The sequence below is a fragment of the Marmota monax genome, unplaced genomic scaffold, assembly GCF_021218885.2.
Source record: "Marmota monax isolate L192 unplaced genomic scaffold, Marmota_monax_Labrador192_F-V1.1 WCK01_AAM20220418_F8-fsc00021, whole genome shotgun sequence".
Taxonomy (NCBI): domain Eukaryota; kingdom Metazoa; phylum Chordata; class Mammalia; order Rodentia; family Sciuridae; genus Marmota; species Marmota monax.
The window spans coordinates 26,848,544-27,063,032 of record NW_026695228.1 but is presented as its reverse complement, the minus strand read 5'-3'; the positions used below and the strand labels follow the sequence as shown (position 1 = coordinate 27,063,032).

Genomic DNA, 214,489 nt, shown 5'->3' with positions numbered 1-214,489 from the left:
ACAGTCGGTCTCCCTCAACTGCACTGGGTGGGAGATGGGAAGTGGGGGATGCAGAACTTTAAAAGGGAGAAGATTAAAAGGGAGAAGATGCTGTGGAGGTGAAACTAAGGATAGGGGGTTGATTCCCCCGCATGCAGCCTACTAGTGTGCTTCCTGTATCGCAGTCCGGCAGGCTAACACTGCATTTCCTGACTCCCTTGCAGCTACGCTCCGTGCTGCTCCATGCCAGTTAGTTTCTGCCAATCCAAAGCCTGAGAAGTTGGAGGTGGAGGTGGGAAAGTCGTCTTCCTGCTGTCTTGGTAGAGGCAGCTGCCACCGCAGTTGTGGAGACTTTGGGTTTTCCTGCAGGTATGTTCCCATTTCCTGCCACGAACGTTATCACCAGCTTTTATTGAGAAACAGTTGCAGTAAAAATGAGGGTGGCCCCCAAACTGCTACATTGTCACTATAGCACTATAGTATTCTCTTTATTAACAGCTTTATTGAGATATAATTTACATAACATACAATTCACGCCTTGACGTGTACAAGCCAATCAATGGCTTTTGGTGTATTCCATCATTAGCTTTAAGTGGTAATAAAATATATATAACATAAAATTTGCCACTTTAACCATTTTAGGTGTGCAGTTCGCTGCATTCATTAATTCTACCATAGTGTTCAAATCAGCGCCACTACGTGTTTCAAAATTTTTCATCACACCAAACAGAAATTCTGCAACCATTACACAATGCCTCCCTCTTCTCCCCATCCCAGCCTCTGGCAATCTCTCATCTTCTCTCGGTCTTTGCTTAGTCCACATGTTCCATGTAAGTGAATCACATGGTATTTGTCCTGTCGTGCCTGGCTCCTTCCACTTAGAGCAGCACTTTAAAGGTCTACCTGCGTTGTAGTGTGCACCAGAACTTTCTTTTTTCTTACGGCTGAATAGCATTCTGTTGTATGGATATACCACACTTTGTCTGTCACAGTGATGTACTCTTTTTTATTTTATTTTTTTGCAGTTCTTGGGATTGAACCCAAGCCTTGCATTTGCTAGGCAAGTGCTCTAGCTCTGAGTTGCACCCCCAACCCCTAGTGATGTACTTATTTTTTTTTTTAATTTTTTAGTTGCCGATAAACACAATATTTATTTATTTATTTATTTATGTGGTGCTGAGGATCGAACCCAGTGCTTCACACATGCTAGGCAAGCGCTCTGCCACTGAGCTACAGCCCCAGTCCCCTGGTGATGTATTCTTGAAGCCAACAGTTACCACGGGGTGATTCCCCACCTTCCTGCTGATCACCAAGGCTGTGGGTGGGCTATGGACAGGAGATTTCCTATGCTGACGCAAACTATGGGCTCACCCTAGAGCCCCTTCACCCATGTTCTTCTCTTTCTTTTTTTTTTTTTTTTGTAGTGCTGGATATTAAATCCAGGGCCTCACACATGAGAGGCAAAAGCTCTACCTCTAGCTATGAGCTTTATATTTTCATGGCTCTTTCTTTCTTCCTTCCTTCCCTTTCCTCCTCCATCTATCTCTTCCTCCTCCTCTTCCTTCTCCTCCTCCTCTTCTTCCTCCTCCTTTTCTTTCTTCTTCCCCCCATCCCTCAGCAGTACTAGAGATTGAACAGAGGATCTGAGAACACGCTGTTAAGCAAGCAATCAACCACTGGATTATATCCACAGCCCTTTTTATTTTTTATTTTGAGGTGGGGGTCTTACTAAGTTGCCAAGGCTGCACTCAAACTTGCAATCCTCCCGCCTCAGCCTCCCAGGTCACTGGGATTACAGGTGTGCACCACCAGACCTGGCACCTTCCACCACTTCGTAAGTACCAAGATTCCTGCTATCTTAATCCATTCTCTGTTGCCAAAGCAAACTACTTGAGGCTGGAAACTTTATAAAGAAAATAGTTTGTTAGGATCACAGTTCTGGAGGTTCAAGAGCAAGATGTCTGCATCTGCTTAACTGGTGGGGACCTGAGGCAGAGGGCATCGAAATGGTGAGAGCGTGTTTGGAAGCCAGGTGGGTTCAGAGTCATACTTGCTGTTTTTATAACAACATACTCTCCTAGGAACCAGCCAGTGTCCTGGGAGGACTCCACTGATCCCTTCTAAAGGCAGCACCCCAAAGACCTAATCACCTTCCACTGAGCACCACTCACCACACTGAGGACCCAGTTTCCGATCTACGAACCTTTAGGGACACACTGAAATCACATCGAAATCACAGCACCTGGTATCGGTTCTTCTCTTCCAAACTAAGCCCTGATTGACATGTGCTTGGAACGTCCATTCCCTTTATCTGTCAGGGAAAACTTCAGCATTCATAGGGCCTGGTGCCCCAGGCCACGCTGGACACCTCCCTTGGAACACCAGTCCCCACTCCTTGAGCTCCAACGAAGCCCAGAGCACTGGGCTAGACCTTCCCGGCTACTTCCTTGCACTCTCGCAACCCTGGGAGGTAGAGGTGCTTATCCCCAGTGAGAAGGTTGAGGCTCAGAGGTTAAGTAAGTATCTCAGGAGCAGACGTGGGATTCCCACCCCGCTCCATCCAACTCAAAGCCCAGCTCTGCGGCATGACAGCGAGGCCATTTGCCTCACATCTGTCTGTCTTCATCCAACCCACATAGGCAACTGAGACTCGATCCTGCTGGGGACCCCGGGAAATGCGGAGAGTCCAGACTCAGAGCTCACCTGAGCATGAGGGTGCAGGGGTTTAATCTCCGGGTCCCACCCATCAGGGAGAGCAGCTTTCCTGGACCATGGGCTCAGCAGGCTCAGCGAGGGAGAGACCATCACGGCGAGATGCTGACTCGGTGTCGTCCAACCCAGACGTGGAGCTCTCTGCGCTGAGGGTGTAGAGGGACACCTGGGCCTCCCACGGCCTGGCTGTGCCCGGTGGGCTGAGTGTTCTGCCGCCCCTCCGCACCCTGCACCTCCACAGGGATGGGAGCAGGTGCCCTCCGGCTCCAGGCCTCCCGATCCCGCCCCTCCAGATGTTCCCACAGACAGGACCTCAGTCCCCTTCCCAGTCCCAGAAGAGCGGTGGAGGGAGGCCTGGGTTCAGCCTGGACCCACAGGGCTTCTCCAGCTGTCCTGTCTGATCCACTGCTCAGCCTTTTCTCCTCTTGGACATTTGTCACTGTCCAACTGCTGCCACTGCTGGGACTCCTTGCCCCTCGGGCATCACACACATGCGCACCTGCCGAATGACCCAGTTGTGGGACGGGAACTTGGTCCTCAGTTACCCAGCAAACAAATGCACACATGCAGGACTTGGGCACACGGTGAGCCAAGGCAGCATGGCTGGGCACGTGGCCCCGGGCACAGCAGCCGTGGGAGACGCAGCCGACCGTCAGGGGTGGAAGACCAGCCAGAGGCAAATCAGCCACGGCTACCCAAGAACAGGAGCTCGCAGAGTCCAGCACGTGCAGCCCCACCGCACGGGGCACCCCCAATGGACCCCCAAACCCACAGTGCAGACACAGCACACTCAGATCCCGACGTAGACGTGTCATACACACATCCACATGCAATACGTCTGCAACGCGAGCACACAAAACACGCAGTGCCAGCACAAGCTCACCCACACACACACACACACATACGCACACACGAATTCATAAACAGGACACGTGGTCAGGCCCCACACCCCACTGACCCACGAGAAGGGCAGACGGTTCACACACAAACCGGCTCTTGCACGCCCACCATGGGGGCGCACAGGGTATAAAACACACCTGCACACGCACAGCGCACACACAGTCGCACTCACAAGCAGCCAGGCAGAGAGTTCACACACACACAGACCCACAGGGACTCGCCACGCTGACTTCCTGTGACACGCAAGCTCCGGGCCGGGCAGCGTGGGAATGAGGCCGTGAGTGGGGGCGAGGAGGCCCAGATGACTCAGGAGGCCTCCTGGGGGAGGGGTGGGCCGGGAGCGTCCAGCGCATGTGGTTCCCATTACGGGCCTGGGAATTGAGGCATGAGCTGGCGGGACAAGGAGACCCAGCATCACTTCCCAGCTCTGCCAAGGCAGGAAGAGGGGAGGCCCTGACTGAGGTTACAGGGCTGGAACTTGGCTGGGAACCACAGCAGCTCCCACAGCTGCCGTCTGCCCTGGGCCCGGCCAGCCTGGTGCTCATTTCAGCCCCTACAGTAGCCCTGGGAAGGGTTTCACAGGACAGGAGAGTGAGGATCAGAGAGGTTATGCTACTTGCCTAAAGTCACCCAGGAAGTGGAGTTGGGATTCTGATCAAGGACTCTGTGTAGCCCTGGCCCCTGCCCCGAGGTAGATGCAAGGACTCCTCCGTTTGATCCACAAGTAGAGACTGAGTGCTGCTTATGAACAAGGCAGTCCCCACCCTCAGATTATGGGATGCGGGGGTCTCTGGTTGTTTGGAGGGCTCTGATCTACCCTGGGGTGGTTGGTGTCAGGAGTGACACTCTTACCGAAACCCAAAGGATGAGGAGGAGCTAGCAAGGTTCGTGGAGCAGGTGGGACTGGTCATCTGGTGAGGGATGGTGACAGGCCACACCACAGCTGCCAGTTAGAAAGAGTTGGACTGTACTTTGGGGCCACCAGGGAGCCTTTGAAGTGGTGAGAAGAAAGAGACAGTGGGGTCTAGTGACCAGCATGAAGTGCACACCTGAAGTGACAGCTGAAGATGTGCGTGCGTCTTACAGCATCCCACACTTCCCTTCTCAGAATCTCCACCCAGGCACTTAAGTGTGTGCCCAAAAGATAGAGGATGTTAGCCGGGCTAACACACGCCTGTCATCCCAGAGGCTCAGGAGGCTGAGGCAGGAGGATCGCAAGCTCAAAACAGCCTCAGAAAAAGTGAGGCGCTAAGCAACTCAGTGAAACCCCATCTCTAAATAAAATACAAGGGGCTGGGGATGTGGCTCAAGCAGTAGCGCGCTCGCCTGGCATGCATGCAGCCCGGGTTCGATCCTCAGCACCACATACAAACAAAGATGTTGTGTCCGCCGAAAACTGAAAAATAAATATCAAAAATTCTCTCTCTCTCTCTCTCACAAAAAAATAAATAAGTAAGTAAGGGGATGGGGCTCAGTGGTCAAGGGCCCGTGAGTTCAATCCCTAAATGTTGAAAACTTGACAAAATGAGAAATACCTACAAGTTCATGCGAGAACAAGATGAAGAGAAAGTCACACGCTGCAGCCAGAAGACAGGGCCAAGTTGGGTGCTGCGGCCACGCCCATCACCCAGCGACTCGGGAGCCTGGAGCAGAAGGGGCACAAACTCCAGGCCATACCAGGCGATTTAGGGAGACTCTGTCCCAGAATAACAAATGAAACGGGCTGGGGTGCAGTTCAGTGGCAGAGCACCCCAGGTCCTGTCCCTAGCGTGACACTCAATCCAGTACAGCACAAGGACAGCCTCAGAGCTCCTGGGAGAAGAGGCGAGGCCCCCAGTTAAGCTACAAAGCAAGCTGCAAAAGAACGTGCTGTGTTCTGTGCTGTGAGCCCTGGCTCCAACCCTGCCTGGCCATGCACGTCGCCCATGGATACAGCCCACAGGCTCCGTCAACACGGAGAAACACTGGGAGGACAAGGGTTTCCACACTCGGGGCGGGGGGGGACCAGGGCAGCCAGTGTTTGCTGGGGACAGAATTTCCTCTGGGACAGATGGGGAAGTTTTGGAGATGGATGTGGGAACAGCCACACAGCCACGTGAAAGCCTGTTCTTGCCACCAACTGTGTGCTTCATTCATTGGGACAGGATCTTGCTGTGTCGCCCAGGCTGGCTCTGAACCCCTGGGCTTAAAGCGATTGCCTCAGCCTGTTTAGTAGCTGCAGTGACAGGTCATGCAATCGCACCCAGCTCACCACAATTTTAAGTGTTTTGGGGGGGCTGGAATGTAGCTCAGGGGTACAGCACATGTGCCAGGCCCTGGGTTCCATCCCCAGCAAAGTGATTTTTTTTTTTTTTTTTTTTTTTTTGGTGCTGGGGATGGAACCCAAACCCAGGGCCTGGTGCAAGCGAGGCAGGCACTCTACCAGCGGAGCTATAGCCCCTGCCCATTTTTTTCTTAAAAGAGTTTTGTTTTGTTTTGTTTTAATAAATCCCCCACTCATCTGCCTTTGATGTGGAAAATGAGGGGGTGAGAGGCAGAGAGACACAGCACTTGTGTGTGCAGGGCTGGACTTCTAAGGCAGGGTGGTGGACATTCCTTACAAAGTTCTCTGTATATCATCATTTTTAATGATGGCGACACCTTTATAGCTGTGGCCACATAGCAGTCATTATTCTAAATGTTTGGCCTATTTTAACTAGTTCAGTCCTCACATGCCGGGATACCCCGTACTGTTCTCAACCGCAGAGACCCAGGCTCTGGGCGAGGGTGGGGGTCAAGCCCTCCTGGGAGCCCAGGTGTTTTGGCTCTAACCGTTACACACCCTCTCCCCACCCCCCTTCCACACTTGGTGTGTGTGTGTGTTGGTGGGGGAGCTCAGTGGTAGGATGGCTGCCCAGCAGGTATGAGGCCCTGTGTTCCATCTCTGCACCACAGAAAAAGGAAGAAAGAAAGGGGGGGTCCCCAAAGAGATGGAGGGGGGTGGGCATGAGAAACTTTCTAGAAAACACCTCCAACTTGTTTGGGTGGTAGATTTGTGGGTGTAGACCGTTGTGAAAAACCATCAAACAGAACGCTGAGGCTTGGTGAATTTCATTGTATATAATATGTACCTCAAAAAAAATTTTTTTTTGAGATTCCTGAGCCAGGAGGAGACATCTGTACCACCCATGCACAGCAGCCTGATTCACAGGAGCCATGAGGTGGAGGCCACCAAAATGTCCTCGTGGATGAATGATGAGCGGCAGGGGCCCATCACGCAGTGAGCATTGTTCAGCTGTAGGGAGGAAGGAGATGCCGCAGTCTGGCTGGGCACAATCAGGAGCCACTTGTCAAAAGAAACTAACTTTATTTTTAGAACCACACACGCCAAACAAAACAGCCTCTCAGGAAAAACCCTCAAAGCCTCAACTGCCACCACCGGCTTTCCACAAGCCTCTCTCTCCCACACAAGCTTCTCTCTACCTCCCACAATCCTCCTGCTCTTAAGGCCGATTGGCTGGGTCACGTGGGCGGAGCCAAAAAAGTCCCCCAATGAGCAGCTCCGTGGTCTGAAAGGGCAGGGAAACAGCCCAATGAGCATCACCGCAGAGGAGCCAATCAGCTAGATGTTGCTGGGGCTGCTGTGAGCCAATCATCAGCCGGCAGCTGGAAGTTTGCTGGCAGCTGGAAGTTTGCTGGGGCCCCTTCGGCTGTGGCTCTCAACAAGGAGACTCTGGCCCAGCACACGCGGGCGAACCTCGAGGACTTATGCTCAACATCAACCTGTTCCTAAAGGACAGGTACTGCCTGATTCCGCTCCTGTCATCCTTGGGGCCGAGGCCTACCCTCTCCAAGGGAAGTCCCTGATATCTGGGTACTCTGGACATGAAGCAACAGAGAGGGAGGGGGTCATGTGAATGCCTGACCCCGCTGTTCCCAGAGGTGCTGACAATGCGTACAGATTCACACCCGGCCACACAAAGAACCCCTCAGATACTGGATTTACTTACCGTTTGCCTCACTAAAATACTAACCCCACCACAACACAGGTCATTGCCTGTTCACTACTGCATCCCCAGAGCCCAAAACAGTGCCTGGCACGTAGTAAGGGCTCCATAAATGTTTGTTGAATGATGAGTGGTAGGGAGGGGTGGGACCTCTGATATGTTCAGGATCAAGTTGAACTGAGTCTGTGTAGTAGCTGGATATGGTGATGGCATGTCTCTCTGTGTGGGGCTGTGTCCCCCTCTGTGCCCACGCTCCTGTCACATGCCAAGCCTCGGGGTGCAGTAGTTCGAGGGTGACAATGGAGGCCTCTCTAGCTCCAGATGTGGCTGGATCTCTGAGGGGGGGGTCTGTGAACACCATCATGAGGGAGGGAGGGAGGCACAGCTGGATGTGCGCCACTGTGTGTGTGCCCTGCTCTTCACACCAGGGTGTCTGAACACGGCTGAGGAGGCAGGTTGTACAATGTGGGTCTGGGATGTGACCTGCAGCTGTGGTGGGGATGTCAAGGACCAGAGTCCGTGGGCCTTTGGTCCCTGTGAGTAGCTGTGCCTGTGCCTGCTATGGCATGGTGTGTGTGTGACATCCCCTGCTGGGCCCACAACCATCTCTGTACAAAGCCCCAAGGCCCCCGCTCCACAAACACACTGGCCACCCGCCCCACCCCCAGCTCGGAACAGTGGGTTTCAGTAATTGCTCAGGAAGCACAAGCACAGCGATTAATTAAGGCTGTTGAATATGCAAATCAGCTGGGGGTTTTCCCAGCAGCCGCCTGGGTGCTGCCAACCACGCTGAGTCAATCCAGGGAGCCGAGCGAGGCCAGAATTCCCTTCTCACACCTTTGTCAATTAACCTTTAATTTACAGGGCCGGGTTTCTCATTCACTAATGAGCTTTGGGCTAAGTAAAGCACCTTATTAAACTATGCATTAATTGTCCCTTCCCTCCATAAAGCCTGCATCAGGATGGTTAGAGTTGGAAGGCAGAGATAAACCAACTGCAGGCAAACCCTGAGCTCTATATGCAGGTCAGCCACCATCCCTCATAGTCAGGTCCTTCCTGCCTCATCTGTGAAGTGGAAAGGAGAGACTGGGCCTTAGTGAGCAAGGAAAAGACACTGAGAGACAAATCCAAGTGCTGAGCCCAGGGGTGTTGTTTTGTTTAAATAACCATAAGAGGGTCTGTAGCTCAGTGGCAGAGTGTTTTCCTAGCATGTGTGAGGCACTGGCTTTGATCTTCAGCACCACATAAAAATAAACAAATATGTGATAAATAAATTAAACCAGGTAAACATTGGATGAGCAGTATCTGGTAGGTAGACAATAAATGGCCATTACGATTGGTATTGATAGTGTTAGCACATCTCCAGTGACAAATTCACAGTGGTAGGGCTTTTGAGGACAAGGATATTCAATATTAAATTTTAATTTGTTCCTTTTCCTGAAATGAGACCTCCTGGTTGTCACACATGCTCCCATGCCAACCTTCAGTGAAAGTTGGATTCACTTACCGTGTTAGTCAGGATAATTAATGATAGCTGCTATAACAAGCAACCCTAAAAATATCTCAGTGGCTTAAAACAATCAAGCTGTGTGTTCGTATCACCATCTGATGGAGATCTCCTCCAAGCAGTGACTCAGAGAATCAGGCCCCTTTCAAGTCCCTGATGCAGTTGGCCTTCTGTATTGTCAGGATTCAATCAACTACAGGTTGAAATATTTGAGAAAAAAAAATGGGACTGTTCTAAACAGGTACAGAATTTCTTCTTGTCATTATTTTCCAAACAATAGAATATAACAATGATTTACACAGTATCAAGTATTATAAGGAATCTAGATGGGATTTTCAAAATAAATTGGCAGTGCTGGGGATTGAACCCAGGGCCTTGCCCGTGCTTGAACAGAACTCTAGTGCTTTACCCTGGCCCAGAACAAGATGTCAAGTGCTGAAACCAGGGGTTTTATTTTGTTTAAATGACCACAAAAATTCCCCTAAGGAAAGGCTGGGAGTATACAGGGAAGTGTGCAGAGGTTATATGCAAATACCATCCCATTTTGTATGAGGGACTTAGATCCCTGGACTGTACTTGGAGGAAGGGACTCCAGGAGCCAACCCTGTAGCCTGAGTGACTGATTAGATGATGCTCCCATTGTACACCTATGACTGCCAAGGTTACCTTAAAGGGAAAAAGAGGCCAGAGGATCACACAGGAGATTTTATAGCATCCTATTGGCTAAGACCCAATCACTGGTCCCAACCTAACTTCAAGGGAAGCAGGAAAATCTATTTCCCAGGATGTGCTCAGGAAGAGAAAAGCCCCACATAGCGCTGGTGTTGCCGCCAATTTTACTTTATTTTTGCAGCACTGGGATCAAACCCAGGCCCTTGCACATTCGAGACAAGTCCTACTGAGCTGCAGCCCCGGTCCCTCCCCAGGCATTTTTGAGATAAGGATGTTCAAGGGAGGAATTAAAAGGAAAACAGACCCAAGTCTATATTTGGGTTGCTGAAGAGAACACAGAGTAAAGAAATCAGTAGAAGCAATAAATCAGAAGAAGTGGCCAAGAGAAATGCCAGCCCCTCCCAGGCTTTCCTTGGTATTTGGGGGTGTCAGGGTCCTTCACTGTGGAGGTGTCCTCACAACTCCTGGCACACTTCCGGTCTCTGTGAAGTCTACCCTCACCTCTCTATCCCAAATGTCCCAACCCCATCATTCTCTATCAGATCATTTGTTTAAATTTTCTTTCACAACAGTTACTACCAGCTGAAATTGCAGTCTCCAGCTATTTATTTGGGCATTATCTGTTTCCCTTGGGAGTAAAATCCCGAAGGCAGACGCCACATATATCTTCTGTCTCTGGCATCTAGAAACAGTACCTGGTGTGGAGTAAATACCCCAGAGAACTGCATAAGGGAGAAGTCGGCGGATAAATGAACTCATCCTCAACCACCAGACAGCTACAGATTTTCTAGAATCAGGACGCTGAGCAACACTGAATAATGAGGAAACCTAAGACAAGTCAGGTGGCTGTAGAGGGTTCAAGAGCAGGAAGAGTAGGGTGGGCAAGGCCTGGGTTTTTTGGGTGGGGGAAAGTTACCCCAACCTCGGCCCACCCAGTCCTACCAGACCCAGCTCACACCATCCTCCAGCACCCCTAACTAGACTCAACCCCACAATGTCTAACGCCCACCACCATCACCCGATGAATGGTGTGTCCATAGAATAGACTTGTTCAACAATAAAAGGAATGAACCCCGGGGCTGGGAATGTGGCTCAAGCGGTAGCACGCTCACCTGGCATGCACAGGGCACTGGGTTCTATCCTCGGCACCACATAAAAATAAAGATGTTGGGTCCACCGAAAACTAAAAAAAAATAAATATTAAAAAAAGAAAAAAAGGAATGAAGCCCCAGTGGCTTGGGAGGCTGAGGCAGGAGGATCGGGAGCTCAAAGCCAGCCTCACCAACGGCAAGGTACTAAGCAGCTCAGTGAGACCCTGTCTCTAAGTAAAATACAAAATAGGGCTGGGGATGTGGCTCAGTGGTCGAGTGTCCCTGAGTTCAATCCCAGTACCCCCTCCCAAAAAGGAATGAAGCACGGAACGGTACGCTAAGAAACGCTACTAAACAAGCCTAAAAACTACTGCTAAGTAAAAAGCCGGACACAAGGGCCCTTATTGTCAAACTCTATTGATATGAAATGTCCAGAAGAGGCAAATCTACAGAGACAGAAAATTGATTAGTGGTTGTCTAGGGCTGGGAGGCTGGGAAGAAATGAGGAGTGATTGCTCATAGATATGGCATTTCTTTGGGGTATGATAAAAATATTCTAAAATTGATTGTGGTGAAGCTTATACCAGTTTGAACAGATGAAAACCACTTAATTCCCCAGTTTCAATGGGTGAATCATATGGTATGTGAATTCTATCTCAATAAACCTGTTTAAAAATACTTAGCCAAAGCCAGTGCTATAAGGCCAGATACTGGGGGACTGAGGCAGGAGGATGGTGGTAAGTTCAGCCCAACATCTTACCCTTGATTCAAGTCACCTTGAATCTAACCTCATTTCAACTGATCCCGTGATCAGCTCCCCAAACTGCCAAGCCACTTGCTCGGTTCACCCCACTTCTGAAATCCACCTTAATTCAACCCAACAGCCAATTCCTGATTCTCATCTCATTTTTTAGTTCTTTAAATTTTCCTTTATTTATTTATTTTTAGGTGCTGGGGATTGAACTCAGGGGCACTCAACCACTGAGCTACATCCCCAGCCCTATTTCTTTTTTTTTTTTTTTTTAGAGACAGGGTCTCACTGAGTTGCTTAGTGACTCGCTGTTGCTGAGGCTAGCTCTGAACTTGCGATCCTCCTGCCTCGGCCTCCCGAGCTGCTGAGATTACAGGCGTACATCACTGCCGTGGCTCTCATCTTGTTTTTAGTTTAACTTCCCCATCCCCAGCCCCTACACCCCAGTGACTTCAAGCCACAGCTCCTACCTGTCTCCCCAGCCCACAACCCACCCGCTGACTTGCCACTCAGATCTTTGGCCTCTACTGATTTCACCTCAACATATGACCATGTCTCCTTATCATCTCTCCATTCCCCGGCTCAGGGCAGCCAGAGATTCCAGCACTGATCAAAGCCAACATGGGAAGTTGGGTATCTTCAACTTTTCTTCCAGGATTCTGGGCTAGTAAACACGCCCATGACTTCCAGCGAGTGCCATTATAATTAACCCCCCCAAAGGGGTACCCCTAATTGAGACAGCTGGGGGCAGGTCCTTCCAGTGAGACAAGAGCTGAACCCTAAGAGAGAGGCGGCCGAGGCCGGATGAAAGACAGAGACAGGACACAGTTCCGTGGTTTATTCTCAGACTTGAGATGCCAATTTTGCCCTAGGGGCCTGGGATGGGGAAGAGTGGAGTTGTGCGGGAATCTCTCTCATCATTTCCCAGCCTTCCTGAAGAGGAAGCAGATTAAATATACAACAGAGGGGCTTTTCCCTTTTAATACACACCCGGGTATAAATAGGGCAGCACCATTAGGATCCTGATTCGTCCCCACCATCTTGATCCACAAACCACCTGGCATGGCGAGGTAAGCTTGGGGGAATGGGAGGTGGGGGCTGGGCTGAGGCAGCAAGGAATACACAGCTGTGTCCAGGGAAGTCCAACTTCCCTCTGTAGTCTGACTTCAGTCCCTTCACTGTGAACCCACGTGGGAATGAGAATGAGGGAAGAGGTCCCAGATGGGATCAGGAGACATCCAGTGCTTAACTATGGGGCAGAGGAGCACCAAGGAGTGTTGGGGGCACTGACTGAGGGGCGGGGGCGGGCAGAGGGGGGCATGTGACTCGGAGTTAGAAGCTCACTGCACAGGGGGTTCATGGGTAGGAGTTGAGGGGTGAGTGAGATGGAGGAGGGGAAGGGCCAGAATGCACCTGCGCCACCCGGAAGGGGGGAACGCCTGAGCCCTTGGGCCAAGGAGTCCATCCCTCAACCCCCAAAAGGGAGGAGTATTGTTTGACCTTGACCAGCGGAGTCACACCTCCTGGCTCAGAGTCCCAAGAGATGATAAACACGGTGGCTTCAAAGCCTCCGCACCAAGTGGGCCCCGTCCAGGGCTCCCTCGCTGTCCTTCCCACCCACTAGACTCTCAGCTGCTGAAGCAGACAGGCCCCAGTTCAAACCCAAACTTCTGGTTCGTCTGGCCAAAGTCAAGGGCGGACACGTCCCACAGGGGCAGAAAGCCGGCTCGGGAAGAGCTAAGCTCCAGGAGGGTCTTCGCCTGTCCCTTCCGGAGCTGACGAGAGAAGACAGAGCCGGTGGTGAGCGAGGAGGAGGGAGCAGCAGCAGCCTCTCCTCCCGGCGCGCTGCGGGGCCCCCCTGCTCCAGCCCCTTACCCGGCAGCCGTCGCGGGGAACTCTGATGCTGGCCGCTGTCGTCTGGTTGAAGGACAGCTCTTCCCCATTTGTGCCGAGGAAGCGCAGGGAGCGGCCGTGGTCCCCCGCAGCTTCGTCCAGCCAGGCCACGGAGTTCTGGCAGGAGTAGGTGAAGCTCTGGCGGGCCACGGCGCTCAGCAACTTCAGGAAGGTCAACTGCACCACGTTCACCGGGGACCCATCGGCGTCCACGTAGGAGAACTGAGGTGGGGCAAGGCAGGGAGCCAGGGGTTCCGAGAGCCAGGTTCTCAGAAGAACCCACCTTCCAGAATCTCTGCCCACCGACATCTCCCCACATCCCCACCTCTAGGGCAGCCACAACCCCCGGCCTCAGATCCAAAGTCGAATCCCAAGCCCCCTCTTCATCTAGCAGATCACCAGGCCTGGCTCATCGGACTCCCAAATCTTGGCCACTTGTTCCACCAAATCTAGGCTTGTAACATGCTCGAAGCTAGGCAGAACTCAGAAATTCTATCTAGACCATGGCTCTTGTGAGCTCCTGATTCACACAGCCAATAGCTCCCCACATTCTGTATCTGCTCTAATCAATATGGCAGCCATATGTCCAATGGCTGTAGGGCTATTGAGTATTTGAAGTATAACCAATACCACACGAGGAAGGAATTTTTTACTTTGATTTTTTTTCTTTTTTAAATTCATAACTAATAACTGAGTCATAATCCAATTACCAAAAAGCTTATGTTTAGAAAAAACTGAGTATGCAAATCTGTTTTTCAACTGTTTTCAATGTTGAAATCTAAATATATTCAAGCATTCCCAATAAAATTTAGCCTCCAAACCGTGATGTTGTAAGTGTGAAATTTGCACCTGATTTTAAAGAACTAGTTTTAAAAATGCAAAATATCTTAATTCTTTATGTCGAGACAACAATTTTTGGTATATTGGCTTCAGTAAGATTATTATGAAAAGATAGCTAGCTTGCAATAGCTGGGGTAGTGACACATCTTTTTGGCTTCTTTCTCATCCCTGCATCCTGATGATTTCTGGAATCACCTCCCAGATAGACGACTGGCAATTGTACTCTTGTCTTAGGGTCTGCATTTTGGGAACCCAAACTAAGGTTTGCGCTCATGTTATTACCATAGCTTTGTTTATTTTCTCAGAGAATATCAGCCTCGTGAAGTCGGGAACCATGTTTGGTTTGCTTCTGTTCCCAGTGCTCAGTACATGCATATTCACTATGTGAACAGCTTCCAAACTGAACCCAATGCCCCACCCCTCCCTCAAACTGACTCTTCATCTCAGAGAAGAGTCTCATCAAACAAGAGTCCCCCAGGTCAGGAACCTGAGCATCATCCCATCTCCTCCTTCCCTGCATCTCATCAGTCACCAGGTCCTATAAACTGGAACTCTAGATACCCTTCCAAGTCACGTCCTCTCTGCACCCCTGTGGCTCCAACTCCAGTGCAGACGCCCTCCTCTCTCTCTCCTGAACCAACACACCAGTCTCTTTCGGGGACTCCTGGCCTCCAGTCCGCACCTCATGCCACCCCAGAGGCATTTTTCTGACAGATATTGAATCGGGGTCCCCTTCCTCACTCAAACACATTCCCTGGCTCCCCTCTGCCCACAGGTGCCTTGGTCTAGCCCTCGCCTGCCGCTTCATAATTCTCCCAGTCTCTAGAGCAGGGCAAGTGGCTTCCTCTGGAAATTCCCCAGACCCCTCTTGACTCTGAGCCTCTGCATATCCTGGCCCCTCTGCCCAGAACATTTGTCCTTGTCCTCCCTAACTTGCTCACCCAGCTCACGTCAGGCTTCAGAAGAGCTGTGACCTCTACCAGGAGGCCCTCAGGCCCTGCTCAGTGTCTGCTTTGCACTATGCACCACTCCCCTGCCCTGGCGCCAAGGCTCTGCCCAGGGATGAACTGCTGGTCACACGCCCGTGCTGCCCCCACTCCAACCTGCAGTCACCACGGAGACAGAAGAGAGTCTGTCCTGTACACCTCGCCCCTCAGAGCCCCTTCCACACCTCCCTAGGCTGGTTCCCATCAGGCTGCATCTTGCCACCCCACCGTGGCCTGGGGTGACTCACCTTCTTTCCTCGGCGGAATGTGCTGTACCAGTTTCCAGGCTTTTCCTTGGACCAGGAGGCCAGCTTCACCTGGGAGAGGGTGGGAGGGTCACTGCAGCAGCCGCCTGTGGTGCCCACGCATTTACCCCGGCATCTACCTCCTCACACCGCAGGCTGTGGACTGAGGGGACCTCAGGCCGAGCTCTGGCCACGGGGTGGGCCCAACCCATCAACGAGAGGGACGAAGGGGCTTCTGCCCCTGCACAGTCCCCAACCGAGGAGAGTTGGGAATTGGGGGATGGGTACCCCGGCTCCTCGCCCTCGAGGGAAACTCCTGCTGTCGTCACTGTTCCCTAGTGGGACTGAGCCCTGGGTCCTCAATCGCACCACTTTAATGCCACATCCTCTCCTGGATGCCTTCCCTAGCCGCCCCGCTTCCCCTCTCCTCCCCTGGAGCTTCCTGGCTCAACTCCTAAATAAATGGCTCATCTCAAATCTCTGTCTCAGGGTCTGGATCTGGGAAACCCAAACTCTGTCCTTAAGGATTCCCTGGAGTAGCTTCTCTTGAAGCCATCGAGGCCCACCAAGACGCCTGCTGAGAGACCTGGTCCTGCACCTCAGCCCCCCTAAGTGGGAGGTCTGCGCACGTCCACAGTCCCATCCACTGGGCATCTGAGCTCCTGCTAAGCCGGGGACCTGACCACTCGAAAATGCCAGCACATGTACTTATTGACACTTGGGCAGGCTGCGGCTGCGACTAGTACTGACCAGCCAGCGCGTCGGGGTTAGTAAATGTCTCCTGGTACTGGCATCAGTACTACCATTGCCCAACCATCCTGGGCAGGAGGGACTTTCTCGAGCTCCATTCTACGATGGAGAAACCAAGGCAACAGATCAGAATTCCAACCAGCACTATTTAAATACTGATTTCTTTGGGGAGGTGTTCTTATCTGTCTTCCCTGTTGAAAGCAAGCTCCATAGAAATCGTGTTGTTTTTTTTTCCCCCTTTTTCTGTGTGTCTGTGGATCCCCTGGGGGAAGGGAGCACAGAATCGAGAACCTGGGCGTGTTAGGAAAAGGCTCTACCACTGAGCCATGAACCCAGGCCCTGGATTTTTTTTTTAATATTTAGTTTTTAGTTGGACACAATGCCTTTATTTTATTTATTTACTTTTACGTGGTGCTGAGGATCTAACCCAGGGCCTCGCACATGTTAGGCACGTGCTCTACAGCTGAGCCCCAGCCCCCGCCCCCCCTTCTTTTGTTTAATGGTACTGGGGATTCAATTCAGGGGCACTCGACCACTGAGCAGACAGGGTCTCACTGAGTTGCTTAGTATCTTGCCGTTGCTGAGGCTGGCTTTGAACTTGGCATCCTCCTGCCTCAGCCTTCTGAGCTGCTGGGACCACAGGCAGGTGCCACCCTGCCTGGCCAGCCCCTGGATTTTGGATCTTCTGTTGCAGCTCCAGAGTCAGATAGGACTTGGTGTGCAGTAGGCTCAATAAATGTCATTCGAAGGGAGGATAAGGTCAGGGGTGGAGGGGACAGTAGAGCAGAGGCAGCCCTTCCGGTGGCAAAGCGAGACAGTGGGGAACACTCACCACCTCAAACTTCTTGTCGGGATAGAGGCAGGTCTCTCCTCCAGCCGTGAAGTTGCAGAAAACCCTGAGCGCATCCTGGGCGCATCCCTGGTTGGGGTCAATCCAGTATTCCCCTGCCGCAGAGCCGACGGGGCGGATGAGCGGAGGCAGGGCCCCGAGACCCCCTTGCTTGTTCAGGGAGGGACCGAGAGCTCACCATCTGGCAGGTGCGGGTGGTTGCGGTGCAGCTCGTGGCACACGAGGCCCGGGCGCTCGGCCGTCCCTGGAGGTCGCCGCAACTGCTCCACCTCCACACTCAGCGACTTCAGCGAGGCCAGCACCTCCTCCAGGCCGCCCTCGGGGTCCCCCACGACTGAGCGCCGGCGACGACGCAGCCCATGCAGCTCGGCTGGGGGACCCTGGTGGGGGGGTGAAGGAGAGAAGGGCAGAGATGAAGAGGACAGATGAGGCAGAGAAACGAAGGAGGGAGGGATGGGGAGGAGAGAAGCGGGAGGAGGGGCAGATGAAATAGGGGACCCAGGATGGAGGTGGAGACAGGTAAAGATGGGGAGAGGCAGAGGAAGTTGGGGTGGGCGGGGCACAGCCCAGGGAGACAGGACCCAGGGAGACAGGACCCAGGTCGGAGCCCCCACAAGACCCTCCTGGGACTGTTACAGAACTGCCTTCCCCGCCTGCGTCCCTAACTGAGCTCTGGGGACCTGGACACAGTCCCTGCCCTCCCCATAGGTCTGGGGCACAGCCCTTGCTCCCTGGGGAACTCACCGGGGGGCCTGGGGGACCTGGAGGTCCCCTATCTCCACGGGGACCAAGCGATCCCTGTAGGAAAAAGTCACCTTCAGGTGAACTCCGTCCATGGAGACCCCTTGCCATCAACACACACACATACAGCCCCAGGAGGGACCCACAGTGTTCAGCGCTAAGCATAAGACACACATTTTCTTTCCATATTTTCACATGTCTGAAATCAACATCTTAACGTCTTTGGCAAGCCATAATTTACTCGGCAGAACTGTTTTCTTTCATAGCAGTTTATAAAATAATGGTGCCTCTTACAATTGATGGCATCTTAGATTTGATGAAATATAACAGTAGGTGTTGGATAAATATTTATTGAATGCATGATTGAGTGAATAAATAAATGAATGAACTTGCGGCAAGGAGGGTTCTGGTGAAGTGGAGGGAGGTGGGGAGCTGGGGTGTGGAAGACAAGGGAACAGCGTGTACTCACCGGGGACCCCTTGGAGCCCTTCGGTCCCAGAGGGCCCTGGAAGATAGACACAGAGAGAGCTGGGGTCCTGGCTTCCTGCCATGGTGACCCCACCCCACAAACTCCTCCATACTCACCGCCACGCCTGGGGGTCCAGGGTGGCCCAGAGAGCCAACAGGACCAGGGGACCCCTGCAGAAGGGACATTAGGGTCAGTATTAGTGGGATGCAGCCCTATTGCCCAGATATATTCCCCTTAAGACCAGGAACTTTAGACAAACCTATGATTCCTCCAGGGAGATACCCAGGCACCAAGCACAACCTCTGACCTGCAAGCCCCAATGCATCCTCCACTTTCCCCACACATAACCCTCATCATTCCAGATCTGGCTTCCCCAGACCCCATGCCCATCTCCACACAAGCCCTGACCCCACCCCCCACTTTGAACATATTCTCCCATTCAGGGCAGGACACACACTCACAGGGTCTCCCTGGGGGCCAGGGGGCCCCTGCACGCCTGGCAACCCCCGATCCCCTTTCTCACCGGCCTCCCCAGGGGGACCGATGAGGCCGATTAATCCAATGTGGCCCTGGAGAACAAACAGGGATGAAATAGGGGAGGTGCTGGGAGATCAGAGCCTAGGGGTGATGAGCTCGGAGGAGAGGGCACCCCAACCTCCCAGCCCTCAGGCCAGAAAGGAGGGAGGGGGGGTTGTGTGGAGATGGTGGAGAGAAGGGTCCTTACCTTCTCCCCCTTGAGGCCAGCATCTCCCTTCAGCCCTGGTAGGCCAGAGGGCCCCTGGGAGGAGGCAAGGGTCAGCTGGTCATTCTCAATGTGAAATCTCATGGGTGCTTGGGAAATGGTCTCTAGGGAGACTACCCAGATCTCAAACGGGAACTGCCAGGAAGTGGTTGTGGGTGTGTTGGGCGATGGGGGGCGGGGATGCTGGGAGATAATGAGGGGTTGCTTCATGGATGGCCAGTACGAATGCTCTGTGGTAAGAGTGGGCCGTCAAGATGAGTGGTCGGTACAGACCATTAAGATGGCAGATCAGTGTGGGGAGTCAGTGTAGACGATCAAGATGGATGGTCAGAATAAGATGGTCAGTGTGGGCAGCCAGATGTGGTCAGGGAGGGGTCGGCCTGCACCATAAGCACTGCAGTCACTAGATGGTCCCTGGATGACCAGTGTGGCTCTCAGAGCTGGGGCCTCAGGAACAAAGAAGTCTCTTACCAAGGGGCCTGGAGGACCCATCAGACCCGGGGGTCCCAGGAGGCCTGGTTCACCCTGAGGATGAAACAGAACAGGGGTAGGCTATTCCTGCCAGAACCCAGGATGGACGTGCCCACTGCCCACTGGGGTCGGCGACTCCCAACTTTGATGATTCCAAGGTGGGTGCAAAGCGCCAGGAAGAGCCCAGCCCGCTCCTGCCCGCATCTCTACCACACTCACCACAGGGCCAGGGATCCCGGGAAGACCATCAGGGCCCACACGGCCAGGGGGCCCGCGAGCCCCCACTGGGCCTGTCCTCCCTGGAGGCCCATCGGGACCTGGTTCCCCCTGAAAAGGGCAAGGGGCAAGGCAGAGGCAAGGAGAGTCAGAGGGTGCCGGCCTCCTGACCTCCACCTGAGACTCATCACCGTCCCCTGCCGTTGGCCCGGCCGTTGGGGGCGAGGCCCGACCCTCCTGGGCCAGCACTCACCTTGGAGCCTTTTTCCCCCTCTTGGCCTTCTCGACCCATGCGACCCGAAGGACCCTAAGGAGGGAAAGAGTCGGGAGGGGCCTGTGCGGTCAGTGAGGGCTCGGGGTGACCGGGGACTGCGGGTGGGCGGGGCCAGCCTGGAGCCGGGGCCAGGAGATGGGTTGTCACTCACCCTCTTTCCAGGGGGTCCGGGGGCACCTGGTTCCCCGGAAGCACCCGGCGGCCCCTGTAGAGATGGTAGCGGTGCCAGAGTCATTGTTGGCCGGCGCTGGCTGGGCATGAGCCCAACGTCCCTAGCACCACCCCTCCTCCTCTGCCAGCGCCACCTTCCCTGACCCCCACTCACCGGCCCCCCAACATCACCAGGGTCTCCCTTCTCTCCTGGGGTGCCATCAATGCCCTGTTTGGGTGAGAGGAGGCAGTGGGGGGGTGAGGGAGAGGTCACGGGGTGCGTGAGGATTTTCAGGTGGGGCCTGGAGGGTCGTGAGGGTCATCCCCCCACTGACCTCGGCCAGCTCTGGGGAGAGGGGAGAGATGGGGACAGGAATAGGAACAGGCCAGGCTTGGGGGGAGGGGTTATACCCACCGGAACTCCAGGGTCTCCTGGGGGCCCCAGATCTCCGGGGAGCCCCGTGGGGCCCTGGAACACAGAGTGATTCGTATCACGTCTCTGAATCACGAGGAGCCATTCACTTATTGAGCAGATAAAGCGTCCCGGTTCTGGTTGCTAGGGCCACATCAGTGAACAGGCACAAACCCAGGCCCCGCAGAGGGACATCCCAGGGGTTTAGCGGGTGCAGGCATGAGCTGGGAGTATCCCAGGTGTCATGGCACTTCACCCATAGCCTTGGAATCCAGACTGCCAGGGCTCAGGGGACGGGCCAGCAAGGGTGGCGATGGCGGGGCACAGGTATCCAGAACCTCCTGTCCCCCACCCCAAGCCCCACCAAGATGGAAGACCGGCCTCAACCTTCGAAGGCCCCATGTGGTCCCACAGCCACCTGAACCCTGACTCAGCATCCGCCTTAACCCTGACCTTCCATCACCATTAGAACCACTCAATGTGACGTCAGCCTTTGCTCCACACACTGAGGAGATGACCCTGGCATTTCTGTGTTTCATTCATTCAGTCAGTCTGTCAGCCAGTCATTCAGTCTGTCCGTCATTCAGTCAGTCATTCATTCAGTCAGTCATTCATTCAGTCATCAGCCTGTCAGTTAGACATTCACTCAGCCATTCAGTCAGTTCATTATTCATTCATTCATTCATTCATTCATTCACTCAGTCAGTCATTCATTCAGTCTGTTATTCATTCAGTCAGTCATTCATTCATTCACTCAGTCAGTCATTCATTCAGTCAGTTATTCATTCAGTCATTCATTCATTCAGTCTGTCAGTTATTCATTTATTCAGTCTGTCAGTGAGTTTATCAGTCTTTCTGTCCTTCCTTCCTTCCTTCCTTCCTTCCTTCCGTCTGTCAGTCAGTCAGTCAGTCTGATCAGTAAGTTGGAAGGACCCTGGCCAGCAGCTTAGGAACAGATTTGAGTGGCCTTGAGCGGCCCCTGCCCTCTGCCTCCCTCCCCGGCTCACCGGGTTCCCTTTGGCTCCGTCCTCTCCAGGTGGACCTTTCTTGCCTGGGGGTCCAGCAGCCCCAGATGGACCTGAGTCCCCCTTTTCACCAACTTCACCTTTAGGCCCCTTTGTGGAAACAGAGGTTAGAGGTCAGGTCAGAGGTCAGAGTGGCCCAGACTCTGCTGAGACCAAGGGTTAATATCCTGGGTTTTTCCGCAGTCATAGATCCGACTAGCCCAGCTACCCAGGGGCTAGAGGGCAGAAAACCCTAGGACTTATGTGAGCTAGGGGCATGGCTGGTCCAGTTGCCTGGCCATGGGCAAGTCAGTGTCGGCCATGTGCTGCTTCAGAGTGAATGGGAAAAGGCCCCTCCGGGCAACTCATTCTCAAGTCAGGGCTCAGCCGGGATTTGAACCCCCAGCAGCCCCTCAGCCTGCACTCTTGTGCAGTGTACGACCTGTACAACTCTACACTGGCCCTCTGTGAGACCTTCTAGGGGCTGGGCCTTTCATTAAGATAACCTGGATGTTCATAGCCCAAGGACTGCCCAGGGTGCGAGTGCCACATCACACAGTCACTCACTGGGATGCCTGGAGTTCCTGGGGGTCCTGGGTCTCCGGCATCTCCTGGCTCACCCTGCAGGAGGCAAAGTGAGAGGGGGAGGTCCTGGTCATGGCAGATCGGGAGGGACACCCAGAGCAGTTGCTCACAGCGAGAAGAGGTGATGCCGCCTCCTCCCCTGCTCTCCTCACCTTCTCGCCCACAGCACCTGGCTGACCAACTCCTCCAGGTGGCCCCGGAGGGCCCTGGGGAAACAGCAGAGGGCAGAGGTGAGACGTGGAATCCCGACAGCCGTCCTTGGAAATGGGTGTCCTCCCACCTGAGTCCCCCCAGAGTTCTCACCTCTGAGCCACTGGGACCCTGGGGACCCCTGGGACCTGGAGCTCCATGGGGGCCCTGTGGAAGGACCAGAGAGTGCCCAGTGACTCTCACAGCCCCCCCAAAAGGCTGCAGACACCACCCTTGATTTTGATGACCTGTGTGACCCTTAAAATGACAACGGGCCCTACAACCCCCAAGTGGACCTAAAGGCCACCCCTACCCTTGGGGCCCCTCCCCCGCTTTCCCTGGGGTCCTACCATGGACCCGACGTCTCCAACCTCTCCCTTCTCTCCGGGAGGGCCTGGCAGCCCCTGTGGACCAGAACAGCAAGGTTAGAGAAACACGGCGGGAATCGGAGGTGCACCCCCAAACTCAGACACCCACCTGCAGGCCTGGGGGGCCAATCAGCCCCACAAACCCTCGGACTCCATCATCTCCCTTCTGCCCAAAGAGGCCTGGGGGTCCACGGCGTCCCTGCGCTCCGTCGGCTCCCTGGGAGGACAGAGGCAGGGCACAGGGGCGTCTGGACCAGGTTCAAGGTCAAGGGTCAGGGTTGGGGTTAAGACTTGGAGTCAGGGTTGGAATTAAGATTAGGAAGGATCAGGGTTGGGCGTGGAGTTGGGTTTCAGGTTAAGGCTGAAGTTCAAGGTTTTGAGATGGCCGTAGATGATGAGCCCCGTCTGGAGCCCAGGTTAAAGACAGGGCAGGGTCCAGATGGGATGGGGGTGCGTTTCAGGACTGGGTTTGAGGTTGGGGCCTGCTGTGGTTTGAATGTGCCCCCTCAAAGCTCATGTGTTGGAAGCTTAATCGCCAGGTTCCTGTGTGAATGGGGTTTGGAGACGGGCCCTGGGAAAGTGATCAGGGTTAGATGATGAGGGTTGGCCCATGATGGCCCAGGTTGGCCCACATGATCTGTCTCCCAAGTGCTGCCCTCCGCCAGGTGACGAACAACCCTTCGAAGACTCCAGCCCCAGGCCCTTGGACTTCACAGCTTCCAGAGCCACAAGCCCAGCAAACCTCTGTGGCTGTGTGTAGGGTGCTTGGGATGAAACCCAGGACCCGTGCACGCCACGCCAATGCTCCACCACTGAGCTGCCCTAAACTCTACCCCAGCCCCCAGAACTCTTTTCTTCATAAATTACCAGGTCTCCGTTAGTCAGCAACAGAAAACTGACTGAGACAGGCCAGAGTCCAATTCCAAGTTCAAGTTCAGATCTGGGTTCAGCAGAGGTCGGGGCGGGGGGTGGAGAGTAGGACTAGGCTATGTTTAGTTGGCATTTAAACATCAGGTTTGAGTTTGGATTGAGGTCAAGGTCATGAGCAGGGTTGAGGTTGGGGCTGAGGATGGAGGTGAGTCCACACTGGGTGTTGGCGGCATTGGGGGTAAACAGGGTGGAGACTGGGACTGGGTCCTGCAGAGGGACACTCTCCCTTCCTGTCAGGGGTCACAAAGCTGGGAACACTCACCGGGGGGCCGGGGAGTCCTGCAGGACCCCGTATCCCTGTTGGTCCTGGTGGGCCCTGGGGAAAGGACAGATAGAAAATCCTCTCAGTTCCAGGTTGGAAGGGGGGGGCCTCTGGAAATGTCAATCAACACTTCCCCACCCACCCCCACTTAGAAACTTCCCTCCCCAGGAAGCGACGGCTCCAGTCCCCAACCCTAGGCCCCAGACCATGGGGTCAGGGACAGGTGTCCGCCTAAGCTGGGCCCATCAGGATCTTGGCCTGGGTGTCCCCCGGGGCCCGGGCACAGCTCTGACGCTGGTTACTGGAGCGGAAGTTCTGGGGGAGGCTGGGAACAGAGCGTCCCCAGGCCCAGCAGGGTCACAGCAGAGGGATGCCCACGCCACCAAGGAACAGGAGAGGAGGGGACCCCCGATGCCTTCCCAGCTCCCGCGGCCCTGTCTCCTCATCTGTGGCCCCTTGACCGGGGCAGCTGGGTAGAGGCGTGGACACGGGGCCGGAGGAGGCAGCCCACCCCCCACGCCGGCCTCTCCTCCCCCCTCTGAGGGCCACCCGTCAGTGGGTCCCTACTCACCGCATCTCCCTTGTCGCCTTTGCTCCCCTTGTGACCAGGGGGACCCACTTCTCCCTGCAGAGAAAACAGGGTGAGGGAGGACCCAGCCTCCTCCACCCCAGCCTCCCCGACCGGCCTCTCTGTCCCCCTCACCTTGTCCCCCTCCTCTCCAGCAGGTCCAGCAGCTCCGGGGGGTCCCTGAAGCCCCAGGGGCCCTGGGATCCCATCTTTGCCGGTGGGGCCGGGGGCACCTTGTTCTCCCTGTTGGGGAGAGTGGGGGTCAGGGCCGGCATGTTCCTCGGGAGCCGGGTCCTGAGACGCTGAGGGTTGGTGTGGGCAGGACACTCACCGGGGACCCCTTCTCTCCTGCAGGACCAACCGGGCCTTGCCCTCCACTTTGACCGGGAAGCCCAATACCACCTGACGGGCCCACAGGACCCCGCTCACCGGGAGAGCCCTGCAGACGGGAAGGAGGGTCAGCGGTCACGACAGCAGCAGGCTTTTCACGTCTCCATGCCGGACCTGCTGTCCCCAGCATCATACTAACCTGCTCCCTGCTCACCGCAGCCAAGGGCGCCCTTGGGCACCCAAGTACAGGCACGTCCCTCCTTCCCCATCACCCTCCGTGGCTCCCACCTCCCTCAGAGCAGAGTCCTCCTGGAGGCCCACAAGCCCTGCCCACCTTCCCCTGCCACCTGCCCTCGCTTCCTCTCACTCTTCCCCTCCCGCTCAGCCCAGACACAGGCACCTCCCTGCTGCTCCTCAGCATGTCAGGGATGGTCCTGCCTCAGGGCCTTTGCAGGTACTGTTCCTCCTGCCCGGAACACCCCCCTCCAGAACCCACGGGGCTCCCTGCTCACCTCCTTCAGGTGTCAGCTCAAGTGTCACCTGTCAGGGAGCCCTTCCCTGACCGGCCTGTTTAAGTTGCTGTCCCCTAGACTCCACAAACTCTCCCGTTGGGCCTCATAGCACGTCACTAACTATGCTAGAAGGTCAGCACCAGAGAGGATCCACGCTGCAGGCTGCAGGTGGCATTTGTTGGGTGGCGCCATTGGTTGAGTGTGTTGGCCCCCAGGGTTCATGTGTTAAAACATAATCCCCACTGTGAGGATTAGCAGGGCAGAAACTTAATCTGACTATGGTGTTCAGAGGCGCGACTTTGAAATTATTAGCATTAGATAAAATTCTTAGGATGTAGTCCCCAACTGAATCCTGGTGGCTTTAAAGAAAAGGGAGAGAGACCAAACATACAGACATGCAGTCTCTCTCAACTATCCCAGGACTCTGCCAGCAAGAAGGCCATCGCTAGGTGCAGTCCCTTGACCTTGGACTAGGACTATGAGCCAAAGTGAACCTTTCTTCTTTATAAAGTTTCCCAGCCTCAGGCATGTCATTATAACAATGTAAGACAAACTAATGCAAACAGGTCATGTCATTAAGGCTTATGATTAAAAAAAAAAAGGAAGGTTCTCATCACAGCTCTTTTACATGTAAGGAAACAGGCTCACCAGTGGTACAACTGCCCAGCCAGTGGGTGGCAGCACTGGGTGAGCCCCAGGCCCATCTGACTTCAAAGACAGTAGGCTTAAGCATAACAGTGCCAAGCTTCTGATACCCCGGAGTTCCTCCCACCCCCTTCCCCACCCAGCAAATGTACTTGTACTTACATTGGCCCCAACAGGGCCAGGAGGGCCCTTGTCACCCTTCAGACCAATGGGTCCCTGAGGAAGGAGATGACTCACAGTCAGGAAACCCCAAGGGAAGCCCAGGTCCCATCTCCACTCTGGGGGACGCAGTCACCACCCCCTTCCTGGGACCAAGCGCTGAGTCTGGGGTCCATCTCCTCTGGGTCCCCCAGCCTCCATTCTGTTAGGCTCCCGGCTGCCCCCACCTAGGAGGCCACATCCCTCCCTCGAGCCCCCGCCCTCCTCTGCATCCAGCCAGGCACAAACGGAGCCCCCAAGGAATACTCACGGGGTCCCCAGGGGCGCCTTGGGGGCCAGGGAAGCCTCTGGGCCCGGGTGGCCCCTCCTTCCCAAGAGGTCCCAGGGGTCCGACCTCTCCCTGCAGAGTCCAGGGAGGAGGTCAGGCTCGGGGGTCTCCCCTCTGACTCTGGGCCCCCACGCAGGTGGGTTCAGAGCCCTGAGTGGCCCAGGGGCCACCAGGGGCTCTTGGGGGCCATTCAACACAGATCGCCTGTAATGGGGGTCTCACCTTGGCCCCCTCTCTTCCTTCCAAGCCCGGGAGACCTTGTTCGCCGGGAGGTCCAGGGGGGCCCGGGGGCCCCCGCTCACCCAGAGGCCCCACGTCTCCTGTCTTTCCCTGGAGAGCAAGAGGGTGCATCCTGAATGGGGGTGGCCGCGGGGGCGGTCAGATCCCTGGCTTCCAGCCCACAGTGTCCCCCGACTGGTGCAGTATGTGGGGTCCACTCTGACCTGAGGACCCAGGACACCGGCTGGTCCCGGTGGGCCCGTCAGACCTTGGAAGCCCTGTGGAGAGAAAGAAAATGGAGGTGTCACGTGGGAGGGAGAAAGGGAGGACCTGACAGGTCAGGGGTCAGAGGTCAAGGGGTCACTCACCAGTTCTCCTCTCGGTCCAGGGTGCCCTGGTATCCCGTCTTTCCCCTGGGGGCCCTAGGGAACAAGGCCAGAGAGAGTTGGGGTACAGATGCAAAACCTCTCCCCTCCCCAACCCCCAATCAGGGTGACCTTACTCACAGGCGGGCCCTTTGTCCCAGGGAATCCTGGGGGGCCTTGTAGACCAGGGAGGCCCTGAAATGGAACCAGGAGCCAATATCTCATCATGACTTTAAGAGCCAGCACACAGAGCCGGGCGCAGGGGCTCAAGCCTAGAATCCCAGTGACTTGGGAGGCTGAGTCAGGAGGATCACAAGTTTGAGGCCAACTGAGTAAGGCCCTAAGCAACTTAGCGAGGCCCTGTCTCTTAATAAAATATTAAAAAGGGTTGGGATGTGGCTCAGTGGTTAAGCGCTCTGGTTCAATCCCCGGTACCAAAAACAAAAACCAGGAGCGGGCACTTAGGGAGCGCCTTCTGCATGCCAGGCTCAGGCTGAGCACTCTCCCAGCTAAGTCATCCCACTCGGCACCACAGCCCACCTGGGGGAGGGGAGGCTGTGGCCATTCCCATTTCACAAAGGGGGAAATCAAGGCACAGAGAAGTTAAGACACTTGCCCAAGGTCACACAGTTGGCTAGCGGCAGAGCTGGCATGTGAACTCATGGCCCTCTCCTGACTTTGAGACTGCGCTCTTTCCAGTGTATTTTAATGTCCCTCCACCCCAGAGTTTGTCCCCTGCTCAGTGCTGGCAGCTGATGATTGGCTCACAGCGGCCCCAGCAACATCTAGCTGATTGACTCCTCTGCGGTGATGCTCATTGGGCTGTTTCCCTGCCCTTTCAGACCACGGAGCTGCTCATTGGGGGACTTTTTTGGCTCCGCCCACGTGACCCAGCCAATCGGCCTCAAGAGCAGGAGGATTGTGGGAGGTGGGGAGAAGCTTGTGTGGGAGAGAGAGGCTTGGGGAAAGCCGGTGGTGGCAGTTGAGGCTCTGAGGGTTTTTCCTGAGAGGCTGTTTTGTTTGGCGTGTGTGGTTCTAAAAATAAAGTTAGTTTCTTTTGACAAGTGGCTCCTGATTGTGCCCAGCCAGACTGCGGCAGCTCAGAATCTCTCTCTCTCTCTCTCACACACACACACACACACTCACCTTCTCTCCGGGGATCCCAGGGGACCCGTCCTGGCCCACATCACCCTAGGACAGAGTGAATGAGGCTCAGACCCCAGAACAAGCTCAACTGGGGAGGGCCAGTGGGGGGTGACCCGAGGATGGGGAAGTGAGGGGAGCCTTGGTCCCATACCTTGGGGCCTGGCTGCCCTGTGGCGCCTGGTTGCCCCCTCTCCCCACGGGAGCCCTGCACAGAGGAAAGCAAAGAAGTGAGAGGTGGAGGAGCCGGACTGCCCAGCGCCCCCAGGACCCTCCTGTCCCCTCAAGGCCTCCCCCACCCTCTCCCACCTCCTCCGCCCAGCCCTGTCTCCCCCCCAGTAGTGGGGGCACCGCACACTCACTGGGGGTCCCCGCTCTCCTTCCTCTCCTGGCTGCCCGGCCTTCCCCTGAGAAGTCAACGGGTGAGGCAAGCAGAGAGGGTCAGGGGACAGAGGGACACCACTGACGGGCCACACCCAGACACGCCTGCCGCACGCTCACAGCCTCCCGCACACACAGCTTGGGAGATCACGGCCACCCACCCCGGGGTCTGATGGCACCTACGGGGTCCAAGCACACCACCACCTGCGCCCGCGTGGACACCGCTGTCACGCGGGACACCGCCACAGGTGGCCACACACACCCCGCGTAAACACGCACACCCAGACTCCCTGAGGACACGTCCTGGTCAACAGCCCAGTCGCCCACACCCCGCGTGCACCCACCCCCCACCGCACACACGGTGTGCACAGGAGCAGGCGCACGTGCGTGTATCCACACCCTTTTGCACACGCGCATGTGCACAGTCACACCATGCACGTGTGGCACCAGCACAGGGGCCGCAGCACACACCCACCTGGGCGGCGCGGGAGGCGCGGGAGGCAGGCAGCACCAGGGTCACCACCCACGCCCTGCCTTGAGCACAAATGCTTCCAACACAGACGCAGCCCAGCACCGCCCGCCACCCTGCCCTTCAGCTGGCCCTTCCCTGTCCACCCCCTGGATCACCACTCACCCGCTTCCCTTTCTCTCCTAATGGTCCCAGGGGCCCCGGAAATCCAATAGATCCCTGAATGGAGAGAGCACAGAAGTGAGAGGGGGTAAGCAGGGCCTGGTCGGCGGAATCAACCTTTCTGGGCCACTGACTCCAGTGGCTTCCTTGGGTCCCTCCAGCCACAGCACCCTCCAAGGCAGCCCTCTGCCCCCCTCTCCTCCCTTCCCCCTTCTCAATCCGCTGAAGACACTGGCCTCCCCCATGTTGCTTAGGCACTTCTGTGCATGTTCCTGCCTCAGGGCCTCAGGGCCTTTGCACAGACTGCTCCCTTTGCCTAAAATGCTCCTCTCCCAGGCCCAGAAAGCCAGGTACTCCTCATCGTTTGGATCTCAGGCGACCTTTCGTTTATTTATTTTAGTTGTAGATGGACTCCATGCCTTTACTTGTTTTTCTGTGGTGCTAGGATTGACCTCAGTGCCTCACCCTTGCAAGGTAAGTGCTCTACCACTGAGCTACAACTCCAGCCCTCAGATGCCCTTTTGCCACCCTCCTGACCACCACCTCCTACAAGTCACCCTGGGCCTGTCACCTGTTGCATTTTCCCTGGGACACTGGATTGAAATGACTTCATTCACTTTCTTACTTATCCCATGTCTGTTTCCCAGACTTGACTCACAGGCCTTCCCGACTGTGTGGCACATGGTGAGTGCCATTCAGCATCTGCTAATGGCATGTCATCTGCCAGTCGTGTGTCCCAAGCCTCTTGGAAGGACCCTGCCTCCCCAGGGGGGAAATATCCCCAGGTTCTGCTGCCCCCCCCACCCGCCACCGCTGTGCAGCTGAGTCCAGACCAGGACAGACACCTGCCCAAGTTGCACAGCAAGTGTGTGGTGCTCTCCGGCTCCAATCCCACCCCAGGGCCACCCTGTCCTTCCCCACAGGACCACATGATGGGTCCCTAAATGCTTCAAGAGTCCTGCCCACAGGATTTGTCAAAATCTTAGCTTCTCACTGGTGAATCAGCTTCTTACCAGGCCTGCCTGACAGGATGCCACTTCCACTACGGGTCAGAACGCCCCTCTCCTACACGGACGCTGCGACAGACGCTCGCCGAGAACTTTGTCTGCATCCTTGACCTTCCATCATTTGGTCTGAGTCTGATCCCAGATCCACCCCTCCCCAGCTGTGTGGCTCTGGACAAGGGGCTTCGTCTCTCTGACCATCCGTTTCCTTGTCTGTCACCTGGAGACACCGACAGTGCCCTCCTCACAAGGTTTGGGAGAGGATTCAGTAGAATCCTTCACAGAATGAGCGTCACGTCACATTTGGCACCTAGTAAGTGCTCAAGAAACAGCTGCCTGCTATGGTTTTGATGAGTGTCCCTCAAGGACCCATGTGCTCAGGGCTTGGTCCCTGAGGTGGGCTCTTGGGAGGTGGTGAACTTTAACAGGTAGAGCCTAGAGGGAGGTCCTTAGGTCACTGTGGACGTGCCTTTGAAGAGGATGGGCACCCTGATCTGCCCCTCCCCCTCCCACCCCACCCCACTTGCTGGCTCACGAGGGCAGCGATTTTCTCCAGTCTGCTCTCCTGCCATTGCCATCAGTTTCCCTACCAGAGACCCCAAGAAATGGGGCCACTTGATCATGGACTGGAAACTTGGGAGCTAAACAAACTTATTGCAGGCGTGGCTTGATCGTAACATGAGGCTGGCTGGTGTCCTGCCCTCGTTATTTATGATGACTTTATTGACCTGGTCTTAACCGTCGTGTCCTGACTGCTGGGAAACGCATTGCTCAACAGCCAGTAAAACCTCCACTGGAATCTGCTGCGCTGCTGCCCTCGAATCCCCACGAACTTCTCATTGCAGAGGTTTAGTTCTAAGGTGACCGTGGTGTCTTGAATCTGCCCCCAAGCCCCTTTAGGTCCTCTGTGCTTGCCCCCCAGGTCATGCAATTCGATGGAGATGTGTGAGAACGGATGGGCTATTGTAGGAAAAGAAGGATGTCCGTCAAAACTGAGTCGAGCAGAAAAGACGCACCCTGACGGAAAGTCACAGGCATACACACAAGGTGCTGTCCCAGTAAGTAGGTGTCGGTCAGATCTCTGCATCAGCTCCAGAGGGCGAAAAGGGGAGACTCTGCAAGAACCCTGCACTCAGATTTGTCTGGAGTGTCTTTAAGATCCCGATGTACTTTATGTAAACAGAAATGATGAGTCGCCCATGATGTAACACGGGCGTGGTGCAGGCAGAAAGATAAACCTCCTTGTGTGCTCATCCATCAAGACGTTGGCAAAGAAATGTACGTTTTTACATAAGTACATTTTGTATAAGTACGTTTTATCATGTCCAAATAAATCCAAGATATGTAATATCTGAATTATGTACGATTACCCCCTGTGGGAGGTGAATGTGGTCTGTCCCCCACGGGCTCTTGGGATAGAGGCTTTGTGGTCAGTGTGGTCGTAGTGAGGTGGTGGATTTTTTTTTTTTTTTTTTTTTAATGTTTATTTTTTAGTTGTAGTTAGACACAATATCTTTGTTTTATTTATTTATATGTGGTGCTGAGGATTGAACCCAGGGCCTCACACGTGCTAGGTGAGTGCTCTACCGCTGAGCCACAACCCCAGCCCCGGTGGTGGATTCTTTAAGAGGCGGGGCCTAGAGGGAGGTCTTTAGTCACTGGGATTAATGGGAAGGGATTAATGCAGTTCTCTTGGGAGCCCAGCTAGTTCCCACAAGAGGGTTGTTATAAAAGAGTAAGACTGGCCCCTCACCTGCCCCTCTCTCTCTGTCTCTCTCTCTGGGTTCCTGTCTTGCCACGGCATCTCTTCCTCTTGCATGCATTCCTGCCATGATGCCATATACCAGGAAGGGATATAGCCAGGAAAGCCCTCACCAAAGGCTAAACTAATGGGGCAAACTGATCTTGGACTTGCAGCCTCCAAAACTGTGAGCTAAACCTCTTTGCTTTACAAAGTAGCAAGCTTCAAGTGTTTTGTTACAACCACAGAAGACAGACTCATACATCCCCCTTCATGAACTTGGCTGATGAGCCAAATCTGATTACACAAATAAGGATCACATAGTTTTATCATCATCATCAAACTGATGAGGATAATACTACTGGTATCTCTCTATTTTGCAGCTGAAAAAAAATGGGCTCAATTGTGTCCATATGTGAAAATGTCACAACAAATCCCACTATTATGTACAACTATAATGTACCAATAAAAAATATTAAAAGAAAAAAAAAATGGGCTCAAAATATTTGCTTAAGGTTGTATAGCTGATAAGGAGTGAGCGTTTGATCCTAACTCCATTGGATGCCAAAGCCCATGTTTTATACTCTCTCAGTGGCTCATGAGGTCGACAGCCCCACCACTCAGACCACAACCTGGGCCCCCATATATTAGTCCCTGACCCCTGATCCTCCCAACCCCCAGCTCCCTGGCTTCTTACCTTAGGTCCTGGGCGTCCTGGGTAACCTGGGAGACCTGGCACCCCAAGCTTGCCCTGCAGAGAGAGTCAGGACAAAGGTCAGATTCCTCACCTGTAAAAGGGGGGTCAATGCCTATTGCACGTGGTGACTGTGGGTCTGGAATAAGATGTGCGTGGACCTGCTCAGATGCTGAGCTGTGGAACCGAGGGGGTGACAATGAGATAGAAACATCCTGTGGTCAGAGATCAAAGAGGCTGGGGGTGTGGCAGCGTGGAGTGCCTATCTAGCGTCCCTGAAATAGGGGACAGTAGCAAAGGGCTGGGGAGAGAGAACAGAAAGGGACCAACATTTATTCACCTTCTCCCCCGCTGCCCCTGGGGGGCCCTCCTCTCCCTCCAGACCCTCTGGCCCCTTTGGCCCCTCCGGACCATCCTCTCCCCGGGGACCTGGTGGTCCTGGGTGCCCCTGGAACAGAAAGAAGAGGCACTGAGTTAGACTTCTGCTCTTCCTGCCCCTCAAGCCCCACCTTAGCCCCAGCTCACCCTCTCTGTCTCCCCAAAGCCCAAAGCCCCCCAGACCCACCCAACCCCTCATCAGGAGCTTGTCTTACCCGATCACCTTTGGGCCCTGCATCACCCTTAAATCCAGGGAAACCGTCCTCTCCCTGGGTGAGAGAGAGACAGAGGTCAGAAGGCAGGGCCTCGGGGACGGACACAGCCAGGGCCCCATTATGGGGGCTCCCCCCTCCAAGGGTCTCGTCCCTCTCACCCTCTCGCCTTTCTCTCCTTGGAGGCCCCGGTTCCCAGAGGTACCCTGAAAAACAAAGGAAGAAGCTCTCAGGTGCTCCTCTGCTTCAGAGAGCCCCGGGCTCATCCCCCTGCCCTGGAACAACCAGAAGGAGGCTGGGACAAGAGGGCAGGGGACAGCCGTGGAGGAAATGATCTCTCCCCAGAGCCTACAGGGTGCATCCCCTTCCCCCTCAGCCACTGGCGGCCTCCCCAGGCCTTCCATGTGGGGTGCACAGGGAAGGCCAGATCTCCAAGTAAATTGATTCCCATTTCCCAGGGACACTGTGTCCACAGCTCCTTCTGGCAGGAGGAAGATGAACATTCCAGACTCCGGGCTCATTCTGAAGGCAGAGGAATGTTCCCCATTGTGCTGGCGGTGAGGAGGCCATGCTTGGTGACAGGGAGACTGCTCAGTGCAAGCCGGGAGGCCAGCTCCCTGCAAACTCTGGGAATTGCATCTGGCTGCAATAGAGCTGTGAGCTCAGAGGCTACCATGAACTTACACTTGGATACAATGCAACTGTGTTTGGAAATAGCAAGACTAGCTCCAGCCCCAGAGTAATTAACTTGACCACAGTGTAACTAAACTTGGCTACAATTGTTCTCTGGCCTGGGCTACAATGTAACTAGATTCAGCTACAACACAGGCCCAACCACAGTTGTTCCTCTTTATCTACAGGGCATTCACCCAAGGGCCCCAGCGGTTGCTGGAAACCACCGAAAGGACTGAGCCCTGCATATATTATGTTTTTCTTCCACCTCTCTGTATACATACTTATAATAAAATTTGACTTCTAAATTAGTCACAGAAAGATATTAACAACAGTGACTAATAATAAAAGAGAACAATTATAATGATAAACTGTTATAATTAATCATTTTATAGCAATTATAACAGTATACGCCCCCAAACATATCTCATTGTACTTTCACCTTTTCAATTAAAGAAAGCACTTTACAGCTTCTCATTGGCATATCTGAAATGCCAGCGTGAACACTCTTGCACTCTGGGGCCATTATTAAGTGAAATAAGGGTTACTTGAACAAATGCACTGTGATACTGTGAAAGCCAATCTGACAGCCAAGACAGCTACTAAGTGACAAATGAGGAGGTAGTTTATACTGCGTGGATACTCTGCATAAAGGGACAATTCCCGTACTGGGAGAGAGAAAGCAGAATGGCTCACCATTTCACCACACTCCTCAGAATGGCATGCAATTTAAAACTTATGTTGTTTCTTTCTGGAATTTTCTACTTAATAGTTTCAGGCTGAGGTTGACCACGAGTACCAGAAATCTTGGAAAGGGAAACGGTGGATAAAAGAGACTCCTGTGTATGCAACTGTTCCTCGACATCACTGGGCTTACAGAATGCTCAGATCCAAACCCATTCCCACTCCATCATGTGTGGCCCATTGGTGCCTCTCTAGGCACAGCCAGAAGTTTCACCTACCTTCACGCCGCGGCCTCCTGGATAGCCTGGAGGGCCTGCCGATCCTGGGGGACCCTGAGAGGAAGAGAAGGCCAATGTCACCCTGTTCCACCCGCTCTGTGTGTCCAGTGCCATGGCTCTCCTCACTGACCCCAGACTCCTGGAACCTGTCTGTCAACCCTCCTCCCCCAAACCAGCCTCCTCCTGGCCACTCACCTGGGCCCCTTTCTCTCCTGTGGGACCCTCATGGCCTGGGTGACCCTGAGGAAGAAACACGCTAAGTCATCAAAGACCAAAATTTGCCAGCCTGTCCCTTATCCTTCCTCCCTGCCCCAGCCCCTGATTCTCACCGGAGGGCCATCAGCTCCTGGGAGACCTGGAATTCCTGGATTTCCAGGGGGACCCTGAAAGAAGACCAATGTAGAGGGAGACAGGGGGCAGGGCCCAGAGTCCTGCAGCAGGGTTTTTCTATGCAGACAGGCAGCTGCCTCCAGGTGAGCAAAAAAGGGGTGCCTCTGGCCAGGAAATCTACCCCAGCTCTGCCCAAACTTGCTGGCTGACCCTGGGTGAGCCCCTTGCTCTCCTTGAGTATGGGAAGCCCTCCTCATCTAGCCAGCTGCAGTGATGCATGTGTAATCCCAGCTACTCCAGAGGCTGAGGCAGGAGGATCGTAAGTTCAAGGCCAGGTGGGGCCATATATATATATATATATATATATATATATATATGAATTTACATATTTAAAAAAGGAAAAAACATCCTCTTCCCCTGAGAGCCTAGAGAGAAGGGATATAAACCAGCAGGGGAAGCTAGGGATGGGGCCCAGAGTTAAAAGAGCATTTGCTTAGCCCACAGGAGGCCCTGGGTTCCAAGCTGAGCACAAAACAAAGCGACAGTGAAAGAGATGCTGTTGGGTAGGGTGGCGGTTTTCCCAGCCACACCCCTTTCTTTAAGAGTGTCCCCCACCCCGAGCTCCATCTGCAGAAGGGTGGGTCTAGGCAGGCATGAGGTAACCTCCTGGTCCTGCAAGCATTTACCAGGTCCAAAGACGGACCACTGGGCCCATCTGAGCCAATCCACTTCTCTTCAGAAATTGAGAGGCAAGAGACAGAACCATGATGGATGGCCTGGCTTTAGGTGGAGATCTAAGGTCATGGGGAGCTGGAGCCAGAAATGGTCACACCACAGCTGAGGATTGTGCAGAAATAGCAGTTGGCAGGGGGTGGGGACAAACAGACATGTGCAGAAAGCAGCCTGTCTGCCAGGGGACACGGGCACAGATGTGCCAGAAACAAGGAGAAGAACGCGGGCCCTGGGAAGGGGCTACTGTGCCTGTGCGTCTTAGAAACCCCCTCTGTTTAAGGCTTCTGTGGGGTCCTCTGTATCCTCACAATGCCCCCTTATGTGGTGTGGCCTTGGTGGTTTCCGTTTCTCACAGCGGCTTTCCCCACAATGATACTTTGTACCTCTCGGCTGACTTAGGGAATGTGGCCATTCATCACTAGCCCCGGCTGACAGAGGGGCCCTGGTGCAAGGATTTTCCTGACCACAGAGTTGGCGGAGAATGACATGAGGAGGTGGTGATGGGTAGAGTGGTCACTCACCTTCTCCCCAGGAGTGCCGATGGGCCCCTGGGGGCCGGGAATTCCCTAGAAACATAAAGGGAGGGGTGAGGCTTGAGAACAAAGCAGTGAGTGCAGAGGCTGGGGAGGCTGGGGAGGCTGGGGAGGCTGGGAGGCTGGGAGATGTCCAAGGTCTAAGTTCCAACCTGGGACCCATGGTTCCCCTGCTGTCCTGGAGGACCTGGTTCTCCTGGAGGACCCTGTGGAGAGAATGAGGGTTCACTGACACCGGGTCATGGCCTTGAGGGTCAGCAAGGCGGACATGAGGGGTCACAGGGGCAGACAAGGATATGACGATTGTGAGCTCAGGGTGTGGAAAGGGCCAAGGCTCAGATGGCAGGACACTTACCACATTGCCTTTGGCACCCGGAGCACCATCACTTCCGGTGACACCCTGGAGAAAGAGAGGATGTGAGACCAGGCCCGGGGACAAGCCAGGCACCTGAGAGGAAGACACTGAGAGGTACAGGCGGAAAGGAAAAGCAGAGACAGCTCCCAGGCCACGGAAACGGACATGCACAGGGGACAGGTAAGAAAAGGCAGGAACGCCAAGGGGTGACGACATTCTCACCGGGCGTCCCAGGGGGCCGGGGGAGCCCCTGGGGCCAATCAGTCCACGGGGTCCCTGAAAGAAAGAGCAGTATTACCCCAGCACCACCCTGCGGTCCTGGGAGTCCAGGGGTGTGGGCAGGAATCTGGGGGCCCTAGGACTTCCCACTCTCTCCCCTGCCCCGAGCGAGCGGGGTCAGGGCTCCCTGATACTTACTGGCTCTCCAGCCTGGCCAGTGGGCCCTGGGGGTCCCTCTGCTCCCTGTGGGAAAGGCCGTTATTGGGAGAGGGGGAAGCCCAACTCTGGAGCAGCACCTCCCCTCATCTGGGCAGCCCCAGGGGGTCAGCCCCAGGGATCTAGGTTGTACTGAGATCCCTGGATCCCACAGTCTGAGGCACGGATGCTCCTCAGGCTCCTGACTCCAGGTCTAGGTGTGTCCACCCAAGTCCACCTGCTGATCCCCGAGCTCGCGCTCCCACTGTCATATTTGAGATGCCCCCACCCCCACCCCAGGGCTCCCTGATGCTCCAGGGCAGAGCCCACTCCCCACCCAGCTCTCCAAGGCCCTCCTCCCTGCCGACCGTCACCCAGACTCTCCTCCAAGCACCCTGCAAACTTACCTTCTCACCATCCTCCCCTGGGGGGCCAGGTTGTCCCACACGGCCAAAGTCACCCTGGAGTGGGGGACAGAGGGGAGGGTGGAATAATGCAGGGGAGACACCCCCCCCCAGGAAAGGAGGGGGGCATGAGGTGTGAGGACTCAGGCACCAGGTCAAGGCTCTGGTGCTCAGGAAGGAAAGGAGAGCGGCAATGTTGGGAAGGGGGCTTGGCTGTGGGGAGACTCGCACACTCACCCTTTGGCCCTTCTCACCAGGCAGCCCTGGCAGGCCATCAAAGCCCCGATCACCCTGTCCAAAGAAACGCCAGCTGAGCCTGGGTCCTTGATCCTGACAGCGCCCGCCTCCCGACCGGGCCCTGGGCCTACCTTAGGTCCTGTGTCTCCCGGGAGACCGCGGGCCCCATCTGCTCCAGGGCGGCCCTAGGAGGAAAGTGAGCCCCAGTGTCAGGGATAAACCTCCCCAGGACCCTTCCCCAAATTAGGAACTCGACTACATTCTCGTCCACATCATCAAGAGATCTGCCATCATTTCTGGACTCTTGGCTGGGGTCTTCTTTTGTACCAATTTCAATCTCAAATCCAGCCATAACTCTTTATCCCCAGCCCCCTAATTCTAGCCCAAGTCACCATCATCATCAACATTGAGAACTCCCATTGCAGCCTCCATGATCGCCCTGCTGTGGTCCTCCCGGCTTTCACACATACTGTTCCTTCTGCCCGGAACGCTCTTCCCTGCCAGTTTCCTGGTTCCACTTTAGACCTCGGGTGGAGGGTTACTCCTGTCCCAACGTCCTCCCTGACTCTACGACCTTGGCCCGACTCCTGAGCCACACGCTCAGGACAGCTTCCATTGCCAGCCTCAGGGCACCAGCGGACCCTGGAGGCACAGAGCCCCGGTGCCTGTTGGGTAATGAGGGAAGGCCAAAAGGTAGCTTGGGGACCTGGAAGGTGCTCACCATTTTGCCCTCTCGACCAGGTGGCCCAGGAGGCCCCTGCAGTCCTCGGGGACCCTAGAAGCAAAAGAAAAGATGGAACATGGAAGGAAGGACAAAAAGAAGGGAGGACTTATTTTAAATCACTCACCAGGGAAGGCAGTAACTGCAAACCCCGGCCCCGTGACATTTTCCCCGGTGGTCACTTTAACCTGTGGCCTTGGGAGAAGACCCCTCCCCTCCAAACTCACCTGTGGCCCCACTTCTCCCGCTTCTCCTTTCAGACCTGGGTATCCAGGGAGACCCTTCGGGAAGGAGAGACGGGGTAAGTGGTTGGAGGAATGTGACCCCTCTCCACGGCTGTTGCCCCTCTTCTCTGCAGACCCCTTACTCACCACAGGGCCTGGGCGTCCAGTGAGCCCCACTGGGCCGGGGGGACCTTTCATGGACAGCTGGAGAGATAAAGGACAACAGAACCAAGAGTTTCCCCCCAAGACCCCCAAACAAGATCCCCTCAAAGGCACTACTACAGTTCGAACGTGTCCCCCAGAAGTTCATGTGTTAGAATTGATCCTCAATTTATATACTAATGGTATTTAGAGGTGGGACCTTTGAGACATGATTGGGAGTAAATGAGGTCATGATTGTGGGATTGCATAATGACATTAGTGGCTTTATAAGGAGAGGAAGAGGCCCTAGCTGGCACACTTGCTCTGTCCTGCCGTGTGATGCCCTCCGCTGCGTTATAACACAGCAAGAAGGTCCCCACCAGATGCTGAGCAGGTGCCAGCATCATATTTTTGGATTTCCCAACCTCCAGAACTATGACCCCAATACACTTCTTTATAAATTACCCAGTCTTGGGTATTTTGTTATAGCAACAGAAGACCAACCAAGACATGCATCTCAGGAAACAGACACTGCCACCCTGTCTCCTGGCCAGACCTTCATTATCCCTCATTTCTGCCATCTCTCCCATGAACACTCCCCCATCCCACTCACCTGAGTCTGTTGCAATACCGCCTGAGCCTGGGCCTGCTGGAAGGACACTGGGGGTCCTTTGAGGGAGCTGCTCGCGAACTGGAACTAAGGAGCAATGATGGTGAGGGCAGTTCCCAGCAGAGGCCTCCTCCGTGGTCAGGGTTCTCCTCCCCAAGGCTGTGCCACCCCACCTCCTTACCGGCATCATGATGACAGTGCCCGGTGGGCCCCGGATCCCATCGATGCCAGGAATTCCCGGGAGGCCAGCAGGGCCCTAAGAGAGGGCACCAGAGAAAGATGGACGGAGGCAGGAAGAGACAGAGACAAAGACAGAGAAAGGGAGACAGAGAAGATGAAGGATGGGGAAGAGAGAGAGAGAGAGACAGAGACAAAGATATAGGGAGAGAGACACACAGAAGACATGCAAAAATAGAGGCCCAGGGAGAAAAGCAGGGGACTGGCCCCCAGAAGCAGAAGAAGGGCCAGTTTTATCACAGATGGAGAGAGAGATCAGCAGAAGATCACCAACTCCAGATGGCGTCTCCAGGCCCAGCCCCTGAGACCCACATTCAAACCACCAGGTTCCCAACCTGGAAGCTCACGCACTGAAGAGAGACAGTCTCTTACCGGTAGGCCGCGGTCCCCAGGGAATCCTGGGGGGCCAGGAGGGCCTGATGGGCCAACCACCCCCTGTTGGGGAGGGAGAAACAGAAGTCACCGGAAATGCAAAGCTAATCTGAATTCCAACCCTCCTGGCCCCCGACCCCAGGCTGACCTCTGCTCTACCTCCTAGCCATTCCTGCTACCCTCTTCAATATTGATCCATATCAACCCCCAATTTTGTGTCCCAACCCTTCTTTTGACGTGTCCTTTGTGCCTCCAATGTCCAGTGGCCACTACATGATCAGGCAACACGTCACCCCACTTTGGGACTGGAACAGCCCCGCTACAAAGATAGCAAGAGGCCGTGAAGCCCGTACTCACTCGGGGTCCTGGGGCTCCTGGAGGTCCCTCAAATTTTTGCCCCTGGAGAGAGAGAGAGGTGTGTGACCCCTGTTCTAGTGGCCCCCTCAGCCCCTTGCTGCCCCACCGTCCTCACCTGCTCTATCACTGCAGGTTCTCCTTTTGCACCCTTCTCTCCCACACCCTGGAGAGGAGGAAGAGAGGAAAAAGAGGTGAGCCCACTCCCTGTCCCCCAAACACACAGGGCCCACCCACAGAGCATAGGCTGAGACGTTCAGTCCCCTCCGTCAACCTGACAAAGCTGCATGAAGGTCAAGGGCACAAACTCCTGAGCGTCCTAACTTGGATCGGCCTCTTGCCTCTTACGAAGTGACACTGGGAACTTACTAGACCCCTTTGGCCAGTTACAGATCACTGGGTCACCTGTAAAGTCAGCGGGTGAATGACCGCTGCATCTCTCCCACGTAAAGATGAATGATGAACACAGTACTTGGTGCAGGGCTGGTAACCACTCTGCCCCTTCCTGTGCCCAACACCAAGGCTAGAATCTGGGTCCCCAGCTCTGTCTGCATTTTTTTCTTAGGTAATTTCATTCCAATATCTTGGTTAAAGATACCATCTCTCTGCTGAGGCATCCCAAGTCTTTCTCTCCAGCCTAGACAGTCTCCACTGAACTCCAGAATTTTCTTGCCATCCCCCTTTTAACATGACCATTGGATGTCACCCAGGTGTTGGCAATTCGAGACATGAAGACTGACAGCCTTGATTCTCCACTCCCCTGTCAGAAGGCTAGAGGACACCCCCTATTCAATAGTCCTATTGGCATATCTACCTTTCTCCACTCCAGCAGCAAGGCCAAAATGGAGCCTATCCCAAATCTGGCTCCTGTCTTGCCTGGACCACAGGCTTCTTCTGCCTCTCTGGCTCCCCCTACTGTCCGTGTGCCATTGAGCAGAGGGAGATTGCTTTGAGACCTCAAAGTCAGACGTTCCCTTTCAAGGGGTTTCTCATCCGCTTAGTCTGAAAGCCCAGTGCCTCACCCTATCGGCGGAGTCATCTGTTAACACAGTCCCTGTCACACTGTAGGCACTGGGGTCTGCACTGCACTGGGTCGTGGGAAGGCATTCAAAGCAAGACAAACAGAATCCAGAGAAAGAATGAGGCCCCTGGGGCTCCAGATAGGAGTCCCTTCCCCTGCACCTAACCAGACCCCCCATGGCCCCAGACTCACAGGAAAGATCTGGAACTCAGCCTGTGAAGGCTGTTCTGCTGCCCGGAACTTAGGACCCATGGTGGGGCCGCTTCCTTCTTCTTCCTCCCTCTCTCCTTCAAGCTCTGGAGTCTCTAGCTGGGTTCCACCTTCAGCATCCAGTCCCCCCTGAGGACATTGGGACAGTCAAAGTTTGTCCCTGGCCTCCTTATTGTCTGCCGCCACCACCACTACCCCAGGGCCCACCCCTTCCAGCACCGTCCACTTCCCACCGACCTCCAGGAGGGTGACGTTGCCGCCCACAGTCACAGTGGTGGTGAAGACCAAAGGCGTGGGAGTTGGAGTCAGAGTTGGAACTGGCGTCTCAATCTTGGGGACATCCATAGAGGTCTGGAGCAGGCATGGAGGAAGGGTCAGGTCTGGGGTCAGGCCGGTTGTAACAGAAGGGAAGCAAAGGAGGAGCCAGGCCTTGACCTCAGGGAGCTCTCATTCTGGGGAGGGGAACACAGGAGGAGGCCCTGGGGTCTGGATCAGGACGGCCAGCAGGGGGAGCCATCCTGCATAGAGGAGGAGCAGGGCTGAGCCAGGTTCAGAGGCCAGAGAGGCAGAACCAGGCTGGCTCCAGAGCTCAGGGGTCAAGGTCAAGGTCCAGGACTCAGGGCCAGACTCCGGAAGCCTATCCCACATGTCCTCTCCCAAGGCAGAACTCAGCAGTCAGCCAGCTCCTTCTGGCCTCGACAGCTGCACAAGAACTGGGTCAAGGCAGAGGAAGAGGGCAGTCGGGGCCCAAGTGAGGGGCTGGGGCTGAGGATGTGGCGGGGAAGGGGCATACTATTCATGGTATCCCTGTTCAGAGCCAGAAAGGTTGGAACTGAGATGTGATTCAACCAGTGACCCTTTGACTAAAGTCCCCAGTGACCTGTGCCAAGGACCTCTACTCAGTGACCCACCAGCTAATGACCTCCAGCAATGGACCCCAATTACTCCTACAGCCAGTGACCTTCCCAGAGACCCCCAGCCAGGGATATCCCCCAACAATAAGCACTAATTAGTGCCTCCCCTACCTAATCAACTCTCCCAGTGACCTTTAATCAATCATTCCTCCAACCAGTGATCCTCCAACATGGAGTGCTTGCCCAACGAATGCTCCCCAACCAAGGATCCTGAACACTAATTCCTGATAACCCATCAGAGATCCCGAACTATGACCCCATCCATGATCCCCTGAAAATCACCCCTACAACCATGACCCCAATGGGTGACCCCACTATGCATTCTAGTGACCCCCCCCCAACAAAACCCCCAAACTAATGACCCCTAACCATTAACCTTAAACAAGGGACACCAAAAATATCATCAATGACCTCCATTAATGTCTTCCTACAGTGGCCCCCAACTGGGATCATCCCAAATATTGGCCCTCTTCAGTGCCCCTCCTGACCAGCACTCCAGGGAAGCCAAGTAGTACCCCGATCAGGAACTGCCCCAAGGAATAGTCTTCACCAATGACCCCTGTCAGTGAACCCCACTCCCCCAAAACGACACACTAACCAATGAACCCGTCATGATTCACCCCAGCTGGTGACTCCCCTAAATAGTAGCCCTCATCAAAAACCCCCCTAATAATCAGGTGGTCATCTGGAGGAGACCCCAGGACTGGAGGTTGGGGAGCAGGCCTAGGAAAGCCCATAAGACAGGGTCCCCCTACCCCAGATGGTCATCAGCTGGCGGTCAGCTAAGGGGAGTGGGAGCTCAGGTCTAAGCCTGGATTCCAAACCAGGGCCAGAGGAGGGAATCGGAGGCCAGAGACGGGCAGCAGAGGCCGAAGGGCAAGTGCAGGCCCCTTACCTGGTTCTCCAGAGAGCCGGCAGGTGCTCCCAGGGTCAGGGCTTCCTTGTCCTTCTTCTTCCTGCCCTTCCCCTTGCGGCCTCGCCCTTTCTTCTTCCCTTTCCCCTTGCCCTTGCGCCGAGGAGGGGTGGTCTCTGGCTCGCCCTGAGGGGCCTGGAAGGAGGGTCCTTGTCAGGTCTAGTGCGTCCCCCAGTGGAGAAGCTATTACTCTGTCACCTAGGGCCAATGCTGGCACAGGACCTGCTAGTTCTCACTCAACCTGGTGACCTGGGGTCAAGGATCACTCCATTATGTGCCTTGAGTCCAAGGCCAGTCCTGCCTGGGGTCTGTTTGGGGTCAGGGGTCCCTCTGCTTTGTGTTTGGTGTCAGAGGTTGTTCAACCTCATCTTTGGGGGCTTTAGAATTCACTCCTGCTGCCACCTGGAGCCAGGGGCGGCTCAGGCTGTGACCTGAGGTCACAGTCCCTTACTCACCCCTGTGGTCACGAGGTCCAGGTTGTCACAGCCAGGCAGGTACTGCTCACAGGCCCGGAAGGCAGCTTGAGGGTCTGGGCTTATCAGCAGCTCCTGGATGTCTCCCTGGGAGAGGGTGGGGTGGGGACAGGGACACAGGCTGACTCACCCATTCCTTGGCACGGTCCCCCACCTCCTGGCATGCAGCCTTGGTGCTGCCCCCCTCCCAGAGACCCTAAGTTCAAGGATGGCAGCCCCATCACAGTAAACCCTTGCAACTCAGAGAAGCACAGGTGCTATCTGTGCCTCATCACATCACCCCACAACCACACCCACGATGCCCCACTGAAGGTGCATTGGTCCCTTGACGCAGGCACACGGTGAGATGCTACCCTGTGCAGGCCCTTCCAGGAAGGGCACGAGATAGATGAGGTCCCTGGCCTCCTGGAGGTGACACATCTCACAATGGCACACAGCAGTCACCCACCCTGTCTCAGATCAGTTCCCTGACGGACAAGCACGCAGCACAGCATGACCCACTGTCTGTGGCTCTGTGTGCTCCATTCGCACATGGCCACCCACGATGGCCAAGCCTCGCACTTGCTTCTCCCATCCCTGGGCTGGGCAGAGGCTGGGCATTTCCCTTCTCCAATCCCTTCTCCAGATTCAGTCACCCCTGCCTCGGTTTCCCTTAGCACGGAACCCTCTACCTCAAAAGTCTCCTCCCCGATGTCCTGGGTCCCCAGAACAGTGAGTCCAGCTGTGCTAAGGAATCGAGGCTTCTGGCCCGACACAGGGGGCTGAGATTCACAGTCGGCTACCAGGGTCGCTGTGTCTCCATCTATGCTGACCGCCACACGGTGCCATCTGTAAGGGAAGGGTCTCAGTGCCGGTGCTGCTCACCTCACCCTCCCTGGACCCTACCCCTCCTCCGATACTCACTGGCCATCCATGAGGTTGACCTGCTGGGGCAGGGGGTCGAAGGAGTCACCTAGGAGGGCCAGACCTGGCCCCAGTGCCAGACCCAGCTGCCGGGCACCCTTCTCGTCATAAATAGATAGAAGGACAGACTGATTGGCCTGCTGGGCCCTCAGAGTCATCAACATGGAGAAGTTCGCGGGAAAGTGTCCATCTGGATGGACAGAAGGAGTGGGCAGTACAGGAGGCTTAGAGGGCTCCACGCTCCCCAGTGAGGACACCCGGGAGCCGGCACTCACCTGGGAACAGCTCCTGTGTGGGGATGCTGAGCTTGCTGGCCCTGCCCACTCTGAATGCTCGGTCACCCTCTGGAGCCCTCTGGGGGCAGAAGCCAGGTCCCTCGGGGACCCCAGCCTGGCCCCCACGCACGCCCAGGGCCTTTAGCACATCCACGGGATCGGCTGCAGAGAGAGGCCAGGGTGCAGAGAGCAGTGAAAACAAGCCCAGGACTCCATGATAGGGGCTCAAGTTTGGGGACCCCCTCCTCCCCCAACCCCAAGTGTGTTTATGGCTCCGGAAGAAGGAGGCGGCCTGGGACCAGCAACCCCCCCCCCCTCCGCCGCACAGATGTTCCTCCTGGAGCAGTCTGTTGACTCCGGGGTTTTTTTCCCCCTTGGTTTTTGGTGAGAAAAAAAGCTGACCTAGTTCTGGGATGAATCAAAGCTTCCTGGCCTGAGCCCCGGAGCCAAACTGTCCCCTTCCCTCCACTCCCCCGCACCAGCTCCTGGGATGACTTCCCATGCCTGGAGTCCCCTCGCCAGGGGAACCACATGGGAAGGAGGGGCTCATAGAAGTTCAGCTCCTGCCTGCTCCCTCTGACCTCCTCCTGGCCCCCCAGCTGCTCTGAACATCGCCCTTTGACCACCGTCCCCCAGGACCCCCTTCCTCTGCCCATCACCTACCCTGACTTCCTTCTGACCTTCTCCTTGGCCACCATCACCCATGACCTCTTTCCTGTAACTCCCGCCACTGTGAGTCTCCCTCCTCTGCCCATCCCTGCTCACCTCTCTCTCGGGCTCCCCACTTTCACCTCCTCCCTCTGGCTTCTCTCCCATTCCTTCCTCTGGCCTTCTCCCTCCAATTACCTGCTGACCCCATCCCTTGGCCTTTCCCAGTCTCCTCCATCTGACCTGTGACCTCCCAGTTCTATCACTTTGACCTCCTCCTTCTGATCACCTCTCTCTGATAACCTCCCCCATCTCTCATCCCAGCAGAGGAATAGATCAGTCTGGCCCAACCCTATCCGAATCCAGGCCATCCTCCCAGCCCCACCCGAGGCAGCCAGGCCAGTGTTAAATGAAACCACATGGCCTGGGCAGGGGCGGGTGGGGGCTTCCCCTGGGCCCAAAGCCCCTGCCTGATCACATCCCCTCCACCCTCTGCAGACTGTCCCACTAACCCCCTGACCCAGCCTCTTGGCAGGAGCTAAATTCTGCTGAGTCTGCCATGACCTCACCCCCCAGGGGCAGCTCTGCTGAACTCATCGTTGGGAGCTGGGGCAGGGGCCAGACATGGGGAGGATAGGGGCTTAGACGAAGACCCTCATCCCAGCTCCTCCTGGGGCGAACACTCACTCTCCAAACTCCAGAGCCTCATCCCAGCCCCTGTTCCCTCCTGACGCAGGAGCCTCCTTCTCCTTCTCTCTCCTTTCTGCTCCTTCCTTCTCTCGATCCCACTTTCTGTGCCATCTTCCCAGTCCTCTGCATCCTACTCTGAATCAAACCACCCCTCCTCCCTTGCTCTCTCAGCACCTTGTTGTTTGGTTCTTTCCATCTCAGACTCTCTCTGTGGGTCTCTAACTCTGTGCTTTTTTTTATCTCTATAGTTCTGCATGTAAATCTCCTCTCTCTCTCTCTCTCTCTCTCTCTCTCTCTCTCTCTCTCTCCCTATCTCCCCAACCTGCCTGCCAACCCCCACTCCTAATTGCTTGTTTTGTGGCTGGGTTGTCATTAAGAGGCATTTGAGTTACAGGCCCCTGGGACTGAGATCTGGACTCCCAGGCTCTGCTGACCACAAGGGTCACTCCCCCATGGAACAATCTCGGTTGCCCCTTCTCTAGCCTGGGGCCCAGGGAGGACTGACATCCACCACCTCACCCTGCCCAGAGACTCTCCCCTGCCCCAGACCCCAGCCTCCATGCAGTACGAGGGGGTCTCCTTCAGCAACTGCTCATTCACATTTCAAAAGTCCTTCCTGGCATCTAACCCAAAAGATTCCTGCTTCAATCTTGTGTCCCTTCTGTAATGACCTTTCGGAAACTGACTGCCCTTTCTTTCCATGATTGGCCTCATGACAAGGAGACACACAAGAGGCATTGAGTCCTGCCTGCAGGGCCAGGAGGTGGGGGTCTGTCAGGGACCAGCCCACGCTTCTCCCCCCATCCTACCCCACCCGCACACACATAACCCTCCCCCCTGTGCTGGTCAAGTCCCCAGGGAAAGGCTGGGTGGGGTCTAGGCTACAGAGGGAGGCAGGCAGGAGGGTCTAGACTGGGACATGGTTGGGATCTACTCAGGTGGAAGAGAAGAGGTGTCAGTGTGTGCGAGAAAAAAAGTACACACAGGAGATTGTGCAAGTGTGGGTGGCTGAATGGATAAGAGAATGGCTGAGGGGTGGATATCCACGTGTGAGCTGCCGTCCTGCAGGTGGTCCAAGTTGGTCTGTGATCGTGATGGCTCGGATGTGTGATGGGGTTGTGGTTCTACAGCCAGGAGACACTACCACATGGTTCATGGGAGAATGTGACCAAGTCAGCGAGTGGGTTTGGTTGTAAATGTTGGCCATGTTTGTATGGATGCCAGGGGAAGTAAGTGTGAGAATTCAAACGTGTAGGAGATGGGCCAAAGCAGTGAGCATGTGTGGGGTGGTTGATGGGCTGCCTGGGCGGGGCCACGGTGTTTCCATTCCTGGTGTCTCAGGAGGCTTATATTCTGAGTGGATGCATGAGATTGCATGAGCATGTGGATGTGCGGACGTGGGAATTGGGCAAAGGCCAATCGGGGATTACCCATCCGGTCAGTCACCTCCCTAGGCTCAAAAGAAAGTGAGAAAGTGTGGTGTGTGAAAGTCGAGGACTGAATTCACCTTAGGGAGGGATTTCCAGGAGGGCCTAGCCTCCAGTCCCCCAGATCAGGGAATCCCTGAAAATCTATCACTTCAGGAGCCACTACGTCCCCCCTGACCCCTGGGGCGCCCCTCACCCCTAACCCAGCAGGACGCGGTAGGGCGCTTGGCCAGATGCGCGCAGCTGGGCGTGCGTCAGCGCTGACTCACCAGTCCTGAGGCCCCCGGGACCCCTGGGGGGCCCCTGAGAAATTCCTAGGGAAAAACACCCCAGGCTTGCGCAGCTGGGGTGGGGAGCAACTTCCCCGCCGGCCCCCTCCCGCACTCCGCCCCGCCCCGCCCTGCGCCCCGCCCGCCTCGCCCCTCACGGCAGCCCTCCCGAGGCCCTGTCCATGGTGCTGATGTTGGCTCTAGGGAGGGCGGGGTGGGGGAGGGGAGAGGGGTTGGGGAGAAAGGGAAGCACGCGCCCATTTGGGGCAAAGGAAGAAGAGGGAGAATGAGATGAAGCCACTTGGGGACGCGTAAAGGGAACTGTGGCTCCCCGAATAGCCCGCTCCCACGCTCACCCCTCCTCACCATCAGTCTCAGAACTGACCACTCATGTTCTCATGGGCAACGACTTAGACCCCCAAAGCACAACTACAGCCCTCCCGGGGTCACCCGGAGACACACAACCATACCTGGAGCAAACACACAATCACTTCCCAAATCAGCCCCAGACCCAACACTGCACACTCGTATCTGGCAATACACACCCTCCTGGGGACCACCCTACCATCCAATCAACCAGTCAAGGTCAACCTCCACATCTAGGAGCACATACGCTCTCACTCCAAACCGCTGCGCACGCTCTCTCTCTCTCTCTCTCTCTCTCTCTCTCTCTCTCTCTCTCTCTCTCTCTCACACACACACACACACACACACACACACCTAGAAACTGCATTCATTTTCATCCACCCGCCAGGAAACAGTCATACGCCTCCAGGACAACCCCCGCCCCCAGCTGTCACACCCACGAATCACTCAGAGTCAGACACTTGTGTCCCACACCTCACCGTGCTCACACGCAACGCTCATGTCCCCTGCACTCGCCCCCATGCCCTACTCTGCCCAGTCTTTGGGGTCTCTCTGGGTCCTGCACCCAAGTACTATGGTCTCCCTTCCGGCTCACCGGCCTGCGTCCTGGGCAGAAGCAGCAGCGCGGCCAGAAGCAGGCAGAGGCCGGCCCGCGGCTGGCCCAGGCCCCAGAGGCTCTCCATCCCAGCGCGGCCAGTGCGCAAGACGGGGAACGGGACAGGGCGTCTGCGGGGTGCGGCGACTCCCCAGGCTCAGCGCAGTCACCCGCGGAGGTCGGCTGCAGTCGGGATCTGCAGGAGACGGCCCGAGACCCCGCCCTGGCCGCGCCCTGCGCTCCAGCGCCGGGCCAGGCAGCGCTCGCAGGAAGGGGGAGAACTGACAGCTGGAGGGGGAGTTGGGAAAGTTTTCACTGAGCGCGGATTGGCCAGCGGGGGGTGGAGCCCTGGACCAGGCGCTGGGCCGTTCCGTCCTACCCCACAGCGGAGGAGGAGGTCACTCCCACCCAGAGCTAGAATCCGGGGTTCACATTAACCAATCTAAACCCTTTCTTCTTAGCAGCCTCCTCAAAAGGGCCCACCTGCACCTCCATCCGGGCCCTGGCATTAGCAGGACTTGCAGCTCCTACCAAATCCTTCCGGGCTCACCCAGGCTCCCAATCCGGGGGTAGGCAGGCTCACCCCCATGCTCACCCACCTGCCGTACCCCAGTCCTTTAGCCCCACAAAGTAGGTCCCAGCTGCACCCCAAGGCCTTCCCTTCAGGACCCTCAGTAAGAAGTCCTTGTCCTCTCTCAAACCTCACCCAAAATCAGGTTTCCACTTACCCTAAACCTTCAATTCTCCACCCGAATCCCACAACTGGGTGTCTTGATAGCACCCCAAACTCCCAGCACGGATTCCAAAGCAAAATGCTCACTTTCCCCCCATTTTTAATCCTTGAATAAAGATTCCACCTCCATGCCTAGTCCTCACCTCCCGCTCCTTCAGGTGCCCAAATGGGTGCCGGGCCTGTCCTAAATCCTCACCAAATGGGGAAGTCTGACCTACCCAAAGCAGGACATTGCCACCAGGGGAGAGGGATGGATTCCTTCCATTCCTGGGGTGAAGGAGAGCCTCCCTCACCCCGCTGGTACCCCCCCCCCAGCTGAAGAGGCCCCTGGGGTCAGGGAGGGATTCTGTGCAGTTAGACAAGTGCAGACCTGCAGGGTGAGAGGTGTGAGGGAACTTTCCCCAGAAAGGAACCAAAGGGGCGTATCCTGGGCCCTGAAATGCCCCCCTCATGGGAGACGCAGGAACCGCCTCTCTCTCAGCCTCCTCAGACAAAGAGTCTCTGTGTCCCCAGAGAGGAGGGGGTGGGGCCCCATCTGGCTTGAGAAAGAGATGGGCCCCCTGTGATGGGGCAAGGAGAGGAAATCTCCCCAAGCAAACCCTCCTCCCTTCCCAGGGACATCGGAAGCTGAGAATTCTCCAACTAAAAGGCTCTTACAAAGTTCCTGTCCTGCCCTGCCTTGTTAGGAAGTTCTTCTTGTAGTCTAACTTCTTGCATTCTTCTCTGAAGGGACCCTTCCGGGACCACACTCCTATTTCCTTTCACTTTCTCCCTCTACCAGAGTTTCCTCTTCCAGAGTAGATATAGTATAAGAGAAGGGATATCCCCGCTTGTTCCCTCACACCCACTAAAATTCTCCCTGGCCCTGAATAGTTTACAAAAATAATAAAAATAAAAATTTAAAAGAACAGTTATGAGTGTAGCAGGTATGGAGAATCATATTGTTTGTTGTGGTGCTGGAGGTGGAACCCCCCGGGGCCTCACAAGTGCTAAGCTAATGCTTTACCCCTGAGCAATACCCCCAGCCCCCCCAAAAAGAAGGTTTTGGCAAATAAAGGAAACGGACTGTGAAGAGTCGAAGGATTTTCTCCAGCCACCTGTTCAGGGTTGTGCAAGCTACAGTGGAGGTCTCCTGGGGCCCCTTTGCCCTGCAAGGGATCAGGTAAAAGGAGCTTAGACGGAGAGATCAGACAAGGGTGGAGGGGTGTCCTCTCAGTCCGAAGTCGTGTCCAGGGAGGGATCAACATGGCCTCCTCACCCAGGACCGTGCTGATTTCAGGCTGTTCATCAGGAATTGGCTTGGAGCTTGCTGTGCACCTGGCTCATGACCCCAAACAGCGTTACCAGGGTAAGGGGCCCGGGGGGACCTGGGGACAGCCGGGGTGGGCCTGGCTTCCTAGGAGCCTCAGCCCCCCCCCACCCCGCTGTCTCCGCAATCTCATCCCCTCCAGCTGTACATGGAAAGGCCCCTCTCCCTGCAGGACCATCCTCTCATCCAGCAAATATTTCTTGCGTATCTACTGTGTGCCAAGCTCTGCTCTGGGTGTTAGAAACAGCGATGGACAAGAGACAAAAATCTCAGCTCTGGGTAGTGGTGTCCTGGGGGAGGGCAGGGAAGACAGACAAACACATAAAAAGAAATTGCAGTATGTCTGGCCATCACAAGTGCTGAAGAGCAAAACAAAGCAAGGGAAGAGTGTGACCGGGGTCGAGTGACCGGTGTCATGGGTGTCAAGGGTTTATGTGTTATGAAGGGCTGCTCCATAAGGCTTATCCGAGAGGGCTCCTTTGGGCATTCCTGGGCATGGATAATTACTTTGTTGACTCTGCCCCCCGCCCCCAGATTACTACTACTCCAGGATAAGCCTCTTACATTCTCTTGACCTTGGGGACTTAAGGGAGCCCTCTAATTCCAGGTTCTTGCCTTCCTGAGGGTCTGGAGTAAATGGCTACAGACTGCGCCCCAACCCTAGGAACCTCTGCCCTGGAATAGGCTGAGTGTAATTAGGCAAAGGGCAGTTACTTAAGCTCAGGCTGCTGGGAGGAGGGCACTGCCCCAGCTGGCAGGGCTGCCTCTCCCAGCCCTCTGCCCTCTGTCTTAGAGGCACAGCTTTGAGTGTGACAGGCAAAGGTCAGCGTGCAGAAAGCAACTTGTGTAACTGTAGGTGGGCCAACAGGCCTATAAAACTGCTAAAGGGTAATGCTCTTGAACTCTCATTATGTGCCAAGTGTCACTTAAGTGCATCTAATATGTCACTTACTCTTCACATCGCCCCCTGTGAAGAGGCCACTTACTATCTTTTGCCTTATTTTAGAAAAGAGGAAACAGAGGCATAGACTGCCAAAGGCCCTTGCCCAAGGTCACCCAGCTAGGAAGTGGCAGAGCAGAGATATGAACCCAGGCAGCCAGAAGCTGGGACCACACTTGTCACTATACTGCATTCAGGATGCCAGTAAGCTCATTCATCTATATAACACCTGTGAATCCCACAGACTAACACTATACACAAATAAATGTCCCCCAGGAGCACATATGTGTGACATGCACAGAGGGGCATGCAAACATGTATATGTAGTATATATGCTGAGGCCATGCAAGGGCACCAGGCATGGTGGCTCATGCCTGTATCCCAGCAGCTCTGGAGGCTGAGGCAAGAGGATCATGAGTTCAAAGCCAGCCTCAGCAAAAGTGAGGCACTAAGCAACTCAGTGAGACCTTGTTTCTAAATAAAATACAAAATAGGGCTTGTGGCTCAGTGGTTGAGTGCCCCCGAGTTCAATCCCTGGTATGCATGGGCTTGCTACAAATTCAAGTTCAAGTCTCAGTTACCTACCTATTCTAGTTACTATTGCTCAATAATGAATCACCCCAAAATGTATGCTGTAAAACAACTACAATCACTTGTTTTTCCACCTACAGCTCACATAGGTCATGAATTCAGGAAGGACTCAGAGGGTGCTCAGGCTCAGAGTCAAAGGCCACAGCTGGCAGAGTGGGGACTGGAGTAGATGGGGATGGGAAGGCAGCTCACTCCCTTCCTGTAACCTTAGAAATTCTTCTTGTAGTCTCTCTTCCTCAGCTAGCTTGGGCTTCCTTGTGGCATGGTGCCTCAGGATAACTGGGCTGCTCCATGATGGGCAAGGGCTGCAAGGAGAGTGTTACAGCAAGTAATGCAGAAACTACAAGATCTTTTTGGACTTCAGAAACCACACTGTGTCACTTCCATTGGTTTCCACCTGGTCATACAATTCAACAGGAAGGTGGGGAGCTCAGTGGTAGCATGCATATGGCCCTGGGTTCCATCCCCAGTACTGAGGGTGGGTGGTTCAAGGGGAGAGGGAGGGAATTTGATTCAAGATCACATGCCTGCATATCTGCATGCATGTGTGTGTAATGCTGGGGCTCAACCCCAGGGACTTGCCTGTGCTAAACACACTCTACCACTGGGACACATGATTTCATGTCTTGATGGAGGAGTGGCAAGATTTGAGAAGAGTTTGTGCAAAGGAAGATTTTGTGCAGACATTTGGGGGGAAACAAGTTAGTGCAATAATTAGTAGGGTCCTTGCAAGTTAGAGATAATGCTCAGCACAATGCCTAGCACATAGTAAATGCTCAGTAAACTGGAACTTCCTATGTCAATGCTGCAAATGTGGTTATTCCTACTTGAGTGTTCAAAGCACGTATGTTGGCTGTAGGTGTGTGTGAAATTTTTCTCATGGCAATCTTGTTTGTATTTATGTTTTTATTGTCTTACTCATTAGATTATAAATTTCACAAAGGAAGGTACTTTATCTTTTGGCGGGGAGGGGCTGCTGGGGATTGAACCCTGGAGTGCTCTAATACTAAACTACACCCCAGCCCTTTTTATTTTTATTTTATTTTTTAAAAGGATCTCACTAAGTTGCCCAGGCTGGCCTTGAACTTGCCATGCCTATGACTCAGCCTTCCAAGTAGCTGGGATTACAGGCATGCCCCACTGTGCCTGGCAGGACTTTTTCTTATTTCACACAATAGTACCTAGAATAAGCATAGTTTGTAGTATATGCTCAATAAACTTTTGTAGGATGGATGGATGTGGCTGCATGTTAACACGAGCACACAAGTGTGCATTTGCAATGAACATAGGTGTGCAAACCTGTAGGTCTCCATCCTCTGGAACTGCTTGTGCAAGACAACAGAAACACCCAGGGAAAGGAGCCAGTTGCCTGTACCAACTCTGTTCTGTGCCCCCAGTGGTGGCCACCATGAGGGACTTGAGAAAGAAGGAGATGCTGGAGGCAGCTGCTGGGGACGCTCTGGGAAAGACCCTCACCGTGGCCCAGCTGGATGTGTGCAATGATGAGTCAGTGGCCCAGTGTCTCAGCGGCATCCAAGGAGGGGAAGTGGACGTGCTGGGTGAGACTTTGCAGCCCCCAGGGCCATTCACCCCACCATGATCTAATTATAAACCCTCCACACGGCAAGGTCTGAGTCCAGCCCTCTGGCTTTACCCACAAGCTCCAATCTTCTACAAAAGGGGTAGACCAGTTGGCCAAGAACTGGGACTCTCAATCAGTCCATTAGGGATGCTAGAAATAATCTAGGACCTGGGGGTGGAGTGGATTTAATGGGATAGACATTATCACATATGGAGAAACCCATATGTGGTTGGAAAAATTACTTAGATGAGTCACTTGGGGAAAGAAAAATGATGAAGAAACAACTCATAATCCCTGAGCCGTCTTCTCAGGAGGGTGGGTGTAGCTGTTTTGAAAAGATTTGGGGTCAGAGCTGAATTTCTCACGCATTACAGGCATGCTGTTCCTTGTGGCCCTTGCTCCCACCCTGGGCTAAGGTCCCCATAACAAATGCTAGACTGTGCTTAAACATCTTCTTGGAGTTGGAGTCGGGGGTAAAAGGGTGATCTGAAGAGTGACCTCAGTGACACTAGAAGAGTGGGAGGAACTCTAATGTAACACTCAACACTTCTCTCTCCAGTGAACAATGCTGGCGTGGGCCTGGTAGGGCCCTTGGAGGGGCTCAGCATAGACACCATGAAGAACATCTTTGACACCAATTTTTTGGGAGCCATCCGTCTGGTCAAAGCTGTTCTTCCAGGAATGAAGAAGCGGCGACAGGGTCATATCGTGGTGGTCAGCAGCGTCATGGGTCTGCAGGGTGAGCCCTGGAACCCAACCCTTAAGTAGTCCTCCGGTGTCTGACCCTTCCCAGGCTGAAAGGATGGCAAATAGGTTTAGCTCATTCCAAATGAGCCGGGAGAGCTGTGTTGGGAAGGATTCCGCAGCTCAGAAAGAAATGGTTCTGGGATAGATTAACGTGTCTGCGGTAGTGTACAGGCCTCCAAAGCCATCCGCATTCCAGAATCCACTCCACTTCTGGACATCTCCAAAGCACTCTCCCAACCATTCCCAAAACTCCAAAAGATCATCAGAACTCCTTCTCCTGAGACTCCCCAGTGCCAAACACAGCCCACCAGGCCCTAAAGAGATCCCCAGGCTCAGCAGAAAATAGAGCATCCATTGACTGGTGATGTCTGCGATGGGCCTACTCTGGAGGCCACCTACCTGTCATTCATGCTCCTGGGCCTGTCCCCTCCCCAGCATCCTCTAAGGAGTCCAGTCTACTTGACACCCTGCCAAAGAGAAGCACTGTCAAGGTCCCTAATGAATGGCGCCTGCTCCGGTGGGTGCTAGGGACCCCATGCCTGCATGCCCCAAGAAGGAAATAGGGACAAGGAGAACCAGGAAGAGATGGCACCTGGCACCCCAGGAACACCTTGATCTGGCCCCACATGTCCCCATCACACAATGTCATATACCCAAAACGTCAGCCCCCAGTTGTCCCCGGTTCTGATCCCCAGGTCCTCTTTGTTCTGTCTCCCAACCACCCCGTTACTCTGGGACCCACAAAGTCCATCGCCCAGATCCCCAGAGAGCCCCCTCCAATCCCCTCAGGTGTCATATTCAACGAAGTCTATTCAGCCTCCAAGTTCGCCGTGGAGGGGTTCTTCGAGAGTCTGGCCATCCAGCTGCTCCAGTTCAACATCTTGTGAGCAGCCGGGGAGGAGGGGGGTGGGCAGAGGACAGGGAAGGGCAGTGGCGGGGGTGGGGTGGGGGGGTAAGCCAGGCAGGGAGGGGAGCGAGGGAGGCACTGGAGGGGGCTGGGGGAGCAGGACTGATGAGAGGGTGGGGGAGTCCGGCCCACTAGCCCTGCTCCTGTCCCCAGCATCTCCCTGGTGGAGCCGGGCCCTGTGGTCACTGACTTCGAGGGGAAGCTCATGGCTCAGGTCGCCACGGCCGAGTTTCCAGGCACCGACCCCGAAACCCTGAGCTACTTCAGGGACTTCTACCTCCCCGCCTCCAGGGAGCTCTTCCGCTCAGTGGGACAGAACCCAAAGGACGTGGCCCAGGTGAGTGGCCAGGACAGCCGGTCAGGGACGCAGGGGCGTGGGGAGCCCCCTGGGCCCGGAGCTCAGGGATCCATCTCGCAGGCCATTGCCAAAGTCATCAGCTCCACGCGGCCCCCGCTGCGCAAGCAAACCAACCTCCGCTACCTGACGCTGGCGGCGCTCAAGGCCGTGGACCCCTCGGGCAGCCTGTACGTGAGAACCGCCCACAGCCTCCTCTTCCGCTGGCCGCGCCTGCTCCACCTTAGCCTCCGCTGCCTGGCCTGCGGCTGCCTCCCGGCCCGGGTGGAGCCTTGATGAGCAGAGACTTGCCGGCGCTCCCGCCCTGGACACCGCGGCACGGCCACACCCCAGACCCAGGGCCGCTCACACTCGGTTCATTCGTTCATCTCCTTCATAAACTCGTTCTGCAAACTGCTTCCATCGCTCTAGGTCTGGGCATTGCTGAAATTCCAGAAAAGGTCTCCCGTCTCCAGACCCAGAGCCCTCCCTAGTCAGGGCTGGGGCAGAGGAGAGATCCTGGGACCCCGGGGGTCTGCCCACACGGGAGGGGGAGTCGCCTTCCTGGGGGAGGGGGTATTGTCATGACCTTGAAGGACAAGATAGACTGTGCTTCATTCAGTCTTATGACTTCATGATCCTGGACCTGGGAATACAGGGATGACCAGAACACCTCCCCCTCCTCTCTCTCTCTCTCTCTCTCTCTCTCTCTCTCTCTCTCTCTCTCACACACACACACACACACACACCCAGAGCTGAGTGAACCAGGTAGTCTCGACTTTCCTGCCCACATTCCCCATTAGCAAAATGTGTTTGTGTGCACACAGCCATGTACTTATATTTTTTCCATTAAATGTATAAAACCACAAGTTGTAATTAATATTTAATAAAACTAAATGTTTTAAATTTTAATAAATTAAAAAGCCAATAGGGTCCCCTGGGAGCCCCCAAGATGGTGTCCCCAAGTTTCTCTCTCCAAGAGACTTTGGAGGCAAATGGATTTTGGGTTTCTGGCTCAGTTGCTGCTCCATAAATAGGTGCCCCCCGGACATTTTCTATACCCCAGAGGTGGCAATAGCAATACTGAAATGACAGCAAAAGTCCCCTTCCTTGGTTCCTGTCTCTTGAAGTGTCTACTGGGCTTGGTGTCTGAGTGTCGGCCTCCCAGGGAAGCGTTTCATTACTCATTTTGTCCACCCTGTGGCCATGAGATGGAGTCACTCAATCTTGCCCAGTTCACAGGCCAGAAACCCTGCTTGTGGGCAGCGGAAGGGTGGACCACAATGAGCTGTCTGTCTGATTCCCAAGTCTGTGTCAGGTTCACTGTTGCTGGTCTTCAGGGGTCTCTTCTAGGAAAAAGGAAACTGAGTTCCAGGCCTTAGGGAGAGGTCTCTGTGTCTCTGCAAACATCAGGAGTCACGTTTGCTCAGTTTTGTTGTTGGGTTGGTGAAGTCAACTCCTTTCCCCTCCTCCACACGGGACTTCTGAAGCAGTGTTGGAATTCAAGCAGCGCTCAGCCTCCTGGGGGGAGTGGTTCCAGAACCCCAGCAGACACCAAAATCCAAGAGGCTCAAGTCCCTCATGTAAAGTGGTGTGGTGTTTGCAGAAATCCTCTGAACTTAGTCACATATACTGTCACTTCTCAATGACTTACAATACAATACACCATAAAAACTATGGGAATGGTTGTTATAATGTATTTTTTAGGGGATAATGACAGGAAAAAAGTCCATGTATGTTCAGCACAAATGTAATTTTTAAAACAATCTCCAATCTGCATTTGATTGAAACTGTGGATACAGAGGTCTAATTCTACAGGAAATGAGATGGTGGGGACGGTTGTACAACCTTGTGGACACACTAAGACACACTGTATTGGGTGCTTTAAAATGGCAGATTGTGTGGTGAGAATGAATGGTGAATTGTAGTTTAATAGAAATTCAATCAACTTTAAAAAAAAATTATAGGCATCCCTGTGATGGAGGGAGGTCTTCTGATTATCCCAGGAGCTCCCCTCTTGAATTGTATCCACAAATTTCCCTGTGCTTTGGCTTCCAGTTCTGTTGGGTTCTGCCAATGGGAGGCACCTGCTGGCAATCAGAGGGTGGCAGAATGTCTTAGTCCATTTTCCATTGCTATAACAAAACACCTGAGACAGGGTCATTTGTAAAGAAAAGATTATTTAGCTCACAGTTCTGGAGATCCAAGCATCAACTTCTGTTTGGTTCTGGTGAGGGCCTCATGGAAAAGGGAGTAGGAGCTTTTCTTTTCTTTTCTTTTTAACAGTACCAGGAATTAAATTCACGGCCACTCTACCACTGAGCTCCATTTCCCAGTCCTTTTTGCTTTCTGAGACAGGGTCTCATTAAGTTGCTAAGGCAGCTTCTGCCTCCTGAGTAGCTGGAATGTAGTCCCAAGGCAACACCATGCCCAGCTTCGTTTTAAAACAATCCATGCTCATGATGAGTCATTTACTCTAAGAGATGAGCATTAATCCCGTCTAAGGGGAGTACCTGCCATGACCTAACGACCTCCCACTCCCCCCAACCCCCCTCAATGATTCCATCATCTGTCAGTACTGCCACACTGGGGATCAGGCCTCCAGTCCTTGAACAAATCACATGCAAACCATAGTAGAGGACAAAGACCAGGGTACTTAGCTTCAAAGTTCCCTTATTCCTGGTCATGGTGTATGAGCAACATCTCTCTAGCTAAGGCCCTAACTCAATTAGAATTAAAAATAAAATAAGGCACCAACACCAGTTTCCAAGAACCACCTCCTCTCTTTGCCTCTTAAAGATGGCGGTGGGCCCAGTGTAGGGCACACCTGGAATCCCAGCTCCATGGGAGGCTGAGGCAGGAGGATCTCAAGTCTAAGGCCAATCTGAGCAACTTAATGAGACCCTGTCTCAAAATAGATGTTAAAAAGGGGCTGGGAAGGTAGCTCAGTGGTGGAGCACTCACCTTGCATATGAGAAGCCCTGGGTTCAACCCCCAGCACTGCGGGGGGTGGGGGTGGAGAGGTGGTGATAAGACCCCACAGTTGCCAATGACAGCCTTTTCATCTTCCTGGGCTCACCTGTCCCCTGCCTCCACCACTCCCCAAAGTACCCACTGGAAGGACCCTGATTGATATGTGTACATTGTAAAGCAGAGGAAAACAGTTCACCCCTGTCGCCCACCTGTGTCCACATTAACCCACGACACTACCACCAAGCATGCTCCTGATTCACTACTGGTCTCATTCTGAAAGTCTTCACCATCCTGAATTAATTAATTAATTAACTGATTTATGTATTTATTTATTTGAGAGAGAGAGAGAGAGAGAGAGAGAGAGAGAGAGAGAGAAATGCCTTTATTTTTTTTTTTATGTGATGCTGAGAATCGAACCCGGGTCCTGCCTGTGCTAAGCGAGCGCTCTACTGCTGAGCCACAATCCCAGCCCAACCATCCTGAATTTTGTGACCAACATTTCTTTGCTTTTTCAAAAATTCCCTGAAACACATCACTTTCTTTTTACTATTTTATCTTACTTTATCTCAGGGCCTCCTGCCAGCTGAGCAAGCACTCTACCACTGAGCTATGTCCGCGGCTCTTTTTTATTTTATTTTGAGGGCAGGATTACACTAAGTTGCCCAGGCTGGCCTTGAACTTGGAATCATCCTGTCTCAGCCTCTCACTTAGATGGAATTATAGGCACGCACCACCGAGCCGTGCCTGGCTTAAGGAAAAAAAAAAATTGTCTCTTTGCCATGAAGGGAAACCATCATAGCATCTTAAGCAGGAGATTAGCCAATATGTAGTTGGGGGGGGGTGCAGGGGAGCCCTGCTGGGGGTGGGGTCATGTAGGCTGAGTCCTCACAGCTGCCCTGCTTCCCTATACACTTCTCAGCTATTTCCCAAGGCTGGTGGTGCCATGAGCCCCTAGAACCCACGCCATAAATTCCTTTGTTGCTTAAATCACCCTGAGTCAACTTCTGTTGCAAAGGAAGACTCCTTGCAGCTCTGGGTGGTAACTACGTAAACCAACACGTCGAGGAGACAAAAAGCTGTTCCTGAATTCTAGCCTGATGCTACTGCTGACCAGGGGAGATTGGCAACCGCTCAGAAGATGCTCAAGGCAGGCCAGTTCCGGGTTCTGGACTGCCACATGCACGCACCCCTCCCCCGGCCTCCCCAATCTCAGCAGAGATCAGTTAGTTCATCCTTCTGGTTGCTTGGGCCAAAAAAAAAAAAAAAAAAAAACATCTCAAGTTCCTCTCTCACACACCTCGCAGCTCAGGTCCTCTCTCCCTCCCCCTCTCCCTCGCCCTCTGCTGGGGACTGAACCCAGGCTGAGCTGTACCCCAGCACCCCTGGGCTCCCCTCCAGCCTCCTTCACTTCGCAGCATCTCCGTGCCCCCCCACCCGGGAAGCCACCATCCATTCTCACCTGGAGCACAGCTGGGTCTCCAAGTCCAAGGGATCTGCATCTGGGGAACAGAAGATGGGAAAGAGAAGAATAAAAACAACAACTAAAAAGCAATGCGGAATAACGACTCTTTGTATAGTGCTTACACTCCATTGGGTATCATAAGTCATCTAGATGATCTGAAGAATCCAGGAAGATGTGCACAAGTTCCATGTCCCTTTATTTAAGGGGCTTGAGCATCTGCAGATTTAAATATCTGTGGGGTCTTGGAACCAATCCCCCATGCATCTGAGGGACAACTTTATCACTGCCGGATCCTCATCTCATCTCCTGCTTTCTGCATCTGCCCTCCTTTAATCCATTCCCCACACAGCAGCCCACAGGACCCTTTTTAAAAACATCACTTGAAGACTGAGGATGCAGCTCAGTGGTAGACTGCCTGCTCCCCACAGGAAACATCCTGGGTTCAATCCTTAGCACATAAAAAATATCATTTAGCCAGGCACGGTGGTGCACACCTGTAATCCCAGGGGCTCAGGAGGCTGAGGCAGGAGGATCAAGAGTTCAAAGCCAGCCTCAGCAACTTAGTGAGGTCCTAAGCAACTCAGCAAGAATCTGTTTCTGATAAAATTTAAAAATCGTCACAGAGTATTTTAATGAACAAAAAAATTGTATATGCTTTTTTTTTTTTTTTACTTTCACTAATAGCAGCATATGATACCCATGATTCTGAACTTTAGTCCTCCTCATGAATATTGTACCCAGGAGGGCTTTCTATACCAGCCCCAAAAGGCATCCTCAATCTTTTGTCAATCTGCAACATATTCCATGGTGTAGATAAAAAGTAATTTATGCAACTGGTTCACGGCTGATGTACCTTTGGGCTCTCTCCATGGTTTTTTTTTTTTGGTTTTGGCTTTTGGAGTTTTTTGCTTCCTGTTTTATAAATGGCTGATGAAGAACTTTATGTGCATCCCTCATTTCACACATGTGTAAGTGTTTCCGTCATGGGATTACTTGGCCAAAGACTCTATGCATTCATGATTGTTATGAGCATTAGTGACTCACCTCCACCCTGGAAGGCCAAGTCCATGTGTAAGCTTGCTTGCTCTCCTACAGCCTGTCACCAGTCTTGTGAACCTATGCAAATCTACTGCATAAAACTTGGCGTGTCAGTGTGGTCTTCATGTGCATTTCTTCTGTTATAAGTAGGGCTGACTTTTCTTTTTTTTTTTTTTTTTAGAGAGAGAGAGAGAGAATTTTTTTAATATTTATTTATTTATTTATTTATTTTTAGTTTTCAGCGGACACAACATCTTTGTTTGCATGTGGTGCTGAGGATCGAACCTGGGCTGCACGCATGCCAGGTGAACGCGCTACCGCTTGAGCCACATCCCCAGCCCAGGGCTGACTTTTCATATGTTGGAGAAACTTCTGCTCACATCTTTGCCAAATTTGTCTTCAATTGGATTTTTGGTACTTTTATTATTAATTTTTAGAAACTCTTTATATAGAGAGGATATTAGGAAGTCTGTGATATAAAGCTCAAACCTTTTTCCAGATTTCTTTCTTTCTTTTAGCTTTTCTGTGAATTGGCCTTATTATTATTATTTTGCAATAATTCATCCTTTTTTTTCTTTTTGGATTTCAAGTCATACTAAGAAAGGAAATGTTCTAGACTAATTCTGTTAAAATAAAAATGTAATATCAATCCTCTTTTCAAAATTTTCCAGGGGCTTCTTGTCTTATTTAGATTAAAGTCCACAAGTACATGATCTGATCAGGGAACATTTGCCTCAGATTATTTCCTCCTCCCAGTCCCTCCAGCAACTCTGCTAAGCTTGCTCTTTCTTAAACAGCCCGTGCACACTCCAACCGCAGGTCCTTTGCACTTGCTGTTCCCTTTCTCCACGTCGCCCCTTTCTTCTCCTCCTTCAAATGCTCAAAAGCCACCTCCTCAGAGAGTCCCTCCCTGGTCACACAAGAAAGCACCCTGTCAGTCTATCTCTTTAAGCTGCTTTGTTTCCCATGATCCCACATAGACTATAGTTAGATGCTTCTTATCTCCACCCACTAGAACTGTCAGCTCCATGCGGAGGGGATTGTGGTCTATTTGCCCACAGCCACAGGACCAACACCTAATGCAGGAGGTGGCACAGGGCAGGATCACAACAAATGTCTGATCAATGAGTGAGTGCTTCAATTAATGTGCCAAAAAGAGACTAAAATTCCACCGGGTTCCAGGGCAAACGCAATCCCAGTAACTCAGGAGTCCAAGGCAGGAGGATCTCCAGTTCAAAGCTGGCCTCAGAACTTAGCAAGGTCCTAAGCGACTTGGAGAGACCCTGTCTCTAAATAAAAAAGTAAAAGGGGCTGGGGATGTGGCTCGGTGCTCAGTGCTTACTTCCAGGTCTTTCCACAGACTGTCCCCTCCCTCTGAGACAGAACCGCATTCCATTTTCCTCTTTCCCTCCCCTCCCCTTCACCTGATTCATCTTTTTTTTCTTTTTTCTTCCTTTTCTTTCTTTCTTTTCTTTTCTTTTTTTTTTTTTTTTTTTTTTTGATACCAGGGATTGAACTCAGGGGCACTCAACCTCTGAGTCACCTCCCCAGCCCTATTTTGTATTTTATTTAGCGACAGGGTCTCACTGAGTTGCTTAGAGCCTCTCTCTTGCTGAGACTGGCTTTGAACTCGGGATCCTCCTGCCTCAGCCTCCCCAGCTGCTGGGATTACAGGGGGGCACCATGGCCGCCAGCACAACTGATTAATCTTAACTGGCTTTCTTCCTTCTTGTTGTTATTGTTGTGTTGTTGATTTTATTTGGGGCTTGGCCCCAAACTTCTGGGTTCAAGTGGTCCTCCTGCCTCAGCCTCCCCACGTAGCTACTGAGCCTCTCCGGTCTCAACCGAAATACCTGCCGCTTCCCTTGGGTCTGAGGCCAGCTGGGCCGGCAGAGCCTCGGCCTTCTTAGTCAGGGACGGTCAGCTCTTCCCGACCCAGGAGCTCTAACCCCAGGCTCAGCCCCAAACGTGGCTGCTGAATTATTCCCCCTCTTAGAAAAAAGACTTCTCTGGAAAATTCTCACCGCCAGCAGAGACCTCTGGGGACCGGGAGGAGAGGCAAGAGATGTCCCTCGGGACCAGGAAGTAGGCCAGATTCTGAATTTTGGGGGGAAACAAACGGGGCGCCCAGAAGCCCAGGGAGCCCAAGGGATGGCCAGGGGGCCTGGGCTGGGGCAGGGCGTGACCACGGGGCACCTCGGGGAGGACCCTGGGCGCTGGGAAGCCCTGACCTGCGCCACCTGGACAAGGCCCAGCACCCCGCGAGCTCGGTCCCCCGTCTGAGCGGTCTCCGTGAGTGCTGGAACACAGTCGGTGATTAATAAGCACCAGCCGGGGCTGCGGCGGGCCGCGCTGTTGGGCCCCCGGGTCCACCCAGCCTTTCCTGGGAAGCCCTGGGCTCTCGGCCCTGCGGGGGGAAAGCCTCCTGCGAGGACACAGCCCTGCACGGCCGCTCCCCGCCCGCGCCCCCGCGGAGCCACCCGGGTCCCAGGGAGGGGCGGGCCGGCGACTCCGGCGCAGCTGCTGGGCCCCGCGCCCGCCGCCCTCCCTCGCTGCCCGCATTCCTGCGGGAGGGGCCGCGCGCAGCCCGGGGCCGGCGGACGCTCGCTGGCGCCCTCTCGTGGCCAAGTGCGAGAAGCCAACTGGACGTGCACCTGAAGTGACCAACCTGGGTGCAATCCTCAGCCACTCTCCGGACCCCCCTGGAACTCCCGCCCAAGCCGGGCTCAGGAGCTCAGCTCCATCGCTACACTCGCTGTATGACCCGGAGAAGACGTTCAACCTCTCTGTTCCTGGGTTCCTTAGGTGCACAGTTGGGGGGGCAGGAACCTTCACCTTTTCAGTGCCTCCGTTTTTCTCATCTGCAAAATGGGTCCCTGATGATCCTCAACTCATTAGACTGAGGAGAGGATTAAAAGGGATCAGTGAACACATCTATGGCAAAAATAGCCACTCCTCAAGGTCAGATATGTCCGTCCTGTTCGCTGCTGTGTCCCCGACACCTACAATAAGGCTGCGCATGAATGTGTCCAATACACATTACTGAACAAATGCTTATCATCTGTGTTGGGGGCCTGAGGTGTCGCTCTGCTCTCAAATAGCCCAGATACCGCCAGGATCCTCCTCTTTGTTTTCAACGTGTCCCCCTCCTCTCCTGTGCTCACTAGGACCTCCCTTCCTGGCCAGCCCAGAGTCAAAGCAAAACCTCAGCGGAGCCAGGTCTGAGCATGCGCAGAGAGGCTCAGGTGCTTCCTACCTGTCCGGAATGGAAGGGGAGGGACGCTGCTCCTCAGTTCCTGACCAAGCCTCCAAGCCACAGAGACTTTGGTACCGGGAGCCCAAACTGGAGATGAAAGCCAACTGGACGTGCACCTGAAAAAGGAAAAGGAGACTGGCGTGACTTAGGAACAATGGACAGGTGCTGAGTCCCTGGCACCCTGACCTTTGGGTCATCCCCTGTCCTGGCCCCTCCAACAAGGGGTGCACCTGATAAGGGACAAAGATGCCCAGGGAGCCTACCCCCAGGCGAGGGAGAGCTGAACAGAGCTGGTGAAGATTCCCTGAGAGCCCGGCACTGCAAGTGGACCCCAGCAACCTAGAGCCTTCAATGTGAGTGAACTGTCCCCTCCGCCATGTCTTAATTTGATTCCGTTGATTCTTTCTTTCTTTGTGGCACTGGGGAGTCTTTGCTTGCTGCTCCCCCATGCCTGACGCCGGGCTCCCCTGTCTGTCCAGTGGGTGGGTGCTGGTTCCCACAGGCGTGGCTGTGAGACGCCCCTGTGCACAGAGCAGCACCTGCTCACAGTAGGTGCTGCGAGGAGTCAAAGGCGACATTTTACCTGCCCTCCTGGCTTCTCACACCCTGGGTTTCCAGCCCTCTAACAAAGACAGGAAAGTGGGTGTCCATGGAGCTACAAGGCTGAAGGAGCAAATCCACCCTAGGTCTTTGGCGGACTCGCAGTCAGGGTCCGCTGTGCGCCGGCAGGACTTTCTGTCGCATGGCAGTTGTGCACCCTGCATGCTAAGTAGGACCAGCTCGTAAATGTTTAATGAATGTTGTTGGATAAATGTACATTATCATTGTTCAGGGGAATAGGAGACCCTCCAAAGGCAGGACTCTGGGAGCTGGCAGGGTCAGGTCAGACAGGACTGTCTGCAGCCCTGCCTGTCTCTAAGAGGCTGACACCAGCAGACAGGGCTGAGTCCTTGAACAGGCTCATTAGAACTGTCAGCAAGAATTATTTGGGGACAGAGAAAGCCTTCTTCCAGGAATGCTTCAAGCATGATGTGTTTTCTTCCCTGGTTTGATTATGTATAATTTGCTTTCTGGAAAAGGAGACTGGCGTGACTTAGGAACAATGGACAATGGTTACCATGTGCCCGGTGCAGGCAGCGGCTCCTGCTGTGGGCCAGGGACCCTGCCGTGCGTTCTGGGTGCAGAGAGACTTGAAGCCCCGCAAGCGGATTTTGATCCGTGGATTTCTTGGAAGGCTCCACGGTGGTGGGGGCCGGGCCAGACGGCAAAATGCCATCTGGTGTGCTCATGCCTGGGGCTGCGAAATGGGAGTGAAACGGCTGCTCTGCCCCTATTTGACCAGCTGTCCCAGAGACAGTCACCAATTGCACAAGCACAGAAGTCATCTGGGATCAGGGAGGAGTTCCCAGCCGAGCCCTGAGTTCAGTGCGGGGGGGGGCGGGGGGGGGTCTGCATGACTCCTTGCTGGGGGAGGGGAGGCCCCCAGGATGAGGCCCCTGGCTCATGGCAGCAACAGCCTCCTGCCACTCTGACCCCAAGGCAGGAGCTGGGACAGTCTCAGGACAATTGTCCCTGGCCTAACCTGGAGGCCTGGCCGAGAGGTGAGGAGCAGCCCCACCCCGCCCGCTGGGCTCAGGGAACCCCCTCCTCCAAACCCGTCTAGATATTAACTCGGCCCAAACAGGCCAAGGCCAACAGACCAGGGCCGAGGCAGACCAGAGGACAGACCTCTGCAGCCCGCGGTCCCCCACACCCTCTGGCCCGCCATGGCTGTGCCCTGGTCCCTGGGCTTCCTCCTGATCCTCACCGTGAGCCCCCCCACCCACATCGAGCCATTGTGAGTCCAGGAACTCGGGGGACCCATATGGCCTCCTGCACTCTTGACGTCCATGCCACCCCTGCCTGTGATCCTGTCTGCCTCAGTCCCTCCGAGACCCTGTGTTTGTCACCTGGCAGGTACATCCTTGTGATGCCCCGTGTGCTACGGGTGGGGACCCCTGAGAACATCCACGTCCAGGCCCACTCGGCCTCCTTGGAGCCCCTCAAGAGGTCCCTGGAAGTGAACGTCGCCATGTGGGACTTCCCCTTGAGGCAGATGTTGGTGGCCAAGAGTCAGCTCATTCTGTCACCGGCAAATGACTTCATGGTCCAGACACCTGTGACGGTGGGTAACAGCCAGTTTGGGTGGCCCAAAAAGAGCTCTGGGTCAGCAGTATGGGTAGAGAGAAGCAGGCCTCAGGGGGACGACCCCAGGGACACTGACGAGCCATGGCAGGGTTTGGATAGACTTACTGATTCTTTCATACCCTGTCCATTTAGAAATGTAGGCTCCCCTAAGCCTGAGCTCCAGGAAGGACCCCTATGCCCACCTGGTACTTCTGTATAAGTCGTAAACGGCCCCCTCTGCTGGCAGTTTGGGAATGTGGACTGGATTTCATTCCTGTCTTGACTGGGTGCCCTTGTGCAGTGGGCAACCTGCACAGCTATGCTTGGTGACCTTTCCCAAAAGAGCAAGAGGGCTCCCACTCAATTGCCTCACCCAAGTTTGGGCCCAAAGTTTTGCCCTCAGGAGAACCAGAGGAATGTGAGCATCTCTCTCCAGATTCCTGAGAGACTGGTATACCCCCCAAACTGGGACAGCAATATGTCGTCATCCGGGCAACTTGGGCAGCCACCTCAGACCCCTTGTTCATGGAGAAGATGGTGTTGGTGGCTCTGCATGCTGACTACATCTTCATCCAGACAGACAAGCCTGTCTACACCCCTGAGCAAATGGGTAGGCCCCTGGGCACATGGCCTGGGGCAGGTGCTAACTCTTAGCCCCAAAGTCCCTCAATGTCTGCTGTGTTCCCATCCCTAAAATCTCCTCTACCCCCCAAGGCCTCATCTCGATCCACAGTCCTAAGGACAACCCTGCAGCAAGCCTCTCTCTCCTGTCCTCTGTCTAATGCTCAGAATCCTCCTGTCCCCTCCTAGTTCAGTACCGAGTGTTTGCTATGAACCACAAGATGGATCCTGTGAACAGAACCTTCACACTGGGCATCAAGATAGACTGCGGGGGGTGGGGTGGATCTCAGACACTGGGGTCCTGTTGTGTGCAAAGGCCCTGGGGCACAAACCACCAGGGCTCTCCCATGGGACGGTGACCAGCCCCACCCCTTGCCCCTGCAGAACCAGAAGGGAGTCGCCATCACCAGTCGGGATCTGGTGGCCAAGAGAGGGCTCTTCACAAATACCTTCCAGCTGCCCAAGTTTGTCAGGTGCCCTGCGGGGAGCCCGGGCTGGTGTGGGAGGCGGTCCTCAAACTCCCTCCCTCCTAACTTGCCATGTCTCAGTTTGGGGACGTGGACCATTGAAGCCAGCTCCCTAAGTGGAGGCAAACAGAAGTTCCAGGTGCCTTTGAAGTGAAGGAGACGGTGAGGGGACAAGGGGACGTGGGCAGGCAGGGCAAGGTGGGACCAGGCTGGGGATCCGAGGAGGCTCAGGGGACACAGGGACTAAGGCACGTCCCCCGAGTGCCAGCGAGTGAGCTGGCCGCTGGTGGGTGGGACCACGTTCCAGCCCTTGAAGTCCCCGGCCATGGAGGAGGGAGACAGCCAGGAGGGGCCCCGGCCTGGGTGCAGTGCTGAGGGCGCCCGCTGTCCTGTCCACTCAGTGCTCCCACCCTTCGAGGTCCAGCTCACGCTGAACAGGACATTCTTCTACCTCAACGACGAGGCTCTCGGTGTGGACATCCAGGCCCAGTGAGCGTCCCAGCCCCACACGACAGAGGGCCAGGGATGTCACGGGACCCAATGGGTGGAGCCCCTTCCACGGCCCTGGGGTGGCGGGGGCACGTTTCTCCCAGAGATGACAAGTGCCACCTTTTGAGGTTCACAGGCTGTCCCCCGGGCTGCCCACCTGAGGCTGCATCAGCCTGATGGGCACGTCTGCCACCTCTCGGTGGTGTGGCCATCTCTGCCCCTCCCAAAGTCGCCCAGTGGCTCCAGGCCTGCAGGGCCACCCAGGCCAGGCTCGGCAGCCCCATGAAGTTGTGCAGGTGATTCCGGGACAGCAAGACGGCCCTCTGTCCCCCAGGTACGTATTCAGGAAGCCCGTGAACGGACCCGCTCTAGCCATCTTTGGGGTGAAGATCGATTCCCGCAGGGTCCCCATCCAGAGCTCTCTGCAGAAGGTGGAGGTGAGGGAGCCCTGACCCCCCCAGGGTGCTTCTCCCCCCTCCTCCCTCCCTCCCCTTCTCCCCTGCCCTAGGAACAGGTCTCTGATGGCCTGGGCCGCGTCTCCCTCCAGAAGGACAGATGACGGCCGCGTTCGGAGGCCCAGGAGGAGAGCTCATCAGGCCTCCATCTTTGTCAGCATCACCGTGTTCTCTTCAGGTGCCACCCTCACCCAGGGCCCTGTGTCTTTCCCAGCCCAGACACCCGGCCCTCGTGGCCTCAGGACGCGCCCTAAGCGAAGGGCAGGAGGAATGGAGGCTGTGTGATCCCTTTCTCCACCTCCACCCAGAGGGGCGACCTCGCCAGCGGCCCTGCGTGGTGGGAGACGGAGCCACTTTGGCAGACTCTGGGGTCCCCTGTCTCCACAGGGGGCGAGATGGTCCAGGCACAGACCTCAGGAGTGAAGATCGTCCAGACCCCTACGACATCAAGTTCACCAGGACGCCACAGCACTTCAAGCCGGGGATGCCCTTCCACTTTAGGGTCAGGGTCCGGGCTCCCCCTGCCCAGAGTCTAGGCCTCCCTTCCCCCAAACAGACTCCCCCAGAGATAAAACCCCTCTGTGCCCTCGACGGTGCCCAGCTCATCTAAAATCCTAGTTGATCACATTAATCCCAAGGTCCCTCCGAATCTTAATTCAAATCTTTGAGGTGGGCATTAGGAAAGCCAGACCCACTCGGATGTCCCCTACCCTCTCCACCTCCAGCCCTCCCACGCCCAACCAGCACACAGCATCAGGAGGCCACAGACAGTGGCCCATCACCACACCCTAGGGCCACCATTCACAAAGACCCCAATAAGAGTGAATGGTGGCCCAGGTTGCTCAGGGCCCCCCTCCAAGCAGTCCCCTCCCATGGGACTCTCAGTTTGGACCCCTCAGTCCAGGCCGCCCCCAGGCCTACCCTTCACTCATGCCAAACTCCACCCCAGGTCCTGGTCTCAAATCCTGATGGGTCTCCGGCCTCAGGACTCCTCATCAGCTGCCAAAACTCACAAAGTGTACTCCTTGGATGACAGGGTGGCCACTCTGCCCATCAACACAGAAGCTAAGGCGGAGCAGCTGCACATCTTGGTATCCACCAGGAGGGGAAGAAGGGCAGGGCGGGGCCGGGGAGTGGGAAGGGCCGGCTCACCCATCGCTTTGCTGTCCCAGATGGAAACTGGCGACTCCCTCTGGCCAAAGGCCTCCACCAAGATGACAGCGTGGCAGTACTTGACTCAGGAGGGGTCGGGAAACTTTCTGCACATTGAAGTCAAGACAGCGGGCACCGAGGTTGGTAGCAGCCTCCATCTGAGCCTCTACAGGAAACACCAGGACTCCAGAACCAAGGACAGGCTCTCTCACTTCAGCATTCTGGTGAAGGACTGGGCCAGGGTCCGGAGATGAAGAGTGCTTTCCCTGGGACAGCCCTGGTTTGCTGGGCTGGAGAGACTAGGCACAAAGGCGTAAGGGAGGGGACAATCTGGGGTCGGGGCGGAGGGCTCAGACCCAAGAGGCTGAAGCAAAGGGACTGGAGTGGGAGCCTCAGGAAAGGGTTGTCCCTCACTATCATGCTTGATGTCCCTTGTTTCCAAGATCCTGAGTCAGGGTCGGATCGTGAGTGCCAAACGTCAGTTAAGGAGCCCAGGGAGCGACTACACGGCAACCAACGTTAATGTGACTCCAGAGATGCTGCCCTCCTTCCACATCGTGGCCTTTCACTTACTGCCCCGGGGTGTGCACCGGGACCCCGAGCTCGTGGCCGATTCCATATGGATTGATGTGATTGACAGATGCGTGGGGATGGTGAGCCAGACTCCTTATAGTTGCACATCACCATCCCAAAGTTCCAGAAGGGGTCTCTATGAGTTCAGGGTTCCCAGCCTGGGGGCAGGCTGGAAGGAGGGGAGTGTGTGTATGTGTGCGTGTGTGTGTGTGTGTGCGTGTGTGTGTGTGTGTCCTTAAGACCTCCACACAGAGGACAGCAGCAGATAAGCGCATGGGTTGGGGTTGGCCTGCGGGGTGCCCGGGTGCTCCTCGGGACCAGTCAGGAGCCCACACCTGAAGGGGGCGCTCGAAACATCTCTTTTTCTTTTTCAGCTGAAGGTTGGATTGAAGAATAATGAATTCATCCAGACTTTGGAGCCCAGTAGCCAAGTGCACCTAAAGGTGACAGGTGATGCAGAGGCCACAGTGGGGCTGGTGGCCGTGGACAAGGCAGTCTATGTTTTGAACAGCAAACACAGGCTCACCCAGAAGAAGGTGAGATCACGTGGGCTTTGGGCCGTGGCGTTGCCTGCAGATTCCAGCAGGAGCTCCGGCCTCTTGGGCTTATGAGTGGGCAGCTGTCGAGGTGGGGGGCCGGGTGGGGGGCGCGGTTCTGAGGAGGCCGAGCTCCGCGTCACAACTGGAACGGGTAAGAGGGTAATAAATGGGAGAAGGTGTGGAAATTATTTGAACCTGCAGTTCAGGGCACCATTGCTCCTTCCCTGAAGGCATCAGGCAGGTCCCCGATCCAGGCTCCTCTCCGACCCCCAGATCTGGGACACAGTGGAGGAGCATGACCCCGGCTGCACAGTGGGCAGTGGAAGGGACAGGTTTGCCATGTTCAAGGGCGCTGGGCTAGACCTGAAGGTCAGCACAGGGATGTACACCCAGCAAGCTCAGGTACTGGTATGGCATGGGCAAGGGGAGGTCTGGAAGGGGCAGGGCTGCCAACTGTCATTTGGTGCCAGATGGACAAGAATCACAGTCCACTGCAGTGCTGGGGGGCAAACCCAGGAGGGCCTCGTGCAGGAGAGACAAGTGCACCCCCACCCTTGCCTACCACCAGCCAGACCCAGCCATTTACCGTGGGCCGGTCGTATGTTCTCTGAGTCTCAATTTCTTGGTCCATAAGGTAGGGACACAGGTGGAACAGCCCGAGTCCAGAAATCCAAACTCTGAAATGATCTGAAATCTGAAAATTCTTGAACACCAACATAATGCTCAAAAATGGTCAGGTTTTGGAGCATTTTGAGTTTAGGTTTTCAGATTAGGGCTGTTCAACAGGTAACATATATGCAAATAGTCCAAAATCTTGAGTAATTCTGAAATCTGTAACATTTCTGATCCAAAGCATTTCAGATAAAGGATACTCAAGGAAACTTACAGAAGTCAGTCACTGTGTGTTATTAAGATGTAGGTTTGAGTGGGCATAGTGGCACACACCTGTGATCCCAGCTACTAGGGAGGCTGAGGCAAGAGGATCATGAGTTTGAGGCCAGCCTGGGCAACTTTACAAGTCTTTGTCTCAAAAAAAAGAAAAAAAAAAAAGTGGGGCTGGGGATGTGGCTCAAGCGGTAGCGTGCTCGCCTGGCATGTGTGCGGCCCAGGTTCGATCCTCAGCACCACATACCAACAAAGATGATGTGTCTGTCGATAACTAAAAAAATAAATAAATAAATATTAAAAAAATAAAAGATGTTGTGTCCACCGAAAACTAAAAAATAAGTATTTAGTAAAAAAAAAAAGTTATAGATTTGGCCACATGTATGAGACATAAATAGACATTAGCTTGAACAAGGCACAAGTGTATTTCTCACTTGGTGAACAATTTAGAGGTCATCCTGGACCCCAGCGTCTTCTGGCTTCCTGCTCTGCCCTAGTCCAAGATGGCACCTTCCCATTCATTATTTCATGTCTGACAGCAGGATGAAAGGAACAGGGGCAGAGAGGACACTTCTTTCAGATCTTGTTGGCCAGAACTCAATCAAAAGACCCCCACCTAATTGTCAGGGGAACTGAGAAATGTAGACTGTATTCTGAGAGATATATAAAAAATGGAGGCTTCGTTGCCACAGATGAGTGGGGAGGAATGGATATATGTGACAACTAGGAGTGTCTTCTCTAGTTCTAAACAGATGGATTAATAGCAGTTTATTATATGCCGGACTCTGTGTTGAGTACCTTTTTCTATGTGGTGCTGGGGATTGAACCCAAGACCTGGTGCGTGCTAGTCAAGCGCTCAACCACTGGGCTAGACCCCCAGCTCATTGAGTATTTTTGTGTGTGTGGTCGTGGGGATTGAACCCAGAGCCTCCTGCATGTGAGGCAAGCGCTCTACCAACTCCATAGCCCCAGCCCCCACTGAGTATTTTTATAGGTATGCTCTCGTTGTCAGAACTATGATCATGGCCATTTTACACTGCTGGAGAAATTAATTCCCAGAGAGGTTGAGAGACCTGCTGAAGATACCCAGCTCTTAGGAGGAATGTAGGAGGGATGAATGTGATGTCCATAAGGCCCTGGGCATAAAGAAGGCACCCGGTAAATACCATCAAGAACGCTGATCATTCATAAGACCAAAGGGTATAAAAAGGAAATGAGTGGGGTGAGAACCAGAAGGTCCTGTGATCCATTCAGAATACACTCTTCAGCCTTAATCGGGTCCTATAATCCAATTTTAGCCATTTTAATAAGTCCTTCCTTTGACCCGCCCCAATTTAAAAATTAGCCAATCGCGTAGATCGTGGCCCGGAGATCCTCCTATCAGAGCCGGGGGCGGAGCCACGTCGGGGATAAAAGCAGGCGTCCGGGGCTGGGTTGCCGGACCTGGGTCTACAGTGCGCTCATCTGCAGGAGGGAAGTTTGCCTCTCCGAATTAAAAAAATAAAAAAAAATTTAAAAAAAGACGTTCAATCGAGGTCTTGACCGTTATCCTCTCATTTGACCCTCTGAACCCCAGACTGGCACTGTCCCCAGAGTCCCACTCCCAGCCGCCGCCGTCGTTCCCTGAAGAGACGGGAGACCAAGAGGAATGCAGGTGGGCGTGAAGGCGGAAGGCGGCCCTCTTTGACTCTCCAGCCTACGCGTGCCCACCAGGCTGGGAATAGAAACCTGCCGCGCTTAGCTGTTCCACGCAGGGAGGGACTTAGCTAGGTATGTGATGCGTACAGACTCGTAGAAGGGATGGAGCGGTGGAGTTGGAAGGGGGCTTGCTGGTACTTGGTGAAGGCTCGGGACACTGCGGCCGGTGGGTAGAAGATGAAACACGGAATCGTGACCATTGCAAACACACAACTGGCAGGACCCCCCCACAGCCCCCCATTAGCCACCACTGCTGCAGAAAAAAAAAAAAAATGGTTTGTGTTTCTCTCCTACATTCCAAATCTTACACAATGGCAACCGTGACTGGATCTGGCCGAGGATCCTAGCAGCAAGGGAGGCTGGGAAATGTAGTTTAGGAGATGTCTAGCCTCTGATATGGGAGTACCACGGCCAATATCTAGAAAAGCTGCCGTCCCCGAGGCCAGGGCATGGACGCCAAGATCTGAGCCTGGAGAAGCTTGGATTCTAGTCCCAGCTCTGTAACTTGGGAGCTGTGTGACCTTGAGCTAGTGAATTCACCTCTCTGAAGCTCAGCTTTCTCATTGGAACTCACCGCAAGGGCTCAGTATGAGGCTTCAGGGAGAAGAGGAGGGTGAGACATGGGGCTCAGCAGATGCCAGAGTCCTGCCTAAGAGGCAAGAGGTGCAGGGCAGCAAGGCCCGCGGGTCCCAGCTCCCTCAGAGCCGGCCCCACCCTCCTCTCCTGGACTTGCCCACAGTGGACAGCTTCACCACAGAGCTGGAGAGGCGCTGCTGCCAGGCCGGACTCCGGGAGAGCCCAGTGGGGCTGTCCTGCGAGAAGAGGGCCAGGCACGTCCGCCACGGGCCAGCCTGCGTGGCGGCATTCCGGCAGTGCTGTCAACTGTCAGACCCTGACTCGGGAGGCCCTGGAGGAGCAGCTGCTTCTAGGGACAAGGGAGGGGGTCACATCAGGATGCACAGGGTGGGGGCTTCACCCAAGGGTATGGGGTGCCGTGGGGCAGGGTGGTGGGTGCCATGGAGGATCTGGCGGGCCTCAGGCCAGACATGAAGGAGGTGCCCCTCCACATCCACCCCCTGCCCTGCAGCCGATGAAGACAATGACCTGGATGACCTCTTTGAGGACAACACACCTGTCCATACCTTGTTCCCCGAGAGTTGGCTCTAGAAGATGTTTACTTTACCAAAAAGTGAATCAGGGTAGGATCCCCCTGCCTCCTCTGGTCCCCAACCCCTCCCACCTCAGTGGATACCGATCATGAATGGTGACCCCAGAAGTGGCATTGAGCCTCAGGGTAAACCCAAGATAGAACCACCTGGATGGGTCAAAGATCCCAGAGGGGCACCGTGGTGCTCGCCTGTCATCCCAGTGGCTCGGGAGGCCGAGGCAGGAGGATTGGGAGTTCAAAGCTAGGCTCAGCATCTTAGCGAGGCCCTAGCAACTTAGTGAGACCCTGTCTCTAAATAAAAAAAGGGACTGGGGTGGCTCAGTGGTTAAGCACCCTTGGGTTCAATCCCCTGTACCCCCCCAAAATATCCCAGTGGGTCCCCAAAATAATGACCCACTAATGGGTGATCCAGTGACACCTAATAGTGTCCTAGCCCTGGACAGTGGCCCCCCAGCCCAGAGGCTCTGTCCCGGCAGCACGAGCTGAGTGACAGGTCCCCACTGCAGCATCTCCCATTACTCCATCAATGAGAATATGCGGGACTCCATCACCACCTGGCAGTTTGTGGCAGTCAGCTTCCAAGAAGGAAAAGGCGACTAGCAAGCCCAGAGCTGAGGGAGTGGGGACAGTGGCCCTACGCCAGCCCTGGGGCGCTGGCCTCTGCTTAAGCCTGACTCTCTGGCTCTTGTGGCCCTAGGTCTCTGCATCTCGGAGCCCTTCGAAGAGGTAGTTACAAAAACATTCTTTGTGGACCTAAAGTTGCCCTTGTCTGTGATCAAGAACGAGCAGGTGCAGATTCAAGCCATGCTGTACAATTTCAGAGATCGCCCTGTCAAGGTGACCCCTGAGCTCCCCGTCAGTACGCCTTCTAAACAGGGTGGGGGGCTGGGGATACAGCTCGGATGGTAGAGAGCTGGCCTGGCATGCACAAGGCATAGGTTCAATCCCCAGCACCACCACCAGAAAAAAAAAAAAGCAGAGGGAATCCATTATTCCATTGGGTCAGTGAAGGAGGGGCCCTTTTAGAAATAGTCTAAGATATTTTCTCATTTAAACCTCACAATAGCTCCACTCAGTGGGTAAAATGGTTGGTCTTGGCTTAGAGACAGAAACACAGAGAGGTTAAAAGACTTGCCTGGGTCACACAGCACGTAAGTGGCAGAGGGGGACCCAGGCAGTATGCTGTTCGTCATGGACTCAAGCATTTCAGGGCCGGGGCAGGGAGGAACCACAAGCCTCCCTGGCCACCTGGACCATGTCCCCGTACCTGCCCATCTTGCTGCAGGTCCGAGTGGAGTTCCCCTACAAGGAACCGCTGTATAGCTTGTCCAAGCCAGGAGCCCCACACCACCAGGTGGTGGTGGTGCCCCCCACTGCCTCCAAGATGGTGCCTTTGTACTTCTCCCTCTTGAGAGTGGCCAGGTAGATGTGGAGGTCAAGGCCAGGGCATGGATTTCCAGGACCACGTCAAGAAGACACTCTTGGTCCTGGTAATGGGCGTGCCAATGCCTTATTGTCAACACAGACAAGTGGGGACCCCGGGCTATGTGACCAAGGGAGGGCCAGGTGGGGCCCAGATGGGAGTGAGGTGGAAGAGAATGGGCCAAAGGTCAGTCAGTGGGCTCGAGGGGTCACAAAGCCGGGACAGGGCCTGGATTCAAATATCCTCTCTCCTGTGTGACCTTGCTTAACTTTTCTGAGCCTCCATTTTCTCATTTACAAGATTAAGATGATCATCATATCCACTGAGCAATCAGAGGGCTATAAAAACGACCCATGACCAATGTGTGGCCCATGGAGCTAAATTAAATTGCAAATAAGTTTTTAAAAATGTAAAGTTTTAAAAGAAGAAACAAATGATCCGCATTTAAGATATAAACACTTTAATGATATAAACTCAAAGAGCCCTCAGAACAAACTTTAGAGGCGAGGACTATTTTGTGTGTGGGATGGGGGGGATTGAACCCAGGGCTTAGTGCGTGCAAGGCAAGCACTCTACCAACTGAGCTATATCCCCAGCCTGAGGACTATTATTATCTCCTTTTCAGAAGAGAAAACTAAAGCACAGAAAGGTTAAGTAATTTGCTCATAGACACACAGCTAAGAAGTGGTTGAGCTTGGATTTGATGTTGGATTCGGATCTTGGATTCAGATGTTGTGTTCCAGAGTCCGTTCTCTTATTAGCTAAGCAGTGCTCCTCTCACTGTCATTGTGATTGTCATTATTACTGCTGTTGTGACAGTCATTTTTAACTGCCTTCCCCATCCTGCAGGCGGGAGATCAGATAGAACGAATGTTCCACATCCTTCTTGACCCCCAAGGTTTGCGGGGTGGGCAACAGGGCGTGTGGGGTCCTGGGGCCACACTAGGAGGAGAAGGGACTGAAAGGAGGGGGTCTGGTCAGGTGGGTAATCTGAGCCCCTGCCCAGCTCTGCATGCCTTGATGCCCCCAGTCCTGGAGCCCACGTGACACGAAGGTTGTGCCCCTGCAGGTCAGACCCAGACAGAGCTCTTGCCAAGACGGGACGTGCCCGACACGCAGGTGGAAGTGTTTGTCAGCGTCCAAGGTGGGGGGTGCAGGGAAGGGGCCTGGGCTGGGGTGACAGGGGCCACGGTGGCTTAGGCTACCCCTGAGGGGACCCCGCTCACCCCCTCCAGGTGACATCCTTGCCGAGACCATCCTGGGCAGCCTGACTCCCACGGAAGTACAGCAGCTGCTGAGGGTCCCCAGCGGCTGTCCTGAACAGACACTGAGCAAACTGGCGCCCGTGGTCCTCCTGATGGGCTACCTGGACACCACGGGACAGTGTTGCTCCGGGACCAGGTGATGAAGAACATCGTCACAGGTGAGAGAAGGCCCCTTGGGGGCCTTGGGAGGCTCTAGGGCTCTCTGGCAGGGTGGCTGGAGTACCTAGGATTAGGGGACACCCCCAGGACCCTCCGACAAGAACACCCAAGGCCTGGCTCCTGTCTCAGGTTACAACCAGACACCGGTTTCTCCAGGTGGACCCAGGTCCCCAGCAGTGACCCCTAAGTTATCTCTCACCTGCCCCCAGACTACATCCAACAACCCCCAAGGAAACCCCTAGGCGGGCTCGGGTTTCACCCGATGGCAGCACCCCCCAGACCCCCAGGCACAGCTTCCGAGTCCCCAAGGCAGGTCCCTCCCCCTGGGAGACTTTCACACAGATAAGACTGTACCCGAGGCCCTGTGGTCACAGCCCCCTGTACCCTGGGCCCTGAAGTCCTCTCCTGCACACGCCTGATGGGTCTCCTCCGCAGGACACATCTAAATGCCCGGTGGCCCACACGCCACCTCCCCACAGCCCTGCGCCGTGTCCCCCCAGGTTTCATCCAGATGCTCAGCCACCAGAGTAGAGACGGCACCTTCCATGTCATCAAGAGGAGGCCCACAGCTCCTGGCCCTGCTCGCCTGTGCCCCGTCACAGTGTGGGCAGCCTGGACACTCCTGGGACCCATCTCTCCCTCACCCACCCCACAAACGTGACCATTCCTGGCCTTCCTCCCCCAGGACCTGACTCCTCCCTGTCACCCAGGGAACACACCCATCCCCCCAGCCTTCCTCCCTACCAGCCTCCAGAAGTGGCTTTTGAACACAGTGTGGTGGGGCGCTCTCCTCCTCCAACACCTTCTATGGCTCACAGCTGCCCTCCTCTTCATCCCCTCTAAAGCCTCTCTTCCCATGATCCCTGCTCACCATTCACTCTTTGTTTTGGGGGGGGCAGTTACTGGGGATTGAACTCAGGGGCACTCAACCACTGAGCCACATCCCCAGCCCTATTTTGTATTTTATTAAGAGACAGGGTCTCACTGAGTTGCTTAGGGCTTTGAACTTGCCATCCTCCTGCCCCAGCCTCCTGAGCCGCTGGGATGTCAGAGATACGCCCCTGCACCCGGCCACTTGGCCATCTCTATAAACACCAGCTGTTGGATTTAGGGCCCCCATTAATCCGGTGTGAGCTCTCCGAGACTGCCTGCATCCACAAAGACCCTATTTTCAAATAAGATCACGTTCTGAGGCTCCAGATGAACATGAAACTTAGGGGACACTGTTCTGCTCAGGGGCCAGGGTGGCAGCTGTGGCTGCAGAGGGGTTGAATGCTGTGGGGCATTTCCTAGCAATGGGAAGGCTTCACCCCTCTGGCCCTCAGTGTCCTCCTCAGAAAAAATGGGGCTACCACGAGGATACTCTGATGTAACTCTGAGAGCCTCGCCTCCTGGGCTGTTGACGTCCCTCAGGGGGACAGACCCCGCCCGGGCGACCCTGAGAAGGCTCCTCCTCCCTCGCCCCGCCTCACCTCCAACAGCATCCAGGCCAGAGCTGGGCACCCAGGAGACCCCCAGAGTCTGGAAGGAAGGCTGGGGAGGGTGTCCCCAAGACGCTGAGGGAGTTGCACTGTCCTTCTGCCTCCACAGGGAGGCTACAAAGGCTCCGAAGCAGATGTATCCCTCAGGGCTCTTGTCCTGGTCGCCCTGAGGGAGGGGAAGGAGTTGTGCAGCCCGAGGGTGCCGGTAGGAAGCGGTGGGGGGGGGGGGCAGGTCTCCCCATCCCCGTCCCTGTCCCGCACACGGGGGGCTCCCGTCCTCCAGCCCCTCTGGACTCCTCTCTCCTGACTCCCAGACCTCTCTCCACTGACCTCCTTTCTCACCTCCTCCCTCCAAACCTCTAGAACTTGGACGGCAGCATCAGAAAAGCCTGTGGATTTCTGGAGACAAAACTGCCTCATGTCCTCACAACCTTCGCCATGGCCATAGCCTCCTATGCCCTGGCACTCGCCAAGAGCCGCCTGGACAGCTTCGCCAGCCGTGGTGGGCGCGGGGCACCTCATAGCCCACTGTGTGTTGCCCACAGTCACTGGGGTGGGGAGGGAGCATGAGGGTGAGTACAGCCATGTATGATGCATCATTTGGTATTTGCTGAGCACCTATTTTGCACCCATACTGGGACTCATATCCTAAGAGACCCAGGTGAACAAGATTGACATGGTCCCTGCCCTCCAGGGTCCCCCTGTCCCTGGGGGAGGCGAGCAAAAGACAAACACATCAATATATCATTACCCATTGAGACAAGTAGGGAGATGGGAACGTCTCCGCGGTGGGCGAGAGAGATGGCGGAGGGGAACAGACTGGAGGCTGGGGTGATTGACAGGAGCCACACCTGTGTGGAAGGCCAGGCGCCTCTGAAGCACCTGTGTGGCCAAAGGTGGGATGACGATCATAACATGTAGGTTATGGAGAGGGTGGCCTCCCTCGCCCTGTGCTGCCCCTAGGGTCCATTTCCCCACCTGCATTCCCCCAGTCGAGGAGAGTGGAGTTAGGAAACGCACCCACAGGGGCTGGGGAGCCACAGAGGAGCTACTCTGAACCTCGGCTTCCCCGCATCTACATAGTCAGAGTCCAGTTCCTAGGGTGACTCTGAAATGCCCACATGTCCTAACCAACGGTTGCCCATAAAGTAGGTGTTCAATAAAACAGCAGATTAGAAGAAGGGGGTCCAAGATGACACAAGGTGTGGGCAGGTCGAGGTGGGTGGGCCCAGGGTGGGTGACCAGGAGGGTGTCCTCCTTCTAGACAGAACCCACTGGCCGGTGGGCAGCCTGCCCCAGAACTCCCTGTACCCGGTGGAGGCCACGGCCTATGCGCTGATGCAGAAGCTGGAGCTGGGCCTGCACAATGACACGGACGCCATCAACAAGTGGCTGCTGGAGAAACGAGAGCTGGGAGGCGGCTTCGGGTCCACTCAGGTGACGGGCCTCGGGAGGCGCCAGGGCGCTAACCAGTGCTGCCCGACCCCGGAAGGAGCTGTCCGTGGTGCTGGCGCCCCGGGCCGGCGCTCGGCGCTGTCTGTGGTGCTGATCTGAGGTCCCCACCCCGCCTCGCAGACCACGGTGGTGACCCTGGAAGCCCTGACCCGCTTCAGCTTAGCTGTCCCCTTCGAGGGCATCCAGGATCTCCAGGTCCAGATCAGCACCCCCTGCAGGTCCCTGCACAAGCGGCGGCTCATTGACCAGAACCGCGCTCGCCCTGCGCTCCAGCACCTGCAGGTCCCGGGCGCGGAGGACCTGGAGATGAAAGCCAGCGGCCGCGGCAGAGGCACCATCTCGGTAGGTCTGGGACCCACACCTCGGCCACTCTGGCTGCCAAACAGGCGGAATGCACTTCGAATAATTCTGGAGGGGGGAGCCCGAGTCCGGGCACTGGAGATCTGGTGTCTGGCATGAGCCCTCCTCTGGTTGGTAATGGCAGCCCTTTGTGGGGCCCCTCTAACCCCTCCCGCTCCGCCCTCCTGACATGTCACCCACCCCCCACAGGCCCGTGTCCCCACACCGTGCTGTTGAGGATCAGGTGTCAAGAAGTGAACTGGGGGAGACACAAACATTCACGCCACAGGACCCCCCCTGGGGTCCCTAACTGGACAGAGCCCAAGTCCCCTCGTTGGTGGGGACAGGGGCAGGTCCAATGCTCCAAGGCAAGGCCCAAACCAGCAAGGATCCAGGCACCATCAAGGCACCAACATTTGCCAGGAACCAGCTGAGGACAACTCAAAGGCCCAGGGAAGGAGGTGAAGGTGGAGCTCCATTCAGCAGGTGGGGTGCCTCTCCTGGTGGCCTCAGTTGTCCCAAATTAAGGGCCACAGAAGTCAGAGGCTAGGGGCCCCTCTGTTCCTGCCATCCTGAGCCCCTCCTTCCTCCCCCCAGGAAAGCGTTTCCCTCTAGGTGGCCTCTCCAGGCCCAGAGGTGAACTCCACCCTCCCAAAATGGGAGCCAGTGATCCCAAGCTCTGGGCCCAGGAGGACGGGCCGGTTTCCCAGTTAGTAGGTGCCAGGAACAGAGTCACTGTTGAATTTCTGCCGTGGACAAACCACACCCTTCTTAAGCCTCAGTCAAACTTAAATTGACATGAGTTAAAATCAAACAAGATCAAAGCTTCGGTCCCTCCATGCTAATCCCCAGGTGGCTAGCCACTGCCATCTTTGGACAGGGACACAGAGACCATTTCTATCACCATAGAAAGTTCTATCACACAGTGTTCTGGCTGCTGAGCCTAGGAACCAAGGGGAAGGCCCTGAAGGGAGTTCCCTAGTGGCCAGAGGCCTGGAAACTCAGATGTTGGGACAAGGGGGAGAGGGAGCGTGGGTAGGCTCTGGAACCCCCTTTTCTGCCCCGGCAGATCCTGACCATGTACCACCGGTCTCCGGAATCCTGGGAGGACAGTTGCAACATGTACCATCTCAATGTGACACTCCAGAGTGCCCCAGAAGGTGAGCCTGGCCCCAGGGATTCCTGAGTCACTGGAATGACAGATGTGAGCCACCGCGCCTGGTCCCTTCTTCCTTATTATTTTAACTGTCATTCTTCAGGCATGTGTGTGGCTCAGTTCAGCCACTGGACAAACCTTGGTGAGCACTGACTGCTGCTAGACCATTTCTGGCCCTGGGAACAGAGGCGTGAGCAAGAAAAACATCCCTTCTTTTGGAAGCCACATTCTAGTAGGGAGTAGGGAGAGAGATAATCGCACACACACGTGCGTGCACACACACACACATATTTTATACCATTTTCTACTTTATGACACAAGTAAATGTATAAGAAAATAAATATATGGCATAATAGTAAGTGATGAAAAATGTCATACAAAATAAAGTAGGAAAAGATGACGTAGATTGTGGGGAGAAGAGGGAGGCTCTCGCAGGAGGTAGTATTTGAACTGAGACATGAAGAAATTGAGGGAGCGAGCCATGAAGGCCCCGAGGAAATGCCAGTGCAAAGGCCCTGAGGCAGGGATGGGCACACCTGTCTGAGAAGCAGCGAGATAGTGAGGCCCAGAGCAGACAGGGGCAGAGCTGCGGTGAAAGGGTGGGTGGGTAATAGGAGAGGTGCCTGGGGACTTGTGGGCCATGGTGAAGACTTCGGCTTTTGCTCTGAGTGAAGTGAGAGCCGTAGACAGTTCTGAGCAGAGGGGGGACATGACCTAGCGCAGGGTTCCAGAGCCTCACTCTCGGTGCTGCGTAGGAAGAGTCTCCAAGGGTGAGGGCGGGAGCTACGAGGCCAGGGAGACCACGGGGACCGATGGGGGTCGCAGCTGTGGAAATGATCAGAAAGAGTGGAACTGTACGGTTCCCAGCTGGGGTGCCAAGAGGGGAAGGAGAGCACCCCGCCACTGGGAGCTCCCTGAGAGGGAAGGAGGAGCCTCGCCAGGCCTAGGGACTTCAGGGACAATAAGTGGCCAGGCCTTTGGTTTTGGCCCTGTTTCTTCAGCAGCAGCATTGTCACCATCGTCACCATCATCACCATCATCCTCAAAGCTGAGAGCTGCAATGCACTGGCCAGGCCCCATACTAAGTGCTGTATTTATATTAACTCATTTATTCCTCAAATAACTTCTCAAGGTGGAATATTGTAATCTGACTGAGGGAACTGAAGCACAGAGAGGTTAAACTACATGCCCAAAGTCACACAGCCACAGCATCAGGATTTGAGTCCAGGACGCTGGCTTCAGAGGTTGTGAGCTTAACCACTGCGCAATCCAGCCTTCCAAACTCTCCTGCCTTCTCTTTGCAGAAAATAAAAAGGGGGAGGAGACTTCCAGCTCCGAATGGAAACAAGGTCAGAGCACCAGGATTCGGGGCTGGGCAGGAGGAGGGCCCACTCTGTAGAATCCAGATTCCTGTGCCCTAAATGGGGTGGGAACCGCTGAGCCTGCTCTCCACACCTCTCCTCATCCCACCCCACTCCTGCCCTCCCCTTTGCCACCATCCTGTGTGTCCACGTGGCCCAGGATGCCACCTGTAGTGCACCAATGAGCTCCAGATGCCCAGAGCTGACTCCGCCCCATGGCCCTCCCCCCAGGTCTTATTTTCTCCAGACACCCACCCCTCACCCCAGTCCTGCTGTCACCCAGACTCTCTTGGCCAGGTCTTCCCCAGATACAAACGTGCTGAGTACCTACTGTGTGCCAGCCTCTGTCCTAGGATCTAGGGGGCCAGCTCTGGACAGGGCAGACCCTCCCTGCCTCGGTGGTGCTCACAGCCTATCAGAGGACTCGGATGGTGAGCAAATGATCACTGGGAATCCGTATAAAATGACAACCCTGAGTAAATGTGGCAAAAGAGACGGACGAGGGTTCCCAAACACCAGCTGAGACAGAGAAGATGACGAGAGAAGAGCAGGAGTTCCAGGCCGAGGGACCAGCACGTGCAAAGGCCCTGGGGTCAAGAGAGGGGCTGAGGCTTAGAGCCTTCTTATGGAGCTGGAGGGAAGAGGTAGAGCAGGGAAGGGCGCAGAGCCCCAGAGGACATCTGGAGGCAATGACACTTCAGATTTCTGCTTCTAACTTCCCACTACGGGCAGAGTGGAGCTGGGGAAACTCAGGAGGCTCCTGCACTACTACAGGCAAGACATGCCAGTGGGGAGCATGGGGACAGAGGCAGAGGACAGCTGGAAGAGCCGAGGGCTGTGAAATCCGCAGGTTCCAGGGCAACCGGGTGGCCACCATGACCATCATGGAGATCTCAATGCTCACCGGCTTCTACCCCAACTAGGATGACCTCAAACAGGTGAGGCAGACCCCACCCACCCCACCCTCACTCCCCTCGCCTGAAGCTGCGCCTCCCAGTGCTGAGGCTCAGGCCAGGGCCCCCTCCGTGGTCAGATCACTGCTGCACGCCGTCCTGGACGCCTTGGCCACATCCTTGCCATCCCTGCGCCTCTGGCTGTCCCACAGGGTGGGGGGGGGGGAATCAGAGAAGGCCAGGAGCTGGGAGCTGGCACTGCAGCTCCTAGGGCTGGGTCTGGGGGACTCTGCTGACCCCCGCTGCCACCCTCTGACCCAGCTCACCAGCGACGTGGAGATGTATGCGTTCCAGTATGAGACCAAGGCCAGTACCAGTAACAGCTCAGTCGTTCTCTACCTGGAAAAGGTGAGGCCGAAGATAGCGACCCCACAGGGACACTCCTGGCTGGGGTCTGCAGAGAGCCACTCCCTCTGGTCCGGTTGCCTGTAGTCAAGGCCACGTGGTTAGTGGCTATGGGCAATCGTCGGCACCACGAGGTCAGTGCCCGTGGTCACTCAGCTGGACTCTCCCCACCTGCCCCCACCTCCCGCCACCTGCACAGCTCTCCCACAGGGAAGGCCCGGTGCTGGGCTTCCGGGTGCACAGGATGCTGCAGACCGACCTCCTGCAGGCCGCGCTGGCCTGGGCGGAGAGGCCCGCAGGGGACAGAGCCAGGGGTTGGGAGGGCGGCCTGGGCGGCCATGGGGCGTGGCCTTCTCGGGCAGGCCTAAGTGGGCGGGGCCTGCGAGAGGTTGGCGGGGCAGGGCCGGCAGGGGGCGGGCCGGGAAGAGGTCAGGAAAGGCCTGGAGGGGGGTCGAGGGGGCGGGGATGAGGGGCGGGGCCCGGCGAGCGCCCCGCCCCCAGGGGACCCGCCCGAGCCCACCCGGCCCTGCCGCCCGCAGCCCAGAGGTGCAGCGCCTTCTACCACCTGCCCTCCCAGCCGGCGTCCCTGCGAAGGATCTGCCACCAAGACGTCTGCAGATGTGCCGAAGGTGCGCTGGGCCGCGGGGTGTCGCACACAAGCAGGTAAAGGCCCAAGAGCACGGGACAGGCAGAGGCCAGAGGAGACTCGGGGCCCGCCAGGCGTGGCCACAGCCCTGGTCCCCTCCCAGCCCTGGGGGTGGGGGGAGTAAATGTGGCAAAGAAAAACGACAAAAAGAAAGAAAGATGGACAGAGAGGGACGGAAAGAAGGAAGGAGGAGGAGGACCGATGGGGAGGCCCTGCGGCTCCCGAAGCCCAGACCCAGAGCAGCCGGCCCGGCCTTCCAGAGCAGTGCCCGGCCGCGAGGAAGGACGGAGGGAGGCTGAGGCAGGAGGAGCTCCAGGCGGCCGCGTGCGAGGCGGGCGTGGACTTCGGTAAGGTGAGGCCACCGCAGTCGGGTGACAGCGGGCTGGAAGCCAGAGGCGACGCCATGCCCTCGCCCTGCCTTCCTCAGTGTATAAGGCCAAGCTGGAGGCCCTGGAGGCCGCTGGGTCTACTACCACGTGCAGCTGCAGGCCATCATCAAGAGCGGTGAGGCTGGCCGGGGCCCAGGACTGGCCAAGCGTGGGGGAGGCCCTGGGCGCCATCCCCAGCCCTGGGGGATGGGGGGCAGTGGATGTCCCAGGTGTCGGGAAGGGGGAAGGGGCATATGGCCCTCTCTGGGTCCCAGCCCGGGGGAGGGCCTGGTCTGCACATGCGCTCACACCAGGTCTCTTCCAGGCACGGACCCTGCTATGCCCCTCAGCGTGAAGAAATCTGTCACCCAGGCCACCTGCTGTGACTCCTTGGGGTTGCGAGAACAGGAGTCTTACCTCATCATGGGCCTGACATCAGACCTGTGGAGAGTCAAGTCTGAGTGCGTGGAGACTGTTGGTGCCCCAGGGAATCAGGCCGAGATGCCCCCCGCCCACTCCAGCCAGCCCTTGGTTTCACCATTTCTGCTGGACCTGTCAGCAGGAGGTCTGGGACAGGAGGGCCACCCTGAACGTAGTGCAGGTCGTGCACTGAGCGATTTCAGGGAAGCTCTTTCACAAGAGGAGCGGTGTTCGTGATCTCTGTTTCCACGGGAGGGCAGAGAAGGGCCAGAGGGCCGGGCACTGTGTGTCCTTGTTTTCCTAATCCTCAGTCATGTGGGAAAAGGCTGGAGATCCAGAGCTGAGACCCTTGAAGGCTGCCAGTCATGGCAGAAGGAAAAGGGGGGGAGGTCCCCAACCCCCAGGGACATCAGACTCTCCTCACCGGTCTTGCTGTCCCCCGACAGATACAGCTACCCGCTGGGCAAAAAGACGTTCCTCATGCTTTGGCCAAGCGACAGGGACAGGGGCAAGAAGGACTTGCTGGCACAGCTGGAGGGGTTCTCAGAACACCTGAGCACCCACGGCTGTGAATCCTGAGACCCAAAGGCCTCTGCTGCTCTCGGGAAGGTGTCTCTAAGAAACTTTGGGTCACAGGGCTCAGCCCCAAATAAAGAGCACCAAGTTCGGTATTCAGACGGCAGACGTGTGTCCTGTTCCCGCCAGGGCGTGGCCCTGCCCCCCACCTCTTTCCCACCTCATCCTGACCACAGGACTTTGTATTTATTATCTCCCCCCCATTTTTTAAAAATATTTTTTAGACATTTACTTATTTATTTATTTTAGGTGTAGATGGACACAACACAATGCCTTTATTTTTATGTGGTACTGAGGATCGAACCCGGGTTCCGTCCGTGCTAGGCGAGCTACCACTGAGCCACAACCCCACCCTCATTTGCCCATTTTTCATTGCGCTATTTGATCTTTGGTGTGATGCTGTTTTGAGTTCCTTATGCAGTCTAGATGTCAACCCTCTGTGAGAAGAGCAGCTAGCGAAGACCCTCTGCCATCCTGGGACTCTTCACCTTTCCGTCTCCTTTGCTGTGCTGTACTTATTACTTTTTAATGATATGTGAAAACATTCCAGCAAAAACCAATCCTCAAAAGGTAAACCTAGGGGCTGGGGATGTAGTCAGTTGGTAGAGTGCCTGCCTGGCATGCACAAGGCCCTGGGTTCCATCCCCAGCACCACAAAGGGAATCTTTCCCACCCTGCTCCCGCACCCAGGAACTAGAACTTGCATCCCTCGTCCCTCATGTTTTGGGATATCCAGTGACCACAGACAAAGATGAAATTTACCTTTTATTTCCCTGTACACACAAGGGCTTCCTCTTTGGAGGTCACACTTTTTTTGTTTTTGTACCAGTATTGAACCCGGGGGTGCTTAGTCACCAAGCCACATCTGCAGCCCTTTTTTGTATTTTTATTTAGAGATGGGGTCTCGCTAAAGTTGCCTAGGGCCTCCCTAAATTGCTGAGGCTGGCTTTGAACTTGCCATCCTCCTGCCTCAGCCTCCGAGCCACTGGGATTACAGGCGTGTGCCACACCTGGTGACGCCTGGCTAGGTCAGTCTTAACATTTAGGTTTTGTTTTTGTTTTTTTTAAGAACAAGCCTGATTTATTTGTTCCATAAGAAAAGGGCAGGGAGGGCTGGGGTGTATACAGCTCAGTGGTGGAGCACGTGCCCAGCTTGTGTGAGACCCGGCACCACAACAAAAGAGAAAGAAAGGCCAGGATGGTCCATGTAGGGGGAAGGGATAATACTGGATAATATATGAGATGTAAAATACGAAGAGGTGACGCCCCGGCCATCGCGGTCCTAGAGCCCCGAGTATTCTGTTGAGCCGCCCCACACTGTTCCAGCTCTCCTCCTCGGAGCCTTTCACCCTTGGTCTTCCTTGGGAATGTGGGTTCAACAGTGAACTCTACTTCCAGATGCAAAGGCAAGGCCACCAGGCCTGGGATGGTGTGAAGGATGTTTCCCCTCATGCCACACCTTAGAAAAAGCAGTGCAAGGGCTGGCGATGGGGGCTGGGGATGTGGCTCAAGCGGTAGTGCGCTCGCCTGGCATGCGTGCGGCCTGGGTTCCATCCTCAGCACCACATACAAACACCGAAAACCGAAAAAATAAATATTAAAAAATATTCTCTCTCTCTTAAAAAAAAAAGAGAGAGAGAGAGAGAGACATTTAAAAGGGGGGGAGGGCTGGGATTATAAAAAAAAGGCTAGGGTAAATGGGACAATGACCCCTGAGCCAGAACATACCAAGGCCAGGACACACAGACAGCCCCACAGACAGCCCGGTACTGGGTGGACTGTGATCGATGGTGTTTTAGACGCTGCCCACCTAACTCATCTGAGCAGACAACAGTTTGCTCAACTTCTGCACAAAAGGCATTCCTAGAAAAGTGTGGGGAGGCTGGTCCCCAGAATTCAACCAAAGACCTCTATGCTGTAAAGGACACTCCACTGATTCTGTGCTCTGGGGGCATTCTACGCAATGAGGACAGCACAAATTATAAAATCCCAAATTTCTACTCACATCCTACATTTTATCATCAGAACTGTATTTCCAGGGCTACTTTTTTAAATAATTAGATTTATCTCATTTTTAATTTGTTTAAATTAGTTATACATGACAGTAGAATGCATCTATGCACTTTGATATATCATACCTAGATGGGGTATAATTTGTTTTCTGAGTGTACATGTTGCAGAATCACATTGGTCACGCAGTCACATATATACATACAGTAATAATGTCTGTTTCATTCTGCTGTCTTTCCTATCCCCACATTCTTTCCCCTCCCCTCCCTTCACTTCCCTCTACCTAATCTAAGGTGACACTATTCTTCCCTAGTGCCCCTCACCTTATTGTGAATTAGCATCCCCATATTAGAGAAAACATTCGGCCTTTGGTTTTGTGGGATTGGCTTATTTTGCTTAGCATGACATTCTCCAACTCCAACCATTTACTAGCAAATGCCATAATTTCTATGCTGTAAAGGACATTCCACTGATTTCTGTGCTCTGGGGACATTCTATGTACTGATGACAGCACAAATTGTAAAATCCCAAATTACTCCTCACCTCTTATGTGTCATCATCAGAACTATATTTCCAGGGCTACTTTTTAAAATAATTGGATTCATCTCATTGGGTATTTTTTAAATTTTAAATACTACTCAGCAAAGTAGTATTTTGTTGAGTATATATACCACATTTTCTTTATCCATTCATTGTTAAAAGCCACCTAGGTTGGTTCCAAAGTTTAGCTATTGTGAATTGAGCTGCTATAAACATTGATGTGGCTGCATTACTGTAGTATGCTGATTTTAAGTCCTTTGGGTATAAACCAAGGAGTGGGATAACTGGGTCAAATGGTGGTGCTGTTCCAAGTTGTTCTGAGGAATCTCCATACTGCTTTCCATATTGGGTGCACCAATTTTCAGTCCCACCAGCAATGTATGAGTGTGCCTTTTTCCCCACATCCTCGCCAACATTTATTGTTACCTTTATTCTTTTTTTAAATATTTTTTTAGTTATACATGGGCACAATATCTTTATTTTGTTTATTTATTTTTATGTGGTGCTGAGGATCGAACCCAGGGTCTCACATGTGACAGGTGAGTGCTCTACCGCTGAGCCACCAACCCCAGCCCCTGTTACCTGTATTCTTGATGATTGCCATTGTTACAGGAGTGAGATGAAATCTTATAGTAGTTTTGATTTGCACTTCTCTAATTGCTAGAGATGTTGAACATGTTTTCATATATTTGTTGAGCTATTGTATTTCTTCTTCTGTGAAGTGTCTGTTCAGTTCTTTGGCCCATTTATTGACTTTTGTGTGTGTGTGTGTGTGTGTGTGTGTGTTAACTTTTTGAGTTCTTTATATATCCTAGAGATTAATGCTTTATTGGAGGTGCATGTGGTAAAGATTTTCTCCCAGTCTGCAGGCTCTCTTCTCACGTTATTGATTGTTTCCTTTGCTGAGAAGAAGCTTTTTAATTTGAATCCATCCCATTTATTGATCCTTGATTTTACTCCTTGCACTTGAGGAGTCTTGTTAAGGAAGTCAGATCCTAGGCCACATGGTAAAGATTCGGGCCTATTTTTTCTTCTATTAGACGCAGGGTCTCTGTTCTAGTGCCTAAGTCTTTGACCCAGTTTGAGTTGATTTTTGTGCAGGGTGAGAGAGAGAGGTTTGATTTTATTTTGCTACATATGAGTTTCCAGTTTTGCCAGCACCATTTGTTGAATAGGCTGTCTTTTCTCCAGTGAATGTTTTTGGCACCTTTGTCTAGTATGACATAACTATTTATGTGGGTTTGTCTCTGTGTCCTCTGTTCTGTACCATTGGGCTACAAGTCTATTTTGGGGCCATACCATGCCATTTTTGTTACTATAGCTCTGTAGTATAGTTTAAGGTCTGGTATTGTGATGCCTCCTGCTTCACTTTTCTTACTAAGGATTGCTTTAGCTATTCTGGGTCTCTTATTTTTCCAAATAAATTTCAGGCTGGGGATGTGGCTCAAGTGGTAGCATGCTTGCCTAGCATGCATGAGGCACTGGGTTTGATTCTCAGCACCACATAAAAATAAAATAAATATATTATGTCCACCTAAAACTAACTAAATAAATAAATATTTTTTAAAAATTCATGACTGCTTTTTCTATTTCTATGAAGAATGTCATTGGGATTTTAACAGGAATTGCATTAATTCTGTTTAATGCTTTTGGTAAGTAATATAGCCATTTTGATAATATTAATCCTGCCTATCCAGGAACATGGGAGATCTTTCCATCTTCAACTTCTTTCTTTAGTGTTCTGTAGTTTTCATTGTAGAGGTCTTCCATTTCTTTTGTTAGTTTGATTCCCAGGTTTTTGTTTATTTGTTTGTTTGTTTGTTTTGGTTTGGTTTGGTTTTTTGAGGCTATTGTAAATAGGTTAGTTTTCCTAATTTCTCTTTCAGTGGATTCATTGCTGATGTATAGGAATGCATTTGATTTATGGGCATTGATTTCATATCCTGCTACTTTGCTGAATTCATTTAGAAGTTCTCTGGTGGGACTTTTTTGGATCTTCTAGATATAGAATCATGTCATTAGCAAATAGTGATTGTTTGAGTTCTTCTTTATCTATTTGTATCCCTTTAATTTCTTTCTTTTAATTGCTCTGGCTAGAGTTTCAAGGATGATGTTGAATAGAAGTGGTACAAGAGAACATCCTTGTCTTGTTCCAGTTTTTAAAGGGAATGCTTTCAATTTTTATCCATTTAGAATGATGCTGGCCTTGGGTTTAGCATGGATAGCTTTTACAATGCTGACGTATGTTCCTACTATCCTTAGTTTTTTCTAGTGTTATTTTTAAAAATATCGTCTAGTTGTCAATGAATCTTTATTTTATTTATTTATATGTGGTGCTAAGAATCGAACCCAGTGCCTCACACATGCTAGGCAAGCGCTCTACCACTGAGCCACAACCCCAGGCACCCCCTTTTTTTTCTAGTGTTTTGAACAGGAAGGTGTGCTGTATTTTGTCAAAGGCTTTTTCTGCATCTATTGAGATGATCCTATGATTCTTGTTTTTAAGTCCATTAATATGATGAATTACATTTATTGATTTCCGTATGTTGAACCAACCCTGCATCCCTGGGATGACTCCACTTGATTGTGGTGCACTACCTTTTAATGTTTTTGTATGCGATTTGCCAGAATTTTATTGAGAATTTTTGCATCTATGTTCATCAGGGATATTGGTCTGAAGTTTTTTTCTTTCCTTGATGGGTCTTTGCCTGCTTTTACTATCAGGGTGATATCAGCCTCATAGAATGAGTTTGGAAGGGTTCCCTCCTTTTCTATTTCACGGGGGTATTTTCCTTTGATTACAGAAATGCTGAATGCTCATTGCAAAAGAAATCCAGTTGTTAGAGAAATAGGCCATAAGGAAATAAGGTGGTGTGGAGCTCTACCTATGGAGATGCACACCGATGTTTCTGCAGAATTTTTCTTATGTCCAAACCAGTCTCTGTGTCTCTTCTGTTTTGTTTTATATGAGTCCTGGGGGTTGAACCCAGGGGTGCTATACCACTGATCTAAATCCCCAGCCCTTTTTTATTTTTTTGTTTTGAGGCAGGGTCTCTAAGCTGCTGAGGCTGACCTCAAACTTGTGATCCTCCTGTCTCAGCCTCCTGAGTTGCTGGGATGACAGGCATGGGCCACTGCGCCTAGCTGATTTCTCATTTTTTAACAGAAGGATCATACTCATTGGAGACTTGCCTTTTTTTGCTTCATGTGTAAGTGGCCATCTTCCTACATTGGCCCTAAGAAACCTCATTCTGTTGAAGAACCGGATGATAGCATCCCACGGCGGGGTACCCTGATTTATCCACACAGTTCCTTTTACATGGCCGATTCTTGATTTTAGCCATGAGGTGACGATCCGGTGGTTTTGGTTTGGCTTCTGGCTTGGGGTTTGGATACTGGGGGTGCAGCCAGCGCCCTGTGCGTGCCAGGCTGAGCTCTGCTGCCCAGCTCCGCCTGAGTGCCTGCAGATTCTGCTCCATGCAGCTTTGTGCTCGCGGGTGGATGGCTCCGTGGGGAGGGACCTCCAGGTCAGAGGGTAGGTGTGTGTTTCCAGGTCCCCCAGGATTGACGTGGAAATGACCATCATGAAGGAAGAAGTCCAGCCTCACAGGCCCGGCAGGAAGCAGGGCGTGCTGTGCAGCCCACGTGAGGAGGCGCAGGCTGGCCAGGGAACAGAGGAGCAGGAGGAAGGTGGGGGCAAGACCATCCCTGAGGCCTCCACAGGACAGAATGGGTGAGGCTGGGTCTGCAGGTTCAGGATGGGGCAGCTGGAATCACTTCAGTGGGCTCTGGGGTGTCGGGCTGTTCCTGATTGACTATACCTGGCCCTGGGGTGAAGAGGGCCGGTGGTCAGATCCCCAGAGTGTGAGAGCCCCATAGAGGAGGGGGTGGGAATGCGGGCCCTGGGTTCTCCTTTCTCACGGATTCCTTCATTTCCTCTTTTCTTGATATCTATACAGATATAATTAAATGATTACTTGTGATATCATCGTGCTCACGTTTCTCATCCCCATTAAGACTCTGAGCTTTGGCGCACACCTGTAATCCCGGTGGCTCAGGAGACTGAGGCAGGAGGACTGCAAGTTCAAAGCCAGCCTCAGCAGCTTCGTGAGGTTCTAAGCAACTCAGCGAGACCCTGTGCCTAAATAAAATACAAAAAAGGGCCGGGGACCTGGCTCAGGGGTTAAGCGCCCCTGGGTTGGTTGGTTTGTTTTACTGAAAACAAAACATGAGCTTCGGAAGGGCAGACAGTGCCTTGCTCTTGGATGCACCTAGCACCCACTGCCACACGGGCAGCACTAGATGTGCATCTCACAATTTAATACACGGATGGATCTCATGGGTTTCATCTTTGACTCAATTACACTAATGTGTCAATGGCTGCCTTTCTTCTCAGTGTCTCAGCGCATGCACTTCCTCCTTTCCCACACCTTTTATAAAAACAAAGGGTAAGCTGGGGATGTAGCCCAGCTTGTCCAGCATGTGTGAGGCCCTGGGTTGCATTCTCAGCACTGCCCCACAAAATAAAAGAAAGAAATAAAAATAAAGGATAAAGTTGGGGTTGTAGGTCAGTATTAGAGCATTTGCCTAGCATGTATGAGGCACTGGGTTCGATCTTCAGCACCACATGAAAACAAATAAGTAAAAAAAGGTCAAATTCTTTTTTTTTTTTAAAGAGAGAGTGAGAGAAAGAGAAAGAGAGAGAGAATTTTTAATATTTATTTTTTAGTTCTCGGCGGACACAACATCTTTGTTTGTATGTGGTGCTGAGGATCGAACCCGGGCCGCACGCATGCCAGGCGAGCGCGCTACCGCTTGAGCCACATCCTCAGCCCAAAAGGTCAAATTCTTAAAAAAAAAAAAAAAGATGAAGGCAGTAACGCTCACACTAACGCTCACACCACTGCACAAACCAGCCCAGGTCAAGAGGATCACGAAACTCTAACCCAACTCTCAGTGGGTAGGCAGCGCCCCCGTGTGGTTGCTGGGAATATTTCAGGTTTGGGTTCATCTACAAATGCCCCAGTTCAATGCCTGGTTATGTCTCTGTTTGTCCTTCAGAATCGACTTTCCCCTTTCTCCTTCCTGCCCGGCACTCATGGGCTATCTCCCCTCCTTGCCTCTTGAGCACAGCCAACAGGAGATGGGAGGGTGGGAGGGAGAGAGATCGGGGTCTCCAGTCCAGCCCCCGATGCAGGCTGCTCTACTGCCCCACTGTGAAGGCACAATGTGGTAGAAGAGACGCTACCTGACTTTCAAGGCGTGGTCAGGAAAAGAGGCAACTTTCTGGCTGGGGGTGTGGCTCAGTGGGACAGTGCTTGCCTAACATGTGCAAGGCCCTGGGTTCAAGCCCCCGCACTGGGGCATGGGAGAATGGGAGATTCAGTTTCCACGAGGCTCTCCCCGTCTTGAACAGAATGCTCTGGGGAGGACAGCTGCCATGCTGGGAGGCCACTCAGGCAGTCTCCGTGGGGTGGAACTGAAGAGTGGCCTTACCAGTCAGCACCCACCAGCCAGCTACAGTGTGAACCATCTTGGAAACAGGTCTGCCAGCCCCAGTCAAACCCTCTTGGAATTGAAGCTCCAGCCAATGTCTAGACTGTAGCCTTGTGAGAGACCCTGAACCCCAACAGCCCAGCAGAGCCATTCATGGAATCCTGGTCCATAAATACTGGATGAAATAGTAAGTGTCTAGTATTCTAAGCTGCTACACTTGGGGCAATTTGTAACACTGCAATAAAAAATTAATACAATTGGTAACAAATGTCCCATGCTTCTACCCCAGGACCCTTGCACATGCTGTTCCCTCTGCCTGGAACTCTCTTTCCCCAGATATCCACTTAGTTCCCTCCCTTAGCTCCAACAGGTCTCTCCTCAGATATCACTTCCTGTGCTTTCCCTGATCCTTTTTACCCATATTCTTACCCCAGCTCATTTTTCATCAGATCATTTACAAACCGTGTTCTATTATATTACTATGGGAGCAGAGGTATTCGGGATTGAACACAGGAGCGATCTACTGAGCTACATCCCTGGCAATATTTATTTTTTATTTGGAAATAGCATCTTACTAAGTTGCCAAAGGTAGCCTCAAACTTGCAATCCTCCTGCCTCAGCCTCCCAAGTAGCTGGGATTACAGGCATGTGCCACAGTACCTGGCACATATTCATTTCTTTTCTGTCTCCCCCACTACAGCGCCAGTTCCACAAAGACAGGGGTATAGTGCCTGACACACAGTAAGCACTCTATACGGGGGCCACCATTATTAGAATCTTGCAGACCTGATGTGCGTGGGGACTGGAGCAGCTTCCACTAAGTAGACTTAATGCCTACCACAGCGGGCACTCGGCAGAGCTGAGAGCTCCCCCGGCAAACAGACCAGCCACTGGCAACTCTAATGGGACAGCCCCTTCAGACTTCCCCACTGCTGCCACAAAAATCTCAGTTCCTTGATACAGTCTCTAACCCCTGTCCTGCCTGAACTTCCACCATCCAGCTACAAAGAACCAAGAACTGCTTTCGGTAACATCACCTTCTCCAGAGTGGGGACACACAGCCCAGGCGGTTAGGGGGTTCAACTAAAAAACATATGAACATCTGGATTTTTATTTAATTTATTTATTGTTACTGGGAATTAAAGCCAGGGGTGTTTAACCACTTGGCCACATCCCCACCCCTCTTTATTTTGTATTTTGAGTTAGGGTCTTACTAAATTGCTTAGAGTCTCACTAAGTTGCTGAGGCTGGCCTTGAACTTGCAATCCTCCTGACTCAGCCTCTCCACTTGCTGGGATTACAGGCGCGCACCATCACACTTGGCAACATTGTATTTTTAATGGCTATTTTCATTTTTTAAAGAATATATCTTGGGACTGGGGTCGTGGCTCAGTGGTAAGCAATTGCCTCGCACATCTGGGGCCCTGGGTTCGATTCTCAGCCCCACATATAAATAATTTAAAACATAAAGGTATTGTGCCCATCTACAACTACAAAAAAACATTAAAAAAAAAGGAATATATGTTTAGTCAGGTGCACCGATGCATGCCTGTAAAGTGGCACATGCCTGTAATCCCAACACCCAGGAGGCTGGGGCAGAAGGTTCACATGTTCAAGGACAGCCTGGGCAACTTAGTGAGAGCCTGTCTCAAAGTAAAAAAAGAATTTTTAAAAAAGGGCTGAAGGGTCCTGGGGTTGTGGCTCAGTGGTAGAGTGCTCATGTAGCATGCACTAGGCACTGGTTTCAATCCTTGGCACCACATAAATGAAAAATAAAGATGCTGTATCCACCTAAAACTTAAGAATAAATATAAAAAAATTAAAAATAAAAAAGGGCTGAGGGGATATCTCAGTGGTAGAGCACCCCTGGGTTCATTCTCCAGTTCGGCAAAAAAATAAAAGTATTGATGTGATAAATATATGATAAATATACTATTATACAATAATGATCTATAAAATTTATTGGTATAATTACATTTTTTGTTGTACCGGGGATTGAACCCAAAGGTACTTAAAGCTAGAGGTACTTAATTACATTCCGGTCCTTTTTATTTTTTTGAGACAGAGTCTCAGGGCTTCTTCACTAAGTTGCTGAGCTGGCTTTGAACTTGAGATTCTCCTGCCTCAGCCTCCCAAGCCACTGGGATTACAGGAGAGCACCACTGTGTCTGGCTACTTTCTCATTTTTGTAGCGCTGGGGATCAAACCCTGGGCTTCAGGCACACCAGGCAAGCACCCTTACACTGAGCTAGATCCCCAACCCACTAGTATAATTGTATTTGTATTTAATTTGTTCATTCAGTTTTAAATGGGTTTTTTGTTTTATTTTTATTTTTTAATATTTACTTATTTATGTATTTTTCTTTTTTAGTTTTTTAGGTGGACACATTATTTTGTTTTTATTTTTATTTTATTTTTTTAAGAGAGAAAGAGAATTTTTTAATATTTATTTTTTAGTTTTCGGCGGACACAACATCTTTGTTTGTATGTGGTGCTGAGGATCGAACCCAGGCCGCCGCCGCACGCATGCCAGGCGAGCCCGCTACCACTTGAGCCACATCCCCAGCCCTATTTTGTTTTTATGTGGTGCTGAGGATCAAACCCAGTGCCTCATGCAAGCTAGGCGAGAGCTCTACCACTGAGCCACAACTCCAGCCCTTTATTTTTGATTGACATAATTATATAAATTTGTGGGCTACAATGTAATGTTTTGATACATGGATACATTGTATAAAGATCACAGATCACATGAGAATAATTAGCCTATCCACACTTCAAACATTTACCATTGCTTTGCAGTAAGACTTTTTTTTTTTTTTTTTGTACTGGGGATTGAACCCAGGGGTGCTTTACTACTTAGCCACCTACCAGCCCTTTTTTATTTTGAGACAAGTTCTCCCTGAGTTGCTTAGGGCCTCACTACGTTGCTGAGGCTGTTCTCAAACTTGCAATCCTCCTGCCTCAGCCTCCTAAACTGCTGGGATTACAGACAAGGGCGGGCCACTGTGCCTGGCTCCTTCTAGCTATTTTTCAATGTACACGGTAGCCCTACCGTCAACAGAACTTCGGTGTTCCTTTCTAAATATAACGTTGCACTCTGACCGACCTCTCCCACTGCCTCTGGAAACCAGTTCTACTCTCAACTTCTATGAAATCGACTTTTTAAAGTTCCACCTAGGAGAGGGATCACCTGGTATTTGTCTTCGGACCAGGCTTATTTCACTGAACGCGCTGACCTCTGGCCTCCTCCCTGTTGGTGCAGATGAGAGGGTTTTCTTCTTCGCTGGCTCAGTGGTATCCGCTGTGTGTGCGCTAGGTTTCCTTGTCCACCCATCTGATGCTTCCACACCTGTGACTGAGCACGGCTCTGCGGTAAATACCCGAGTAGAGCGGTCTCTTCAACTCGCTGCTTTCCTTTCCTTTAGATACAAATACCCAGCAGTGCGATTGATGGACCCTAGGATAGTCCATTTAAAAATGTTTTAGGCACTTCTACCCCATTGTCCATATTGACTGTAGTATCTGAATATAATTAACAAATGAATGTCCATCTTGGGATGAGGCTTCAACCTCTGTACAAAAGGGCCGGAAAACTGAAAAAGCATTTTAGGATTGGTCTTCCCAAGGCAACTTTGCCCCCCAGGGACCGTGGCAATGTCTGGAGTCCAGTTTGATTGCGCGACTGGAGAGGGCTGTCCCTGGCACCTCGTGGGTGGAGGTCAGGGATGCTGCCCCGCATCCTACAGAGCCCAGGACAGCCCACAAGGCGGTTCCCCCCTCGACGGCACGTGCCAGCTGAGACCCTGCCCCAAATACCACTGTCTTATTTCCTTCTCCCCTCTATTCTTCGCCTAGCTAAAACCTTAAACTTCAGGGCTTCTGTACAAATTGTCCCCTTCTCCATGAAGCCATGGCTGGTGTCCTCAGGCTTGACAAGAGCCCATCTAAGGGCTCCCCAGCCCACTGCGTTAGAATAGTCGTGGACCATGGGACTGTCAACCTCCCGACTTACAGTGTGGATTCCCTGGCGCCACGAGGCAGCGGATTCTGCCTGGCTGTTAGGGACTAGGAATCTGTATTCTTCTTAACCACCCTCATCGTCTGCCCCTACCGCGGTCCCACCGTGGGTGGCCCAGTGACCAAGGGAGTGTCTACGGTGTGGCAGGCGCCATTAAGTTTCCTGCCGGGGAATCCCGGCACACACTCTGCTCCAGGAGGTAGGCTTTCCTGTCGTGCCCATTTTACAGAGAAGTAAACTGAGCTTCAAAGAAATGACGGTGGCCAGGTGAAAGACTCAGAGCAAGAAAAGGGGCCAGGTGCTAACCGAAGCCTGATTCCCGGGAGAGCGAGAGCGCGAGCGCGGGGCGCAGGGTGACGAACTGGGGAGCGCGCTCGGAGGTGGGGGCCGCGGGGACCAGCCGCGGCCTTCGGATGCGGCCCCGCCCCCACGAGGGACGTGAAGACGCGGACCCCGCGCAGCGTGGGGACATGTGACCGACTGCAGAGGCCGCGCCGCCTCCCCCGCCCGAGGGGTGCGCGCTCCGCCGCAGGGCGCAGACCCCGGGCGCCAGGCTGGGTTCGGGGCGCCAGAGCAGAGGCGGAGCCGAGGCGGAGCCAGCGCGCCCCGTCCCCCAAGAATCGAAAGCGAAAGAGGGGCCGGGGAGGAAGGGCGGAGCCGCCTCGAGGCACCGCCCCCTGCCCTGCGCGGCTGCCGGACCGACGGGCGCGCCCAGGTAGGGGGCGGCCGCGCCGCGCAGTGCGGACCCTCGCGGAGACCTGCGCCGCCGCCGCCGCCACCATGTCTCAGGAAGGGGTAGAGGTAGGAGATGGCTTCGGCTGGGCCGGGGTCGCGACCGACGCCGAGGAGGGGCCCGGAACGCCGAGGGGGCTTCGCAGTTCCGGGGGACTCCATCCGGAGTCAGCCTCCCCTCGGTGACGTTAGGCCCCCTCGGAGCAGAGAGCGACTCCCACGTCCCCCAGAGCGAAGCGCGGCCTCCCCGAGGGAAAGCGGGGTCTGCACGGTCAGGGGTCAGGGACCAGGGGTTGTCTGGCCGTCCCCCGCCCCGTCCCCTAGGCCGGGCCGCGCGCTCCAGCCCGCACCCTCCCCCAGCGCCCCGCGAGGACTTTGGCTTTTTCCAGGAAATGCCTTAAAGGGATGCGGGGGGAGCGGAGGCCAAAACCAAGGGTCAAGTTCAGGCCCGAAGAAAGATACCCAGAGATGGGGGAGGGCCGTCGTTCCTCTCCTTCCGCTACCCGAGGCCCCTGTCCCCATCACAGCTGGAGAAGAGCGTCCGGCGCCTCCGGGAGAAGTTTCATGGGAAGGTGTCCAACAAGAAGGCAGGGGCGCTTATGAGGAAATTCGGCAGCGACCACACCGGAGTGGGACGCTCCATCGTGTACGGTGAGCGGCCGGGCCCTGGAGTTGGCGCTGGGACCACATGGTCTAGGGAGAGGTGTGGAGGGAGACCCTCTCCCCGGAGGTCCCAGCCTTGGGGAGACCGCGGGACCTGGAACTCCAACAGACCCCTCAAGGGCCCTTCCTTCCCTGACTCTCCCATCAGGGGTAAAGCAGAGAGATGGACAGGAACTGAGTAACGACCTGGATGCCCAGGTAACCTGCCCCCTCGCCTCAAGGACTGGGTAACCCGAAGGAGAGAGAGGGGACCCGAGCCGACCGTGGTGACCCACTCTGGAGCAAGAGGGCCTGGCCACAGATGGTCCTCCACTCATCAACCGACCTCACGCACTTTTTCCTCTCAATCCGTTTCTGGCCGGGGCTTGAAACAGGCCGTGCAACAAGCCAGGCTGGAGAGGCCTCCAGGTCAGGGAAGGCCGCCTGGGGCTGGGGCTGCCAAGACTTCACGATAGGGAGAAGGAAGCCCCAGAAAAGGAAGCGGAGGGAAGAGGAAGACAAAGATCTTCCAGGAGGAGGGAAGTCAGAAAGGGTACTGGCCCCAGAAGAAGGAGGGTTAGGAGCTGGGGAGGAGGGAGGAGGGAACCCGTGTGTGCAAGGAAGGAATGAATGGCTTTGATGCACAGGTGCAAGATGGTCACCTGCCTCGTAAGACAGCTTTGGTGGCTGATAGTCTGAATGTCCCTGATGGAAAGGCCAATCACAGAGTTATTAAAGAGTATAATAAAGTATGTTGTCTCTTTATATACATAGAGCATAGGATTACAAAAATAATAGCAATACATTGACTGAGCATTTCCCTTGTGGCAGGACTCCAGGAACTGACTTTTTTGTGGCAACAGTGACCCCATTAGACAGGTCTTAATATGCATCACCCCATTTTACAGACAAGGAAAGTAAGGCCCAGCATGATGACATCATTGTCCAGGTTCATGCAGCAAGCAGGTGCTAGCTGGGATTTGAACCTTGGCCACCTGGAATCAGAGCCTGGCTCTGAGATGCCCCTCAATAACAACCCCAGGGACAAGTACCTTGCCCTACTTTCCACAGTTGGAAGGGACAGAGCCGGGATTCCAACCTGCCTCTGTCTGAATCCATGTCCCCAACACTTAGCCTAAGGCAGTGTGGCCTCAAGGAAGCAATATGTCAGTGTCGACAGCGTGTGGTGAGTCTTCAGGCAGTAAGAGGGTATGGGGTCCAGGCTCCGCCAGCCATGCTCACTTGGGGTAGTCTCAGGCTCTAGGCCTCAGTTTCCCTATCTGAGCAATGGGAACACCAGGTACGCCCTCCTCCCAGGGCTGTTATTTGGATACCTGAGGCCACACTGGTGGTTCTCAGTAAGTGAGGCATGGCTCAGTCAGCTCCTGGGACTTAGGGGCACCGTATTCTCAAAGGGAGCCAGAGCCACCTCTCCCCATCCAGGAGCCACCATGCAGGGACCCCTCCCCCAACAAACAAGGGTACAAAGAGGCCCGAGAGCCTTGCCCAGTTTCTGCCCCAGTGTCTCCATCTAGGACCCACCAGAGGACATGAAGCAGGATCGGGATATCCAGGTGTGTTGGTGGCTGGGACAAGGCCAGGTGTGGGATGAGGGAGGAAAGGCAGAGAGGACATCTGTCTATCTGTTCGTCCATCCATCCATCCATCCATGGCAGACAGCACAGGGGCAGGACAGGGACGCATTTGTAGGGAGAAGAGGGCTGACATTTATGGTTGTGGAGGAGGGTGACCCCCCTTCTTGTCCCCACCAACCCCATTCCACAGGCGGTGGCCACCTCCCTCCTGCCATTGACGCAGGCCAACCTGCGCATGTTCCAGCGTGCCCAGGACGACCTGATCCCTGCCGTGGACCGCCAGTTTGCCTGTTCCTCCTGTGATCACGTCTGGTGGCGCCGTGTGCCCCAGCGCAAAGAGGTGATGCTCCCAAGCCCGACCTTGATTCTGTCCCGTACTTCACTCCTGAGCCCCATCCTCAGCAGCCACCCCTCTGACCAAAGGACATGAGCCTCCGAGAGCTCGGTGGCACTTCCAACCTTGGAGCCCGACTGTGAGCTCTGATCTCAACCCGTGGCACCGAGGTGGGCTCCTGACCTTGGATTTGAGAAGCCAAACTCCTGCCCAAGAGCCTGACCCTGTGCAGTTGGGCACCTACGGAGTCAAACCCGAGCCCCGACCCCCGACCCACCACGGCTGGCTTCTGCCCGGGGCCTGTGGGGCAGGGGGCCTGTGGTGTGCTGCTCCTCAGGGAGTGGGGCCCCGCTGTGTGCCCACTGCCCTGGTGTCCACGTTGCCGCAGTGGCTGTCATAGGCGGCCAGTGTGACCTGCTGGACGCACAATCCAGCAGGTAAGCACCAGCAGCCGCTGCGGTGCCACTGCACTGGCGACAACCCAGTGCCCTCTCCACACCCCAGGTGTCTCGGTGCCGGAAATGCCGCAAGCGCTACGACCCAGTGCCCTGTGACAAGATGTGGGGCGTGGCCGAGTTCCACTGCCCGAAGTGTCGGCATAACTTCCGGTGAGGGCACTGACCCCCACCCCACCCTCACTCCTGCCCCTTCCTAGTCCTGTCCCACCCTGTCCTGGCCCCAACCCCAGCCCAGCCTCGCCTTCGGACCCTCACAGCCCTGCCCGCCCCCAGGGGCTGGGCACAAATGGGGTCCCCGTCCCCCTGCTACGGGTGCGGCTTTCCCGTGTATCCAACACGGATCCTCCCCCCGCGCTGGGACCGGGACATGGACCGCCGCAGCACACACACCCACTCCTGCTCGGCCGCCGACTGCTACAACCGGCGAGGTGAGCCCCACCACTGACCGCTCGGGCAGCCTGTGTCCCCTGTGCGGCCACAGCCCCACCTGCACTCATCTTCCTGGCTCCCCTTTCCTTGGCCCGAGTCTTGCCCATGGGGTTCTGAGGTCTCGCCCCAGTGGCCCACATCCAGGGTCCCGTGGCCTCTGTTCTGGGCTCCTGTCTTATCCCTGCAGTCCCAGCTGACCCCGTGTCCCTGGCTCTCTGTAGTCTCCATGTGCTCGGTTTCCTGCAGCTCTGTCCCCATAATCTGTGGTCCATAATCTCGGTCCCCTCCTGGCCTCCACAGAGCCCCACATGGCCCCTGCTGCCTCATCCCGAGTCTCCTGGGTCCTTGGGCCCCATGACCTCAGCTCCTCTCCCTCCCCAGAGCCCCATGTGCCTGGCACGTCCTGTGCACACCCCAAGAGCCGCAAACAGAACCATCTGCCCAAAGTCCTCCACCCCAGCAACCCCCACGTCAGCAGCGGCTCCACGGTGGCCACTTGCCTGAGCCAGGGCGGCCTCCTGGAGGACCTGGACAACCTCATCTTGGAGGACCTGAAGGAGGAGGAGGAGGAGGAGGAGGAAGAGGAGGAGGAGGAGGAGGAGGGCAGGCCCAGGGAGTGACCCCTGCGGGCGCACACACCAGACGCGGGCTCTGGATGCTCTGTGTTGTTATAAAATGTGAGCTCAAATCCGAGACAAGTGCCCTTGGGGAGCTGTCTGGGCCCGCGACACGGGTGGGGGGACTCCTGGGTCCCATTCTGGGGCTCTGGGGAGCAAATCCACAGTGGGAAAGTCCGGGACAGGCTCAGCACTGAGCCACAGAGAAGGTGCGGCCAGGACAATTTAGTCTTCTGCTGGGAAACACCCTGGGGCCAGGCGGACAGAGGCCCGGGCAGTCAGGGCCTGGCGGGTCGGATCAGCATGGCGGCCTTCTTGAGGGAGTATGCCCCGCCACGGAACTCAGCCCAGTAGACACCATCCTGGTAGCGGTTTCGGTAGTGGCCACCACGGTGCCACACACCATTGAGGTTGGAGTGGGCACAGGCATGGTACCACCAGCCCCCGCGCTGGTACAAGGCGCAGTTACCTGAGGGGAAAAGAGTGGGTGTCCTCACCAGATTAAAGGAGCCTCCCCTGCACGCCACGTGCAAGGCATCTGCCAACCATCCCCTGGTCCTCCCCAGTCTTACTGAATATAAGCCCTGATCCTCCATTTCCTCTCCAAAATAAAAACCCTGGCCTCCCACTTTGTTTTTCAGAGTAATAGTCTTAATGCCTTCCCTGTCTCCTTTCCAAAGTACAAGACACACCTTTCCCACTTTTAAAATTAGTCATCATCACTCATTCCTTTATCAGGAAAAAAAATTCTTGCTTCCTTTCTAGAATAAGAGACTGGGCTGGGGTGGGTGCAGCTCAGTGGTAAAGAGCTTTCTTAGCCTGTGTGAGGTCCAAGATTTGATCCGCACCGCACGTGTGCGCACACGCACAAAAAGAGCAAGAGTGAGAAAGAATATCCTGGTTCTCACCCTATGCCCTCCAGAACAGAATCCTAATTCTTGCCTCATTAGAGAGCTAATCTAGGCTCCCCATCCCCTCATCAGAATAAAAGTCCTAGCCTTTCTTCTCTTGCTTTCCTATTCTGATACTTATCAGAGGGGAATCTTGTCCACTGCTTTTCATTCCCTACCCAGAACAGGAATCCCACCTGCCCTACCCTCCCTCCAGAATAAGAACTCCTACCGGAATAGGAGTCTCGGTCTCTATCCACGGTGCTGAAGGGTTTGTCGTTGTGCCAAGAAAGAGAATCTCCAGCGTCACCGTGGTACTGGCCAAGCCGCAGGCGATAGTGGTCGCTCTCAGGTTCCAGAGAGAAGCTATCATAGTGGGCACGTGCCCCACGGCCCCCCCAGTCCTCCAGGAGCACCAGCAGCTCGTGGTCCCCCCGGCTGGTCAGCTGATGCACAGGTTCAAGGCCCAGCCAGTATTCCCCGTCAGGCCGCCCAAAGCCCACCTGGCGAGACGGGAGAGTCGGGAGGTGAGGAACAGTGCCCTGGGCCCCCCGGCCTGCGCCGCCCCGCCCTGCCCACCTTGTAGTGCTGCCAGGTGGTGAAGAAGTTGACGGAGCCGTCCTGGCGCCGCTGGATCACCGTCCACCCTCCGCCCTCCAGCTGCTGCTCGCACCACGCAGACACCTCGAGCCGGCCCAGTCGCAGCTCGTAGACCCCACTCTGGCTGTGGCCTGCCCGGTGGGCCTCCGCACAGTCCTGCCACGGGCCTAAGGGCACAGGGATGAAGGCACAGCCGGGCCAAACAACTCCTCAGCAGAACAAGAGTCCTCCTTCTCGCTGGTCCCTTCACAAAACAGACTCTGCCCTCCCCTTCCCTCATCCAAGTAACACCAGCAGCCACTTCCTCACCTCACCTCGCAAGTCCTTCTCTCATAAGAGCAAACGTGGAGCCCAGGGCTCTTCAGTTCTGTCATCTCCTCACCAGAATATATGTCCTGAACTTAGACTCTGAACCAACTCCACTCACCCAAGCAGCAGTCCTCCACTTGCTGTCCCCTCATCAAAATGAGAGTCCCTCCCCTCATGCTTTCTCTCCTATTTTCACACCATAGTAAGAAATTTTGTCTTTATATAAGCGTTTCATTATAAGATAGAAGCAGCCTTTCCTCCAGTCTTCTCACTATGAGAAGACTCTCCCATGAAAAGCTTGACTCTACCATTTCCTTCCACCCACACTGCAATGGAGATCCCCTGGCTCCTCACACCCCCTCATTTTACCTGATGGCTTGGTGGGGATCACAAGGGACCCTGCAGGCATAGGAGAGGCCAAGGGGCCCTGTTGTCTCCGGGTCTGGTCTCTCTGGGGCTCTGGGGCTGGGTCCAGCCTCCTGCTGGTGTTATTGGTGCTGCCCACCAGACTCAAGGGCACCACAGGCACCAGGGGCGGGGGCAGGACCTGGGGCGATGGAAAAAGTCAAGTGCAATTGCATCGATGCCTAGCTCAGGAGGCATGGTCTCCTCAGGGCCAGAGAGGATGTAGACTCTCCCAGTGCCCCAACAGGAACTTGGTGGGGGACACGTCCCAGCCCTAGGACTAAATCCCCCCCTGGAGATTCTCTCTTGGTCATCAAGCACAGCTAGAGCTGGGCTAAAATTCTCTTTGGTGCTGAGAGCTTAACTCAACTGCACCTCAGTCTCCTCTGTGAAGCTGGAATAACAGGAGCATGTCCTACCTGCTATTTAACAGATTCTCCCATCAACACCGTAAGATAGGGACTATCACAGAGAAACTATCTTTTATGCAAAATCCAGGGCCAGATATGTTCTAGAATTCAGAATGGCATGGCAAAATTCTGAATGACAGGGATGCACGGTCACTGGTCCTTGTACAAGGTAATAATATGCTTGAGTGGAGGAGCATATGAATATTCACATTAAATGGATAAGTAAAGGCCATAAATAGCCCCCAATTATATTTTGACCCAAATAAGTAATGAACGGATAGGAATCTCGTTTCCAGGTTTTTCGGATTTCGGAACTGCGGATAACATCGTGGGGTTGCAGAAGGCCCATTTCACAGATGATGTGCACAGCAAACAGATGCTACTGAGAAAGGCTTTCTGGTTACCTGCTGTTGCCCGCCGGCGCCCCCCGGGCACAGGCGCTCCAGGCGGGCGATGAGGTCACTCTGCTGGCTGACCAGCTGTGCCAGCTCTCGGAACTTGACGTCCAGCTGGTGGAAGCGGGCTGCGGCCTGCTGAGCCTCGGCCGACGCATTGAGCACGCGTTCCCCGAGCAGCGCCAGCGCAGCGGCAGGCTCCGCCCCCTGGCTCGGCCCCGCCCCCGTGCCGGCCTCATGCTGCAGCTGAGCGCGCAGCTGGCCCAGGCGCGCGCTCAGGCCGCGGCTCTCCTTGCGCAGCGCGCGCACCTCGCCGGCCACTGCGCCGTCGGCGGCGGCCAGCCTCTGCAGCTCGCGCAGCAGCTCCTCGTGGCGGCCGACGCGCATGCGCAGCGCCGCCACCTCGCTGGCGTTCACGGCCTCGGAAGTGGGACGTGCGGCAGCCGCTCCGCTCCAGCATACGGCGCCGGTGAACTTCTGCTGGGGCAGCACGAAGGTGTAGGTGCAGCGCGGGGCGCCCGCCCGCGCCCACGACGCGCCCAGCAGGAGCAGCAGCGGCAGCGCGCGCCACCGGGGCACCGACATGACGTTCCTGCAAGCAGGGGAGGACAGGAGGCGGTTGCACCGGGAGCCCACGTCCGGCCCCCCATTCTCAGGCCGGGCGACGCACGCGGGCATGCGTGTGTCCACTCCTGCTTGGCCGCGGGTCCGGGATCCGTCTCCGTCTCTTTCTCCGAGACGCCCCAGGGCGATCCCGCTCCCGATCCAGGCGCCCTGCGGTTAAAATGCCTCCTGCATTCATTCATCAAATGCTTATTGAGAGCCGACTGTGTGCCAGACTTTCTTCTAGTCGTGAGCAAAGCACAAAAGTCCCCGCCCTAGTGGGCAAGAAACAAATATAGGATTCGTAGAGTATATTAGTCAGCCGGTGCTAAGTGCTAAAAATAACGGTAGCGCGGAGCGGGAGGGATGTGAAGAGTCCACACAGAGGCTGCTTGAGAGGAGGTGGATGCGGACAGGGGAAGGCTTCCAGGAGGAGGTGACGGCAGGAAGTCGTGGGAAAGTCTGGAGAGAAGCAACCCGGGCAAGGGTAACGCAAGTGCAAAGGCCCGAGTCGCCCACGCCGGCGGTATTAAGGAAAATATAAGGAGCTGGAGCAAAAGCAGAGGGAGGATGCTTGCTTAGCATGTGCAAGGCCCGGGGTGCCGTCCCAGCACCTCAAAAAAAAAAAAAAAAAGCAGAAGAAAGCGGGTGGTGAGATGGGGGAGGGGCAAGTCTGGTAACAAAGCCCTCCCCCTCCAACCCAGAGGGAGCACATCTGCTTCCCTTCATAACAGACCCAGGCCTCGCCAAGCCTGTGCGCCTCTGTTTAGATCCTGAATTCCTCCAGCCCCCTGCCCCCTCCCAGGGTCCCAGCTCATGACACCACCTGGCTTTCCTTACAGCAGCTGCCCCCCCGCCCCCGGTTTCCAGCACTCTGCCCTCAGCAGCCAGTGGACACCTTGACCTCAGGAATCTGTTCCTATCCTTCCTCTACTCAACCTTCAGTAGTTCCCACCTCACTTAGCGTGAAAGCCCTAGTCCTCCCAGTGACACACTCTGCCTCGTCCCCTCCCTGCCCTCACCTCCTCCAAAGCACCCAGGAACAGCACTTGGCCAGATCCTGCCTCAGGGCCTTGGCATTTGCAGTTTGCTCCACAGGCAACATTCTTTCTATTTTAACGTGCCCCCCCCCCATCCTGGTTCAGGTCCCACTAGATCTGGGCTGCACTCCCTGTCACTCTGTGTTTTTCAGTTTTATTCCCCACTCTTGCTACTAATTTGCATACCCCCACTGCATTCCCTGGGGTTTCTGGGGTTTCCTTGGCTGCCTTATCCTGTGCCTAAAATAGTGCCTAGCACTCCTCCCCAGGCCCCAGGCCCCCAGGTGTTCCAAGTGCTCCTGCAGGTGAGCTCAGACAGGATCTTTGCTGGCAAATGGATACTTGTGGCCACCACCCTGGCCCTGCCAGAGCCGCACCTATGCCCTCCTCACCTTCATCTCCAGGCCCACCAGGGTTCACACCTTTGCAGTCTCAGAAGGGGACATGCATGCCTGTGTGTGCTTACTGACCCTGGAACCTGCACGCCTATCCACCCCATCTGCCCAAGTGCCTGTTTGTGTGGCAACAGGGACACAGCCTCAACCAAAACACAGAATCTCTGCCCTCCTGGATCTGATAGTGTCCTTGAGAAAACTATGGAATACTCCGCAGGGAAGTCAGAGCAATGGAGCTTAGGAGGAAAATCAGATAAGAAGAGGGAGAGTCTGGAGCTGGGGAGAAGGGACTTAAAGGGAGGGGTCAGGAAAAGTCTCACTGAAAAGGCGACACTTGCGCAAAACCTGAAGGAAGAGAGAATGGGAACAGCAGGGGAAGCCCGTGAGTGTGGAACAGAGTGAGCAAGAGGGAGAGCAGAAAATGAAGGCAGAGAGGTAGCAGGACATAGGGTGCACAGTATTTTGGGCCTTGAGGAGGACTTGGGGTTCTACTCTGAGTCAGGGGGGCCAGGAAGGGCCCATTTGCTATTTTACTGACACACCAAGAAAGAGCTGTCAGGGTCGGGAGGGTCTTCTCTCGCCCTTTCCAACACTCAGTCTCCCACAACAGGAATGGACCAAATCCCCGGGAGCTGGAATGTGTGCAAAACCCAGCGCCTTTCATGGTGTCAGCCTGGGGTGGTGAGCAGGAGGCCTGGGAGCCTCCTCCGCCCAGCCAAGCAGAGGGCAGGGTCTCCTGACAAAGAGAATCCGCATCCACCTGCACTCCCACCTCTCACCTCTCAGGACCAAGACCCTGAATCCAGCGAAGCTCACAGCAGGCACAAGAAGTCAGAGGAAAAGCCGAGGGTCCAGGAGGGCCTCTGAGCTAAGGAAGGGGAGAGGCTGGTGAGAAAGAAGGAGAGAGAAGACTTGGTAACCACCCCCGGCCCCCAGAATCTGGGAGTGGAGCAACTGTAAATATTTAGCCTTTCCCACGTGAGAACTGAGGCAGAATTGCCAGACCCCCCTGCCCAGGCCACCAGAGCCTGATAACACAGGTCAGTGCCCTGGACGTCCTTTCTCTTCCTCCCAGTGGAGCACAGAGCGTGGGAGGCTGCAGGCACTGGTAGGACCTGCAGGATCCCAGCCCCAGACACACATCCCACATAGAAGGATAATGATGGAGAGCATCAGTGGGCACCTACTGTGTGTCCGACGCACCTCTAAACTCTACACCTTTTATCTCATTTAATCCTAGAAGCCCACTCCAGATTCTCTGTGTAGCATCATTTTAGAAAAGGGAAAAAGTTCAGAGAGGGTGAGCCACTTGCCTGCAATCAAGCAGCCAGAAAGGGATCACAGGGGATTCAGCCCAGTAGCTTGGCTCCTGAACTCACACATATAACACAACAGTCACATGCATGTGCACAACAAAACAAAGACACACACACTCGTGCAGTTACCCAACAAAACTGACAAAGTACTGCACAAAGCAGCAAAGATAGACAAATGAAGTTCATGTACACATGACTACTAGTTCATCTGGCACACCCACAAAGACAACGAGGGCTAGGGACATTGCTCAGTGGATTCCCTCCCCAGCACCATAAAAAAAGAACAAAAGACACAAGAAACACAACGAAGACCTAGGCAACAATTGTATGTTCAAAATATGGCCACACAGGCACACATCCAGTGAAACTCAAAGGGAAATATCCACGGGTTGTGGGTCCGGGTCTGCACCTCAGACATGAACACGCCAGGTACAAGTGGCCACACACAGGCAGCACAGAGACACCAAGCCGGCACACAGCAACGCCCAGATGCCCATCTGCCAAACCATGAATGTTTGTCCCTCATTCACTGGGTCACATTTTCACAAAAGTCAAATCACACAGGGACAGAACAGGAGGAAATAACCATGCAGTCATTTCTCAGAGGTAGAAAGAGATTCATGCAGAGCCCCCCACCCCCACCCCCCGCCCCCCGAAGCCGGCCGGGGCCTCTGACCTGTATGAAGGCCCTGCCGGCCAGCAGCCCAGCATCGGGGGAGCAGCCTCCTTCCCCACTTCCAACCGTCCTGAACTCCTGGAGTAACCCGAGTGGACTCCGGGGCTGCAAGAGGAAATGGTTGTCCCAGATCTGAGTGAGGCTGCCAGGCTGGGCTCTGGGCCGGGGCTGGGCCCCCCACCCTCAGCCCCCGCTGGTTCCCCATTGGCAGCAGAGAGAGGAGAAACCTCCTAAGTCACAGACAGACTGAGGGAGGGAGAGAGGCCACCGAGTGGAGAGACCTGGGGAGAAGGGAGAGACAGGGAAACGATGGAGAGGAGAGGGAAAGCTGGAAACCCGCTGATGATGCGGACGGCCGATGTTGGAGGAAAGGGAGGCCGAGATGGGAGGACAAAGGATGGGGAGGGGGCAGGGGCTGGGGGAGCCGAGAGAGGGCCTGGGCGGGTGGCCTCCCCTCCCAGGCGAGGTTTTGGGGGAAAGCCAGAGGCTGAGGCCAAGACCCGGGCTCTGGGTGGAAGAGGGCGGGGTGGACTATTCACGAAGCGCCCGCCGTGCCCAAAGTCTCCGGAAGTTGAGGTGGAGTTTCCATCCTCAGCCCATCGGCCGACAGGACGAGAATGAAAAACCGCCATGGCCCGATTCCCTCTCTGGCTCCTCCCGAGTGCCTGGTGCCATGGTGTCAAGCATTGTGTGCACATTCCGTCTCTTGGCTCGCAGCCCAGGGCAGACAGTTCCACCCTCACTTTGGGGTACTGCAGGATCCTCGAAGTGGAGATGTAATGGCGCCGCTGGACGAAATGGGCCCGGGCGGGATTCGAACCTGTGGATAGGCTTCTCCGCCGCCCGGAGCTGTTCAACCCCGCCCTGGTTTCCGTAGAAACAGGCACCGGTGTCTCCATAGCAACCCCTCCAAAGATTTCCTACTCCCCGCCCCCGCTCCCCTCGAGGCCACTTAGTGCGCAGGCCCGCCCGATGACGCCATCGGCTCCGGCGCCGGAAGTGAGCCGCGCGGCGCCGGAAGTGGCCGGCAGAGGCGGCCTCGTGGAATAGACGGCAGCATGGGGCAATCGGGGAGGGTATGGCGCGGCGGCCGAGGGTGCGGGGAGTACCGGCGGGGTCCCGGCGGAGACCGCGGCCCTCACCGTCCGTCTGTCGCCCCCTCAGTCCCGGCACCAGAAGCGCGCGCGCGCCCAGGCGCGGCTCCGCAACCTCGAGGCTTACGCCGCGCAACCGCACTCGTTCGTGTTCACGCGGGGCAGCGCGGGTCGCAGCGTCCGGCAGCTCAGCCTGGACGTGCGTCGGGTCATGGAGCCGCTCACCGCCACCCGTCTGCAGGTCTGCCCAGCCAGCCCGCCTCTACCCACCCTGGGCCGTCATCGCGGCTGAGGGCCGGCTCTGTGAAACCTCGGGAGGCCGCTGTGTCCCGACTGGAGAACGGGACCTACCTGAGGACAGGGTCTCTGCATCTAGCTTGGGGCTTAGTTGGGCAGTGGGGACAGCAAAGCGTAGCTTCTCTGAAGGACCTGGGGCAAGGCTTCACTGGGCTTCTGATTGCTCATCTGTTAACGAAAGGTGCATAGGAAGCAAGGGGCAGAGATGGCACTTAACTAAACCCTGGTTCTAGCGATCGGGACCCTCAGCTGAACGTCACTGTCTTAGTGAGGAATACCGCTATTTGTTTCTTTTCCTTTTTGTAATTTCTAGATCCGCAAGAAGAACTCGCTGAAGGACTGTGTGGCAGTGGCTGGGCCCCTTGGGGTCACACACTTCCTGATCCTAAGCAAAACAGAGACCAGTGTCTATTTTGTGAGTGGGCATCCACACCTTTCATCTCCCCAAGCCCTCTCCTTCCTTGTCTCTCATGATGAAACCCTGTGCCTCTGAGCTGCCATGATTCTGGCTTCAAAGTAAACGCTCTGAAGAGACAGGCAGAGCACTTGCCCTGCCCCTGCTGAATATCTGCATCCGCACTGATCCTCTTTTCTCCTGCAGAAACTGATGCGGCTCCCAGGAGGCCCCACTTTGACCTTCCAGATCAACAAGGTGAGGGGTGGAGGTGGTACAGGGGCCATGTTGGGTAGGAGCTGGGCTTGGGGATGGCCCCTGCCACATGTAAGTGATAATCATCCACTCCCGTCCTGCCTGGCAGTACACACTGGTCCGCGATGTGGTCTCCTCGCTGCGCCGGCACCGCATGCATGAACAGCAGTTTGCCCACCCTCCCCTCCTGGTACTCAACAACTTTGGACCTCACGGCATGCATGTGAAGCTTATGGCCACCATGTTCCAGAACCTGTTCCCCTCCATCAACGTGCACAAGGTAGGCTGGGCCTCTTGTCTTGGCAGGTGTAGGTGGATGGGTCATGGAATGGGTACCACCAGCCCTTTATTAATGACCTTATTTGATAAAGGGGAAACGGGTTTACAGAGATGAAGTCATTGGCCTGAGGTTAGAATCTAGAGTGTGCTACTAGTTGGGCACAGTAGTGCGTGTCTGTAATCTCAGCACCTCAGAGGGCTGAGGCAGAATTGCAAGTTCAAAGCCAGCCTCAGCAACTTAGTAAGGCCCCGAACAACTTAGACCCTGTCTGAAAATAAAAAGGTGAGCGGGGGTGAAAGAGTGCAGGACTGGAGTTTTGTTTGGGGCTCATCATCCCCACTGCCGCCACCATCAGAGTTGGGGATTAAACCCAGGCCCTTGGGCATGCTAGGCCAAGGACTACAGGGTTTGGTTTGGCACCAGGGATTGAACCACCCAGGAGCACTTAACCACAGAGCCACACCCCCAGCCCTTTTTTATTTTGAAGCAGGGCCTTGCTAAGTTGCTGAGGCTAGCTTTGAATTTGGGATTCTCTTGCCTCAGTCTCCTGAGCTGCTGGGATTACAGTCGTGTGTCACTGCGCCCAGTAGGACTGCAGTTTTTTTTTTCAGAGCCCCAGCCCCTAGTCCATGTTAGCAGCAGTTCTCCTGCTCAATAGGGAATCTGATGTGGGCACCACATGCAGCACCAGCAGCTGCATGGCATCACCAGTGCTCCCCACCCAAACATGAGGTTCCTGGAGCATGGCTAGTGGCGTGGGGCCTGCTTGGCCAGGGTTGTGAAGGCTGCAGGCAGCTCACTGGGTCCCTTCTCTTCCCTCAGGTGAACCTGAACACCATCAAGCGCTGCCTTCTCATCAATTACAACCCTGACTCCCAGGAGCTGGACTTCCGCCATTAGTGAGTGCTCTGAGAGGGAGTGAGGGGTGCAGGGCCAGGCCTCCTTGTGCGACTGATGACAGCGCAGCTGCTGAGACTCCGTGATTGCTCAGTCTCAAAGTAAACGCTCTGACGCACTGCACAGAGGCAAGGGGCGCAGAGTGGGTTCAGACGCTGTGACCTAACGCCACCCCTACCCCACCCCGCTTCTGCCTTGCAGTAGCATCAAAGTGGTTCCCGTGGGTGCAAGTCGGGGGATGAAGAAGCTCCTGCAGGAGAAGTTCCCCAACATGAGTCGCCTGCAGGACATCAGTGAGCTGCTGGCCACGTGAGGAGGGCTCAGGGTGGGAGGTCACTGCAATCCAAGGGCCTCAGAACTGTCCCTGGAATCTGATCACCTGCTGAGTCCCATGTGTCCCCACAGGGGTGCAGGGCTTTCAGAAAGTGAGGCGGAGCCCGATGGCGAACACAACATTACTGAGCTACCCCAGGCCATTGCAGGACGCGGCAACATGCGGGCCCAGCAGAGCGCAGTGCGGCTCACAGAGGTGATGCTCGGTGGCAGGGGTGACCTTCTCTGGCAGGCCCCAGCCCCAAAGGAAGAACTGACTCTTCCTCCACCCCCCATCCCCCCCAGATTGGTCCCCGGATGACGCTGCAGCTCATTAAGATCCAAGAGGGCGTCGGGGAGGGCAACGTGCTGTTCCACAGTTTTGGTGAGGCTAGGGGTGGCCAGGCTCGGGTTCAGGGATACGAGGCCAGCCAGGGTAGGTTGTGGTGCTACAGCACACAGGACCTTGGTGACCTGTGTCGTCCTGTTCAGTGCACAAGACGGAGGAGGAGCTGCAGGCCATCCTGGCAGCCAAGGAGGAGAAGCTGCGGCTCAAGGCCCAGAGGCAGGATCAGCAGAACCAGAATGTCCAGCGCAAGCGGGAGCAGCGGGAGACGCACAGGTCCGTGTGGACAGCCGGGCAGGCGGGGTGGCCCCCCAGCAGGTGGCTGGCTGACACCATCTCCTGCAGGAAGAAGAGCCTGGCGGGCATGAAGAGAGCTCGTGCTGATGGGGACAGTGATGCTGAGGACCCAGGGGTGCCCCCAGAGGCCGAGAGGGCTGGCCAGCAGGAGGAAGAAGATGAAGCGGAGTATTTCCGCCAGGCAGTGGGCGAGGAGCCTGATGAGGGTGTGTGGCAGGGTCCTGCAGCTGGGCACCCAGGACATGGTTTTGGTCCTTGGGGGCCCTGACGACTGTCTTCCCACAGACATGTTCCCCAGGGTGACCAAGCGGAGACTGCACACGGGGCCTCCAGGCAAGAAGCAGCGGGTGAAAGAGCGGAGGCCTAACCGAGACAGGGGTCAGGATGGTGGCCGGAGGCCTCTGAAGCCCAAGAGTAGACCCACGGGAGTCCAGGGCAAGCAGGGGCACAGAGGGACTGCCCGAGAGCGCAGCCGGGGAAGGCCACTGAAGAGAAGGGCTTGAGGCTGAGCCCAGTGATGCATGGAATGCCCCAGATTGGGGCCCAAAAGAGCTGCCCCTGTGCAGCCCTCGGTTTCCTTTCATAAAGGAGCGGTAGCCCAACCCCCAGCCCCCCCACCCCCACCCTCGCACATCAATAAAGAGACTGAACTTGGCGGGTGTCTGAAGTCTGCTTTCTGGATGGATCAGGGGCACCTGGTGCCCAACATGACAGCCTAGGAACCAGGGCCAACCTGGTTTCTGCCCCAGATCCTGGTGCATGTCCCCCACCTCCGGCAGTGAGGGGACAGGTGGTTGACCGGGGTGTCCTGTGCTGAGGCATGGGCCCCTCCTGGTCTCCCCTCCCCCAGGTCCCTGAGCAGACTACGTTCTGCTGTGGTGCAATGAGGAAGGAAGCTGGGCGTCTGACTAGCTCTGCAGGCTGAGGGAGGGGCTGCTAGTAACTCGGGTGGAGCCTCAGCAGGGCTCGGCGTGGGTGGCAGGCCACAGGCTGGCTGATCAGGCCATGGCGGCCACCATCTCAGGTAAGGAGCAAGTGCTGGACTAACTAAGAGTTGAGTGAAGACATGGCAGGAGTTAGGCTGCTCAACCCAGGTGGTGACAGACGGGCTGGCCAGGGGTCTTCAGGAAGAGGGGAGAGGGTTAAAAGGTGCTTGGCAGGAGGCTTCAGAGCCTTCTGAGGGGCAGGCTGGGCTGGAGCGGGGCTTGTGCATCCCCAAGAGCTAGGGGCCAGCCTGCCACAGAACAGGCCAAGTTTTCAGATCACAAAGCTAAGGCTGAGGGAGGGGCACACAAGGGGATCAGAACCAGCTCTGGGGCACATGGTCCCCAGGCTGTACTGGGGACAGTGACACAGTGGCGCTTCCTGCCCTCCTGGAGGGAATTCTGGTGGAAATGTTCATTATAATGATCAAAAGAAGATAACCTGGCTATGGAAAAGAGCAGGGAAAGGGGGCCAGAGGACATGAGCGATGCACGTCCGTCGTGAGGGAGATCAGTCCTCTTCCAGACATGGTCAGATTCCAGGGGTAGCAGGGAGGGTGACTTGCATGACTGGCTGGTGACTCAGTAACTGGGCAAGAACAGCCAGTGCAAAGGCCCAGGGGCTGGACATGTCTTAAGGATCAGCCAGGAAGCTGGTGGTTTGGGGGTTGCTGTAGGGAGTCATGGCTGCGGAGAACACGAGGGAGAGTGGGAGGGATGGTTCCTTCAGGACTTTGTGGAATGGAACTTTTTTTGGGGAGGGGAGGAGGGTGCTTGGGGTCAACCCCAGGCCCTTGCACAAGCCAAGAACATGCTCTTCTGCTGAGTTCTAACCCCTGCAGAACTGACCTTTCTGAAGCAGGAGCCATGGAGGCCTGTGCAGGGTGAGGGATGAGACCTCTCTCTGGTGCTCACAGGCACCCTCTGGGTTGTAGGGAGGACACGGAAGGTGAAGCAGGAAGCTGGAGGTCCAGGGCTCACAGGGCTGGTATAGGTGGGAGATGATGGGGGCTGGCCCTGGAAGGGGCTAGGGAGGGACAGATTTTGATGTAGCACTCTGGGACTCGCTGATAGATTCGACTTCAAGAAGGACTAGTGTAAGTTTGGGGACTCCCTGAGGTTCCTGCTCCTCTGCCCTGGGGCCCACGGCCCTCTCTGGGTAGTCATTGCTGACCTACATGCAGACCAACGTGAGAGCACTGGCCCTCTGCTAGTGCTCAGCCGGTCCTCCGTGACCCAGTAAATTTATCAGCTAAGTAATAGAATCTCTTGACTCGGGGCCAGATTCCATTGCAAGCAGGAGCCGAGGCTGGTATCCCTTGCAGGACATGAGGACTTAGGGAGATGGTGCACGCAGGCCCCAGCTGGAAGAATCAACCTCACTGCAGATGTGGGCTGAGGGCAGCAGGAACCATGCTGAGGAAGGACAGAGCTCAGCTGTTCACATCCCCCGCCCACAGGTGACAAGTCCTGCCCTGAGAAGTTCACAGCAGCTGCTGACCTTGTGCTTAGTAGCTACCAGCAGGACTTCCTCTGGCCTGTTCTGGTGGCTGCGTTCCTGGTGGCCATGGCTGGCAATGGCCTGGCCCTGTACCGCTTTGGCAGTCGGGAGCAGCGGCCCTGGAACCCAGCTGTGGTCTTCTCTGCCCAGCTGGCCATCAGCAACCTGCTCTACGCCCTGACGCTGCCCCCGCTGGCCGCCTACTTCTACCCACCCAAGAACTGGCGCTATGGGGACATGGCCTGCCGCCTGGAGCGCTTCCTCTTCACCTGCAACCTGCTGGGGGGTGTCATCTTCATCACTTGTATCAGCCTCAACCGATACCTGGGTGTTGTCCACCCCTTCTTCACCCGCAGCCACCTGCGGCCCAAGCACGCCTGGGCCATCAGTGCCACTGGCTGGGCCCTGGCAGCCCTGCTGGCCGCCCCCATGCTCAGCTTCTCCCGCCTAAAGAGGCCTCAGCAGGGAGCAGGTCCATGCAGCACAGACAGGCCTGAGGCCTGCATCAAGTGCCTGGGGACAGCAGATGACCACCAGCTTGCAGCTTACAAAGCCTACAGCCTGGTACTGGCAGGGCTGGGTGGTGGCGTGCCACTACTGCTCTCCCTGGTGGCCTATAGTGCCCTGGGGTGGGCCGTTTTTCGCAGCCATGGTATGACAGCAGGTGAGAAGCTGCGTGTGGCAGTGCTGGTGGCCAGTGGTGTAGTCCTCTACGCCAGTTCCTACATGCCCTATCACATCACACGGGTGCTCAACGTGGATGCCCGGCAGCGCTGGTACACCCGCTGCCCAGGCTTTGCAAATGAGACCCAGGCTAGGGGGGCGCTGGAGCTGGGGCCCTATCTGGGCTTCCAGGTGATGCGGGGCCTTGTGCCCCTGGCCATCTGCATACATCCCCTGCTCTACATGGCTGTGGTGCCCAGCCTGAGCTGTTGCCGCCAAAACTGCCCACAGTGTGTCGGAGGCCACCCAGAAGACAAGACTCCTGGCCAAGACCTGCCTCTTGATAATGACAATCTCCGAACCCCAGAACCCCAGGCCTCTGAGCTGAGCCTGTGACCCGCCTGCTCTCCCCACCAGGCACTGGGACAGGACTAGAGTGAGAACCAGAGCACAGCAGGCATCGGCCCTGACACACCAAGAGGCCTCCGAGCTGCCACTGCCTCCCTAGAGAAAGGCCTGGGCCCCTGGCCAGGGTGGGACAGCTGAAGCCCAGGCCAGCACACGATGGATTCCTCACCCACAGCAAGAAGGCCCCGCGGGTTTAGGGGGCCAACACCAACCTGGAGAGCCGGTGCCATCACCCCAGGGAGGCGGCGCGCGAGAATGAGGAGGACACACGTGGGTGCTTTGAGCCTTTTAATGCCCTTGGAGTCCCCTGCTCTTGGAGGCTCCTTTCCGTCACAGAGGTCTAGGCTGGACAGCAGTGGCAGTGGTGACAGGTGGCTCAGTTGGTTGATGGCCTAGAGAGGGAGGAAGTGGTGAGAACAACAAAATGCGGGACGTGATGGCACCCCAAGACACCCCCCCACCGCAAACAGCGGGGCTCTGGGAGAGGGGGGAGGCCAGGCAGTGTGGTGGCAGGGCACATGAGGAGTCAGGCTAGCGGTCACAAACTGGCCTGCCAGACTGGTGGTGGGTCCCAGGCAAGGCAGCTGTCACTAATGTCTGATGGCCTCTCTGCCAGGTTTTTTAGAAAAATGACAATAAAGGACTGCCACTTCAAAACAGCCTTGACTATTCAGTTGGGGTGGGACCCACGTCAGCCTCAGTGTGATCTGTGACAGGGAGGGGGCGGGTCTGGGGCAGCAGGGGTCTTACTTGGCCCATTCCACATTGAGGATGAGGTGGTCGTAGCCGAAACCAGACACCCCGGCGATGGCACGTGCGGCGTCCTCCCGGCGGTGGAAGCTTATGAAGGCAAAGCCCTGGAGGAAGGCAAGGCTCAGCAGCCAGAGCTGGGACAGCCCCCGAGCACCTGCCTGCCCACCCCTGCCACTGCCCACCCACCTTGGACTGGCCAGTGGTCTTGTCCTTAGCCAGATAGATGCGAGAGATGGAGCCAAAGGGCCTAAAAAGCTCCTGCAGGTCTGTCTCACGCGTGTCCTCGGATAGGTTGGTGACACGAATGGTGGCGTTGTCATCAGCTGTGCAGGTAGGGAACAGGTGATTATGAGAGGAAGGCCCCACCCCACCCCACCCCACCCCAACGCAGGGGTAATTACAGGGTGCTGGGAGGCGTCCAACAGCCAGCCTGGCACCCAAACGCCCCTCACCTCTGCGGTTAGGCTGCATGGACTCCCCACGGCGACTGGCCCCATCCCGCAAGCTCGGTGGCACGTACTTCCCAGTCTTGTTCTGTGCGGCCTGCACGGGCTCCAGTTCTGCAGACCCAGAGTACGGTCCCAGTGAAGCCTTGCCACGTGCCAACAGAGTGACAGACCTGCCCGACCACCCAGCTCCAACCATGCCTAGATGCAGGTACCATCTGCCAAGCCACAGACGTCAGGCCGGTCACTTTGAGGCCTCTCAGAGCCTCAGTGTCCACAATGACACCATGATCACATCCAGGAAGAGGGTACTCTTTGAGCACCCTGCCAGCAACACCAGCAGAGCAAGGGCTCACAGGGCAAATGCAGTCCCAGGCACAGCCCAAGGTCACATGGAAAGGGACAGTTCCCAAGGGCTCCACACATGGCAAGTGACAAGTGCAACTGCATACAAGCCCCCAGAGGACCATCCAGACTGACGCTCGCTCCCAGCGGGCTGAAGGGCTGAGACCTCAGACAGGCACTTGAGTCCCACAGACACACACACTCAAGTCACGATGGTGAGGAGAATCAGTCAGGGAGTCACATACAAGGGACAGCCACATCCCAATCACATTCAGTGCAGTTACACACACAGGTGTGGACATGAGTACCATCACTGAGGGTGTCTGAGCACACACAGGGCCCCAACAAGGAGACAGGCCCAATGGAGCACAGCCACGGATGCTGTTAAGTGGGAGATGACAGCTACAAAAGGGACAGCACCTGTACACACAGAGCCAGCTCAGCCCAGGACGCTCCAGGTGCCCAATCCCACCCCGCGCCACCCCAGGCCATGCCGTACCTCCCGGCAGCTTCTCCTTCTCGCCCGTGGACAAGCCTAGCTGCTCTGCCAACTCCTTCTGCATGGGCCCAAGCGTGTCCTTGTACGGGCAGCGGGTGGTCCAGTGGTCACCCTTGCAGATGCGACAGGACACTATCTTCTGGCCCTTGAGCTTGTTCATCGGATCCTCCTCCTCCTGGCAGTTCAGGTCCTGGCAGGGAAGCAGGTGGCAGCAGCTCAGAGGGGGCTGCTTCACGCCTGCTACCACCACCCTGGGCACCAGCCCCACCCTCAGCCCCACCTACCTCTTTGCTGGTGATGAATGTCATGGAGACATCATCACTGACTGTGGTGGTGGCCACATTGGGGCCTGGTGGGTCAAACTCTGAGTTTCCGAATTTCTTCCAGTTCTAGGCTCAGAGAGGGATGGGTCAGGATAAAGACTGGGGTCCCACACTGGGGCACCCCAGGCCTACCACTGCCTAGAGTACCCCATTTTTACTCTCTCCAAACACCTCCCCATCATGGGAACAGTGACTGTTCCCATTTCTGAGGAAGCAGGGGCAGCTCTCAATCAACACAAGAGTTCCAGGTGACAGAGACTCAGGGTGAGGTGGGAGCCAACTACATAGTCAATAATTCCCAGGGCAGCTTGCTGGGCCAGCTCCCGCCAGGAGGCAATGCTCAGGAATGTGGGGGGTCACTCAGAGTGAGGAACCTTGAGAGACTTTAAACAGTGAGCCTCAACTTACCCCCTATAGAATGGGGACCACAAATGTTCCCTGGGCTGCTATGGAGATCAGTGCCTGGCATGGTGTCTGGCACAAAGTGCAGAGCAAAATGTATTAAATGTACTTAATGCTGTTACTTCTTCCAGAAGCCCTGAATCCTGGGTAAATGAAAGCTGCTATGCCACCCCAAGGGAGGGCTAGTTCCTCCAGGTAGACAGTCCAAGAGGAATAAGAATCTAGCCCCAGGACAGGTGTGGTGGCACACACCTATAAGTACAGCTACTCAGAAGGCTGAAGCAGGAGGATCTCAAGTTTGAAGTCAGCCTGGACAACTCAGCAAAACCCTATCTCAAAAAACATTCTTTTTTTAAAAAAATGAGTTAATGTGCTGTGGGTGCAACTCAACTGTAAAACACCCCTGGGCTCAATTCCTAATAAATTTACACCAAAAAAAAAAAAAAAGTTGGGGATGTATCTCAGAGGTAGAGTGACTGGCTAGCATATGCAATGACCTTAGTTCAATCCTTGGTACGAGAGGTTAAAAAAAAAAAAAAAACAAGAATCTAATACTGTCTACTTCTGTACCCTGGACTTTTCAAGGCCCCAGAAGAATGCGAAAATACTCAGAGCTCAATTTTGCTTTGACAACACAGGTGCAAACAGTTAAACCCTTCCTCCAACAGTGATTCCTGGGTCAGTTCCTAAAACAGGGGAAGGAGGGTCTCACCTTCCTCCTTGCAACAGCCTTAGAGGCCTTTCGGGTCTCAATCCTGAAGGTGCGGACAATCTGTGGATGAAAGGGGAGAGTGTCAGGCTTCCTGCACTCCAAAGTTCCTGGGACCAGGGGATCTTCATCATCAACCCACTCAATCTATGTGCCCCCAAGCACCAGGGGACTCACCCTCTGTCACCACTCTAGCCTCACCTTGAATTTCTTGCCGTCTTCATCTATCTTGTACTCAGTCACTGTCTTTATGTTTCCATTGATAACCTCCTTAGGAGGTGGCAGTGGAGCTGGGAGAAGGGAAAAGTTGAGGGAGACTGCCCTGGGTAATGGAGACCCAGGTGGGAATGTGGCTGGGGAAACACAAGAGTTCCAGGTGACAGAGAGAGACTGGGGTGAGGTGGGAGACAACTACATAGCCCAGGGGTAGAGTGGAGGAGGTCACTTACCTCCTGGAAGTAGCTCAGGTTCTGGGCTGGTGTCGCCAGTGGCCAGAGGGATGCCCTTGAGGAGCTCGCTGGTGACACATTTGTCTGTCAGAGGGAGTGTGGGAAGAAAGGTCTAAGCTAAGATGAAAGGACCTCTGGGACAACTCCACACCAGGAGCTGATGAAGGCAGGACCAAGGGCAAAGGGCTGGCCAGGCATCCGGCTGGGTGGTAACCCTAAGCAGTGGCAAGGGTAGGGATCCCGGCCATGAAAGTGGGGGACGGGCCATAAAGTCACCCAGGCGCTGGTACAAAGGCAGGCTTTCCAACTTCCTCCCTGGAGTAGGGAGCAGCTGTGAAGACTGTGGCAGTGACATGGGAGTTGGCAACAGGCAGGACCCGAGGAGGATGGCGCGGGGAGGGAGGGGGAGCACCAAAACAGGCGGCAGTGGGGTGATCCAGGGCGACCCGCTACACTCACTCACCGTCCTCTCCCTCCTCTTCCACCTGGTCGGCCCAGCTGGGCTTCGAACTGCGGGTACAAGTTTGCGGAGAATGGCGGTTGGGTCAGTGAGGGCCACCCTCCGCGGCCTTGGCACATCTCGGCCCCATAACACTCCCCAGAATCCCCCCGATCGCCTCCCGAGAGCTCCTCCGCGACCCCGTACTCACTCAAAGTCTCCGGTCGGCATCGCCAAGTCTTCCCCACGCAGCTTAAGCCCGGGCCAGAGGGCGGAAGTGCGGGGGAACGAAACTTCTGGTTCCGCCGCCGGCTAGAGTAGCCCGGTCTTCACGTCCACAGCGCCCCCTGCGGATGGAGGTGGACACGCCAGGGGCAGACTCCCCAGGACGCTGGTAACTAAAGTTAAGGGAGCTGATGCCATCTCAGGATTTAAGAAAGAAAGAAAAAGAGAGGGCGGGGGAGGGGAGAGGGAGGGAAGGCAGGAAGGCAGAAAAAGAAAAAAAAAACAGGGTAAATGGGAGGAGAGGAGAGGAGAGGATAACGAGTCTTTTTTTTTTTTTTCTGTACTCTGGAGTAATCTACCCCAGAGTTACAGTTACCCAGTCTTTTTTTTTTTTAGATAAGGTCTCACTGAATTGCCCAGGCTGACCCTGAATTTGCAATCCTACCTCAGCCTCCCGAGTCCCCGCCACCGCTTCCAGATCTAAAGTTCACTTTTTTTTTTTTTTTTTTAAGAGATGGGAGCTTGCTATGTTGCCCAGGGTGGCCGGGAACTCCTGGGCTCAAATGATGCTCTTGCTTCAGCCTCCTTCAGCAGCTGGGACTACAGGTGCTCGCCACTACATCTGGCTAAAAACCCCACTAATTGTACTAGGATGTGGCCCAGTGGTCCACTTGCCTAGCCTGCTCAAGACCTTGAGTTTGATCCCCAGCATCACACATAATAATAATAATAATAATAATTAATAAGAAGAAGAATGCTCACATATGCAGCGATTATTGTATGCCAGGTACTGATAAGGCAGGAAAAGGGCTAAAATTAGCAAAAAGGAAATTGGAGCCCCTTCCAGGTCAGGTCTCTGTGTAACAGGGCTGAGAAACTGCAAGCAGGCCTCATTAAGGGCAGGCCAATTCCTGTGGAAGCAGAAAAACTGATAGACAGACACCTGTTGCCCGGTACCCAGACCCCCATCAAATAAAGGCACAGTAACCCGGCTGGACAACCAGAGGGTGTGAGAGGAGCTTGTGGACTCTGAGTGCCTTACCTGGGATTAGGTCAGGGACTGGCTTCCTTAACCCTGTAGGTTCACATTAACCCCTGGACAGCAGCCACTCTCTGTGTCCCTCTCTTGGGACCCTTCCCACTTCAGCAGCTATGCTTTCTATTACTCTAATAAATCACGTTATTTTGGTTATTTTGCCCTCACCCTGTGTCTGTGGGTTTCATTCTTCAAATTTGCAAGACATTCAATCCCCAGTGCCACCAAAAAAAAAAAAAATTGTTTTTCGCAAGACAAAGAACCCAACCCTACACTCTGTGCTGCACTGTAAGGAGGAAACTATCCCTTTGCCTGGGCTGTTTCTCCTTATCTGGGGAGGAATTCCCTTATCTGAAGAAGAAGTTACTTTTTTTTTTCCCCTGTAGTGCTGGGGGTTGAACCCAGGGCCTTGTGCATGCGAGGCAAGCCTAGCCTGCTATAGCCCCAGCCTATGGAATACCGTTATCTGAATGACAAAATGTCAAGTGGCCCCTTCACAGCCACTCTCTCTTCTTTCTTTGTAGCATTGTTACTTCTCTGATAACATTGTTCGGGGGCGGGGAAGGGGATTGAATTCAGGGGCACTTGACCACTCAGCCACATCCTCAGCTCTATTTTGTATTTTATTTAGAGACAGAGTCTCACTGAATTGCTTAGTGTCTTTCAGTTGCTGAGGCTGGCTTTGAACTTGTGATCCTCCTGTCTCAGCCTCCTGAGCCACTGGGATTACAGGCATGTGCCACCTCACCCTGCTCTCTGATACCATTTTTTTTAATGTTGTGCTGGGATGGAACCCAGGGACTTATGCATGCTCAGCACACACTCTCCCTGAGATTCAGCCACAGCCCTCTGATGGAATTGTGTTCATTAACTCGTTGTCAGTTTTCCCTCTAAGAACACACATTCTCAGTGTAAGCATTAGGACACACCAGGAGGCCAAAATTGGTTCTTGGATGGAGAAGGAAAAAAAATCTTAAATATATTTGGACCTCCAAAGTCAACCCTAACAGAAAAAAAAAAAAAAAACCCTCAGGATTTAATTTCTATTGTCAGGAAGAAACTGAATGTAATTAGATTAAAACGAATTTACTGATTTAGATTCAATTAGAAAATAATTCCATTTATTTTTCCTTAGGAAAGCAGTAATGAGGGAAAAAGTCATGCGCTAGAATGCTAGCTAGAGAAAGCAAATATTTGCCTGCTTTGTTTCATCCTGAATCATTAACATACACGTTGACTGTGCTCCACACATAGTAAGTGCTCAACTAATACGCTTTTGGAGAGAGGTGAAAACCAAATCAGAGGGCTTTTTTATTTTTTAGTTACCAGCGATTGCACTCAGGGGTGCCTAACCACTGAGCCACATCCTCAGCCCTTTTATTTTTTATTTCAAGACAAGGTCTCGCTGTTGCTTAGGGCCTCATTAAGTTGCTGAGGCTGGCCTCAAACTTGCAATCCTCCTGCCTCAACCTCCTGAGTTGCTGAGATTACAGATGTGGGCCACTCTTCTTCATCCTTGCAGGCATAAGGTCACTGAAGTGTTTGAGAGGCGCCCTGTGGTAACCATAGGTTCTTTTTTTAAAAAAAAATATTTATTTTTTTTGTTTTAGGTGGACACAATATCTTTATTTATTTTTATGTGGTGCTGAGGATCAAACCCAGTGCCTTGCACATACCAGGCCACTGCGCTACCACTTGAGCCACATCCCCCAGCCCCACCATAGGTTCTTGTGAGAAAAATGATTTGGGTAGCCAGTAGGGGGCAATGTGGAAGGGGAAATTAGCAGAACAGGAAGGAGGCTGGGAAGCAGTCTAAGAAAGAGGAGGAACATCAGTGTCGTCTTTTAGGAGAGTGGTGTGTGGCAATATGAATGAAAATATAAAGTTTACACAAAGTCCCAGTAAAAATTTGTGCAAGCAGCCAGGGGCAGGATAGAGTAACCCTGGGTTCAATTCCTAGCACTGAAAAAAAAAAAAACTGTATAGGCTTATTCAAATTTACTCCAAGAAATGCAAAATCCAAACAAACTAGCCAATGGGCAAAACTTAAAGTTTTGTGTTATCCATGTGTAGTAAGAATGTAGAAATGTAACACCAACACACAACATTAGTGTCTAAAATTATGTAAACACAGTCTGAGGGTGTAGCAGCCACCAGGCCCTGGGCTCCATCTTCAGCTCCACCAAAAAAAAAAAAAATTATGATAGTTCTTCTGATGGAAATTAGGCAATACTTTCAAAAACATATAATGCCCTAGGAATTTTTCTTTGAGTCAGCTAATAACTTCACCTGCAAGTTTGTAAATGTGCTCTGATGTGAGAAGTCCGTGCCCGTGGCTCATGGTACCACCACTGGGAGCCCCTGTCTGCTCGTCCACAAGGGTTGCTTGAATAGATTATGGTCAGCAAAGTCATCCCCTGGGAAACACTGGGTGGCCTTGAAGAATGTAGATCTATTTGTGTTTATGTAAAAGAAAATTTAAAAAGTCAAGGCAAGGGTTAGGAATAAGATAGCTGGGCGCGTGGTGCATGCCTAAAATCCCAGCAGCTCAGGAGGCTGAGGCAGGAGGATCGTGAGTTCAAAGCCAGCCTCAGCAATGGCGAGGCGCTAAGCAACTCAGTGAGACCCTGTCTCTAAATAAAATACAAAATAGGGCTGGGGATTGGCCCAGTGGGGATTGGCTCAGTGGTCGAGGGTCCCTGAGTTTGTACCAGAAAAAAAATTAAGATAACATTCAGAGGATAGAGATGATCCTTTTCTTCCTCCTGATAAGTGTAGGAAGAAAGCTGTAAAATGTTACAAGAACCAATTTGTGCAAATCCTCTTTTTTTTTTTTTTTTCTTTTCTTTTGGTGGCATTGGGGATGGAACCCAGGGCTCCATACATGCAAGGCACAGACTCTATCACTGAACTCCACGCAACTCTTAGTTTCTGAAAACCTTTTCTTTGGGGGGAGTGCTGGGGATGAAACCCAGGGGTGCTTCACTGATGAGCTGTACCCCCCCTCCAGCCCTTTTTATTTTTTATTTTGAGACAGGGTCTCACTAAGTTGTTTAGAGCTTCACTAAATTGCCAAGGCTGGTCTGGAACTTGCCGTCCTCTTGCCCCAGCCTCTTGAGTTGCTGGGATTATAGGCGTGCACCACGACACCAGCCTGTGAAAATCTTTAATAGCACATAGACGTGAAGTTACATGCAAGTCATTTACTAGAAAGAACTATCAGAAACAGCTAGACGAGGCCAGGTGTGGTGGCACACCTGTAATCCCAGCCATTTGGGAGACTGAAGCAAGAGGATCTCAAATTCAAGGCCAGCCTGAGAAACTTAGTGAGGTCCTCAGCAATTTAGCAAGACCCTGTCTTTGTTTGTGGTGCTGGAGACTGAACCCAGGGCCTTGTGCCTGCGAGACAAGCATCTACCATCTGAGCTATATCCCCAGCCCAGGACCCGGTCTTGATTGATTGTTACTGGGAATTGAACCCAGCAGCACTTAACCACTGAGCCTCATCCCCAGCCCTTTCTATTTGTTTCATTTTGAGACAGGGCCTCACTAAGTTGCTGAGGTTGGCCTTGAACTTGAGATCCTCCTGTCTCAGCCTCCCAAGTCCCTGCAATTACAGGGGTGCAGCCCTGTGCCCGACTTGACCCACAGTTGTTTTTTTTTTTTTTTTTTGCCTTTAACTTCTTTATTATGAAATATGACAAATATGTAGAAAAGTGAAACTCCATAAATCATTTTAAAATAAGCCTTCCATATAACCACCACCCCAGGTCAAATATGAAATGTTTCCAACACTCAGAAGACTTTTCCATGCCTCTTCCCATTATAAGTCCCTACGACAACCCACCTCCACAAAGGAGGTCACTGCTGCCTGTTTTATGGTATTTGTTTCCACACTTTCATGGTTTTAGCATATCAGACATCATGGATTAGTTTTGCATGCTTTTGAAAGTTATTTTTTACTTGTCATTGGTCGTTTATTTTATTTACTTGTATGTGGTGCTGAAAATCAAACCCAGTGCCTCACACATGTTAGGCAAGCGCTCTACCGCCGAGCCCCTAGTTTTGCATGTTTTTTGAGCTTTGTGGGCTTAAAAAATTTGTATTCTTTGTGCCTGGCTTTTTTCTCTTAATAATATGATCGCAATATTTATTCATGTTCTTTACATAGCTGTAGCTCAATCATTTTATGATAAAATTCATTCAACAGTGACCCACAGTTTTAAAGTCAGTGTGTGGGTGGTTGGCTTCACTGCTCAAGGGCAAGGGGAGGTGGGACGGGTGGGGGCACATGATGCAGTATGTGCAAGAGAAAAGAAGACTGAGGAGCAGGGGTCCGTCTACCCCCTCAGAATCATGCTCCAATGATACAAAGACCTAACAGGCCCCACGTCTTTAGTTTCTCCAGCCTCCCAATAGTGCCATCCTGTGGACCATGCCTCCAATAGAACTTTGGGGACACTTAAGGACATATTATAGCAAGAGGTTCCTCATGGGGAAAAAAAAAAGAAAAAAGATACAAATGCTGATCATCCATGTGGTTGTTGTAGAATTTAAGATATTTTCTAGTTTGTTTCTTTAGAAACTCCAAACACTGCTGGGAGAAAAGGATGTGGCAGAGAGGTACGGTAGAATAACATGCACCTGATTTCTTTTTCTTATTGATACGGGGGATTGAGCCCAGAGGCACTTTGTCACTGCTGAGATACATCCCCAACCCTTTTCATTTTTAATTTTATTTTTCATTTATTGGGTACCGGGGATCGAACTCAGGGGCACTCAACCACTGAGCCACATCTCCAGCTCTATTTTGTATTTTATTTAGAGGCAGGGTCTCGCTGAGTTGCTTAGAGCCTCACTTTTGCTGAGGCTGTCTTTGAACTCCCAATCCTCCTGCCTCAGCCTCCTGAGCCACTGGGATTACAGGCGTGCACCACAGCCCTTTTTATTTTTTGAGACAGGGTCTCACTAAATTGCTGAGAGCTTCAAACTTCCAATCCTCCTGTTTTCAGCCTCCAGTGTTGTTGGAATTACAGGTATGCTCCATGGCACTCAGTTTACCTAATATTTTTAAAGATACAGGAAATACTAAGCTGATGACACACAGATGTGGTCACTGGAAAACTATGGATAGAAAGGAGATAGGGCATAGAAGGGAGCTCAGTGCAGAGAGGAAGGGGACAAGTGGGAAGGAGAGGAGGGAAAGGGTCCTGGGGAGCTCAATGGACCAAACTGTGTTGTGTGCATGTATGAATATTAACGATGGATCCCACTAATAGGCATAATTATAACCCACCAGTCAAGGCCAGCCTCAGTCATTCAGCAAAGTCCTGTCTCAAAATAAAAGGAGGGCTGGGGTTGTGGCTCAGTGGTAGAGCGCTTGCCTGGCATGCGTGAGGCAGGGGGTCCGATGCCCGACACCACACAAACAAACCAAATAAACAAAATTAGGGTATTGTGTCCATCTACAACTAAAAAAATATTTAAAAAAAATCAAAATAAAAAGGGCTGGATATGTGGCTCAGTGGCAGAATGCCCCTGGGTCAATCCCCAGTACTGTAAAAAGCTAAAAGTATTTTTTTTTTTTTTAAAGCCCTAACATGAGAGAGAGAGAGAGAGAGAGAGAGAGAGAGAGAGCGAGCAACATCCTGATTGTGGTTGTTTAGGGAAGTAGACAGGGACCTGTATTTTTCATTAAAAACAACCTGCTGCTATGGAAAATAATGTGGTAATTCCTCAAATAGTAAAGTTAGACTCACCATATGGGGGCTGGGGCTGGGGTTCAGTAGCAGAGAGCTCGACTTGCACATGTGAGGCACTGAGTTTGATCCTCAGCCCCACATAAAAATAAATAAACGTATAGTACCCATCCACTACTAAAGAATATTTTAAAAATAAAATAAAAAGAAAGAATCACCATATGGTCCAACAATTCCATTCTGGTTTTTACACAAAAGGATCAAAACTGGGATCTTGGACACATTTATATTCATGCCACCATGACTCACATAGCAAAAAGGTGGAAGCAACTCAGGTGGCCATCAGTGATGAATGGGTAACAAAAATGTGGTCCATTCATACAATGGGACATGGCTGCACTCAAAAGGGAATGATCCTAACCATACGAAGTGAAAGAAGACAGGCAGAGGGACAGTGCTTACGACTCCATCTCCATGAGGTACCCTGAACAGTCAGATTCCTATAGGAAGAAGGGTGGTTGTCGGGGCCGGGGGAAGGGGAAAAGGGAGTTAATGTTTAGCCTCAGCAACTTAGCAAAATCCAGTCTCAAAACTAAAAATAAGGGCTGGGGATGTGGCTCAAGTGGTAGTTCGCTCGCCTGGCATGTGTGCGGCCTGGGTTTGATCCTCAGCACCACATACAAACAAAGATGTTGTGTCTGCCAAAAACTAAAATAAATAAATAAATAAATATTTAAAAAAAAATTCTCTTAAAAAAAAAAAACACTAAAAATTAAAAACTGGGTGAAGCTCAGTGGAAGAGCATCCCTAGGTTCAACCTCCAGTATCACAAAAATAAAAAGGACTGGGGTACAGGTGAGCGGTAAATACCCAGGGGTTTAATCCCCAGTACTGCAAGAGAAGCAATTTAGTGAGTCCCTGTCTCAAAACACAAAAAGGACAAGGAATGTGGCTCAATGGGCAAGCACCTCTGGGTTCAATCCCTGGTACCTAAAAAAAAACAAAGGAGAGGAGGTGGTGCAGGGGTTGGGAATAGAGCTCAGGTGGCAGAGAACTTGCTTAGCACACACAAGGCCCTGGGTTTGATGCCCACCTCTGGGGAAACTTAAGTCAACTACAGTGGTGTGCACTTGTGGGACCACCTTAGGAGGATCACTGGAGCTCAGAGGTCCAGAGCAGCCTGGGCAACATAGCAAGACCAAATTAAAAAAAAAAAAAAAAAAAAAAAGCCACTCTGACTATCCAGTTGGCAATATTAGAGCAAAAGAAAAGGTGGGTTGAGGAGTCTGCACTGTTGGGGGAGGTGTTAAAGCCTTCCCAGAGGTAGTTAAGTCACCTGTGCTGAAGTAAAAATATCGAAACACTTATATCCAGTGACCCAGGAATCCTTTCTAGATATTTCCCTGGAGACGAGGGAAGAGAATGTACTAGAATGTCAAGTATGGTGAAGTTTTTAGGAGCCGAGAGGGGGAAAGCACGCAATTACTGAAGGAATTTAGTAAGCTTTGCATTCCATCATATTGAGTCCTTTAGTCTTATGATCAGGACATCTGTGACTCATTGAGAGAAAAGCTAGTTGAAGTGCCCCCATGTGGGCCACTTAGAGAAGTAGAGAGATGGTGGGGCCCTTGTTACAACACCCTAGTGGCTCTTGGTTACACGTAGGCAGTGGACACTTCTTGTCTGCATTTAGAATCATACACAGTGATCACTAAAGTTTTGTTCATCTTAGAATTCAGTAGGATTAAGTTAGCTGGGCTTCCTGAATTTTCAGCCAAACGGTTTTAAGCAAACAAGGTTTTTCTGGTTGTTTTTTTGATACTGGGGATTTAACCCAGGGGCACTTTACCACTAAGCCACATCCTGCACCACCACCTTTGAGACAGCCTCAGCAATTTAGCGAGACCGAGTTCAAACCTTCAATCCTCCTGCCCCGGCCTCCCAAGAACCAAGGGGCTTTTGTCTGGGGTAGGCAGATTAGGGCTTTGAGAGTGGCTCTAGGGTGACTTCTTGCTGCCCTGTTCACTGCATGGGGTTTTGTGTCTTCATGGTCACAAAGTGGCTGGGGAATCAACAGGCATCAGTCTGCTCCAGATCGAAGAAGAGCAGAAGGACCACGGAGAAAGTCAGATCTTAGAAGCCTTTTATGAAAGTCACACTAGCAAGTTCCTTTTGCATCTCATTGGCCAGAAGTGAGCCACAGTCAACTCCACCCCCAGAACACTTGGAGACATGGTGTCACCTTCAGTGCTGAGGAGCCTTTTCCTGTCCAACCTGGGCCAAAAGGCAGCCAGAGCCCTGCATCAATCAGTCACTACCCCAGGTGATTTATAGGAGAGATTTATTTGAAGAAATATTACAACATATAAAAACTACATAAAGTCTTAATTTCCACTTGTACAGTGGTAATTTGATATAATGCATAATAAAAAACTTTTAAAATCCAGAATGCACAAAGAACTGCACAGTTTGATCACTAAGTCATTAGTTCAGCAAACCTCACAGAACAGCTTCATGTCAGCCAAGGCCACAAACACTGTGTACAACACATCTGAACTGACAGATTTAAACATGTTAAAAATACAACATCAGTGCATGTTGGGGATTCCTGGTGCCAGAAAAAAGAGTGATGGAGGGTGAAGCTAGTCCTTAGCAGCCACCTCTTCCTTTGCTTTAGCTGAAGGGAAACAAAAGGAAGAATTACCTTAGGAACAGTGTCACACTAAAGCCATATGCAAGCATAAGAATATACTTAGGGCTGAGGGTGCAGCTTCATGGTAGCACACTTGCCCAGCATGCTTGAAGCCTGGGTTCCACCCCAGCCCCATACACACACACACAAAAAAAACATCAAGTTGGGAAGAATTAACACCCCGGATGCTAATGGTGGACCCAATGAAGACCTGTCAGTTACAAAGGAAAATTTGGAGGTCATGTTCCCTAGAGTCTGCTCCACTGCTTGGGTTAGCCTAGGAGGGAGGGGCCTGGCAGTATGCCTACCATGTCAGCTCCTGTTCTAAGCCCTGGATGTGAGATCACCAGTCCTCACAGCACCCCTCTGCTGGGTGGATAGTGCTGGTGAATCTCATGAATCCTGGAGCAGAGCTGTATCCAGCTGCCCTCAGGAACAGCCAGAGGGAAGGCAGGCTCAGGAGGAAACCCATCCACCAGCCCCAACCCCGCATACCTGAGGCACTCTCTTGAGCTTTGGCCAACATACAGAGCTTGATCTCCAAGCCAATGGCTTTGGCCAGGGGAGGTGGCACAGCATTACCCACCTGCAGGAAGGAAGAAGGGTGCTGCTTGCTTGGCAGAGCTGGACCAATGCCCTGGAACAGCCTCTACTCAGAACAAGGCATGATGTGGGGAATGGGACCCTGAGGGCTGGGGCTGGCCTCCTGCCCATGTCCCACATGGGCCCCCAAGGCCTTTCTATCACAATGGCCCTTGGCCTTCCAGTTGGCCCATCCCCCCAACACCCATATGTCATTAAACAAAACAAAACAAACAAAACAACAACAACAAAAAGATTCTTTAAAGGTTTTAAGTACCAGGGATTGAACTCGGGGCACTCAACCATATCCCCAGCCCTACTTTGTATTTTATTTAGAGACAGGGTCTCACTGAGTTGCTTAGCACCTTGCTTTTGCTGAGGCTGGCTTTGAACTTGTGATCCTCCTGCTTCAAGCTCCCCAGCCCCAGGGATTATAGGCCTGTATCACTGAGCCCAGCCCTTTAAAGGGCTTTAGAAGACTCAAAGCTAGAGAAAGGGAAGCAGATCTGGGGTAAAAGGTGGCTTTTGCTAGGATCCCAGGCCTTAATGGGAGACTTTGGTACTGGGGATTAAACCTAGGGGCGCTTTACTACTGAGCTACAGCCCTGCCCCCCCACTTTTTTTCATTTTGAGACAGGGTCTCACTATATTGCTTAGACCCTTGAACTTGTGATCATCTCCCAAGTCACTGATTGCAGGTATGTCACCTCAGCTCTGCTGGATTCATGAGTCATTACATTGATGGCAATACATCTAAAAGTCACACTACCACCCTAAGAATCCGGTCCATTTGAATCCTTAGTAAAGGTAAGTTTGCCACTGTTCCGTTTAACCTGTTCCGTTGGGGTCTCTGAACTTTCCTTTGGGCTGAATCTCAGCCTCAGAGCTACAGATCACATGCCCTTGGCGACACAGCCCAATTCGTAAGCTCTCAGTGCCAGCAACAGGGTGACTTGGTTCCATAGTCCCCCTGGGCACTGAGTGCTGAGAACATGTGGCTGACAAGCTCTGGGGCTCAGCCTGTCCTCCGAGGCTGTACAGGGCTCACTCTGGACAGAGGTTCCTTTCCATCTAGGTGGGGCTGCAGCAGTGATGTGTGACCAGGCTGTTCACTGACCTGTCGGTGCCTGTCCAGGATGTTGCCAAACAGCCGGTAGGTGTCAGGGAAGCCCTGGGAGCGGGCACACTCCCGCACACTCACCACGCGGTGCTGCTCGGGGTGAAGCACACGTCCCTGGGGGCAGACAGGCAGGGTACACGGTGGGAAAGGGGGCAAGTCCAGGGCTGGCTCACCAATGGGGGGAGGGGGTGTCCAGTCAGGGCCAGCACACCCACCTCCACCAGTACAGGGTGTGGGAGGCAGGCTAGATCCCGACATGCGCCCCACCCCTCCCAGTGCAAGGCCTGGCTGGCTGTCCCTGCCCAGGACCCACCTGCTTGCCCATAGGCTCGGGGTTGGTGACAGTTGTGCTGAAGAAGCCGTCCCACTCAAGCCGTCCGTACAGGCCGGCCCAGTGGTTGTGCCTGTTTCCGGTGTGGGGCAGGCACCAGGGGATGAGGGTGTTAAACTGTCTGGCGGAGGGGTCACAGGCTTTACCTGCTGGAAGAGAAGACTGCAATAAGGACACAGCGGCAGGAAGGAGGGGCAGGAGGGAGGGGGAGGGGCAGGAGGGAGGGGCAGGAGCAGGAGGGAGGCCCGAGGGGGCGCGGAGAAGCTTTGGGTACACGGCAAGCCCCCGCTGTGCATAGCACTCACCCACTGAGCAGCTGGCAGTCCCACTTGGTGGGCAGAGCCACTTTTTAAAAACATTTTTTTAGTTGTAGATGGATACAATACCTTTATTTATTTATTTTTTTTATGTGGGGGCCGGATCGAACCCAGTGCCTCATGCATGCTAGGCAAGCGCTCTGCCGAGCCCCAGCCCCAGCCCCACAGCCACTTTGACTTAACACTCCTGGAAACTAATTTTTTGGGGATTCCGACTTGGGCATTGCCTCCTTAAGCTGGAAGCCCTCGCCAAGTATGGGCTTCTGGGGAAGCCCAGCAGCAGTCCCCTCCCCAGCCCCTACTGCAGGGGAGCCATGATCTTTGGGTCCTAACCTTCCACACAGGAGCAGACTCCACGCAGGGCGCCGGAGCTGCTGCGGCCGTTCTTCTTGTCGTGGTAGGTGTAGCGCAGTTTCTTGGCCAGGGTGCCGTCAGTGAGTTGCACCTCAATGTTGGGCAGATCGCGCCAGTCTGAGCCCGGGGCCAGGGGGATGTGACGCATACGGGCGGCCACCAATGCGCTCATGTCCTGAAAGTGCATAAGGAGCCCTGGCTGTCGCCTGGCGTAAGGGGAACCTGAGTATACACTGTGGCTGGGCATCGCTCTGGGCACTGGGAACACCAGTGTGACTGGGAATCTTAGGGGCTCATGTCATGGGGAGGGGCCAAAAAGTTAACCTAACCCCAGCTCAGGAATGACCACAAGACACTAGGGCCGTAAGAGATGCGGAATAGTGTTTGGGGAGGGCTAGGGAAAGAGTAAGTGAAGGGACAGGGGCAAGCATGACACTGAGTGGATGATACAAGCTTGGATTAGGGGCCAAGAGTGGAGAGGCAGTGGCTATGCATTGGCTACGAGGACCCCAAGAGGAGGAGAGGGCCTAGGAATAGTCTGTGCTGCCTGGCCAGAGCTCAGCCCACAAGCTGGCTCCTGGAAAGTGACTGTCTGGGATGCGGGGGAGCCAGGCTGTGGCCAATGAGGCACCATCCTGAAAAGCCACTACCTTACAGATGTGGTCCCTGAGGATGGGCTGGTAGTGCGAGCCCCGAAGCTGCCTCTGGAACCAGGACTGAGGCTCCCCGTTATAGGAGATCTCCTGCGCCGAGGCCCCGTTCCGGATCTCAGGGAGGTCCGACATCGTGTCCCGCACCGTGATGGTTCGGAACGGACCTGAGCTCAACCTGCAGCAGAGCAGAGTCGATACTGTTGGGATCACACACTGCTGTCCCCTCGTCATAGCTGCCACCCCTGGCTATTTGCACTGCCCTCTCCAGAGCAGACTGCCCAGCTCAGGTCATTGCTGTCTGGCACAAGGGCAGCCTTCTTTAGCTGGTTGAAGCAGAGAACAGCTGTGGTGTGGCCTCTGCAAGGGGACAAACCTAAGATTGGAGGTGGCACAGACCAACCTCATGGCAGGCCGTCCATATACTACCGTCTGGCTCCTTGGCTCAGGCCTCTTGACAGACCCAGCAGCCAACCTCTCCAGGTGAAGCCCATAAACTCACGATGGCCGCCAGCTCTGTGTGGCACAGGGGTGAGAGGCCCCCTACCTGGTGATGTTGCTGACAAACTTCTTATCATCCACCGCGACACTCAGCTGGCAGGCACGGGGTGCAAACACATGCAGGGGCTCTGGGAACAGGGGGAGTTTCTCTCCAGGGGCCGCAGCCAGGATGATGGCCCGCCTCCGGGTCTGGGCCACACCATACTGACCAGCCTGTGAGTAGGGTCAGACATGCGTGTGGTCAGTGGGGCATCTGACCATGTGGACTCAGGACTGGGGCCCACAGCACCTAACTTTCAGAGGACATAGGACAAAACTCGCCTATAGGATTCCTAATTGACCCTGTGGGTTCCTTTCTAGTAAGAGGAACGTCCCACACAGTGGCCACTTGGAGAGGATGAGAAGGAGCTGGTGACTTCAGCCAACTCTTTGGAAAACTGCACGGAACCTCAAGAATAGGTGAGCGCTTTGCCACTTACCTGATGGTGATGGTCACAGGGACAGACTGCTGACCAGGCTTCACTGCTCCCCCTGGTGCTCACTTACTCACGGGGACTGGGGCCCAGTGTCCTCCCACTTTGACAGCTGCTTCATGTTTAGTTATACTCTGTCTGAGCAGAGGTCCATGGAGCAGAGGATTTTCAGCTAAGCCCTGGCCCCTGACTATTCCTATCCCTGCTGACAGGCCATTGGGAGCTTCCTGGAGTGTGACCCTCTGTCCTCTGAAGGTTCTGCACACACACACGTATAGAAGGAAAAGCACATGCTAAGGGGAACTCAGCTGGTTCAGGGCTCTAGGGTTCTCACATCTCCTTGAAGAAAGGGTGAAGCAGCGTATTCCGGCACTCCATGCTGGCTCGCACCCTCCCTAGGCACTGAGGATGCAGCTCTCAAGAGGATACCAAAAGGTGGCCTTGCTGGGGGCTGGCCATTTTTATATCCAAATCCTGAGAATGCCATCCAGGGGAGTGCAGGCACAGGTGTCCACCTCCCTAACCCTAGCCATCACTGCAGGGGACCATGCTGCCATCTGTGGCTTGGACAGTGAGCCTATGTACCCTCTTTTCAGACAGGAACAGTAACCCAGGGACCACTGCCCACCCGGCTTGTGTCCAGGAGCCCACCTGCAGCACGCCAAAGGTACACTGGTAGCCCATGCAGACAAGGCAGCGGAGGGTGAGCTTCAGCACCATAGAGCGCTTGAAGGAGACGAAGTTCCTGACGTTTTCCAAAAGGAAGAACCGGGGCCGGTAGTAGTCACAGTAGCTGTGGGGGGCAGGAGAGACCACGGGAGTCACCCATACAGGGACTCGGGAGAGAGCCATCCTACCTGAAGCTGCTTGGGAGTCTTACTGAAGCTGTGCTTCTTAATGTGCTGGCTCCAGCACTGCCTAGGGATTTCCTGGGTGCACAGCCTAGCGTGGGGCACATCTGGCACTCCCGTCCCGGTAATGTCTTTGTCCTCAGGGAGTAGGTGACAAAGACTTCCATCTCACTTACCTGAGGAAGGAGACCACTAAGGAGTTTTTGAACTTTGAGTAGGTACGAGAGTTGAAGCGGTTCATGCCGCTAAAGCCTTGGCAGGGGGGCCCGCCACACAGCATCTCCACGTCGCCCTTCTGGGGCAGCCTTTGGCCACGGCTGTTGGTCTTCTCCCCGGCCATAACCAGCTTGAGCAGGACATTGCAGTCCTCTGTGAACACCGTGGAGCGGGGGTTGTTCAGCCGGAACGCCTGCGCCGCGGGATCCCACATTTCAATGGCCCACAGAGTCTCGGAGACGCCTGGTGCACACAAGGACAAAAGGCATGCTCTGAAGCCTCCCATAAGAGGCCAGAGCCAGGATGGTGACCAGGGCCAGCAGGGCTTCAGGCTAAAGCTGCTGGATCCAGTCTGACTAGTTCAGAGAAAAGAACAGCCAGAATCCTTACCTGCTTGGTGGAACCCTTCCGACAACCCCCCACAGCCAGAAAACACGTCCAGGGTCCGCAGCTTGGGCAGTTTTATTGCTGTCTCTGGTTCACTCGGCTCAGAGGCCTGAGACTTCGTCTTGCCTTTCCCTAAGGGGAACATGCCACAAATTAAAGCCAACTGACAGAGTCCTACCAGGCTCAACACTTCATCAAAGAGCCTCATTTTGAGTTGTTAACAGCACAGTGTGAGGGAAAGGCAGTGGTTCCGAGTCCGTAAGCGAAACCTACAGTTGGTGCAGCTTAGGGGCAGAGTGCGTGCCCAGCATGCAAGAGGCATTGGGGTTTCATTTTTAGTACTGAAGAGAGAAATAAACCCTGCAGATAATGACATACCTTTCCCCTTCCCTTTTCCTTTATTCCCAGGGCTACGGGCATGATTTGGAGGATCTTCAAAGCTTTTGGTCTTTGCATTATAGGCCTGAAAAGGAGAGAACCACAACAGTCACAAGGAAATGACTTAATCCCTTCCCTGATAGGATACGTAAGTCAGTCTGGCAAAGAGTCACTTAATGTTTCCCCTAAACAGACCCACAGCTAATTAGCCACCAGTATGAGCAGTCCGATTTTTATTTTAGAAACTTTAAAATATATACTTTATCTGGCCAGTGTTAAAACTTTGGCTATGAACATTTGGACTACTCACTCTGAACAGGGAACTGTTACACAAAGGGTCCACCTTCCAATTAGGCCAACAATGCAGGAACCTGGGGAAATGCTAACGTGTGCCGTTTTAAGATAACCCAACATGGAAAAGTCAAGCTTCAATGATGTAAAAGCAAGTAGCTTTATCAGGCTCCTGGATCCTGTCCATGACCACAACTGTCTGTAAGGTAATGTGGGTCTGGCCTGGGCACAGGCACCTGGCTGAAGGGACCAGGTGAGGGACAGCACTGTGTCTCCTGGGAAAGAGGCACCTTTTTCCAACCCACAAAGGCACTGGTTGGGCTACTGAAGGCCACCTAGCAGGCTTGGCTCACAGACCAGTGTTACAGATAGTGCTGTGCAGAATAAAGCTTTGCAAGTAACACCCAAAAGCTCCTGATGAATAGGACTCATAGCACCCAACTACCTGGTTCCTTTCAAAAGTCAAAACCCTACTGCCAGTACTTTTTACGTATAACCTCACAATCAACCGCCTTCCTGAACACACTGCTTTCTCCTAAGTCTGACTCTGATGCCCCTCCAGTGAGCCTGGCCACCACCTCCAAGAAGTAGAAGCGGTCGGGGCCGCCCTCCGAGTACTCCTGCAGGCACTCCGGCAGGTCCTCCCCGTACTCCACGGTGCAGCGGCCCTGCACGGCCTGGAAGTCCACTACGGCCTCCTCGTCACTCCAGTAGAGCAGGTTGATGTCCGCATGGTAGCTCGCTGAGGTGGACTTGTGGGTGTTCTCGGGCCTGTGAGCAGAAGGTGCTTTGTGAAGGATTCTTTTGCTGCAAACTTACAATGAATCAGATGAAAATTCCTCATCTGAAACACCTGAGACAAGAAATGTTTTGGATTTTTTTTTTTTTAAGGTTTTGAAATAGTTTCCATAATGTAATGGAATCTTGGGACTGGTACCTAAGACTAAACAAATTCATTTGTTTCACTGGGCATGGAGGAGCATGCCTGTAATTTTAGCTTTCAGGAGGCTGAGGCAGGAGGATCTCAAGTTACAGCTAGCCTAAGCAATTTGGCCAAGTTGTCTCAAAGGGAAGAGGATGCAGCTCAGTGCAACCCAGATGCCCTTAGGTTCAATCCCCAGGACAAGGGAAGAAACTTTGTCTCACCGCACCTTATACACAAAGCCTGAGGATTTTTTTTTTTTTTGAGGGGTGTGGGGGGGGGGGGGGGGGTCTTACTATGTTGCCCAAGCTGGCCTTGAACTTATAATCCTCCTGCCTCAGCCTCTCAAGTAGATGGGATTAAGGTGTGTGCCAGCATGCCCAGCTTCTACCCAATTCTAACATGGTTTGACCGTACTATGTCAAGCACGACCTGGCTCCAGGTAGCATCTTCTAGAAGAGCCTGCAGCCTCTTGTAGAGGCAAAGACCTCCACTGACCTGTAGAACTTGTTCAGCCTGATCTTGATGTCTGACTCATTGGGCTTGCCATTGGTTTTCTTGGCACAGAAGATCTCTTTTATCCGGCCAATCCGGTAGGGCTCGGGGGCATCCAGGTTGCTGCCTTTGATGTAGTCAGAGTACTTTCGGTAGTGCTCTGGGTATAGATCCTCATCCACAGGCTCCTTCTTTGGGCGTTTCACAGGGCTGGACAGCTTGATGCTGCAGAGAATCAACAATCAGGGACAAATGAGTGTTTAAGCCAAGCAGTGATCAGTTTGGCAGGACGAAGCAGGAACCACCACCATTTCAGGTCCACAGCTTCTCGGCTACTGCAGTAAGGTGCCCTCGGGTCTGCATCAAGACAGACTCTAGTTCAGTTTTAACCACTACACAAAAATTGCTAACTCCCCTCCTGCCTCCCAGGCATGGAGTATTTTGTACTTCTTGGTAAGTGATAAGCTCTAATTAATGAGCAAGAGCAGAAGTGACACAGGAGCACTCAGCTACCGTGGGCATGTCCAGCGTGCTTCTCGGGAAGAGACTAGCAACTTCAAGGAGATGGCTCTGACAGCCCAGGGACCGAGTGATCCAACAGCGAGGCCCCTTGGGACAAACATCCCCACCTCCTAAGAGCTCAGAGAAAGTGTTGTGGTGTGCCGATTTGTGGGTGGTCACTATGGCATGACCTATGCCATCCCAACTGAAACACGTGACCTAGGAGCAGTGTTGGAGGCCCAGGGAAGGCACAGGACCTGGTCAACTCCAGTTTGGTCCAACACCCATGGGAAAGCCAGCTGCTATTGCTCTGGACAGCAGCTGTCTCGTCTTCCCCACTAGGTTCCTCTGTCTGCTGGGCTCCCAGGGAGCCTCAGTGCTGTGCTTGGCCTATCTGATGCGTCAGGAGCACCGGGCAGAAAGCACAACAGGGAGGCCACCCCTCCACCCCAGGACAACCAGTGCCTGAGGGGTGACACAGCCGAAAGACACCAAAGCTGGAGGCACCCTGCTTCCTGTATCCCTTAGCTCAGTGACTGAACTAAGGCTGGGGAGCAAGTTCCCAGTAGAACTCTAGGGAAATGAAACTAGAAATCCAGGAATTGAACCAAGTTCAGAAAGTGTTGGTTTTAATTCCAATCATGCGACTCTTGAGACAAGGAAAGGATCACATGTGGGAATTACCTATGGCTTTGACTTCTTCCCTGGAGAGTCTCAACCCTCCTACAGACGAGAGATCTTCTGAAGCAAGGAACTCATGCACACCACACCAGTACCATAAACCAGGCCCTGGGCAAAGCCCCAAACTCAATCCCCAGAGACCCTGCAGGAGAGGTGCACTCTGCCATCATGCAGTGGCAAACAAGAAGAGGCCTTAGGGCTGGTCAGAGCTGGAGAGGGACCCCAGGTGAGTGCAGCACTCTCAGCCTCTTACAAAGTCACAGCTTCACTCTGGTAATTCAGACGTTAAGGTCCCCCAGAGGCTTCTATGCCCTGGGGGCACTCTTTAGAGATCCTTAGGTCACTGGGCTTGTGCCCTTGAAGGGAATTGTGAGACCCAGCTTCTTTCTCTTTTCCTTTTCTGCTTCCTGCCCGTGGAGAGAAGTTGGTTTCACCATGTGTTCCCTACCACTGATGGCCATCCAGCACCCTCAGAGGCCCAAGCAATGGGCTCTGTGGGTCTTGTACTAGAACCTCCACAGCTGAGGCAAAACACACCTTCTCTGTGTGAGTTACCGTATTTCCTCACGGTTGTTGCCACCACATTAAAGTATATTCACAGACACGCTGTATCCTAATCTTGCTCTAAGGACAGTTTAGTAATGAACGACTTAAGTCATAGTGACAATGTTAAAGTCTTCACATAACAGCTGCACCCCACTTTCTTGTAAGAATATTTGGCATAAAATCTGCAATGAGTGCTGGGATTGTAGCTCAGGGTAGAGCACTTGGCTAGCATGTGTGAGGCACTGGGTATGATTCTCAGATCGCGTATAAACAAATAGTATAAATAAATAGTAAAGTGGCAACCAAGAAGAGGCCTCAGGGATAGTCAGAGCTGGAGAGGGACCCCAGGTGAGTGCATTTATGATCTTCCTGCCTCCGACCCTGAGTAGATGGGATTATGGACATGCACCATCACACCTAGTCCAACATTATTCTTAAATAAGTCCTTAAAGAGCTGGAGACAGCCTTAAAAATAAACATTGACAACTAGAAGATATTAAAAATATCTGATGACTGTAGAGTGAGACACGGAGGTCACCTTGGGCATTTTATTACAGTAATAGAAACTCAACTAACTGCTCAGGGGAACTGCAACCTTTCTAATGGACAGCGGTGACCACAGATGCTAATAGGAGTAATGGGGCAGTGTCTAGTACTGAGGGATGGGGGGGACAGCTATGAGGGATCCATGCCTGGCAAAGATGGGTACTCACTCACTTGAATGTGAAGGCCTCAGGAAGCAGGTACACGCCATCGCCCACCCTATACAGGATGCCATTCTTGGTGGCAGAGCTGTAGAGAATTTTGCTGTCCAGGTCGACAAGCTGCTCCAGAGCCCTGGGAATTTCTTTCTGCCTCATTTCGGCCAGTCGGGCACAGCTTGCACAGAACCTGCAGTGAAGGCAGAAATGTGGCCATGGACTAACTGGCAGAGACTGTGCAGCCACCACCCCCAGTCTAATCCAGAGACTGGTAACCACGGAGGGAATCACAGATGGGGACATCTAAAGGAACTGCTTTCTCATACTTATGGTCACACTTTGAAGGTATTTATTTGGGATCAGAGCCCAGAGAGACACCTTGAGAAAATGACAAGCCAATCCCACTTTTGGGCCATCAATACAGAAACTGGAATATGGTTAACACCACCCGAGTAAGCATGTAAAAGTGGCTCAGTGAGGCGCTCAAACCAGAGGTGCCTCATCCTGCTCTCCCCATAAAGGCTGAAAGGGTGAGAAAAATCCAACAATTTTTTTGATACTGGGCCTCACATGTTAGGCAAGTGCTCCATCACTAAGCTACATTCTCAGCCCTTTCATTTTATTTGTTTCTTGAATTTGTGATCTTCCTGCCTCAGCATCCCGAGTAGATGGGATTACGGACATGCACCATCACACCTAGTCCAACATTAAGGACTTATTTAAGAATAAAGAGGTGGAGACAGCCTTAAAAATAAATATCAAGGGGCCAGGTGGGTGGTGTGTGTCTGTAATCCCTATAACTTGGGAGGCTGATGAAGGAGGATCTCAAGTTTGAGGCCAGTCTCAGCAACTTAGGGTCTCATTAAATTGCTTACAGCCTCCTTATCAATAAGAAATAAAAGGGCTGGGGAATGGAGCTCAATGGTAGAACACCCCTGGGTTCAATGCCTAGTATAAAAAAAAAAAAAACCACCCCCAAAGGACTGGAGGTATAGCCGGGTGGCAGGGCACATGCTTCCCAAATGCAAAGCCCTGGGTTCCATCTCCAGCACCACATACAAAATTTGAAACAAGTCAAAAAGCCAGCAAACTGATGAGAATGCAGAAAGCTCTAAGCGAGCTCTTCTTGCCTTTGCCCTATCACCTGTACTGCAGTATATGAATGGTCCAATTCGAGACGGTTCAGCTTTGCGATGGTGAAGCAATGTGTGTTCAATAGAAACTGCACTTCAGATTTTTAACTTTGATCATTCCCTGAGTTAGCCACAGGCAGCATGATCCTCTTGTGATCTGAGAGCCACGTGGTTCTCAGACAACATGACCACAATGGGAAATAACCAATATTTTACAGAGTGCTCTGTTGTGGCAATTCTGGATAGATATAAAAGCAAACTGCCCAAGATAGTCAACAGTTGAGGCACAGCAGCAGCTTTTTGTTCAGGTGTGAGAAAAATTAGAAGAAAAGCCCAGGGCACTCCTTTTTTTTTTTTTTTTTAAATATCCGGCCAAGTGTGGTGGCACACACCCTTAATCCTAGCAACTTGGGAGGCTGAGGCGAAATAGCCAAGTTTGAGGCCAGCCTCAGCAACTCAGCAAGACCCTGTCTCAAAATTATGGAAATGTAGCTCAGTGGTTGAACACAGGGCGCTCTTATCTCCAGAAACAGAAAAGAAAAAAAAAAAAAATCCCTAGATAGCTACCCACTAGTTAGTATAAAATGGTATAAAAGATCTTGTTTACAGGATAAAATACCCAACTCACACAAGCTTTGTCCCACACTGAGCAACGTATGAGTAGGAGGACACATCGGGCTCCTGGGAGGAAAACTCTAAGGTAGCTAGCTGCAGGTTGCCATAAATGTCAAACCTTTCTGGTTGTCAGAAAGGTTTGGTCAGCAAGGAACCCAATGGAGAGGGAGCAAGCCCACCAGACAGGAGCACCTGGGATACTAGAGGGACTGGCATGGAGTAGGGGGGCAGATATTGTCCTCAAGTAGCAGGACAAGGCCATGGGGAGGGAACCACCAAACCCACTCCTAACACTCACTTGAACTTGTTGTCCTCTGTTGGCTGGGTCTTGGGAGGGGACTCAAATCTTGCATAGTCTTGATCGTACCAGAACTGGTAGAAATAGGTCTTTCCATCATCATGGTCCCCTGGCAGCATGGACTCCGGATCCATACCTCCCTTTGGGGACAGGAATGTGTGTCAGCAACAACCTCCATAGAAAGTAAGGGGTGCAGGGGCAGGGGCACTCACCTCCATCGCCCAGTTTTCCGAGGGAGCTTTATGAATGACCTTGACTTTGCTGTGGATGTAGGAAAGCTGCATGTCCTCACACTCATCCACCAGGAACAGCTCCAGGGGGTCTGATGTGGCCCCAAGGACCGTGTCTGTCCCAGCACAAAACCAGTGAGCGTGGAACATCTGCCCATTGCCGTTGTCCTCCCACAGTGCCGTGACCCTGGAGTCAGAAGACAGGATATGGAGAAAGATCTGACCTACAATCAGAAGCTTAACGGAGTCCCCTGTGGGAACTGGGGGCTTTGGGTTTTACTCTGGTTCAACAGGTACCTCCTACTTGTTTGTGAGTATGCTAAAAACAAGCAGAAGGATACACACCTTGCTAGATACAGAGGTTTTGAGGAGTCATCTGGAATGACAGAGACACAGTCCCCCACCTCCAGGGTTTCCGCGTCAATGCACACCTGACGATAGTAACTCTTCTTCCCATCAGTCTGGAATAAGATGAAGTTCAAATAAGGGTCATCTCCAGGGTCCTTGCTAGGCCTCACCTCTGTGTTCCTCTGGAAATCTTAGACCAAAACATGACTCGGGGCACGGGATGTGGCTCAGTGACAGAGCACATGCTTAGCATGTGCAAGGCCCTTGGTTCAACCCCCAACACCCCTCAAAAAAAGTTAAAAACATAGGCTAGGGATACAGCTCAATTGCAGTTGGTAGAGTGCTAACCAAGCATGCAAAGGCCCTGGATTCAATCTCCTAATCCTAGTGGCTCACGAGGCTGTCAGGAGGATTTTGAGTTCAAAGCCAGCCTCAGCAACTTAGTGAGGCACTAAGTTACTCAGAGAGACCCCGTCTCTAAATAAAGTACAAAAAAGGTCTGGGGATGTAATTCAGTGGTTAATGCTCCTGGGTTGAATCCCTAGTACAACAACACCAAAAAAACTAAAACATACTCAATCCCCAGCACCAACACCAAAAAAAAGTTAAAAATACAACTCATGGGCTGGGGCTGTAGCTCAGTGGCCTTGCACATGTGAAGCACTGGGTTCAATCCTTAGCACCAAGTAAAAATAAACAAAATAAAGGCATGCTGCCCATATACAACTACAAAAAAAAAAAAAAAAAAAAAAAAAAAAACTCCTCACAATTTCATTCAAAAATCACGAGCTTGGACTGGGGGTGCAGCTCATAGAACACTTGCCTAAAACACATGAAGCCCTGGGTTGAATTCCTAGCACCACGAGGTTGAGGGTGGAGACAAAGCCCCTCTGGAGCTAGGCCATCACTCCAGCTCCTTATGGAGCACACAGGTTCTTGGCCCCAGGGTCCAGGCTACCACGAGGGAAATTATCAGACCACTTGCTCCTCAGGAGCCCGCGGTAAATCAAAGGAGAGTCTGATCTGAGGATTACCTTGACGGCCTCCCCAACCCAAGAGATCCGATCTTTGTTCTGTTTCTTTTTCTTCCCTTGATGCATTTTTTTGGGTGATGGCACCTCTGGGATGTCGTCGTCAACTTCTTCATCATCATCTGCCTCCTTCATTGCCATATTGGGACACCTGCAAAGTCACTTGTTGTAAGGACCTCTCTATGAGGAGAGTCAAACCAACAGAGGCTGTTGTAGTCTGGGAGCAGGGACCAGTCTGGGATGACCCTAGACATAGGACTCCTGCCTGCTCTACACCAGGCAGGCCCTTCTGCACAGCACACCTGCACCAGCTGCCATGAGAACAGGTGGCCCAACCTACCTCCTCTTTAGACAAGCTTGCTTGCTCCGTCCACTGCCACCAAATTTAACCATGTCCTTACAGGCTTTGCACTTTCCACACTCAGGCTGTTGGCAAACCTGAAAAATATCATTAAAAAGGCAAATGAAGAGCTGGGGCTGGAGCTCAGAGGCAGAGCGCTCTCCTGGCATGCGTGAGGTGCTGGGTTCGATCCTCAGCACCACATAAAAGTTATTATGTCCACCTATAATTAAAAAAAAAAAAAAAAAGCAAATGAAGCCAGGCGCCATGGCGCACACCTGTGATCCCAGAGGCTTGGGAGGCTGAGGCAGGAGGATTGTGAGTCCAAAGCCAGCCTCAGCAACAGTGAGGTGCTAAGCAACTCAGTGAGACCCCATCTTTAATACATAAAAGGGCTGAGGGTGTGGCTCAGTGGTCAAGTACTCCACCCCCCCCCCCCGCAAAAAAAAAAAAAAAAAAAAAAAAGGCAAATCAACTGGCCATAAGGAACCAATCATTTCTGGTGAGTTTGTTTTAAAAAACACATTTAACATTATAGGAGGAATGACAAAAGTTAAAAACAAGATAGCATTCCAGATTAGCAAGGATTATTAAGCAGCCAGACAGGTGGCATGGGAAAGGCACCACTCAGAAGACAAATTGGTAAAACCACCTTGGAGAACAATTTCCAGGTAAGTGCACACCACACCCTGGCCACTCTACCTCCAAGATGACACTCACAGGAACCTTGCTCAAGGATGTCATTTGTAATACTGAGAAGCTGCCCATCACTGAGGAATAAGTTGGGATGTTCATAAATGAACTGCAGTGGGCTCTCTACATTTGTGAGTTCCACATCATGGTCCAACCAGCCACAGATTAAAATATTTGAAAAAAAAAAAAAAACCCACACTATAGGGACCTTTTCTTGCCATTACTCCCTAAACAATACAATATAAAAAAACATTTCCAGGTGGGCATAGCGGTACATGTATGTAATCCCAACTGCTCAGGAGGCTGAGGCAGGAGGATGGCAAGTTCAAACCCAGCCTCAGTAACCTAGGGAGATGCCATCTCAAAAGGGCCAGGCACATAGCACAGCAGGAGAGGCTTGTTGAACAAGCCTGTGTACCATTCCCAGCAGTGCATTTCCATAGTGTTTACATGATATCTGGTACTATAAGTGACCTAGAGTTGATTTAAAGTCCCCACAAAGAGGGACTGGGTTTGTACCTCAGTGGTGCTTGCCTTGCACATGTTGAGGCACTGTGTTCAATCCTCAGCACCAAGTTAAAAAAAATATTGTGTCCATCTACAACTAAGTTAAAAATAAAGTGTACAGAGGATATTTGGAGTCTACGTGCATATACTATGCCATCATATAGGAGACTAAAACATAAGGATTTGTGTTCAAGGGGTGTCTTGGAACCAATACCCCACAGTTAGAGATAGCTGTATGCACACCTGTATCCCAGCAACTCTGCTTCTAAGAGAAACTCACAAGAATTTTTGCTCCAGGATGTTGCTGCAGCATTACAACATTAATGTCATGGAGGAGTCCGTTGAAAACAGTTATGATGAGTTAACTATCTCTCTGTTAACACATCAGTTGCATACAACTGCAGTTATATTACAAGACTTCAAAAGTAATAATCATTTGAATCATGCATGCTAAATAAATAAAAACAAAACAAGAATGGTGAAGATGTGCAAACCCCTGCCGAGGGCTGCTGCTGAGGAAGACAGGCAGAGCTGCGAGCCAGCGTGAAGCATAAGTGGCAGTTCTTTAAAGGCAGAGGTGCAGTAGCTGCCTCAAAGAAACTAAAAAACATTCCAAAGTATGTGCTCTCTGGGCCATAGAATTTGGGGGTTAATTTCTCTACAGTAAATACAGTTGTCTCTTGGTATCTGCAGAATCTGGGATTTGCCCCAAACAAGACAAAAACAAAAAGATGTTCAAGGCCCTTATACAAAATGGGTATTTACTTGGAATAAATGTGCATCCTCCCACTTTAAATCATCTCTAGGTGTAGAATCCCTAACACAATGGAAGTGCTATGTACAGAATTGTCACCATAATCGCTTAGGGAAAAGCCTGTTTGCATTCAGCTCAGATGCAATCTTTCTGAATACTTTTGATCAGCGATTAGCTCACTACAAGATGTGGAACCCATGAATACAGAGAGACAACTACATATGTTTAAAAAAAAAAAAAAAAAAAAAAATCAAAGAGGTCTCTTATGACCTCCAATTAAGTTGAATCAAGCACCTACTTTGGCAGGAAGTTTGAGACAGGTGGCTCCTGGGAATGGCCTCTCGGCTATGGGTGGTAGCTGCTACCTCAGTGACCACAGGGAGCCTATAGACTCGCGTGAGGAAGTGCAGAAGACCGAAGGCCCCCAGGAGGCCAGGCTCTCCAGTAAGTGACAGTGGCTTACTGTCATGCTTCAGACTGTTCTATGCAACATTCAGGTTCTCCCCCAGACCACTCTTTCCCCACAATTCTACTGTAGGGGCCACATTTGAGCAGTAAGTCTTGAGGCACAAAGACAGGAGCTGCACAGGGATGTGGCTGGGACCTGGGCCAGCTCAGAGGGACCTGAATGCAGCTCAGGTGGATTACCTCGCAGACTCCACACCGCCGGCGTTTAAAGGCATTCTCTTTGTCCTCCCTGTCATCCTTTTCAATCTGCTCTGCGAAGAAAGTGTCAAAGATCTGGTAGACTAGTTTGGTGGTGGTGGCTTTTGTGGGTCCTTTATCCTTCTCCTTGGCAGGATGCCTGATGGTCTGACGTCTTTCGGCTCGCCTAAGGGAGAAGCGTCTACCATTTTATGTGACCGGGACACTGGACACAGGAATCTGTCCCAGTCTCAGCTTCTCACTTCAATTCCCGCTACACCCTTACCTTTGTCCCAGGGTGACCCCTGCCAACTTGATGAGGTCTCTCATACAGGGGGTCAGGAAGATGGGCTGCTCGTCACTGTCCTTGGCGTCATCATAACTCTCTACCTGGCTCACCACAAACTGGGCGTGTCGAAGGAGAGAATCCTCTGTGAACCGATTCAAGTTGATTGTAGATGGGGGAACCGTGGTCTTGGAAAAAGATAAGAAAGTCAGATGTTTCCAACTTTTTTTGTGGTGCAGGGGATGGAAGCAAGGTCCCTGCACACACTAGGTCAACACTCTAGCCCCAGCCCTGGTATCCTCATAGAGCCAACAGGCAGCTTCTGCTGATTCTGGAAGTGGATGTGAGTGTTCAAGCAACGACCACAGTGGGTGCAAACTGGACTGAACCCAGATGATGCAGACCACAACCCTCTTACCTCAATCTTGTTGATCAGGTCTTCATAGGTCGCATCAGGGTTGCCCTGGAGGAATTCCACTACTATCTTGCTGATGTAGATTTTCTCCTGCATCAGCCCAAATATTGGGGCATACTCTGGGCTGGGTTCCATCAGAATGTATTCGGCAAACGCTGGCAGGAACACATGATTTTGTTAAAAAACAAAATGGAATGATCAAATCAAGGTAATTATCAGCACCTCCATCTCAAACACTTATTATTTCTTTGCAAAGATGTTCTTTTTATTTCATTTGGTTTTCAAGAGATGGGAACCTCGCAATGTTGCCCAAGCTTGGTCTCACTGACCCTTCCTGCTTCAGTCTCCCATGTAGCTCAAACTATAGATGTGTGCCATCATACCTGGAATGTGACATTTTAAAAAGCAGTTTGAACCTGATGGCACTTACACTGGGAAAAGGGCAGTAATACAGTTTAAAAGTCATTCCACATCCAAATAAAAAAGTATAACGTATCAGCTCATCCTAAAGAGGCTTGTCTGGGCCGGCTAGAGAATGAAGATGAGCTAAGCTGGTGTTCAGTGAGCTTGTTCCTGGTGTCTGGAGTGTGGTCTGGGTTTGAGTTGCCAGAGTAAGACTTGTAGTCAGGCACAGTGACAATGCCTGTAATCCCAGCAACCCGGGAGGCCAAGGTCCTATGCAACTTAGCACGAACCTGTCTTAAAACAAAGGGCTAGGGATGTGACTCGGAGTAGAGCCCCTCTGGTTTCAGTCCCCACTATGAAAAAAAGAATAAGACCTGCCTTTAAAACTAGAGGGGCAAGCCAGATGCAGTGGTGCATGTCTGTAATCCCAGTGGTTTGGGAGGCTGAGGCAGGAGGATCAAGAGTTCAAAGCCAGCCTCAGCAACTTAGCAAGGCCCTAAGCAACTCAGTGAGACCCTGTCTCTAAATGAAATACAAAATAGGGCTGGAGATATGGCTCAGTGGTCGAGTGATCCTGGGTTCAATCTCCAGTACCAAAAAACGCAAAAACTAGAGGGTCAGTTCCAAGGCCAGAGATTAACATGAGAGGCCAGAGATAACATGTCGCAGATAAATGAGCCATGGTTGAGCAGGGCTCTCCAAGCCTGCCAAGACTTTCTACTAGAGTCCAATCAACCCCCAGGAAGGGCAAGAGCCAAGGCCCCTTCAGATTCAGAACATCCTGAGATTGGTCCGACACTTACAGGTGCTGAAGCCGATGAGTGCCTTTTCACCTCCATCAAAGCCAGTGATCCACCATTCATTAATGGGGCCAAGATTCTTGCCATTAACACCACCTGTGAGAGGAAGAAGTTTTCCAATAGGAAACTAAATAAGCACGCTGACTCATAGGACCCAAGAAAGCTATGTGAGGCTCTAAGGGCCCAGCTCAGTTGATGTTTCTTATTAGCTGGGGGCACAGTCCTCATCAGGGTGACTTTGCTTTCACTGGGCAAGACAGAGATCCAAACTCTAACTGTAAGGGGCAGCAGTTCAGTGGACTATTGCTTTGAAGTGTTTTGCGTTTGGTTTTAAACCATCACACCCAAACACAACCCTGAATCATAACACCTACCTTCAAGAGACGGATTATCTTCATAGATTGGTTTTGCTGTACCAGAAAAGAGAAGCTCCACGTTCTTCTCGATGAGGCCAGTGTCAATCGGGCACAGGTGACCTCGCTTACAGTACACACTATGGGCAATAAAGGGAGGCTCAACAGATGACCAGGGAAGGCAGGTCATCACTTACGATTAGAATCGGGCATAAGGCAATGGACAAGTACTAGACTTGGTTATCTTTTTGGCTGCCAGAACATAAGATTAGTACCATGTTCTATCACCCATGGCATCTATCCAATCCCCTGACCTGTGTCAAAGTGATGCTGAGGTGAGACAGTGGGAAACTGGGTGTGGTATGCATGCCTCTAATTCCAGCAACTCAAGAGGCTGAAGGAGGACAATTGCAAGTTTAAGTCCACCCTCAGCAACTTCATGAGGCTTGGCTCAAAATGAATAAAGGACTGGGGATGTAGCTCAGTAATGAAGTTCCCTGTGTTCCATCCCTAGTACAAAAAAAAAAAAAAAAAAGACTGACAGTGGGAGAAACACTGGCTTCTTGAACAGACTACTCGCTCACCACACTGCACAATGACCCATCTAGCTCTAAAACATTTCCATTACCCAAAATAAAACCTTGTACCCATTAAGCTGTCGCTCTCTATTCCCTCAAATCCTTAGGAATTGCAATTTACTTTATTCCTATAGATTTACCAATTCAGGATGTTTTGTACTATATATAGTTAATTTGGGTTATGTGAATCACTTCACCAAGAAAATTAAGCTGGGCATGATGGTCAGGCATGTAATCCCAGCCTCTTGGGAGACTGAGGCAGGAGGATCACAAGTACAAAGCCAGCCTCAGCAACTTAGAGACACCCTATCTCAAAATAATAGAAAATACTGGGGATATAGCTCAGCAATATAGTACACCCAGGTTCAATTCCTGCTACCAAAAACAAAAATTCCACAACTTAAAGCAGGTTATAGAACAGATGAAAAGGGAGAATGTGTCATGTAGGGAATGCCTTGTGCCTCTTGTTGAGGGTTCAATCTCAACCATAAAATGGGCATCCATATTTCTGCTCAGACACCCCTTGACATTTAGGGGCAAGTTCTTCCGTAAGTGAGGAATCAGAAGAGGACAAACTTCAAAACTTTATTTGCAGTGCTGGGGCTTAAACAGAGCATCTGCTTGGCATGCTGGATCCTATACCACTGAGCTCCACCTCGGCCTCTCCCAATATTTCTGCAGTCCTAGAGACTGGCCCCGCCTTGCGTATGCCAGGGCTCTACCACTGAGCTACGCCCCAGTCAGAACTTTTTAAGTAATAAAAAAACTAAACACCCAGAATTGAGCCTGGCCCCCATGCCAGGCACCATGGACAGACCCCACAATCCCACCCTCAGGACTTAAGATCCAGTGGAAAGACATGGACAGAATGTATCAAAGGAGGGCCACAGGAGGGAAAGATCAGTCCCCGGCCTGACAGGGTCTCTCTCCATAGAGGCAACATTGGAGAGGACTTCTTCTCCAGGCAGGGATAAAACCCAGACTCACAGGCTGGACCCTACCTGTGACTTGTTCCCATCACATGCAGAGTCCCTGAACAACGCAGGCAGTCTGGTTCCAGGGAAGCATGTCCTCAGTACCACCCCCCCCAACAAGAACAGGTTGACAGAAACCCCTGACTGCAGCAGACAGCAGGGCATTCAAGCCTGCACTAGCCCCCACCCTAGCTCAGACGGACAGTTTGTCATCTGTCAACATCTGGGGCTCGTCCAGCTGAGGGACACGGGACCAATAAGCAGAAGCACACGAGGTGCGAGAGAAAAGGATGACAACAGTGCTGGAACTCACCGCATCAGGGGGGTGCTGCTCATACTTGAGGTCAACATCATAAGGAGGCCCTCAGGCCCGACCCTATGCTGTGTCTGCCCCAGCAGGCTTCACTCAAGCCCACCAGAGATCTGGTGCCCTACTTTGGGCCTGGCCCTGAGGCTTGCTGGAAGCCAGACAGCCTCCTGACATGGATCAGGATCACAGTGGTAGGGAAGGAGAAGGGGAGGAGGCACGTCAACCACAGAAGGCATGTGGAGCAAGGTTGCACATAAATGGATCTTGTTCAAGCCAGCAGGAGAATCCCAGCCTGGGAAGGGGTGTGGTTCCAGGAGCCATGTCCATCTGAGACTTCTAATGGGTACTCCTGAGGGGCTCCCCACCACCAGAAATAGTCTCCAAGGCCTGGGCCCCGTTGCCATGTAGGCCATACCAGACTAACACCCTCCACAGCCAGCACAGGCCCACCCGAGCCCTTAGGCACGCCACCTCCACCCCAGCTCTCCCCAGAGTTCTCTTGTGACCAAGGAGCTTATTCAAGGTATCACCCTCTAAACAGAGGATCTTTCTCCCACCTGTGTTCATCAGGCTTTGAAATTTGTCATAGTTGTTAGTTTGAGAGAGCATCACTAATCCAAAATCCCAAAACACTGAGCATCAACACAAGTGGAAATGTGCACCCCTGATCCTGTGTAAAGCAGATGCACTGAAATGCCTGCCATATAAAACATGTGAAACAAGTGAATGTCATGTTTAAGTTTGGGCCCCATCCAAGAAATCTCACGTACATGTAAATATTCTAAATAAGTAAATAAAACAGAAATCTAACACTTCTGACCAAGTGTTTCAGATAGGGAATGTTCAACCTATACCCAGCAGGTGTCACTTATATTGTCTCATGAAGGCTAGGACTTGATAGGACCTAGATCAGCACCCAGCACAGAGCTGACCTTCAAGATGGATACAGACTGCAGACTTAATATGTTAAGATGTTAGAGATGTTAAGAACCAAAATACAAAACTGATATACCTGGGCAAGGTCTACTATACCTCCACCAGCTTTGTGCTCTTACCCACAAATGGTTAGCAGCTTGAGAAACGTTGCAGGTTAGGTGTTAAGGACTTCTCCAGGATAGCAAGAACTTGAATGATTTCAGAGACATGACTTAATATAATGAAGCAAACACCCACATGCAAGCACATCAGTTACCTGAAGTACGTCAGTTTGTGTTGGGGAAGATCTTCGTAACTCCCAAAGCCAGATCCATTTTCATCAAAGATGGACAGTTTCTCATTTGTCAACATCTGGGGCTCTTCCAGCTGAGGGACATGGGACCAATAAGCAGAAGCACACAGGAGGTGTGAGAAAAGGGTGACAAAAGTGCTGGAACTTACCGCATCAGAGGGGTGCTGCTCATACTTGAGGTCAACATCATCCAGGAACTGCCCGCATTCGTTGCACTTGGGTGGCTGAACCTGTGGGAACAGGAACAGAAATGGCCTCAGAGGCAGAGGGAGCAACCCTCACGGCACCACAGCACCTGCCTCATTCCCACTTGTATGTTTACCTTGGGGTTCAAAAGGGTTTTGTTCCGAGTCATTTTTTTCTCAGCTCTGGGAATAAAGCACAAAACTGATTGCACTTTAATCAATTCAGAATATATCAAAATCCACCCTGTCAGACTGAAGCCTAATCCACCCCCCAACCACAGACACCAGCTGCCACAGTAACTGACGAGGCACCAGGTCACAAGTGGTTCTTTACTGCCTAGAGGAATCCTGCTCCAGCCTGCAGAACTGGAGTATCCTGGTCCCCAACCCAACTCAATGGCTAAGGTTGCTCCAGCAACTCAAAGCTACTTCCTTCTAGAAGAACTATCTTAACATTATGATCTGCTTCATATAAACAAAAAAATTCTTACGGTTCTTTGGGTGTAGTTTTTCGTCTTTTTTCCTCCTAAATACAAGAGACAAAAGCAGAATAAAGAGTAAGAAAGAATTCTATATCTGGATGGGGCTTCCGAGTTGAGAATTCCACATATAATTATCAAAAAACTTATGCAATGGGGAAGAAAGCAATGAGAGGAACAGGAGATAAGACCCAACTTATCCCAGTGCCCAAATCTTACAAAAGTCTTATAACCAAAGACTTCCTTAGGAGTCCCAAGGAGCCAATTTAAAACAAATAAATCCTAGCTTTCTTGTACAAGTGGTATCTAGGAAAGTAGCTGAACTGTGTCCCCTCCAAATTCTAACGTTAACCCATTCAGCCTCAAGTTATTAATTCTGTGAATAATTCAGTAAAATTGACACAAGTATATTAAAATAGATTTAAAAGTCATAACCTAGAGCTTATATACCCTGTATTTTTTCCATGTGAAATAAAGAGTATTACATTCATATGCTCTTATCAGTCACCCAAAACTCAAAATAGTAAAAAATAGTCTTTAAAACATTTCAAAGTTAGCATAACTAGACTATTTGTTGCATAACTTAAATTTTTCTAGGTGTTCTACTTCTGGGACTATGGGACGAAACAAGTTAAAACCCAATGGGGTGCCAACTATATTCAGGTTTTTTTGGGGGCAGCAGGGATTGAACTCAGGGGTACTTGACCACTGAGCCACATCCCCAGCCTTATTTTGTTTAGACACAGGATTTCACCGAGTTGCTTAGAGCCTTACTATTGCTGAGGCTGGTTTTGAGCTGCTGGGATTACAGGTGGGCACGACCATGCCTGGCCAGAGACATGGCTTTAAAGGAGGCAACTGAGGTTAAAGGTATGAGTGATGTCCTTATAAAGGGAAAGGGACACCAGAATCCGCTCTTTAGGTGCCAGTCCAGAGGAAATCCACATGAACACAGTGAGGTGGCAGCTGTATGAACCAGAGAAGCCTCACTGGAGACTATCCCTGATACCACCACCTTAACTTTCTACTTCTAGCCTCCAAACATGGAGCAAATATATGTCAGGTTTTTTTTTTTTTTTTTTTTAAACATTCATTTTTTTAGTTATAGGTGGACACAATCTATTTTTATGTGGTGCTGAGGATCAAACCCAGGGCCTCATGCATGCTAGGCGAGTGCTCTACCTCTGAGCCACAGCCCCAGCCCAAAGTCAGTCATGTGAGCTGCACAATGTATTATGGCAGCCCGAGCAAACTCATCGTAGGGAAATTTTTAGAGTGGGTTCAGGTAAGCCAGGTGTAGTAGCACACACCTTTGATCCCAGCAATTCAGGAAGCTGAGGCAAGAGAATCACAAGTTCAAGTCCAGCCTGGGTAATGATGTAGCAAGACAGCCTAAAGATAAAATTTTTGAAAGGGCCAGCTATGTAGCTAAGAGGTAGAACTCCTGCCTAGCATGTGCAAGGTTCTGGGTTTAATCCCCAGTGCTGCCAAAAATAAGGCAAGCAAAGGACTTAGATTACTGCCACTTTGCAACTTTTGGCAAAAATCACGGTTGCGATGACAGTTCGAAACAGTGAAGACAGGGCTGGGTTTGTGGCTCAGTGGTAGAACACTTGCCCAGCATGTGAGCACTGGGTTTGATCCTCAGCACCACATAAAAATAAAGGTCCATCAACAACTAAAAAAAAAAAAAAAAAAAACCCAAGCACACCCACTGAGGACTTGATAGAAGGCCCTGGGTTTGATCCTCAACAATAGGGAAAAAAAAGGTGAAAAGGTTAAGGGTCTTTATAATGGATGGATCAGGCTGATGCCATCTGAGCCCAGGACCAATCTCATCCTTGAGAGACCACTGTGCTTACCAAGGTGATACTGCAAGAAGCATATAGCACCACCTCCTAATAAATTCTCTAAAGTAACAACCTGCATCTAGCCAAGCAGCCTGAAGGAGATAGGGTTGAAGAAGATAAAAACTGGTAAAATCTAGAACCTAGGACACTACAGATAAGAAAAATTTCTTAGTTAAGAAATTTGCAGACCAGGAAAACTAGAGGTTTAGGACAAATCTCAACCAAATACAATCCTGTATTGCATAACATCTTGACTGATGGACCCATGAGACCACCGTCTGTCACCTGCTGATGTCACATAGCCATCTTAGTTTGTGTATGTACACTCGTGTTCACACCATGACAAAATCATGTAAGGAATCATTTCCCAGAATATATCCCTGTCATTAAGCAATACATGATTGTACATTGTCTAGATCTTTGGACCTATGATTCAAACTCTAAAAACAAGAGACAACCAGGGAAATGCAAACACAGACTAGATATTTTACCTGATGTATGCTAACACCCTATGGTCATGTTTAAAATGAGTTCTTCCTTTGAGATTTCTCCTGTACTATGTCTAACTTATGCAACATCATGTAGGACAAGGTTTGGGTGAAGATAAACTTGCGTGGCCTTAGCTGCTATCTGCTGAAGACTGAGAATGAGTATGTACAGATTTACTACCTTTGGTCTACTGGGTATGTTTGAATATTTTCATAATAAATGCAAGTTAAAAAATAAAATCCCATTTTTTAAAGTCAATGGACTTTATGAAATACAATGAGATTGAAAGCACGACCTTTACCTTTTCATCCTCATCTCTCTCAGACATTTGTGGAGTTACTCGCTCAGGTTCTTTTTCATCAGGTCTCCGTTTGGCAGCTCTGTTGGGTGGACAAATATGTATCAAATATTAGCTCAGAAAAACTTGTTAACTTGTGCCGAATGACAAAATAAGGCCTCCCTATTGAAAAGCAAAATGTTCATGGGGCTCTGAAGCACACTGCTAACTTGTCACCCTAAAACAAGGCCCACAGAAGCCCCCACAGATGTGGGCCCTGAAGGAAGTGCTGGAAGTTGAGACACAACTGTGCCAGGTTCAGGAAAGGGCGGGCACAGGATGACTTGGCACCCAGCCCTGCGCATCGGCACTTTCCTTCCAACACCAACCATTCCCCATGACTCCTGTATCATCCCAGGTTCTAGAACAGAGGTTTTAATAATTGGGATGACAAATAAGCATTTTAGTTACTTACAGGTCTTTGGATTGACTTCTAGACCTCCTTTCATCCTAACAAGGGGAGAGAGAAATAAAGAAGGGAAAAATTAGAAAAATTAGTTTGAGACAGATAGCAAGATGAAATTCGATACCAGAAAACAGGCTACAGCCTTCTGCACTACAGAGCCAGAGAACAGGAACAGCACGGGCAGGACTACAGGGTGAAGATGAAGCTTCAAATATTTACTCCCCAGTTTCCCCAACCTACCAATAAGCAGGTACTAAAGAACCTTCTATAACACCCAACACATACCCCTGCAAACAAATTGCCTAGACCAGGGGTTGGTGACCTGCTTCTGTTAAGGGCCAGGTATTTTCAGTTTTGTAAGCCATGGGGTTTGTGTCACGACTATCCTTCCTGCCACTGTACCATAAGAGCAGCCGCAGAAAGTATGAATAAAGAGATGTGGCTGCATTCTAAGAAAAGTTTACAAAAAACAGGCAGTGGGCTGGATTTGTCCTGCTAGCCACACCCTGCCAACTTCTGTCCTAGGAAAGTTGAGTGTAAAGGGGAATTTGTGGACATTGTGCTGATGTTGTCCAGAAAGGCTAAAGTCCCACCAGTCCTCTGGTAAGTGGTTAAGACTTTTACAGACATTGGGATATAAGAAAAAAAAAAAAAAGGAATAGAGTTTCAGAAAAGAAAAGATTGAGAAAAAGCAGAAATTCCAGGCCAGTGCAATGGAACACTACTAATTCTGGCAACACAGGAGGCAGAGGCAAGCGGATCACAAATTCAAGGCCGACCTGGGCAACTTAGCAAGACCCTGTCTCAAAACAATAAAAAAGGCTGGGGATGTAGCTCAGTGGTAAACTGCCTTGGATTCAATCCCTACTGCTAACAAAAAAAGCAGAATTTCCCAACTCTGTTATTAACTTACATGGACAATCTAGTATTTTGTGAGGCTGTGTATAATAAGATACCTTACTAGGGGGCTGGGGTTGTGGCTCAGTGGAGCAGCACTTGCCTACCAAGGGTGAGGCACTGGGTTCGATCCTCAGCACCACATAAAACATAAGATAAAGGTGTAGTGTCCTTCTACAACTAAAAGTTTAAAAAGCCACATGTTTGATCCTGACATCCCTTTCTACCAAGGGGCAAAAAGTCCAACTGAGGATAGAGTGTTTATACTTCTATTGTCTCTCCCTTCTGAAGGGATTTCAGGCAAGCACTGATGGAAATGCAACCCATATCTGGACAGGAAAGGAGAGAGGCAGTGAGACATCACAGCCCACTGGCGGCCATACCTACGGCTCATGTGCCATGGGACAAAAACAGGGAACCATTGCCAACCAGCTCATGACCCAGTAAGGCTGTGACTTTGGGCTTCACTCTAGATCTCAACAGGCAGAAAAACCACATGGGTAGCCCTGGGACTACCCAAGTTTGTGATTCCCGATTAGGGGAGCAGAGGCCTGCAGCCCCCAGCACACAGCCTGTCCCTTTTGCTTAAAGCTCAGGTAGAGGATAGTACTGTCAGCCTACACTTTCAGAGGTCAAGCCCCAAGAACTAGGGGCCCTCCTTATCATCTGATCCATCCAACTGGGGACGGAAGATGCTCAGGATTTTCCTACCCTTAACATGAACACACTGTTCTTGTCATTTCCTAAATACAGTGTAACAGCCAGTCGGGCACAGTCACACATGCCTGTAATCTCAGCAACTCGGGAGGCTGAGACAGGAGGATCGCAAGTTCAAAGCCAGCCTTAGCATCTTAGTGAGGCGCTAATCAACTCAGTGAGACCCTGTCTCTAAATTGGTCAAGTGCCCAGAGTTCAATCCTTGGTACAAAAAAAAAAAAAAAGAGTACAGTATAACAACTATTTACATAGCATTTATGTTGTATTAGGCAGCATACATAATCTAGAAATGATTTAAAGCATATGGGAGGATGTGTGTAGTTTGCAAATATGTCATTTTGTGTAAAGGACTTGAGCAGACTTTGGTATCAGAGGGTCCAGGCACCAATCCTCGGAATAAACTAGGGAACAACTATTTTTGTGTTTTGGGTGTTTTTTTTTTTGGGTGTGTGTGTGTGTGTGTGTGTGTGTGTCTGATTCTAGGCATTGAACCCTCGGTCACTCCACCACCGAGATACATCCCCAGCACCCCCTCCCTTTTTTATTTTTATTTATTTATTTATTTATTTATTTTTACTTTGAGACAGGATCTCACCAAGTTGCCCAGGCTGGCCTAGAATCTGCAATCCTCCTGCCTCAGCCTCTGTAAGGGCTAGGTTTCAGAAATGTGCCACCACACCCAGCTTATTCTAGGTTTTAAAAATGCTTCTTTGGCTGAGTAGGAGGCAGGGAGGCTGGCTGGGGAGCAAGAAGAGAACTAGGCTCAGAACGATTTAATAGGCAGGCTGGTAAAGGAGAACTTGCTGAACTGAGCTGAGCACAGATCAAGACTTTGGGGTGGAAAAGGCCTCAAGAGAAGCAGGTTGCACACCAGTCTCAGTCTAGAAACACAGGCTCTCCAACGTGGTGCAGAGACAGAACAGCATGCTCACTACATATCAGTGCAGACATGTGGCACCGATCCGACAGATTAAGTTGCCCAGAGTCACCCCACAGTATGTGGGGCTGGGTTTGAATCCCAGAGCCACGCCCTGTACTGTTTCCACCAACCAAACAGGAACATGAGAATAGATAATAAAGATTTTGCCTTGGGCTGGGGTTGTGGCTCAGTGGTAGAACACTCGCCTAGCACTTGCGAGGCCCTGGGTTCAATCCTCAGCATCACATAAATAAAGGTATTGTGTCCATCTACCACAAAAAATATTACTTAAAAAAAAAATTTTGCCTTTACTCGCTTATCTCCTTCCGCTTCATTGTGAGTCCCTGGTCTGGCTTCTCCATCCAGCTCCTCCTCCAGTTTCGGTATAGGTGTTCTGTCACATAAAACAAAAGATGTGTCAGTCAGCTGGGGAGCTAGGACTACTTCAGGCAGCCCCACGGAAGGCTTACAGTGGTCTCCTTCCTAGATTCAGGGCACAAGCCACCTCTTATCTGCACTGCGGGAAATCCAAAAGGCACCAATTACTTTGGAACTTAAGATCTTCAGAAATACTGCTTCATGAGTTTTTTGGTATTAGGAACTGAACCCAGAGCCTCCACCACAGAGCTCCAGCCCAGCCCTGCACAGAATATTGATCAGAGATGGCAGTGAACAACAGACAGGGGGCCTCCACTACCTGGACCCCGATGGGAGCTCTGCCTGTGGTGGAAGAAGGTGGGCATCTAGCCTTTGGAGCTAGGCTGAGTATGGTCTGCACCAGCAACTATAGTAAACTGGCTATGTGAGGGATTAGAGTCTCTCTCCACCAGGGACCTGCACTTGGATGGGATACTCAACCCACCTCTGGACTCAGGTCCTTCATATGGGACATCAGAAACTTGAGAAAGTGCTACACTTCTCACTGTGCCATCATACTCTACCCCGTCATGAGAGTGTGCCCAGGTTGGCCTATTCATGGGGCAGCTGGGTCAGCCCCATCAGTCCCCATAAACCTCAGCCACCTGACAGCTGTTGAGCTGGATGAGTGCTGTTTTAAGCAGCTGAGCTTCTGGGAGGGTTGTCACCAAGCACTATCAGAGCAAGATAATCAACACAGCCTCTGAGGCCTCTGGCACCACATGACAGCCTGTTGAGGACCACCCTGAGGGCAGGCCAGGGTCAGAAAACATCCCAGGTGACTTTAGCCTTCCCTGCAGTGATCTGAACTTCACAGGCTGGAGTCCTGCACCAGCGTTCAGCACTCTAGTCATCGCACTGAAACCCTCACGTTAGCAGTTAGGTGTCAAAGCACAAAGGCAAGTTAACTATACTTACGGTTCTTTGGTTTGACTTCTGAGTCTCCTCTCTTCCTAAGGGGGAATAGAAAGAGTAATTTTTCCATGTGGTCCTGATCTTTATGTTCTATGGAAACAGCCTACCTAAACTGGTCCTATCATCTATTTGGTAAGAGTAAAAACTATCTGCCTTTAAGACAATTTTTCTTGCCCCTTCTTTTTGATAGGGCAAATGGCAGGACAATAAGGAAATTTTTACAGACTAGATCCTGTAACACTGTAGTTTAAGCCAAGAGTCCCAGCTACTTGGGAGGCTGAGATAGGAGGATCATTTGAGCTCAGGAGTTTGAGACCAGCAGAGTCAACAAAGAAACACCATCTCAAAAGAAAATTAAGAAATTTTTTTCTTTTTTGTAGTACTATAGATGAACCCAGAGCCTAACCCATGCTAGGAAGGCATCAGCCTCTGAATTACATCTCTAGTCCAAGAAGGCAACTTTGTATCAGGATGATGCTATAGAATGTAAGGACCTCCCATGTTTAAAACATCTTCACAAAGACTGAAGGCAGGCAAGTAAGGGGACAGACAAGCTCTGTGACCAAGTAACCAAGGTCCAGCTGGCCCCCTAGGTCTGCCACTGAGGTCTTAAAATCACAACTTGACATACCTTCCTTATGGACAGTTGGGGAGTGTTGAGTGTCTTGACCAAATTAAGGCTATTAGATCATTCATGACACTCACTGTGTACCCGTACATTGCCCACTCCCTGCCCTCATGCCTGGAACCAGGGGGGACTTGAGATCACAGTAGAATTAAAAAAAAAAAAAAAAGGAGGTAACAAGGTATTACTCCTTCTCTCTCTTCCTCTTCAGTGTCAGTATGTGTTCCTGGTGTCACTGTTTCCGGTTCTGTTGCAGTAGGTTCAGCAACTCTGTTGAGCAAAATAAAATACAGCAACTGGGACTTATACAGGTTCATTTCCCTGAAGTTATTTCATAAAATCTCCTTTCCTAACCCAAAAGCAATGGTCATCTCAGGAGCCCCGAAGGGTAATATTCATTTTACATGTATTATTTGTAAAACCTTTAAATCCAACTCTGATGAGGAAAACTGATATTTTTCTTAATTCATTCTTTTCAATGGAGAAGTTTTACCTCAAATGGTTACTTATCTGACCCCAAATTTAGCATCCTTAACAGGTCTATGGTTGCTAGGGAAACTCACTATAAACTCCACTTTTCAAACTTTCTGGGAAAGTAATTTCCATAATTAAGGTGAAACAACACAAACAAAAAGAAAGGTATAATAATTATTCTTACGATTCAGTGGCTGTAACTCTACGTCTCTTCTCTTCCTGTAAACGTCTCTTCTCTTCCTGTGTGGAGGGAAGGAGGGAGAACAAAAAGACAAGAATATGGGATTCAAAGGAATATCAATACCAAAATCATGAGTCAAATTATCAAATAAACATGTGATGTAGTTAAAAGCAGGGTGGAGCTGGGTGGCTCAGTGGTGGAGTGCTTGCCTAGCACTCGCTGGGTTCCATTCCTAATGCTACAAAACAAAAGATAAAAAAGGGTGGGAAAAGAGGGATGTCTAGGTTTGGGGGCTATCTGGGAAATTGTCAGTCTTATTTCAATGCCCCATAGCTCCCCAAACCAAGTCAAGGCCAGGAGTTAGGCCAATACATGTCTGATTCCTAGAGACTGCCTAGGGATGCTATAGGAGTCAGATTCTCTCAGGTCAGCAATTCTTCAGTACTGGGATAAAACAAAGTGGAAGTTTGGGATTCATATCAGGAAGCAACTGTGACTGCCCAGCTAGGACATTAGTTCCTTTCTCAGGTGGATGCACTAGTATACTATTTCCCTAAGGTCATGAGATTTTCCATCTCTAGGTTAACTGTTCATTTAACTTAAAAAGGGATAAAAATATAGTGATGAGGAGGCTGGGAATGTAGTAATGGCATAGTGTTTGCTTGCATGAAGCCCTAGGTTCCATCTTCAGCATCAAAGAAAAGTTACAATAAAAACAAATCTGAACGCTATTTGACAACTAAAGGGTTTGGAGTATATGCCAGCAGTACAGCACTTGCCATGTGTGCACAGACTCCGGGTTGAATCCCATAAACCTATAATTTTTATTTATATATATATATATACACACACACACACACACACACACACACATGACTGTGATAAAGCTGCATGTAATGATACATATGTATCCATACAAGCATGAAAACTGATACCATCTGAATAGTCTGTACCCTGTACCAATGTTAATTTCCTAAGGGTTTGTTGCCATTTGTACCTAACAGTCTGAGATGTTATCACTGGTGAAAAGTGGAACATAGGGTATATGGAACATCCGTGTACTATCACAAGGAACATTTATATATGAAACATCTGATTAGGAGTACACATAAAATTCTGGGGATGGGATGTAATTCAATGGTAAAATACTTGCCTAGCATGTGTGAGGCCCTCAGTTCGACCAACACCAAAATTAAGTTTTTGCCTCCAGATGCTTTTAGACTCAAACTGCAACATCAATTCTTCCTGGGTCCTCCAGCCTGCCAGCCTATCCTGCAGATACCAGCCTGTCTTTTCAGTTTCCACCATCATTTTTTGTGTGTGTTTGTGTGTAAATGGACATAATCTTTAATTTATTTTTATGAGGTGCTGAGTTTCAAACCCCGCTTCACTCATGCAAGGCAATCACTCTACCACCGAGCCACAACCCTGGTCCCAGCTTCCAACCATCTTTGAGCCAAAGAACCACATAGCTTTCTGACATTTTATATGTCTATGTATCATATGTATCAACACACACACACACACACACACACAAACTAGTTGCTTCTCTGGAGAACCCCAGCTTGACAGTATGAACCACATGCTAGGTTATCTAAGCATATATCGATTCTGAACTCTAATTTTTGTGTAATGCCTGCGTTACCTGGTCTTTGTCTTCCTCAGAGTCATCTGAATTTGTTCTTTCAGGTTCTTCCTCAGGTTTCCGTTTAGCAGGGCTGTCACACAGAATCAGGCAACTGTTAGTTCAGAGAGACCCTTGCCCTCCAGTGGGCCCAGAATAACTTGTGGCCCTCCTTCCCAAAAGGACTCAGCCTAATGCAGGACCTAGATGCCTTCTTTCCTCCCAGGAGAGACCCTTATTGGCAGGATGTTGAAAGAGGCTTAAATTCAATATTTCTTTGACAGATTTAGGATAATTCCATTTTGCATGTCCTAAGAAATCATGCATCTAAATACTGAACAATGGCTGCTAATGTCACAAAGAGAAGAGACATCACACACCTGATACACAGTACCATCTATAAAGAACTCAGCCTCGAGGCTGGGGCTGTAGCTCAGTGGTAGAGCTGGGTTCGATCCTGAGCACCACATAAATAAAAATAAGTATATTGTGTCCATCTAAAACTAAAAATATTAAAAAAAAAAAAAAAGAAATCAGCCTCAAAGAATAAAAAGTAGCTGGGCACGGCAATATACACCATAATCCCAGCAACTTAGGAGGCCGAGACAGAAGGATTCCAAGTTCAAGCATGTGTGAGGCCCTCAGTTCGACCAACACCAACAGCAACTTAGTGAGACCCCCATCTCAAAATAAAAGGGCTGGGGTGGATCTCAGTGGTAAAACATCCCTGGTTTAAGTCTTCAGTTAAAAAAAAAAAAAAGTTATGCTAGGTATATAGCTCAGTGGTAGCATACTTGCCTAGCATCCCTACAGGCCCTGAGCTTAATCCTCAGCAGAGGGGGAAAAAAAATTGTAAAAGGCATGAAACAGTATGTTGTTTTTATGTTGGATGACATGTTTGGGATTTGTTTCAAAGTGATACAAATGGCTATTGTTTCATCACCTAACTGTAACTGGAAAAACAAAAGTAGATGAATTCTTCAGAAATGTTGTTCATGCCAGGCGTGGTGGCACATGCCTGTAATCCCAGCAGCTCAGGAATATGAGGCAGGAGGATCACGGGTTCAAATCCAGCCTCAGCAGTGGCAAGGTGCTAAGCAACTCAGTGAGACCCTGTCTCTAAATAAAATACAAAAACGGTTGGGGATGTGGCTCAGTGGTCGAGTGCCCCCGAGTTCAATCCCCAGTACCCGCCCCCCAGAAAAAAGCTGTTATTGGGGCTGGGGTTTTTTTGTTTTGTTTTGTTTTTTTTGTGGCTCAGTGGTAGAGTCCTTGCCTAGCATGTGTGAGGTACTGGGTTTGATTCTCAGCACCACATAAATAAAAGGTGCATCGATAACTAAAAAATATCTTTAAAAATGCTGTTTATGAATGTCAACAAAAACTGCAAGATGAAAACCTATGCAGGGAGTGTAGCTCAGGAGGAGAGCACTTGCCTAGCATATACCAGGCCCTGGATTCTATCTCAGCACAGTGCAAAAAAACGGGGGGAAAAAAATCTATGCAACATAAAAGTTGGCACTGATAAATTATAAACTATTCCATTCATGTTTTACCAAAAGCCATGCACCAAGAAAAAGTAGCAATCCATTCATTATATACTGACCCTTTTGTAAAATGAGATGTGATGGTGGTCTGCCTGGTCGTTCTCCTCGTAACCATGGGACTAGATGAAGCTTCAGCTGTTTAAGGAGGGAAAAAAAGAAACAAGAAAAGGCCGCTATGAAAAGATAAGTCCACGCATGGCCCTAGCTATTGCAGAAAGTCAGATTGAGGCTTAAGTATCCTGAGGTTTTAGATTCTAGTCAATAACCAGCAGGAGGACTGCAAATTCAAGGCTAGCCTCAGTAACTTAGAGACCACTTCAAAATAAAAAAAAAAAGACTGGGGATGCAGCTCCATGTAAAAGGCATCTAGGTTTAATCCCTAGTACCAAAAATAATTCAAAATATGTTTTTCAGCAAGTATGGACATTATAAAGTTGAAAAAGCCCGGAACCGTTGGAACTCAGGAAACATCTACCCAAGTCTAAGTTAGGAAGTACACACACACACACACAAAAAAAAAAAAACCCCAGAAGTATTGGGGAGTAGCTCAGTGGTAGAGAGTGCACTTAGCATGTAGGAGGCCCTGGGTTCCACCCCCAGCACGAAAAAAGAAAACAAGAAGACGCTGCCCAGGGGTGCATGAGTCAAAGTCTGTGCCCTCGTGCGTATCATAACCTCCTCCAAGGTTGGAAATGAGCCAAGGGTTCTTACCCTTAGTCTCGCTATCAGACTTGCTTCTTCTGGGTCCACGAGGTTTGGAACCGGATTTGGGGGCGTTTGGTTCTGACATTTTCACTCTCCTGTCTGCACGGCTTCCTTGGCTCCCGTTTTCTAGATGGCCGTTCGTTTCTCGACTGACAGTATGAGCTCCGTTCTCCAAGGACAAATCTTTATTTAAAAGGGATTTGACTTTAGCCAGGTAGCCCTCCTACAGCAGGAAAGGATAATTTAAGTAGCAGTGAATGTAAACAAATGGCAATAAGAACAAGGGAACAAATACATGCGTTTCCTTTACAATCATCAGGCAACAGGAGCGGGGGTTTCTCCAACTCCTTGGTGACACACAAGTTACAGGGAGATGTTTCTTCTGGTAGCCAAGATGCTGGGAACTGACTTACCTCAGATAATTCTTCTTTATGTAATTTGGTTTCCAAATCACATAACTGATTCTTTATTTCTGTTTGCAGAAATTCATGCAAGAGATTCAATTTCTCCTTCACACACTCCTAAGGGAAGAATATATGTTCATCAGCCCCCAAACTCCCAAGATATTAACTAATGGGCTAATACACAAGTAACCGAACCACCTGGTCACATCACAATGACTGAACGGCAGGCAGCACCGACTCAGCCAACACACTAAAAAAAAAAATGGTCAGTTCTCCATATTCACAGGTTCTGATTCTAAGTATTCAACCATCCTCAGATGGAAAATATTCTTAAAAGAATTTCATCTGGGTTCAATGGAGTGGCACATGCCTGTAATCCCAGCCAGTCAGGATGCTGAGGCAAGAGGACTGCAAGTATGAGATCAGCCTCAGCAACTGAACAAGACCCTGTCTCAAAAAAAAGGGTGGTAGAAGGAAAGGAGAGGGAAAGTGCTAGGGAGTGTTATTAGTGGCCAAATATTATTATATTGTGTGCATGTACGAATATGTAACAAATCCCACCATTCTATAAAACTAATGCACCAATACAAAATGTGTAAAGAAAAAAAAGTGAACTGGAGATATTAGTGATAAAGCACCCTGGGTTCAATCTCTAGTACCAACTCCCCCCACAAAAAGATTTTCTTGTCTTTATTCCCTAAACAATACAGCACAACAACTATGTACATAGCAGAGCATTAACATGGCATTTGTCATCTCTAGATGACTTAAAGTCATTTGAGCCCAGGAATTCAACCTAGTAAGACTATCTAAAAAACAAAAAAAACAAAAAAAAACCCACACTCTGGAGATTACCTTTTCCGTTAAGCTGTCTCTTTCCAAGTCTTTGAGCCTGGTGGAATAAAATAAGGGAGGATGAAACACTCATGTAAAAACTTCATTTAGCTGTAAGAATACCACAATTTTAATGAATTTTGGAATTAAGCTTAAAATGATAGAACATAAATAGGGCGGCTTTCCCCCATCCCCCACGATGTGTAGTGTGTGCTTCCACGATGCCTACACAAGAAGTCATCTGTGAACTGAGCAAGGCTGCCTTTTTGAGGTTGGTTTTCTGGAGATAATGAGGACAACACGGGAACTCTAGAACAGAACAGATGTTATTTAAAAAGGTATCAGGCCAGGCATGAGACCAGCCTCAGTAACTTAGCAAGGCTCTAGGCAATGGAGTAACACCCTGTCTCAACAAAGGCTGGGGATGTGGCTCAGTGGCAGAGTGCCTCTGGGTTCAATCCCCAGTGCGCACACACGGTATCGGCAGCCAGGTTCCTTCTGTAAATTAGAAGACAGCTGGTCTGATCTTTCTCCAGAGCCCTTAAGGGTGTGCCACAGAGTGGTCAGTGCTACAATGAGTGGACCAGGGTCACACTAAGGAACAGGCAGCGAATGTTCCATAGGCCAGAGAAGGTGGCAACATTCTCATTGAGGAGCTAATTAAATTGGAGGTCAAGGCATCTGAGCAGCGGAGTGCCCCACCCTGCACACGGGAACTAGAGACCAAGTTAGGAGAGTGGGCTGGCTCCCCAAAAAGCTCATCCTTCAGAATACATGCACCTCATCCATATTTATTCCCGTTGTTCAGAAGAGCAGAACTGTCAAGTTTTGGTGGAAAATCTGATTATTGAAGACAGTGGCTTGCCATTGCTGTAGGGGAAGGAGAAACTGAAGGAATGAAGACACCAAGGAGAGCGAGATGAGTGGAAAGGCTGTTGTCCCCAGCCAGTGCTGACTACAGAGAGTGAGGTAAGAACAGGTCTAACCAGTTGGGTGGGTGACTGTCCATGGAGGGCACCCTGTGGCGGCACCAGGCCTCTGCCATCTCTGGATTCTCCCACCCAGCGCCACAAAGACTAGGTGCTCAGTTATCACTAGCCAAGGGGCAGAAATAGCTCTCCCTGGCTGGCCGCCGCAGAGGCCTAGAACAAACAGCAAAGCCAGGAATTCGAGTGATGTGTCTGGCCTGACCACTGCCACACACTGGCTGCTGTGGGAGCAGTGCACTCACTTTCTTCAAGTGCCATTCATGTCTGTAGGCACCAACTGTATACCAGGCCCCAATTCCAGGCTGGGTGGCTGGATGGGTGCCACCAAGCAGGGACTTTCTGACTTGCTGGGTGGTCAGGAAAAAGACGCTTGGCTCACTGTGGGCACAGTGGTGATATACACTGTATGTTATATGGACTGTAACTTGGGCTTGGGAACCTTTGGAATAAAGACCTTCAGGAGCAAGGGCTGGGGTATGGCTCAGTGGTACAGCACTTGCCTAGCATGCACAAGGCCCTGGGCTCCACCCCCAGCACTGCAGGAAGAAGTGGGAGAATTCCAGAAGCACGTGAAGCCCCTTGCAGGCAAAAATGTCTTCCTATTCCCATAGCAACTGTCCAGGGAGAGCCTGCGATAAGGACAGCTGTAGAACTGGGCATCACCAGCCAGAGGCATACACGCTACTGCAGCAGCATTACTTTTGCCTTCTCAGTCACTTGGTTTCTTGGTTTGGGGCAGTGATAGGGATCAAATCCAGGGACTCATGCATGCGAAGTAGTACTCTACCACTAAGCTTCACTCCCGGCTCTGGTCACTGTTTTCAAAGTGGCAGGACATAGCTTCTACCCTGACTAGCTGAACAGTGCCTGAATCCTGAGGTTATCCCAGGTATTAGGGACATGGCTCAAGAGACTGTACAGCCCACCAAGGTGCCCTTTTCAGCCATCTCTTACACCTGGGCATTAAACAGACCTGCAGGTCTGAATTCTTTCAATCTTGCTATACACTGGGATATTTGGCCTGGCAAAGAGCAACACATCTTCACGGGGCAAGATATTTTAAGGCATCTGAAGATTGCATTTATCCTTCCTGTCCCCAAAGTGAACCACAGCAGGATCCCAGGAGCTAGTGGGAAGGAAGCTGGCCACTGGGTACGGCTTTCCTCCCTGCCACCAGGCCTTTGCTTGAGTTGGTCCTTCCCCTAGTGACATTTATGCCATCCCATGCCCACTTGACAGTTATAACTAGGAGGATTAGAAATGGAGCAAGACTTAGCAGAGGACTCAACTCTATATAACCTTAGCTCTCTGCCCACCTGATATCTCATGATTCATTCCCAATTGTATTCCTCAGAGATCAGTCATAAGAAATATAGAACCAATATGAAGTAAGGCAATACCCCACAGTCAACATCTGAGCACTTTCCCAGAGAAAGGGCAGTCAGGCCACCAAGGAGGGACTCAGGGCAACCAAGAGCTCCTTATGACCTGGGCAGAGGGAGCTGTCCAAGCTGGAGCACCAGGGTACTGAATGTCACTTAGGAGACACCCAAGAAACAGACAAGCATACCAGGTCAGAAAGGCAAGACCAGAGAGTGAAGGATGGTGACAGCCTGAAGGAGGTCAGGGATGTCAGGCTAAAAATCATGAGTTCTGTTCCCCAGTCAACAAACCAGAGGAATCACAGGGGAGGGAGAAACCATGATACCAGAGTCATGCTTTAGAAAAACTGATCTGGCAGAGGCACACTATAACCAGGTACAGGTGGTGAATGCCTGTAATCCCAGCTACTCAAGGGAGTAAGACAGGAGGATCACAAGTTTGATGACAGTCTAGGGAACTTAGGGAGGCCCCGTCTCAATAAAAAGGGTGGGGATGTAGCGAGTGGTAGAATATCTCTGGGTTTGATCACTAGCACCCCAAAACCTGGAGAAGGCAAAATTACAAAATGTTAAATTACTCTAACATCTAAGCCAGATATGTTGGTGAGAAACATGGGTTAGGCAATAGGAGTGGGCTATGTAAGAGAAGTTCTAAGACTCAACCCTGCTTAAGAATGCCACAGGCAAGAGGGAACTAGCCAATGGTATTTGCAGAAGGCAAACAGTAAATACCCCAAAGATATTCATACCCCAACCTACGGAATCCATGAATATTCTTTTATGTGGCAAAAAGGACCCTGCAGATGTGATTGTTCAACAGCCCTTGAGATGAAGAGATTATCCTGCATGATCTGTGGGCCTGATCTAATCTCTAATCTAGCCCTTAGCAGCACAGAACCTTCCAGCTGTATTTCAAAAGAAATGTGACTATGGAAGAAGGGTCAGAGAGATGTGAGGATGCAACCTGCAGTTGCTGGCTTTAAAGATAAAGGAGACCATGAGCCAAAAGATGAGACAGCCTTTCAAAGGCTGGGAACAGCCTTCAGCTCAGAGTCAACAAGAAAATGGAGGTCCGAGTCCTACAACTGCAAGGAACTGAATTCAGCCAACGCCCGGGACAGCAGGAAACATTCTCCCCCAGAGCTTCCAAAAAGGAATGCAGCCTGCGGACACCGTGATTTTTCATCCAGTGAGACCAGTTTCAGGCCTGCACAACCTATGATAATAAACATTTGATGTTTAAACCACTGAGTCTGTCAATTTGTTATGGCAGCAACTAAAAAACTACCAAATTCTAAACTTCTTGGTGGAGAGAAAGGAGAGTACACAGGCTGTAACTTTTAGTAGTGAACAGCGGCTATGAATTTGTTGTTGTCTGCAGTGTGAAAGACCAGATGCAGGACCTCAGATGCTAGGCGAGCCCTCTACCACAGCTCCAGCCCAGCCCCGCAGCAGCTAAGGAGACGATTATTCAGCAACTAGAAATTAGAACTGGCACTCGAGATAGGCATTAAAATTGGCATCTCCAGCTGGTACCCCAACTGCTAAAAGTAGTTGTAGGACTGGAATGGAAGGAATAAAATGGAAGTCGGGGAAGAGAGGGTCCCTGGTGGTATACACCTCAAGAAATCGAAAGTTAAGAATTGAGAAGCAAGATATTGAGAGATAAAGGAAGACAAAGCCACCACATCTCTTAAGAGAGAAGAATCTCTAGGAGTGGTGGTGCACATCTGTAATCCCAGCGACCTGGGAGGCTGAGGCAGGAGGCTCACAAGTTCAAGGCCAGCCTCAGCAACTTAGCAAGTCCCTAAGAACTTAGGGAGAGCTTGACTCAAGATTTAAAAAAAGACTGGGGATGTGGCTCAGTGACAAAGCTCCCTGGGTTCAATGCCTAGGGGGAAAAAAAAAAAAGGTTTAAGAATAGGACTGGAACCGAGTGTGGTGGCACTTGCCTATAAACCCAGCAACTCTAGAGGCTGGGGCAGGAAGATAAAGTTTGAGGCCACCCTGGACAACTCAGCAAGACCTTCTCAAAATTTAAAAAAGGCTGCAGAGGCCAGGCACAGTGGTGCATGGCTGTAATCCCAGTGGCTCAGGAGGCTGAGACGGAGGATCATGGGTTCAAAGCCAGCCTCAGGGAGACCCTGTCTCTAAATAAAATAGAAAAGAGGACTGGGGATGTGGCTCAGTGGTTGAGTGTCCCGAGTTCAATCCCTGAGTACCAAAAAATAAAGTTAAAAAAAAAAATAAGAAGGGCTGAAGATATAGCTCAGTAGTAGTAACCTGCCACTCAGGTGTAAAGCCATTGGTTTAATCCCCAGCAAAAGAGAACAAGCCCAGGGCCGGAAATGTAGCTCAGTGATATAGCACTTGCCTAGCTAACATGTGGGGCCCTGGATTCCACCCCCAGCACCACTTAAAAAAAAAAAAAAAAAAAGAGCCCAGATGATTCCAGAAGAAGCCAGCCAACAAATAAGGTTGGAATAAGAAGTAAACCTATCCCTGTATCCCTCATCTCCTGCAGACTACATGGCCACACTAACATCTGCCAGGGTATCAGATCTGTACATACAATATAAATTATGCTTCCCTGATAGAAGTGAAATACAAGGTTGAGCACACGATAACAAGCGATAAAGACCTCCAGGCAGGCGCTTCAACACACCTACACCTTGTACTAAATCTGTAATACCATAAAGGGGCAGCCCCATCCCCATTTTATAGATGGGGCACCAGCACCAAGAGGTTAGATGGCTTTGCCACAAAGATGGTAAGGGATGGTACAGGATTTGAACCCCTGTAGTTTGCATCCCTAAAATCCTACTGTAGGGAAGAACTAGAAAAGATAAGTCATTTTTGCTCTTTTCAACATCTGCTCTGTAGCGGCCATGAAATTAAGAGGTAAGGTTCAAAACCCAGTTTAATCACAGAATGACTAGCAGATAAGAAAGCTGTAGTAATTACAAAGGCTAATCAGCAGGGCTGGGTGTGTAGCTCAATGGCACAGTGCTTATTCAGCATGCATGAGGCAGAGCTCAATCCCCAGCATGGGCAAAAAAAGAAAAAAAAAAAAAACAAACGATAATCAGCCATGCAGAGGCTGCTGCTAGAATCGTAAATCTAGGCTTCCTTACAGGAAAAATCTGACTGCAAACTCTTAAAGAGTCTCATGTGTATGTGCACCAAGCTGCAGATACAATGAACAAGGCAAACATGGTCTAATGCTACTTGAAATAATAAAACTCAAGTAGCAAAGGCAACAAGCAGAGTAAACAGAGATCAACACCCTTCTAGGCCAGGGGTGCACATCAGAAGTAGAGCTCTGTCCTAGCACGCCACGCAAGGCCCTGGGTTCAATATCTAGACAACAAGCTAATGGTTATTTTTAAAATGAATTCAAGGCTACTTATTGCAGGGAAGCCAGACTATTTTTAAGGGGAAGGGTTAAGAATGGATAAGGCTGTGGGGTGCAGATCAGTGGTAGAGCACATGCTTAGTAAGTGAGGGACCCTTGTTACGATGGTGGGGGGAGGGGATGGACAGAAATCAATTTGGGGAAGGGGTCGGTGGCATCCGGCCTCATGCTGGTTGCTCTGTATGGACCTGAGAGTCACCAGGGAACCCGAGAGAAGGCATGTGCGGTTTATGAGAAGAGCACAAGATGAGGTGGGGAGGTCAATGGGAATTCTGGCCAAGTGTGCAAGGAAGTGTATGGAGCAGGGAAACTACTGGCTCCAACTGGTCTTTTAACAGGATCACAGTTTCTACTTTGTAGAAGACATAACTGAAAGCTAGGAATATAGATCAGTGGTAGAGCACTTACCTAGCAAGCAAAAGGCCCCAAGTTCCACCCATAGAACCACACCAAAAAAAAAAAAAAAAAAAAAAGCAAACCAAAAAAACACCAGAAGACAAAGGGGAGATCACGCTTATGGAGCAAATGATGGCAACGTCAACTGGGTTAAGAACAACCAGGCTGAAGAAAATGTGGCTTGCCCTGAAAGATGACTATTTTTGGTACTTGAGACTATAACAAGAAGGGGGGGTGCAAACTTCTGAACTGTTAATATCATGAAGCCAGGTACTCCGATTATTTCATTTGAAATCAAGTTCTATTTTGTGGGTAGGGGGCATGTGGGGGATACAGACTCAATAAGATGTAAACTTTCTAACTGTGGGTTCAGAAGTATTGTGAAAGGCTAGGGTTGTGGCTCAGTGGTAGGGCACTTGCCTCGATTCTCAGCACTGCATATAAATAAATAAAATAAAGTCCACCAACAACTAAAATATATATTTTAAAAAAGTGTGAAGCTGGGCACGGTGGTGCACGCCTGTAATCCCAGCAACCCAGTAGACTGAGCTAGAGGATTCTGAATTCAAAGCCAGCCTCAGCAATTTAGCCAGACCCTTTCTCTAAAATTAAAAAAAAAAAATTGAAAGGGGGGGGGGGCACTGAGGATGTGGCTCAGTGGTTAAGTGCCCCTGGCTTCAATCCCTAGTACCAAAAAATAGGGTGAATCAGGCTGAGTGTGGGAGCCCATGCCTGTAATCCCAGCAATTTGGGACGTTGAGGCAGGAGGATCTCAAGTTTCAGATCAGTCTCAAGCAACTGGGAGGCTCTAAGTAACTTAGTGAGACCCTGTCTCAAAATAAAGAGCTGGGAAGTGGCTCAATGGGAAAGTACCTCTGGCCTCAATCCCCCTTACCAAAAAAAAAAAAAAAAAGAAAAGTGTTAAAGGGAAGTAGTATGAATCAAATAGCCCCCTTCCTACTTCATTCTCCAAAGCCCAAATCAAAACTCGCCAAATCAAAATATCACAGGGTACAAGCCGGTGGAAATAAAAGATGGTGAAATTAAGTTCACAAATCTAGATGAAGTGTCCAGATCCAGCCAGGGTTCCCATGACTAATGCGCACCTCATTTGGAACAAGTTTTTCAGGAATGAATGGATGTCCTTCAGCAAGAGGCCAGGCCATCTTCCCGCCAATCCCTGTGCACAGAAGCCCTACGAGGGCAAGCACTGCTGGGGGCGGGGGGGGGTCCCCTCCATCAGCCGTCATCCCTCACTTATTCCTAGGTGCACACTGGACACTGACCAATCCTCGCTGTGAAGGCTTCCTTGAGGCCCAAGGCTTATGGGCGCAGATTTACTATCAGAGAGACCAGCTTGCATGCTGCCCAGGCCTGACATGCACTCTAAGCGCTCCTTCTGAAACACAAGTTCCCCCGCGGGGCAAGGACCTTGTAGTCCCAGGTGAGGGACAGAGCCCGGGTGGAAGACACCCGGGACCCCGAGCAGTAACGTCCATCTCTGGAAGCCTCCATCAGGATGCACAGCTCAGGGAGAGGAGGAAGCATCAAAGGAGATGCCCAAGGGTCCCCAAGCACCCGAGGGGAGCCAGCCGGGCACCGGAAGTGGAGGCCGGAGTACCCGGACTTAGGGGTGTCTGGAGGCCCTGGGCTGCCCACTTCCTGAGCGACTAGGCTGGCGGCGAGAGCGCGGCCCATAGCTGCTCGGGTAGGGGAGCCGCCTAGACGAACCCAAAGCTTGTTCTATTTGGGGATCAGAAAAAAAAAAAAAATCCAAGTTTTTAGTCACCAAGGAGTTTAGAGGGACCTCGGCCCATTTTGGCGCCAAACAGCAAGGGGAGCGCGCAACCGGAAGTGCCACCCTGCCCGCGCCAACAGCCGCGCGCCGCCTCATCCCTACGCATGCGTGCCCGGCTGTCAGCAGCGGCTTCGGGCCACCTGGAGGGAAAGCGACCCCCCACCCTAATGCTTTGCCTCTCCCCCTCCCTGGGCCGACTGTCCCCCACAATACGTACCGCCTGCGGACATCGTCAGGCAGGGAGATGGCCGGGATGGCCAGCGCGGGCACCCGGGCTGGGGCGGTGCGGGCCGGCATCTCGGAGACTGCAGCAGACGCGGCAGCAGAGCAGACAGCCCCAGCTTTTCGCGCGGAAACTGACGGGGAGGGGCGGCGAGCGGAGGCAGCGCGTACCACCCTTGCACGGGGCACGGGGGAAGGAAGGACGTACCATATGCGGGCAGACAGAGCGGAGCGGGCTGTGCTCCGAGGCTGCGCATGCGTGAGGCGGGCATGCACCCCCCCCAGAGCAGTGGGTTCGTCCAAGCTCCTCTAACATTTGCAGTCTAGGGGGCGCAGTGTCGGAGACAGTCATTCATTCATTCTTGCGGGCCTGAGGGCATGCGGGCATGCGGGCATGAGGGCAGTGGAGCCTCCAGCAGTTCGAGGGAATTAAAAGCCCGCATTTGAGCTCTTGAGTTACAGCCCTCAGTTCCAATCCAACCTCCATTTGTTCACAGTATGACCTTGGGCTGAACACTTTGACTCAGCCTCAGTGTTCTCTTTATAGATCGGGCTAATAGCACCTACTCCAGAAAATCTTGAGGATACCCAGAATTTGTAGCCAACACCAAGGATCTCACACTGTAGGGAGGCGAGGGAACACCTCCACGGCCTGTCTATTTGATACAGCACCAAATCATAAGAAGATGGGCTGTTGAATATCTGGTTCTGGGAAAACTTACAAAAGAAAGAAGTTAGGGCTGGGGCTATAGCTCATGGTAGAGTGCTTGCCTCCATGCATAAGGCCCTGGGTTCAATCCCCAGCACCACAAAAAAAAAAAAAAGAAAAAAGTTAGATCCCAACCTCTCAAAATGGATTAAAGAACTAAATGTAAGCCCTGAAACCATAGACTATATAAGAAAACATGGAACTAGAGAGGAAACCATGAGGGAAAGCTTCATGATATTGAATTTGACAATACTTGAATATAACAAAAGCTAAAATACACAAATGAGTCTACAAACTTGAAAACATCTGCACAGCAAATGAATCAACCAACAGTGGAACAGAAACAAACAACTGAAATGGGATAAAAATGGTTCAGCCACTATAGAAAACAGTATGAAATTTCCTCAAAGTTAAAAATAGAATTTTGTGATCCCACAGTCCCACTTCTGCCTGGCACCATCACAGGGTACAAGCCCATGGATTGTGTGTTTTAGCTTCCAGTCATGTATTCACAGAATTAAAAAACAGGATCTTGTGGTATTTGCACAACCATCTTCATTGAAGCACTACTCACAATAGCTAAGAGGTGAAATCAAAATGTCCATCTACAGATGAGTGGGTAAAGAAAATGTGTCATATAGGGGCTGGGGGTATAGATCAGTTGGTAGAGTGCTTGTCTTGCAAGCCCAAGGCCCTGGGTTCAATCCCCAGCACCAAAAAAAAAGAAAAAGAAAATGTGGCACATACAGTGAAATATTATTCAGCCTCAAAAAATAAATCCCATCTCAGGCTGGGGTTGTGGCTCAAAGGAAAAGTGCTCGTCTAACATGTGTGAGGCACCGAGTCAATCCTCAGCACCACATAAAAATTAAAATATTGTGTCCACCTACAACTAAAGAATATTAAAAAAAAGTATTCCCATCTCATGCTTCAAGATGACTGAACCTGGAGAACAAATGAAATAAGACAGTCATGAAAAGATAGATACAGGATTCCATTTCTATGAGGTATCTAAAGTCAAAATCTTAGAAACAGAAAGCGGAATGGCAGCTACCAAGGATGAAAAGGAGTGGAAAAAGGGGAATTGTTCAATGCATGTAGAGTTTCAGTTTCATGAAATGAAAAGTTTCCAGAAATCTGTTGCACAATATGCATATAGTTAACACTACTGAACTGTACCCTTAAAAAGGGTGAAGATGGTAGCTAAGGTAAAACACTGAGCCTGTAGTCCCAGCATTAGGGAGACTGAAGCAGAGAATCACTCGAGCTCAGGGCCAGCCTGAAGCAAGATCCTAAAGTCTCTAAAGAAAAGGTAAATTTTGGAGTTGGGATGTAGCTCTTTGATAGAGCACTTGCCTAGCATATGTAAGTGCCCTGGGTTCAATCCCTAGTAACACACACACACACACACACACAAAAAAAAAAAGATCGATTTTAGGTGGCTTTTTATTGCAATAAAAAAAGAAGAAACTAGGGATGGGGATATAGCTCAGTGGCAGAGCACTTACCTAGTAACAGCCAAGCAATGGGTTCAATCCCCAGTACCACAAAAACTTAGGCCAGATACAGTGGTGCACATCTATAATCACAAGAGGAGGCCAAGGCAGGAGGATTTTAAATTTGAGACTAGCCTTAGCAGCTTAATGAGGCTATGTCCCAAAATAAAAAGAGCTGGGGATGTAGTTCAGTGATAAAGCATCCCTGCTTCAATCCCTAGTACGAAAAACACTATTTAGGTTTTTTTATTAAGATTTTTTTAATGTGGTATTTTATCTCTGACGAAGTTCTAGTATGGCATGTTAAGTTGGACATATTTTTATATTTTTGTACCAAAGTATTTGGTATCCCAAAATGTCCAACCTTGTTATGCATCAATCACATATGGCAGGTTGCTGGAACACTGAAAAATCTTAATGTTTTTAATCTTAATATTTTGGTTAAAGTAATTTTAATGTTTTATGTTAATTTTAGAATTGATAAATATAAAATTAACAACTTTCTTTTATTGTGCTACTGGGGATTAAACCCAGGAGCACCGAGCCACATCCCCAGCCCTTATTTATTTTGAGACAGGGTCTTGCTAAATTATTGAGAGTGTCACTGGGTCGCTGAGGCTGGCCTCAAACTTGCAATACTCCTGCCTCAGCCCAGGTAGCTGGAATTTCAGGCATGCACTACTATGCCTAGCCCAAAATAAATACATATTAATTTAACATCTAATAGAACTTATAAATGGTCCTAAATAGCTCTTTAGAGTTATTTAATTTGGTGCTTAACAACCCTAAAGAGAAGCACAGGTTTATTTTCCCTCCCCTGAAATGCTTGGGACCAGAAGTATCTTGGATTTCAAAGATTTTTTTTTTTTTTTAAGTTGGGGATATTTGCATATATACAACAATATCTTAGGGAGGGGATGCAAGTCTAAACATGAAATTATGTTTCATATATAAGTCTCATACACATCCTGAATATAATTTTTAATATTTATTTTTTTAGCTTTTTTTCTAATGTTGATGTACCTTTAGTTTATTTATTTATATGCAGTGCTGAGAATCAAACCCATTGCCTCACACATGCTAGGCAAGTGTTCTACCACCGAGCCATAACCCCAGCCCCTATTTTTTAATATTTATTTTTTAGAAGTAGCTGGACACAATACCTTTAATTAATTATTTATATGTGGTGCTGAGGATCAAACCCAGGGCCTTGCACATGCTATGTGAGCAATCTACCACTGAACCACAACCCCAGCCCCCAGAATATAATTTTGTACAAGTTTGTTTTTAAAAAAAAAAAACAATTTTGGGCAAGAAAGTTTCATGGCATGGAATTTTCCATTAGTGACAACATATTCATACTCAAAGTTTTGGATTTTGGAATCAGATTTAGGGATTTTTACTTATGTGTACTTGCTGGGAATTAAGTAGAAGCCTCATACACAGCCCCCTAGATTTTGGGTTTTATGATTAGGGTTTTATGATTATGTATTAGGACTGCATTTCCTATGGCCTAGGAGATTAGTTACATGGGACTCTGACTCCAAAACTACTTGTTTATACAAGATCATAGATTTCAATCAGCAACCAGATGTCTTTAGTCCAGAGCCTGAATACAAAATGGTGACCCCAGTGTTGGCCACTTGGCCATCCCACAGATGGCCAAAAGAGACAGGACTGGGAAACTTGACAAAGTCATAAACAGGGTAATAGTCACAAGAAAGTTTCAACAGAGTGCAACTCGGGCTCATAGAACTGTCAGTACCTAGCACGTGGGCCTCATATACCTTGGGGAAAGAGGCGCTCGAGGGCAAAAGGAGACTCAATACAAGGGAGAGGAGCTGGGCTTTTGTTTTTCTAGAGCTGGGGAATCAGACCCAGGGCCTTGCACTGCTAGGCAAGTGCTCTACCACCGAGCTACATCCCTGGCCACAGCAGCTGTATTTACTGGGGACTTCCACATGGGCAGATTCTTTATAATACTTGTGTCAACCTTGCTAGGAAGGAATGAGTCTGGTCATTTTATGGATGGGGCCAAGGCTCAGACAAAGTTTGCCCACAGGCTCCCTACAAGTTGAATATAACCTCTTGGTTGTTCTTTGAAACTACAATCCAAATTTTTCTAAAACTCAAATTCTACCTGCTGCAGAGAGTTCTTTCCCCTCCACACTGTAGCTAGGAAAAAAAAAATATTCCATCTTCAGCACCCAGCCTAGATTCATCTGATTCTACTCCACCTCGTTGATCACCAACTTAACTGACCCATTTTTACCCTTTCAGGCTCATGTGCCCCAGGGCCTTTGTTTTTACTGTAATTTCTGCGCAGACCATTCTTCTGGAAAATTTGCACAGCTCACAGTTTGCTTGTGCTTAGAGGCTTTCTCCAGACCTCCTGTAAGCAATAGTTTGCCCTCTATTCACGCCATCTTATTACACCGTTTCTTCATAATAAAAAAAATCTGACCATGGTAAATACTATCTATCCCAACTAGAGCAGAGGTTGGAAACCTTTCTGTAAAAGACCAGATAATATTTTTGGTTTTGTGAGTCACACATTCCCTGATCAAATTGCTCAAGTCTGCTGTGATAGTCCAAGAACAGTCTTAGCAACTTAGCAAGGCCCCATCTCAAAATTTTAAAAAAAGGCATATAGCTCAGGAATAAAGTACTCCTGGGTTCAATCCGGTTCAATCCCCAGTACAGGGTGGGTGGGGCCACAAAGATGGTGGGCCAGATTTGGCTCTCAGGCCTCATGTGTGGAATCCTACATAGACTACATTCTCCAAAGAAATGCAGTTATCAGTTGAATTAATATATAAGGCATGGAAGGTACCCGAAAGAGATAAGACTATACGGGAGTGTAATGAAGCAGTTTTCTGTCCTACAACGTTGTAACTTCCATTTCACAAGGGGAAACTGAGGCACAAACGGACCAGGCTGCAAATCTACTCCATCTCCAGGCCCTATCTTGTTGGCTCTCTCCATCATTTGGCCGGTAGAAATGCCACACAAAGCCATGGGGGTGGTGGACGAAGATATTGAGGGCTTTCCAGAATCTCCTGGAATGAGTAGTTGGACCAACAGAGAGACCCCCCACCCACAGCCTAGAAGACAGGACTCCTTTGAGAGAAGCTACTGAAACCACCAGAAAAAAACCGAACCAGCTTGTGGGTATTCTGTCTGCCTCATCTCTACAACTCTGAAGTCCTGTTCACTAACCACAGCACCCACGAAAGGCTTCCCAGGCCCAAGCCCCTGCTTCCCAGTCATATTCCAGCTCCACCTGAAGGGCTATGCTCCGCAGAGGCCCAGATATCAGCCTGGCCAGGGGCCAGGCTGCCCAAATTTGGCAAGTCTGGAGGAGGAATAGCCACGTGTCCCAAGCCCCAGTCAGAAGGCCAAAGCTGAGTCACTGCAGATGCCAGGGAAATTGTCACAGCAACTGAGCGCGTGCTCAGCACCAGGCCCCCACAGAGGCCCTTGGCGGCAGCTGTAGCACTCAATGACTCAACAGTCTCAACCCCATGGTCCTCAAAAACTCTCCAGACTCGAGTGACTTGCCCAAGCCAGGAATCAAATCCAGGAAAACCCATGGCCTTTGGAGTGTGCTGGACACAGCTGCCTCCTCCTTGTGAGGCCCCTTGAGCAAACTGATTGATGACTGTTTGGGATCACAGGAGGCCAGCTGCCACCCCCTGCAAGCTTTGCCTCACAGAACCCTCCGATCTGGCCCTCCTGGCTCAAAGCTCCCTCAGCTTTCTCCTAGATGCCAGCCCAGGTTGCCCCTCTGCCCCCTCCCCAAGTGTTCAGGAGAAACTTATTAGAAGCCAAATCTGATTAGGACACTTCCTTCCTACCTCATTGAGCACACCTGAAAGACTTCCGAGTCCTCAAGGGAAACGCAGCCCTTCGCAGGCTCCGCTAGCAAAGCCTGACAAAACGCCAATCTATCACACATGGAGCACCTCCAAATTAGTAAGAGACTGTCCCTTTTTTGTTAAGTGAACAAAAGCATCTGAACAGGCACTTTACAAAAGAGGATATCCAAGTGGACAAGGCTCATCTGGAAAGCTGCTCAAGTTCATTAGTCATCAGGGAAATGTAAAATAAAACCTCAATACCCTATCTCACACACACACACCCCAGGACGGCTGCAATGAAAGACAATGTTCAAGTGTTAGCGAGAGCAGAACTCTTTGATGCTGTTGGGGCGAGTCCAAAAATGGTATAGCCACTTTGGAAACTGGTTTGGGAACACCTGCTGAGGCTAGGTATATTCTTGCCCCAGGACCCAGCAATCCAATGACAAGAACAAAATTGTTGAGTTTATTCACAATAGCCCCAAACTGAAGACGGCATAAGCCACAAGGGACAGATAGAGAATACGAAACCTAGCGGGGTCAGAAGCTTTTTCTATCAAGGGTCACATAGTAAATTTTTTAGGATTTGTGGGCTCTACAGTCTGCCACAACTACCAACTCTGCTCTTGTGGCCTCAAAGCAGTCACGGACAATACATAAGTGAGTCAGCATTGTGGTGAGCCGGTAAGATGTAGAGCCACCGAAAATCAATTTCCACACCATTCTCGCGTGTCACAAAAGGTTATTTTTCTTTTTTTCCTTCCACCTCAACCCTTTAAAAATGGGAAAGACACCCATAGTCTGCATGAAAACTGGCTGTGGTTACATTCGGCCCACTAGCCTTACGGGTAGATTTTGCCAAATCCTGCCACATAGTTTCGAGAACCAGGACCTGCCAATCCCATTTAGAACTACAAACGCATCTCAAACGTGGTGGTGCATCAGAGAAGCCAGCCGGGACATACCTACTGACGGTTCCGGTTATAGGAGGCGCCAGCTCTTCTCTCCACAGTTCCCTCCCACTTCTCCCACTCTGGCCATGGCTTTCTCCCCTCCAGGCCACTTACACCGTGTCCCCCTCCTTTAGCTCTGCTCAGGCCTCTCTGGCCAGCCTGGGTCCCACAGCCTCTGCCCTTCATAGCCCTGGAGAAGAACAGCGGTCAGAGCTGAGAGGTGCCTACCTTCTGGAGAATAATGTGAAAACACAGCGTCCGCTCTTGAACCCCAAAGAAAGTCTCCCTCGCCTAGCGAAGGGGGTAGAAATAAGGGCTGGGCCTGCCCACACCAATAAACCAGACGAGTTTCACCTGAGGAGCTTCCGTCCCCAAAATGACCATCAATTAACCACAATTGATTCTCCGAAGGCAATTGCCAAGTTATTAAAACTACCTGGCAAGGAGAGAGAGTTAAGCTCTCCAGTCAGAGTATTGGGGATGTTTCTAGAAGTTTTCCAGTCTCAGACTAAGGAGCCACAACTCATCTGAGCAAATAGAGGGAATGAGAAAGGCACACATGGGGCTGGGGTCGTGGCTCAGTGGTAGAGTGCTCGCCTAGCACATGTGAGGCCCTGGTTTCGATCCTCAGCACCATATAAAAATAAATAAAATAAAGGTATTGTGTCAACTACGACTAAAAAAAAAAAGAAGAAGAAGAAGAAAAGAAAGGCACATACAATTCTTTTAGCCCAGGATTCCACAATCTGGGCACTGTGGAATAAACAATAAATAGAAAAATAAATAAATAGTAAAGGGGCTGGGGATATGGCTCAAGTGGTAGCGCGCTCGCCTGGCATGTGTGCGGCCCGGGTTCGATCCTCAGCACCACATACAAACAAAGATGTTGTGTCCGCCAATAACTAAAAAATAAATATTAAAATTCTCTCTCTCTCTCTTTAAAAAAAATAAATAAATAAAATAAAATAAATAAATAGTAAAGGGAAAGGAGACCTATATGTTAAACAATATTTCAGAGATTCCTTAACAACACCTTTCCTTAATTAAGGGGCTGAATTATCTTTTGTCACATAGGCTGTGTCTTATGCATGTAATGAGCAACATCCCTGATCCCTGCTCACAAGGTGCTACAGCAGCACCCTCCTTGCTAACCTGCCTCCAGCCAGGCAGAACCACCAAACGCCTCCATAAATGGTCAGATGTCTCCTGTCGGGGGAGAATCACTGATTTAACCATGTAGAAATGACATTATATAAAGCACCCGAGCCTTGTCCTAACCATTTGCCTTCTGGACACCTCTTGGATGCCTAAGCCTAAAATCAGCCCCACAACAGCCTTTGGGAAAATTATAAGTCATGGATGGTTCACATCAGGAACAGGGCAATGTAACCAGGAGGAGTCCTGGGCCCTGGAATCAGACTCTCCAGGCCCTGATAGAGCCCAGGAACCTACATTTTTTTTTCACAAGCTGCCTGCTTGTGGACGACATTTTAAAATAATGTTGGGAAGTTCATTACAAGGAGGTTATTGTGTGTGTCAGTATTCTGTCCCTTTTTATTGCTGAATGTTATTCCACTGTAGGGATGTACTCTAACTTGTTTATCCATTCACCAATTGATGGACATTTGGGTTGTTTCCACTTTCAGGCCGTTAAAAATGCTGCTATGAATGTTCACATACAGTCTCTGGAAGACATGTGTTTTCATTTCTCTTGGGGAGGTGGATACCTGGAGTCAGGTTGCTGGGTCTTGTGTGAGTTTGTTTGCCTTTGTACAAAGCTGTTAAACCAACTTCCAAAGCGGCTGTACCATTTTGCATCGGAGGTAGGGATTATTAACATGCCCATTTTTACAGATGAAGAAACCAGGTGAGAGTTGTCAGGTGCCCTGCCCAAAGTCTACTTGAGCTGTCAAGGGTTGCATTTGAGATTCAAATCTAGTTTTTCTAACTTCATGGTCGGCACTGTTAACACTTACACTACAATGGCCACTAAAAATGAATCACATCTGACCAGTATCATTTCCCTCTCCGGTAGAGGCAACTATTTCAGGATAAGACATTTAGGGAAAGGTAATAGGTGTTCGCGGTCTGAATTCGAGGAAAATATGTCAGTTTTGTAGACAAATGGGGAAAATGACCAGGATATGAGGTTAGGAAGATGCGTTAGAAACCCTTTGAAGACTGCTAACAAAACGATGTGTTGCCCATAGAGAAACCATTAGGGAATTCGAGGAATTGACAAAGGGAGGACCAGTTGATGGCATCTGAAACCACAGATCAGTCTTAGTTATCAGTAAAAAGGAGAGATAACCCGACATTGGCCTTCTGATAGACATTTTCTCCACCATTTATAAAGAACTGAAGCCCCAGACTCCCAAAATATTTGTGCATCCTGAGTCTGATTTAGGGCAAAGGAGCACATTAAATAACATCAATCAATGTTATTGTGGGAAGCTCTCCAAGGAAAATCACCTGGTTTCTTCAACAAATGACTTTAAAAAAGTAAGTAAATAGGAAAGGAAAATAAAATCTATATGTTAAACAATATTTCAGGAGCTAAGGTTGTGGCTCAGTGATAGAGCACTTGCTATGCATGTGTGAGACACTGGGTTCGATTCTCAGCATTACATATAAATAAATGAATAAAATAAAGGTCCATCAACAACTAAAAAAAATTCAAAATACAATATTTCAGAGATTCCTTACAACACCTTTCCTTAATTAAATTCCATAAATAAATCTTTTTTTTTGTTCCTCAAAATCATATTTTATTAGTTGTGTAACGTTCCACCAAGTGACACACATAATTTATTAACCTTTTTGATAAGAGTATTCAAGTTTACATTGTTTGGGTGTTTTTGATACCGAAAGGAGTATTTAGGGCTGGGGATATAGCTCAGTTGGTAGAGTGCTTGCCTTGCATGCACTAGGCCCTGGGTTCAATCCCCAGCACCACAAAAAATAAAAATAAAATAAAAATAAAAATAAAAAAAAGAAAGGAGTATTTAGTTCTGCAAACAAGTTCTGGAAATGAAATTGCTGAGGCAGTGGTAAATACAGGCATAAATAAATCTTATTTGGATTCTAATTCAAATGCATTATATGCTAAAGAATAAAACCAGCTAGGCATGGGGGTGCATACCTTAATCCCAGCGGCTCTGGAGGCTGAGGCCTAAGGATCGCAAATTCAAAGCCAGCCTCAGCAAAAGCAAGGCGCTAAGCAACTCAGTGAGATCCCATCTCTAAATAAAATACAAAATTGGGCTTGGGATGTGGCTCAGTGGTCAAGTGCCCCTGAGTTCAATCCTCAGAAATACCCCCCACACACACACAAATAAAACTGATAAATGGGGAACTTTATTATTTTGGTACCCACAGCCCTTTTAATTATTATTATTATTATTTTTTTAAGATAGGGCCTCTCTAAGTTGTTGAGGCTGGCCTTGAACTTGTGATTCTCCTGCTTCAGCCTTCTGAGTCACTAGGATTACAGGTGTTCGCCACTGCACTTGGCTTCTTTTCTTTTAATATTTTTAGTTGTAGATGGACACAGTACATTTTACTTATTTATTTTTATGTCCTGCTGAGAATTGAACCCGGTGCCTCACACATGCTAGGTGAGTGCTCTATCACTGAACCACAACCCCAGCCCTGCACCTAACTTCTAATTGATACTCTTAATAAGTACGATGATGGTATTGTGATTAAGTTTTTTTTTAAATATTTTTCTTTAGTTGTAGATGTACACAATGATTTTATTTTATTTATTTGTTTTTCTGTGGTGTTGAGGATCGAACCCAGGGCCTCACACGTGCTAGGCGAGCGCTCTACCACTGAGCCACAAACCCAAACCTGTGGTTAAGTTTTTTAAGTATTGCTATCTTTTAAAGATAAAAAGAAGAGTATTTACAAATGAAAAGATTTGACCTCTCATATTTGCTTCAGAATATCCGGTGAGTAATAACTGATTCAAGCAAAACTAGATGGAAGTGAAAGCCCTAATGAAAAAGAGCATAGTTAACAGTTTCCAAGTATCTTCCCATAAGACACTTAATAATTGTAAAAAGGAAAATAGTAAATTTAAAGCAGAGAAATCTGGAGGATATTGCTTTAGCCAAGTGATCAAACAAATTTTTTTTCCTGATGCTGAGGATTGCAAGTGATCAATATTAACATTACCACTGATGGGACTAATCAGCATCGGTAATGATACCTATCAGCAGGTTCCTCCTGATAGGATGCAGGGAGAGGGATACAGCCTCACTTCTTCTGAGGTCTTCCTGCTAGACATTCATAGTCTTTATCTAGAGGTAAGGAAATATCAGAGGAAGGGCATTATCCGGACTTCTATTTCTCAAAAATGTCAAGATCATGAAAGACACGATCAAAAAGTGTCCCAGTTGAAAGAGACTAAGAGACAACTGAGTGCAATGAGTGATCTAGGATTTGTTTTCTGCTGTTCAGGTCGATAATGAGACAACTGGTGAAATCTGATTAAGGTTTGCTGATTTCCTGATTTTGAGGCTTTTTGAGGTTATGTAAAAGAATGCTTTGTTCTTAGGAAACTTCGTGAAGTATTTAGATGGATGGATGGATGGATACGTGAACGGATAGACAATGGGAGCCTAAGCTACTAGTAAGTGGCCATCCCTCCTTCTTGACCTGGACCTATTTCCTCTGAAGCTCTTTCACATGAGAGAAATCAATTTCTTTTTCATTTAAGTCACTAATATTTTGTTTATCATTTGCAACTGAGTCTCATCTTGACATCATTGTTAAAAGAAATATATGGATGTTACCATGTCGTTCATAATAGTGGTATGCCCTGTGGGGTTTTGTTATGATGCTGAAAGAGTCTAGAATTGTGATTTCTAATACTGTAACCAATGACCATGCATGGGTATTAAAATTTAGAATTCAGTCTCTGCTTTATGTTAACCACATTTCAAGTGTCCATAGATCTGCCGGGTATGGGTGACACACACCTGTAATCCTAGTGACTCAAAAAGCTGAGATAGGAAAGTCTAAGTTCAGCCTCAGCAATATAGCGAGACCCTCAGCAATTTATTGAGACCCTGTCACAAAATAAAAAATAAAAAGGTGGCTGTAATCACAGCGGCTCAGGAGGCTGAGGCAGGAGGATGGCAGGTTCAAAGCCAGCCTCAGCAAAAGCGAGGTATACCAAGCAACTTAGTGAGACCCTGTCTCTAAATAAACAAATACAAAATAGGACTAGGAATATGGGTCTGTGGTCAAGTGCCCCTGAGTTCAATCCCTGGTACCCCCCCCCAAAAAAAATTAAAAGGGCTGGGGATGTAGCTCAGTGGCAAAGCACTCCAGTACCAACAACAGAAAAAATGTACCCATGGATGTGGATTATGTTCATGTTCTGGATTATGGGGTCTAGAATGTTTCTCAGAGTATGGTTTAAGAATCACTTTTTTTTTTTAAAGAGAGGAGAGGGAGAGAGAGAGAGAGAAAATTTATTTATTTATTTTTAGTTTTTCCGGCGGACACAACATCTTTGTTTGTACGTGGTGCTGAGGATCAAACCCAGGCCACATGCATGCCAGACGAGCGCGCTACCGCTTGAGCCACATCCCCAGCCCTAAGAATCACTTTTGTTCCCCTCATAGTGCTGTGGTTGGAACTCAGGGCCTTATGCATGCTAGACAAGTGCTCTACCACAGAGCTACAAGCCCCAGTCTAAGATGAGTTGCAATAATGACAATAATAATCAAAACTTTTTTTTTCCTGACCAGACATTTTTCAATTATCAGGGTTGCTTAGTGAAAAATGCACATTCCTGGCATCAGGTAAGACCTATTAGATCTAAATTTCTGCCTGTGGAGCCTGAGGATCTGCATTTTAACAAGTTCTTTCAGGAGATTCTAATGTTCCCTGATAGCTACTAGCCTCCCTAGCAAAAAAGAAAATGGAAATCATCTTGCATTTCCTGCAACTTGGTCCGTTTCATTCTAGGCTCCAAACTTAGGGAGCTATCAGTAAATCAGATCTTGAGACCAAAATATTGAGAAGGACCAGATGTGATCCCAGTGGAGGGGTCTCACTTCACTCCTCACTTTGACCTCTCTGTGCCTCAGTTTCTTTACCTGTCCAAGAGCAGGCATTAATACTACTCTAAAGGGCTATTTTGAGGATTTCATGAGTTTGCAGATGTCAAGTACTCCCATCACCTCCTAGCACTGACGATTTTCCTATTATGATTAGCCTTATCTCCAAAGGGCTATCCAACCAATGTGGGGTATGACTCTGGGTTTGCCATCTAAAATATCACCTGTGGCTAGGCATGATGGTGCACACCTGTAATCCCAGTGACTCTAGAGACTGAGGCAGGTGCGTCACAAGTTCAAGGCTAGCTTGGGCAATTTAGTGAGACCCTGCCTCAAGATAAAATAGAAAGGGTTTGGAATGTAGCTCAGAGATGGAGCACCCCTGGATTTGATCTCCAGTACCAAAAAAAACCTGTACCCCAAAAGTGACACTTTATTTTATTTTCTTCATAGCTAATACTTTTGTTTTGTTTTTTCATTGTTGAGGATTGAATCTAGCTCCCCATAAGCTAAGCATGTTCTCTGCCACTGGGCTAGCCTACCCTAGCCTCCACTCATGCTACAAACACTAATGAGGCTGGCTGGGGTTGTGGCTCAGTGGCAGAGTGCTCGCCTGGCATATGTGAGGCACTGGGTTTGATCCTCCTCACCACATAAAGATAAATAAATAAAATAAAGGTATTGTGTCCATCTACAACTAAAAAAGAAAAGGGAAAAAAAAAACCACTAAATGAGCACATACTCCAGACAGAGAGGATGGGAAGTACAAAGGTCTTAGAGTCAGAACATGCCAAGTACTTTTGTTTTATTTTGTATTTTGTGGTGCTAGGAATCAAACCAAGGGCTTCATGCATGCTAAGCAAATGCTCCACCGCTGAGCTATACCCCAGTCCCCTAAGTACTATTTAAGATGCTAGAGACACATTGGTGAATAACACAGTCCTGTCTTTAAGGTGCTCACATTTTAATGGGATAGACACATAATTGATATAATATACTGCCAGGTGGTAAGCAGATAAGGGGCTAAAGAGGGAATGAGATGTGCAGAGAAGGACTCTCTGAGGAGGTGCCATTTGATCCAGGACTAGAGGAGCTGGATGAAGCATAGCTATTTGGAGAAAACTCATTGACTCTGGGCTGGCTTCTGGCACTTCTGCAACCCTACCACCTCCTACCCTGAGTCCCAGCTAGGGTTCAGGTTTCTAAATAAAGAGGGGAATTCCTATGGGGGTTGCTTCTGTCTGCTGTCCTGGACAGCTGGTATCACTGGGTGAGGCTCTAGCTTGGGGGCCTGGAATCCCCCATCAAAACTCTAGACCTGTCTTCAAAATGGCTGCTGGGCTCCCTGCCTCCAGACAATGGAAAAGAGCCCAGGTAGGGGCCTCTCAACCCCCACAGCTGCAAGACCATTTGGGTTTCTTCTGGTCCTGGGAAAGGCTTGTAGCCTCCCCTTCCATATCAAAGAGCAGGTTTCAGTGCCTTTCTCCAGCCCAGTGTTGAAGCCAGAATCAGCCTGCTTGGTTCAAATCCAGCCAGGCAATTCCCTGAGGAGTGCTGTGTGACCCTCAGTTTGCTTAACCTCTCTGAATCCACATGTCCTTAAGATCTTGACACCTCCCTCACAGAAAGACAAACATATTTGGGATGGAGGAGGGGCCCCCATCACCAGCCAGGCTGTCTCTTAGGAAAAAAGCAAGGAGGCCCCAGTCTTCATGAATCACTGGGAGTGGCAGGACAGTGTTTTCTCAGAAGCCACTGCTCTCACAGCTTGGCGGGGTTGGGGGGGTGGGCAGTAAGAAAGAAAAGGGAAGGCTGGGAAAGGATGGGCAGCCACCCTTCCCTGACTCAACTGGCCCAGCCAAGGGGTGCTAATGAGGGAATGGTCACCAAAGACACAACAGCACCAGAAAGAAAAATTGAACCGTTTATTGGCCCAGATCTGGGTGTCTGGCATGGGGGGGGCATCTGGGGAGCTATATAAAGGGAGACAAGCCCCCAATTGGCTCCTTGCCTCCCAAAGCCCCCCTCCCCCAGCCTTTGCATTCACAAAGACATTAATTTGAGGTTTTCCTCCTGTAGAGAGATAAGCCAGCAATTCCAAAGAGGTTCTGGGCAGGACCAGAACCCTCTTTGGCAGTTTCAACATGGACATGAACGTTAAGACAGAACAGCATCCATTCTGGGGGAAACAGGGCAGGGATGAGGTCACAGACACCACACACTTGCACACAGACACACATAAATATAGTTCGTACCGCAACAGCTCTTCCATCTATCCACAGGAATTAGCAAAGTCCTTCTGGGCAGGGGAGGGGAGAATGTCCCCAGGAAATGGCCTTGGCCACCCCACCCCCATGCTCCATTCAAGACATCTTGCAAGGAGGCACAGCGGGCTCAAGGCTGCCCTGCCTTTGGGGCCCTGGGCCCTGGGCTGGGGAGGACTTGTGAAGGTGGGAAGAGCTTGGGGGAGTGGTTTTGGGGATAGGAGTGGGGGAAATGGGCAAACGTCTCCCCCAGATTTTTCTCAAGTTCTACCCTGTCCCACAGGGAGGCCCAGAGCCCTCCTCAGTCCCCCAAACCGGTTTTTCCAGCCCTCAGTGATTCTTCTGTGCCCCAAATAGTGCAATTGGCCAATGAGGTCTGAGAGTGAGGAATGGGGCTCGGCCCCCTCCCCGCCCCATCTCTAACCCCGTGGTTTCCTTTCTGGGCATGTGAAAGGAAAGAGAAGACGGAGGGAGTCAAAGTGGCAGCTGATGAAATTTGGGGAAGCTGTGGACTTGGGTCTGGGAGGGTTGGGGCTGAGATTTCCAACCAACTGGAGACAGTGGTTCCAAAGAAGGGCCTGAGGTTGTCCGGAAAAGGTGGCAAGAGAGATAAATTCAGAGACAAGAGCTGGGTGCAGGTTGGGGGGTCCGAAAGGAAAATGTTGAATCCTTTGTACTGGATGGTAAACTGCTCCTGCTCTGAGCTCCCTCCTGCTGTCACCCTAGTCCTTTTAAGGTCCCCATGGTTACTGTACTAGCCTCCAGCATCCCACTGAAGCACTGCGGATTAGTCAGTGTCCCCACTGGCCACCCCAGCTGTGAACTCTCAATATCTCCCAGATCTCTGGGATTGGGATGAGCCTTGCTGGGCAGCCCCCTGTCTCTGTCCCAGGTCACCCAGCACCTCTCTGCAGCCTTCAGAGGCCTGGTTGCTGATCCACCTTCCCTTCAGACCACTGTGTTGCCCTCTAGAAACGTGGGTGACGTGGGCATGTGCGTGCCCCTCTCCAGAGAGCTGGAGCTGCGAAGGGGCAGGAGGCGATGGCCCGGGGTCCCGTCCCGCCTTCCCGCCACCCCTGCCGCTGGCCGCCAGCACTGCAGGGGCCGCAGCACCTCCCTCCTCAGGTCCCGGCTGCGCCACGTGTAGATGACAGGGTTGAGCAGTGAGTTGAGGGTGGCGAAGGCAAAGAAGTAATGGGCCTTGTAGAGGACGGGGCAGGAGCGGACGGGACAGGCATAGTCCAGGAGGAGGATGCTGAAGGCCGGCAGCCAGCACACGATGAAGACGCCCAACACGATGGTGACCGTCTTGAGCAGGGCCAGCGTCTGGGGGCCTGCCACGTCCGCGTGGCTCGAGCGGACCACGCAGTAGATGCGGACGTAGAGGGCAACGATGGCCGACAAGATGACGGAGAAGATGGTCACCACACACAGCACGTACTGCTTGGCGTAGAGCGGCAGGACGGTGGAGCAGGCCTCCAGGTGGCCCAGGCAGTTCCAGCCCAGGATGGGCAGGCCCCCGAGAACCAGCGAGATGAGCCACGAGGCCCCGATGAGCAGCAGCATGCGGCAGCTCTTGTCACTGCCGTAGAGCTTGACTTTGGCAATGGCCACGTGCCGCTCAATGGCGATGGCCAGGAGGCTGAAGACAGAGGCTGACAGTGTGATAAAGGCTGAGCCCTCCCGGGCAAACCACTGCACAGGGGTCAGCCCCAGCGTGACAGGGCCCGAGAGCAAGGTGTTGGCCACGAAGGCCACCCCTGCCAGGAGATCTGAGGCGGCCAAGTTGCCCAGGAATAGGTACATGGCGGAGTGGAACTTGCTGTTCCGGGCCACCGCGATGAGCACCAGCAGATTCTCCACCACGATGGCGCAGCACAGGATGATGATAAAGGCGGAGGCCACCTGGCGGGAGGGCGTCTCCTGTGTGTCCAGCGTCTCCTTGGTGTAATTGTAGTGTTCCCAGACCTTGCTGGAATTGAGGTACTCTGAGTATAAGCCGCCCATGCTGGGGCTCAGTGACTGGCCGGGGCCATGGGTCTGTCACAACTGCAGAGAAGAGAGACAGAAAGATACACAGACAACAGATCAGTGCCGTGGCTGATGCCTGGCTCTGACCCTGGACGGTCCTCACTGAGTAGACGCAGGAAGTCGGAATAGCATCATCCCCACTTTTCAGATAGGACACCCAGTTGGGCTGATTCACTTTCCCAAAGTCTCCAAGCTGGCAAGTGGCAGGGCCAGAGAGGGTGGCCCCACAGTCACCCTGCAGAGGCATCCTCCTTCACAGGAACAGACAAGAGTCCCCAAATGCCATGAAGTGGACACCCTGGGCTTTCAGAAACTTTGTCCACTTATTCAGAGAGCAAGCCTCTGGCTTCATGCCGCCTGCTGACCTGGGTCGGTGAGATTCATGCCACTGATAGTACCATCCCTTGCTTATTACCACCCACTGCCCTGATTTCAGGCTGAGTCTAAGCCTCGAAGCCATGGGTGCTCCTGAAATAAGGACCTGGGAGACACCAGGGCGGCCCTGAGGTTCAAGCAGCCCAGAGGTCACACTATCTTAAGGACACAGACCCTGGGGACAATGCAGAGTGAGTTTGTTTTCACTCCAACTCTGACATGCCAGGCAAGTCACTCAGCCTCTTAGCCTCACTGTTCTCATCTATGCACTGGGTAGAAGAAAACCCCCTTCCAAGGGATGTTAGGAAAATCCTTTTAAAGATTGCATGGAGGGGTGGCTTGGCGGTGCTTACTGAGCATGTGTAAGGCCTTGGGCTCAATCACTAGCATCACCAAAAAGTAAATAAATAAAATAAAGGATTATGAAGCTTGGTGTGGTGTCACCTATCTGTGGTCCTAGCTTGAAAAACATGGTGAGATCCTGTTGTTTTTTTTGTTTTGTTTTGTTTTTTAAGAAAGCACACAACTCACTTAGCACATAGTAAGCACTCAACAAGTGTTGGCTAATGTTCTTAGCGTCCCTCTTCCTGGCACACACAAAGGACTCTGGGCTGGGTACACTCCACCCAATCTTTTGGAAGAGGATGCTGACTAAATCAACCAAGAGGTTCCCAACAGCCTGTTCTCATCAGCACCATCCAGCTTTGCCTTGGGACAGAGGGTCCCAGGGGGTTGGGTAGGGCGCTGGCAGCCCCCCTCCCTGGCCAGGATAAAATCCAGATGTGTAAGGCCCCTGGAACAAATAGGGTGGAATCCTAGTCACATCCGGTGTGGGAAAGTCTGGGTGGGGGGAGCTGAAATGGAGGGTCACCAGAGACCAGTCTGGGAGGTCTTGGCTGGGAAGATGGGGCAGCTGTGCTAAGTCATGTGAGTGGTGAGGGGGCGTGCAGCCCCGCAGGGAAGGCATTTGTTTCCATGAAAGCCCGAGTCACCCACCCCCCTTTCAAGGAAAACTGAGCCATGGGGGAAGGGGCGGGAAGAGGCTTGTTAGAAAGGGAGGATGAGAGGCACACACCGTGGCCAGCTCTGGGGTGGGGTAGGAGCGTCTCAAAGGAGCCTGGTCAGTGTCCCCTTTCAGAGAAGCGGGGAGGAAGCGCCAACCCTTGGCTAAGTGAAGGGGAGAAGAGCTAAGAACCTTCCCCAGTCCATGGAAACACTCCTGCCAAGGGCCACGTGTAAGCCAGAAGCACGGTTCCAGAAAAGGCTGGTTAGGCCGGTTCTTGGTGAGCCTAGGAGTGATAGGGGGCTTCCCGGGTCGCCGAGTCATCTCACTTCCAGGATGCCCCCTGGGAGGGGCGTCCTGGCCTTGGGCCCTACAGAGGCAGCTGCTTCCCCCAGAGCGGAGGGGCATCCGTCCTAGTTTGGGAACAGAGAAGAGCTTGTGCGTGTCCTCGGGGACAGCAGCCCCGCCCAGATCGCCACACAGAGGCCCCTTGTTCCCCTGCCGGACAGGGCCCCGGGCGCCCTGATGCCCTCTGCCCGCAGCAGCAGCTCCCAGGCTGGCTTGGCCTGGGCAGCGGCCTCACCCGACTGGCCGTCGAGCCAGAAACATCCCGTGCACTGATTGGCTCATTTTCAATCCCAGGGCACTGAGCGATTTGCCTATTGGCCTGAAATTTCCATCTTCGGCCTCTGATTGGCCCGGTTGGGGGCGCTCTCCGGTTAATCCTACTATCTGCGTTCACAGGCAAGTGGAGCTCAGCTCTTTCAGAGAACAGTCTTAAAGCTGTGTAGCTGTCCCTGAGGATTACTTTGAACCATGGCCTGACCGCTGGGTCACCCCATCAGACGCCCCCCAGGCTGCCCTGGCCTGTTGGGTCCCTCCTGGGGTTCATAATTTAGAATCAAGGTCCCCTGGAAAGCCTGGGATGCACACTCGATGATGGGCAAGAAGCCCAGGGATTTTCCCCCTGCCGCCGCCCCCTTCGCAGCCTGCATAGGGGCCACCACCCCTCTCCAGTGTGGAGGAGAAAGATTTACTGCCATTTCCTGGAGAAATAAGAAACGTGTTCAGCTCACATGCCCCAGGGACTGATCAGAAAGTCTGTCTTCTTCTCTAGAGAGGAAGACTGTGGGCGCTGCACTCTCACTTTCTGCAGACCCAGGAAGCTTAAGGCATCCGCAGAGAGGGCAGCTCTCCTGGTTAGAGGTAAACTGAGAACCACGCTGTATCCTAGATTCATTGTTCCTGCTGGCCTTCCCTGCTTCTCCCTGTACCAGACTCCAAGGCCTAGAGCCTCTCTCCTGTTAACCTTCACCAGGGCAGTCCTGATTCCCCCTCGGAGACTCAGGAAGAGGCCTCCGGGGAGATGCAATGTTCAGGCCTGAAATGGAACATGAGGGACAAGTGACAGGGTTCGGAGGGAAGGGAAAAGAGATAGACCCAGACACGACTGTTTGGCTGGAGATTAGGAAGGGGGAAGGTAGGAGGAAGGCTCAGTGGCTTCCAGGCTCTCTCTCCTCCATCCCCTCACAGTTCCAGAGAGGTAGATCCTGTGGTCATAATTCCTGCTGGTCCCCAGAGATCCCATGCCCCTTGCCAAGAGCAGTTTTATCTCTTTTGCTTGCCTTCTGGCTGTCAGGCCCCCCTACACTGCTATTCTCTTCCAAGCAGCCAGGGGGAGCTTTTTAATTTATAACTTCATGCCGCTCCTCAGCTCCACATTCTCCCATGGCTCCCTATGGCTCCTGCCCACCCAGCCTCCTCCCATTCTCCCCCAGAGACACTCCATTGTGACGGTACTGGCTTCCTATGAGCCATCTCTACCTCAAAGCTTTTGCTGCTGTTCTTTCCGGCAGACATCCTCCCCTCAAATCTTTGAATGACTGCCTCCTCCTTTTTCAGGTTTCTATGTAAAGGTCACTCTCTCACTGGGGCCTCCCCAGACCACCAGTCTACAGCAGCAGCCTTCCACAATCCCTGTCTATCACAGCACTTGCCGCTATCAGAAATTCTCTGGGTTTTTGTCTGGCTTCTAGAGTGCCACGTGAGTTGCTGGAAACTAAGGACCAACTTCATTCTCAGTCCTTCCAATGATGTCTGGCACAAATCAAGCACTCAGAAAACCAGCGGAGTGGGCAAATGAATGAATGAACGAACCAACCTAGCAACCAAGGGGCTTCTGAGGGTGGACCACAGCTCCTAAGCGCCGCCCAAACCAAAAAACAAAGGGAGCTAGAGATGCCTAGGTCCCCTAGCAGCCCTCCCAACACAACGCGCAGCGCGTCTCCGTGGAGACCGTAGCAGGACCCGCCCCCGCCCCGTGCCGCACTCTCGGCCTCCTTATCTGGCCGAGGAATGTGCGGTATCCACTCGCTCGCGCTGGGGCGGCGCCTTCTCCCTCCCGAGACCGGCCCACGCGGGGTACCCTCACACCTCCCAGAGCGGGTGGGTGATTTCACCAGTGACCTCGCCTCGAAGTTCCCGGAGGTCGGGGGAGCAGGGAGATCCCAGCTGCAGGAGATGCACCAGTGCCGCTCCCGCGTCGCGACACGCGGGGGACCGTGGGCTCTCTGAGTGGCGCCTGGAGTGTCTGACAAGGGCAGAGACGGGGGAGGGGGTGGAAATCCCCGGGTGAGTCAACCCGTGCCTGAGAAGGGGGCGAGATTCCAACGCTCTACAGAGCCCGGGACTCCGCGGAGTCCACGCCACGCGTGCCTCCATCTACGCCTCATCACTTGGCTAGAGGGGAAAGAGGAGGTGCCCCAGCCACGCAGTCACTCTTCCTTTCCTTCCAGAAGAAGCCACGCCCCCGCGGGGGGCTAGGAGAAAAAGAACAACTCAGGGAAACCGAGGCAGGAAACTAGACGCCCAGGCGGTGGGCATCTGTCCTCCGGTGGGGCCCCGCCCCCTAACTTAGAGGCTTTGCACCCACAGCACCTTTAGCCCTGACTCAGTCCGAGACAGCCAGGAGGGGTGCTGTGCCCCCCCACCATGAGCACTCCCCCTAACCCTGATCCCTAGGAACACTGTCCAGCCTCCCAAAGTCCCCAGTCGAAAGCGCTAGGATTCCGCCTTCTGTTTCGGCGCCAACTTCCTGCCCCGGGAAAGGCGGGGAGAGAAGTCTGGGGGTTCGCAGCCGCGTCAGTGGGGATCGCCTGGAATCGTGGAGAGGGTGCACGGTGACCATCCCCTCCGTGCAGCAGAAACACGGGCGGCGCGTGCGTGCCTTAGTGCGCCCCGGACCCCTGGCTGGGCCCCCCACCTCTGATCCCGCGACCTCAGGGGACAGGGGCCTGCCCTTTCTGTCTCTCTCTAGCTGTGTGCGCTCACCTGGTCAAGCCGGCCCGGGTCCCTGCCCTGACCCGAGGGGCCTTGGCGTCTGCGTCCCCAGGGCGGCCGTGGCTGGGGTTGGGGCTGCTTACAGGGCTCAGCTGCGTCCAGCGGCTGGGGACCGGGGGCAGAGGGGGGCGGGGAGAGCCGCCGCCTCGGCCCCCCCTCTTGCCCCGCCTTCCTCTCCTCCCCTTTCCGGCGGCGACTGCAATGAATTCCAGATGTGGCCGGCCAGCCCGGGCTAGCGCGGGGGCCGACAGGGGCGGCGCGCAGAGCCCCTTTGTCCGCCCCCCCCACGCTTCTCGCCCTGCCCCTCCCAGCCCCCACCCGTGAGAACCGGCCGGTGCGTGGCTTCACGCAGCCCCGTGACGTCATGGCTCTCCTAGCCAGGTGGCCTCAACCTAAAGCAACTGTCTTCAAATCTAGATGTCCTCCTGGCTTATGCCTGAGACTCTAGAATAGGAGGATCTCCTTTATTTACTCAACAAGAAGCCGTGGAGCACCTACTGTGTGTCAACACAGCAAATAGGCATTAAGCGCCTGTTTGTCTTTAAAACAAATTCCTACTGCGTGCCACACCCTACCCCAAAGAATGGATTGTTCTCTGCCTTGGTAAGACCCCAGAACTCAGGTGCTGCCCTTTCTCCCCTAGGAAATTGAACACACTTCTATCCTATCCTACTTCTGTAGATCCTGCCCTGCTCTTGCTGAAGTCAACGGCAGATCCACGTCATACCTGCTGCTTTTGAAGTGGGACTAAAATTTCCTAATTTCTCCTTTTTTTCCCATCTTCCAGTTTATCCTGGGCCTAACTGCGAAAATGAAGATCACCTTCATTTACTGATATTTTTGTGTGTGAGAGTGTGTGCATGTGTGTGTGTAAAACCGGAACTTGATAATAGGATAAGAGAGCCCCTCATTTCTTCAACAAATATTTTTAATGCATTTACTATGTACAGTAGTGAACAAAAGCCCCGGGTGGGGAGATTCCTTGCTCTCATGGAGCTTATGTGTTCAGGGAGGAAAGACTGTCTTTTAAGACATATTTGTAGGACCTGGGAATGTAACTGGATGGTGGAACTCCTGCCTAACATGCACAAGGCTCTGGTTTCCATCCCTAGCATGACAAAAAAAGAAAAAGAAAAAAAGTACCATTCCTGCAAATGTATACATAATCTGCTTACATGTTTATCTACCAATTAAGCACCTACTGTGTGCCAGAGACTAAAAACGTGAAGTATGTCATGGAAAGAAACAGACAAAATCTTCCTGACCCAGTGCAGTTGACGTTCTATATACAGTGCTGAATATCCAGAATAGGACAGGAAAAAGAAAGTGGTAAATTTCCTGGAAGAGGAACTGAGAGACGGGGGACACACTGGGAGGAAGGCTGCTGTGCTTTCAATCTGTGAATCCTTTGTACTTTTAGACTTTTATAACATGCACACACACGTTCTATTCCAACAATAAATTAAATTTAAAAATTAAGGCTGCTCGATACGCAGATGATGCAACCAATAAAAAGAAGGGAGTGGCCAGTTACACTCTCTTCTATGTAGACTGTACCTTAATAAAGAGTGCCGAAAAGCGAAAAGAAGAAAAAGAAAATGAGAATTGAAGCCAGGTATCATCACGCATGCCTATTATCCCAGCTACTCAGGAGGCTGAGGCAGGAAGATCATAAGTTCAGGGCCAGCCCAGGCAACTTAATGAGACCCTGTCTCAAAATAAAAATCAAAAAGGCCAGTGATAGAGCACACCTGAATTCATTCTCTAGGGAAGAAAGGAAAGAAAAAAAGGGAAGAAAGAATCGAGCCACTAATGCCTGTTAAAAATAAAAATGGGGACTGCAGGTGAAGTTCAGAGGTAAAGCCTGTGTTTAGCACGTGGGAGAACCTGAATTTACCTCTCAGCACCAAATTTAAAAAAAGATAAAAATAAAAATGGAGTAGTCCTATGTGCACTGATGTGAAACTGTCTTCAACAGTTTAAAAACTGAAAAAAAAAAAAAAAACAATGCGGGCCAAATACATTGCATGCCTGCATTTTAGGGTGTATTTATAAGTGCTGTATAAATACATACCCATTTGCCTGTGGACTCATGGGTCTCTTCCAGCACAAGGCACAAGACACTAGTCACAGTTGTTACTCTCAGGGAGGAGAAATGGGGGACAGGAGCTAGCTTTTCATGGTGTACCCTGGGGATAGTTTGAAAATTTTAGCTCGTACTACCAATTCCAAAAATGTACAGTCATGAAAAATAAAAGGCAACAAGTTCCCAGACTTCTAATTGTAAAAAATTTCTTATAATAAAAGTAATTAACAATATCAAAAATGTTAGTATATAGTCGGGGGGGTGTTTATGCACACCTATAATCCCAGCAGCTTGGAAGGCTAAGGCAGGAGGATCACAAGTTCAAAGTCAGTCTCAGCAACTCAGGGAGGTCCTAAAGAATATAGCGAGGCCCTGTCTTAAAATAAAAAATACAAAGGGGCTAGGATGTTGCTCAGTGGTTAAGCACCCTTGGGTTCAATCCTTGGTACCAAAAGAAAAAAATTAATAATTTTTTTTTGCAGTGCTAGGGATCAAATCCAGAGCTTTGCACATGCTAGGCAAGTGCTCTACACCCCTGCCCCAATAATATTGTTAATACATTTTTTTTTCTGAGAGCAGTGGTGCATATTTGTAATCCCAGCAACTCATAAATACATACATACATAATCAATAAAAAAATGAATATTGCTGGGAGCTATGGTGCATACCTCTAATTATGCCTACTCTGGAGGTTGAGGCAAGAGGACTACAAGTTAGAGGTTGGCCTGGGAAGCATAAGTAATATCTATCTCTGTCTCTCTCTTTTGTGGTACTGTGGAGATTGAACCCAAGGACACACTACCTGTAGCTACATCCCCAGTTCTTTCTGCCTTTTTTGAAACAGGGTCTCACTCAATTGCTCAGGCTGGCCTTAAACTTGGGATTCTCCGGCTAAGATTGTAGGCATGCGCCACTGCACCAGGCTAAAGTAAAAAATTTGTAAAAAGGACTGTGGTGGCACATACCTGTAATCCTAGCAGCTCAGGAACCTGAGACAGGAAGATCGCACAAAGCAATCTTAGGGAGGCCCTGAGCAACTTAAAAAGTTAAAAGGGCTGGGGGTGCTGGGGTGGTGGCTCAGTGGTAGAGTGCTTGCCTGGCATGTGTGAGGCACTGGGTTCAATTCTCATCACTGCATATAAATAAATGAGTAAAATAAAGAAAGATCCATCAACAACTAAAAAAATATTAAAAAAAAAAAAAAAAAGGGCTGGGGATGTGGCTCAGTGGTTAAGTGCCCCTGGGTGGTTCAATCTCTGGTACTGAAAAAAAAAAAAAAGAACTGGGGAAGTAACTCAGTGGTAGGGTTCACCTGTGTTCAACACCCAGTAGCACACACACAAAAAGGGGGGGTGACTGGAGATGTTGTTCAGAGGTAGAACATTGCTGAGTTCAAACCCTAGTACTGCCAAAAAGAAAAAGATTTTTTAAAAAGACAAAGAAATTAATATTAGGAATCAACATATGAATGTTACATATATGCCTGCAACAAATACATGCACGTGACACATACATAATATTTTTGGCTAGCTCCTGATGATGCCTTATTAGTTGTACCATTCAAAGTCCTCAGTCTGGGTCGTCTGGGGATGTGGCATAGTAGTAGAGCACTTGCCTGGCATGAACAAGGTTCTGGGTTCAATCCTTATCATGGGGAAGAAAAGCTGCCAGTCTGACAGGAGGCAGAGAAACCAGAGAGTTCTAACACAAGGTATGGAGCTTTCATGGGGGAGATGAGGAAAAGCCGGAGTGACTGGCTGTGGCATTCTAGACTTCTTTCCCTGAGCTGCATTTTGGAGACGACTTGATTCTGGACCAGATCTTGGGGTTCACTTGGACTTCAGCAAGCCCTCACTGTATCCTGATGAAGATGTGTTGCCCAGACAACGTCTAGAAACCAGGTGCTCAACCCACAGGGGAGGAGATGCAGAGAAACTGGGTCCTCTCTTCACTGAAGCTATCAGAGCGGAAATCTCAGACCTCTGCGGGGACCTGAAGACTGGGGAGGAAGTGCCCCCCCACTTGCCTCGGCTGGCTCAGCAATTTGCCATCTCCCCAGGGACCTTGGGGTGGGGGTGATGTCAAGGCCACAGACATATCCGGTGTCTGCCAGGGGAACAGTGGCTCCCAGACAAAGGTGATATCCCCAGGGACACACAGATACACCAACAGGCAACTTCCGCCTCCCTTCTGCCTCTGGGGCAATATGAGGTCTTCTCCAGGTCAGCTGGAAGACACGGGAGGCCTGGACTTCCTGATAATCTGAAGAGGTCAAAGGGAGAGCTGGCCCTGCCCTAGGGGGCCCGTGAATGAGGGAACAGTGGCAGAGGAAGGAAACAGGGACCTTTCTTGAAGAGCTCTCAGGCAGGGAAAATAGAGGAGAAGGAAGGGGTTCAGATGAGCTTCCACGAATTATAGAATCACAATAATGGCTAACGCTCACACCACACTGTGTGCTGGGCGTGGCTCTGTGAACCCTCACAACCTAAGGAGGTGGATATTATTATTATTATTATCACCCCATTTTACAGATGAGGAAACCTAAGTGCTGTGGTTTGGATAAGGTTGGTGTGTGTCCCGGGCTTCACATGCTTACATTGAGTTCCTACCGTGGAGTATTAAGAGGTGGAAATTGATTCCCGTTATGGTGTTTAGAGATGGGGCCTTTGGAAGGTAATTAGGATAAGTCATCAGGGTGCAGCCCCCGTGATTGAATACTGTTGGCTAAGAAAAGGGAGGTTGGGGGTGTAGCTCCATGGTAGAACGCTTACCTAGCATGCGAGAGGCCCTGGGTTCCATCCCTAGGAGGGGTGACAGAGGGACAGAGATCAGAAGTGACAAACAGATATGGGCTCCTGTCGACACGTGCTCCTGTCTCTTGACATGTGAAGCCCTGCATGGTTTGGGACTCTGCTAGCACAAAGGCTATCACCAGCTGGGTGTGGGGGAAGCATTCCTGTAATCCCAGCTTCTCAGGAGGCTGAGGCAGGAGGATTGCAAATTCAAAGCCAGTCTGGGCAAATTCAAGGCCAGACTGTCTCAAAATAACAAAATAAAAAGAGCTGGAGGTGCATCTCAGTGTTAGAGGGCCCCTAATTCAATTCCCAGCACTATGTAGACATGAGAAGGAGGAGAAGGAAAAGGAGGTGATTACCAGATAGACCAACACCATGAACCAAGATGAATCCTCTCTTTTCTTTATAAGTTCTCCTCTCTCAGGTATTTTGTTATAGTAATGAGAAACAGGGAGGTTGGGGGGTGTAGCTCCGTGATAGAACAGAGGCACATAGGAGTGATGGCATTCTTCCTTTTTTTCTTTTCTTTTTGTTCTGCAGTACTGAGAATTGAACTCAGCACCTTGGCCTTGGGTGTACTAAGTAAGGCACGACCACTGAGTTATATTCCCAGCTTTTTTTTTTTTAATATACTCTCCATGAATTTATGATCCTCCTGCCTTAGCCTGGTTTTGTAGGCATGGTGGGACCTGAACTAGAGCCACCTGGCTCCTCTAACTTAGCAGCCCTCTTGTTCATCCTGAGTCTCACTCCAGTCTTATGCAGTGACTCCTGCTCCTGCCCTAGGGATTAGAACAGAAGGGAAGTGGTTACTTTTCAAGCCCGCATCAGTCAATGAGGAAATGTAGCATGCTCTCCATAATCCAAAGGAAGGGAACCCTTTGACCTCCGATGCCATCCCCACTTCATATATTGCTAACGTCCCCAAATCCATGAGGCTTAGGCCTGTTTTCAGCTCTCCCTAGCCCTCCACCAGCCCCCCACCCCCAGCTCTCTGCTTTTGGCAGGAGGAGCCACAAGGAAAGAAGTGTCTGAGATGGGTCTCAACTTTCTCATCATCCCCCCAGCACGGGGGAAGGGGCCCCAGGCTGCGGAGAAACCTTCCAGATGCTGATCTTGGCAGCTGCCTTGTCTCAGCCGTCCATGGGCTTGGGGCCCACTCTTAGCTGCGGGGACGGATAGGATGGGGAGGCTCCCAGTGGAACCTAGCCACTGCCACGTCCTCACCAGATGCAGTCTTGGCCCTTGGAGCCTTGAAGAGGTGGGCTCCCTCTTCTGGCCCCAATGAGAGGAGGAGCCCACTTCTCAGCAAGCCCCTCCCCTTGCTCAACAGTAACAGCTGAGAGTAACTGGCCAGTTACTGTCCTAAGCCCTTGAGAAATATTAACACATCAAAAGCTTACAGCAGCCTTTCTACCAAGATGGGTCAGAAGGTGAAGAGGGGGGCTTCTGCCCCTCCCAAAGGCCACGACCAAGCACAGGGTTTGAAGGTCAATGCTGAGAGAGGTCCACAGCCAATTAAAAAAAGAAGATTCCCCAAGTCACCCCCCCTCTTGGGAGCCAGGACTCCCAGGCTCCCAAGGCAGCCACTTCCCAGATTAACAAACTTGACCTCCATGCCATCATCATAACTACCCGTGGCCTTGTGTTCTCTGTGGATGTCAAGGTCAACCAGCACCAGATCATTCTGTGACACTGATATGACCAAGGTCAATATCCTGATCAAGGATACTGGCAGTGTAGCTCAGTGGTGGAGTCATGCTTTGTGTGCATGGGACCCTGTGTTGCCCCTCCAGCACTAACTAACATAAAGAAAAATCAGCCACTAAAATAAAAAAAAAATCAGCCACTGTAATCACAGTGGCTCAGGAGGCTGAGGCAGGAGGATCCCGAGTTCAAAGCCAGCTTCAGCAACAGCAAGGCACTAAGCAACTCAGTGAGACCCTGTCTCTAAATAACATACAAAAAAAAGGACTAGGGATGTAGCTCAGTGGTCGAGTGCCAAGTTCAATCCCCAGTACCAAAAATAAAAAATAAATAAAAATAAAAAAACAAAAACTGACAAATAAATATACAAAACAAACAAACAAACAAAAACAAGCCTGATCAGGCCTAATGAAGAAGAGGCATCTATCTGTTCATCTTGATTGTGATGTTTTGAATGTCACCGATCAAACTGGGATTATCTAAACTGAATCTAGCTGATTCTAAATTAATATTTTTTGGGGGAAAAATATATAAAAATAAATAAATAAATACATATTCTCCCTTAAACAACAACAAAACAAACTCTCACAGTAGCACAGTAGTAGGGAAGGAACAGAGAATTTGTAGTCTATCCTTCCCACTGCACTGCTGGGGATGTGGTTCGGTGGCTCAGTGGTAGGACACTTGCCTAGATTTTGGGAGGCCCTGGGTTCAATCCCCAGCACTGTGCAAGAAAACCAAAGGCATTGTGAGGAGGTAAAGAAGCCAAACAAAAAAAGCTACAACTCATATAACCCTATTTCTGGAATGTTCCAGAAAAAGGAACACTAGCTGGGCACGGTGGCTCACGCCTGTAATCCCAGCAGCTCAGGAGGCTGAGGCAAGAGGATACAAGTTCAAAGCCAAACTCAGCAACTTAACAAGGCCCTAAGCAATTTATTGAGGTCCTGTCTCAAAATAAAAAATAAAAAAAGGACTTGGGGATGTGGCTCAGTGGTCATGCCCCCAGGTTCAATCCCTAGGACCAAAAAAAGAAAGAAAGAAAGAAAGAAAGGGGCTGGGATGTGGCTCAGGCGGTAGCGCGCTCGCCTGGCATGCGTGCGGCCCGGGTTCGATCCCCAGCACCACATACAAACCAAGATGTCGTGTCCGCCGAAAACTAAAAATAAATAAATAAATATTAAAATTCTCTCTCTCTCTTTAAAAAAAAAGAAAGAAAACTTTAGGGAAGATGAACAGATCAGTCATCGCCAGACTCCAGAGTGTCTTTGACTACAAAAGAGCATGGGGGCACTGGGGTTGTGGCTCACTGGTAGAGCGCTTGCCTTGCATGTGTAAGGCAGTGAGTTCAATCCTCAGCACCACATAAATAAATAAAATGAAGGTATTGTGTCCATCTACGACTAAAAATCGGAAAAAAAAAGAGCATGGGGAATTTTTTGTGTGATGAAACCATATTAGATCTTGACTGTGGAGGTGGTTACTTGACTATATAGGTTTGTGGAAACTTGCACCGCTGTACACTAAAAAGGCAAGACTTTATTGTATTTAAATTATATCTAAAAATAACAGCAAGAACAATTACAAAAGAACCCTCCTACCCTTGCAACACTCAGGGCCTAATCAGAAAACAATCCCAAACCAGAGGACATAGTTGATAACATAGTTGAGGGACTACTTAACGTTGGTATAGGTAAAACTTAGTGGTAGGTCACTTGCCTGGTATTCAGGAGGACCTGGGTTCCACCCTCAACACAGCAAAAACGAAGGAATGAATGAAACTAAAAATGAACAAACATGCTTTGGGCACAGTGGTTCACACCTGTAACTCCAGCTACTCCAGAGGCTGAGGAGGAGGATCAAAAGTTGGAGGCCAAACAGGGTAACTTAGCAAAAACCTGTCTCAAAATTTACAGTGTGGGGTGGTGCTTGGGGATGTAGCTCAGTGCTAGACACTTGCCTAGAAGGCTTGAGGTCCCAGGTTCAATCCCCAGTGCCACAGAGAAACAAACAAACAAACAAACAAAAATTAGCATACAAGGCAGTTTTGGTAGATGAGAGAGACTTTCAGAAACAGAGAGAGGAGAAAAGCCTTGGTTCTTCCCATCCTCCTGCCTCCAATCTATACCCAGGGCCTCCCATCAGCTGAGTCTCACAAGAGCCAATGCACAAGAGATGCCATGCAAAGGTTGGCCCCTCGCCATCTAGGAGACCCCCGTGCCCCCCAAAAAAGAACAAGTGCAAAGGCCCTGAGGCTGGGATGTGATTGGCAGATTCTGGCAAAGAGGCTGCAACCATAGGGTGATGCAGCTGGAGGGAAGAAGGAGGTGAGGAGGAGATGTGAGGATGCAGAAGCCCAGGCCTGCCACAACCATGTGAGTGTCTCAGGATGTGGCTCAGTGGTGGAGCACTTGCCTGGCACGTGCTAGCCCTCTGTTCCATCCCTAGTACTGGAGGTGGGGACAAAAAGCATATAAGGAAGGGGCAACTGTACTCCCATTTTACAGAGGAGGAAACGGAGGCCCAGGGACCCCATGTGAGCGGCCTAGGGGTTTAGCCCGAGTGGGAAGTCAGACTCTGCCAACACCTGGCTCTGGCGCTATTTCTCTGTCTTTTTTCTGCCTCATTCCCCCACTGCAGTTGCTCAGGGAAATGAAGCAAACAGAAATGTCCATGCAAATCAGCCTCATCTCCAGAGGCTGGAGGGTGCCTTGATAGGAGGCTCCTCCTCCTCATGGGGTTTGGCAGTTACTCACAGACTGAGCTGAATAGAAACGCTCAGCAGATGTTCTGGCAGTTGGTGGGGGAGGGGACTTTAGGCTGGACTGCCCCCGTTGGACCCATCCGCTTGCCTTGTACTTCCTACCTGTGATCTGACCCATGACATTCCAGCCCTGTGCTGGCTTTTATGAAGTGATGCAGGAACCCAGATGCTGCAGGACCCTCCAGCTTCCAAAGTGCATCCCCTCAATTGCCGGGATATCCACAGCCAGCAAAGTGCCTCTCTGGAAAGCAAGGTTGCTGCTAGCTGTGTCACTACTAGTGACACAGGTCACCTGCAATTGAGCCTTTGATCCACAGGAAAGAACTGGTTGCATCAACCTTTGACCTCTACTAAGGCTTAGGCTCAAATAGTCAAACTTTGAGCCTCCTAGGGTGCAGGTTTCAAAGCCATCACCTCTTTTTTATTAAGACTCATAATCAATATGTTAGTGGCAGAACAAGGCAAGCCTGGGGTGTAGCTCAGTGGTGCAGTGTTTGTCTAGCATGAGTGAAACCCTGGGTTCCATCCCCCGCACTAGGAAAAAAAAAACAACACAGAAAAAAACCAGGATAAAGAAGAGCATGACATCATCTATTAGAATGTGGCGAATGTTCTGCAGATAAATTAAACAAGTAAGGTGGATGATGAATGTGGGGTAGAAAAAGAAGGATTGTTTCAGTTAAGGGATTGAGGAATGCAGGTGTTGGGATGGGGGAAAAGACAATTGGAAGGGAATGATTCTGGATCTAGAAGAAATTAAAAACAAGTGCAAGTCCGGGTGGGTTGGCACATGCCTATAATCCCAGTGGTTCTGGAGGATCATGAGTTCAAAGCCAGCCTCAGCAATGGTGAGGCGCTAAGCAACTCAGTGAGACCCTGTCTCTAATAAAATACAAAATAGGGCTGGGGATGTGGCTCAGTGGTTGAATGTCCTTGAGTTCAATCCCTAGTACCCCCCCAAAAAAGTACAAAGGTCCTGAGGCTGGGATGTGATTGGCAGGTTCTGGCAAAGAGGCTGCAGCCACAGGGTGATGCAGGTGGAGGGAAGGAGGAGGTGAGGACAGGTCCTTCTAGGGCCTTGTAGGCTGTGACAAGGACTTTGGCTTTTTCTCTAAGGAAAACAGGGAACATGATCTGACTCAGGTGTTTACAGACTTCCTCTGTGAAGAGCTGGAATGGAAGAAAAGATCCTTAGCACAGCGCAGCAGGGGAGAGTTTGGGCATATCTCACCTACAGATTAGGAAGGAGGCCACAGCTCCCAAGAGCTCACAAGGACATCCAGTCAATGAGTGGCAGCCCCTGGATTTGAGCCTGTGTCTATGTGACTTCTGGGACTATGGGTTTAAAAAAAAAATCATTGACCTCAGAGGGTAGAGACTTTGAGGCCCAGGATCCTGCATCAGGATAATGAGTGAAGGAACTCACTCAAGAAGCACTTACTGAGCACCTCTGGTGTTCCTGCAATATGCTGAATGCTGAGGCTACAGCAGGAATCAAAACAGAAGAAAATTCCAGCCCCAGCCACTGTGAGAGACAGACAGACAAAAAGCATCGAAGATGGAGAACATAAATACTAATGGGGAAAAATAGGGCAGGGCGTTGGGGTGCAGCTCAGTGGTAGTGAGTGCTTAGCACAGATAAGGCCCTGGTTCCATTCCCAGTACCAAAAAGAGGGGTGGGGTGAGCAGAATAAGGGATCAAAAAGAAGGATGAGGGGCAGAGATTGCTGTTTTCAGTAGGATGGTTGGACAGAATCCTCTAAGGAGGTGATATTTGGGCGAAGAATCCAAGGAGGCATGGGAACAAGTAGAATTGGGAGCTCTGGGGAAACTACATTGCAGGGAGGAGGAACAGTGATGCAAAGGTCCTGAGGTGGACCAGCATTAGTGAAAATCCATGAAGGACGCAAGTGGTGGTTAGGAAAGTCCAGACCCTGATCCCTCACCAGTCTCTCCCCACCCCAAGCCCCTGCAACTGCAGTTCATTCCCTCAGATACTTCATCTCCTGGTCGAAGTCCTGGCAGAACGTGGGCTGGGGTGTGGCTCAGTGGTAGAGCACTTAGCCAGCTCCCTGAGGCCCTGGGTTTATCCTCAGAATCTGGGGGGTAGGGGAGTCCGGTCACACCCTCTAGCTGTAGTTTTCAGATTACAGCCTAGGGACTCACCCCCCAACCCCTGTCCCTTTGCAGGAATTTTTCCCCTGAGCTCCCTGCTACCATATTAATCTCCTCCCCGATTTTGACCCCATAGCCTTCTGCATTGGGCTATGAGTATCCCAAGGGTATCTTCTGGACTTACCCTGGTAATGCACAGTTGGTGCCTAATAAATCATTGAGCAACTAAGTGCTGTTCCATCATCACTATATGAAAGCTAAACTCCCTGCCAACTTTGCAAATCCGCCTGTAAAATCATGAACTGGTTTTGGGAGGAGACACCCTGTGGTGGTGGCTTCTGGGAGAACTGGGTCAGGGGCATACATTGGAAGAGATGGTTCTAACTCTATTCATCCTTTACTTTTTATTGTTGTTTATTATTATTTTTTAGTTGTAGATGGACACAATACCTTTGTTTATTTATTTTTTTGTGGTGCTGAGGATCCAACCCAGGGCCACACACCTGCTGGGCAAGTGCTCTACCACTGAGCCCCAGCCCCAGCTCCCCTTTCTTTTTTTATTTCTTTATTTTTTGATGCCAGGAATTGAGCCCAGGGCTGTGTGAATACTTAACCATATACTCTACTACTAAGCTATACCCCCAGCCCTTCCATTTGTATTTTTTTGAACTTTTCTTTACCAGGTATGTGAATAACCAATGAAAACACAAAATGAATACAATTCTACAAAATTGGGGATTAAAAGATCTTTTAAAATTGCAAAGTAAATGGCCAAGAAATACACACGAAAAAAATGCTCACCATCACTAATCATTAGGGGAAATGCAAATCAAAACCACAACAAGATGTCATTTCATTGCAGTTAGAATGACTTTAATCAAGAAGACAAAAAATAACAAATGCTAGTGAGGATGCAGAGAAAGGGGAACACTTGTGTGTGGCGAGAATGCAAATTAGTACAGCTATTATGGAAAAGAGTATGGAGGTTCCTCAAAAAACCAAAAATAGAACTACCATATGATCCAGCTATTCTACACTGGACACATAACCAAAGGAAATGAAATCAGTGAACCAAAGAAATACCTTCACGGGCAGGTTTATTGCTGCACTAGTCACAACAGCTAAGATATGGAATCAACCCTGGTGTCCATCCACACAGGAAAATGTAATCTACATACACAGCGGAGTATTATTTAGCCATAAAAAGAATGAAATCCTTACATATGTGGCAACACAGATGGAACTGGAAGACATTAGAAGTGAAATAAGTCAATCACAGAAAGACAAATAGTGCATGTTCTCATGCATGTGGAAGCTATGAAAGTTGATATCATAGGAGTATAGAGTAAAACAGTGGTGGTACACGCCTGTAATCCCAGCTGCTCAGGAGGCTGAGGCAGGAGGATCGAGTTCAAAGCCAGCCTTAACAATTTAGCCAAGCCCTAAGCAACTTACCAAGACCCTGTCACAAAATAAAAAATAAAAAAGGGATGGGGATGAAGCTCAGTGGTGAAGTACTCCTGGGTTCAATCCTCAGTAACCCCTCCCACTGAAAAAAAAAATGGTCACCAGAGGCTGGGAAGGTAGGGGAAGGGGAGAGAGAACAAAGTTGGAAAACAGGTTCCGGAATATACTTAGAAGGGGCCTGGGGTGTAGCTCAGTAGTAGGTGCTTGCTTAGCATGTGAGAGGACCTGAGATTAATCCCTGCCCTTCTCCCCCAAAGGAAAAACCCATATAAATAGGAGAAATACATTATAATATTCTACAACAAAGTAGGGAGACTAGCAAGCAACAATTTTTTATGTATTTTATAAAGAACTAGGAAAGAAGAGTTCAAAGGCTCCCAACACAAAGAAATGATACATGTTTACAGACAGGCACATGCTAATTACCCTGATTTGATCATCACACATTATATAAATACATAGTGAATTGTCACCAGTATCCCATAAAATGTATAATTATTATGTTTTTTGGGGAGGGAGAATTAGGGATTGAGCCCAGGAGTGCTTAGCCACTGAGCCACATTCCCAGCCCTTTTTCATTTTTTATTTTGAGACAGGGTCTCTAAGTTGCTTAGGGTCTCACTAAATTTCTGAGGCTGGTTTCGAACTTGTGATCCTTCTGCCTCAGACTCCTGTATCGCAGGCATTAAAGGCATGTACCACTGCCCCAGGATGCATGTATGTGTCAGTTTTCTTTTTAATTGCAAAATATAGCCAGGTATACTGGTACCCACCTGGGGAGACTGAGGCAGGAAAATTACAAGTCCAAGGCCAGCCTCAGCAATTTAGTGAGACCCTGTCTCAAAAAATAAAAAGCACTGGGGATTATAGCTCAGTGGCAGAGCATCCCTGGGTCCAATTCCCAATACAAACAAACAAACAAAGCAAAGCAAAGTCTATGGAGTTTTAAACACACATTCTCATTTTGTAGTGATAGAATAGTCATGTCACTTAATGACAAGGATACATACTGAGAAATGTATACAGAGGGGATTTTGTCCTCAGAGCAGACTATCAGAGGGTACGCCTTTTACATCACACCTAGGGGATGTGGCCTACTGCACACCTAAGCTATGGGATACAGCCTGCTGATCCTAAGCTACTAATCAGTACAGTGACACTATACTGAATATTATAAGCGCTGAAAAAAACAATTTAAAAAGACACTAAGCAGGGCTGGGGATGTGGCTCAGTGGTTAAGTGCCTTTGGGCTCAATCCTTGGTTCCAAAAAAAAAAAAAAAGTCACTAAGCAGTAGAAATGTTTAGTTCTATTATACCAAGGCACTGCTGATTGAAGCCTCATTATGTGGTGGCACATGACTATAACAAATACTTTGTAAAATAAATTTTAAAAAGCTCTTTTGCAGAGCTGGGGATGGAACCCATGGTAGGCAAGCACTCTACCACTGAGCTACACCCCCAGCCCCATTGTAAATTTTAATTAATAATCCATAAAAACGCCTACAAAGTATTACATATCAGATGCAAAAAAAAAAAAAAAAGGAAAAAGAAAAAAGAAAGAAGAAAAAGCCCACATTCAATTTAGTACAGCATTTAAATCCTCCAGGGTCCATTCCCACCCTTGTTTTGTCTCCTTTCTCTTTGATGACAAACCTCTCCCTTCAATAATAGTGCTGCATCCTAGCGTGGTGGCACATGTCCATAATCCTAGTGACTCAGGAGGCTGAGGCAGGAGGATCTCAAGTTTAAGGCTAGTTTGAGCAATTTAGCGAGATCCTGGAAATTAAAATTAAAAACTAAAAAGAGCCGGGAGTGTTGCTCAATGGTTAAGCGTCCCTGGGTTCAATCCCTGGTAAAGCTATGTTAACTGAGTTCCAAACTTGGCACGCTTTGCCGCCATCGTTTTATCAAAATCTCATAACCTCTCCATTTTCTAGATGAAGAAACTAAGGTTGGCTCCGAAACCTCGAGGTCAGCAGTGCGGCGAGAGCCTACCGAGTCTATCGGCCTTCAAGTGGACAGCTCTGGCC

At 51.5% G+C, this 214,489-nt stretch overlaps 8 protein-coding genes, 2 long non-coding RNA genes and 2 other non-coding genes across 26 annotated transcripts; 7 read left to right on the top strand and 5 right to left on the bottom strand.

The window, feature by feature from the left end:
* Positions 1-12,421: 12,421 nt before the first annotated feature.
* Positions 12,422-49,558, bottom strand: Col5a3 (collagen type V alpha 3 chain). Of its 3 annotated transcripts, XM_046437117.2 has the most exons (67): positions 49,288-49,557; positions 45,293-45,454; positions 45,018-45,207; positions 44,786-44,942; positions 44,097-44,201; positions 43,624-43,776; positions 42,052-42,165; positions 41,797-41,943; positions 40,702-40,749; positions 40,587-40,628; positions 40,230-40,292; positions 39,802-39,876; positions 39,624-39,707; positions 39,017-39,073; positions 38,873-38,926; positions 38,646-38,699; positions 38,056-38,109; positions 37,925-37,978; positions 37,691-37,744; positions 37,287-37,331; positions 37,092-37,145; positions 36,870-36,914; positions 36,667-36,720; positions 36,503-36,547; positions 35,249-35,302; positions 35,115-35,159; positions 34,920-34,973; positions 33,447-33,491; positions 33,289-33,342; positions 33,036-33,143; positions 32,699-32,752; positions 29,260-29,313; positions 28,607-28,651; positions 28,399-28,452; positions 28,248-28,292; positions 27,243-27,296; positions 27,105-27,158; positions 26,961-27,014; positions 26,740-26,847; positions 26,500-26,589; positions 26,193-26,246; positions 24,875-24,982; positions 24,679-24,786; positions 24,547-24,600; positions 23,976-24,029; positions 22,893-23,000; positions 22,766-22,819; positions 22,530-22,583; positions 22,379-22,432; positions 22,209-22,262; positions 21,645-21,752; positions 20,641-20,694; positions 20,401-20,454; positions 20,227-20,280; positions 20,055-20,108; positions 19,805-19,912; positions 19,586-19,639; positions 19,097-19,150; positions 18,834-18,941; positions 18,489-18,542; positions 18,373-18,408; positions 17,907-17,960; positions 17,341-17,542; positions 17,145-17,257; positions 15,566-15,634; positions 13,474-13,713; positions 12,422-13,373 (listed from the first exon to the last, which is right to left on the bottom strand). In XM_046437117.2, the coding sequence occupies exons 1-67, from the start codon at positions 49,373-49,375 to the stop codon at positions 13,227-13,229; spliced, it is 5,235 nt and encodes a 1,744-aa protein (XP_046293073.1). In that variant the 5' UTR covers positions 49,376-49,557; the 3' UTR covers positions 12,422-13,226. The 3 variants fall into 3 exon arrangements, 2 of the variants coding, with proteins under 2 accessions (XP_046293073.1, XP_058432569.1); XM_058576586.1 differs by lacking the exons at positions 12,422-13,373; positions 13,474-13,713; positions 15,566-15,634; positions 17,145-17,257 and having other exon boundaries at positions 17,405-17,542; positions 18,896-18,941; positions 49,288-49,558; XR_006850223.2 differs by lacking the exons at positions 12,422-13,373; positions 13,474-13,713; positions 15,566-15,634; ... (4 more) ...; positions 18,489-18,542; positions 18,834-18,941 and adding an exon at positions 19,388-19,494 and having other exon boundaries at positions 19,114-19,150; positions 49,288-49,558.
* Positions 49,559-51,211: 1,653 nt separating this feature from the next.
* On the top strand, positions 51,212-57,288 carry Rdh8 (retinol dehydrogenase 8). Its single transcript, XM_046437446.1, has 6 exons — positions 51,212-51,368; positions 54,258-54,419; positions 55,002-55,181; positions 55,979-56,072; positions 56,250-56,433; positions 56,515-57,288. The coding sequence occupies exons 1-6, from the start codon at positions 51,266-51,268 to the stop codon at positions 56,725-56,727; spliced, it is 936 nt and encodes a 311-aa protein (XP_046293402.1). The 5' UTR covers positions 51,212-51,265; the 3' UTR covers positions 56,728-57,288.
* A 20,275-nt stretch (positions 57,289-77,563) lies between these two features.
* Positions 77,564-79,889, top strand: LOC124087733 (uncharacterized). Its single transcript, XR_009226052.1, has 3 exons — positions 77,564-77,939; positions 78,031-78,218; positions 78,720-79,889. It is a non-coding gene; the product is annotated as an uncharacterized LOC124087733 (long non-coding RNA).
* Positions 79,890-80,970: 1,081 nt separating this feature from the next.
* Positions 80,971-85,560, top strand: LOC124087534 (uncharacterized). Its single transcript, XR_006850110.2, has 6 exons — positions 80,971-81,497; positions 81,705-81,980; positions 82,564-82,654; positions 83,955-83,999; positions 84,786-84,949; positions 85,226-85,560. It is a non-coding gene; the product is annotated as an uncharacterized LOC124087534 (long non-coding RNA).
* Positions 85,561-99,881: 14,321 nt separating this feature from the next.
* Shfl (shiftless antiviral inhibitor of ribosomal frameshifting) lies at positions 99,882-104,818 on the top strand. The gene is made up of 8 exons (XM_046437637.2): positions 99,882-100,184; positions 100,643-100,766; positions 100,927-100,976; positions 102,293-102,331; positions 102,543-102,692; positions 103,191-103,294; positions 103,418-103,572; positions 103,955-104,818. Exons 1-8 carry the CDS (start codon positions 100,164-100,166, stop codon positions 104,191-104,193), a joined length of 882 nt encoding a protein of 293 aa, XP_046293593.1. The 5' UTR covers positions 99,882-100,163; the 3' UTR covers positions 104,194-104,818.
* On the bottom strand, positions 104,224-112,168 carry Angptl6 (angiopoietin like 6). Of its 6 annotated transcripts, none has more exons than XM_046437632.2 (8): positions 112,050-112,168; positions 111,230-111,334; positions 110,017-110,100; positions 107,209-107,791; positions 106,359-106,536; positions 105,660-105,847; positions 105,313-105,583; positions 104,224-104,659 (listed from the first exon to the last, which is right to left on the bottom strand). In XM_046437632.2, the coding sequence occupies exons 2-8, from the start codon at positions 111,262-111,264 to the stop codon at positions 104,469-104,471; spliced, it is 1,530 nt and encodes a 509-aa protein (XP_046293588.1). In that variant the 5' UTR covers positions 111,265-111,334; positions 112,050-112,168; the 3' UTR covers positions 104,224-104,468. The 6 variants fall into 6 exon arrangements, with proteins under 6 accessions (XP_046293588.1, XP_046293589.1, XP_046293587.1 ...); XM_046437633.2 differs by lacking the exon at positions 112,050-112,168 and adding an exon at positions 111,973-111,988; XM_046437631.1 differs by lacking the exon at positions 112,050-112,168 and adding an exon at positions 111,511-111,876 and having other exon boundaries at positions 110,017-110,105.
* A 43-nt stretch (positions 112,169-112,211) lies between these two features.
* On the top strand, positions 112,212-119,615 carry LOC124087732 (suppressor of SWI4 1 homolog). The gene is made up of 14 exons (XM_046436715.1): positions 112,212-112,305; positions 112,394-112,564; positions 112,934-113,035; positions 113,222-113,272; positions 113,379-113,549; positions 114,372-114,448; positions 114,648-114,755; positions 114,852-114,975; positions 115,065-115,143; positions 115,251-115,380; positions 115,450-115,607; positions 115,687-115,903; positions 116,322-116,425; positions 117,845-119,615. The coding sequence occupies exons 1-14, from the start codon at positions 112,288-112,290 to the stop codon at positions 118,942-118,944; spliced, it is 2,610 nt and encodes an 869-aa protein (XP_046292671.1). The 5' UTR covers positions 112,212-112,287; the 3' UTR covers positions 118,945-119,615.
* On the top strand, positions 113,079-113,164 carry LOC124088244 (small nucleolar RNA SNORD105). The gene has a single exon (XR_006850311.1). It is a non-coding gene; the product is annotated as a small nucleolar RNA SNORD105 (small nucleolar RNA).
* LOC124088246 (small nucleolar RNA U105B) lies at positions 114,491-114,570 on the top strand. Its single transcript, XR_006850313.1, has one exon. It is a non-coding gene; the product is annotated as a small nucleolar RNA U105B (small nucleolar RNA).
* On the bottom strand, positions 119,232-123,641 carry Eif3g (eukaryotic translation initiation factor 3 subunit G). Its single transcript, XM_046437629.2, has 11 exons — positions 123,533-123,641; positions 123,346-123,392; positions 122,883-122,966; positions 122,635-122,723; positions 122,437-122,496; positions 121,284-121,388; positions 121,000-121,189; positions 120,162-120,269; positions 119,896-120,032; positions 119,707-119,813; positions 119,232-119,348 (listed from the first exon to the last, which is right to left on the bottom strand). The coding sequence occupies exons 1-11, from the start codon at positions 123,550-123,552 to the stop codon at positions 119,333-119,335; spliced, it is 963 nt and encodes a 320-aa protein (XP_046293585.1). The 5' UTR covers positions 123,553-123,641; the 3' UTR covers positions 119,232-119,332.
* An 8,964-nt stretch (positions 123,642-132,605) lies between these two features.
* Dnmt1 (DNA methyltransferase 1) lies at positions 132,606-177,642 on the bottom strand. Of its 8 annotated transcripts, none has more exons than XM_046437618.2 (40): positions 177,416-177,642; positions 169,240-169,276; positions 168,394-168,501; positions 167,987-168,203; positions 167,335-167,410; positions 165,750-165,822; positions 164,108-164,163; positions 163,638-163,719; positions 162,828-162,862; positions 161,799-161,886; positions 158,969-159,003; positions 158,518-158,596; positions 155,890-155,924; positions 155,536-155,581; positions 155,363-155,443; positions 155,178-155,287; positions 152,145-152,263; positions 151,774-151,866; positions 150,569-150,720; positions 150,151-150,338; positions 149,868-150,066; positions 147,266-147,363; positions 146,929-147,076; positions 145,892-146,007; positions 145,529-145,733; positions 145,317-145,456; positions 143,287-143,460; positions 140,845-141,066; positions 140,003-140,195; positions 139,134-139,218; positions 138,759-138,887; positions 138,329-138,611; positions 137,953-138,094; positions 136,875-137,041; positions 136,328-136,505; positions 135,657-135,852; positions 134,989-135,152; positions 134,673-134,789; positions 133,469-133,559; positions 132,606-132,958 (listed from the first exon to the last, which is right to left on the bottom strand). In XM_046437618.2, the coding sequence occupies exons 1-40, from the start codon at positions 177,493-177,495 to the stop codon at positions 132,924-132,926; spliced, it is 4,872 nt and encodes a 1,623-aa protein (XP_046293574.1). In that variant the 5' UTR covers positions 177,496-177,642; the 3' UTR covers positions 132,606-132,923. The 8 variants fall into 8 exon arrangements, with proteins under 8 accessions (XP_046293574.1, XP_046293573.1, XP_046293577.1 ...); XM_046437617.2 differs by having other exon boundaries at positions 134,989-135,155; positions 177,416-177,641; XM_046437621.2 differs by having other exon boundaries at positions 134,989-135,155; positions 149,868-150,051; positions 177,416-177,641.
* A 14,781-nt stretch (positions 177,643-192,423) lies between these two features.
* Positions 192,424-199,657, bottom strand: S1pr2 (sphingosine-1-phosphate receptor 2). Its single transcript, XM_046437514.2, has 2 exons — positions 199,516-199,657; positions 192,424-194,825 (listed from the first exon to the last, which is right to left on the bottom strand). The coding sequence occupies exon 2, from the start codon at positions 194,781-194,783 to the stop codon at positions 193,725-193,727; it is 1,059 nt and encodes a 352-aa protein (XP_046293470.1). The 5' UTR covers positions 194,784-194,825; positions 199,516-199,657; the 3' UTR covers positions 192,424-193,724.
* Between the last annotated feature and the right edge of the window lie 14,832 nt (positions 199,658-214,489).

Excerpts from the sequence above, each read along its gene's own strand:
- Col5a3 (XM_046437117.2), bottom strand. The coding sequence starts at position 49,375 with ATGGAGAGCCTCTGGGGCCTGGGCCAGCCGCGGGCCGGCCTCTGCCTG. Across the intron at positions 41,944-42,051 it reads GCAACGTCACCCTCCTGGAG|GGGGGACTGGATGCTGAAGG; the intron begins GTCGGTGGGAAG and ends CAATGTCCTCAG. Across the intron at positions 33,144-33,288 it reads CAGGGCCCAAAGGTGATCGG|GGGCACCCAGGACCACCAGG; the intron begins GTAAGACAAGCT and ends TTTCTGTTCCAG.
- Rdh8 (XM_046437446.1), top strand. The coding sequence starts at position 51,266 with ATGGCCTCCTCACCCAGGACCGTGCTGATTTCAGGCTGTTCATCAGGA. Across the intron at positions 54,420-55,001 it reads AGGGGAAGTGGACGTGCTGG|TGAACAATGCTGGCGTGGGC; the intron begins GTGAGACTTTGC and ends TTCTCTCTCCAG. Across the intron at positions 55,182-55,978 it reads CAGCGTCATGGGTCTGCAGG|GTGTCATATTCAACGAAGTC; the intron begins GTGAGCCCTGGA and ends CAATCCCCTCAG.
- Shfl (XM_046437637.2), top strand. The coding sequence starts at position 100,164 with ATGTCTCAGGAAGGGGTAGAG. Across the intron at positions 102,332-102,542 it reads AGCAGGATCGGGATATCCAG|GCGGTGGCCACCTCCCTCCT; the intron begins GTGTGTTGGTGG and ends CCCATTCCACAG. Across the intron at positions 103,573-103,954 it reads CGACTGCTACAACCGGCGAG|AGCCCCATGTGCCTGGCACG; the intron begins GTGAGCCCCACC and ends CTCCCTCCCCAG.
- Angptl6 (XM_046437631.1), bottom strand. The coding sequence starts at position 111,861 with ATGGCGGTTTTTCATTCTCGTCCTGTCGGCCGATGGGCTGAGGATGGA. Across the intron at positions 110,106-111,229 it reads CCGGCAGGGCCTTCATACAG|CTCAGAGGCCCTCCTGGACC; the intron begins GTCAGAGGCCCC and ends CCCCTTCCTTAG. Across the intron at positions 104,660-105,312 it reads AGACCGAGACTCCTATTCCG|GTAACTGCGCCTTGTACCAG; the intron begins GTAGGAGTTCTT and ends TTTTCCCCTCAG.
- LOC124087732 (XM_046436715.1), top strand. Across the intron at positions 112,565-112,933 it reads TCACCGCCACCCGTCTGCAG|ATCCGCAAGAAGAACTCGCT; the intron begins GTCTGCCCAGCC and ends TGTAATTTCTAG. Across the intron at positions 114,449-114,647 it reads GAGCTGGACTTCCGCCATTA|TAGCATCAAAGTGGTTCCCG; the intron begins GTGAGTGCTCTG and ends TCTGCCTTGCAG.
- Eif3g (XM_046437629.2), bottom strand. The coding sequence starts at position 123,552 with ATGCCGACCGGAGACTTTGA. Across the intron at positions 123,393-123,532 it reads ATGCCGACCGGAGACTTTGA|TTCGAAGCCCAGCTGGGCCG; the intron begins GTGAGTACGGGG and ends TTGTACCCGCAG. Across the intron at positions 122,497-122,634 it reads AAGACGGCAAGAAATTCAAG|ATTGTCCGCACCTTCAGGAT; the intron begins GTGAGGCTAGAG and ends TTTCATCCACAG.
- Dnmt1 (XM_046437617.2), bottom strand. The coding sequence starts at position 177,495 with ATGCCGGCCCGCACCGCCCCAGCCCGGGTGCCCGCGCTGGCCATCCCG. Across the intron at positions 161,887-162,827 it reads AGAAGTCAAACCAAAGAACC|AACACCTATACCGAAACTGG; the intron begins GTAAGTATAGTT and ends TTTATGTGACAG. Across the intron at positions 136,506-136,874 it reads TTTGTCAGCAACATCACCAG|GTTGAGCTCAGGTCCGTTCC; the intron begins GTAGGGGGCCTC and ends GCTCTGCTGCAG.
- S1pr2 (XM_046437514.2), bottom strand. The coding sequence starts at position 194,783 with ATGGGCGGCTTATACTCAGAGTACCTCAATTCCAGCAAGGTCTGGGAA.